Raw genomic sequence first — 263,448 nt, forward strand, 5'->3', positions numbered from 1 at the left:
AGACTACACCATGAGATGCTAGCTGAGGTGTCATGCAGCCAGGGTAAGCAATGGCTGTAGGCCGGTATACAGGAGTAGCGAGTCTGTGAACTGATGGTGTACCCCATAATGCAGCTTGGGGAATGCTAGGTCCATTAGCACTATTTGCTGCCCCTGTCAGTTGCTGCTGTTCGTTTGCGGGGTACAAGTGCGCTGCATCTCTCCCCCCCCCCCCCCCCCACCATGCCACCTTCCTTTGTGAGCCTGCAGAACTCTTCTTCCTCTTGTTTTGAGTCCTGGCAGGCAGTTCACACATAGCTGACTCGATGGTCTGTCTTGAAGAGCTTGCCTTGCTCCCTTTTATAGGCGCCTGTGCCACTTTGCATCACTCCCAAGGGCTGCTCCTCTGTCCTTCGCTACGCCTCTCCTCCTGGCTGTTACCTGTTTGCTGGGCGGCAATTGTCTGCCCTGGTTCTGCAATTGGCCCACCAGTTCTTGTTCTGTACCTGGGGCTGCTCCTTCTCCATTCTGCACCAGGGGTAGGTTGAGAGAAATTAAATTTGAATAATCTGAAAAGACAATATAGTTAGTCCCCGCCACAATATATCTTGCATTATAGGAATTTTTTTTTTAACATCACATAAAGTTGTCCACAGCCATACCTCATCTGAGCCTCAACTATGCTTTAATCAAGTTTCAATTATCCACGTCATTGTATTAGTATTACTTTTTTTTGACCTTCCTAAAATGGCCACTGTTGCCTGACACAAAATGGCCACCATAGGGTCTACTACGTGGTCATCTACATGAGACCTGCTCAAGATGGCTGAAATCAACCCATGCTGCATGACCCTAACAACATGTCCACTGCCCTAGTCCACTTTCCAGCCCAGGGACCTGATCAATATGGCCGCTGGAAAATGTGCACAGACCAGTGCAGGGACCACCACCAGTCCAACCTGGGTTAAGAAGTCCCCAAATACGCCAATCTTATTTTTCATTAATGCTCCTTTTTAATATTCCCTCACTCCTCCTGTTGCCAACTCAGGTGCACCAATAAAGCTCCTGACCTAAGATGGAGTCCCCTCCCTGGATGCCCAACGCTCCATTGAGGTTAGTACTCCTGACCAGAGAGGGGGAGTCCCCTACCGGGCCAAGAAGAAAACTTCCTCTTTCCTCTCACTGGTCCCATTTCTCCATGCAAAGGCGTCTTACCTGCGCTGATCTTCTGGCACACAGTGAAAAGAGGATAAAACCGTGATACCCATCATCCACTATGGCGACTGTCCACTGGGGCAGAAAGAACCAGAGCTTTACCAATAGCACTGGACCTGAATAGCAGGTGTCATAGTATGTTCTTTTCCCGAAAACCATTTGAAAATGGCGCTTGGGACCTCCCCTGAGTTCAAATATCCTCTCTCTCTCCCTGCCCCTCCACAGCCGGGTACCAGTGCGCAGTTGGGAAAAAACTCCCCAATCACCCACCTTGCTGAACCAATTAGCACAGGCTCATCGCATGCACGGCACCATATTAATGGCAGCTCCGAGCACTCCTCCTTGTTACTGCTTCCAATATACAAGTCAAGTCTCACCAAGTCCTACTATTCAAGGTTTTTGGTTCAAAGAGATTTCTTTAAGCCAAAGAGGGCTTGTATATTGCTCTCTTATCAGTACACACCTGTAGCACAGCATGAGGCTGAAGCATCACACCAGCATAGCTGTAAATCACCACTGTTCTAGGACTCCACCCGGGTTGCTTTCCAAAGGAAGGTGTTTGAAGCCTGGGCCCCACAGAAGAAAAATCTGTTGAGAAAGAGCTCTTGTGCTTCTGAAATCTCAGTATGGTTCAATTTTAATTCACCCCACCACCCACATACAAATCTGCAAAAACAAATGTTACGGATCAAGGTATAATGGCCCCACCAAACTCCTGCCTCCAAGGAGAACAGATTGTATTTTTTGTTTTATATGCTGTTATATAGTGATTAACTTTGTTAGATTTTGTTTATGTTTGTATTGTAAGCCGCATCAAATCAAAATAACTTTTGAAAATGTGGGATATAAATGCTTAAAAATATATATTTTTTAAAAATCCCTGTGTAAGTGCAGGACTCCAATTCAGGGGTGCATGTAGGCTGCCATTGTTATTTTACCACTAACTTGTGCTAATTTAGCAGAGGTCCCATTTTATGCAATGAGACCTAGTTACTAATAACTATGGTTAATAGTAAAATAACATATCAATGACAGCCCACATTGATAACTTCCCCTCATCAATGATACTAATCAACATCAGCTAATTAGCTCAGTGACCATCAGAATCCTACCTTATAAATGTCTTCTATGCAGTTAAATGTTAATACCATTAAAAAAAAAACAACAACAAACAAAAACCTGTCTCACACCAGTTGTGATCTACCTCTTCAACTGTCATTAGATTAGAGATCTACGATCCATGCTGTCTGAATTAATTCCAGCCTCCTCCCCTGGGTGCTGGTTGTTTGTGGGAAGTTTGCTGGAAATCAAATGCGTCTCTGTTTTTTGTTTATGGACGGTTTTTATTATTTTTTTTTAATCAAGCACACCTTGGAACCTTTTTACTAAGCCATGCTAAGGTTTTACACTATACATGTTAACAGTCAAAGTTAAGGTACACTAAGTGAAAAGGTAAAATTATGTATCATACCTGATAATTTTCTTTCCATTAATCATAGCTGATCAATCCATAGACTGGTGGGTTGTGTCCATCTACCAGCAGGTGGAGATAGAGAGCAATCCTTTTGCCTCCCTATATGTGGTCATTTGCTGCCGGAAACTCCTCAGTATGTCGATATCCAAGCTCCATCCGCAGGACTCAGCACTTAGAGAATTACACCCACAAAGGGACACTCTGCCCAGCTCACCACCGCCGAAACGGGGGAGGGGAATTAACCCAGCTCATCCCCACACAAGTGGGGGAGGGGAATCCGTCCAGCTCATCCCCGCGGAGCGGGGGAGGGACACCACACCCGCCGATGCGGGGGGATCTGGCTTATCCTGCAACCGCAACCGCGGGAGGAGCTGACTGACCCTAACACCGCCGAAGCGGGAGGGGTACAAAGCTGCCCTACTGCCGCACGAAGCGGGAGGGAGCGCCGGCAGAATTTAAGTCTCAATCCAGCCCGTAAAACGGAGGGGAGAGGAATGGCAGCAGCTCACTGTAACACAAATTCGTCTCAACTCTTGAAGAATCCATTGAAAACTTGAACACGAAGTCCTCCTGAACAGGAACTGAAGACTAACTTGAACCTGAAATGCAACCAGAATATAAACAATGCAGATATCTGGGAGGGGCTATGGATTGATCAGCTATGATTAATGGAAAGAAAATTATCAGGTATGATACATAATTTACCTTCCATATCATCATGCTGATCAATCCATAGACTGGTGGGATGTACCGAAGCAGTACTCACCCAGGGCGGGACATTGAAATCCCTGACCGCAACACTGAAGCTCCAAACCGGGCCTCCGCCCGAGCAGCCACAGCCAAGCGGTAATGCCTGGAGAAGGTATGGGCCGATGCCCAAGTTGCCGCCTTGCAAATCTCTTCCAAGGAGACGGACCTGGCCTCTGCCATCGAGGCCGCCTGAGCTCTAGTGGAGTGAGCCTTCAGCTGGATAGGCGGCACCTTCCCCGCGGCCACATAAGCCGCTGCAATGGCTTCCTTGACCCATCTTGCCACTGTAGGCTTAGAAGCCTGCAGACCCTTACGAGGACCTGCAAACAGGACAAACAGATGATCCGATTTCCGGAAATCATTGGTCACTTCCAAGTATCTGATGATGACACATCTCACATCCAGATATTTGAGAGCAGAGTATTCCTCTGGGTAGTCCTCCCTACGAAAGGAAGGGAGACAGAGCTGCTGATTCACATGAAGCGAGAAACAATCTTGGGCAGGAAGGAAGGCACTGTGCGAATAGTCACTCCTGCCTCAGTGAACTGCAGAAAAGGCTCTTGACATGAGAGTGCCTGGAGCTCGGAAACTCTTCTGGCTGAAGTGATAGCCACCAAAAAGACTGCTTACAATGTCAGGTCTTTCAGAGATGCCCTAGACAAGGGTTCAAAAGGCGGCTTCTGCAAGGCTCTTAGCACCAGGTTGAGATTCCACGCAGGCACCACTGAGTGCAGAGGAGGCGCAGGTGATTAACTCCCTTGAGAAAGCGCACCACATCTGGCTGCGAAGCCAGGGAAGCACCCTTCAGGCGGCCCTGAAGCAAGCCAGAGCCGCTACCTGGACTTTAAGGGAACTGAGCGACAGGCCTTTCTCCAGACCTTCTTGCAGGAACGCCAACACTGAAGAAATTGGAGCAGTGAAGGGAGAAAGTGAGCCTGCTTCACACCACGCTGCAAAGGTACGCCAAACCCTGGCGTAAGCAGTAGAAGTAGAGCGCTTCCTCGCTCTCAGCATAGTGGTGATGACCTTGTCTGAGAAGCCCTTCTTTCTCAGACGCTGCCGCTCAATAGCCAGGCCGTAAGACCAAAGGGGGAGGGATCCTCCATCACCACGGGACCCTGATGTAACAGGCCCTGCTCCACTGGCAGCCGCAGAGGATCGTCGACTGAGAGCCTGATCAAGTCCGCATACCAGGGACGTCTGGGCCAGTCCGGACCCACCAGGATTATCCGGCCCGGATGCTTTGCCACCCGGTCTAGCACCCTGCCCAACATGGGCCAGGGCGGGAACACATAGAGAAGCTCTTGTGTCGGCCACTGTTGGAGAAGAGCATCTACTCCCAGAGATCGAGGGTCCCGTCCTCTGCTGAAAAAAGCGCGGCACTTGGCAATTGGCCGATGACGCCATCAGATCTAGGGCTCGGCTGGCCCCAGCGCTTCGTGATGTCCAAGAACGCCTGAGCAGATAGCTGCCACTCTCCGGGCTCCAAGATATGGCAACTGAGAAAGTCCGCCTTGACATTCATGACTCCGGCAATGTGGCCGCTGACAAGCTGTTCCAGGTTCGCTTTCCGCCCACTGGCATAGATTCATGGCCTCCTTGGCTAGAGGGGCGCTCTTGGTACCTCCCTGGTGGTTGACATAGGCCACAGCCGTGGCATTGTCCGACAGGACCCGTACTGGCTTCAACGCCAGTACCGGGATGAACTCCAAAAGCGCCAACCGAATGGCTCTGAGTTCCAGGAGGTTGATAGACCACTTTGCCTCTGCAGGAGGCCAGAGCCCCTGCGCTGTCCTTCCCAAGCAGTGGGCTCCCCAGCCCGACAAAGAGGCGTCTGTCGTGACGACAATCCACTCTGGGGTCACCAGAGGCATTCCTGCAGACAACTTGTCTGTCTGCATCCACCAGCTCAGCGCCTTGCGCACTGCTGGGTCCAAGGGAAGGCGCACAGCATAATCCTCTGACATCGGAGTCCAGCGCTGCAGCAGAGAGAGTTGTAGTGGTCTCATATGAGCCCTGGCCCAGGGCACTACTTCCATCGTGGCCGTCATAGAGCCCAACAGCTGCACATAGTCCCAAGCCCGAAGAGGAGAGGCTACTAGGAACTGGTCCACCTGAGCCTGAAGTTTGACAATCCGATTGTCTGGCAGGAACACTCTGCCCACTTGGGTGTCGAATCGAACTCCCAGATACTCCAGGGACTGAGTCGGGCGCAGCTGGCTCTTCTCCCAGTTGATGATCCACCCCAGGGAGCTCAAAAGAGCAACCACCCGGTCCACAGCTTTGCCGCACTCTGCATAGAGGGGGCTCGGATCAACCAGTCGTCCAGATAAGGATGGACTTGTACTCCTTCCTTTCGCAGGAAGGCCGCGATGACCACCATTACTTTGGAGAAGGTCCGCGGAGCAGTAGCCAACCCGAAAGGGAGGGCTCTGAACTGGAAGTGTCGGCCCAGGACTGCAAAACGCAGAAAGCGTTGATGAGGAGGCCAGATGGGAATATGCAGGTACGCTTCCTTGATGTCCAAGGAAGCCAAGAACTCTCCTGCCTTCACTGCCGCTATAACAGAGCGGAGAGGCTCCATGCGAAAGTGCCGCACTTTCAAGGCCCGATTGACCCCTTTGAGGTCGAGGATAGGCCGGACAGAACCTCCTTTCTTTGGTACCACAAAGTAAATGGAGTAACGTCCCTTGCCAATCTGATTTTCTGGCACCGGAACGACCGCACCCAGGCGTATCAGGTTGTCCAAGGTCTGCTGCACTGCCACAGCTTTGACCGGAGACTTGCAGGGGAGAGAGTACAAACCCGTCTCTTAAGGGTCAGCAGAACTCTAACTTGTAGCCGTCTCTGATGACTTCCAGCACCCAAGCGTCCTGAAGTTACTCTGGTCCACTCGCACCAAAAACGAGGACAGGCGTCCTCCAATCTGCACTGGGCCATGGACCAGGACCCCGTCATTGGGTACGGACCCTGGGGGAGGACCGGAGGGCGTACCTCCGGGATGGCGGTTCTCTGCGAAAGGAATGCTGCCTGGGGGAGAAGTTCCTTTTGAAGGAAGAGGGGCAGAGGAGCCCGACTTGCCCGGAGCGGTACCGACGGGCTTCCTGAAAACCGTCCTCTGGAGATACCGGGACGAGCACCAGCCCGAGCCCTGACCTCTGGTAACCTCTTGCCCTTAGACGTGCCGAGATCGGTCACGATTTTGTCCAGCTCGACCCAAAGAGCAGCTTGCCTTTAAAAGGCAACTTAGCCAGGCGGGACTTAGAGGCGTGGTCCGCAGACCAATGTTTCAGCCAAGCCAGCGCCGCGCAGAGACTGTCTGAGCCATGCCTTTAGCCGAGGCTCTCAAGACATCATACAGTAAGTCTGCCAAATAAGCCAAGCCCGATTCCAGGGCCGGCCAGTCAGCCCTCAAGGAAGGATCCGAGGGGGAAGCTCGCTGCACCATCGTCAGGCACGCCCTGGCCACATAGGAGCCGCAAACTGAGGCCTGCAAACTTAAGGCAGCCGCCTCGAAGGACGACCTTAAAGCCGCTTCCAATCGTCTGTCTTGGGCGTCCTTTAGTGCCGTGCCACCTTCCACCAGCAACGCCGTTTTCTTAGTCACCGCAGTGATTAAAGAATCCACGGTAGGCCAAATAAAGGCCTCACGTTCACTTTCAGGCAAAGGATAGAGGCGGGACATAGCCCTAGGCACTTTGAGGCTCGCTTCCGGGACATCCCATTGAGCCGAAATTAAGGTGTGCATGGCATCATGCACGTGGAAGGTTCTAGGCGGGCGCTTCGTCCCCAGCATAATGGCAGAGTCAACAGGGGCTGAGGGAGAGACGTCCTCTGGCGAGGAAATCTTCAAAATGCTCATGGCCTGCAGTAACAGGTTGGGCAAATCCTCTGAGCGAAAGATCCGCGCTGCAGAGGGGTCATCCGCTCCATCCGAGCGGGAATCTGTCTCCTCCAAGGAATCCCCAAAGGACCGTTGGGAGAACTCAGATACGCTGCCCTCATCTACATCAGAGGAACCAGCGTCCTCTAAGGCCTGGGTTTCCCCCCAGGGCGTTTACTTCCGGGGGCCTTAACCCCGTTATCGGACAAGGGAGAAGGGGTAGCGTTTTGCATAAGGAAGGCCTGATGCAGCAGCAAAATAAACTCGGGGGAGAAACCCCCCCAGACTGTGAATTTCAGCAGCCTGGGCCACAGCCCTAGACGCACCCTCAACCGGCGCTCGCAAGAGCGGGGGAGCAACATGCTGCACATCCAAGATGGCGTCCGGCGCGACACTCCGCGAAGGAGCCGCGCGGGAAGAACGGCGCTTAACTTTAGCCGCTTTTTTGCCGTCGCCCAAATCAAGGGCGGCCATGGCATGAACGTCTCCCAGCTCAAGGGCGGCCCAAGAAGAAGCCGTCCGAGCAGAGTGGCCGGCCAAGATGGCGGAGGCGAGCAGCGGGGGATGGGCATTTATCGCGGGAAAAACCGCCGCGCCGGAGGAAGACCCGGGACACTGACCGGCCTCCAAACTGACACCCACCAAGGGCGAATCAGACTTACAACCCCCGCATCCCCGCTAGAAGCGCACACGCGGTCCGGGAGCGATTCTTCGCGCCCTCGCCCTCCGACGCCATAGGCCACGTGGAGATCAATCGGGAACCCCCTGCCCGCTATAAAAAGGTAAAAATTACCTGCTTCTCGCTCCGAGCTGTAACGACCTGGTGTCCCAGTGAGTAGCTGCAATAAACGTTTAAATAAACGTCGAAATAAACGCCCTTAAGGACGTCCAAAAATTTTTTTTTTTTTTTTTATCGGAGCCAGCGGGAGGGGGGAGAAAGGAGGGACCTGGCGCCACCAGGTTTGCACTTGCTCAAGAAGAGCCCTCAACCCCAGGCACTTAACAAAACCTAAAAATTAGGCTTGGAGGCCTAGCCAGAGCTGCTGCTGTGTGTGACCACCACCTGCTGAGATAGAGAACATACTGAGGAGTTTCCGGCAGCACATGACCACATATAGGGAGGCAAAAGGATTGCTCTCTATCTCCACCTGCTGGTAGATGGACACAACCCACCAGTCTATGGATTGATCAGCATGATGATATGGAAACGTATGCTTTAATTTTTCGGAGCATTCCTAGCACTTTTGAGGAAGGAGTCGTGCAGTTAACGCAAAGAAATTATCACTGTCATACTTTAGTAGCATGGCAAACAATATGGAATGCAGATAACTACATCTTTGACGCCATATTACCTGCCACCCATAGCACAGCCAAAGGTGGGCACAGGCCCACCCAGCAATGGCGCATTTCTGAATGTGGCTGGCGGGGTCCCACAAGCCCCGCCAGCTGAAGACTCCTGGCATCTCTCCCTTTGCTCCCCACAGGCATTCCGATGTCAAAATCCATGTCCCTGACCCTATACATCATCCCCCTCCCCGTACCTTTTAAGGCTTTCATCTCTTTGCTGGGAAGACCCGCTGCTCGTGCTGGTCCCGAGCCTTCCCTCTGCCGCAACTTCTGGTTTCTACATAAGCATGACCAGGTCAGAGGGAAAGGCTAGAGGCTGTTGTGTGGGAGCAGGTATAAGTTGCTGCTCGCTGCCAGTAAAGAGATGAAGGCTTTAAAAGGTACAGTGGGGCAGAGAGTTGAGACACACCTGGTTCCCGGGTGGGGTTGCTGTGTCCATCTACTTTGGGTTCAGGCCCACCTAAAATAGAGTGTCTGGCAATGCCCCTGTCTGCCACATTAACACTTACCCCGGGATTCTATACAGCATGACTTAAGTTGCACACGCAACTTAATTAACAAGCCAATCAGTGCCAATAATTGCCACTTACTCAATTACTGACACTAATTGGCATTAATTAGAATTTATGCACAGAACTGTCTTAAGCATACTCTATAACATGTGTGTAAATTCTAAATTGCATAGTTGAAAAGGGGGCATGACCATGGGCGTGGAATGGGTGGGGCGTGGGAATTTCTAAAATCTATGCATGTGGTTATAGAATACACTTGGTCTGTGCGCAATTTAGGTGTCAGCATTTGTACAAGGTTTTACTTGGCGTAACTGGCTGTGACAATTTAGTTGTGCGGACGGGCACTCAGTGTATTCTATAAACTGTACAGAAATGTAAGCTTATTCTATAAGGTACACCTAAATTTAGGCGTACTTTAAATACACCTAGGCATATTTCATTTTGGCGCTGAGTTTTTTTTAGGTGTGATAAATAGAATCTAGTCCTTAATGCAGAGTGATGACCCTTGCATTACATGTAAGATATGTCCCTATTCAAGTCAGATACAAATCAAGGTAAGGTATACACAAAAAGTAGCACATATGAGTTATCTTGTTGGGCAGACTGGATGGACCGCGTAGGTCTTTTTCTGCCGTCATCTACTATGTTACTATGCTACATCCTGTAATAGAGATTTCTGCCTTAGGTGTTCAGTACAGCAATTAGTGCAGGTTTGCAAGGAATGCACTGTCACACTGTTAGGACTCATTAAAAGATACATTTAGGCACCTAACACTACTAATAAATAGGTCTCTAACAGTTGCTTATTCCCCAACAACTGTATCTGACTCTCCAACTCTACTTCAGAAGACTGTTCAAGTTTAAAATTATCATTATGCGTCAGCAAACCAAGCAGTTATGAGCTAAAAAGCACAGCAGAGATAGAAAGCCTCTTTTTAGACATTTTTATCAAGAGAAATGCTTTAAAATACTCTTCCCCAAGACGGCCTGGGGGGAGGTGGAGCTTTAAATGAAACACTGTAGCTATTAAGAGCAGATAATCTGATAGCAATTGGATCTAACAGTGATATTTTTCAGGAACTCATATCCCCACAAAGGAAAACAAGGCATCAAGAAAGAATCCTGAAATCAGTAAGAGAAATAAGATCCAGCTGGATAAAGCAGCATTATTTAGTCACATGTGCATATTCAGGTCCTCACTGTTAGAGGACACTTGTCACCACAAAATTTGAAAAATCTCACAATAAAATTGCAGGTATCTGTTACATTTTAAAAGTTAGAGAAAGACTGGATTTGAAGGCAGCCCTGTGAGACTTGGCTAGCTGCAGCAGCACTTCACTTGATGATAAATGTACACGTCACTTAGGATGCATCCTCTGAAATGATGTCCAGGACTCTAGTAAGCCTTCCAAATGGAACCCATCTGACTGAGGTATCATAAATAGAACCTGCTAAAGGAATGGCCTCATGGGCCAAGAAGCAGCTGCACCAACCGTTGGATCGTATCACGCTGCTGATAGATGTAGATTTGAGTCTCCCAGAGCATGTTCACCAGAATGGCGTCACTGACCTCATCCAGCATAACCTCTGTTTCAAACTGTGGGCTCAGCCTGTCAACATGGGAAGAGAAGTATATTTTAGCTAAATAGACTACTCCTGAGCCCTGAGCTTCCAGTTCAGCTGAGGACGGCCTAGACAGAGGCAGTGGCAGTACAAGTTTTCATTTACAGTGTCGCCCAGCCATCACAGTGACAACCCTCAGCTAGAAAATCCAAAGGCCAGATTCCAAAACCTAGTGCATGTTCACACTGAACCTGGTCAGGAGATGTCACTGTGGAATGGTGATGGGGACTCCCTCCATGGGGGCTCTGAATGCTACAGCACCCCAGTCATTGGCCATTTCCGACCCTGTAACGGTGATATCAGAGGGGAATGTGTGCGCACAGTGGCAGAATAGAAGCAGAAGCAGAATAATGAGATGGCCCCGCCCCCTATGCCACAGAACAGCGGGCTCTCTTTGCCATTGTGGTTGCTGCTGTACCTGAGCCACTGGCTCTCAGCCGTGATTACATTAGCCTTGCCCCAGCCCTCTGTGTCATAGCTGCTGAACAGGGAGCTATCAGAGCAGCGGCACAGCTCTGCCATGGCCCTCTGGTCCCAACTGTTTGGCAATCTGCTAGAGGGGTATGTCATGTTTAGGTACCACTGTCTGGCGCCTAAACATTTCGGGACCAGACCATCCTGGTGCCTAAACAGCCTGCTTCACTGTAGCATTCCTAGTTGGCCCATGGAAACACCAGGCTTAAGAATTAAGTCCTTCCCATATACAGTTCCAAGAAAAAGTTTAGATATCCCTGGCCAAACTGTATGTATCAATGAATCCCTAAGTAAACAGAAGCTGACAACTTCTGCTTGATAAATAAATGACAGAGGCAGGTAGACCCTTATAGATGAACACATTTTTCCCAAATATTTTTATTAATACTTATTCATAGAAAATATAACAACATCCAGAACTTCTGACGAACCAATTTACTGACGTATGAGCATACAAGGACCAGAGTGCACCTTGTCATGTATCTGATAAAGCAAACTCTGATCCTACAAAGCTCATGCTTCAATACATTTGTTAGTCTAGAAAGGCACTAACTGCTTTTGTTACAACAGACTAAAATGGCTACACCTCTGAAAGAATTTTCATCATACATGGAATAAAGTTAAACAAAATATTTCTGAGGAATCTGGAAGGGACGTCCCCGGTTCAAATTGGATCGAATTGTCCACCACTGAAGGGAATTGTGAAAATCGGTGGACAGCTGGATAAGATCCTCTAGATTCCCCGCAGCTTGATACCACTGGGAAGCTAGGGTCCATTGAGCAGATCTCATGTGCAGGTGTGCCATGGGCATCATGTGAACTGTGGAGGCCATATGGCCAAGAAGTCTCAACATCTGCTGAGCCGTGATCTGCTGAGATGCCCTGGCCATGGAAACGAGAGACAGAAGGTTGTCTGCTCTCGTCTCGGGAAGATAGGCCCGAGCTGTCTGAGAGTCCAGCAGAGCTCCTATGAATTCTAGTTGTTGAACTGGAAGAAGGTGGGACTTTGGGTCATTTGCATGGACTGTAGAGCTCCTGCCTCTGAGGTGTTCTTCACCAGCCAATCATCGAGATAAGGGAACACATGCACTCCCAGTCTGCGTAGCGATGCTGCAACCACCACCAGGCATTTTGTAAACACCCTGGGCGTGGAGGCAAGCCCAAAGGGTAGCACACAATACTGAAAGTGCTGTGTTCCCAGACGGAATCGCATATACTTCCTGTGAGCTGGAAGTATCGGAATGTGAATGTAAGCATCCTTTAAGTCCAGAGAGCATAGCCAATCGTTTTTCTGAATCATGGGAAGAGGGAAACCATACTGAACTTTTCTCTGACCAGATATTTGTTCAGGGCCCTGAGGTCTAGGATGGGACGCATCCCCCCTGTTTCGTTTTGCACAAGGAAGTACCTGGAATAGAATCCCAGCCTTTCTTGCCCTGGTGGAACGGGCTCAACTGCACTGGCGCTGAGAAGGGCGGAGAGTTCCTCTGCAAGTACCTGCCTGTGCTGGAAACTGAAAGACTGAGCTCCCGGTGGACAATTTGGAGATCTGGAGATCAAATTGAGGGAGTACCCCACCCGGACTATTTGAAGAACCCACCGGTCGGAGGTTATGAGAGGCCACCTTTGGTGAAAAAATGGTAACCTCCCTCCAACCAGTAGATTGTCCGGCACAGGTACGTTTACGGCGGCTATGCTCAGCTGGAGCCAGTCAAAATCCCATCCCTTGCTTTTGCTGGGGAGCTGCAGGGGCCTGTCTGGGCATACGCTGTTGACGTGAATGAGCGCGCTGGGGCTGAGCCTGAGAAGGCTGTTGGGAAGGTGGATTGTACCTATGCTTATTATAAGCATAGGGAGCATTCCTCCTGCCCCTGAAAAAAAGTCTACCTGTTGAGGCAGATGCTGAAGGCGCCCGATGGGAGAGTTTGTCGAGGGCGGTTTCCTGCTGGTGGAGCTGCCCTACCACCTGCTCGACCTTCTCACCAAAAATATTATCCCCCCGGCAAGGAACATCCGCAAGCCGCTGCTGGGTCCGATTGTCCAGGTCAGGGGCACGCAGCCATGAGAGTCTGCGCATCACTATACCTTGAGCAGCGGATCTGGATGCAACATCAAAAGAGTCATAAGCACCCCTGGACAGGAATTTACGACATGCCTTCAGCTGCCTGACCACCTCCTGAAAAGGCCTGGCATGCTCCGGAGGGAGCTTATCCACCAAGTCCGCCAGTTACTTAACATTGTTCCGCATGTGGATGCTTGTGTAGAGCTGGTAGGACTGAATTTTGGACACGAACATAGAGGACTGGTAGGCCTTCCTCCCAAAAGAGTATGAAGTCCTAGCTTCTCGCCCCGGGAGCGCCGAGGCGAAATCTCTAGTACTTCTGGCTCTCTTGAGAGCAGAATCCACAACCGCAGAGTCGCGAGGTAACTGTGACCTCATCAACTCAGGTTCCCCATGGATCCAATATTGGGACTCTGCTTTCTTTCATGCTGTGGTCACACCTCTCCTTAAGAAGCCTTCACTCGACCCTACTTGTCCCTCTAATTACCGACCCATCTCCCTCCTCCCTTTTCTCTCCAAATTACTTGAGCGTGCTGTTCACCACTGCTGCCTTGATTTTCTCTCCTCACATGCTATTCTTGACCCACTACAATCTGGTTTTCGCCCTCTCCACTCAACCGAAACTGCGCTTACTAAAGTCTCCAATGACCTATTACTGGCTAAATCCAGAGGTCAATATTCCATCCTCACTCTTCTTGATCCTTCCCCTGCTTTTGACACTGTCGATCACAGCATACTTCTCGATTCCCTGTCCTCACTTGGATTCCAGGGCTCTGTCCTTTCCTGGTTCTCTTCCTACCTCTCCCTCCGCACTTTTAGTGTTCACTCTGGTGGATCCTCTTCTACTTCTATCCCTCTGCCTGTCGGCGTACCTCAGGGTTCTGTTCTTGGTCCCCTCCTCTTTTCTATCTACACTTCTTCCCTTGGTTCATTAATCTCATCCCATGGCTTTTCCTACCATCTCTATGCTGACGACTCCCAAATCTACCTTTCTACCCCTGATATCTCACCTTGCATCCAAACCATAGTTTCAGCGTGCTTGTCTGACATTGCTGTCTGGATGTCTCAACGCCACCTGAAATTAAACATGACCAAAACCGAGCTTCTCATTTTCCCCCCCAAACCCACCTCCCCACTCCCCCCATTTTCTATTTCTGTTGATGGCTCTCTCATTCTCCCTGTCTCCTCAGCTCGAAACCTTGGGGTCATCTTTGACTCTTCTCTCTCCTTCTCTGTTCATATCCAGCAGATTGCCAAGACCTGTCGTTTCTTTCTTTACAACATCCGTAAAATCCGCCCCTTTCTTTCCGAACACTCTACCAAAACCCTCATCCACACCCTTGTCACCTCTCGTTTAGACTACTGCAATCTGCTTCTTGCTGGCCTCCAACTTAGTCACCTCTCCCCTCTCCAATCGGTTCAAAACTCTGCTGCCCGTCTCGTCTTCCGCCAGGGTCGCTTTACTCATACTACCCCTTCTCCTCAAGTCGCTTCACTGGCTCCCTATCCGTTTTCGCATCCTGTTCAAACTTCTTCTGCTAACCTATAAATGTACTCACTCTGCTGCTCCCCAGTATCTCTCCACACTCGTCCTTCCCTACACCCCTTCCCGTGCACTCCGCTCCATGGATAAATCCTTCTTATCTGTTCCCTTCTCCACTACTGCCAACTCCAGACTTCGCGCCTTCTGTCTCGCTGCACCCTACGCCTGGAATAAACTTCCTGAGCCCATACGTCTTGCCCCATCCTTGGCCACCTTTAAATCTAGACTGAAAGCCCACCTCTTTAACATTGCTTTTGACTCGTAACCACTCGCCTCCACCTACCCTCCTCTCCTCCTTCCTGTACACATTAATTGATTTGATTGCTTACTTTATTTTTTGTCTATTAGATTGTAAGCTCTTTGAGCTGGGACTGTCTTTCTTCTATGTTTGTGCAGCGCTGCGTACGCCTTGTAGCGCTATAGAAATGCTAAATAGTAGTAGTAGTAGTACTTGGGGATGGTGGGATTAGATAAAGGTTTCATCCAGTTCCTCAGCAATGTCTCCTTGAGGACATTATGCAGAGAGCAGTGGATGACTCTTTAGGTGGCGAAGGATAGTCCAGGACCTCGAGCATCTCAGTCCTGGGCTCATCCTCATTTACCACAGGGAAGGGAATGCCCACAGACATTTCGCGGACAAAGGAGGAGTGTAATACCTAGGATTGAAGGTCAGCTGGGGATGGAATGAGTGGAATGTTTTGGCTGTAATTATGTGTTGATATTCTCTGTTATGGGAAACAGGGAAACAGGCTAGTTGTTTAAGGGATGCCAGCACCTCTGGGAAAGGCACCTTCACCTCTAGGAAAGGCACCTTCAACCTGTGCAGGTCTGGGAGAGTTATTCTCTGTTATGGGAAACAGGCTGGTTGTTTAAGGGATGCCAGCTTGTGCAAGTCTGGGAAAGGCACCTCTGTTTCACACTATAAAAGAGGGTGGAACACTGACCTTCTTTAGAAGCTTGCCTGAACATAAGGGACGCCTGGTTCAGTGATGTCCCTGCAATCTCTGAGGAAGAGCTAGTGCTTCCCTGGTGGTCTTCCCAGATGCTGACTGAATTGCAGGTGCTGTAAGTATCTTGGTGTATGTGTTCACATATGTATCACCAATAAAAGCGATATACCGCATATTGTGTCTGGTGGCTTTTGTGTTGTCATAAGCACAGCGCCCCCTAGTGTTACAATTTGGCGTAGTCGGCAGGATATCACATTGTTGTTACGGTGATTACATTTGTGAATATATACTTGTTTTATTGTTTTGTGAATATGTTGAAGAAAGGGAAGAAGAGCAAATCTCATCAGGAGGCTGTGCAGGCACAGCTTCCGCAGCTGTTTGCGATTCCTGGATGGGATAAATACCCATATCAGGCATTGGCAACAGAATGGGCGACAGATACGGGGTTGAGTGAGAATTGGGAGGTATGTTTAGGAGAGGGAATGTGTGAGGATGTGTTGAAATGTTTACAAAATGCCCCTGTGGTTAAAGGGAAAGAGTTAAGAACTGTGGGTCGGAGAGGGTGGATTTTGTTGTCAGCATATCGCCTGATGCACCAGCAGAATCTGTTATTACAACAGAAGCTGTTGGAATCACAGGCTGAGATTCTGACATTGAAAAGCGAATTGGTAATGTCACAGTGTCAGGGCAAATTAATGATGGATAAGTGTACGTGGTACCAGCAAATTGCTGAGCGGGCGGCGGTGCGAGTAGCGCAGTATAAGTATCGGAAAAGGAGAGGGCGTGTGAGTAAGGTAAAGGTTGCAAAGGTGATGGCTATTGCCACACAGAATCCTAACGGATGGGATCCTGAGACGTGGGATGGGGATATCTGGTCTTCCACACCCGAGAGTGAGTCAGGGGGTGAGGAAAGTGCTGCTCCGGAAATGAAGCCGATAATTCGGCGACGAGCACAGTTGGGTGGGGCAGCACCAGTGCGCATGGATTTAGCAGAAGACTATACGCAACAAGAAATTCTCAATATCATGCAGCAATTCCAGCAGCGTCCAAATGAATCCCTTATTGCTTGGTGTGTAAGGCTGCATGATACTGGGGCAATGGGGATACGGATGGACAATGAGGACTGTTTGAAATTTATACCTTTATCGCGAGATGCTATAATTCAAAGTGCATTTCGGGAACATAGTTTAGCAATGCCTGATGGGAATGGGTCAGAGGCTACTACTCTGATTGAGTTAGTGGGAACAGGGTGTCGTAGAAAGTACCCTTTAGAATCAGATTGGCCTGGGGATGACAAGCCTTGGTATACTTTGAAAGATTGTATCCAGCGATTAAAGGAAGAGGCAATGAAAGTGTGTATTGTCACAGGACAGATGGATACACTTACCCAAGTGCCTATGTCAGCGGCAATTAGAAACAAAGTAATTAAAGGGTCTCCTCCAATGTATAAACAAGTTATTTTGACACTGTTGATGAATGAAACAGATAACCCGTTGGAGGGCATTATGGATAAAATCGAGCAATTAGGAGATTTGGGGGATTGGAGTCTGAAGCTGACAGATAGGAAAAATAATGAGGGGCAGAGAATTGGGGAAGGGCCGAAGGGGCAAGGTTCAGAGGTAGAGCGAGTATCTCGTAAGGATATGTTTGCCGCTCTACTACAAGCGGGGGTGGCTCGGGAGAAAATAGATGGAATTCCCACTGGAGAGTTATGGCAGCAATATAAAAAATTAGGATTGGATAAGAGAGGGATGAAACCGGTTCGGAAAACCCGGACAGTGGGAAAAGAAAAACTTCCTTCAGCCCCACCTGTGGAGGGTCCGGACTATTCAGATTTGTATCATGAGGTCCGTACTCTCCTGCAGAGAATGACACTTCCATCTACTACTACTCTGCCCCCATCTAAAGCAGAAACCAATCCGCTTAGAGAGGATTGACTAGTACGGGGATGCAATGTAAAAATTGATCCGCGTCCCTATATTGATGTTGTAATACAATGGAGTCCGGGAAATTTTCAACAAGTACGAGCTTTGATAGATACCGGAGCAGAAGCAACGATTATAGCTGGTAACCCTTCTAAATTTAAAGGACCAAAGTGTAATATTGTAGGACTAGGGGGGAAGAGTATTCCTGCAGTGGAAACACAATTGGCTATGCAAATTGGGGATTTACAGCTCCAAAAGTATGCTGTAATGATTACGCCAGTGCCAGAATATATAATTGGTATGGATATTCTGAGAGGTTTAAAACTTACTATTGATGGGGGAAGTTGGCAATTTGGAACGTCTCCCGCAGTTCCCCGGCGTTTGAAGTATATTTCCACTTATAATATTCACGCAGTATTAGTGGGAAAAATTGTTGATGAGCCTCTCACCATACCAGCCGCCACTCAATTAGTTGCACAAAAGCAATATCGGATTCCTGGTAGTATTGCAGAAATTACGCAAACAATACAGGAATTACAAGAGGTAGGGTTTATTGTCCCAGTTACTACCAAATGGAATAATCCAGTATGGCCAGTGAAGAAATCTGATGGATCCTGGCGGATGACAGTAGATTACCGTCAATTGAATAAGGTTACACCCCCGTTGCATGCTGCAGTCCCCGACATTGTAACTTTAATTGAGAACATACAAAATAGAAAAGGAAAATGGTATGCAGTGATAGATTTAGCAAATGCCTTCTTTACAATAGCATTAAAAGAGGAATTTTGGGAGCAATTTGCATTTACGTGGCAGGGAAGGCAGTACACGTTTACACAGTTGCCACAGGGATGGTTGCATAGTCCTAGATGCACTATCGTTGCCACCAGGTCTAGAGTTAACCCACTATATTGATGACATACTAATCCAAGGGGATACAGAGGAGTTAGTGGCCTCTGGGCTAGAACAACTAGTACAACACATGAAGAATAAGGGTTGGGAAATTAACCCAGCAAAAATCCAGGGACCCGCCCAGACAGTGAAGTTTCTGGGAATTAATTGGAATAAGGGACACCAGGAAATTACTGAGAAAGCACTAAACAAAATAGCAGAATTTCCGGTACCGGTTACCAAACAGCAAACACAGAAATTTATTGGGTTGTTTGGATTTTGGCGTAAACATATCCCACACTTGGGGCAGGTGTTACAGCCATTATACAGAGTAACACGAAAGAAATGTGTATTTCAGTGGGGTGCTACAGAGCAACAGGCTTTTGACCAAGCCAAGTTAGTAGTACAACAAAGTGTCAGTCTGTGGCCAATACGTGCCAATGATCCAATTGAATTACAAGTATCAGTGCATGCAGAGTATGCCAATTGGAGCATGTGGCAGAAACAAGATGGGAAACGTTGTCCGTTAGGATTTTGGACACGTAGATTACCCGATGCAGCTCAACAATATATACCCTTTGAGAAACAATTGTTGGCTTGTTATTGGGCTCTTGTGGAAAGTGAACAACTAACTTTGGGGCATGAAGTAATTTTGAGACCAGAAATTCCAATTTTAACTTGGATTAATAGTGAACCACATACTCATAAATTGGCCATGCACAGGAGGCATCTATTATAAAGTGGAAGTGGTACATCCAAAATAGGCAGACTAAAAGTGGTCCCAATGGGGTCTCGCAATTACATGAACAAATTGCTCAGATTCCCGTAGGTGAGGGGGAGGAAGTATTAGTGTCTGGGGGTGGTAGTGGTAGTGCCACCCATCATGTTGCTAAATGGGGAGTACCTTACGACCAATTAACTATTGACCAACGTCAGTATGCCTGGTTTACTGATGGTACAGCCAAGTATACTGATGGTAAGCGGGCATGGAAAAGTGTGGCGTACAATCCTCATACACAACAGATATTGCAGAGCACGGGCCCAGATGGGAGTAGTCAATATGCTGAATTATATGCAGTCTATCTGGTACTTAAACAAAATGCGCCAGAGGCATACATATATACTGATTCATGGGCTGTGGCAAATGGATTAACAACCTGGTTACCTACATGGAAACAGAATGATTGGTATATTCATACTAAACTGGTTTGGGGATCACAGTTATGGCAAGAAATTAGTGAATTTTTGCAATCTACTTCTGCCTATGTCTATCATGTTGATGCACATGTTTCCCCTATAACCTCTGATCATATTTTTAATCAGACAGCAGATTCCTTAGCTACTATTCACACGAATGTCATCTCTGGAACAGATGATTCTACTATTCATCGGGGTGAAGAAGAGACCGGTATTGCAAGCTGGGCACATCAAAAATGTGGACATCTCGGAGAGCAAGCCACCTATCACTGGGCGCGGCAGCGTGGGTTAGCATTGTCTCTTTCTACCATTAAAAATGTTATTGCTCACTGTCCTGTTTGTCAACATTTGACTAAACGCCCTATACCACACCCAGTCAAAGGTACACTTGCTCGAGGTAAGTTACCTGGCCAAATTTGGCAACTAGATTATATTGGCCTTACCAATTTCGCAGGGATGTCAATATGTCTGTGTTGCCGTGGATACTTATTCAGGATTTTTGCTAGTCCACCCTTGTCGTAGAGCTACAGCTCAGCAGACTATTGTTCTTTTGGAATCCATATGTAGACATTATGGCGTTCCACTGCAAATTCAAAGTGATAATGGCTCTCATTTCAAAAATCATCCTGTTACTGCCTTTTGCGCCCAATTTAACATTGAATGGGTTTTCCATATTCCCTATTATCCACAAGCTGCTGGTCTTGTGGAACGTATGAACGGTCTGTTGAAAACACAGATCCGGAAATTAACTCCTACTCACACTCTTGCGCAATGGCGCAAATATTTGTACCCAGCAGTTACTATCCTCAATAATCGTCCAATAGGGGAGAGTGAAACACCATTGATGCGTATGTTGACTCCCTATCTTCAAGTCTTGCCCAGTACACATGTCACCCTGGGAGTTAAGCTCTTACATCCGAAAGCTGTTATACCGCTCCGTCATACGATTGACGCTGCTGGTTTTGATCTTGTAGCCCTCTTTGACACTCTTTGTGCGTCCCGAGTGGTGACAAAATTTCCAGCCGTGTTTGCTTTATCTCTCCCAGCTGGCCATTATGCTCAGATTGTGGCCCGTTCCAGTTGGGCTCTTCGTGGCTTACTTCCTGTGGGAGGTGTCATTGACAGAGATTATCAGGGGGAGGTCATAGTCCTTCTGATGAATCACACTGAGGAGGATGTAATGGTGCAGGCTGGGGATAGGATAGCACAATTGTTGATAATTCCTGTCAATTCCTCCTCTTTTACTCAAATTTCTGATTTTGTGGGAGTCACTGAGCGAGGTACACAGGGGTTTGGATCTACTGGGAGGGGTGTGGGTGGTCGGGTATGGCATCAGGACCCTGCACACCCAGGTCCTCCTCAACCTGCTGAAATTATAGCCCGAGGGGAGGACAATACTGTTACAGTAGTTCAGCCAGGACAACAGAGTTGGACGAATGTTCCTGCTGATCATTGTTATTTAAGGGAATAGGATTTATATGTGTTTCTCCATTTCTTTTTGTTTCAGGGCATACTGTTTCTCTGTTTGGGTTGGGAACTCGATGCCCGTACTCCCGGCGAGCGGGTGCTGGGAGTGACCTCGCGTGTCCACTATTGGTGGAGCAACAAAAATAACTCGACCTTACAGCAAGATAATTATACATGTCATACTGCATGTCCGGTATTGAACGTAACTGCTTCCCAAGCTGTGTTTCATAAAACTGAACAGCGCTTTGTAGTTGTTTCATCCAGTTTTGTGAATGTGACTATCCATAATGCTACGTCCTGGGTTATGTGCATCCAGCCTATGGGATTCCGGGACCAGATATGGAGACTATGGAATCGGACACGCAAAATGCAGTTTCTCCAAACTTGTAACAGCTCTATAGTAAATATTACTTTGAATCGAACTGCTGAATGGATTTTCACTAATGCTACACCAATTGCAAACCGTTTTACACCCTGGATGGACTTCTTGCATGTGTTGCTTGCTGTTAGTAATATGACTAATCCTGCTCCACTGTCACGCATTCCCACTACATGCAAAAACATGTCTATGCAGTATAGAAAGACAGTATTAACTTACAATGTTACATTTCCACACTTGACTCGCTGTACTAGGATACGGCGAGCATGGTATGATACTATTTTGGGGGGTGCGGGAACTGGACTGGGAATTCTGAATACTGTAGATACAGATACTCTGTTTAGTAAACTACACTATCTAGGTAAGGACTTGCATACTGAACTGAATATTTTAGCCAATTGGTTACCTGCCATTCCAGGAACAGGACAATTAATGGTGCCTGCGATAGCAGACATTAATAATTTATTAGCCCAAACTTTTAAGTTTGAAAATTATACTGACACTACTTTGACAAAAGCATTGAATTATACTTGGTGTTCATTACAGACGTTGTACGCTTTGCATCAGCGGGACAGAGTCCAGATGGCTCTACAATTGGGGATGCATACCCAGTTGCAGACCCTTTTCACTGGATATATTCCGGTTGATGAGTGGTTGTTCCCACATTCAGAGAGTACAGTCTGTACTGATCGATTCTGTACAGGGGTTTTATCTTCATATAAGATTTTCCATACTCATATAGTATGTAAGTATTATATATCTCCAATATTAGTGAATGTTTCTGGTATCGTAACCTTTTGGGCCCCGCATATGAATGGGGAGTATATAACTGTATATAATGAGACATATAAATTGGATATGTGTAATGAGCAGGGAAATCGCATGATTTGTCCTTTCCAGCCACCACAATTTGAACCTTGCTTATCCCCACGTTTTGGGGAATGCACATTTACTGTTTTCCCTGCCAACTATGAGTTCTTTGTAGAAATTAGTCCGCGGACATTATGTATTTCCACTGCTAATTTCACAACTTTGTCAAATAATACCTTCCTGACCGATCTGTCAGGAGTCAGTTCCTGTTTTACTAGCATATCAGTATTTTGGTGGAAAGGACAAAAGTATGTATTATATCCGGATTTATTTAATTCTGCTTTCATACAGTACAATTATACCTTCTTTACGGAGTAAGTTGACCCACATGTTGCATATATCCTCTCTTATTAATGAGTATATTCAAGGTGTGAATCACACCTTAAGAGTCATGCAAGTAGATGCTCAATTTGACAATCACACTGTTCGTATAGTGGCAGAAAATATTCAAAGTAAATTACATCATAATTGGTGGGATCCATTATTGGGACATTCTCCTAGTGCAGATGCTTTCCTAAAATGGATCACTCATCCTTTACTTGTAGTACTATTAGTTAGCATCCTGCTAGTGATTTGGAATTGTATTTTGACTTGTAAAATTTGGAAACGACCTACGGTGGTCCATAATACTATGTATACTTCTGTCTCCTCATAAGCAGAGAATATCAAGGGGTGGAATGTAATACCTGGGATTGAAGGTCAGCTGGGGATGGAATGAGTGGAATGTTTTGGCTGTAATTATGTGTTGATATTCTCTGTTATGGGAAACAGGGAAACAGGCTAGTTGTTTAAGGGATGCCAGCACCTCTGGGAAAGGCACCTTCACCTCTAGGAAAGGCACCTTCAACCTGTGCAGGTCTGGGAGAGTTATTCTCTGTTATGGGGAAACAGGCTGGTTGTTTAAGGGATGCCAGCTTGTGCAAGTCTGGGAAAGGCACCTCTGTTTCACACTATAAAAGAGGGTGGAGCACTGACCTTCTTTAGAAGCTTGCCTGAACATAAGGGACGCCTGGTTCAGTGATGTCCCTGCAATCTCTGAGGAAGAGCTAGTGCTTCCCTGGTGGTCTTCCCAGATGCTGACTGAATTGCAGGTGCTGTAAGTATCTTGGTGTATGTGTTCACATATGTATCACCAATAAAAGCGATATACCGCATATTGTGTCTGGTGGCTTTTGTGTTGTCATAAGCACAGCGCCCCCTAGTGTTACAAGGAGAAGGACAGACTCTCCGGCAGAGAAAGCTTCCTCTCAGGTGAAGAAGTGGGATCAGAAGGAAGACCACAAGACTCCTTGGAACAGAAATATCTGGAGTCTTCCCCTTCATCCCAGGAGGCATCCTCCTCAGTATCGGACAAGAGTTCACGAACCACAGTCCGAAACTGGGCCCATCTCGATGCCTAGGAACGATGTCCTCAATGGTGGTGTCGAGAGGTGAACTCCCATGCCGATGGCGACGAAGCTCCCTCCATCGATGTCGAGTCAACCTGGGTGGCAGCCGAGGCCAATGCCGCAAGCGGTACCGGCGTCGGAGACCTCACCACGAGGCCCTGAGCCAGCCACCACTTCCATCGTCGGTACCGGAGGCGCAACCACCCCCGGTACCGGAACAGAGCGCTGCAGCAGCCCTTCCAGAAGTTCTGGAAGAATGGCTCGGATGCTCTCCTCCAAAGTCGCTGTCGAGGAAGGCTGGGAGGCTGATGCAGGAGTTGGTCAGAATCTGCGAAGGCCTGGGAGGTGGTACCGAGCTGTCCGGAGATCGACGCAGCAACACCTCTTGTATGGAGGGGGAGCGCTCCTCCCGGAGTTGACGCTTTCCGGGTGCCGAATCCTTTGACGCCCCAGAGCTCCCGATTGAGAAGAGTTTATCTAGCAGGCTCTGCGTAAAGGGCCCTTTTGTTGTGTTTGCGTTAAAGAGAAAATGTTTATGTTAAAGAAGCAACAAGCCATAAGGAGTGTGTTAAATGGCCATTAATAAAACCCTTAACTCTAAGAAGCCTGGTGTTGGTGAACGTTTATGTTGAAGAGAAAAGAGGAGGCAGCAAGCTTCCCAGTGTGTGAGGCCGAGTCCTGGTGTGTGGCCGAGCAGGGAAGAGCCCAGCAGTGACTGTCTGTGAGAGAAGCTAAGCAGGGTCAGCCTTGGCCGGGTCCTGGAAGGGTGACCAGCTTCACAAACTCCTGCCTCCACCACCTCCTGGCCCTGGAACAGACGCCGCCTCTCTCCATACAGTAGCAGCAGCAACCTCGCCACCCCGAGCGCGCTCCAGCCAGCTAGTAGCGATCGAACCCCGTTCCGTTCACCACCATTGGGAGAAGACTCCTGAGGGGCAGGAACGTGGGTAGTAGCAGTGAGAACCGATGCTGCCTCTCTCCATACAGTAGCAGCAGCAACCCCGCCACCCCCAGCGCGCTCCCGCCAGCTAGCAGCAATTGAACCCTGCTCCGTTCACCACCGTTGGGAGAAGACTCCTGAGGGGCAGGGACGTGGGTAGTAGCAGTGAGAGCTCGGAGATCCCCAAGCGCAGACTAGAGCCGCTGCCGCAATAGACGAATTAAGGAGACTGCTTTGCTTTGTTTTTTACTGGGGGTGGGGGGGCAAGGCTGAGGTAACGCAACGAAAGATCGGAAGACTTTGCTATAAGACTCTCTCCCGGTGCTTTAGAGATTCGGTAGAAAAGTTAAGTGTTCTCCGTTCAAGATCAACGGGTAAGAATTAATCAAGTTTCTACTTCTGAAAAAGCACAAAAACGGAAGGAGAAGAATTTTCTCAAGAAGAGATATTTGGACATGAAAGAGGCAGCAGCTGGATCCTGCTTTACCTGGCTAGTTTTTTTGGCTGCAAACATGCCGATTTCACCCTTAAGATTACAGTTAACTGTTTCGCTTGCAGAAGGAAGATGAAGCTTATTCATGTGGATTGAACAACTAGAGCACTGTCCAGTTCTCAGATGTATAAATGAAAACTTATATGATGGACTATCATCATAAAAAAACTTAAAACACAAGACACAGGAAGTTGAATCCCACATTAATAGATATAGGAAGCCAGTAGAGGCATCTTAGAAAATGAATGGTATAAAAAACCAAAATTTAAAGGGTTGCATATGTGTTTGTATGTCAAGTGATGTTTAGACGGTAACTCTGGCTATACCAACTAAGGCCGGTGCTAGGCTGGTTTGTACGGTCTGAGTCCCGCTTATAGCAAATCTTGTTGTAGAATAGGCTGGAGAGAACTTCAATGGAAACTCCAGTAATCTGGAACATGAGGACAGTGATGGGCAGACTTTTACGTTCTGTGTCCCGCAAATGACAAGCTGGATTCAAATAGACTGGAGTGGGCTTTGACGGCAACTCCAGTAGTTTAGAACATAAGGACAGATCGAGGCAGACTTTCATGGTCTATGTCCCGTTAACACCAAAGAAAGACCATGATCAAGTATATAATATCACGTTCATTGTTGATTTAATCTTGAATTGATAATGAATGACTTTTGGGCAGACTGGATGGACCATTCAGGTCTTGATCTGCCATCACTTACTAAGTTATTTAATAATGGAGCTACATTATCAAATTTAACAATTAAATAAAATGACTTTTGCTGCATTATTTTGGAATATCTTACTCTAAACAGTGAATGGAGAAGAAAATAGAATGCCAATATGTCAAGTGACCTGCATATACAACACACCATCTAAACATACACCTTACCCTACATATGCAAACATGCCCTTTCCACACACCTATACTCCCAAAATATAAATATACAGGATACCATTCACACACATGCGTCATATACCATTAGCCTGATACCCTAATGAGACATGCTTTACCATGTCTCTTCTCACTGAGTCCACCATACAGACAGGTAGGGGAAAACATACCATTTTGTCACACTAAGAATGCACTTTTCAACTCATTTATTTTAAGAGTATTACCATGCACTAACGTGCGTTAATACACTGTTTTTATTTTACTGCAGGCCTCCTTTTATGTAACGAGATCTATTAACTAATAATGCACACAAACTGTGCAATTTAGTAAATATATCCCTAAATCAGCAAATAAGTGATATACATTACAATTTGTAGATCATCATGGCTAGCTTTGTGCCATGTCAGCCTCTGTTCATTTACTGGTTCATTAAAAGATTCAGTTTGGCCAGAGGTGCCTAAACTTTTGCATACAACTGTAGTAGTTTGCAACACAGCCACCAAGCCCCTCTGCCAGCCCAATACCTAAAACATTAACATCTGGTTTACAGTTATAGTGTGTACACCAGGCAAGGCTCTACTTCGGAAGTATCAAGGTGACATTCTACTCAACCTAAATGTACTCAGTGGGACAACAGAGTAGCTTTATTGGGCTTGGATGAACCTGGATCCTTTGCAGACTGCAGAACCCTTTAGTGACATACAAGACAATGCAGTCACACTTGAAGATGAGATCTAGGTGGTCTTTAAGGCGCCTATGCAAGGCCGTGTTGCGATAAATTTGAAATTCATTCAGGAAACATTGCTTTAACAGCAGTTTTGGAACCTAGATATGGGACCCATGACTGCTGGAGTGGAGTGTGGCCACAGCTTGCATAGCACTGCATGTTGACTGCCTCCAGGATAGCACTTGATCATCCTCAGATGATTCTGCTCTCCCTCTTGGTCACAGGACATTACTAAACTGCTTCACTGCTAAAGGGAAGGTCAAGAAGCAGATAATCCATAAAATCTACCCATAAAAGACCTTCATATAGATCTCCTCAAGCAAGAGTTCATTTTCTGACTTTGCTAGTGTTCCCCAGAGCTATTCCCATCCCATGCTGAGTAAGATATGGGGAGAAGAGCAAAGTCAAACATTTGTGGCCACTACAAGACTTCACTGGGGATTCCAAGGATGGAGAAGAGAATCAGCCCAAATGAAGTACAGTGTAGAGTGGATCTTGTAGGATTGCCAGATGTATTCTACACCTTTGAAGTATATAACTACATTTATACACTTACCTGAAATAAGGCACATCCACCATTTCACACCAGGCCCGTGCTATGTCCACAGGTCGGCCATCTGAATCAGTGCACTAGAGGAAAACATTAAGGGTCTTAGTCAATTTTTTTTTAAAAAAAGAACATCAAATTTATTTTTGGAAAAATATCTTTGACTTGCTGGCATATTTCATGCCAAAATATATTGTGAACCTTTTCATTTCACCCACCCCAGCTCTCTAAAACATTAGATAAATCAATTAAATTGATAAAATGCAAGGATCTATAAACAAGGGTAGCTAGTATTACTTATTTTACGGACCATCAGAAAGCAAGCTCAAGGTTCAACAGTCGCATGTGATTTATAGCATATGGAATTTCTAAAAGTAGTGCCTTTAATCCCCATCGGTCCACAAAGAGATTTGGTCTTCATTTTATTAATGTTTACATGAAAACTTAAAGGTTTTTCAAATATTCATTTTCACAACAGTTTCTTCAGTATCAAAATTTTTCAAAAATAGAAGCAGAAAGGGGAACATCAGAATCAAAAGAGCAATCACTCAAACACAAAGAAGCCTCCAACGCAGCACCATGTTCCGCTTAGCTGTGACAAAGCAGCATAATTACATAGATCAGATTCATAGGTGTCACCAGCTACTTGTCAAGAAAACTAAACTGCAGCATCAAATGGCTGAAGCACACAATCTCCTGTGCAGCAATGCAAAATGAATTCGGACTTTTATGGGCATAATTTAAGGGACATTTGAATCATATAGCTCCAGGTGTACAGCAGGTGATCAGCTCCAGTATCTCTGAGTGATAAACGTAGAACTGGGTTTCAGAGTAACCCAACTATATACACATTAGTCCGACTCTTAGAAAAAAACCCAAGGGCAATTCTATAAATTATCACCTCAGTATAGGTGCCCCAATGCCATATGCTTAGCATCAATTCTACAACGGCATCTTGGTGCCAAAATTTCATTATAGAATAGTAGCTGCAAGTATTCTACAACAAAATCTTGGCACGCCCATGCCCTCTTACAGCAAGTCAAGGGCAGGCATCAAATGGCTCACCTAGGCTTGCCAAGTGAAACGGCTAGTTCGCCAAGAGACATGGATAGTTCATATTATTCTGTAAACTACATGCATAACTGGGAGACATGCCCATGTTCCACCAACATGTACACTCCCCATGTAGTTAGGCACTATGGAACTTAGATGCTACCTTATAGAATTACACCTAGTGCACTCAAGCACCTATATGTCAATTTACTGGCACCTTTGGCACGTGTAAGTGGTGTCTACCCCTAGGTTTCCAAAAAAATGGCAACCCATCGACAAATCCAAATACACTGCAAACACAAGTGGACAAAATAGATTCACAAATGTGCTCTATAATATGGCAGGAGAAATAGACCTGAAATTGCAAAGAAAATTTTACCCTTCCTGTAACATACAGATTAGGATGATGATCTTTTAGTGATAATTTCAATCACTGGTCAAAATCCTCCCTACTAATTTTGCATATTTAATATCTCAAAAAGTAAATATTATTTTGTAATCATTTTCAAATAGTCGAAACAGGCAGGCTTCCTTATATTTCATCCAAGAACATATTGTCCACAAACTTGGTTCAAAACAATGTACATTCAAAGTTGCCAGTGGGATTTCAAGCAGCTCTTAAAAATTAATAACACAGTGACACATATCTTGAAACAGCTAGATCCCTAAGGCTTTGTCAGGGGATCAAGTCCATCGTCATTTGAAAAACATACAGAAGATGAATAACCCACAATACAAACTGTGAATTCAAAGTATACTGCACACTGGATCTTACTGGCAAACATTCACTTCGTGCTCGCTGCCTCCCCATATGAAAGTGAAATAAACCTAGCAGCAGCGTTTTAAACCGCTCATAGCTCCGCTTATGTCAATCAAATGGTACAATCAAGTTATCACAGAAAAATGATTTTACACCCACAAGTGGTCAGTCTATGAATCCATTGCTGTTCACGTTGCAGCAAGAGTATCAGCATTGCCCCTCCGTCTTGGGGGGACTACTCTTGTCAACAGCAAAGCAAATAAAATCATTAAAGCTGTGGAAGAGGAGAAAATAATGTTGCACCAGAGGAGCGCTTGGTTTTAGTCTAGATATGTTGGAACAATGTTCATTAATCCTCACGTGCAAAGGTCTTGTAGTCTTCCCCACTATATACAGTGGTGGAAATAAGTATTTGATCCCTTGCTGATTTTGTAAGTTTGCCCACTGACAAAGACATGAGCAGCCCATAATTGAAGGGTAGGTTATTGGTAACAGTGAGAGATAGCACATCACAAATTAAATCCGGAAAATCACATTGTGGAAAGTATATGAATTTATTTGCATTCTGCAGAGGGAAATAAGTATTTAATCCCTCTGGCAAACAAGACCTAATACTTGGTGGCAAAACCCTTGTTGGCAAGCACAGCGGTCAGACGTCTTCTGTAGTTGATGATGAGGTTTGCACACATGTCAGGAGGAATTTTGGTCCACTCCTCTTTGCAGATCATCTCTAAATCATTAAGAGTTCTGGGCTGTCGCTTGGCAACTCGCAGCTTCAGCTCCCTCCATAAGTTTTCAATGGGATTAAGGTCTGGTGACTGGCTAGGCCACTCCATGACCCTAATGTGCTTCTTCCTGAGCCACTCCTTTGTTGCCTTGGCTGTATGTTTTGGGTCATTGTCGTGCTGGAAGACCCAGCCACGACCCATTTTTAAGGCCCTGGCGGAGGGAAGGAGGTTGTCACTCAGAATTGTACGGTACATGGCCCCATCCATTCTCCCATTGATGCGGTGAAGTAGTCCTGTGCCCTTAGCAGAGAAACACCCCCAAAACATAACATTTCCACCTCCATGCTTGACAGTGGGGACGGTGTTCTTTGGGTCATAGGCAGCATTTCTCTTCCTCCAAACACGGCGAGTGAGTTCATGCCAAAGAGCTCAATTTTTGTCTCATCTGACCACAGCACCTTCTCCCAATCACTCTCGGCATCATCCAGGTGTTCACTGGCAAACTTCAGACGGGCCGTCACATGTGCCTTCCGGAGCAGGGGGACCTTGCGGGCACTGCAGGATTGCAATCCGTTATGTCGTAATGTGTTACCAATGGTTTTCGTGGTGACAGTGGTCCCAGCTGCCTTGAGATCATTGACAAGTTCCCCCCTTGTAGTTGTAGGCTGATTTCTAACCTTCCTCATGATCAAGGATACCCCACGAGGTGAGATTTTGCGTGGAGCCCCAGATCTTTGTCGATGACAGTCATTTTGTACTTCTTCCATTTTCTTACTATGGCACCAACAGTTGTCTCCTTCTCGCCCAGCGTCTTACTGATGGTTTTGTAGCCCATTCCAGCCTTGTGCAGGTGTATGATCTTGTCCCTGACATCCTTAGACAGCTCCTTGCTCTTGGCCATTTTGTAGAGGTTAGAGTCTGACTGATTCACTGAGTCTGTGGACAGGTGTCTTTCATACAGGTGCCATTGCCGACAGCTGTCTGTCATGCAGGTAACGAGTTGATTTGGAGCATCTACCTGGTCTGTAGGGGCCAGATCTCTTACTGGTTGGTGGGGGATCAAATACTTATTTCCCTCTGCAGAATGCAAATAAATTCATATACTTTCCACAATGTGATTTTCCGGATTTAATTTGTGATGTGCTATCTCTCACTGTTACCAATAACCTACCCTTCAATTATGGGCTGCTCATGTCTTTGTCAGTGGGCAAACTTACAAAATCAGCAAGGGATCAAATACTTATTTCCACCACTGTAAATCACATTTGAAAACTTTTGCCATCTACAGGATTTATAAAATTAGTTTTCCACAAAGTCATGACATGTCTTGCAATTAGAAGTTTCACATTTGATATGCGCTAAAGGACCCACCGTCAACTGTGTAGAATCGCACGTAGGCAACTAAGCAGGTCTTAATAACTATTTCAAATTTTTACTGTATGAAAAGGCATCTCTTAAAATGTTGTTTCGCAAAGAGAGGGTGTGATCTTAAAACATCCCAGTTTTTCTTAATAACATTGGCCACCTCTTCCCCACTCATTATAAATCCGACAACAGAAGTATTCATCACTTCTTCTGTGGAAGAACGTTCCACTTCATTCAAAAGCAGTGCACAATTATATTTAGCCCACTTGTAAGCTGTTTTCAAAACACCTTCGGGATAACTTCTATCAAATAAATTCTGTGAAAATCTCTCCAAATGCTTCTTGAAGCCACGATCTTCAGTACAAGTTCTGTGAAATTTCAGAAATTGTGAAAAAGGTAAGCTATTCTTTAATCTTCTAGGGTGACAACTATGATATTCAAGTAAAGTGTTTCTACCAGTGGGCTCAACATACACATCAGTGGCAAATCCATTTTCCAACTGTCTTAATTTCTACAGCCAAGAAATTAATCACAAAAAGGAATGGGTAACTTGAATAGCAAGACAAAAATGTCTTTTCATTCCCATTCCACAGGACAAAAACGTCATCAATATAGTCATGCCACAAAACAATCTTCTCCCAAAAAGGTGATGACATGATCCATTTTGATTCAAATTCCGACATGTAGGTTGGCTATGGTGGGGGCAAAAGTCACCCCCATAGCCACTCCTGATGTCTGTAGATATAAATCAACCAGAAATAAGAAACTATTTTCACATAAAGCCAATTTGGTCAACTCATTCAGAAATATTGAAGGAACCTCATGGGGTCTCGGTCTAGATTCCAAAGCTCACCAGATCACAGAAAGGGCTTCACCCTGAGGAATCATGGTACATAGGGATCTAATGTCCAAAGTCACCATGATGATCTGTTCTTTAGCAGGATGCTGCACCTCTGAGATAATTTTTTAAAATGAGTGGTGTCTTTTATTTATGAAAACCTACTGGGCACTAGCGGCTTCAAAAACACATCTATAACAAAGGGGCTCCAATAATGAGCCCCTAGTGCAAAGGATAGGTCTAACTGGAGGATTTTGGAGGTGCTTATGTATCTTGGGCAGGGTGTATAAAACAGGGAAAACAGGATGAGTAGGATTCAGAAACCAAAATTCCCTTGAAGTGAGAAACCCTTCTTCAGCACTTATCTGTGTCAGTTGTTTAATTTCTTGCTGTAATCTTAAAGTTGTATCCAAATTCAGTCTCATGTACGTGCTGTCATCATATATCCTCCTGCATATATACAACTTTCTCTCTTGTTGACTAATTGGGTGTTTTTTGAAGAGCCTTCAACGAGCTTCTTTCAGCTTTAGTTAAATTGTTGTGAACAGTCCAGATTATAACTTAGTAAGTTGACAAATATCTCTTTGAAGACTTTTATTACAGGATCCAGGGGGATCGGGGGCATTCACTGGTATTTAGGACAAACCCTAGATTTGTCAAAAGGACTTCTCAATCTGCAAAATATATGCGTAGCTGTACAGTCCAGAAAATATATCTCTGTAAATCAATCTGGAATTGAAAGACGACAAATGAAATGGTGGGAACACAGGACAAGAGAGATAAATTATAGGTAGACAAATTGATGACATTAGTGTCCATTACCTTTGTAATCTTGTCCACGGACGAGACCTGGGCTGATTGTAGGTACCTCTTTGATGGTTGCCTCTGCCCCTGTCTCTCTTTGGGTGAGTCTAAAAAATCTTCCCTTCAATCACTACTACTACAGGAACTGACAGATAAATGGAAGGCGCTGAAACCAACTTTCTTCACAGGTACAGCATTATTATCCTCGTTCCTGACCATTCAAGGATATACCTAGTTATTAATATAATCCTGATTGTACTCAATGTAGGCATAAAACTTCTAGCTAAAATCTTCTGGGCCGAGTCAAGTGGGGTTTGTTAAAGGGAGGCAATCGGTTCTTAATGTATATCAAGCTCTATGTCATTGTCAATCCTTGAATACACCTGCCTTAGAAATCAGCTTAGATGCAGCAAAAGCTTTTGACACTGTGTTGTGGTCTCACCTATCTGCGGTGCTGCAGCGGGTGGGTATTCAGGCGTGGTTTTTTGATGTTATTCGAGTATTACACCACGAACCTAAAGCCCAACGTTTAGTTAACGGGAAACGTACAACCAACTTTTCCATTTCTGAGGTACGAGACAGGGATGTGTCCTGTCTTCACTTTTGTTTTGTCTTTGGAGCCTTTAATTAGAACTCTTAATGCAGATGACCGGATCTTGGGTATTACCATACAGGATCATCAGATAAAGACCATGGCATTTTGCTGATGATCTCTTGATAATTCTCTCTGACCCAATGACCTTGTTACCTCGGCTCCTGGAGGTTCTCTCCACTTCAGGATCCATTTCAGGGATTGTACTCAATCTTAGTAATCTAAGGCGATACCCATCACTACCCTGGCCCGTGTAGGATGGAGAGATCCTTTTCCCTTGCAATGAGAAGACATGGCCTTGAAATATCTAGGCATTCACTTACCACACAACTTTCCCTAAACATTTAGTCATTTAACAGACACACAAGCGAAATTGCGTATTTGGGAGGCATTTTCACTGTCCCTCTGGGGGTGTATTCACCTTTTCAGCATGTTCCTGGTTCCCCCGGTGGATTTACGTATTTCAAATGCTGTCACTATTCTTAACTCAACAAGATGAAAGGGATTTGAAGTGGGTCTTGCGCGGGGACATAATTTCTTATTTGGCGCAACGCCGAAAGGCGAGAGACGGGGCAATTGTCCGATTGGGGGCCTTGGTGCAGAGGCTGAGGAGAGAGTATGGGCGCTCCCCTACGTTGGGAAAGGAGGCGGCACTGCTAGGGGCACAGAAAGAGTTAAACGAACTGTTACATCAGAGAGCGGTTAAGACCCAAGCATATTATAAGTATCGCTTGTTTCAACATGGCAATAAGGCGGGAAGTTTGTAGGCAAGGATGATACACAAAAAGGGGGGTGCTCACCAGGTGTTACAATTGAAGGCAAATGATGGTCGAATGGTAACAGCAGATCGAGATATCGCAGATACATTTGGTAAGTTCTACAAGGCTGCTGATCCAGACGTAGAATTGGATCATGATCTGTATTTGGACAATCTGGATCTACCTCAGCTCTCCGCTGGTCAGAAGAGGCGGTTGAATAGGCCCTTTACTGAGGGAGATTTAATGCTGGCCCTGCAACAGAGTGCATCACACAAGACTCCGGGACCGGACGGGTATAGGGTTGAATTTTACAAACAATTTTTTGACAAGTTCAAAAGACCGTTAATATCTTTGTTTAATTCAATGGTGCTTACTCAATCGATCCCAGATACTTTTAAAGTGGGTCAGATTGTTGTGATACCCAAAGCGGGGAAAAATGCGGAGGAGCCGGAGTCTTATAGGCCTATTTCTCTCCTCAATGTTGACAGGAAGTTACATGCCAAGGTCCTAGCTAACAGGTTGTCCATGGTTCTTCCATCATTGGTTGATGTGTCCCAGGTGGGTTTGTGAAGGGGCGGACCGTGGTTAAAAATGTCAGATCTAATTTAGCATCTTTAGAAGTTGTGGCTCAGAAACGCCTCTTCTCACTCTTAATCAGTTTTGACGCAGAGAAGGCGTTCGACAGAGTGAACTGGTCATTCATGTTTGCCGTGTTGAGGCAATATGGCTTTGACCAGTTTTTTTCTAGAGGCCATACAAGTTCTGTATTTGGAGCTGCGGGCATATGTGTGGGTGAATGGAGAGTGTTCGCAGCCCTTTCGGATTTACAGAGGGATTAGGCAAGGTTGTCCCCTGTCCCTGCTACTGTTTGTTTTGTCTCTGGATCCCTTAATTCGTGAACTGAGACACCATCCTGAGATTAAGGGTGTACCAATCGGGAACTCGGAGTTTCTCCTTTCAGCTTTTTCAGATGACTTACTGGTGCATCTAACCGAGCCACATACCTCGTTGCCTGCTTTGTTGGAACTTTTTCGGGAATATGGAGATTTCGCGGAGTTTCGGCTTAATTACAAGTCTCTTGTGTTACCTTTGGTGGATAGTTTACGGCAAGAATGGGGGGTCGGAGTTCCCGCTTCAATGGGCTCAGGGATCCTTTAAATATCTGGGGTTACATCTATCTATGCGGGTCTCAGAACTATACCATCTGAATGTTTCTAGATTGTTGAAGGCTACAACGGAGCGGTTGTCATTGCCGTTGTCACTCAGTGGGCGGATCCAGTTGTTTAAGATGGTGGAATTCCCCAGATGGGTTTATCTGATGCAAATGCTGCCCATTTACTTAGCTAAGGGAGACCTAAATGTGTTTAAAAAGGCGATTAGACGCTTTTGCTGGGGCGGAAAAGCTTCCGCTGAGTATGCTGCAGGGGTTTTGGAAGGCTTGTCTTTTACGTTATGGTAAAATCTCAATGGTGCATGTTGCTGGGACCCCAAGGTGAGCACCAAAAATCCTTTTTTGCCCACTTGTGGGAACCCTGCCTATCCACCTGCTCAAGGTCCAAGTACCTTTACTAGATGGGCTCAGCAAGGAGTGGTATATTTGTTTCATGTTTAAACAGAAGAGGTGATACATGAACTCTTTTCTGATTTACAACAAGAGTACTCCATTTCACCCCTGGATTTCTACGCTTACTACCAGTTATGTAGCCTCTTTGAATTGGATGTATTTGACAGAAGACGTCCAGGACACTTTACAAGAGGTGCTCACCTTGGGGTCCCAGCAACATGCACCATTGAGATTTTACCATAAATTTCTTCAAGATATGACAGAGGAAGTGAATTATGATATACTTGCAGCAGCTTGGTCTGGAGAATTGCAGATCACTATCACAACCCATCACCTGCGCTCCTTCCTCCAACTGATACCCTCAATGGCAGATAACATGCAACACAGAGAAACTCTCTACAAGTTTGGAATACGATCATTCATATCTCCAAGCAAGCACATCATGCAGGTTACACTGCCACGGGCACTTGTCCGAAATGCAGGAACCCAGGAGCAACGTTGGGTCATATGTTCTGGAGCTGTCCATAAGTTTGCAGTTTTTGGACTACACTGTTTAGATATATTGGTAGGCTATGGAAGCGTTCCCTTCCTCATAGCCCCCTTTTACTCTTTGCCGAGTATCCCTCAGGCCTGGTTTTTCCATCTGAATATAAAGCTTTTTACATAACATCATGTTGTATGCTCTTAAGTCCATTCTCCTTACTTAGTTGGATGCCACTGGCCCGAAATTTCTATTTTGGAGGGCTTCTATGATAAGCCACATGTGACTAGAGCGAATGGCATTTGGTGACCTGACTCATGCCGCTGGCCATCGGTTTCAAACTATATGGGAACCCTTTTGGGGAACTATGACACCAAGGGCATGTAGTTACTTGCTTAATATCTAATGTCGTGCTATGCTATTTCACTTTTGCTTGCGAGTACTAAGAGATGGCTACTACTGCAATCGGATCATTTGGTTTTGGCGAGGGAGGAGTGGGTAGGCGAGTGGGGTGGAATAAATTTAAATTATTCTGTTTTTCAAAGTCAAGTTTGATATTCTCTGATCGTTGGTAGTGCATTGTTTCATACATGGTTGACTTCTCATACAAGTGATTACAACATACTACATTTGGACCAGATGGGTATAAGAGCCAAAGCCTCTGGCATCTATTTATTTATGTAAATGGCTACAGTTTGTTACACTGAAAGATATGTTGTTATATGATTTACATTTAATAAAAAAGATTGTCTCTTGCTAACTTATAAATCTTGGTCTTGTGTACTGCCTCTTTCTTTTAGTTTAATAAGTTTTTTTGCCCAATAATTCTATTTCAAGATAAGTGTCACTGTGTTATTAATTTCTGAGAGCTGCTTGAAATCCCATTAGCAAGTCAATGTACATTGTTTGAACCAAGTTTGTGGGCAATATGTTCTTGGATGAGATATAAGGAAGCCTGAATTTTGAACTATTTGAAAATGATTACAAAAGAATATTTACTATTTGAGATATTAAATATGCAAAATTGGGAGAAAGGAGATTTTAGACCAGTGATTAAAATTATTGCAAAAAGGTCATCATCCGAACAGGTATGTTACAGGGAGGGTAAAAATTTCTTTGAAATTTCTGAGGTACTTTCCTCTTGCCACCTTATAGAGTACATTTGTGAATCCATTTTGTCTACTTGTGGTTGCAGTCTACCTCTAGGTGCCACTTTATGGAACTGCCCCCAATGTCTGCAAATATATCTGATAAATAGATGTAAGCACCTGCTGCTGGTCACTATCAGAAAGAGGATGCTGAACCAGATGGACCTCTGGTCCAATAGAAAGCTTGGCCTCACTTCTGCCAGTTCCTGTTCTCTCAGTTTTCCCACCACTGTGCATAACATTATGTAGACATAGCTGCAGAACAGAGAACGACAGTGAAATCCCCAATATCACAGATCTACTGGCTTGGGTCATGAAACCTGGACTTTCCCAGTCTTAGTAATGAATAACTACTTAAGTTCTGGAACGAGTGCCAGAGGGATGATGACACTGAGGTCTCATCATTACTTCTGATATTAGATTGTAAGCTCTTTGAGCAGGGACTGTCTTTCTTCTATGTTTGTGCAGCGCTGCGTATGCCTTGTAGCGCTATAGAAATGCTAAATAGTAGTAGTAGTAGTAGTACCTGAAAACAGAAAGGCGAGGTCAGGAGCTCAAGTCAATGATCCCCTGAAATGACATAACACCCAAGTGACCTGAATTAAGTCATTTCAGGTTTTACAAAGGGATGGTGGCCACATATCCAAACAAAACACAGGGCTGTGATTCATGGTTTTCCCCAAGGAAAGGAACCTCCTCTCCCCAGGTCAACCCAGCTCAGAATTCACCTGATTCTGTGCCAGCCACAGAAAAAGCTCCACTTGAAAAAATATAGGACAAATAAAAAAGGTACAGAAACAGGCCACAAGAAATGATATAGGAGATTAGAAGGCTCGCCTACAAAGAAAGGTTAAAGAGACTGGAGCTTAAAAAAAGATATGGCTGAGAGATGATTGAGGTCTATATCACAACTAGGGTGAAAAACATAAATAGGAAGTAGTTGTTTACCTTTTCAAATAGTACTAAGACTAGGGGATACTCCAAGAAACTAATAGGTAGCACATTTGAAACAAAGTCAGAGAAAATATTTTTTTCACTTGACAACACAATTAAGCTGTGCTGAAGGCACTTCACATAGCAGGGATTAAAAAGGTTTAAACAAGTTTCCTGAAGGGGGGAAAAAATCAATAAATGATTAACAGAATTGCTTCCTCTTTCACCTATTGGTTTGCCTACTAATTCCCCCTTGCCTCTGCTTTCAAGCTCTCATTCAATAAGCTCCCCTTGCTCTCCTGATCGTGCTTACCTTCTGCCCCAAGAGACTACCTGGTCCAAGTTCAATCTCCCTTCTCTTACGTCAGTTACCAAAGTTTTCTCCTTTTCTGTGAAGACCACCTACTACTACTACTACTACTTATCATTTCTATAGCGCTACAAGGCATACGCAGCGCTGTACACCATACACAAAAAGACAGTCCCTGCTCAAAGAGCTTACAACCTAGATAAGACAGGTAACAGACAGAACAATTAAGGGTAAAGGAATAAAGAGGTGAGAATAAAAGGACAGGACAAGAATAAAATGACCTGCCCCTCAATCTGATTACCTCCTCCTGGATTAAAATTTTGGCTCATGGTCTTCTCCTACTGGCATTCAATATGATCCTGAAATCCCTCTCCTTAGGAATAGTACCCCCACGTTGAAGAAATTCTATCATCTGACCCATTCTAAAGAAAACTTCTCTTGACCCTTCTGTCCTCTCTAACATTTCCTTCCTAATCAAACTTACTGAGAGGGCTGTCTACACAAAGTTACTTCAGCACACTGAAATTTATAACATTCTACATCCCATCAGGTTTTTGCCCTGGACACTCAACTGAGACTATTCTGGCTTCACTTCTTAATTATAATTCATTCAGCTTTTGATCACGGCGATGCTGTCCTACTTGTTTCCCTGGATTTCTCTGTCGCCTTCAATCTTATTAATCACTCTTGCCTCCTCTTTAGGCTACCAGCTTTGGGAATCTTAGGCACAGAATTTCAGTGGTTCACCTCTTTCCTTTCTGACTGCGCCTGTAAGGTTCCCACTACTTATCTGGAATCCACCATTATGTCATTTCCCTATGGTGACCCCCCAAGGCTCAGTCCTTTCTCCGCTCCTTTTCAATATTTTTCTTAACCTGCTAGCAAGACTTATTCAATAATCTACTCTTCAGTCATGCTTAAATTCTATAAACCACTGGCTTCATATCAATCGTCTGATCCTTAATCTCTCTAAATCTGTAGCAATGTGGATCACAAGTCATGCTACTTATCCTTCCATTGATTCTATATTACAGGGTTCTCCTCTCACTTTGATAGAATCGAGGAGTGATCCTCGAGGCAGACCTCTCTTCAATGCTCAGATTTCCTCCACCGTTAAGTCTTGCTTCTGTTCCTTATGCACCATTCGCTCTCTCCATCCTTACTTTGATGACAATTCCTGTGCTACTCTCCTCTACCTCTGGTAGCCTCCAAGTTAGATTACTGTAACATCATCTACTCTGGCCTTCCTCTCATTCTTCTCAAGAAGATGCAGGCTGTTGAAAACACTGCAATACATCTTCTCTCTCATGCACACCATTCAAATCATATCATTCCTCTTCTCGAACACCATCACTGGCTCCCAATCACATTCCGAATCAAACACAAGATCCTGACATTAACTCACAGTGTTCTTTATTCTGGGTTTTCCTCTTACCTTTCCCCTCTGATTGTTCACTACCAACCAGCTCACTCCCTCAATCCTCTACTAGTAATCAGTTATCTATCCCTTCTGACCGTTGTTCTACACCTGAATCAACAAGGTATTTTTCTTCACTGTTCCATTTCTCTGGAATGCACTCCCCTCTGAACTTAGATCTGAGCTTTCCTATCCCCGTTTTGCTTAGCAGCCCAAATATTGTATCCTGCATCAGAGACTTTGGGACTGAAGGGGATTCATTTCTTTCGAGATGCAAGTTAAATCTACTTCAATAGTTTATATATGTCAACAAGTTATGGGTGGATAATTAGAATCTGAACACAAGCAAGAAAAAATAGTATAAAAATAATATGAAAATAGACTGACTGAGAATGAGAATTGGAGAGGCACTATTTGATCTAATAAAGATCTGAGTGTCCTCACTCTCTTTTGATGGTCCACATTAAATTTAATATCCTAATGCATATTTGGTGTGGATATACATTTACTGTTGATGTGACTTGAATATTACCTCTCATACTGTGGAGGTGTGTCTTATTTACCTGGGCACAAAATAGATGTCTTTTTATAAAATTACCCCTGCAAGTTAAGTTTCTTTTAATAATAAATCAAGCAAGAAGGGGTACACCCAGACACATTTCCCAGGAACAATCCTAGAATCCTTAAAAAGGTAAGTCAAAACTATAAAACTAGCTCCCACTTTTTTTTTTAGAATATGAAATGAGATAACTCTATAATCTGAAATGCATCTATAAGAAGTGGGGGGTGGGGGGAGAGTGGTCAAAAAAACCACCTTAAAAAAATCAATTAATCAATAAATCTATCTTTTGCTGGACAAACTAGTACAAGCTTTCTTTCCAACTATTTGGTATAAGTACTTTGATAGACCCTGGTTCTAGTCTGCGCTGGGAAACCGCTCCTCAAAGTATGACACTCCAGACACTCACACAGTCCACCACCATCTTTCCCAGTTCCCGTGCTCCAAAAACAGTCTTCGCTAGCTCCCAAGGATTGGAGGGCCGAAAGACATCAACTGAGTTCACCTGGACCTGGGGGGGTTTCCCTGTCCCTAGGGAGACGACCACTCCCAGCTTCTTCACTTCATCTCCTCGACCCTGTCAGAAAACAAGACAAAAATATCAGCTCACATTTGAGAAATTAAGAGATTTGATTATCTCCCAAATTAAGAGATTTCTTTATCTCCCATATTAAATTTTATTATCGTTCTTTTACTCAGATACATGACAACTCAGTTGAAATGTTTTTTTCAGACAAACATAAGGTTATTGGCAGAGCATTTTAAAAATCTCTAATTTGGGGAAGGTTGGGTAGGTAGCTAGATGTAGTACAAAAATATTAAAGACTTGTTATACATGTCAGTTATTTTTGGGCATGTGTTAGCTCTTTGATTTTTTGTATACCCCACATAGTTTTTTGCCTTTATGGTTGGTTCTATCATGAATAAAAAATTGTTGAAACATAAAAATCTCTAGATTGCAAAGAAAATTCCAGATCTGTAGGCAAGACAGATGAAAAAGACCTATTCCACAACAGGGGTAGGACTGGAAATGAAACCACTTATAAATCACCACCCAAATTACTCTTGAAGCTCTGGTGTTTGTGAGTATGGGGATAATTGGTCCCTTTCGAGGGCACAATGTCCCAGGGTTTGTGATTTCATACCCAGCTCTTTGACTTTGTCACAGCTTGCTTCCTTCAGTGGGTTTTGATCAAAGTAGTGAGGTTATAGTGACCTCTCTTCACCACCCCCATCCCCACCACACTGCTCCCTGGAGAGTGAGCTAGCACTGGAACCCACGTGAACAGCAACAGAAATACCAACAGCTATACAGGATAATTATAAGCTGACAAACAGGTGGGAAGGACTAATGAGACCTTACGAGAAGAGAAGCTGATCTTCACTCCATCCATCATCTCATACCATTTGCTTCAGGTTCTTGTTGTACTCATGAATTTCAGTCAGGGCATCCAGAGTTGGGTTGTTGGCTAGGAGGCCACCATCTAGAAAGCGCCCACTAGGACGGAAGTAGGTAGGCGCAGCACCACTGGATCGAGCAGCACGCCATGCCAACTGCTCTACAAGCAAGAAAGCATGCACACTGGGGTTACTGAAATATCACACAAGCACACTATCTTCCTGTGTTTCTTGAACCCCTTCCCATCTCTATCATACAACACTAACTGTACACAGAGCCTCCATGGGAGCTCACATGCATTCTGGAAGCATAAATACTGTAAAGAGGAGATTCTGTATAGGACAGATTCCTAAGCAGCAGAATGAGATAGCATGAGAGACAAGGTAAAGGATGCTTTTACATAAGTCATTTAAGGTCTGATTTTATAACAGGATGCTTATATGAGAAGTTCAAAACAGCACCTATTTTATAAAAGCAAAAGACATGCCCTTTATAAAATAGGCTCCCAGAACCAGCTTCAATAAGGCACAAATGCCACTGTATATATTTACACCTGCTCTGAAGATGGTGTAAAATGTGTGTACACTCTACAGGAACCCACACCCATGTCCACTGCAAGTCTGCCTCTGCTCCACCCTAACTATGCCCCCTGAATGCTCCCAGATATAGGAGCTAGGTCTGTGGGTGCTTCAGCACCCCCAATATTGAGCAAACTCATTGACAGTGCCAGTGGAAATATATGCAAGTATTATTATTATTTTATTATTAGCATTTGTATAGCGTTACCAGACGCACGCAGCGCTGAACACCTGATACAAAGAGACAGTCCCTGCTCAAAAGAGCTTACAATCTAAATAATACAGACAGACAAGACAGTTACGGGTGAGGGAAGTAATGGGTGAGAATGGAGGAAGGGACAAGGGGAGGACAATTGTGGCTAGGAGCTAAAAGCAGCAGTGAAAAGGTGGGTTTTCAGCATAGATTGGAAAACAGGTAGAGATGGAGCTAGACGTATAGGTCCAGAAAGTCTATTCCAGGCATAAGGTGCCGTGAGAGAAAAGGAGCGAAGCCTGGAGTTAGCAGTGGATGAGGAGGACGACAAGAGAGACTTGTCCAGTGAGCGGAGTTCACGGGGAGGAATGTAGGGATAGATGAGAGTGGCGAGGTAATGGGGGGGCTGTAGAGTGGATGCATTTAAAGGTCAGTACGAGAAGTTTAAACTGAATGTGGAAGCAGACAGGGAGCCAGTGAAGTGACTTGAGGAGCGGGCTAGTGTGGGTATAACGAGTCTGGCAGAAAACAAGTCGTGCCGCAGAATTTTGGACAGATTGGAGAGGAGAGAGATGGCTGATCGGAAGACCAGTGAGAAGTAAATTGCAATAGTCCAAGCGAGAGGCGACAAGGGTGTGGATAAGGGCTCTGGCAGCATATTCAGAAAGGAAGGGGCGAATTTTGCTAATATTGTAGATAAAGTACTTTAACATTTGGCTCCCAGACAGACCTAGCTCCCCAGTCTAGCATCTTCCTGTTGACCATGTGAACAAATATGTTCAGCAACACTATAAAAGAAAGGGAGGGGTAATTTCAATTGGGCTTAGCACCCTCAAATCGTTTTGAAAAGTTGGCTCTTATGTCTCTGGACAGACTACATAAAAGTAGGTGTACACTTTCAAGGTTACTTTATTTGATAGACTGCTTGGGACAATATTTGTTTATTATAAACACCTATAGTTTCAAAAAAATATCATCACTCTCAAACCTTTTAGGTGCTTTAGAGATCTCTTGGAATCTGGGAAATCCCTTGTATACAAAAATCCCATCGGCATTCCAGGTTGTCAATTCCTTATGTCTGGATACCTTATCTAGCAGCACTTCTGCATTTTTCCTATAATACACACCAATTCCTTTTAACACTTCCTCAAGAACCAAGTCAGGCACCCCATTGTTATCTAGTGGGGTCACCTTTTGCTTATGACCTTGTTCAGGGAGATTCAGGCTTATTTTTTAACCTTCCGTTTCGCTCTGTCTGACGAGTGATAGGTAGCACTGTAACACAGCTGAATAATGTTTGGCCTTTTTAAAGTCAGTCCAAGAACTTTGAAGAATACCGCTCATTCTTCATCAAGTCTTTGAATGGCATCCGTTCTAATATTTTCATGGGGCTCTGGAGGACCACTAAAAGGATCGAGCTGCCAGCTAGGAACCAAGTACATCTTTTCAGTGTATTGCACTGCCTATAAAGGCTCATGATCTATAGCAAGGCAAAACTTCACTGGCTTCCTGTACAAAACGTCTATTACATTTAAAATCTACTCGCTAACACACAACATAATATATGGTGAAGCCCCTGAATACATGCTCAATCTAATCGATCTACCATCTAGGAATGCCCTAATATCTGCAAGGACTTACCTCAATCTACATTATCCCAACTACAAGACTGTTAAATACAAGACCCTTTTTGCTTCGTCCTTCCCCTACATCAGTCCTAAATCCTGGAATGTATTGCCAAAACAACTACAAGAGCTAGTCGACCACAACCTGTTCAAGAAGTTCTTAAAAACATTCTTATTCGACAAGGCTTATTCCACTGGCAACTTCACTGTTTAACCTCTACCTCTTGTTGACTGTACGGGTTTTTTTTCTTTTTTTTGCCGGTTGCTTCGCCCATGACATTCTCCCCTTGTAATCCCATGTTCCTTCCCCTCCTATCTCATTCCATATCTGTGCCTACTATGTATTGTATTGTATCCTTCTTGAATTACTGAAAGCCACATTGGCTGCTCTTGTGGGGAAACCTGGGGTAAAAAGCACCAATAAATAAAATTAAATATTACAGGCAGAGAATCCATAAAATGTATAAGGAAGTACCAGTTTAAAAGTTCTCCTACGCGTATATAGTTTTCCGTCAGGTGTAACACCACAGGATTTAAGTGGGTTTCAACGTTACGATTGAGGTATTCTAACAGTATTTTTTAACAAAGAAACTTTTACACTATTGGAGGGCCCTGCTATGATGTATGAATAGGGCTGGACCAACCATATGTCAAATTATTCAGTATCCACAGAAAAAAAATTAAATGCCCTATTGCTTCCAGATCGAAGTAAACTCTGCTTAGGTTTTTTTTGTACATTACTTCATAGGACAGTAAGGTCCTTCAACACTAGCACGGCATTAGAAAAGAGGGTATTTTATTTTAAGAAGTCTCAGCACAGGGGACCATGTGAGAGGAGGAGGTGGTGGGATAACATCTCTCTATGTACACAAGCTTTGGGTTTGCCAACTTTTTTTCGAGTTGTCAGCTTATCTTGCATGCTTTTAATAAACCATTTCAAAATGGGTTCCCATTTTCAATTCACTGACTGGTTGTATTGTGTCGCAAAACATTGCTTTACATCACATTGATTTCTGCTCTCCATACAACAGGTGTTCCCCGAATAAGCTGATGAGCTGTGAGAGGGTAGAGGTGCAATTCAAAGTTTTAATTCTGAAACAGATACAATGCTACTGCTTCTTGAATTCTTAAATCCCCTTCTAAAATCCAAAAAGAGAGAAAGCAGTATGAAACCTGTCTGTGCTGTAAGGAATGAATGAGGGGCTTTTCAGAGTTAAAAGTGCAAAATGTTTTTTTTTTTTCAGGAAAAAGAGGGAGAACAAGCAAAACTTTGTTTTTTTACATATTTTTGCTTTGTGGTCTGCATACCAGCAGAAGTTCCTGAATCAGCTGCACTTCTCAGATCATATATATACTCAAAGAGGAGGGAGTGCTGGGATGAGGAGAGAAGGATGGGCAGGGCTTCAGCAGGTTGGTCTGATGAACTCTGTGATATCTGTTTTAAATCACCTCTGAAAATGCTGGGAGAGTGACTGCATTTCCTTTCAGTTTATTCCATGTTGCCTGCTTTTTTTTCACAAGGAGAGAGGAGGCAGGGAGAGGGTAGAGGGGAGTGGGGGGGTGTGGGCTATGCTTCTGACAGGGAGGTAATCGTTGAGAAACAGAGTCAGATGAGCGTTTGGCTAAACAAAGCTTTTTAAGACAGGCCATGTCCTTTTGCACCTGAGAGATAATGAGCTAGGAAATTCTCAAACAGCTGTGGGGGGGGGGGGGGGGGGGGGGATTCAAAGCACTGCTTAAAAAAAGCCTTTTAAGACAGTCACTCAAACGTTTACTGGCATAAAAGTACAGCTGTTCTGCTTTCTCCCACAAGGAGAGAGATGGATTTTAGCTATAATGGATATCTACCTGCCAACACATGTTGTAAACACAGGGGGCTGAAAAAAAACCAAACAGGTTGTGAACAGATTAAAAAATGTAAAAAAATAAACAGTTTAAGGACAAGGAAAACCAAACTGCAGCAAGGACTGTGCCTAAAAGTTTATTTTTTCTCTCTGTGTGAAGCCTGAAATGTCCTTTTCTTCCAGAAAGAAAGCAGACAACCAATCACACATAGAAAAAAAAAGGTTTAAGGGCTGGGAAAAATAAATTTGCATACTCCTCCAAGGTTGCAGGGTGTAGTGTCTAATGATTGACTTAACAACTGACATCACTTCCCATCACATAACCCATCCAAGATGACAGCGAGTGGTGTGAAACAGAAAGTGCCCATAGGGGTGTCCACTACTCGCCACCATCTTGAAGGAGCGTGGCCTGGGCAGAGTTATGATATAATTTTCCATGATGTCACAAAAAGGGGAGGGGCTTGGTGTAAGGCTATGCAAAAAAAAGGAGGGGTTTGGGGGATTATGCCAAAGGGTGGGGTTATAACATCACACCCAGCAATGTCATCAAAAGGGGTATGTGGGGAATGGGTGTGCCTTGTGTGGGTCTTTGATTCTGATTGCCCGAGAACCCAGAAATGGGTGTGGCATATGTCAAAATCAATTAGTTTAACAAACAGTATTTAAGTTATACAACTTATGTGGATAGTTACATAGTCCATGAACATATATGTAAGAATTGTCATCAGTGAGGACTTAATATTTGTGTGTTAATAAGGAATGCCGATCCATACAACTGTTATTCAGATATATATGCCAAAACAACACATGCAGAAGAGGACAATATTATCAGTTCTACAAATAATTACAAGCTGAAATTGACAGAACATGCAAATAAGATATGATAGTCATGAGTGATTGGAATGCAAAATATGGACACAAAGAAGGTGGCCAAGAAGCTGGAAAATATGAGCTTGGCAAAAGGAATGAAGCTGAAGAACATTTGATAGAATTCTTCAAGACCAACAATCTGTTCCTCTCACCTTCTTCCAGCAACACAAAAATCACATTGACTACATTAGTGGAGACTAGCTATAAAAAAAAAATCTCAATAACATCAACAAACCTGGTGCTGACTGTGGTACAGATCACCAGATACTAGTACAAAAATTCAAACTAAAGCTGAAAAAGAGCAAGCCTGTCAAGAACATAGTAAAGAATGACTTTGAAAATATTCTACTGGAATTTAAATACACCCTCCCCACCACCGTGAAATAGACTTGCCACATTGAGCGAGTACCAGAAGAGTTATGGGAAGACATCAAGAAAGCTATACTAGAAATAGTCTCTGCGAAAGGTGACAAAAGCAGATGACTGAAGAAACTCTCAACTGCTCAGAAACTAAAACCAGAGGAGAAAGAGAAGCAATCACAGAACGTAGGTGGAACTCCAATGTACTGCAAGATGAAACAAAATAGAAAATATAAGAGGAAGAAAGAGATTGGCTTTCCTACTGCTATGAGAGTTAAAGAGAATTCCAACCTCGAACTGGAAAGACAGAAAAGGATCCATGTTGAACAACGCTTAGAAGATCAAGAAAAGGTGGAGAGAACACACTGAGTCATTATAACGTAAGGATAGTGGATTAACAGTTGTTTCAATCTGTACCTTACAATCTGGAACCACTGGTAATGAAAGAAGTCACAGCAACATTGAAAGCTTTATCAAAATACAAGGCACTGGGCACTGATGACATTCCCAAAGAAGTATTACAGCAATCAAATATAGTTGCTACAACATTTCCAAGAGCTGTACCAGGAAATTTGGAAGAAGACATAGCTGACTGATTGAAAAAGATCTGTGTAAACACCAATACTGAAGAAAGAAGATCTGACTGTGGAAATTATTGCACAATTGTTCCAGTCACACACACCAGCAAGATTGTACTCAAGCTCATTCAATGGACAAGAGTGGTGCTTAGACACTAACTCCAGTAGTTGGGAAGTAAGACCAGTGCTGGGCAGATTTCTACAGTCTGTGTCCTAAAAATGGCAAAATACAGATCAGGATCAACTCTTCATATTTTATATCATATTATCATCATATGCTATAAGCGTGGGTGCTGTTTATCTCAGTAGGGGAGGGGAAGACATCTTCAGTTGAAATGAGCAAATAAAATGTTGTTAGTAATAATGCTGGTTTATTCATTGATAAAGAATGAGATTATGCTGCAGCCACAATATATCCATTCTTTGGACTATTGGCATGGTGTTGTGGTATCGTGTTTTAAGACTGCATCAGATAAACTGCTTATATGTGGTTTGCATGATGGTGAATTGCCATCTGCCCTGTTTGCAATATCAGGGTTTAATCATGAAGGACTGTAATTTGCACAGCATGACAGGTGCAGCTCCGGCTGCCTTGTTGAGTGGACTGGATGAACTGTGAAAGTCTATCTGCTGTCATCATTTACTATGTTATTATGACTACAACTATACATGGAACAAGAGCTGCCTGAAGTGCAAGCAGGATTCAGGAAAGGATGAGAAACAAGAGACACCATTACAGATGTGAGATGAATCCTTGAAAAGATCAAAGACTATCAAAAGTCTATCTACCTGTGTTTCATTGACTACAGTGTGGACTATCTGTATAAATCATGAAAAACTCCAAGCCACATTAAGAAGCATGAGTATATCAGAATATCTGATAGTTCTCAAACACAACTCTTACATTGATCGAGAAGCAACAGTTCAAGCGGAACAAGGAAAAAACAGAATGGTTTAAAAATGGCAAAATTATACAACAAGGCTGAAAGCATTTGCCTTACCTGTTCAATCTATATGCAGAACAAATCATCAGGGAAAGATCGTATGAATAAACCTGAGGTATGAAAACTGGTGGAACACTCATCAACAACCTTTACTATGCTGATGATACCATGTTCTTGGTTGAAAATGAAGACAATCAGAAACAAAGAACAGTCTCAAAATGAGCCTGCACCTTAACATGAAGACAAATATTCTAACAACTGGTAAAATCAATTTTATTCTCGATGGAGAAGTAATAGAAATAGTACACAACTTCAACCTGTTTAGATCAATAATGAAACAAGCAGTCAAGAAATCCAATCACATATTGGTCTTGACAGAATGGCTATGAAGGACCTAGACAAGATCCTCAAGTGCAGAGATGTCTCTCTGCATACAAAGATTTGACTTGTCCAAAACATATATTTTCAGTAATGTCATATGGTTGTGAAAGTTGAACAGTGAAGAAAACAGGACAAGAAAAAAATTGATGCCTTCGAATTATGGTGTTAGAGAAGAACACTGTGTTTACAGGGACTGCCTAAAGAACAAATCGGTTGAGGAGATTAAACCTAAGCTTTCCTGGGAAGCTCAAATGACAAGATTTAGACTTTCCTACCTCTGACACATCATGCAAAGAGAAAGACATTATGCATAGCAAGGTTGAAGGTCAACTGAAAAGAGAAAGACCAGGAATGTGATGAATCAATCCATGCTGATTCTGTCCCATTAAATCATGTTTGCCTATGTGTTCTGTAATTTTATTTTTATAATAGTTTCCACTATTTTGTCTCGCACTGAAGTCAGACTTACTGGTCTGTAATTTCTTGGATCAGCCCTCGAACCCTTTTTATAAATTAGTATTACATTGGCCACTCTCCAATCTTCAGCTACTATGGATGATTTTGACAGGTTACAGATCTCTAACAGCAGATCAGCAATTTCATGTTCTTTCAGTATCCTAGGGTGCACACCATCCGGGCCAGGTAATTTACTACTCTTTAATTTGTCGATTTGGCTCAGTACGCCTTCCAGGTTCACTGACATTTTTTCAGTTCCTCCATATTGTCATCCTTGAAAACCATTTCTGGTACAGATACATCTCTTAATCTAATTCAGTAAAGACAGAAGTAAAGAATTAATTCAGTCGTTCCACTATGGCCTTGTACTTCCTGAATGCCCCTTTTGCTCCTTCATGATCTAATGGTCCCACAGATTCCCTCACAAGTTTTCTGCTTCTGACATACCTGAAAAGTTGCTACTATGAATTTTGGCCTCTGTGGCAAGTTTATTCTCTTTTAGCTTTCTTTATCAATGCTTTGCATCTATTTTGCTAGTGCTTATGTTGCTTCTTATTTTCTTCATTCAGGTCCTTTTTCCATCTTTGAAGGATGATCTTTTGGCTCTAATAGCCTCTTCACGTCCCCTTTTAACAATGCTGGCTGTTTGATCTTTTTCTACCTTTGTTATACGTGGAATGCATCTGATTTGATGCCAAGAAGGGTGGAGCAAAAAAAAAAAAAACTTCTCTCAGATGGTGTTCACAGCAAGGTCTTATTCAAATCGTATTGTGTTCAGTTTTGGAGGCCGTATCTTGTGAAGGATGTTAAAAAAATGGAAGCGGTGCAAAGAAAAGCTACGAGAATGGTATGGGATTTGCATTACAAGACGTATGAGGAGAGACTTGTTGACCTGAACATGTATACCTTGGAGGAAAGGAGAAACAGGGGTGATATGATACAGACGTTCAAATATTTGAAAGGTATGAATCCGCAAACGAACCTTTTCCGGAGATGGGAAGGCGGTAGAACGAGAGGACATGAAATGAGATTGAATGGGGGCAGACTCAAGAAAAATGTCAGGAAGTATTTTTTTCACGGAGAGAGTGGTGGATGCTGGAATGACCTCCTGCGGGAGGTGGTGGAGAGGAAAACGGTAACGGAATTCAAACATGCGTGGGATAAACATAAAGGAATCCTGCAGAAGGAAGGGATCCCCAGAAGCTTAGCCGGTGGTGGGAGGCGGGGCTGGTGGTTGGGAGGTGGGGATAGTGCTGGGCAGACTTATACGGTCTGTGCCCTGAAAAGACAGGTACAAATCAAGGTAAGGTATACACAAAAAATGGCACATGTGAGTTTGTTGGGCAGACTGGGTGGACCGTGCAGGTCTTTTTCTGCCGTCATCTACTATGTTACTATCACAATTTAAAAATGAACCTTCCATACAGCCAGTTCCTGAGATGCCAATGACTGTGCTCCAAAGATTCTTTCTTTCTTTAAGAAACAGGCGAGTGAGACGAGTAGATTTCAATCCAAAAGAAATTCAATTGAAGCAATTACCAGAGATACAATACAGTTGTAAGTGCTGACAGAGACATATTATTAACAGCCCAGATCAAGAGAACCGAACAGTAAAATAGTTTGCACACTACCATTCACACATGTATCAAAGGACATCATTAAGAGCCTATGTAAGCACTGGCACATCATCCAGGGGATAGATCATTTTTATAACAAAGAACTTATGATTGCTCATAAAAAAGAAAAACACTTGAAGGATAAACTTGAAGGATATTCTTGTTCATTCTGCCCTTCAAGCACCTAATAGACAACTCACTTTGAAACAAATGTGGTACATGCTCAGTGTGTAAGGTCAATATCAATATTAAAACATTTGTCCATCCAGTGATGAGGCAGAAATTTGAACTCAGAAGTTTCACTAATTGTAAGAGCTGGGGGGTCATTTACATTGCAATGTGCTCTTGTACATTACTTTTTATAGGTAAGACTATCCGACCTTTCAATAAACGCATACTGGAGCACAAGAGCGCATTGAAAAGAAAAGTATTAGAAAAACCTTTGGTGCAGCATTCAGTTAAAAAGAAACATATTTTTGAAAGTTATAACTTCTTTGTATTGAGTATGCCATGTTCCTCATGGAGGGGGGTAACTCCAATAAACTTTTATTATAAAACTAGTAAAAAAGCCCCGTTTCTGATGCAAATGAAACGGGGGCTAGCAATGTTTTCTTCTGTGTGCATGTGGGAGCGTGTGTGTCCCTGCCCTCTGGCCTCTCTCCCCTCCCCACTCTGAGTCCTTCACTGTTACAGAGCCAGCGATTTGATTTCGTGCTCTGCTGTTTTCCTTCACTGACTGTGTTACAGAGAGGGCGGGGCAGACACTCATAGGGAAACCGGATATCTCGCCCCCTTCACACTTCCGGCTGGAGGCTTCATAGAACGTTGGTGTTGCTTTTTATATAGAGAGATGAGCAAAGATTCATCTTCAGATTCAATACAGTGACACCTCATGATCTGAATCAAGAAACTGATTTCTCTGTGTTCTTGTAATGATCTGTGTATGCAGTATTCTCTATAACAGCTTCTTTTATTTAACTTTGGTGATTTTTTATGTTTTTAGTTTAATGTTTTCAGATTGTTCTTAGCATGTCACTGAAGGTTAGAAGTGATTTGATGCATTAATGAGATGGATTACCCATTTTTTATCATGATTTTTTGTGTTTATTTTTAACTTTTATGGATGAGAAAACCTATATTTGTTGTTTTATTTTCGTTTTTAGATGTTTTTGTACATTTAGAGATGCTTGAAGAACACCTTAAACATTTTATGATATTTATTACACTTTGAAACTTCGGTGGTTGGAACACATTGATGACGTCATTGGAACACACCAACGTTATTAGAATGCTTAACACAGTCTTCAATGCGTTCCACCACTATTTTAACTTATTTTTACATTTTTAAGGACTTTATGATATTTTCTTCTAGTGGTTTTGATGGTTATGGATTCTAGAACATCTCAAGTTGTTTTAAGCATTTTTAGTCTGGTCATTTTAAGTGTTTTAAATTCGATGTTAGAGTTTTTAAATTTTAAAACAGGTCGTTTTTATGGTACTAGCACTGTCTATTAACTGCGTTTTACAAGGTTCACTTTGGTTTTTATCTAGAAATTGTTTTTTTTTTATGTCTTGAGAGGTGTTTTACTGTTTTTTGCTTTTTTTTTTTTTTTTTTAACAGTAATTATGCATGCATGAAATCCTTAGGCATATAAGTTAGGGTGTCATAGCAAGTTTGTTTTAACTCTTATCAAACACCTCCAGGTGCATGAGCATGTAGTCTTTTTTTAAGATTTTATATTCTATTGTATAGATGCTCTTTTAGCAGTTATGTGTTTTTAAACTTTTTCATTAGAAAGTGCCTATCTCATTTAGTTTTCTGGACCAGACAAGCTAACAAGGTAAAGTTTACTGTTTTACACCAGCTGGGTAAGCCTCTCTGTCTCCCCTCCCCATTTCTTTTAGTTGGTTTTAAACTGAGATAAGTGGTTCCTGCATAATCCTTTCTATGTTGCTATTATTCATTTGTCTTTTTTATGCTTTCTTTTGCTAAAGGTTTGTATAGTTTTTTAAGAAAAAGTTCCTCCATGTTTTATTTACTCATCTAAAATGTTCTTTTTGTTTGTTTGCAAACGTATGAATTTTTGTATGTTTGATTTCAGTTGTTCTGCCCCTGATGCAGGCAATATTCCTGGCGAAACATGGCCATGTCGGGCACAGATGACTGATAACCTGGGAGCTTTTTACTAAATAAAAGACTGTTTCCACAAGATCTGCCTCTTTGTTTTATCTTCTTAGTGACTTTACTCCAGATATCGGCTCAAATTTGATCATGTTATGATCACTGTTTTCCAGCAGATCCAACACAGTTACCTCTTGTACTATGCCCTCCATTCCACTAAGTACTAGATCTAAAATAGCTCCCCAGGTCCTCTTGCTCCAAGAAGCAGTCATTTATTGCATCTGGAATTTTACCTTCCTAGTGCTCCTTCTGATGTAACATTTATCCAGTCAATATTGGGGTAATTGGAATCAACCATTATTATATAATGTTGCCCAATTTGCCAGCTTTCCTAATTTCTGTGAACATTTCTTCATCTGTCTGTTTGTTCTGTCCTGGTCAACAGTAGTAGAGCCCTACCAGTATACTCCTTCCCTTCACTCATGGAATTTCTATAAAGAAATCCACACTAATACATTTCATGCAGAATGTTTACTATGTTAAACTCAATTCCCTCTAACAAATAGAGCAACCCTCCTTCAAGATGATCCACTCTATAACTGCGATATAATTTGCATCCCGATGACAGTGTCCAATTGATTGCCCTCCTCCCACACGGTCTCCGAGATTCCTATTTTATCTATCTCTTCAATTAATGGGGGGGGGGGGGGGGGGGGGGAAATCCACCTTCCAGGAAGTGCCTTGCTCCTCATCCAGCCCCAAAGCAGCAGGAGTCCGTCAAGGAGACTGCTCACAATCAGCCACGCAAGGAAGCAAGATGACGGAGGTTCCTGCTGAAATCGGAACTGCAGTCAGCAGGTACGGATTCCCATCCCCCTGCAAATACCTTGAAGGTGAACCAAACCAAACCAAAATTCTATGAGGAGACAGCTAGGCTAAGGCTCTAAAGGAAATTCAAGTACCAGACTGCCTCTTACTTATTTAGTTTAGTTTTTTTTTTAAACAATTTACTTTGGCTGTTCCCCATGGCTCTCAAGGCACCATCCAACAAGAGGGGGGGGGGGGGGGGGGGGGGGGTCAGGGCACAAAACGCACTCCTGATAAGGTAAGCATAGGAGGAGGGGTGGAAGGGACTCAGTCATCCAAGTGTGACACCCCCGGGGCATCAGAGAACCCCTACAGGCCTCAGCCCCAACCAGTAATCCAAGGACCAAAATGGAGCACAGGGAAACCCCTAGGGACAATCTCTTTCTCCCTCCTCCCCCCCCACCCCCCCGGTCTCAAAAGGGAGAAATCCCCCCAGAAAAAGCCTAAATCCTACTGTACACCTAAACCTAGTCCCCAGCAGCTAACTGAGACTGAACAGGTTCACATATCCACCAACTGCCGGATACTGAGATATACTGGTTATCTGAGGGTTGGCACACTGTAGTTATAGGCTCTCTCAGGAATCAGTAAATTCTCAGTCTCAATCTGCTGGTAGATGTGCATAACCTATCAGTATTCTCTAGGCCAGTCTAGAGGGACACTAAGGAATGGTTATTCACCAAGGTAAGTCAGGCTTTTTGAAACTGTCCTGCCTCCCCAAGAACACAAGTTATGGAACAGTACACGTACATTTAGCCACTCTGAGTGGATGTGCTCCCACTGGCGGGATTAGGCAGGGAATGTTACAATGTGCTTAGTTTTACATTTTCAACTCTACATACATTGTTTAGATCTGAGGGTTGGCACACTGTAGTTATAGGCTCTCTCAGGAATCAGTAAATTCTCAGACTCAATCTGCTGGTAGATGTGCATAACCTATCAGTATTCTCTAGGCCAGTCTAGAGGGGCAGTAAGGAATGGTTATTCACCAAGGTATGCCAGGCTTTTTGAAACTGTCCTCCCTCCCCAAGAACACAAGTTGTGGAACAGTACACGTACATTTAGCCACTCTGAGTGGATGTGCTCCCACTGGCGGGATTAGGCAGGGAATGTTACAATGTGCTTAGTTTTACATTTTTAACTCTACATACATTGTTTAGAAGCCAAATGGTATCTGTAGAAAAAGCAGGGCCATTATTTTTTTTTACAGTTAAAGCATGCTTGTATTTTCTTTGAGAACTGGTCCAATGTCCTCAGGTAAAAGTGCCTATGAACCACAATTATCCCAGGACTCTTAAGGCCTGCTGCCAAAGAGCGATTGTTTTGTGTTTTAAAGCTGTTGCAGAAAAAGACTCTCTCTTTTCCAGTTTAAGCTTGTGGAAAGGCTATTTGCAGTACCACTGGCCAGATACTTTCAAAGTTGGTATCATGGGCTCTGATTGGCCCTGGAGTTCAAATCTAGCCAGGAGGTACTGGATTTTTCTTTAGTCTCAGCCAGGGAGAGGAGAGAGAAAGATCTCTTTATTGAAGCCCTGTGAGCAGCTATATTTTTTGAACTCCCCAGGCACTACTCAGGTAGTAAACAAATGTTTAGATAGTTCCATATTCATTTACCTGTTATTGTTTGCTGATTTCACCTTTTTCTGTTCACTGTTCAAGTTCTGTGACAATAAACATTATTAGCTTATCGATTCTGCTGTTTTGGACTGACTAAGAATCCTGGTTTGTGTTTTGGGGTCTGTGGGTGCTTTCTAAGAACTGTGGGACCTCTGGACTGTGGCCCCAGTGTCCTAGAAATCACCGGGAAATAACTTGAGAGCGGAAGACTTTCCCAGAGGCAAGTGGGACCCAGTTGTTGGGAGGAGAGTGCTAGTATAGAGCACTGCTGAGGTACAGGTGGGTCTGAGCAGTGCTGGGGACAGACAATCCAGGTGGGTGCTAGGCATTTCATGACTGACCTTTGTCCCTTTTTGGTGGCAGCGTGGTGGGATTGTCAGGGTCAGCATCCACTGAATGGTTCAGAGTTTTTTAAAAATCTGTAACCTCGACACAGAGCACAGTGAACGAGTGCAGCAGTAACAGGGTCCCTACCCCAATCAGCTTTTTTTGGACTGTGTTAGGCGATTAGCAGCGTGTGATGGTGACTAGTAGCAGCCCTCAGACACCGGATATGCCTGACCTAACACAAGAGTGACCAGATGACTGCAGGACAGGCCTGTGCAGCGCTCTCCTAGTGGGTGACCAGAGGCCCGTGAGTTGGCAAGGCCAGATGTCACACCAACTGAGATCAAACAGATCTACATGTTAGAGTGACTGCAGCTAGACCAGCAGCAGCAGTGGTGAGAAGAACAGGAAGAGCGAAAGCAGCGAGAGGAATTCCAGCTGCAGAAGATGAAGTTGGAGATGGAAATGGATCGTATCCAAAGCTCATGCCTAGGCCAGAGCTCGGATTTGGCCTAACTTGTTTGCGCAGTTTAGTAACACCTGAGGTGACATTGATGGATATCTAACTGCCATTGAAAAAAATTTGCTACCTCACTGAAATTCCCCACAAAAACTGGGTGCGTTATCTGGGAGGAAAGCTCACTGGTAGAGCACTTGAGGCATTCCAAGGCCTGTCCATGGAGACATGCTCCAAGTCTGAGATGTGCAAAGCCCTACTGAACCATTATGCCATCACCCCCGAGACCTACAGACTGAAGTTCCGGACTTTGCAAAAGGGGCGGATGATACTCACAGTGAGTTTGTGATTCAGCTAAGATACCAGCATCAGAGGTGGCTCAGTGGAGCTGAGGTTAAAACCCTGGAGGACTGCGAAACCCTGATGGTCCTGGAGCAGTTTCTTCAGCGCTGTCATCCAGAGGTGAGGAAACATGTTCAAAATCACCAGCCCCATACGCCTGAGAAGGCAGCTGAGTTGGCTGACATCTTTATGGCTAACCATCCCTGATTGGCAAAGAGAAGACGTCCTTATCCGCAGCAGCTGGAATCAAAGGGAAACCAGGGCCCTAAGCCAAATATCCCTGCAACCTCAGAGACTGTCAGCAAACCCTCCAGTGTTCCCCTAAAACCTAAAGACTTCAGGTATGAGCATTCTTGTTATCAGTATGGGCATACAGGACATTTCAAAGCAGATTGCCAAGATAATCACCAGCCTCCACTGAAGAGCATTTCAGTTCCTCCACCAAAACTGGCAGCTTTCATGGGTGGCTAAAGTCCCATGGAGGCCCACGCAGTTGCCACAGCACAAAAAATTACTGGTCATTCATCAAGCAAGGAAGCAGATAGGTTTCCACAACACTACAGCACCCCAGCAACTCTGAATCAGACCCAAGTGGCTGGGCTTGTGGACACTGGCTCTAGTATAACTATTACAACAAGAGCTCATGTCAGAGGATTCTATTCTTCCAGGGTGCACTGCAGAGGTAGTGTTAGCCAATGGATCCAGAGATATTGTACCCACTGCTCAAACATTCCTGGATTGGGATACCAAGCCTGGATACAGAGAAGTAGGACTAATGAGAAACATGCCAGCACCAATGCTGTGTGGGACTGACATGGGTCCAATGAACATTACCCTTGATAGCGGAGTCAGCATTCCTGCTTTGGTGACCCATAGTCAGGCCTGGGTGGTCCAACAAGCAGCAGAGATCACCTCTCCAGTTCCAGATCCTGAGCCAGTCCAGGTGGAACCAGCTGACCAAGTGGCGGGAGGAGGCGCTCCAGTGCTTCTAGCAGCACCAGTTCCTGATGTGACCAAGGCCGTGAGCATGAAACAGCTTGAGTAAACTGACATACCTATTGAGCAGATTGTAGACTCTAATTTGTCAGAGTCACCAGCAGAGCCCCTTCCAGTTATGGATACTTATAAAGGACAGAGACATGTTTTTCAGGAAGCACAACACTTTGACCCTGACTTGGAAGTCCTAAGACAGGAGGCCTGGTCAGCCAACTAATGAGACTTGTAAAGATCGTATCCTATGGAAAGGGGGCTTGCTGTACAGAAAGACTGATCCAATTGATTGTAACAGGCCCTGAACTGCAGGCAAACAGCTCATAGTGCCCAAAGCATACAGACTGCACATGACATTCCACTAGCAGGACATCAGGAGGTGACACACACATGCATTAGATTTACACAGAACTTCTATTGGCCAGGAGTATCTCGAGCCATGGCTGATTACTGTCGAGCATGTGATACAAGATCCAAGATTGTCCCTGAGATCCCCTGAAACCTTTACCCATTATCAGTGAGCCTTTCAGAGGATAGCTGTGGCTATAGTGGGGCCTATAGCCGTCCTTAGCCGGATTGAGAAAAGATATATATTGACAGTGGTGAATTTTGCTACCATATCCTGAAATGGTAGCCTTATCCTCGATAGAAGCAGAGAAAATTGCCACTGCCCTGCTAGAAATATTTTCCCAGGTAGGATATCCACAAGAAATACTCTCAGGCCAAGGGGCACAGTTTATGTCTAAGCTAATCCAAAATCTGTGGGCACACTGTGGACTGAAATCTGTACGTACCACCCCATATCACCCTGAAATTAATTGGTTGGTGGAGAGTTTTAATGGGACATTAATGCATATGTTAAAGACTTTTGTGGAGTCGGGAGACTGAGACTGGGAAAAATACTTGCCCTATCTATTATCTGTATATAGAGAAATATCCCAGGAGTCTACTGAGTTTTCCCAATTTGAGCTGCTTTATGGCCAGAGAGTGAGAGGGTCCCTTGACCTAATAAGAGAACATTGGGAAGGGAAAGTTTACACCTTTGACACCTCTTTAATTGAATAGACAATGTGTGTCAGAAATTAGAAGATAACTTGCAGGCAGCCTAAACTAAGCAAAAGACCTGGTATGATCGTAAAGCCTGAAAAGAGTGTTTCATGAGGGCAAGTGGGTACTTGTTGTAGTCCCAGTACGTCAGAATAAACTTCAGACTAACTGGGCGGGACCTTACAAGGTCATACGGCGCCTAAATGATACAAACTATGTTATATCTATGGACTCTCAACACAGAAAGTGCAGCATAACTTTCATGTAAATACTAGCCGGTAAGCCCGTTAAAACGGGCGAGTATTGGTATGGCCCCCTCCCCCCGCCGCTGCAGGGCCCCCTGCTCTCCCTCCTTCCCTGCCAGCTCCAAGGCCCCCCTCCGTCCCTCCCTCCCAGCTCCAAGGCCCCAGTCCCCCCCCCCCCCAGCTCCAAGGCCCTCTGCCCTCCCTCCCAGTTCCAATGCCCCATTCCCTCCCAGCTCCAAAGGCCCCCCTCCGTTCCTTCCCCCCATCCCAGCTCCAAGGGCCCCCCTCCGTCCCTCTCCCCTCCCAGCTCCAAGGCCCCCTGCCTGCCCTCCCAGTTCCAAGGCCCCATGCCGTCCCAGCTCCAAGGGCCCCCCTCCGTCCCTCCCTCCCAGCCAGTTCGAAGGCCCCCTTCTGTCCCTCCCTCCCAGCTCCAAGGCCCCCCTCCTTCCCTGCCAGCTGCAAGGCCCTCTGTCCCTCCCTCCCAGCTCCAAGGCCCCCCCTCCCTCCGTCCATCCCTCCATCCCTCCCAGCTCCACGGCCCCCCTCCTTCTGATACCTCCTATGTCCAGCATTTCTCCTGCCCTCCCCTCCCCCCCCCCAAGGTCGCCGCCACCGCCCCCATCCCTCTCTTCGCTATTGAACTTACATCGCCGAAAACGCAGGGAAGATCAGCTGAGCTGCCGTCGGCCTTCCTTCTCTGCCTGTGTCCCGCCCTCGTGTGACGTAACGTCGGCGAGGGTGGGACACAGGCAGGGAAGGAAGGCCGACGGGAGCTCAGCTGATCTGCCCTGCTGCGTTTTCGGCGATGTAAGTTCAATAGCAAAGAGAGGGGCCAGGCCGGGTGGAGGGGGGGGGGGGGGGGGGCGGCGGCAGCGACTCCGGGGGGGGGGGGGGGGGAGCGGTGACCTCCCTCCCCTTCGCGCAGTTTCCCTCTCTGTCCCGCCCTCGTCATCACATATTGACGCGGAGGCGGGACAGAGAGGGAAGTCTCCACTGCGTATTTGCGAGTGAGTACGGTCACTCGCATTTTATATGTTTGATGTTAAAAGCCTATGCGGATCCATCTGTTAAGGGTTGTCATCCACAAAAGGTTCATTCTCAAACTTTAGAATGGAAGACACCTGAGATATGAGTGCCAGCTCCTCTCTGTGGAAAATACAGGCCACTGAGGGATCCTTTCCAGCAGGAGTCTGCTCTCCCCCAAAGCCCGGAAAAGCGAAATCCTCCTCTCCAGATCACCAAGAGCCTCCTTGGAGATCCGAGAAACAAGATCTTCAATATCCTCCTCCCTGAAGTCCAACCTGGACCACTTAGGAGGCTCTGGAGCTGGATCAGAGACACAGCCAGGGCCAGGACTTGCCGACAAAGGGGCCTCTGGAGGACCCCCTAACCTCCTGGCCTAGTACAGTACCCAAATAAACTCTGAGGGAAACCCCGAAGCCCCCATCACCTGACTGTCCCTCACAGATGGACCAGGGAGGGGTTTTCCAGGCTCAAATGAGGCGGATGATCAGAAATGCATGATGGGACAGCAATAGCATCTCTTCCTGCCAATAAGGAAGCCACTGCAGTAAACAGTATTGGCACTATGTAAACCAATTTTCTCTACATATGCTGGTAAAATAAATCAAATGGAACTGGCAGCAAAATAAATGAACCACTCCTACATGTCAAATTTCTCCAGACCTGCTTCAGCGCCTGAGAGAGGCAACAAAATAAGTGAACCATTACTGCATGTCAAATAAATTTCTCCAGACCTGCTTCAGTACCTGAGAGAGAACTCACAGCAGTGCAAGCACTCTCCTTTGCCGAGCCTTCCGACTCCTGCAGCACCAGTGTCTTGGGTTTGCAGCATGATTTGACCCATGTGCCCAGTTTCCAGACCCCAGCACCCACACGTCCAACACTGGTGCAACTGGGAAGCCATGCCACATGCAGAGCCACAACCAACCCCAGGGCACCAGCTCTCCCAAACTGCCTTCCTTTAAGAAAGAGAGAACACAGAGAACCCAATGCATAGTACCGGAGCCACTACACTGCCAAAGCAAGGCTCACTCCAAGTTTTGACTTATACCCCCTTTTTCTTTTTTGCAAAAAGAAACAGTTGTTGCTCAACGTGGGAAGGCTCTCAAGTCTCCCGGCAGGAGCTAGGACTGAGGCACTCCTGGTAGTTGGGGTACCGAGGGAGGGAATCAGCTGCCAGGTTTTGCATACCAGAGGTTACAGTGGACCCCGCAGACCAACCCCAAAGAACAGATTTCAAACAGCCAGAAAACAGCCAGGCAAGTACCATACAACAACTTGTTTTTTTATTTTCGTTTTTAAAAATCTATCCTTTACCAAAACCATATCAAACTAACCACAAATGACCTTCCTCAGGGTCAATCCCTTTCAAGCCTACCAAACCAGCTGCAGACTGCATAGACTGCTCAACCACCATCTTCTGAGAACATACTGGCTGGCTGGGAGTTGGTACAATGCTATTATCATATAGGTCTCAGAACCTACTGATAGGTAAGCATAACCCAAGTGTCAGCGTCTGGACCAGTCTAGAGGGTCGACAAGGAATGCTGGGATTTGCGTGGCAAAAGTGAATGATACATACCTGTAGCAGGTGTTCTCCGAGGACAGCAGGCTGATTGTTCTCACGACTGGGTGACGTACGCGGCAGCCCCCACCAACCGGAAGAAGCTTCGCGGGCGGTCCGCACGCAGGGCACGCCCACCGCGCATGCGCGGCCGTCTTCCCGCCCGTGCGCGACCGTTCCCGCCAGTTGAATGACAAGCAAAAAATGAAAACGCAACTCCAAAGGGGAGGAGGGAGGGTAGGTGAGAACAATCAGCCTGCTGTCCTCGGAGAACACCTGCTACAGGTATGTATCATTCACTTTCTCCGAGGACAAGCAGGCTGCTTGTTCTCACGACTGGGGTATCCCTAGCTTTCAGGCTCACTCAAAACAAGAACCCAGGTCAATTGAACCTCGCAACGGCGAGGATACAACAGAAATTGACCTACGAAGAACAACTAACTGAGAGTGCAGCCTGACCAGAATAAATGCGGGTCCTGGAGGGTGGAGTTGGATTTACACCCCAAACAGATTCTGCAGCACCGACTGCCCGAACCGACTGTCGCGTCGGGTATCCTGCTGGAGGCAGTAATGTGATGTGAATGTGTGGACAGATGACCACGTCGCAGCCTTGCAAATCTCTTCAATAGTGGCTGACTTCAAGTGGGCCACTGACGCTGCCATGGCTCTAACACTGAGCCGTGACATGACCCTCAAGAGCCAGCCCAGCCTGGGCGTAAGTGAAGGAAATGCAATCTGCTAGCCAATTGGAGATGGTGCGTTTCCCGACAGCGACCCCTAGCCTGTTAGGGTCGAAAGAAATAAACAATTGGGCGGACTGTCTGTGGGGCTGTGTCCGCTCCAAGTAGAAGGCCAATGCTCTCTTGCAGTCCAATGTGTGCAACTGACGTTCAGCAGGGCGGGTATGCGGCCTGGGGAAGATGTTGGCAAGACAATTGACTGGTTAAGATGGAACTCCGACACCACCTTCGGCAGGAACTTTGGGTGGGTGCGGAGCACTACTCTGTTGTGATGAAATTTGGTATATGGAGCATGAGCTACTAGGGCTTGAAGCTCACTGACCCTACTAGCTGAAGTAACTGCCACCAAGAAAATGACCTTCCAGGTCAAGTACTTCAGATGGCAGGTATTCAGTGGCTCAAAAAGAGGTTTCATCAGCTGGGTGAGGACGACGTTGAGATCCCATGACACTGTAGGAGGCTTGATAGGGGGCTTTGACAAAAGCAAGCTTCTCATGAATCGAACGACTAAAGGCTCTCCAGAGATGGCTTTACCTTCCACACGATAATGGTAAGCACTAATCGCACTAAGGTGATTCCTTACTGAGTTGGTCTTGAGGCCAGACTCTGATAAGTGCAGAAGGTATTCAAGCAGGTTCTGTGCAGGGCAAGAACGATGGTTCTAGGGCCCTTGCTCTACACCAAACGAAAACCTCCTCCACTTGAAAAAGTAACTCTTTTTAGTGGAATCCTTCCTAGAGGCAAGCAAGACATGGGAGACACCCTCAGACAGACCCAACGCAGTGAAGTCTACGCCCTCAACATCCAGGCCGTGAGAGCCAGGGACTGAAGGTTGGGGTGCAGCAACGCTCCGTCGTTCTGCGAGATGAGAGTTGGAAAACACTCCAATCTCCACGGTTCTTCTGAGGACAACTCCAGAAGAAGAGGGAACCAGATCTGACGGGGCCAAAAGGGCGCTATCAGAATCATGGTGCCGTGGTCTTGCTTGAGCTTCAGTAAGGTCTTCCCCACCAAAGGTATGGAAGGATAAGCATACAGGAGGCCGGTCCCCCAAAGGAGGAGAAAGGCATCCGACGCTAGCCTGTCGTGTGCCTGTAGTCTGGAACAGAACAGAGGCAGCTTGTGGTTGGTCTGAGAGGCGAAAAGGTCCACCGAGGGGGGTGCCCCACTCTCGAAGATCTTGCGTACCACTCTGGAATGAAGCGACCACTCGTGCAGTTGCATGATTCTGCTCAGTCTGTCGGCCAGACTGTTGTTTACACCTGCCAGGTATGTGGCTTGGAGGAGCATGCCGAACTGGCAAGCCCAACGCCACATCCCGACGGCTTCCTGACACAAGGGGCGAGATCCGGTGCCCCCCTGCTTGTTGGTGTAATACATTGCAACCTGATTGTCTGTCCGAATTTGGATAATTGGTAGGACAGCCGATCTCTGAAAGCCTTCAGTGCGTTCCAGATCGCTCGGAGCTCCAGGAGGTTGATCTGCAGATCCTTTTCCTGGAGGGACCACAGACCCTGGGTGTGAAGCCCATCGACATGAGCTCCCCACCCCAGGCGAGATGCATCCGTCGTCAGCACTTTCGTGGGCTGCGGAATTTGAAATGGACGTCCCAGGGTCAATTGGTCCGGATGGTCCACCAGAGCAGTGAAGTGCGGCAACTGGTGGAGAGGCGGATGACATCTTCTAGATTCCCGGTGGCCTGAAACCACTGGGAAGCTAGGGTCCATTGAGCAGATCTCATGTGAAGACGAGCCATGGAGTCACATGAACTGTGGAGGCCATATGACCCAGAAGTCTCAACATCTGCCGAGCTGTGACCTGCTGAGACGCTCTGGTCCGCGAAGCCAGGGACAGGAGGTTGTTGGCCCTCGCTTCGGGAAGGAAGGCCTGAGCCGTCTGGGTATTCAGCAGAGCTCCTATGAATTCCAGAGACTGGGTTGGCTGGAGATGGGACTTTGGGTAATTTATCACAAACCCCAGCAGCTCCAGAAGTTGAATAGTGCACTGCATAGACCGGAGGGCTCCTGCCTCCGAGGTGCTCTTGACCAGCCAATCGTCGAGGTATGGGAACACGTGCACTCCCAGCTTGCGTAGGTACGCCGCTACCACCACGAGACACTTTGTAACACTCGTGGGGCAGAGGCGAGCCCAAAGGGCAGCACACAATACTGAAAGTGCCATGCGCCCAGGCGGAATCTGAGATACTGTCTGTGAGCTGGCAGTATCGGGATGTGAGTGTATGCGTCCTTTAAATCCAGGGAACATAGCCAATCGTTTTTCTGAATCATTGGCAGAAGGGTACCCAAGGAAAGCATCCTGAACTTTTCTTTGACCAGGAATTTGTTCAGGCCTCTCAGGTCTAGGATGGGACGCATCCAGGGGTGTGCTGGTAAATTGTTAACAGGGGGCTCTCTCTCGCCAGCAAAGTAAAAGAGAATTCAGGAGGGGCCCAAGCCCACATTCTGGGATCCATTTGTTAAAGTAGCCATGGAGAACCGGCCCCCAAAATTCTTAAAAATTTAACAAACGGCTCTCGAGAGCCTGTGAGAGCCTGCTCCAGCACACCGCTGGACGCATCCCCCCTGTTTTCTTTTCCACAAGGAAGTACCTGGAATAGAATCCCTGCCCTACTTGCCCGGGTGGTACGGGCTCGACCGCATTGGCGCTGAGAAGGGCGGAGAGTTCCTCTGCAAGTACCTGCTTGTGATGGGAGCTGAAGGATTGAGCTCCCGGAGGACAATTTGGTGGCAGGGAGGCCAAATTCAGGGCGTATCCGCACCGCACTATTTGGAGAATCCACTGGTCGGAGGTTATGAGAGGCCACCTTTGGTGAAAAAATTTTAACCTCCCTCCGACCGGCAGATCGTCCGGTACGGACACTTGAGGGTGGCTATGTTCCCGTGGATCCAGTCAAAAGCCCGTCCCCGGCTTTTGCTGTGGAGGCGCAGGGGGCTGCTTAGGCGCACGCTGCTGACGAGAACGAGCGCGCTGGGGCTGTCCCTGTGCCTGACGAGGCCTTCAGGCCGGCTGGGTGTACCTACGCTTTGCAAAAGAATAGGGCACAGCCTGCCGGGCCCGGGAAAAACGTCCACCTGCTGAGGTGGGTGCTGAAGGCGCCCGGTGGGAGAGCTTGTCGAGAGCGGTTTCCCGCTGATGCAGTTGGTCCACCAGCTGCTTGACCTTCTCACCAAAAATATTATCCCCCCGGCAAGGGACATCGGCCAGTCTCTGCTGGGTGCGGTTGTCCAGGTCAGAGGCATGCAGCCATGAGAGCCTGCGCATCACTATACCTTGGGCCGCAGCACGAGATGCCACGTCACAGGTGTCATAGATACCCCTGGACAGGAACTTTCTGCACGCCTTCAGCTGCCTGACCACCTCCTGATAAGGCCTGGACTGCTCCGGCGGAAGCTTATCGACCAGGTCCGCCAGTTGCTTCACATTGTTCCGCATGTGGATGCTCGTGTAGAGCTGGTACGACTGGATGCGGGTCACGAGCATGGAGGATTGGTAGGCCTTCCTCCCAAACGAGTCCAGAGTGCGAGACTCCCGCCCCGGGGGCGCCGAGGCGGTATCCCTCGAACTCCGTGCCCTCTTGAGAGCAGAATCCACGACCGCCGAGTCATGGGGCAATTGGGGCCGCATTAACTCTGGGTCCGAGTGGATTCTGTACTGGGACTCTGCTTTCTTGGGAATGATGGGATTAGATAGTGGTCTCATCCAGTTCCGAAGCAGTGTCTCCTTGAGGACATTGTGCAACGGCACCGTGGAGGACTCTCTAGGTGGTGATGGATAGTCGAGGACCTTGAGCATCTCAGCCCTCGGCTCATCCACAGAGACCACGGGGAAGGGAATGCAAATAGACAAGTCCCTTACAAAGGAGGCAAAGGAGAGGCTCTCAGGAGGCGAGAGCTTCCTCTCTGGTGAAGGTGTGGGGTCCGAGGGAAGACCCGCAGACTCCTCTGAGGAGAAATATCTGGGGTCTTCCTCTTCCCCCCACGAGGCCTCTTCCTCGGTATCGGACATAAGCTCATGTAGCTGAGTCCTTAACCGGGCCCGGCTCGACGTCGAGGCACCGAGGCCTCGGTGTCGTCGAGCGGTGGACTCCCGCGCCGGCGGGGACGAAGCTCCCTCCATCGACGTCGACGGGGACTCCACCTGCGTGGCGGTCGAGACCGGCGCCGGTGTCGATAGCCTCGGCACCGGGCTAGAGCTCACCGGCGCCACAGTCAACGGCGCCAAGGGCGCAAGCACCCCCGGCGCCCGGCACAGCCTGGCGCATCAGCCCTTCCAGGATCCCCGGAAGGATGGCTCGGAGGTACTCGTCCAGGCCCGCTGCCGGGAAAGACGGGGGGGGCCGGTAGAGGTGTCGGTGCCGGAAGCTGCTCGGGTCCAGGAGACTGCACCGAAGTGCTGGGACCCTGACGCATCGGTACCTCCACTACCGAAGGGGATCTCTCCTCTCGACGCGGACGCTTCGGCGTCGACTCCTCGCCGGTACCGAGAGCCGGATGCATCGAAGGCGACCGATGACGGTGCTTCTTAGATTTCTTGCGGTGCCCGTCATCGGTGCCAGGTGGAATGGAGGAGGAGGAAGTCGATCCCCCTCGGTCTCAAGGAACCGGGTCAGACAGGGTTCGGTCCCGAGGGCCATGGGCCGAGGGAGTGACCGGGGCCGATTGCCCACGCGGCCTCTCACCCCTACCCTCACCGGAGGACCGGCGGGCCCTGTGCTCCTGGGGTCGATGCCATCGGTGCCGATTTTGCGGGCATCGATACCGGTACCGAAGAACCGGCCGTCGATACCGATGCCGTCGAGGTCGACGTCGAGGGGCCGGCGCAAGTTCCGAAAAGACGGTCCCGTAGAACTTGCCTCGCAACCTGAGTCCGTTTCCGGAGACCAAGACACAAAGAGCACGACTTGATATTGTGCTCCAGCCCGAGGCACTGGAGGCACCAAGCGTGGGTGTCGGTCTGCGAGATAGGCCGGCCGCACCGACCACACTTCTTAAATCCACTCGGGACCTTCGAGGACATCGATGGGAAAATCGCGTCGGCGAAATTAAGTCGTCGATGGTGGCGGTAATCACACCTCGAAAAATAAATCGGCCGCGCGGCCACAAGGCCGCAACGCGACGCCCCCGCTAGAAAACGAGGGAAAACAAGCGCGTTCACACTTTTTTTTTAAGAAAAAGAAAAGGCCGGAACGTGCCTAGAAACAAACAAAAACTAAGAAATTCGCGAAAACGCGACGGTTTTTTCGGGCTGAACAAGAGAGAGCGGCGACACACCACTCTCTCCAGCGCGGAAAAAAACAAGACTGGCGGGAACGGTCGCGCACGGGCGGGAAGACGGCCGGCGCATAGCGCGGTGGGCGTGCCCTGCGTGCGGACCGCCCGCGAAGCTTCTTCCGGTTGGTGGGGGCTGCCGCGGATGTCACCCAGTCGTGAGAACAAGCAGCCTGCTTGTCCTCGGAGAACATCAGTTACATAACAGCTGATGTTGGAACATGCCTTTGGATTGGTCCCTCTAAATAGCGAGGGATTGAGAACCATTATTAAGTGTTTGATCCGACGGCCACTGAGCTATGAAAGAAACCACATTAAAATACATTTAAGTAAGTAATTTTTGTGCTGGATCGTGGTCACTGAATGGTTGCGGAAAGATTGTGTTTACTGTGTGATAATATGTGAGTTTGAACATTGAAGTCATCTCGGTGTTAAGGTCACCTGAAAGTTACCAGTTTCAAATTTATTTGACATGCAGAAGTGGTTTAATTTATTTTGTTGCCAGTTCCATTTGACTTATTTTACCGTGTGTAGAGAAAATTGGTTTACATAGTGCTGATACTGTTTAAACCATTAAGGTACCAGTTTGTGAAGCACTGTAGATTTTAAATATGCTAGCAACACAATGCTTTAAACAAAAGGTTTACAATATGGCACACGAATTTATAGATTCTAGCGTTGGCACTTGGGTGAAAAGGTTTTGTTAAATGGTGCCCAACATAAGCTACGTGACAGCAGATGCTTTAACGTGCCTCTTGATTGATCTCTTTAAACAGTGAGTGTTTGGGTGCCACCATTAAGTGTTCGGCATCTGAAGAGACGGATATTGGGTAATGAAAGCAGCTATAGCAGCTATATTAAAACACATTTAAGCAGGTAATTGTTGAGCTGGGTTATAGTTATTGAAGGAGGCAACACATGAATTTGAACACCAGTTACCTTGGCGTTTAGTATGCCCGAGATGAGTGCCGGTTTGAAAAACATTCGATATGCAGTAGTGGGCTGCTTATATAAATAAACTAGTAAAAAAGGCCCGTTTCTGTATGAAATGAAACGGGCGCTAGCAAGGTTATCCCCCCCCTCCCTCGCTCTCTCCCTATGTCCCCTCCAAGACCCACAGCCCCTTTCCTCCCCTCCGATTTCCATGGCGTCCTCCCTCCCCTCTCCCACTCCCCTGCAACTCACCACTTTGTCCATAAGTTTCCAGGTGTTCTGTAAGGGCCTGATTGTGGTTTTTTTTTAATTTATTTAACAGGTGGTACATTCCCCTCCCCCTCTGAGTTCCAGGCCCCCTCCCTCCCTTCCCCCATCCCCCCTCCAAGTTCCAGACCTCCCATCCCCCCTCCGAGTTCCAGACCCCCTCCCTTCCTCCCTCCCTTCCCCTCCGAGTTCCATACCCCCTCCCTCCTTCCCTGAGTTCCAGACCCCTCCTCTTTCAGTCTCACACATGTCCTTGCAATGCCTCCACCCGCTCCCCTCCCCTGGCCCTGCACATCCCCCTACGTGCACGTGGCCCCCCTCCAAAATCGCCAACCCCCCCTCTGCTACTCTCCCCTCCCCCGTCTTACCGGGGTCCGGCGGCAGCAGTGAAGAGCGAGCAGGCTCACCGAGTCTGCTGCCTTCCCTTCTCTTCGCTGTCAGCTCTCACTCTGGTCCCGTCCTCATTATCTGTTTCCGCAAGGGTGGGACCACCAGAGTCAGAGCTGACAGCGAAGAGAAGGGAAGGCAGCAGACTCGGCGAGCCTGCTCACCCTTCACTGGTGCCACCAGGACCCCGGTAAGAGAAGGAGGAGGGGGGGGAGTGAGGTTGGCGATTTCGTGAGTGTGGCAGTCTGGGGGGGGGGGGGGGTGGTAGGGAGGTTGGCGATTTCGGGAGGGCGGTTTGGGAGGGCAGCAGTCTCGGTAGGTTTTTGTCCTTTTTTCCTTTTTCTTTTTATTTTCCGTGAATGTTCGATGAAGCTGCCTGAGCTCGCACTGCTGTTGCTTGGGCTCTCTGGATGATGTCATCCGAGGCTTCAGTCCCAGCACAGCCAATCAGAAGCGAGGCACAGACCAGGCAGCTTCATGGAACGTTCATGGTGCAAATTATTATATAGGATGGGTTAAATCATTACAAACAACATTAAGTAGTTGAATTTAAGTGGCAGTTCTAAACTTCTTAGGACTAGCGCAGCAAGCAGTTTTCTTTAACGATGTAAATTTGTGAAGTTCAAAGATGTTTAGAGTTTTTATGTATAGCAAAGAGATAACGGAATTGTGTATGATCTGCTCTATACAGTTTTATACTCAAATTTAAAAAGTTTATAAATATGATAACTACAAATGATAATACACTGTGAATTGAAATAGGAGTACAACAATGTAGGAGCTGGCAGCATAGAACATTTTGAATAGTTAAAAGTATATAACAGTCCGTTTTTTATTCTGTTTTTTTTTTATATCCAGCAACAACTGCCCTCCCCTAATGAATCTGTCCCAATAAGTTAGGTAAGCGGTTAGTGAGTTAATGATCTGGAATTGATATGAGTTCATACATAAGAAGTTGTTTGTGAGATCTGTATCAAAAGCTTTTACGATGATCAAGACAGCTGTTTTATTAGCACTCATTAAATTTGAAAAAAAAAATATATATATATATAAAATCTTTCAGTACAATTAATACAGATAGGTAATTAAATCAATACTTCATTGTGGTTTTGTAACTGAAAGTTTTTCAATATGTAATGACATACTGATAAACACCCTTTCTATGGTTATAATCAAAGCGGTTTACATACAGTGGTGGAAATAAGTATTTGATCCCTTGCTGATTTTGTAAGTTTGCCCACTGACAAAGACATGAGCAGCCCATAATTGAAGGGTAGGTTATTGGTAACAGTGAGAGACAGCACATCACAAATTAAATCCGGAAAATCACATTGTGGAAAGTATATGAATTTATTTGCATTCTGCAGAGGGAAATAAGTATTTGATCCCCCACCAACCAGTAAGAGATCTGGCCCCTACAGACCAGGTAGATGCTCCAAATCAACTCGTTACCTGCATGACAGACAGCTGTCGGCAATGGTCACCTGTATGAAAGACACCTGTCCACAGACTCAGTGAATCAGTCAGACTCTAACCTCTACAAAATGGCCAAGAGCAAGGAGCTGTCTAAGGATGTCAGGGACAAGATCATACACCTGCACAAGGCTGGAATGGGCTACAAAACCATCAGTAAGACGCTGGGCGAGAAGGAGACAACTGTTGGTGCCATAGTAAGAAAATGGAAGAAGTACAAAATGACTGTCAATCGACAAAGATCTGGGGCTCCACGCAAAATCTCACCTCGTGGGGTATCCTTGATCATGAGGAAGGTTAGAAATCAGCCTACAACTACAAGGGGGGAACTTGTCAATGATCTCAAGGCAGCTGGGACCACTGTCACCACGAAAACCATTGGTAACACATTACGACATAACGGATTGCAATCCTGCAGTGCCCGCAAGGTCCCCCTGCTCCGGAAGGCACATGTGACGGCACGTCTGAAGTTTGCCAGTGAACACCTGGATGATGCCGAGAGTGATTGGGAGAAGGTGCTGTGGTCAGATGAGACAAAAATTGAGCTCTTTGGCATGAACTCAACTCGCCGTGTTTGGAGGAAGAGAAATGCTGCCTATGACCCAAAGAACACCGTCCCCACTGTCAAGCATGGAGGTGGAAATGTTATGTTTTGGGGGTGTTTCTCTGCTAAGGGCACAGGACTACTTCACCGCATCAATGGGAGAATGGATGGGGCCATGTACCGTACAATTCTGAGTGACAACCTCCTTCCCTCCGCCAGGGCCTTAAAAATGGGTCGTGGCTGGGTCTTCCAGCACGACAATGACCCAAAACATACAGCCAAGGCAACAAAGGAGTGGCTCAGGAAGAAGCACATTAGGGTCATGGAGTGGCCTAGCCAGTCACCAGACCTTAATCCCATTGAAAACTTATGGAGGGAGCTGAAGCTGCGAGTTGCCAAGCGACAGCCCAGAACTCTTAATGATTTAGAGATGATCTGCAAAGAGGAGTGGACCAAAATTCCTCCTGACATGTGTGCAAACCTCATCATCAACTACAGAAGACGTCTGACCGCTGTGCTTGCCAACAAGGGTTTTGCCACCAAGTATTAGGTCTTGTTTGCCAGAGGGATTAAATACTTATTTCCCTCTGCAGAATGCAAATAAATTCATATACTTTCCACAATGTGATTTCCGGATTTAATTTGTGATGTGCTATCTCTCACTGTTACCAATAACCTACCCTTCAATTATGGGCTGCTCATGTCTTTGTCAGTGGGCAAACTTACAAAATCAGCAAGGGATCAAATACTTATTTCCACCACTGTATTATATACAGGCACTTATTTTGTACCTGGGGCAATGGAGGGCTTGACTGACCCAAAGTCACAAGGCGCTGTAGTGGGAATCAAACCCAGTTCCTCTGGTTTTCAAAATGAAATAACATTTTAAAAGTGTTATTTCATGAAAATGAGAGAAAGTTGTAAGCACAGTATAATAAGCAGATTTATGGCGATTTGATATATATTTTAATTTTGATTGCTTGTGCTTGTGAGTGATCTAAGGTATTGCACTATTGTGCATCAAGTTTTTCTAAGGTCAATATTGACCAGCAAATTCATAAAAATCCCCTAAAGAAGCCGAGCACAAAATGGTGGGCTACCATAGGGATGAACATTGAGACTGGCATTATATAAGAAGTGTCAAGGTTGAAGATTATTATTAACCCATTAGCTCATTTAAGAGTATAATTAGCTTAATTCATGGTTTTAAATGCAATATAAAAATACACTAGGAGGTTTTTCAGACATATGAAAGAAACTGGAGTCAGTTTTAAACCACAATTAAGTTATTTCCAAAAGTAATGACTATAAAGGGTGAGCTGTTGACTCCTGAGGTCTTTTCCTCCTTTAATTAATTAATATTCAAATCACTAGGGGGAGTTTCAAGATGGCGGACGCAGCTTGAGAGCGTTCGTCGAGTCTCCCTGGACCTTTCTCCTTTTCTGATTTAAAAACAAGATTTCTTCAATTAAAATGCCCCATACTAAAAGGAAAGGGGTGGTCAAGAGCTTACCACCCACAGCGACGACCACTCGATCGGTCCAGTCGACCCTCGACGCTTTCGCCACAAGCACGCCACAGGCGATAGCGGTGAGGAGTTCCGCTGCGGAAGGGGTCGGAGGAGCGACGGCTTCCCTGGAACAGGATACCATCACTCTATCCTCACCGGATATTTCCCCACCTCCGTGTCCCGCGAACTACCGAGAACCGGTGGAATCTCCAACAACGTCCGAGGTTGACGTTGAGGACTATTCGGCGGCTGGCACTGCGGAGGCAGCGAGCGGGAGAGGTTTTCAACAACAAGAGCAGGAAGCTCGCACGGAGGTAACCCTCGAGGCCATATGGGCAATGTTAAAAACTTTGAATCAAACAGTTCTAAAGGCAGCAGCTGATACAGCTTCTCTAGTGACTAAAGTAGATTCTTTGCAAGATTCTTTTGAAAAAATTAAACAAGATACTATTAAACAGAATGATATATTTCAACAAGAAATTTCTTCCATAAAAAATACAACTCTCTCCTTGATAAAGGATAAAACCTTTATTCATACTAAAATAAATCAGCTGGAGAATTATAATAGGAGACTTAACTTGAGAGTATTAAATTTCCCAAAAATGGTTGAACTGAGTGGTTTAGAACTATTTAAGAAATATCTCACTGAGGTTCTCAATTGTTCCCCCGAGATGATTCCTCCTATAAATAAAATATATTATCTTCCAATTCCACAGAAGAAAATGGAGGAACAAAGGAGAAAATCAGAAGCACAGGGAATGCAAGAGAATGGATTACAAAATTTAACAGCTTTTCTTGAAAATTCATTGCCTGAAATTCATATCCGTTCAACTTTGCTAGTTTCTCTGGTTTTTGAACAAGACCTTAATTCAATTATGAAACTATACTTTAAAAATGCTCAAAAAACTTTTTTGGGATCTCGCTTGTGGATCTACCCAGATGTCACTAGATTTACTCAGGAAAAAAGAAGAGAGTTTCAGTTACTGAGAGATGAAGTTAAAGCTTTGGGAGCTAGCTTTTTGCTAGCCTATCCATGTAAATGTCTAATCAAATACTTGGATAATAAGTACATTTTCTATGAACCTGAACAATTGAAAAGCTTTATTGGATTAAAGAAGATTGTCAAATGACCTCTTGGACTAAGGGAAATTATGAAGTATTGACTACCTGTGGGGCGGTCTAGGCCTTATTGCCTAAATAAGAAAAATACTTTGTTTTTTTGTTCTCCTCAAGTTTTTTGACTCCCCCCCAAGTGTTGGTGGTCTAAGATAGGAAAATATTGTTTCTACTGATATGAGAAATATTATTGTAATTTCTTCTGATTGATATTTCAACTCCGAGTTTTCTTTAACAAGTGTATCTTGTAATTATGTGAAATTATAAATAAATAAATTTAAAAAAAATAATATTCAAATCACTGTGGTATTCAGACACTTATGAGGTCATTTGATCTGCTGAGCATACAGTGAGGAAGAAAAGCCACACTGAACGGTATGGTTATTTGGAGATGGGGAAAAGGAAGATAGAAACAGCACAGCGGGGAAAGAACTCAGGAAGAGGCCTTGAGGAGGAGGAGGGCAGATGGATAGAATGTAGTAAAATCTCATGAGGTGAGGATAGGAGAAAAAGAACCAGGGAAGAATAGACAGAAAGAGCAGACATCCATTCAGGAAGAGACCATGGGGGAAAAACAGGTTAAGGGGACAGCGCTTAAGAAGCCATGGGTGACTGCAGGAGGCAGAAAGTGCAGGAAGGCAGGAAATCAAAAAGGGGCTATCAAAGGTAGTATTTAAGATGGGACCAGAAGGAGATGGCAGCAGGGAGACGGCCAAGAAAGGGACTACAAAGGGGAGAGAGAAAGAAGGGGTTACTCAGGTCTGTGAATAAAGAATTGACTGCTGGGGCAGCTGAAAAGGGAGCAAGACTAATGGAGAGCAACTGGACTGATGGAGAGAGAGATTAATAGGTTAGCTTGTGGAAGGAAAGGCTATGAGGAGGGGTGGGGAGGACAGTTGCAGAATTACCCTCAACAATTGCAGCCCTGCATCAAGATAGGGGACCTCTTACCTTCTGGTTTTGTGAGGGGGCGAAATGAAGCAGCTTTCTTATAAGGAGACTCGCGTCCAGTTCCAAGAAGGTCATAATTACGGAATAAGTGGAGTTCAGCAGGATGCCGGTCAGCGAGGGTCCCAGTCACCATCACCCTGCAGAAAGCAAAAGCATATTAAAACCTTGTTTCTGTTAGACAAATAAAGTCTCAGACTCTTGCAACACATAGGGCTTTTACTACCCCTCTCTTTTGGGGCAGAACAATCCAGTAGTTTTTATTGTGGTTAATGAAATGGTCCCAACACCCTGAACACACAGCAGAATTATTATCACACTTCTTGTTCCTTTCTGAGGGTCATTTGATACTGCCCTGCCTGAGTGCCAATTCTAAGAGGGCAGCACAGTCTCCATAATATCAGGCTGTGACACTGGCACCCAAATCCAGCTACTGATACTTCAATAGCCCATTTTCTGAAGGAAAGGGAGCAAGCAATAATCCCTCTAAGCTATGTGGAAGTCTTCCACCTACATTCCTGCCAGTGGGGTTGCTGTTTCAATGTCACATTTTCAATAGCAATGGACAGGCAGGACTCTAGAGAACCTGCCTGTCTCTAGCAATTGAAAACATGACCTTGAAGCACTACCCCCTACTGGTAGGACTGCAGTTGGAGGACTCCCACACATCCTAGAGAGAACACTGGGCGTAAGGACTGATTTTAGGGGTTAGGAAACAGGAAGCTTACTTTGGTTTCTTTACATCTGCCATTTTGGTGTGCTCCCCAAACTCTCTCTTCAGGAACACTTCCAGAGGCCCTGACTCATAAGGCCGTGACCCCTTGAACACCTCGTCCTTCATGCGGAAATAGAGACAGCGAAGATAGTCCATGGATTTACCTGTAACAAATGGTCAGAAACTGTCTGCAAGGAAAGCTAGAAAAGGTAAGGAAATAATTCACCCCTAGCCAGGTACACTGACTCATCAACAACACAATTATGACAAACTATCATTCCATCGCATCCTGTAACTTAAAATTCCTGGACAGGTGTAATATTAAATCCTAGCAGGGGTCATAGTTAAAGAAAAGCTCAGCGCGATTCAGTCATAAAATTCTTCCAAAGACAAAACACATCAAAGAATAAAGGTCTTGCTAAACCTTGTAAGGGTACTGGATGGGAACCTAGGTTAAACGAAGATCAAACATCAGAATGATTAAATAGCACTGTGAAAGAGGCTTTTAAAGCCAATAAAGGCATCTTTAAAAGACAAAGTGGATGCAGGAGGAAAAGGAGTATACATCCTGGCAAGTTCGATATTTATGATTAATAACTCAGGCCTAAGAGAATTTGAAGAAAAAGTTACCATAGAGGCAAAAAAAAAAAACCTACTAATAAAACCTTTTTTAAGTAAATCAAAGAAAGAATCCAGAGGGAGTCAGTTGAACCACAGAGAGGATCATTTTATAAGTGGCTCAACCATATAGAACAGCATTTTATGTGCTCAAATACATTCTTATAAAAGTGGCCAGTGTATATGCACATAAACATAAGTACATAAGTAGTGCCATACTGGGAAAGACCAAAGGTCCATCTAGCCCAGCATCCTGTCACCGACAGTGGCCAATCCAGGTCAAGGGCACCTGGCACGCTCCCCAAACGTAAAAACATTCCAGACAAGTTATACCTAAAAATGCGGAATTTTTCCAAGTCCATTTAATAGCGGTCTATGGACTTGTCCTTTAGGAATCTATCTAACCCCTTTTTAAACTCCGTCAAGCTAACCGCCCGTACCACGTTCTCCGGCAATGAATTCCAGAGTCTAATTACACGTTGGGTGAAGAAACATTTTCTCCGATTCGTTTTAAATTTACCACACTGTAGCTTCAACTCATGCCCTCTAGTCCTAGTATTTTTGGATAGCGTGAACAGTCGCTTCACATCCACCCGATCCATTCCACTCATTATTTATACACTTCTATCATATCTCCCCTCAGCCGTCTCTTCTCCAAGCTGAAAAGCCCTAGCCTTCTCAGCCTCTCTTCATAGGAAAGTCGTCCCATCCCCACTATCATTTTCGTCGCCCTTCGCTGTACCTTTTCCAATTCTACTATATCTTTTTTGAGATACGGAGACCAGTACTGAACACAATACTCCAGGTGCGGTCGCACCATGGAGCGATACAACGGCATTATAACATCCGCACACCTGGACTCCACACCCAACATTCTATTCGCTTTCCTAGCCGCAGCAGCACACTGAGCAGAAGGTTTCAGCGTATCATCGACGACGACACCCAGATCCCTTTCTTGATCCGTAACTCCTAACGTGGAACCTTGCAAGACGTAGCTATAATTCGGGTTCCTCTTACCCACATGCATCACTTTGCACTTGTCAACATTGAACTTCATCTGCCACTTGCACGCCCATTCTCCCAGTCACAGAAAAGTGCTAACACCTACTTTTATGTAACAGACGAGCATGCACCTATTCTTTCTGACACGTGTGTACACACAGTTGCACATCCTTCAAGGAGATGCAATGAGCATACTTACTTTCCCTGGAGCTATTTTATAAAGACAAACAGATGTGGAGAGTAATTTTATAACAGGATAACATGACCAAGGGTCAAAAGCAATGTTCTGGGATGGTATTTTTATTTTAAAAACTTGTAACCTGCTTCATCTATCATTCAGAGCAGAAAACAGGAAAACATACATAATATTCACATAAACATAAAACTCCAGTTCAATTAAACAGCCAACAATAAAACAACTGCATCATCTACAACCCCTCATCCTTCTCACAGTTCTCCCCCTCACTCAAGGAGAAATTAGGTCTTACCTGATAATTTTCTTTACATTAGTCCTTCCCACTATTCAAGAACCTGTGAGATAGTTGTGTCCATTAACCAGCAGGTGGAGATAAAGAACTGAAAACTGAGATGAAACATCTCTTTTGTTTCTGGCATCCAGTTCAGCTCCTCAGTATTTACACAGACAAGCAGCAAGGATAAACTCAGAATAAACACAACCTTAAACAATTCACTAACCTAACACTAACCAGACAAGCAAATATGTGTGGACCTCTCTCATTTCTGGCCAACTTGTGGCGAACAAGAGATATGCAGGAAGTCCCATGAAAGGTGACAGTTGTTGTTTGACCCATTACTTTGCACAGACTAAACATCTCAGAAACCTCAGGTGGGCCTCTGGAATAGTGGGAAGGACTAATGGAAAGAAAATGATCAGGTAAGATCTAATTTCTCCTTCCATTACATAGCTTCCCACTATTTCAGAACCTGTAGGATGTTCGAAAGCAACCCCTAGAGTGGGTGGGATCCTAGCACTGCCGCCCTGAGGACTGAAACCCCAAAACTGGCTTCCGAGCACATCGCAACATCCACCCTGTAGCGCTTGGCAAAGGTATGTAGTGTCAACCACGTTGCCTTCTTGCAAATATCCACCAGAGACAGGAAGGTAGTCTCCACCCAGGATGTCACTGTACTTCATAGAATGAGCCCACAAGGTCCGAGAAGCCTGCTTCCTCACAAGCAAATAAGCTGACGTGATAGTCTCCTTTAGCCATCTAGCAATTGTGGGTTTGGAAGCCATGAGGCTAAGTCTCTGTTTTCCAAAAAGTACAAATGGTCTGTTCGATTTGCAAAACTCATTCGTGGACTTCCGTATATTTAATGAGGACTCTAAGCACATTGAGAAACTTCAAGGAAGAATACTGAGCCTCTTGTCCTCTCTGCGAGAAGATGGAAGCTCCACAGATGGGTTGAGATGAAATGCTGATACTACTTTCGGAAGAACGGAACCATGCGTGTACCTGCGGAAGATGGAGAGGTCCCCTTTCCAGCAGTCGAATCAGGTCTGCATACCACAATCTCCGTAGCCATTCTGGGACTATGAGAATTATTTGACCCCGGTGTAATACGATCCTTTCAACACAAGGCCTATCGTGGGCCACATCGGAAAACATACAATAGATGTGTCTTCAGCCAGGGCTGCAGCAGGGCATCGATCCCCATCAAGTCTGGTTCAAGGCTAAGAACTTGGGCATTTTGGCATTCCTTTTTGTCGCCATCAAGTCCAGAAGCGGAAAACCCTCAATCCACGATCACCTGGCTGGACAATTCCCATTCTCAAGAGTCCAAGGAATGCCTGCTGAGAAAGTCTGCCTCAACATTCATGGACCCTGTGAGGTGAGCTGCTGACAGAGAAGATTTTTCACTGCCAACTCATGAGGGAGGCCGCCTCTACTGTCATTGGATAACTGCAGGTCCCACCTTGATTGTTGATATAAGCCATCATTACTGCATTGTCAGAGAAAACTCAGACCAGGGCCCCCACTAAAAAGGGAGCAAAGTCTTGTAAGGCATTCAGCAATGGCCTGACCTCTAACTGATTTATAAACCATCAAGACTCCTGTTCCATCCAGGTGCTCTGTGCTAGATGGAACTTGTAATGAGCTCCCAACTTGCTGCCATGTGTTGTCACCACATCCCATTGTGTTAACAGAAAGGGAGCTCCGATGGTCAAATTTGTGGACGACAGCCACCACCACATACTCCGTCTGGCAACCAGCATCCAAGGAAGATGAAGGTCATGCTTCTGTGACACCAAAGATCAGTGGCTGAGAATAGATTCCTGTAACAGCCGTAAATGAGGCCCTTGCCCATGGCACCCCTCCACCACCATCATTGAATCCAGAAGCCGGACATAGTCCCAGACTTGGGCCTGCCTTGACCAAGGAGAAGACAAATCTGTTGAACCAGCTTTGACCTCCTGCGCTCCATAAGAAAGATCCTCTCCCATGCTGTGTAGACTAGAACGCCCAGATACTCTAGTGTCTGTGATGGAGTTAGTCTGTTGTTCTCAAAATTGATCACCCAACCTGACTGCAGAAGATGGACAACTTTATCTGTCGCCACCATGCTGTCTGAATAGGATGACACACGAATGAGCCAGTCATCGAGATACGGGTGAACTCCGATTCCCTGGCGCCGAAGCAAGGATGCTACCATCACCATAATCTTGTTAAACATTCTTGGAGCTGTGGCGAGACCAAAGGGCAAAGCCCTGAAGTGGAAACAACGATCTAGCACTGCAAAATGTAGAAACCTCTGATGCAGGGACCATATAGGTACGCCTCCTTGATATCGAGACGGTGAGAAATTCATCCGCTTGAACTAAGGCTATGACTGTTCTTAGTGTCTCTATGCGAAAGCAGGACACTCGGAGGCAGCAGTTTAGATCTAAAGCCGTACTAAATGTGCCTTCCTTCTTTGGGACAATGAAGTAGATGGAGTATCTGTCTTGTCCTCGTTCAGCTTCGGAAACTGGAACAATGGCCTGGAGCACCAGCAAGGAATCTATGTTGGCATGAACCTCAACTGCCTTGGTTCCCTTTCCACAAGGAGACTGCAAGAAGAGAGGAGCAACCACGCGGGAGAACTCCAACTTGTAACCATCTGTAAAACTATCCAAAACCCACTGGTCTTAAGTTATTTTGGCCCACCCAAAACTCCTGAAGGCGTCCTCCCACTGGAGAAAGAGAAGAGTGGATCAGCCTCGCATCATTACGAAGCTCCAGAGGCATTGGGCATGCATGCTAGCTGACAAAGGAGGACTTCCTGTCTGTATGGAAAGAAGAATGGCATGCCTGAAAGTGAGACTTCTGACCATATTGCTGATGACCAGGAAGGTATCATCTGCTGTCTTGAAATCGAGATCAAGAGTCCCCTGAAGACTGATGACCAGAGGCTTTCAGCTTATCCTCTGGCAACCACTGTGGCTTAGTTTCCCCCGGTTCTTTCATCAAGTAACTAAGATCTTTTCCAAACAGCCACTTGCCCTAAGAGGGCAGTTTAACTAGACATGACTGACGCTGTTTCTGAGAAAAAATATCCGCCAGAAGGCGGAGAACTCTAGACGCCCCACGGACAACAACAAGAAATAAAATAAAAGTGGGACGACGACCAAGGATTCCAAAGACTGAAAGGATATATAATAATAAAGATGTTTATTGAGGTATAAAGACTCGACACAACGTCGTGTTTCGGCCGTTAGGCCTGCATCAGGAGTCTATAATCAAATTTTAAATACATAAATTATAAAAACAATATGAGATTAAAATATTTTAAATTAATTTTATAATTTTAAATATTATATAAAAAAGTATGTATTATAACAAATTAGATGCATTTAGAATGAATATGAATTTAAACGGATGATTAAATTTTTAAGAAAATAAAACATTTAAATTCATCAAAAAATAAAATAAAACCTTCCATATTTAAAAATATGTAAAGACAAAAAATGGTGTGCTTGTATCAAAATGATGTGCATATAAATAAATAACAATATGTAAATGAATTCTCATGTCTATATCATCTGCTGTCTTGAAATCGAGATCAAGAGTCCCCTGAAGACTGATGACCAGAGGCTTTCAGCTTATCCTCTGGCAACCACTGTGGCTTAGTTTCCCCCGGTTCTTTCATCAAGTAACTAAGATCTTTTCCAAACAGCCACTTGCCCTAAGAGGGCAGTTTAACTAGACATGACTGACGCTGCTTCTGCCCCCCCACCAACGCCGCAACCAGAGTTGCCGATGTGCCATTGACAGCCAGAGACGTACTGCGGGCCGTAACCCGTAACATACCATAATTAGCATCCACAAGTAGGCCAACCTGGTTTCCAGCTGGGTGTTATGGAACCCGTCTTGTGTTGCCCACTGCCGATACCACTTCAGGCATGCCCTTGCCACGAACGAGCTGCACACTGTTGCTTGAAGAGCCACAGAGGCCACTTCAAAGGCTTGTTTCAGTGAGCTTTCAGGTCTTTTAGGGCAATGCTCCCTTCCACCGGCAAGGCGGTCTCTTCTTAGTCATTTATTTTTTTCCTCCAGAACTAAAGGGTAGAGGTGGGCCACGGCTCTTCCCATTCTCAGTCCCGCACCCAGTAAGACCTATTCTACTGTAATCAGGTCCAGAATGTCTGGATGCATCAGGAAGGCCTTAGAAGGACCTCTAAGCCTCCTCATGATCGATGAAGATGGAACTCCTGATGCTGAAGCAGAAGGCTCCTCAATGGAAAGCACTGCCAGTGCCTCAGAAATAAGAGCAATGAGCTACTTTTCATGAAACCTCAGTATTTTCTGATCTGCCCCTCCTCAGGAGAGAGCTCTCACTCCTCTAACAGCTAATTCAATGATGGCTGAAGCACCTTGCAGCAACTCTGATTATCCCTGCTTCAGTAAATACGCCTGGTGCAAGAGTAATACAAACTGTAGAGAAAATAACGTTGCTCCTTACTGCCAGTCAGCCCTGACAAAATAGCGCCCGCTCCCATGTTCTCCTGCATCAAACTGAGCAACAGCCCTGCCGGAGATTCAAAGACCCCAGCATATTTCTGAATATGTGCTGTCACCAACTGTTTCCTCAGTGTCCTGCAGGATTCCCAGTTTGCACGCACTGGAATGCCCCAACACCAGCCAGCGGGAACACTGCATAACTAGTTAGGGGGGTTCCCTAGGGGTCTGTGCTGGGACCGCTGCTTTTTAACATATTTATAAATGACCTAGATATGGGAGTAACTAGTGAGGTAATTACATCTGCTGATGACACAAAGTTATTCAAAGTCGTTAAATCGCAGGAGGATTGTGAAAAATGATCTTACGAGACTGGGCGTCTAAATGGCAGATGACGTTTAATGTGAGCAAGTGCAAAGTGATGCCTGTGGGAAACAGGAACCTGAATTATAGCTACATCATGCAAGGCTCCACATTAGGAGTCACAGTCCAAGAAAGGGATCTAGGTGTCGTTGCTGATGATACGTTGAAACCTTCTGCTCAGTGTGCTGCTGTGGCTAAGAAAGCAAATAAAATGTTAGGTATTATTAGGAAAGAAATGGAAAACAAAAAGGAGGATGTTATAATGCCTTTGTATCACACCATGGTGCGACCGCACCTCAAATATTGTGTGCAATTCTGGTTGCCATCTCTCAAAAAAAAGATATAGTAGAATTAGAAAAGGTGCAGAGAAGGGTGACGAAAATGATAAAAGGGATGGGACCACTTCCCTATGAGGAAAGGCTAAAGCGGCTAGGGCTCTTCAGCTTGGAGAAAAGGCGGCTGAGGGGAGATATGATAGAGGTCTATAAAATAATGAATGGAGTTGAACGGGTAGATGTGATGCGTCTGTTTACACTTTCCAAAAATACTAGGACTAGGGGGCATGCGATGAAGCTACACTAGTAAATTTAAAACGAATCAGAGAAAAGTTTTCTTCACTCAATGTGTAATTAAACTCTGGAATTCGTTGCCAGAGAATGTGGTAAAGGCGGTTAGCTTAGCGGAGTTTAAAAAAGGTTTGGCCGGCTTCCTAAAGGAAAAGTTCATAGACCATTATTAAATTGGACTTGGGGAAAATCCATTATTTCTGGGATAAGCAGTATAGAATGTTTTGTACTTTTTTGGGATCTTGCCAGGTATTTATGACCTGGATTGGCCACTGTTAGAAACAGGATGCTGGGCTTGATGGACCTTTGGTCTTTCCCAGTATGGCAATACTTGTGTACTTATGTCTCCCCAAGAGTCGCCATTCACTCTGACTGATACAAGCGTAGCATAGTGTGTCCCAAGTGGTGAGTCAGGATCTCTCCCCTGCACCAAGCAGAACTTGCAGTCCTCCAAGTAGTTCGGAGTCAAACTTACCACTGCCAGCAGTTTCCCCAAGCTCACAGTGCACAAGTTTTACCACAGAAGCGCAAGGCTCAGAACTGATACCCTGTTCTACGTTTTCCTGCAAACCTCATTCCCTCTCCTTTCTTTTTTAAGGAGAGCTCCACAGGAAACAGGGAAGGGGGGGGGGGGGGGGGGGAGAGAGAGAAGCAAATTCACAGGACACCAGAGACAGGGATCTGAAGACCTCCAGATATGACTCTGCAGACTCCAGTGACCCGCAAAGCTCAACTGGGGATCAGCTGATCAACTGGACCAAGAGCAAAGCACTCAGAACCAGAGGCTGAAAAGTGTGTCCATCCACCTGCTGGAGTTACATAATGGAAAAGCATGCTTAAACAAATAAGCCTTAAGATGTTTTTGTAAAACTTAAATAATAAAGACTGTTCATGCAACTTCTAGGGCAGGGCATTTGAAAGTGTAGCACCTGCTATAAAAGAATATAAATGAAACAGAAGCCCTGTAACTATTAGTCTCACTGCATGAAATGAGGGAACACACACTTCTCCCCTGAACACAGCTGTAGTCCTGGTGAAAATGGACAAAACGTGACCATCCCAACACAAAATGAGCAGCAGAAATTTGTGCAATCTGCAATGCCCGAAGATGACAAGGTGGCGTACCGAAAAAGAGAGCACTACAATAGTCAAGCCCAGACATAATCAACAATTGCACAACAGTTCTAAAACTGTCCACCGTCAGTAAATCCTACAACCGTCTAACCATCAACAGTTAAAAAAAAAATACTCCTAATAATTGTTTGTAAATGCGATTTAAAAGTCAAGGAAGAATCCAACACTAACCCCAAATAACAGGCTTCCTCCAAAATTGGCAAGACCATAGCAGAAAAATTATGCATCTACATTAATGCATATATACAAATATCCAGCAATGCTGGATAAAGTGGTTACTGTACCATTGTTATATGCTCAGTTTAACCCTGCTATTTGGCAGGCCTTAACTTATCCACAGTGGCTGAATGTTGCCGTTATCCGAATAATTTTCAAGGCCCACCCTTGCTCCACCCTCACCATAAGGATAACACTGGACCATTTAGGTAGCTTTTCAGCTCAATACTATCCATACAGTGATAGAAATCTAAGGACAGAAGAGTGCTCCTCTAAGGATATGCTGCTGAACATACTTGTATTGAATAAACTGGGCCCTAAATTACTATCTACATAATGTTTAGCCCTGCCCCCTTCCTAAGGCATTAGTCTTGGTCACATAACAAAATGATTGGTCAAAATTTACACACTGGCTGGACTCCATTTTTGAAAGAGAGAATGATTTATGCAGTTGAACTCTGAATGTAACCACATAAATCTTTTTGAAATTAACCTCAATGTTACTACCGTATTTTATTGTAGGGTTCCCAATAGCCTGGCTTGGCTGGTTTTTCATAAAATGGGGCTAGCAGGACTGAAATGCAAGTGCTGGTTATCTGCAGACTGCCAGCTTCCAGTTATGTTTCTATGTTAGGTGAGGGTCTGTCCATGTTCTCTGTATGTGACTGGGGTAAAGGATTCTGCTAGCATTCTTGCGCAGGGATCTATGGCAGTCCTGTTTGCTCTGTTTCCCCATACAAAGAGCATATGTAATATAGGACCTAGTATAAAGCGAAGATACTTACCTGTAGCAGGTATTCTCCGAGGACAGCAGGCTGATTTTCTCATATGTGGGTCGACGTCCGCGACAGCGCAGGAAATGGCAATTTTTTAAGCAAAAAATATGCATACATAAAAGATTTTGCCAGAGTTTTTTGGCGCGAAATTGCGTGCACCACGCATGCGTGGACTTCATGCCTGTCGCGCAAGCGTGTCCCTTCAGTTAAATCAAAAAGCAAACAAATAACAACTCCAAAGGGGAGGTGGGCGGGTTTGTGAGAATAATCAACCTGCTGTCCTTGGAGAATATACCTGCTACAGGTAAGTATCTTCGCTTTCTCCGAGGACAAGCAGGCTGCTTGTTCTCACATGTGGGGTATCCCTAGCAACCAGGCTCACTCAAAACAATGAACACTGGTCAACTGGGCCTCGCAACAGCGAGGACGTAACATAGATTGACCTGAAACTATAAACAACTAACAGAGTGCAGCCTGGAACAGAACAAAAATGGGTCTAGGGGGGTGGAGTTGTATTCTAAACCCCGAACAGATGCTGCAGCACTGACTGCCCAAACCGGATCCCGCAGCCAGCGCCTCTCAGACACCTACTTCCAAGGGTCACTGCTGCACAGCACAGGTACTTTATTATTTTTTTTTTTTATTTAACCCCTCAGGGTTACACTAAGTAAAGGCTGCACTGCAAATATTCCACTGGGAAAACTGAACAAGCTGGACTACTACAGATCCTTACACAGAAGGGCTGGTTTGAGAGATGCAGAGGCCAAGGGCAGAAATTTGAGAACAGGCACCAAAACAAATTGGAAAGCTGCATTCTATTCAGTTTTGGGAAGGTATGAATGATGGCCCTGCAAAGAAACTCCATGCTAACAGAATATCTCATCTCAGTCGCAAACACACACATAACACATATAGGCCTCCACCAAGTACAGAATGAGTTATTACAAACTAAAAATAGAAATGTATGTGGACAATAATTAAACTCCAAGGATCCACAATCTGAATGCAGTGCAGCACCACAGAAACAGAAAGAGATGCACTTCCCTCCCCATACTGTACAACAGTAGCGTAGCCAGAGTTTAATTTTTAGATGGGCCTGGAGGTGGACTGGGTGGGCACAGGCCTCGCATTTTCTCTCCACCCGCTACCAACCCCCCTCCCCGCCGCCGCCACATTTCCTCTCCATCCGCTACCCCCCCCCCCCCCCCCCCCCCCGCACATGGTCAGTTCTGGTCATTTTTACTGACCTGAAGCGTCGTTCTCCCTCCAGCACCGGTGATTCCCATAGCCAGCCTTCTGCCAGCGCACGTCGTCGGAGCCTCTTCTCAGGCGCGTCCTGCCTACTCTGCAACTTCCTGTTTTCCGCAAAGGTGGGACGCAGGATGTTGCAGAGTAGGTGGGACGTGCCTGAGAAGAGGCCCCAACGACGCGCACTGGTAAAAGGCTGGCTATGGGAATCGCCGGTGCTGGAGGGAGAACGGCGCTTCAGGGAAGTAAAAGTGAGCAGACCACACGGACGGGGAGAGCGGGCAGAAGAGGCTGGGCGGGCCTGGAGCAAAAGTGGCTGGGCCTGGGCCCGTCCAGGCCCACCCGTGGCTACGCCCTTGCTGTACAAAATATAAAGGTAGCATCTTTCCCCCTTCCCCACCAAGTCTCTTTCCACCACCCTTTCTGCAGGTCTGGCACGGCTCCCTCTCCTGCCACCTCCCCCCCAACATCAGTCCTACAATTTTGTCATGAATTCCCAGTAGGAGCAATGACAAAGATAGGCTGTCTCCGGTATGCCCCTGGGTCTTCCCTCTGTCGCATCCCGTCCACAGTAAATTTCATGCGAGGAGGTGGGATGGGGCAGAAGGAAGATCCAGGAGCAAGTCTGCAGGATCACTGGGGTAGGGGAGGGGGGAGGGAGCTAATGAGAGGGGATGCCAATGCAGATGGAAGGGGCTACTGCAAATGGCAAGGGGATGGGGAAGGCCAAAGCAAGTAGGCTCAGGGCATCACAATCCCTTGAGCTGGCTCTGAAGTATATAGTGGTTAATGGAGAAGGAGAAATTCAGCAGTCAGTCATATGTCTGACAATAGAACTTATATTGGCTGTAGAAGCAGCTCATATATATTTTAAAGAAAATGTATTTCCAGTCTCATTACTTTGCAAATATCCAGGGAGCTGTAGATACAAATATGCAAAAAGAAACACTTTTGATGCATTAACTTTACTCAGTGGCGTAGCCACAGGGGGGCCTTTAGAGCCTGGGCCTGCCCCCCTCCACATACTTTTGGCTTAGGTACCCCCCCCCCCCCCCCACACAACTGGAGTACCCCTTTGACTAACTGGCGAGGATGTCGAATCCCCACCAGCCAATGAGATCCGTGGCCAGAACTGCCCCAGCACGGTCTCCGCAGGGAAGACGTCAATAGGCTCCCTTCCTGCGGCCAACATCAGCACACCTCACGCATGCTCAGTTCGTGCATGAACTAAATATGCGTGATGTGTGCCGATGTCAGCAGCAGGAAGGGAGGCTGCTGACTTCTTCCCTGCAGAGGCAGCACTGAGACAGTTCTGGCAGTGGATTCTCATCAGCTGGCGGGCATTGGACATCCACACCAGCCATCAGCACAAGTAAGAAATGTGGCAGCACTAACAGCTGGGTGGGGGGGGGGGGGGGGGCAGGAGAGAGGAAATGCTTTGCCCTCCAGAAATCCAATGTTGGCTACCCCCATGCTTACCATGCACAATGGCCAGAGCCAATATGCCCCCTGTACTGGTCCCTGAAATCCAATCAAACAATTCTCGGATGGGTCTGCCTGCCATTTTCTCAATGGCCAACAGCAACTGGATCAGCACAAGACCTCGTATCCCTCCGCCATCCAGACACAACAGACGGTCCTGACTGAAGAAGGTTAAAAAAAAGGTGGGAGAGTTTAGAATCAAACTGTCCATTTCTATTCAACTTGTTTGTTAATTTATCACTTTTAGAAACAATCTCTATTCATCCAAAAAACAAGCCAATGACATAGATATCTCGTTATAAAATGACCCCCAAATATATCAACTGAAAGCCCCTTTATCATCCATACTGGCAAATATTCAATGTAATGCCATTCTTATAACTTTATATAGATAAGAAATTCACACCTATATTAAACAGCAGTTATCTGTACATGGGCCATTGCTGAATGTATGCATATAAAACTTTAAACTGATATATTTGGGGGTCATTTTATAACGAGATATCTATGTGACACGTCCAAAAGCATACCTATAAGAGAAGGGGTAGGAAACCATGGTCCTTGAGAGTCATAACCCAGTCGGGTTTTCAAGATTTCCACAATGAATATGGATGAGATTGATTTGCATGTACTGCTTCCATTGTATGCAAATAGATCCTGTGTATATTCATTGTGGACATCTCAAAAACCCAACTGGATTGTGGCTCTCAATGACCGTAGGTGCAAACTTTCCAGACATGCATGAAAAACAGGCACATGGAATCTTGCAATCTTATAAAAGCCCTTTTCCATATACCAAGACAAGCTTTACAAGCACAAAAAGCTTTAAAAAATTATCCCCTACCTGCAGAATCTTATTGTGTGTGTGTGTGTCTGTTTTTTATTTTTTTATTTTTTTTTGGGGGGGGGGGGGGGGGGAGGATTGGGAACCAGGGGAACAGAGTGACCAAAACTGTTCTCACCTGTTTTATGTTGCTTCAGTGATGTTCAATGGAGAAATTGTTATTGACATCATGGGTCCATAAGAAGTCTGTAAAAGTTATGTTTCAACTTCTGCAACTTTTTTTTTATTTTTTCACATAAAAGGATAGGGCTTGGACTGTTGCTCTAACAGAATTCATTAAAACCTCATTTTTAGTTTCTGGTGACTTGAGTCACCTTTTCCCCCAGATGATCACATTGCTGCAATAGAAAAAGGCAGCAGATAAAAACCAACGGTCCATCCAGTCTGCCCAACTCTCACACTCATTGTTAATTCATGATTAAATCAACAATGAATGTGATGTAAAATACTTGATCATGGTCTTTCTTTGGCATTTATGGGCATAGACCATAGAAGTCTGCCCAGCCCTATCCTTATTTATTTGTTGCATTTGTACCCCACATTTTCCCACCTATTTGCAGGCTCAATGTGGCTTACATAGTACCGTCAAAGGCGTTTGCCCAGTCGGTTGATAACAAATACAAGGTTGTATAGTAATCGAATAAGGTATATGTGGAGGGTCGGAAGGGGTAAAGATCGTGCGTTGTCCAGTACAATCATTAGTCATGCTGTGTTTCTGGGTGAAGAGGTTTACGCAGGGTCGTTGGGGTAGGCCTTTTTGAAGAGGTTGGTTTTTAGTGATTTCCTGAAGTTCAGGTGGTTATGGATTGTTTTCACCGCTTTTGGGAGGCCATTCCATAGTTGTGCGCTTATGTAGGAGAAGCCGGATGAGTAAGTTGTTTTGTATTTCAGTCCTTTGCAATTAGGGTAGTGTAGGTTTAGGTATGGTGTTGACGATCCGACTATTTCTTATTGGTAGATCTATAAGGTCTATTATGTATCCTGGGATTACGCCATATATAATTTTGTGGACTAGAGTGCAGATTTTGAAGATGATCTGTTCTTTGATTGGGAGCCAATGCAGCTTTTCTCGAAGGGGTTTGGCACTTTCGAAGCAAGTTTTGCTGAATATCAACCTGGCTGCTGTATTTTGTGCGGTCTGGAGTTTTTTTGTGAGTTGTTCTTTGCATCCCGCGTAGATTCCGTTGCAGTAATCTGCATGGTTTAGGACCATTGATTGTATTAGGTTACAAAAGGTTTCTCTTGGGAAGAAAGGTTTTGATCGTTTGAGCTTCCACATTGAATAGAACTTTTTCTTTATTACAGAGTTTACTTGACTCTCGAGAGTAAGGCTGCGGTCGAGTGTGACGCTGAGTATTTTCAAGTTGTCTGAGGTAGGGAGGGTGTGTCCTGGGGTATTTATGGTTGTGGGTTTGTACTTGTTGTGTTGAGAGGAGAGGATGAGGCAGTGTGTTTTTTCAGTGTTCAATTTCAATTGGAATGAGTTTGCCCAGGAGTCCATGATGTTCAGGCCATCATTAATTTTATTGGTTATTTCTGTCAGGTCATGTCTGAAGGGGATGTAGATTGTAACATCATCTGCGTAAATGAGCGGGTTGAGGCCTCAATTGGAAAAGGACTGTGCCAGTGGAATCATCATCATGTTGAAGAGTATTGGTGATAAATGGTGATCCTTGAGGTACTCTGCAGACTGCTTTCCACGGTGGTGATATGTTTGAATTTGATTTTACTTGGCAAGTTCTGGTGGTTAGAAAACCTTTGATCCAATTAAGTACATTTCCTTCAATCCCGAAGTGACCAAGTAGTAGAATGTTGTGGTTTACCATGTCAAACTGGAGGAGGAGTATGCTTTTACCTATGGCTATCACTTGGCCAGGAAGGTGATTAGGACAGTTTCGGTACTATGTTGGGAGCAGAATCCTGATTGTGAATTATGTAATATTGAGAACTTGTCCAGGTATTCCGTAAGTTGTTTGGTCACCAAACGCTCCATCATTTTTACTACTAGTGGGATAGACGCAACTGGGCGGTAGTTGGTGAGGTCGTTTGTGCTTTTCTTGGCGTCTTTTGGTATTGGGGTGAGTAGGATTGCTTGTGTTTCCTAGTGGATTCTTGTCAGCGAGATAAATTCCCCTGCATAAGTTTGTCTAAACTGGGTTGTTCCTGATGAAGGCCAGAAGCGGGTGAAACGATATGGGCCCCGTTGAACACAATTAAGCAGTTGGAATGAGGGGTGATTAAGCCAGCTAAGGAAAGCTAAGTTATTTTATGCTATAGCTGTGCTTTTGGAAATATTTGATTCTCAGTGAAAATGTTTGCATTATGAGAAAATTCTGATTGTAAGCATGTGAGATTAATATTCTTCCCCAATGAGAGAGATCAGACCACGGACACCAAAATCTTATATAGATAACGGGTCTTGTTGGTCAGACCTTGGTCAATACCTTGGTTTCTGAGGGTAATTCTCATGCTTTCAAGTATTGTATGCCATTTTATGACCTTTTGGGATTGAATTTGGCTGTTGTTTAGTTTGTTTTGTGAGTAGGATGTTGCCATATTCCTCAGGGAAGAGACCTTGTTGTAAAATGAAGTTTAGGTGGGATGTGAGGTCTGCTATGAAGCGGTCGGGGGCGGATTTTAGTAAATAACTGGGGCATATATCCAGTTTGCAGTGGGTCTTGGCGAATGTGTGAGTCGCTTTGTAACTGAATCGGTGTTGAGGAGAATAAATGTTGTCCAGATACGGTCAGCTGGGTATCCATCAGAGGTTAGGTCCAGATCGTTGAGGAAGTTTTCGATGTCGGTGTTGTGATGAGGAAGTGTGCTGTGTAATTTTATTATTTTTTCGTTAAAGTAGTTAGCAAGTTTGTCTGCGGGTGGGATGTCTCTGTTGGTTGTGGTGATAGGGGTGGTGTCTAGTAACTTATTTAATAGTTGGAATAGTTTCTTCATATCTTTGTAATCCAGTCCTAATTTTGTTTTGTAGTATGACCTTTTGGTTTGTTTCATTGCATATTTGTATTTTCTATGTGTTTGTTTCCATGCGTTGAGTGTATGTTCATCTTTTATTTTTCTCCATGTTCGTTCAAGTTTCCTGGATTGTGTTTTGAGTTTTTTTAGTTCGTCATTGAACCATGGTATAGTGTTGTCTTTTTGATATTCTTGTTTTTAAGGGTGCTATTTCGTTTAGTACGCTACCACATCTGTCATCCCAGCACTTGAGATAAAGTATGGAATCAGTCTGTGTTGTCCATTCGTTGTCGTATATCTGTTGCCAGAATACTTGTGGATCTATTTGCCCTCTTGTCGTGTAGGTTGTATGTTCTGGTGTGTGGTTTCAGCTCTTCTTCCGCCAGTTTAAAGTTAGGTTCAATTTGTAATGGTCGGCCCAAGGTGTTGCTGTCCATTTGATGTCTTTTAATAATAGGTTATGATCTGTGGACAATTTGTGTGATAGGAGATCCAATGTGTGTCCCTTGATATGGGTAGCTTGTATGTGAGGCCATTTGAGATCCCAGGACTGTAGGAAGTCTTTACATTCAAGTACGTTAGTGGAATTAAGGTCTTGTTGGTGACGGTTGATGTCGCCTAATATAGTGTGTTGGAGTTGTTTACACAATTGTTTGATATGAAGTCCATGAAGATGGGCTGGCTTTCATTTCAGTTCCTTATGTTCCAACTACTGGAGTTGCTGTCAAAGCCCACTCCAACCTGTCTTGTCATTTGTGGGACAAAGGGTAATAGTCTGCCCAGCACTGTAGTTGCTGTCAAAGCCCTTTCTAGCCCATCCTAAACCAGATTGCATATATGGGGGACAGAAAGTGCAAGTCTCCCTGGCACCAGCCCTAGTTCGTTACAGCTGGAACCGTCATCTAAGTGTCACTCGCATAGGCATAGTTTGCCTATTTCTCTGGGGGGGGGGGGGGGGGAAGCAAGGGATAGAGGTCAGATTACAGGTGGAGAGAAAATTTTCTGCCCTCCCCTAAAATGGGCATTGATTAACCTATTCCCTTCTCCCTCCATTACTTTTGTTTTAACTTTCTTTGTGTTTCACTTTATCCCACTATACTTTTCCATTTGCCTCTCTCCCGTCTACTTATACCCCTCGCTCCTCACCTTTCCACACACATTCTACCTCCTCGCCTCTTGATAATTCCCTTTTACTTCACCTCTTTCTCCACCCCTCTCTTCTTGCTTCTCTCCTCGATACCACCCTCCTCTTCCTTCCTTCCTTCCTTCTTTCTACTTTTGGCTTTTCCTGCATCATTCCTCCCCCATCCTTATCTCAGCAATTTTTCCCTCCCCTCTCATCTCTCTTCTTCCCCCCACTCCTCACCCTCCCTCTTCTCTTGCTTTTTTTCTCCATCTCTTTACTCCACCTTCTCTTTCTTCTCAACCTCTTTCCTTCTTATTCCTCACAGTCTTCCCTCATGTCTTTTACTTTTCAAGGTTCTAGGTCAGTTCCCACCCACCAATTCCCATCTGGACAATTTCCACCTAGGATAATTCCAACTGAACCAATTCCCACCACAACTCAAAAAATACAAAACATAAAAGGTACAATCTCCCTCCCTACTCTTCCAGATCATAGCCCCTCACGCCCCCAACATTATCTTTTACACATCCCTTTCCCCTTTCACACATCAAGTTCATGTGGGGCTGGGGGATGCCCCCCACACTCCCAAAACTAGGTTTCAACCTAATTCATGTTTAATCTAGGATCTAAATGTCATAAATAAGTTAATATATAAACAGATAAATACAAACTGAAGTTCATGTGGGGGAGGGGGGGGCAATACCCCCAACACACCCCCAAACTAGGTTTGAATGTAATTCAGTCCCACAAAATGACACACTGATTAAGATTAACAAATTAGCAAATTACTACTCTATCTATGCCCCCCACCCCACCCCCAAAACTAGGTTTCAATCTAATTCATGTTTAATCCAGGATCAAAATATCATAAATAGGTAAATAAATAAATACAAACTGAAGTTCATGTAGGAGGGGAGCAATGACATCCCCCACAAACACCCAAACTAGGTTTCAACCTAATTCAGCCCCTCAAAATGACACACTGATTATGATTTATAATTACTACTCTACCTACAAAAAGTTATTCTGTTATTATATGTTCTCTGTAAACATCCGTATGCTGCTCTAACTTCCTTGTTCCAGACCTGATACAAGAAAGAAGCTACGGTTGGTTAAAAAAAAAAAAGGCTAGGGAGGGTAAGAAATGACTAGGTGAGGGGGGGGGGGGGGGGAGTCCTTGGTGGGAATTGTCCTGGGGGGAATTGGTGGGTGGGAACTGTCCAGGTGGGACCTCGCCTGATACCCTTTCCACCTTCCCAGCACACACCTCACTCTCTTTTCTTTGCCTTCCTCCTCCTGGCACACTCTCTCTCTCACTCTCCAACCCTTTCTGGCACACCATCTCCTCCATTTCTTTCTCTCTCACCCCCCACCCCCCCAATCCCCTTTTCCTGGCACTTTTCCATAGTATAAAAGTCAGATGCTGCAAATGAGGATTTCTGCTCTGTAAGTAAAAAAAATCTTTCAGTTTTGTTATTTAGCTCTCTGAGGATTTTTCTAAGCTCTTTTTTAGATTTCACTTATTTATTCATAAGGCTGAGTGGAAACTATGGGCTAGGTTTACTAAGTGGCACTATGGGCACGTTAGCGTTTTTGACACGCGTAAATGGTGTACACGTGAACGCTAATACGCCCTGAATTATTTAGGTTTATTTATTCCTTACTAGAGTAGTATGGACCAGCCACCCCCTAATAGGTGGAATAAATAAACCAAGGCTACGTAGGTATGAGAAATGCAACTGTTTATTACTTACCAAGCATAGATAAATAGTAAATTCTCTTAAGAGTACAGCCAATTTGCAGGGATAAAAGACCCAAGGCTACGTATGAGAAAGCAATAGGATTTACGCCTTATAAGAAAAACAATCCTTTTATTATTACTTGCCAATGCAGATACAATTGATTAGTTTCTCATGGGAGAGCAGCCCTGCTTGCACAAAGGTACTGGCTGTGACTGTCTCCAAAGAAGTAGGAAATACAATCACTTATATACTACGTTCATTAACATAACAGGTCATACATAGGTAATCTGAAAATCACACTTATTGGATATAAGATAATATTATAGTTAACACTGTTTGGCTATTATAATAATGTGGTTAGTACTTTCTGGAAAAGCTAATAATGGACTAGCTCTTCTTGGAAGACAATGGGGCTCATTTTCAAAGCACTTAGACTTACAAAGTTCCATAGTAACCTATGGAACTTTGTAAGGCTAAGTGCTTTGAAAATACGCCTCTAAGTCATCTTCCTGAGGAGTTATCTTGTTCTATTTTTCACTAAAACATCAGTGACCACCATGTTGCTAAACCATGTTACTCTGTTTTTCCATCCTCACCCCTTCCTCATTTCTGCTTGCACCAGGGTATCTCAACAGATCATGAGTTGAGCCACACTGGAGTTCAGGCCAGTGTCACACAAGCTCTGGCCTGTCAGTTTTTATAATCATTTTAGGCCTGAACCAATGTTCATAGGTTCATTTTCTACAGCCCATAGAAATGTATAGGCGTGTTAGTGTTTAACGCGCCTTAAATTTACAGGCACATTAAAAACGCTAACGCACCTTAATAAACATACCCCTAATGGGCCTCTTTTACAAAGCCATACTACCAATTCACAGTGCGGCAAATGAGAGAAAGCCCATTCAATTTCTATGGGCTTCCCTCTCATTTGCTGCATGGGAATCACTAGTGCGGCTTTGTAAAAGCATCCCTATTTAATTAATAGGGGAGAATTTGTCCTTGGTCCTTATTATGTATTTGTCCTGACTAGCCTCAATGTTATACTACTTTCTTATCTGTGCTACATATAAAGTGTGTCCTTATTTGCACCATCTAACTTATATCAAGGTCTTTCCTTTTTACTGAGATGCACAATGCACTACTATGGCTCATAATTCACTTCTTTTATAATTCACCTGTCTTTTATTCTTGACTGCTATCTTGAATCCTTTTTTTGTTATAACTTATCCATATATGTATTTTGATTGTATGTTTCTACTATCTTTTTATTATTACTTTTTTATTATTATTTTATTGATGGAACTAAATACTTTAATTTCGTTTTTACGTATTGATTTCTTGATCTATATGTCTTATTGTGCTATACCCGACGCAGCCTTCAGACTAGACACGGCCACGACAGGTTATTTTTAAATAAATTATTTGCTGTATGACCTTCATCTGGGATTTTAAAAATTAGTAGGGTAATGGTCCCTATGGACCACCCCATTTTTCTGAAAATGCACTCTCTCCCATCCTCTCCTCCAGCACTCCCTCTCTTCCTCTCCCCCAGCACACTCTCCTCCTCTCTCTACTGTCAACAGTGAAGCAACAAAGAAACCCTGCAAATGTGACACTCCGAAGCATACCATACCAGAACCAAGAATTCAAAATCCACCAGCCTTAATACATATGGTAAGTCAGGAGTACACCTCCATTGAGATAGAGGAAAAGGCCTCCTACAGATTCTTATACACTACCTACATATTAACAAAATCCATATACCATCATCAACTAGTAAAAATAACAGACTTCAAAGTTAGAAACAAATACGTAGTCAAAATTAAATGGAAACCCCAGACTGTTAACAGTAGAACACTGAAGAAAGAGAAACAAATAACATTTTCTCCTGTACAGAACAAAATAAAAGCAATGCACATTTTCAAAAGCGACATTTTTCATTCTCTAAAGATTGAAAAATAAATATTTTTGTACCTTTATCTGTTTTTCTAGTTAGATTGGACCTAGTCTATCTTTAGCATTTCCTCTTATTTTTGTTTAAGTGCTTTTCCAGGATCTTACATCCATTTTCTGTTTCTTCACTCCACCCATCTTCTTCCCTTCATCACTCTCTGAAACTGATCCTTCTGTTTCAGCTTTTTTTTCCACTTCTCTTATCTGCCTTTTTATATCTTTTAACTAGATTTTATTCCTCCTTTTCCCTCTCCAGCCCTGTCTCTCTCTCCACTTCATATACTTACTTTTCTAGTCATCCCATTCCCATCTTTCAGCCAGTTTCTAGTCCCCCAAGTCCACCCTCTGTACTCATACCCTATCCAGCTTCATCCTCTGCCTTTCATACAAATACAAGGAACTTATATTCCGCAACATGCCCAAATGATTAGGTGCCGATGATCAAAAGTAAACACGAGTGCTAGAGGCCACTAGTGTCAGCATTTACCCAATGCCGAAGAACAAACATCTGGCGCAAGCACACAGGGAATACCGTAGAGCTCATTTGAAAAACATTTAACTGTAGCTCTCCGTTATTCCACGCGTATGATCAGAGCACTGTGCTCTGATCTTACATGCCAAATAGCACATTAACCCTATGCCAGCTCGGAGATAGCGTTAAAGCTCTTCTCCCCACCTCCCAGTACATGACAGTCAGCCCAGGCTACCACCGTCAGTCCTGAAGTCTTGCAAGGCTGCCATTGGGATGGGGGGGGGGGGGGGGCACCGAACTGGTCTGCAAAGGGCCCACAATTGCTAAGACTGGCCCTGACTGCCAGCTTCATTCTTCCAGCCCCTAGCTCTTTTCTTCCAATGCCCAGTCCCATCACCTCATAAGTAATGCCATACTGGGAAAAGACCAAAGGCCCATCAAGCCCAGCACCCTGTCCCCGACAGCGGCCAATCCAGGTCAAGGGCACCTGGCAAGCTTCCCAAACGTACAAACATTCTATACATGTTATTCCTGAAATTGTGGATTTTTCCCAAGTCAATTTAGTAGCGGTCTATTGGCTTATCCTTTAGGAAACCGTCCAAACCCTTTTTAAACTCTGCCAAGCTAACCGCCTTCACCACGTTCTCCGGCAACGAATTCCAGAGTTTAATTACACGTTGGGTGAAGAAAAACTTTCTCCTATTTGTTTTAAATGTACCACACTGTAGTTTCATGGCATGCCCCCTAGTCCTACTATTTTTGGAAAGCGTGAACAGATGCTTTACATCCACCTGTTCCACTCCACTCAATATTCTATATACCTCTATCATGCCTCCCCTCAGCCGTCTCTTCTCCAAGCTGAAAAGCCCTAGCCTCCCTAGTCTTTCTTCATAGGGAAGTCGTCCCATCCCCACTATCATTTTCGTCGCCCTTCGCTGCACCTTTTGCAATTCCACTATATCTTTCTTGAGATGCGGCGACCAGAATTGGATACAATACTCAAGGTGCGGTCGCACCATGGAACGATACAACGGCATTATAACATCCTCACACCTGTTTTCTATACCTTTCCTAATAATACCCAACATTCTATTTGCTTTCCTAGCCGCAGCAGCACACTGAGCAGAAGGTTTCCGTGTATTATCAACGATGACCCCCAGATCCCTTTCTTGGTTCGTAACTCCTAACGTGGAACCTTGCATGACGTAGCTATAATTCGGGTTCTTTTTTCCCCACATGCATCACCTTACACATCATCTGCCATTTAGCCGCCCAGTCTCCCAGTCTCTTAAGGTCCTTCTGTAATTTTTCACAATCCTCTCACGAATTAACGACTTTGAATAACTTTGTGTCATCAGCAAATGTAATTACCTCGCTAGTTACTCCCATCTCTAAATCATTTATAAATATATTAAAGAGCAGCGGTCTTAGCACTGACCCCTGAGGAACCCCACTAACTACCCTTCTCCATTGTGAATACTGCCAATTTAACCCCACTCTCTGTTTCCTATCCTTCAACCAGTTTTTAATCCACAATAGGACATTACCCCCTATCCCATGACTCTCCAATTTCCTCTGTAGCCTTTCATGCGGCTCCTTGTCAAACGCCTTTTGAAAATCCAGATACACAATATCAACTGGCTCCCCTTTGTCCACATGTTTGTTTACTCCTTCAAAGGATTGAAGTAAATTGGTCAGGCAAGATTTCCCCACACTAACGCCATGCTGACTTGGTCTCAGTAATCCACGTCCTTGGATGTGGTCTGTAATTTTGTTTTTAATAATAGCCTCTACCATTTTCCCCGGCACCGACGTCAGACTCACCGGTCTATAATTTCCCGGATCTCCCCTGGAACCTTTTTTTAAAAATTGGCGTTACATTGGCCACTCTCTGGCTCACCTCTTCCAAGTCCCTAGCACTAGCAATAGCCTCCAACCCCTTCCCTCCACGTCCCAAACACCAGCATTATTTATTGATTTGTCTGTCGCATTTATACCCCACATTTTCCCACATGTTTGCAGGCTCAATGTGGCCTCAGTTTCCTGCTCCCTTCTCCCAGTCCCCAGCTTCTTTTGCCCCAAAGCTCAGCCCTCATCCCTCTTCTCCCATCCCCTCAGCCCCAACATCAGTTTCGTTCTCAGCTCACTCCTACCTGCCCCAGCAGCTATGGTAGCATGTTCTCGTCTACGATAATTGTGCTGTTCCTCTTCCTACACTGCACAACAAGTTTGAAAAATGAAACTAGGCACAAGAAGCAGAAAGTGCCGTCTCCAGTTTTCAAATCTGTAGTGCAACAGAGGAAGAGGAGCAGCACAGCTTGGAGGAGGGGGGGGGGGGGTGGAGAGAGAACATGATAGCAGCTGTGAAGGGGCAATCCAGTGAGGCAAGCTTTCCGTGCCCCTACACTTGGCCACTCTAAGCCCATGTCTCACTGGCTGGCTCCTTAGGCTGGCCATGGTTTCCCTATTCTTTTCTCCCCAGTGTCCAGCATATCCCCTCTCCCAACCCAAAATGGTCCACGATTTTTCTTCTCCCTCCCTTTTCCCACATGTTCCTGCATCTCACCCTCTCTTTTTCTCCTCTACCGCATTCAGCATTGTCCCTGCTTGCCCTCTCTCTTCCTCCCTGTGCAGTCTGCCTCCTCCCCTCAAACCTACCCTTTGTCTCCCTATTCCTTTTCCTGGTGTTCAGCATATCCCCTCTCCCAATCTAAAACTGTCATCTTTCTTCTCCCTCCCTTATCCCACATGTTCTAGCCATCTCCTCCCCCCTCTCTCCTCCTTCCCCATCCAGCTTTGTCCATTCTTGCCCTCCCCCCCCCCCCCCCCCCCGATCCATTCCCTCCACACATGTTCTGGTCTCGGGACTCCTTCCCAGTGCAGTTGCTGTGAGAAGGAAATAGAAACAGCATGCACAGAGTCTCACGCTGTATTGATTTTGGTCGGATTCTGCCGGAACCACCCCCATGGCAGCAGGAAGTGCATCAGAGAGTGCAGTCTGGCAGAGCCTGGTTGGAAGTGCTGTATCATAAGACTCTGCACCAGCTGTTTTTAGTTCCTGCTCATAGCAACTGCACTGGGAAGGAGCTGCTGAACTGGACAGGTTTAAGGGGAGGGAATGGATGCATAAGGGGACAAGAAAGAACAACGAGAGAGAGAGAAAGATACTGGAATGCGTGGGGCAGGAGAGGGAGAGTTAGGCACTCGGTCCAGAAGCATTTTGAGGGGAGGGCAATGCCTCCCCTCGCTCCCCCAAACTATGCCCAAGGTCACTCGACACATCCACACACATGCAGCCAATTTAAGTTTAGGTTTTTTTTATACCATCCGTTTTCTAATTAGAGATCTTCTGTGTTCATCTCATGCGATTTTGAATTGTCACCATTTTTGTTTCTACTATGTTGTGCTGAATCTTAGTTGTTCCATGGGAGGGGAAAATATTTAAAAAAAGGTCATGCAGTTGGCAGTCACTGCTGGCCACATATGTCCTTCTGAATATCAACCCTATTGTGTCACAGTAAAAGTTCATAATGAAAATTCAATTTTATGGCACTTTTCAAAAATATCAACACAAATCTCTTGAGATTTACCACTAATGCAACAAGAGTTAGAACTGTGATATAAAATAGGTGAGCCAGAGAGTGGTGAAATGCAAGCCCCTGCTTCTATATCTCTCTGATTCGCTCACTAAAGAAAGCTCCCTTAATCTCCACTGCGAGCTTATGTAGCCAGCACAGAAGATGTGAATGGCATGGTAAGGTGAAAAAAGGGAAACAAAAATCTTCCTAGCAAAAACTGGTAGGGGAACTGCTCCTTTTCTGAGCAGTGGAGTCAGAAGGCTGCAAGTTCAAATCCCTAGAACTCAAAGTGGGAAAACACACTGTGGCACTATGGAATATTTCAGCAAGTGTTGAACATTTAAATATGGCGAGTAATTTTGTATGGGGGTATCTAGTTTAAAGAGGTCAAGTAGACATGTAAGCACCTTTATAAAAATACTAGGGTAAGAAGCAGAAATCTAAATATGAAAGTGCAAAACCCCTAAGAGAGAAACTTCACTGGCTCCCTCTCAAGGAACGCGTTGCATTCAAGATCTGCACGAAAGTACACAAAATCATTCAAGCAGACGCCCCAATCTACATGCTAAACCTTGTGGATTTGCCTCCCAGAAACGCCATAAGATCATCCCGCCAATTTTTCAATCTGCACTTCCCCGGCTGTAAAGGACTAAAATACAAGCTGATACACGCCACCACCTTCTCTTACATGAGCACGCAATTGTGGAATGCATTACCTACAGCCCTGAAAGCTATTGACGAAACAACTAACTTCCGCAAATCCCTGAAGACAAATCTCTTCCACAAGGCCTACAAAGAGAACCCATATCCTCACAAAACTACCTCACCAATCCACACAGTTATTACAGTCTACCTTCTACCCTGCCTAACACCTTCCTTCTCTCTTCCCTTACCTAATCTTTGAACATTACTAATTGTAACTGATATCATGGAATGATTATGTCATAACCAAACTCTTTAAGCCACATTGAGCCTGCAAATAGGTGGGAAAATGTGGGATACAAATGCAATAAAATAAAATCACACCTATCTTGCAAGCACAACCATTTACACCCACTGGAGAGCAAGCATAAATAGTCATGCTTAGATTATTTAAGTACCTGTGTAAATTAGCCTATTTTATGATCTACTTGCAAACTTACTAACTCCATCCATGTGCCTGCCTTACTTCACCTCTATACAAGCCTATGAACAAAGTATATATCATAATCTTATAAAAGGACATTTGCATGCATTACATGACTACTTCCATGCGAAAATTACTTTACCCCCGATGGTACCAATCAAATCCCATCCCTGAACATCACATGACATGAGTGCTATGTGGTGAAATAAAGCTTGGACCCTGTGGAGCGCTGTGACCATATCCACATTTCAAGAATGCTCTATAACAAAAATTATTCCTCCTAGGCTTGCTAATTAGTGGCCCCAACCCCATGTCTCACACAAAAATTGCAGGTCTGAGATCGCCTCTATTTTATGGTTCACTCACATTCTTAGTCTATCATTGGTTAAGTCTGTGCTGTCCGTGCTATCGTACCCTCTCACCATTGGGCCAAGTGCTGTTGCAAGATAGACAAAGTCCTGGAATCCTGGAACAGGAAGGAAATGTCATATTCAGTGCAGAACTAAACTGCAGCCTCTAGGGTGTGCCCACCCCCCCCCCCCCCTCAAGTCACATACTGGCACAGACATTCCCCATCCTCTTATACATCTTTAACCAGGAAGCTTCACAGAGAAAAACGTGCCACACTTCACTCCAGCTTTGCGCAGGAAAACTACCCAGTTTTTCTGTGTTAGCTTTGTGAACTGTGGTTCTTTTTCACTGTGTTCTTTTTAATTTAATTAAATGGTTCATCTGTTTCAGGTTCCCCCTTTACCCTCAGAGAAATGAGGGCCCGGGAATAAGTTTAAATCTATAATTTTTATACTATATTTAGCTCCACTCCCCTGCTGCTGGCAGCTTTCAACAGCAGGGGAATTTTTATAATCTGAACAGAGAGGACGCCATTGCATTATGAATTCTCTCTCTGACCCAAATGGCACAGCATTTGCCTTAGAACCATATACAGAGCCTTTAGTGCCTTCCATATGTAATAGAAAATCAGCTCCTTTGCCTCTCTACCCAGCAAAGAGAGGGTTTTCTTTTTAAAGTTCAGTTAGCCCACGCCCCTCCATGCTGAAACTATTCCGTTTCCATTTCTCTTAATTCCACACAGAATGAAAAGGAAAAGCAGAAACAGTACTGCAATAGGGCAGCAGCTCAGATGCAACAAGCGAGAGCACACTGCAAAGCAAGTAATGCGAGAGCCAAGAAATCAGCAGAACTATGCAACCTAACGCTCCAGTGGCATGCAAAGGAAATGTGGCAGGAAGAGACAGGCGCTTCATGTTTGTGAACAGGTGCTCAATTTCCCTTGGCATATGTGCAGCTGCAAAATCTTCTCTCTGCTAGCTGGACATGAAAAACAGGAAGAACACAGCTTAACTTTCCTTCTCTACAGCAGGTCAGTGATGCAGTATCCGAGATAACTGAGAACCGTGTGAAACTACTGAACTGAGAAAACATGACACTGGGACCATGAGAGAACAAATACCAGGAGATACCTTTAATAAGGATTTAACTTACCACAACATGCCGAAGTTAGGATGGCTGCAACCAAGTGTGTGAATAATACAAAAGGCTGCAGAGAAATTTATCAAAAAGAAAAAGAGTACCAGACACTCCAGTGCTTGATAGGACACAGGGGAAACAGACAGGAGGAAGACTAAGGCAAGAGAAGGAAACAGCAAAAGACTAAAAACATGAGAGAAAAAATAGAAAGGAGAATCAGTCAGGTGAGAGTGAGAGGTGAGGGGACAGATGATCACACAAGGGCAGGATATTACCTATGTTGTTACTGTTGTTCCGAGGGGGCGGTGGTCTTGCAGGGGGGGAGCTGGGAGACAACTGGGGGGGCTCGGGGATGGGTGGATAACAACGTTCAGCTCCTACACTATAAAGCAGACTCAAGAGCACCTTCCGATTCGTACCTTGAGGGAAATGGGAGTAAGAAATTAAGATCATCATCAGCACCTGTTAAAACATGGCTCTATTAGTCAGGAGTTCATAAGTAATGCAGCAAAGGCCGGGGTGGGGGGGGGGGTACCCACAAGTTCCTCGCCTTGTCCCCCCCCCCCCAAGTTGTGAAGTGGAAAAAATTTAAAATCTTTTGAACTATTGTCCCTCTTAGAATTATGCATGAAATGCTTTGCAAGACACATTAGACCAAGGATTCTTAATGTTTTTGTTCACTGACCCTTTGAAAGTCTGGTGAAAGTTATGGACCCCTTCAGAGAAAAATATATTTAAATGCATAAAATAAAAGCACATAGATATATAGATTGCTTTACAAAGGAAACCAAATATGTTCAAATACACTTACCAAAATATTAAACATTGAATAGACTTCCTAGAATCGCAGGCTTATTAAATGGCTTGTATGAATATTTAGGTACAAAAGAACCTTAGAAATGCAAACTATGCTTTCATCAATTACATACCTTTGGAGAAAAAGTTGCTTCACACAACCAAATGTATTCTGGTTTTCCTTTAAGGTATAATAATCTTAGCGTGAAATTTATTGCCTTACATATTTTTGGAGTCTAGAGGCCATAAATTACTTTGGGGTCCGTTTACTAAAGTGTACTAAAATTTGCAGTTAATGTGTTTTAATGAAGGATTTTACTGTGCGATTAAGGCCTTTCAAACTTTTTTTTTTTTTGCAGGGCCTGTGCTTTTACCATTAGTACACAGTACCTGCAGAAAGTTAACGCAGGAGCACTCACCGCCTCTTATTTATGAAGCACTAAGTGCTCCCACATTAATGTACGGTAAGTACAACAGACTAACTGGCTAATGCTTTCATACTCATTCCCTGGCCATGCCATGCCCCTGCAGGGAAATTTTCAGAAAAATACAACATGCAGTTTAATATGCAGGAACAAGCAAACTACCTCAAAATACTTTTAACATCTTTGTGCAGGAGCATGTTACCATGTGCAAACTGTACAATAAATGGCACTCACAATTAGGAACCAGGATGAGCCGCGCTAAGCTAGGGTGCTCTGCGCAGAATGACCTTTACAAAATACTAGCAAAGCACGCATTTTGTGCCTAACTGGGTACATAAGAACATAAGAGTTGCCATACTGGGACAGAGTGAGGGTCCATCAAACCCAGTATCTTGTTTCCAGAAGGTGACCAATCCAGGTCGCAAGTACCTGGCAAGATCCAAGATCCCAGAACAGTAAAACAGATTTTATGCTGCTTATCCTATGTTTATATTTATTAAAAACTTGATATACCGCCAAATATATAAAAAAAAAAAAGGTGGGGGGGAACTAAGCAGTTTACAAAAAATTTTTTCAATAAAATAAAATTGAAAAGAACTCTATTTTAGATAGGACAGAAGACAAACAATCATAAAAGACCATACATGAAATCAAATCAAGCGTCAAACCTAAAAAATGTGTGCCAAGGACTATGTAATCAATCGAAAGTGGAAAAAGTATTAATCAAAGGCTTGTTGAAAATAATGAGCTTTTAAGAGAACTTTAAACCTTTGAAAAGACAGCTCAAATCATGAAGTAACTGAAGACTGTTCCAAAGCGAAGCAGCCAGACAAGAAAAGGCAAGAGACCTAAGTTGATGAGCAGGGGTATAGGGGATAACCAGATTAGACAGATACAAAGGAACTCCAGTGTGATACATCTTCAGGCTTATTTTCGAAAGAGAAGGGCGCCCATCTTTCGACACAACCCAGGGTCACCCAAATCGGCATAATCGAAAGCCGATTTTGGGCGTCCTCGACCGATAATGCAAAAAAGAAGGGCATCCCTGACAAGCACTTGGGCGACTTTACTTGGTCCATTTTTTTCTTATGACCAAGCCTCAAAAAGGTGCCCAAACTGACCACCGGAGGGAATCGGGGATGACCTCCCCTTACTCCCCCAGTGGTCACTAACCTCCTTCCACCCTAAAAAAAATAAACTTTAAAAATATTTTTGCCAGCCTCTATGCCAGCCTCAAATATCATACCCAGCTCCATGACAGCAGTATGCAGGGCCCCGGAGCAGTTTTAGTGGGTACTGCAGTGCACTTCAGGCAAGCGGACCCAGGCCCATCCCCCCCTACCTTTTACACTTGTGGTGGTAAATGTGAGCCCTCCAAAACCCACTGTACCCACATGTAGGTGCCCCCCTTCATCCCTAAGGGCTATGATAGTGGTGTACAGTTGTGAGGAGTGGGTTTTGGGGGGTTCAGCTCAAAAGGTAAGGGAGCTATGCACCTGGGAGCTTTTTCTGAAGTCCACTGCAGTGTGCCCAGTTGGTGTCCTGGCATGTCAGGGGGACCAGTGCACTATGAATGCTGGCTCTTCCCATGACCAAATGGCTTGGATTTGGCCGCTTCAGAGATGGGCGTCCTCGGTTTCCATCATTGCCGAAAATCCAAAATAAAACGAATAGTACGTAGAAAGCGTAATGTAGCAAAGCCTAGTTTAATCACTTCTGAAATATATTTTACAAAAGAAAGTTGAGAGTCAAACCAAACTCCAAGATAACGAAAGCAAAGAAAAGATTTAAGCGGTAAACCAAAAAGAACAGGATCAGAGTCTGGTGGTAATAACGAACCTGTAATCCAGCAAGTCGTCGACTTTTCTGGGTTAAGCTTCAAGTTGTTGCACAACTGCTAATCTGCCATTGCTGAAAGGCAATCTTGCAGAGGTTGCAAATCGATGTTTAATGGAGATACTGGATAAACCAATAAATATCATCAACGTAAATAAAGAATTTAATGTTAAAGGACTGGATAAGTGTGGTTAATGGACTTTGAAAAATATTGAATAAAGGTGATAATATTGAACCTTGTGGAACCCACACGTGGAAAAACAGAGAGAAGATACTTGAGAACCCCTACCAACCACAAAACACAACTCAAAGAAATGAAAACCAATGATGTACAATTACAGAAATTCCAATCTCAGAGGATTTCTTGGAATCTTTGATGAAAAGTGGCCCCAACCCGCTGTTCGAAAGGGCCTCATTGGTCGCTATTATGATGGATTACAGAAATTCCTTACAATGTTGTCTCTACAGCGTATATTAGATTGATGATCACATGATTTTGGTCCTTATACCAGTTGTTCCCAAACCTGGTCCTGGAGGCACCCCAGCCAGTCAGATTTTCAGGATATCCACAATGAATATTCATGAGAGAGATTTGCATACACTGACTCCACCACATGTAAATTTAGCTGTCTCATATGTGGTGCAGCTGAGACTACATATCAATATTATATTTGGGACTGTTCTGGTATTCAGATCTTCTGGCAACATCTCTGGACCCATCTGAATGGTATCTACCATCGTGTGACGGTACCTACTCCTCAGCTTTGCCTTTTGGATGATACTTCTACAATCGTGGAGGGCACACAAAAGTTTCCAGTCTTTTTCTTCACAAGGCCACTTACTATGGAACATATGTCACTTCATCTCCAGGGTTCTAAGAAAAAACGCCACATACAGCCCGCCTTGGTGAGAATATGTGGGATATAAATGTTCACGATAAATAAATAAATAAATAAAATATTTGAACACTAGGAGCATGCATGTACAATCGATGTATTTAAAACACCTAGACTGAGTACCTGCCTCTTTTTATTAGTCTTTCTCATGTGCTGTCTCAACAGTTCTTCTTGCTCTATATGATGGGAGGACGTCTTGTTGTTACTAGTGTCATTTGTTGCTTTCATTTGCATTTTTCATTTTGAATAAAAGTATAAATACCCTAACTTGAGTAAAATCTGTGTGCCAGCTGAGGTGTACATAAGTAACTAAGGGGTCCTCTTACTAAGCTGCAATAAGCACTAAAGCATACTTACCGCAGCAAAATATGTCTTACTATGGGGCACACTGAGGCATTCTGCAGTAATTTTTGAACGGGTGTGCACTACCAATGTGCTAAAAAATAAAATGTATTTCTTTAGGGCTGGGGGGCAAGTTTGGGGGCAATGAGTGGGTGTGTTCTGCGCTAATCGGTCAGCACAGCTACATTGTTGTGTGCTGATTAGTGCATGGTTAGAATGAGAGTCCTTACAGCCTACAAAATAAATGCTGGTAGGGGCTCACGCACTAATGTGAAGATTAGCACATGGCTATTAATACTGAAAATGAAAAAATCAGCCATTTTAACCCTGAGTAAAAATGGCCTTAATGTGCGAAAATGACCCAGGTAAGGACGCGCTAAGGCCACTTCTTACCGCTGTTTTTACCCAAATGTCTTGAAAACAGTAAAGTTAAGATTAATGCAAAAATAAGTAGTGTATATATTTCAGTTTTTCCTAAAATTTCCAGATTTTTCAAAAACAAAACAATATAAGAGGAAAATTCACACTGTGCTGCTGCTTAGAAACAGCGAAAAGGACAACAGATAAATGACTATTGTGCTCATTTTCAAAAGCACTTAGACTTACAAAGTTCTATAGGTTACTACATAACTTTGTAAGTCTAAGGGCCCTGTTAACTAAGGTGCACTAATGTTTTTATTGAGCACTAAATACTGGAGACACCCATATATTCCTATGGGTGTCTCTAGCGTTAGCACATACTAAATTGTAGCACATACTAAAAACGCTAGCACGCCTATAGCACGGTTTAGTAAACAGGGCCCTAAGTGCTTTGAAATATGCCTCCACTTGGCCTATCCAATCTGCCCATCCATATCAACTAACAAGCTCTACAATCCTGTCCCCTCAGGAGTATTATGTTCAGTTCTGGTCGCCTCATCTCAAAAAAAGATATAAAGGAATTGGAGAAGGTGCAGAGAAGGGCGACGAAAATGATAAAAGGGATGGGACGACTACCTTATGAGGAGAGGTTAAGAAGGCTAGGACTCTTTAGCCTGGAGAAAAGGCGGCTGAGGGGTGATATGATAGAGGTGTACAAAATAATGAGTGGGGTAGAGCGGACAGATGTGAAGCGTTTGTTTACGCTTTCTAACAATAATAGAACCAGGGGACAAGATGAAATTAGAATGTGGTAGGTTTAAAACAAATTGGAGAAAGTTTTTCTTTACTCAGCGCATGGTTAGACTCTGGAACTCATTGCCGGAGAAGGTAGTGACAGCAGCTGGCCTTGCTGAGTTTAAAGGGGATCTGGACAGATTCCTGAAGGAAAAGTCCATTGATCGTTATTAAATTTTGGGGTTTTGCCAGGCTCTTGGGGCCTGGATTGGCCGCTGTCAGAGACGGAGTGCTGGGTTTGATGGACCTTTGGTCTTTTCCCAGCGTGGCATTGCTTATGTGCTTATATCCTCTGTGCCTGTCCCATGTTTTCTTGAATTTAGAATAGAGTGACATGGAAATGGTGACCGTGGTAATGGGGAATTTTTGTTTTTTAAATTATGCGGTACTACCGCCATTATGGCAAGGCATTAGTGCCACAGGAGCAGGGACCACCATTACTTTATCCCCACAGTAATGGGGATACAGGTCTGTGCCACCCCCCATCTTGACTCACCCTGGTGATCTAGTGGCCTCTTTGGGGTAGGAAAGAAGCCCACTATTTATTGTGCACTGCCGCTGCTCTGCCCAATTCAGCCACTCCTTCAAAATAGCTGCTGAGTTGAAGTTGCGGCAGTCATTTTGAAGAAGTGGCTGTATCAGGCAGAGTAGCAGCGACAGGCAACAAAGACTGGGCTTCATTCTTGCCCCGAAGAGGCATCCCAGGATACTGAGGGAGTTCAGGGAGGTCCTGGCGGGACCTCTTAAAGATTTATTTAATAGATCTTTAGAGACATGAGAGGTTCCGCGAGACTGGAGACGAACGGATGTGGTCCCTCTTCACAAAAGTGGAGACAGGGAAGAAGTGGGAAACTACAGACCGGTAAGTCTCAGGTTGGTGGTAAGAAAATTAATGGAGTCGCTGCTGAAAGAAAGGATAGTTAACTTTCTAGAAGGCAACCGGTTACAGGACCTGAGGCAACATGGCTTTACCAAAGGAAAATCCTGCCAAATGAATCTCATTGACTTCTTTGACTGGGTGACAAAAGAAATGGATGAAGGCCGTGCGCTAGATGTAATCTACTTGGATTTCAGCAAAACCTTTGATACGGTCCCCCACAGAAGACTTGTGAATAAGCTGAAAGGGCTGAACTTAGGACCGAAAGTGGTGAACTGGATAGAAAACTGGTTGACCGACAGGTGGCAGAGAGTGGTGGTAAAAGGAATCCGCTAGGAGGAAAGGATGGTGAGCAGTGGGGTTCCTCAGGGTCGGTGCTGGGTCCATTTTGTTTAATATATTTGTGAGAGATATTGCTGAAGGGTTGGAAGGAAAAGGTTTGCCTTTTTGTGGATGACATGAAGATCGCCAATAGAGTGGATACCCTGGAGGGAGTAGAAACGATGAGAAGGGATCTCAGAAAGTTAGAAGAATGGTCAAGGGTCTGGCAGTTAAAATTTAATTGATAAACTGTAACAGAAACCCTAATTGAAAATCTTAAAATATCAGTATAGAAAAATTGTGCTTACTGGTGAAAATAAAAAATAAATAAAATTATATAAATATTTGTTCGTTGTGCTGTTTTTTTGGTGTATCGCAGTGAACTGGCAGTTCAAATTGTGCATGAACACCACATTTACATCATAGCACATCCTACCTCCATCCTAATCACAGTACTAAATTGATGAACAGTATCAAGAAAACTGATGTTATGAGTGTAAAGAATATTATATATCAGCTGGCAAGCACTAAAAACAGAACTGTTCAGAAGGGCATACCCCACCGACCCAACATAAAAAACCTGGACAATTGCGACACAACGTAACCAAAGATCGTAACGGACATATTCTAACTCTTCCGTTCCCTCACTAAGTTATCCCCAATTGTCTTTATCATACATGTATCGTGCTCTACCATATCACCTTGATATTACTCGCAACTTGTATTTGTTCACACCGGAATCTGTTAACGCCGATTACGGTACTATGTAAGCCACATTGAACCTGCAAAGAGGTGGGAAAATGTGGGATACAAATGAAACAAATAAATAAATAAAATTAACAATAGGACTGACTTTTAATCGATCCTATTTATGTAGTTAAGTGCTGAAAATAGGCAATTTACTAGCTAAGTGCCGACTCCACACCCGGAGCACCCACAAAATGCACTAACTGGAGATTTTCAGCTGCACTATCCGGTTAAGTGCCGCTGAATATGCCCAGTTAGCCCTGGGCAGGTGATTTAAATTGGGCCCAAGATTTTTAGGGGTTCTTTTACTAAGCTGTGGTAAGCACTAATGTGTGCTTATTGCAGCTTAAAAGGGCTTACTACGGAGCATGCTGAGGGGTACCATAGCAAGTTTCAAATATGCATGCACTTCTCGTGCTAAAAAAATATTTTCTTATTTTTTGGTTGAGGAGCATGTCTAGGGGATAGAAGTGGGTATTTCTGCGCTAATCAGTTAGCGCTTGAGCAGAATTAATGCATGAGCCTGTACCATCTACAAAATAGTTGGCAGTAAGGGCTCACATGCAAACGTTTTGTTAATGGCCATGGGCTATTGGAAGTAAAGGAGTACTCTATTGGTTAGAGCAGTGGGCAGAGAACCAGGTAAGCCAGGGTTGAAATCCCACTGTGGTTCCTTGTGACCTTAGGCATGTCACTTAAACCTCCATTGCCTCAGGTACAAAATTACATTGTAAGCCTTGAGGTATGGGAAAATAGCTGCAATACCTGTCTCTAACTCTACTTGAGCTACTACTGACATGAGCTAAATTCTAAGGGATCCTTTTACTAAGATGCGCTGAAAAATGGCTTGCGGTAGTGTAGGGGCAGGTTTTGGGCGAGCGCCAATCCATTTTTTAGCGTGCCTGTAAAAAAGGTAAAATTATGTATCATACCTGATAATTTTCTTTCCATTAATCATAGCTGATCAATCCATAGACTGGTGGGTTGTGTCCATCTACCAGCAGGTGGAGATAGAGAGCAATCCTTTTGCCTCCCTATATGTGGTCATGTGCTGCCGGAAACTCCTCAGTATGTCGATATCCAAGCTCCATCCACAGGACTCAGAGAATTACACCCACGAAAGGACACTCTGCCCAGCTCACCACCGCCGAAGCGGGGGAGGGGAATTAACCCAGCTCATCCCCACACAAGTGGGGGAGGGGAATCCATCCAGCTCATCCCCGCGGAGCGGGGGAGGGACACCACACCCGCCGATGCGGGGGGATCTGGCTTATCCTGCAACCGCAACCGCGGGAGGCGCTGACTGACCCTAACACCGCCGAAGCGGGAGGGGTACAAAGCTGCCCTACTGCCGCACGAAGCGGGAGGGAGCGCCGGCAGAATTTAAGTCTCAATCCAGCCCCGTAAAACGGAGGGGAGAGGAATGCAGCAGCTCACTGTAACACAAATTCGTCTCAACTCTTGAAGAATTCATTGAAAAACTTGAACACGAAGTCCTCCTGAACAGGAACTGAAGACTAAACTTGAACCTGAAATGCAACCAGAATATAAACAGTACAGATATCTGGGAGGGGCTATGGATTGATCAGCTATGATTAATGGAAAGAAAATTATCAGGTATGATACATAATTTTACCTTCCATATCATCATGCTGATCAATCCATAGACTGGTGGGATGTACCGAAGCAGTACTCACCCAGGGCGGGACATAGAAATCCCTGACCGCAACACTGAAGCTCCAAACCGGGCCTCCGCCCGAGCAGCCACAGTCAAGCGGTAATGCCTGGAGAAGGTATGGGCCGAAGCCCAAGTTGCCGCCTTGCAAATCTCTTCCAAGGAGACGGACCCAGCCTCTGCCATCGAGGCCGCCTGAGCTCTAGTGGAGTGAGCCTTCAGCTGGATAGGCGGCACCTTCCCCGCGGCCACATAAGCCGCTGCAATGGCTTCCTTGACCCATCTTGCCACTGTAGGCTTAGCAGCCTGCAGACCCTTACGAGGACCTGCAAACAGGACAAACAGATGATCCGATTTCTGGAAATCATTGGTCACTTCCAAGTATCTGATGATGACACATCTCACATCCAGATATTTGAGAACAGAGTATTCCTCTGGGTAGTCCTCCCTACGAAAGGAAGGGAGACAGAGCTGCTGATTCACATGGAAGCGAGAAACAATCTTGGGCAGGAAGGAAGGCACTGTGCGAATAGTCACTCCTGCCTCAGTGAACTGCAGAAAAGGCTCTGTACATGAGAGCGCCTGGAGCTCGGAAACTCTTCTGGCTGAAGTGATAGCCACCAAAAAGACTGCTTTCAACGTCAGGTCTTTCAGAGATGCCCTCGACAAGGGTTCAAAAGGCGGCTTCTGCAATGCTCTTAGCACCAGGTTGAGATTCCACGCAGGCACCACTGAGTGCAGAGGAGGGCGCAGGTGATTAACTCCCTTGAGAAAGCGCACCACATCTGGCTGCGAAGCCAGGGAAACACCCTTCAGGCGGCCCCTGAAGCAAGTCAGAGCCGCTACCTGGACTTTAAGGGAACTGAGCGACAGGCCTTTCTCCAGACCTTCTTGCAGGAACGCCAACACTGAAGAAATTGGAGCAGTGAAGGGAGAAAGTGAGCCTGCTTCACACCACGCTGCAAAGATACGCCAAACCCTGGCGTAAGCAGTAGAAGTAGAGCGCTTCCCTCGCTCTCAGCATAGTGGCGATGACCTTGTCTGAGAAGCCCTTCTTTCTCAGACGCTGCCGTTCAATAGCCAGGCCGTAAGACCAAAGGGGGAGGGATCCTCCATCACCACGGGACCCTGATGTAACAGACCCTGCTCCACTGGCAGTCGCAGAGGATCGTCGACTGAGAGCCTGATCAAGTCCACATACCAGGGACGTCTGGGCCAGTCCGGACCCACCAGGATTATCCGGCCCGGATGCTTTGCCACCCGGTCTAGCACCCTGCCCAACATGGGCCAGGGCGGGAACACATAGAGAAGCTCTTGTGTCGGCCACTGTTGGAGAAGAGCATCTACTCCCAGGGATCGAGGGTCCCGTCCTCTGCTGAAAAAGCGCGGCACTTGGCAATTGGCCGATGACGCCATCAGATCTAGGCTCGGCTGGCCCCAGCGCTTCGTGATGTCCAAGAACGCCTGAGCAGATAGCTGCCACTCTCCGGGCTCCAATGTATGGCGACTGAGAAAGTCCGCCTTGACATTCATGACTCCGGCAATGTGGGCCGCTGACAGCTGTTCCAGGTTCGCTTCCGCCCACTGGCATAGATTCATGGCCTCCTTGGCTAGAGGGGCGCTCTTGGTACCTCCCTGGCGGTTGACATAGGCCACAGCCGTGGCATTGTCCGACAGGACCCGTACTGGCTTCAACGCCAGTACCGGGATGAACTCCAAAAGCGCCAACCGAATGGCTCTGAGTTCCAGGAGGTTGATAGACCACTTTGCCTCTGCAGGAGACCAGAGCCCCTGCGCTGTCCTTCCCAAGCAGTGGGCTCCCCAGCCCGACAAAGAGGCGTCCGTCGTGACGACAATCCACTCCAGGGTCACCAGAGGCATTCCTGCAGACAACTTGTCTGTCTGCATCCACCAGCTCAGCGCCTTGCGCACTGCTGGGTCCAAGGGAAGGCGCACAGCATAATCCTCCGACATCGGAGTCCAGCACTGCAGCAGAGAGAGTTGTAGTGGTCTCATATGAGCCCTGGCCCAGGGCACTACTTCCATCGTGGCCGTCATAGAGTCCAACAGCTGCACATAGTCCCAAGCCCGAAGAGGAGAGGCTACTAGGAACTGGTCCACCTGAGCCTGAAGCTTGACAATCCGATTGTCTGGCAGGAACACTCTGCCCACTTGGGTGTCGAATCGAACTCCCAGATACTCCAGGGACTGAGTCGGGCGCAGCTGGCTCTTCTCCCAGTTGATGATCCACCCCAGGGAGCTCAAAAGAGCAACTACCCGGTCCACAGCTTTGCCGCACTCTGCATAAGAGGGGGCTCGGATCAACCAGTCGTCCAGATAAGGATGGACTTGTACTCCTTCCTTTCGCAGGAAGGCCGCGATGACCACCATTACTTTGGAGAAGGTCCGCGGAGCAGTAGCCAACCCGAAAGGGAGGGCTCTGAACTGGAAGTGTCAGCCCAGGACTGCAAAACGCAGAAAGCGTTGATGAGGAGGCCAGATGGGAATATGCAAGTACGCTTCCTTGATGTCCAAGGAAGCCAAGAACTCTCCTGCCTTCACTGCCGCTATAACAGAGCGGAGAGTCTCCATGCGAAAGTGCCGCACTTTCAAGGCCCGATTGACCCCTTTGAGGTCGAGGATAGGCCGGACAGAACCTCCTTTCTTTGGTACCACAAAGAAAATGGAGTAACGTCCCTTGCCAATCTGATTTTCTGGCACCGGAACGACCGCACCCAGGCGGATCAGGTTGTCCAAGGTCTGCTGCACTGCCACAGCTTTGACTGGAGACTTGCAGGGAGAGAGTACAAACCCGTCTCTTAAGGGTCGGCAGAACTCTAACTTGTAGCCGTCTCTGATGACTTCCAGCACCCAAGCGTCTGAAGTTACTTTGGTCCACTCGCCCAGAAACGAGGACAGGCGCCCTCCAATCTGCACTGGGCCATGGACCAGGACCCCGTCATTGGGTACGAGACCCTGGGGGAGGACCGGAGGGCGTACCTCCGGGACGGCGGTCTCTGCGAAAGGAATGCTGCTTGGGGGAGAAGTTCCTTTTGAAGGAAGAGGGGGCAGAGGAGCCCGACTTGCCCGGGCGGTACCGACGGGCTTCTTGAAACCGTCCTCTGGAGATACCGGGGCGAGCACTGGCCCGAGCCCTGACCTCTGGTAACTTTTTGCCCTTAGACGTGCCGAGATCGGTCACGATTTTATCCAGCTCGACCCCAAAGAGCAGCTTGCCTTTAAAAGGCAACTTAGCCAGGCGGGACTTAGAGGCGTGGTCCGCAGACCAATGTTTCAGCCAAAGCCAGCGCCGCGCAGAGACTGTCTGAGCCATGCCTTTAGCCGAGGCTCTCAAGACATCATACAGTAAGTCTGCCAAATAAGCCAAGCCCGATTCCAGGCCAGTCAGCTCTCAAGGAAGGATCCGAGGGGGAAGCCCGCTGTACCATCGTCAGGCACGCCCTGGCCACATAGGAGCCGCAAACTGAGGCCTGCAAACTTAAGGCAGCCGCCTCGAAGGACGACCTTAAAGCCGCTTCCAATCTTCTGTCTTGGGCGTCCTTTAGGGCCGTGCCACCTTCCACCGGCAACGCCGTCTTCTTAGTCACCGCAGTGATTAAAGAATCCACGGTAGGCCAAAGAAAGGCCTCACGTTCACTTTCAGGCAAAGGATAGAGGCGGGACATAGCCCTAGCCACTTTGAGGCTCGCTTCCGGGACATCCCATTGAGCCGAAATTAAGGTGTGCATGGCATCATGCACGTGGAAGGTTCTAGGCGGGCGCTTCGTCCCCAGCATAATGGCAGAGCCAACAGGGGCTGAGGGAGAGACGTCCTCTGGCGAGGAAATCTTCAAAATGCTCATGGCCTGCAGCAACAGGTTGGGCAAATCCTCTCAGCGAAAGATCCGCGCTGCAGAGGGGTCATCCGCTCCATCCGAGCGGGAATCCGTCTCCTCCAAGGAATCCCCAAAGGACCGTTGTGAGAACTCAGATACGCTGCCCTCATCTACATCAGAGGAAACAGCGTCCTCTAAGGCCTGGGAATCCACCCGAGGGCGTTTACTTCCGGGGGCCTCAACCCCGTTATCGGACAAGGGAGAAGGGGCAGCGTTTTGCATAAGGAAAGCCTGATGCAGCAGCAAAATAAACTCGGGGGAGAAACCCCCCAGACTGTGTATTTCAGCAGCCTGGGCAACAGCCCTAGACGCACCCTCAACCGGCGCTCGCAAGAGCGGGGGAGCAACATGCTGCGCATCCAAGATGGCGTCCGTCGCGACACTCCACGAAGGAGCCGCGCGGGAAGAACGGCGCTTAACTTTAGCCGCTTTTTTGCCGTCGCCCAAATCAAGGGCGGCCATGGCATGAACGTCTCCCAGCTCAAGGGCGGCCCAAGAAGAAGCCGTCCGAACAGAGTGGCCGGCCAAGATGGCGGAGGCGAGCAGCGGGGGATGGGCGTTTATGGCGGGAAAAACCGCCGCGCCAGAGGAAGACCCGGGACACTGACCGGCCTCCAAACTGACACCCAACAAGGGCGAATCAGACTTTAAAACCCCCGCATTCCCGCTAGAAGCGCACACGCGGTCCGGGGAGCGATTCTTCGCGCCCTCGCCCTCCGACGCCATAGGCCACGTGGAGATCAATCGGGGAACCCCCTGCCCGCTATAAAAAGGTAAAAATTACCTGCTTCTCGCTCCGAGCTGTAACGACCTGGTGTCCCAGTGAGTAGCTGCAATAAACGTTTAAATAAACGTCGAAATAAACGCCCTTAAGGACGTCCAAAATTTTTTTTTTTTTTTTTAACGGAGCCAGCGGGAGGGGGAGAAAAGGAGGGACCTGGCGCCACCAGGTTTGCACTTGCTCAAGAAGAGCCCTCAACCCCAGGCACTCAACAAAACCTAAAAATTAGGCTTGGAGGCCTAGCCAGAGCTGCTGCTGTGTGTGACCACCACCTGCTGAGGTAGAGAACATACTGAGGAGTTTCCGGCAGCACATGACCACATATAGGGAGGCAAAAGGATTGCTCTCTATCTCCACCTGCTGGTAGATGGACACAACCCACCAGTCTATGGATTGATCAGCATGATGATATCGAAGGTCTTTTTTTTGCCAAAAAAAATCTGAGACCTTACCACCAGCCATTGACTTAGAAGTAAAGAATCCGGGCGGTAATGATCTACGTGCATCAAATGCCACTTGGCACACGTCCGTTACGTGAGCCCGAAAATAAAAAATATTTTTCGGACGCACGGCAAAAATGAAATTACCGCAAGAGCCATGCGGTAGTCGGGAGGTAACTCCATTTTGGCGTGTGTTGGGCACGTGTTGATGCTTACGCGGCTTAGTAAAAGGGCCTCTAAATTAAATAAAATAATATAATTAAAGGACTTGGGGGGGGGGGGGGGCAATGCACAAAGCTACATGCTAGAACATCCCATTTAGACTGATTCTAGCTGGTTTAGCATTCACGCTATCTACCTTTAATGTGCAAAAATTTCTGGGAAGTCTGGAGCTGTCACAGCATGATGGCGACTTCTCGGAGGAGCAGTTTGCTGTCATATTTTAATAGTATTTGCACGTTGTGTGTTAAATATGCCATGTGTATGTGTCCTGCAAACAGCACTGTGAAAAAGCTGACATGGAACAAAAAAAAAAAAGTCCGAAACACGTTGTGGAGGAGCATCCACAGCTAGGAAAGAAAAATCTACACATGGCTTTCATACATGCACATATAAACAAGAAATCCCCTAGGGTATGAAAGTTGTCATGGACCCTTACAAAAAGAAACTCTAAAAGAGTTGTCATGGAACTAAATAAATAAATAAATAAATAAACAAACAACAAACAACAAAAAATAACAACCTGAAGCATGTTGTGGAGATGTGTCCACGGCACACAGTGTGGAGGTGCATCCATGGCACTCGCACTATAGCTTTTTTTCTCTTGAGAATGCATTTCTCTTAAGTGGAGGAGTGACTTAGTGGTTAGAGCACCAGTCTTGCAATTCAGAGGTGGCCAGTTCACATCCCGCTGCTGCTCCTTGTGATCTTGGGCAAGTCACTTAACCCTCCAATTGCCTCAGGTTCAAACTTAAGATTGTGAGCCCTCCTGGGACAGAGAAATATCCAGTGTACCTGAATGTAACCTTGAGCTACTACTGAAAAAGATGTGAGCAAATGTAAATAAATAAATATAGCATTGACGCTTAGCAAGTGACTGTTCTACGAGTGCGCTAGCTGCTTTCCCATCCCGAGCTGCTTGGTAAAATTGTGTGCGGCTCATTTGCATGCGATTTCCTTTGAGCATCATTCACTATTTCGAAATTGGTAACTTCAGCCACAGATCTAAACGCAAGTGGTTTTTAATGGCGACTTTTGAGCATCGGCCCCTTGGTGATTAAGAAAGCACATTGGGTCCCAGTGACATCACAGCATTTGGACACGATGCTGCTAAACTTTCTGAGCTTCAGACATAGCCGATTTCAGGCTTGCATGGCAGAAAAGAGAAATACAGTATAAGGGAATGAGAATTTTTTTCCCAAGCTTCAGTGCTTCAATGGACAAAATTGCACAGCAATACAGGGAAGTTTTAAAAAAAAATGTTGCATTCCTAAAACATACATACTATATCCTGCCAAATTAAAGCCAGAATGGAAAGAAGACAAGAATAAGCTTATATCAGTAAAGAAGTCAGTAAATTTTGGCCCTACATTTTCCAGATTTCACCAATCTGCCCTGTCTTGATCTTAAAACTATAAAGGACAGTTCTAAAAACAGGGCACTAATATCTACACATCCACTGCACTTACGTGCGTAAGCGTTTTCAGGGCATCTAAGCACTTTTCTGCAAATACCCACTTAACTTACAGAGCATGTATTTCCAAGGGAGTGTACCTGAGGTACAGCTTTGATATGACATAGGCAGAGCTCCCACATATACATGTCCCTGCCCCATTTAGGTGCTTGCACTTTCATCGCTCTAGGCTGGTTTAACTGTGGGGGCCTGAACATTAGGCATGGCAATGCCAGGTTAAACTAAGTCAGTGTTCTTCAATGAAAGACACGGGGGCCAATGTCGGCCCTTGGAGACCTCTGGAGTGGCCGTCATCATCATTCTGGCTTTTGGCTCCAACTTAAAAATTTGTGAAAACCTCTGTACTAGGAGTTTAGGTTTCATCATAGAAGAGGCACCTACTGCATGCCCTCAGGGTGCCTAAATGGAACAAGTGCAGACACAATGGGGGTAATTCTGTCTGGGCTAGGCAACTGTAATTTTGTTGACTGGTGGATTTCCAGAGTACCCACCATTTGCTATTTATTCAGAACAGCTCTGTCATCTGCTACTTCACATAACTAATTCTAGAGGACTTGCAGTGGTTTCCTATTACCTCTAGAATGTAAAAGGCAAGTTGGTATTCAAAGAACGTACTAATCTCAAAGAGAACTATTGGAATATACGCCACCAGATCCATAGTGCTCCTCCCCAGAGTTGTTTAATTTTTTTTTTAATGTTAATAAGTTCAAATAAGACAAAATTCCCCATTATTATACTGGCTATTTGGGTTTGTTTTTATTTTCTTAAGTTTTATAATATGTATTATTATTTAGGTATTTTGTTATATAGGTGTCCTTTTACAAAACGGCGCTAGGAGTAGTGCCGGCTTAGAATGTGGTAATATGGCCTTACTGCCCAGCGGTAGTTCCGAATCCCGCCACATGCCAATTACAGCGCTAGAAATTTTTTAAATTTTCTAGCACCAGGCTACTGCAGGAGACCCTACCATCTCCTAAGTAGGAGACGGTAAGAGCTCCCCTAGGAAATGGCTGTGCGACAAGTGTTAACTTACTGCATGGCCATTTTCTTTTTTAAAAGAAAAAAAGTCTTTCAAATGGTGAAAGTTAAAGGGGGCCTCGGCGCACAGCAAATCCGTGCGTCGATGCCACCACAGGGCTCCTTTTACCGCCGTTTGATAAAAGGGCCCCTTAGTATTATGATTTTTATTGCTTGCATTTTTACAGGGTGTTTATTGTAATTACAAATTGTGTTTTTCCACTTAAATTACATTTTTTTCTGTTTGCTTTGCATTTATTTTGTATAGCTATTTCTCATTTTTAGTCTGTTCTGATCTGCTGTGAGCTAGTGTTATAAAAGTGGAATATAAATGAAAAAATAAAAAGACAAGCAAAACAAGACGATTAAGGGATTATATCCAGATTGTATAAGAAGATACTAGAGGAGGTATTATTAAACTACTTGGTTAACTGGGAAAGAAACACTGTGATTTAATTTAATGGAAATGGAATGGACAAACATTCACCGCATTTACATCAACCGTTATATTTAAATTCTCTGACAATCCCATACACTCCTAGTAGAGTTTTCAGATCTTTACAAGATCAAAGAATGGTTATTCCTTCATTATGTAAAGCACATTGGGCTTGCCCTTTCCTTATAGGATGGGTTGCCTAAGTATATTAGGGGCTGAAGAAAATTTTAAGAAATTTAAAGTGTTTTAAAAATCTTTTTATTTTCAATCGGCATTTCATTGTTGGTCTAAGGATGCTAGCAAAGGTTTGCTAACTGGTTATTTAATTCATTTTAAAAAGATTATGTTATATGGATAGTAAGTATGTGCTTGATATGTACGGTTAGGTCTTTTCTATATTTTTTATGGAATTCTTTTCATTTTGAAGATTTTTCTATATTGTAAACCGCTAAAGAACCTGTATATGGCAATGGCGGTATATAAAATGTTAAATAAACAAACATAAACCTCCATTTGCACATCAAAATTCAAGACACCTTTTGAATTCTCTCTCATACAAACCTCACTGCATGGAATTTGGTCAGATGTTCTTGACACATGTTGGTGAGAATGTATGAGAAAGGATTATTTATACAACAAAATTGTTTGCTCAAACTCGGGATTGGGACCGTTCCGAAATTATATTAGCAACAACTCTTTATCAAATCAGGCCTCAAAGCTCTGAGGGCATGGAGTGCAACATGCACCCATCAATCATTCATTCACTGAGTCCCACTTTTTGTCATCATTGGTCTTCTTCCACCAGCAAGAAAAAAAAGAGAACAGCAAACCCCAAATACAAACAGCCACACCCAAAAGAACAAAATCCCACCAAAACACAGTTCCAAAACCATAAAATTATAGAAATTTTAAATCAAAGTGTGCAAACACTTAGCTTCAGAAACAAAGAAGGTTCCTCAAATTCCAGACTCGGTCTCAAATATCATCCAACGGTTCTTAACTTCACAAATCAGCAGCAGCACAAAAATCCCTCACAAGGGCCGCCTTGTTTTGCGTCAAAAGATGCTGCTTCTGGAGGTTGAACTGTGAGCACACACATGCCCTCAGACCTTTGAGGCCCGATTTGATAGAGAGTTGTTGTTAAAATAATCTCCTCTGAACGGTCCCAATTCAGAGTTTGAGCAAACAATTTTGTTGTACATATTGTTTTGATGTTTCCTACCTCTATATTTTTTATATACTGAAAGGATTATTTAAACATATGTAGTGGGACTGTGCATACATTCGGTCCTTCTGGTCACAGACAGTAGGGTACATTATTACAACTGTTGCAGTAAGCTGGCCTTTGAATTTTTCATTATTGACACTGGGATAGCGAGAGTCCTAGCCCACTATCTTGTTTTGCTAGAGCAAACTACCATGTTTGCCAAAATGAAATATCCTCCTAGAGCAGTGCTGGGCAGGTATGGTCCTCAAGGGCCACAACCCAGTCAGGTTTTCAAGATTTCCACAATGAATATGCATGAGATTGATTTGCATGCATATTCATTGTGGAAATCTTGAAAACCCAACTGGACTGTGGTCCTCAAGGACCGTGGTTGCCCACCCCTGCCCTAGAGTCTTGGACTGCCATTCCAAAATATGGAGGAGTTCTGGAGCTGGAACACCCAATGTTTTGAAGGAGTGGAACGCCGGTACTACCTGAATGCTACTGAGCAACAGGACAACCTCATGTTTTGTGCCTACTGATGGACTTTTACTTATGCACTCTACCTCTGCTTTTGGCTATTTGGCCATATTACTGCACTGGACATTTGTGCCTTATCCAGTTTTACTGTTTACTAACAAGACAAGTTTGCTGTTTACTAATGTACAGACAGAATGCAGGGCTATTAGATATATAGCTTGTAACAGTAGTTTGCAAGGCCTATACAAGACCAGCTTGCACGTAGCAACGCCATCTGAATAGGCGACCTTGGAGGGTGCTGACACCCCCCTGCATTCCTGAGCCGCACCTTATCTCCTGTGCTAGAAAGGAGCATTGTGTGTGTACAGAATAAGCTGCTAAGTTTCGTTTTTCTTGCCAGTATCATTTCAGTGTTATGACGTGTGTACGTACTGGGACTACAATTTTGTACTGTAAGAACTACAAATGTTTACTGCGCATGACAAGTATGACGTGTAAGGGGCCAAATGCGCAGGCCCAGTAGGGAAGTATAAATGTAAGCGTCAGATGATTTATGACACACAGTGTCCCGAGGCTACTCGGTGCTGTTCACTTGCTAGCAATAAAGTTGCCTTGTTTGGAACCAAAATTTGCCTTTCGTCTCCTGATTTCCCACCTGTTTCATTGGCGACCCAGATGGGACAGAAGTAGAAAGGGGAATCGGATTATATTCTTCCCCTCCCCCACTGCAGTCGGATCGGGTCATCGATTCCCACCCGAGGAGGTGGTGAGTGGCCACCGCTGATTTCAGCGTCCATCTCCCGGAGGAGGGCCGATCAACCCTGCCTGACTGTAGAGGGGGCTGTGTGGTTCCGACAAGGCACCTTTTCTATTTCAGGGAGAAGCGTACGACGGCGCGGCCTGCGACCCCGGCGGACAGGCGAGTATACTCTACGTAGTGACCGGCCCAGTAAGGACCGAAGAAGAGGCGTGATCACCCTCTTTCAGCCAGTGACTAATACGGACTATTGGTATCCGACTAGGTCCCGAAACTCACTAGGCTCCGGCGACGAAACCGAGCGGCGAACGAACGGGGGGGTTTCTTGTGGCGTATGAAAGTGTGTGAGTGGGCTTGCAGTTCCAGGCCGGGCGACCGCGTCCTGGTCAGGCCGAGTGTTGACCCTTCTGTGTCTGGTGGAACGAGACCCCTTACTCCTCCACCTCCCCTTTCCCCCTTTGTCCGTCACCTGTCCTTTGGCACTCAGGTTAGGATGGGCGGGGGTGGGTCTTCACCGTTAGATTTAATGACGGAACACTTTAGCGAAGTGTTCGACCTAGATAAATGTAGCAGGGCCGGGATGATACAGAGATGTCAATTTATGTGGCCAGGGCTAGGAATTGCTGGATGGCCCCCGGAAGGGTCATTCGAGTATGAAAAAGTGGCGGCGGTCATGAATATTGTTATAATTGAGGGAAACCCAGGCTGCCCCGAGGACATTCCATACATAGAAGCGTGGTTGGATGTAGTCCGGGATCCGCCGGCTTGGGCCCAACGGAAGGTAGAAAAGGCCGCCCTTATGTTGGTAAAGCAGAGAAAAGGCCGGAAAACCAAACTTAGAACCCTGCCGACCCATGCCTTCGCTCTCCAAAGCTCGGCAACCGCTGCCGTCCCGAAGGCCGCAGGGACCGCCCCCATACGGCCTACCGCCCCTAGCACTGAAGCCACTGAGGCCACGCCCCCTGCTACCAGAGTTAAGGCAGGAACTACGCCCAGTACTACCAACACACTTTCTAGGAAGAAACCCCCAAAGAAAACCGCAGGGAAAGTTCAGGGTTCGGCCGAGAAGAAGCCTCCAAAAGCCCCGATACTTGCTACGGCGGAAGCATACGAAGACGACATTGCGCCGCCGCCCTATGCTCCTATGTACCCTGACCTTACGGGCCTAGCAGAAGGCCCCGCTGACGCCGGGACTTCCGGGTCAGAGTCGGATGCCGGGGAGACGTCCCGCCCAGCCTCACCTGAGTCACCTGGCCTCGCAACCACACGGAAGAGTAAACGGGTTGTGAAGAATATTACTCGGTTTCCCCAATCGAGTCCGCAACAGGCCCTTCCGTCCAGCCGAAAGGGGGAAACCTCTCACTTATTCCCAGTCCGACAGTCCACCACCTATACCCCTAACCCGGCAGAAGGGGGGGGCCAGCCCATCGAATCGACAGTCTATAGCCACGTTCCCTTCTCAAGTGCCGACTTGTATAACTGGAAGTTCCATGGGCCGTCCTACGACCAGAAACCCGAGCAGCTGATAGAGCTGGTGGAAGGCATTATATACAGCTACAATCCAACTTGGGCCGACCTTAGGCAGTTGAGTGCCCACATCCTGACCTCTGAAGAACGCCGCCTTTTACAACAAAATATGGAGCAAGCCATCCGGGATGCGAATCCGGCCCATGCCAATTTACAGAACCTACTAGAAACGGAGGCGCCCATCGCTGCCCCCACGTGGGATTACCGAACCGCCGAAGGCCAAACCTTTATCCGCCGATACCAACAGGCGTACCTGGCCGCCTTAAAGAAGGGGAAGCAGAAGGTTACCAACATGGGAAAAATCCACAGTGTAGTCCAACAGAAGGACGAGAGTCCAGGGGACTTCCTTGAACGACTTATGGAAGCATTCAGAAGGCACAGCCCGATAAATCCCGAAGACCCTAAGAACCTCCCAACCGTGGTTATGAGTTTTGTTAGCCAGTCAGCACCGGATATACGAAGAAAGCTACAGAGAACGGAGGGGTTCGAAGGGATGAGCCTAAGCCAACTGAAAGCTATAGCTGATCGCGTATTCGGATATCGCGACCAGGAGGAGAAGGTGGAGGCCCGGAAGGAATCGACCAGACGGATGCGGGAGAAGGCAGATGTCTTGGCCACGGTGCTGGAAGAACGAATGAGGTCTAGACCAAAGGGGAGGGGCAGGAGAACAAGAGGAACGCGGTCCCCCATAGGGCGTAACCAGTGTGCAAATTGCCGACAAGAAGGACACTGGTGGGCTGATTGCCCAGAGGAGATACGGGACAACCCGAGAGAAGAGGAATCATGGGACCGGCAGAGAGAGGAGGAGACCGGCGACCGCACGGGGGCCCCTAGGCGAGGCCGTGGAAGGGGCCGAAGAGAGAGAGGACGGGATGACCGGAGGGAATGGCAGATGGCTGTGGACTCTACCCGAGACGGCACAGCATGAAGAGACCGGGAGGGCAGAGTCCCCACTGACCCTCTGGTGGAAATTCGGGTGGGGACAGAATCTATGAAGGCCTTACTAGACACAGGGGCCCAGCGATCTGTTATCACCACAGCCATAGCCCCAGCCACGAAAGAAACTATACCAATTGTGGGAGCCTCCGGGAAATCCCTTGCGGCCCCCCTCCTCAAAGAGCGCCAAGTCCAGATCGGAGGGACGATGGTGTCCCATCAGTTCATACACATCCCTGGATGCCCGGTCCCCTTGATTGGTCGAGACCTACTCTGTAAGCTCCAGGCCACCTTGAAGTTCAAGACCACGGGTGAAGTGGAAGCTCGCTTTGAAGATCGGCCAGTGACCCTTATCTGTCCAGTAAGAGAAGAATGGAGACTACACGTTCCCCCAACTGTAGGACCCGGCGACTGCCGTTACGACCAGAACACCCCTTTCGCCCAGCAGAGGCGAGCCATAATGGATGAAGTGCCTGATGTATGGGCAGAATTGAACCCCGGCGGACTGGCCGTTAACGCTATCCCCATCTGGATTGAGCTCAAACCAAATGCTCAAGTTGTCAACCAAGGACAATACCACATCCCCTATGCAGCCCGGCATAGTATGCATACACATCTACAGAAACTCCTTCAACAGGGAGTCCTTAAACCAATCAGATCCGCATGGAACACCCCATTGTTGCCCGTTAAGAAACCAGGAACATCCGAGTACAGACCCGTCCAGGACCTGAGGAAAGTCAACAACCAGGTAGCCGACATAGTTGCCCTCGTACCAAATCCATACTCCATCCTAGCCCAAGTGCCATCTCAGACCAAGTGGTACAGTGTCATTGATTTGAAGGACGCCTTCTTCTCCATCCCCCTTGCTGTCGACAGCCAAAAGTTGTTTGCCTTCACGTGGGAAGACTTGCAGACAGGAACCAAGCAGCAATATACATGGACCCGTCTTCCCCAGGGGTTCAAGAACTCGCCTACCCTCTTCGGCGACCAACTCGCCCAGGACCTGAAAACGTACCAAGACGAGTACGGGCCGGTCGTCCAATACGTGGATGACCTGTTGGTGGCCCGTGAGACGTACACGGACTGTGCAGAAGCCACCCTTTACCTCTTGAAAACCCTGGAAGCCCAGGGGTACCGGGCCAGTCGTAAAAAGGCCCAGATATGCGAGATCGAAGTCGAATACCTGGGTTTCCGCCTCCGAGAAGGAACCCGAAGGCTCGGTACCCCCCGAACCCAAGCTATCCGCAACCAACCCACTCCTGCAAATAAGAAGGAACTACGGGCACTCCTCGGAGCCGCTGGATATTGCCGCATTTGGATTATCAATTTTGCTGTCCTGACCCAAGACTTGTACGCCAAACTGAAAGGACCTGAACTCGAGGGCCAAGATCTCCGGTGGGAGAAAAGCGAACTGAAAGCCCTTCAGGACCTTAAGGATGCCCTTGCGGCCCCACCAGCGCTCGGACTGCCAGATGTGACTAAGCCGTTCCACTTGTTCATCGACGAAAAGAAGGGATTGGCACTTGGAGTCCTCACCCAACTGGTCGGCACCTGGCAACGCCCTGTAGCATACCTCTCCAAGAGCATGGACAACGTGGCACGAGGATGGCCGGGCTGCCTACGAAGCATTGCGGCTGCTTGTCTCCTGATACACGAGGCCAATAAACTCACATTCGGCCAAACACTTTTTGTGACCACACCCCACACCATCCGCGGCCTACTCGAGAGCCACGGACCCAGATGGATGACCAACTCCCGATTGGTCAAATACCAAGCCCTCCTGTGCGAGAATCCGGAGGTGCGGATCCTGGACACGACCAACCTCAATCCTGCCACCCTCCTTCCGGCCCCTGAACCACCACTCCACGACTGTGAAGAGGTAATGGCCACTGTGCACTCGAGCAGACCTGATCTGAAGGATCAACCCTGGCAAGGGGGCATCACCCTTTTTACCGATGGAAGCAGCCAGGTGATAGAGGGAATTCGAAGAGCTGGCTATGCGGTGGTATCTGAGGACCATGTGATCGAGGCTATGGCTCTGACACCCGGAACATCAGCCCAGAAAGCGGAGCTAATCGCCCTCACCAGAGCCCTCCTGTGGGCCGAAGGAAAAGTTGTCAACATTTACACCGACTCCAAATACGCTTTCCTCACCCTCCAGGTGCACGGAGCCTTGTACAAGGAGAGGGGATTTCTAACAGCTGAAGGGAAAGGACTTGCAAATGCCGCTGAGATCTGCCAATTACTCGAGTCGGTATGGAAGCCGAAGAAGGTGGCTGTGATGCACTGCAGGGCCCACACTGGAAGAACGGACCCTATCGCCCGGGGAAATCAGCGGGCAGACGACGCTGCAAAAAGGGCAAGTCAGCTCCCCTACTCCTCTCACCCTCCTGACCCCGTACTCGTCGTCCAGCTCCCTACGGAGACCCCTATTTACACCCCACAAGAAACGGAATGGGCCCAACAAGAGGGTCTACAGTCACGCAACGGCTGGTGGATACTACAGGATGGGCGCATATGGATCCCCGAAGCCTTGGCCTGGACGGTGGCCAAGGAGGCTCACGACCGCACACACCTGGGAAGGGACGCTCTGGGGCGCTTACTTGAGAAGACCTACTACATCAACAAACTATCCCTGTGGACCAAAAATGCTTCCAGCCGATGCGCGACTTGTGCCCGGAACAACCCTCGAACGGGGCCCGGCCCTATGCCAGGACATGTTCTCCGAGGCACCAGCCCTTTCCACGTGTGCCAGATTGACTTCACACACATGCCCCCGGCGAGCGGCTACAAAGCTATCCTCGTCGCCGTGTGTACCTACACCGGATGGATTGAAGCACAGCCTACTAGAACGGAAATGGCTAAAGAAGTCACCTCCCTACTGCTTCATCAAATCCTACCCAGATACGGCCTCCCCAAGCAAATAAACTCTGACAACGGTCCCGCCTTCGCTAGCGAAGTCACACAACAGCTCAGTACCAGACTGGGCCTCGACTGGAAGTTGCATTGTGCCTGGAGACCCCAAAGCAGTGGAGTAGTGGAGAGGGCTAACCGATCCCTGAAGAACCAGCTAGCCAAGCTATGCCAAGAAGCAAAAGCCAAATGGCCCGACCTGCTTCCACTGGCCTTGCTGCATCTTAGGTGTACCCCCAAGGCTACCGGCCTTACTCCCTACGAGATGATGTATGCTAGGCCACCACCACTACCCTCCTTTCCCGATTCCTTGCAGATACAGGGTGAGAGTTCCTTAGTGAAACAGATGAGAGCCTTACACCAGGTAGTGCAAGATATCCAGCAGTACACTGAAAGAGTAGCTCCCTTAGTCCTCACCAATCCTACGCACAGGTTCAGGGTGGGAGACGAGGTCTGGGTAAAAGAGTGGGATGAATCTGACTGCCTAAAGCCAAAATGGAAGGGGCCCTCCCTTGTTCTCCTAACGACCTCCACCGCTGTTAAAATTGCAGGAAGCCCAGTGTGGATACATTGGACCCGATTGAAGCCTGCTGCTCCCACTAGCAGCACCCTGAAGCGTTGGACTGCGCACCAACATCCTGACGCTCCATTACGGCTGACTCTAAGAAAGACGTGAACCACCAGATTCATGCCTGCCCAGCAACAGGAACTCAGTTTCTGGACCCACTGCGTTTTTGGCTCTCTCTTTATCGCAGCCTTCATCGTGGGCCTCATTATCTTCTTGCTGCAAAAGCTCGGATACCTCCCACCACATATATAATGCTGACCATCTTCCTTCTCCTGTGCGCAGCTCCGAGCTATTATCCTGCCACCCTGAGCCTGAATTGCACTGAATGTTTGCGCCTCGTGCGCCACCGTATAGAGGGAGGATATCACCTGGTCACTACCCTCATTCACCAGACGCAGCCCCCGGAAGGCGATTGCCAGTTTCTCCCGACTTGCGCCCTCATCACTCCGAATGGCCTCCAACAGTTCCACAGATGCCTCCAAGGAAATCTCACTATCTGCCACAGCCCTACCAAACCAAGATACTACAATATCACCCTCAGCGTAGGACTACCTGCGTATGTGGCTGGACCTCCGGGAGTCGAGGGAGATGGCATTCTGTATTACATTAATTCTACTCGTATCCTTGTCGGAGGCATCCAAACTGTAGCAACCCTCACCTTCGACGTCTGTGCCGCCATGGACAAGCACCCTTGGTCTCGCAAGTGTGGTAGCCAGAGTTGGCGAGAGGCATACGTTAAGGACCACAAATATGTCTGCCCCTTCAGTCCAGACATGAGATGCTGCTCCCCGTGGGTGTGGCTCCCATGCGCCGGCGACACTCGAGCCTCGGGCTGGGACCGAGTATGTGCTTATACGGGAGGAGGATATGCCGGATGCGCCGGCCTGGGCGAATTTCGTCGAGGTTCTGGTAACTATGTGTCCCTAGACTGGCCCATCCGAGGACACGACAGACCCTGGAGAGGAACGTGGGGCCTCGGCATTGACGGCGGAGGAATGGATCCGTTGACATATATTACCATATATCAGAGTCTCGAAACGAAGCCTCCTACGCACTACCAGACTACTGTTGTCGGCTACCAAGACGTATTTGACGAAATTGCTCGTGCTGAGCAGACCGAAACTAAATTCCCCATTTCCCCAGAAGCCCGAAATATGTTCCTCAATTTGGCTGAAAACATCGCCCTCTCCCTCAGAATTGCCAACTGTTTCGTCTGTAGAGGCACCGACATGGGTGAACAATGGCCCTGGGAAGCGAGAGAGATCCGACAACACACATGGGATGCACTCAACACCACTAACATTACCTTTCCCCAACGACCGAAGCCGTACGAATGGGCCCTGAGAACAAATATCATAGGTACCCTCTGCGCTAGTCGAGCGCCATCGAAGCGTTACTCTGTACCAGTGGGAGACTCTGCTTGTACGGGGGTTCTTCAGTATAATGGCAGCCGGACGACCTGGTGGCAAACGGACAACCTGCCCGCCCCGGAGCCTATCTGGACAGAACCCACCTTGAACACGACATGGACATACGGAGGGAACGCTTCCCTCAAGTGGGTAGCCCCGGCGGGCTACTACTATATCTGCGGACGCAGGGCCTATGAACAACTCCCGACCCGCTGGTACGGTACCTGCCTCTTGGGCACGGTCCGACCTAGTTTTTTCCTTCTGCCCATACAAGTCGGCGAAACTTTGGGAATCCCCCTATACGTGGAAAAGGGGCCTGATAACCCTACCCGACAAAAACGGTCTTTCCCAATCATCAAGCCCAAAGTACAGATTGGAGACTGGAAGGACAACGAGTGGCCGCCTGAACGTATCATTCACTACTATGGACCGGCCACATGGGCTGAAGATGGTACATACGGGTACCGCACCCCTATCTATATGCTGAATCGCATTATTCGCCTACAGGCCGTACTCGAAATCCTTACTAACGATTCTGCCCTGGCCCTCAATATCCTAGCTCGACAGAACACTAAGCTCATTACCGCCGTCTACCAAAATCGCTTGGCTCTTGACTACCTCTTAGCCCAGGAGGGCGGGGTGTGTGGCAAGTTTAACCTCAGTAATTGCTGCTTACAGATTGATGACCAGAGCCATGTCATCAGGGAGATAACTGACCGGATGGTCAAACTAGCCCACGTCCCCGTCCAGACCTGGAACAGTGCGTGGGATTGGACTTCCTCCCTCACCAGCTGGCTCCCAACCTCCGGGAGCCTGCAAGGCCTCCTCGTCATGGGTGGCCTGTTCTTGCTGTCTTGCCTAATAATACCTTTGTCTCTCCCCTTAGTTTTCAGGTGTCTCCGCTCCACCATGGAAAGCATCGCTGACCGCCGTGCTGCTGCCCAACTTATGGCTCTCCAGATGTACTCCCCCATTCCCCAGTCTGATGAAGCTGACGATGAAGCACCTTGTGGCTGATGTGCACTTTGAACCCCCTGAGTCACTCAATGGGCCATCACCCTTGTGCCAGCAAAAGACCGGCTACAAAGGGGGGGGGATTCCACTAGGGGCCCTCCGTCTCAACCCCGGCGAATCAACCACCGGCTGCGCAAGGGCTTAGGGCTCGCTTGTTGCCTCCCTCGCTAACTATCCTTGTCCTTTCTTTCCTTTTCAGGGTTCATGGAGGTGATACTCTCCACCAGAATGGATGTTCAAGTATCAAAAGGGGGGAATGAAGGAGTGGAACGCCGGTACTACCTGAATGCTACTGAGCAACAGGACAACCTCATGTTTTGTGCCTACTGATGGACTTTTACTTATGCACTCTACCTCTGCTTTTGGCTATTTGGCCATATTACTGCACTGGACATTTGTGCCTTATCCAGTTTTACTGTTTACTAACAAGACAAGTTTGCTGTTTACTAATGTACAGACAGAATGCAGGGCTATTAGATATATAGCTTGTAACAGTAGTTTGCAAGGCCTATACAAGACCAGCTTGCACGTAGCAACGCCATCTGAATAGGCGACCTTGGAGGGTGCTGACACCCCCCTGCATTCCTGAGCCGCACCTTATCTCCTGTGCTAGAAAGGAGCATTGTGTGTGTACAGAATAAGCTGCTAAGTTTCGTTTTTCTTGCCAGTATCATTTCAGTGTTATGACGTGTGTACGTACTGGGACTACAATTTTGTACTGTAAGAACTACAAATGTTTACTGCGCATGACAAGTATGACGTGTAAGGGGCCAAATGCGCAGGCCCAGTAGGGAAGTATAAATGTAAGCGTCAGATGATTTATGACACACAGTGTCCCGAGGCTACTCGGTGCTGTTCACTTGCTAGCAATAAAGTTGCCTTGTTTGGAACCAAAATTTGCCTTTCGTCTCCTGATTTCCCACCTGTTTCAGTTTCACATGCAAAGATGTAGTTTTAAAAACAGAGACATTATGAAACTTTATTTACATGTGTGTCTTTAGCTAGATTTAACTTGGTTAAACATTTTGAACTTTGTCTCTCTCCTCAGTGCACCTCCTCAGTATCTTGAGAAATTTGGTTGTTGCATATTTGGTTTGTTTTCTGTTACCACATATCTATTTTTGCTAACTTTCTCATTTCCCTTGTGAATTCTATTGTTCATTAGCTGTCCAACTGGAATGCATTTGCTGAGATATGCACAATAAAAACAGTTGAAAAAAAGCACCAAGAACTGTCTTAGCGGAAGAATTGTGTACACATCCAAACACTTCTGACCAATGCACAAAATGGGGGGAAAACAAATCTCTTCTAGAGCCCAACCGAACCCAGGATTTCAGTTTCTGGAGAAAGCAAAACTGTGACAGAAACTGGCCACTCGGTTTCGACAAACTCCATCCTCACTCCCTCCCCCTCACACTCGAACAAACAAATCTGACTCCCAAGCCAAGTCAAGCTAAAACCCACCCCCCCCCCCCCCCCCAAACCTTAGGAAGGATGGTGGTCTAGTGGAGTTTTTTTTTTTTTGGGGGGGGTGGGGGGGGGGGCAGAACAAACATCACTAGTGCTGCTGCTCCATTTGCAATGGCTGCCAAGACTGCAATGGGAAGTCCTGGCAGCCATTTTGTAATTAGAACCAGCACTGCCAGGAGCAAATCTCCTACCCATGCTGGTTCCAATCACAAAATGGTTGCTGCAGTAAGGCTCAGCAGCCATTGCAAATGGAGTAGTGGAACTGGGCAGGAACAAGTGAGATTTGTTCCTGCTCCTAAAGATTTCACTAGACTGCCAGGCCTTCCTAAGGTAGGCCTTGGGAGGGCCTACAGGTGGAATGGAGGGGAGGGGGGAAGGAAGGAGTGAGTGAGTTTTGGGTTTCGGCTGAAAATGCACAGGCATTTTTGTCTGAAACCTGAACCTGGATTTTGGTCAGGTTTCGGTGCTGAATCTGAAATTCAATTTTAGGGCTATAGGGAACAAAACTCATCTAACACCACCAGTAGACAAACAGGGGAACCATGGGATCACAGCAGCACAAGAGCTACCACATATGAGCACTGGACGGCTTTCGTGTCTTTTCAGAAAGCTCTAGAAGAATCCAGCCATTCAGGATCAAGCATAGTCATGTAGCCCATTTGTGTGAGCCTTGAGATCTGCTTGTCCTTAGAGTTGCCAACATGGACCTAAACATCTAGGTTACAATAATAATTTTAAATTTAGCTTTTGTGGTTCTGTGAATATAGATAAATGCAACTGTGTGATACGTCCAGCCACTGTGAATGATGTGCTGACTACCACAGACAGATACGCAAAATATTTCCTTAAGAAATGATTTGCTAATTATGTTATAAATTCTGATAGGCAATAAAACAAACAGAGATTAATGTTGACATCATTAGCACAAGATTTTGATATGACATACCTGAGTTAGGAGTTGTATAACTACATCCATTCAGTACACTGCCCAATTGCACACTCTGAGGGATAGTTTTCAACAGCCCAAGGTGTATACAAATTTGCAAGGACTGTTTTCCTCCCATGATCTAAACAAGTCTACAGAAATCGTCCTTCTAATGAGGAATAAAGTGTACTATTGAAGTGTACTATGTTCATTAACCATGTGTGAAGAGGAAACTTTTCTATCAAGACACTTTACCTACAGAAACAGCTTTGAAAATTATCCCCTCTACCTTGGCAATCAATATAGTGCACAAACACACATGCTGAAAATAAAGAAGTTGTTTCCACCTCACCTTTGCTGGTTCTTGCAGCCAGAAGTCCAGGCGTCTCGCCAAAGTCATTTGGGATCTCCACATCAGCCCCAAACACAATCAGCGCTTTGATGAGTTCCAGGTGATCCTGCTGTAGAGTGGAAAGGAGGCACGAGGCTGGATGGTAAGGAGAAGTCACTCCTGGCCACTTCTTAAGGAATTTTGTCAATTTATACATAAAGGAGCAGATATACTATGCATTTTCACCATAGACAAAAAATAAGGTAAAGCTTTTTTAGGACATCTGGCCAAGTGCACATGTGGATTAGCTCAGCTGTCAATTTACAGGCATTCTTGTCAGAAGACCTAAAGAGTAGACACTGGCAGGGTACCTTCCTTAGGACAGGTGACATTAATGAGGAGTGAGTGGAAAGGGATGAGATGAGCCGAGTATCTGTGGGAATGAATGCATACAAATATGAATTCAAAAACAAAACAAAAAAAAGATGATGTTGAAGGCTCTGAGATTCAGCAGGGAATAAAAAGAAAATACCAAGGGAGTAATTCTATGCAAAAAAAATTGAAAATTCTACACACTTTTATTCATAAATGTTTTGTGTGCAGAATTCCATTATAAGGGCTGGCATCTCCCCCCAGGCATGAAATACTCCCCCACCACTGGAGTTTTCCCATTCATCTTCCTGCAGATCTCCACCCCATTCCCATGGTAGACACCTCAGCCAACTTTTCCAGCCCCCCCCCCCCCACTCCACTTTTTTAAACAGACCCCCCCCCCCCCCACACACACACACTTACATACACATACCATCCACCTTTTTTTCAGCCCATTACATTTGCATTTTTTCCAGACTCCCCCACTCTCTGTCTCCCTCTCTACACACCTCACTGCTCCAGTGTGGCAAGAGGAAGGCTGCCAAGCTGCACATTGGGCTGCTTCCTGCTCCTCTGCCACCCTGGACATGACTGTTCCTTTGAGTCATATGGACCTCTGTACAATACAGCAGTTTAAAGGAATTGCCGGGGACCAAGGTGACAGAGGCGGCGGCAGTCTGACCTGCAGCTGTGCAGCTCCTCCTCTTGCATATTGGAGCAGTAAGTGTGCTAGGAGGGAGGGAGGGAGGCAGCCAGAAAGTGAATATCTGTGCTGCTCTGCACAAAATTCTGAGCAGGAATGGCAGAATTCTGCGCAGTCTGCAAAGTTGGGGAATTCTACACAAATTCTGCACTACGCAATAGCACAGAATTTCCCCAGGAGTATTCTATAAGGAGCTGCCTAGATTTAGGCAGCAAGAGTGCATGAAAATATCAGTAGTCTAGTCATTTATATGCACATAAATGATATTTTTCTGGCTACATACTAAAGTATGCACCAATCTTCGATGGCGCGTACTCTGCAAGGGGGCGTTCACATGAGCAAAGTTTGGGCAGCGCATGGGTGATGTCATCTTTTCTTTATAGACTAGGCTCCAAAATGAAATCATTTAAAAATACTGTAATTTGTGTAGCAGCAGACAGGCTGTGGGTCTCATGTGAATCTCTGGGGGACTCAATAGAGCCCAGAATCTAGGGTTCTTAGGAGATGATAAAATGGATGTCATGTGCTAAGTCTGCTGTCGTACATGGGAGGACTGGCACCTGTGTCTTCCTCTGCTCTAACCAAAATAGGCACATTCTTGATGCCCCCCCCCAAAAAAGGCATCCCTTTCTAACAGGGCTTGACAAACCTCAGACACCAAGTCACCATGGCGCTTTAAAAATATCATCATCAGACCCGGCGCCTAGGTTTTTGTCCCTGCTTGCAGTACTTCTCTCTCCCCCACTGGGTCCAGCAGCCATCTCTCTCCATCTCCCTACCTCTAGCCTCCCGAATCCAGCAGCTCTCTCACCCACCCTGCTTCCCCCACCCCTCAAGCTTTCCTCGATACCCAGCATTGGTAGCAGCAGTCTTCAAGACATGCTGCTCTGGCTGGCATCAGAGCCTTCCCTCTGCCGAGTCCCGCCTTCTGTGCAGTAACCTCCTGCTTCCTCATGGGCAAGACCTGGAACATGGAAGGCTCCGACACCACTTAGAGCAGCATATCTTGATGGTGACCACTGTCAGGGATCAAGGTAAGCTTCGAGAGGAGAAAGGAAGGGTGAGAGAGAGACACTAAATTTGGGAGGTTGGAAATAGGGAGAAAGATATGTTGGACCCATCAAGGGGGGGGGGGGGGGGGAACTGGAGCGATATGGCGCTAGACTGGGGGACTTGGAAGGATATGACAATGAGCTAGACCCTGGGTTGGGGAGGAGGGCTGGAGGGAGAGAGGTGCTGGACCCTGTGGTGGGGAGGGGGGCTGAAGGGAGATGGAGAGGTGCTGGACCAAGAAGGGGGAGGAAGATGTGCTTGACCGCTGGAGGAACATGGAAATGTGAGAAAGCAAGGTGGCAAACAGTCTACTAGATCCAACGTGAAACAGAAAGAGAAGCAGACCTTATGTAGAAAAGCAGTCTATTAGTTCATCAATACTTCCATGATTCACAAATAAGTGCATAACATGGCCATGTCAGGGGCAAAGAAAACTGCAACATTGGACATTAAAACAGTAAAATACAAAAAATCAAATATTAAACAGACACCAAAATCTGTAAAAGCTTAATAATACATATATAAGGAAAAATATGAATCAATAAATAAATCTATAAATAAGTCAAATAACTAAAACTCAAAATAAATGAAATAGTCCAAATGTATTTTAAGGCGTGGGGACAGACAGTATTTTATTATGTTTTGTGCAGACAGAAAATGTTTTTGTTGATTTTTTGTAGTTAGTCATGCATAATTGCTGCAGCATATAAGGTAGGCTGTCACAACAAGCTTGCTTTCATGGTTTCAAACTGACCCAGGAACAGATATACGTGAGTGAAAGTTTTCATGTTTGGTTTTAGACTTATCTGCATGTGTTTGGTGCTGCACCACCTATTTAAGTGACTACTTTTTATGTGACCACATCTAGTGCTGTTTGATTTCTTTTAGTTACTATCAAGTGTTGGTGAAGTTTTAGGTTCTATACCAGCTGAGCGAGGCATTCTCTCTTTTTTACTGACTCCATATAATTGGACCATATCATTTATTTTGAGTTTTAGTTATTTACTGACTTATGTATATATTCGTTTATTCTATAGATGTGTTTTATTGATTCATATGTGTTCCTTATATATGGCATTATGAAGCTCTTATAGATTTTGATGTCCTTATTTAATTTTTGATTGATTTTAGGAATTATCTAGGTATCTAGATATTTCAACCATCAAGAGACTAAACTGCAGTTCAGAATGTGCAGACTGCCAATAGCATGAACACAGAATAAGAAAAGTGAAACAATGGGCATTAGCAGGATAGGGGCCTGGGTAGATGCGTGAGGAGAAAAGCATCCATGAACCAGAGTATAAACTGAGAAAAGACGGCAGATCAGAAGCTGCAGTAAAAAAAAGACCGAGATGAAATTTTGAGTTTACAGTTTAGAAAGAATGAGCGCTGTTGCTCAGCTGTAGCAATGTGAGCTGCCACCCAGGAGACTTGTGACAGTCAGGAGGGCTCAGGTGCGCCAGGGAGGAGGGAAGATGGCTGCCATGACTATTGATCAAACTGAGGTGCAAGCTGCTAGTCTCAGAAGAGGCATCCCTAGAGCCCTCGATGCCTATCTTACCTGACCACGCCACCTGAGATATACACATGGAAAATTAGGTCTTTTTTTTTTTAATTTAACGAGAAAAGAGCATTAGGAGATCTCTCTACAGTCGCTGGAAGAGTGAGAACCAGACTGAAAAGTGATCCGTATGAAGAAAGGGTGAATAGAGAGCAGTGCATGACAGGGCTGCAGCTAAGTGGAGAATGGAAAGAACTTGGAAAAGCTTGCCTGACGACAAAGAATGGCAGCTCCCTTTCCACCTAGAGACACAGCTAACACTTGACACTGGAAATAATACAACACCTAAAGATGGGAAACAGAGGTGCCAGCCCTCCCATGTATCAGAGCAGACTTAGAACCTGGCAAGCATTGTACCATCCCCTAAAAACCCCAGCTTCTGGGCTCCATTGAGTTCCCCAGAGGTTCACATGAGATCCACACCCCGTCTGCTGCCACACAAGCTACAGCATTTTCAAAGGATTTAATTTTAATCCCTCTACAGAGTGCTCAAAAGCTCAGTGTGTCCTGCTACCCAACTGAAAAACATTAGCTGGATTCTGACCTTAGGGTCCTGCACTGCCCTCGAGCAGGCAAGGGAAAATTAGGTTCTTACCATGATAATTTTCTTTCCTTTAGTCATAGCAGATGAAGCCATTATGTATGAGTTGTGTCCATCAACCAGCAGGGGGAGATAAACAGCACTCAACTTTTCACAGTGCCTCATGGCCAGCTAGCTCCACTGCCTCTTCAGTATTTGAAGCTTCCAAAACAGTATGGCAAACCGCAATGGGAATAACATGAACTTTCCTCACAGCGAACGATGGCCCCTTAACAAGGGCATAAACTCCAAAAAAGGAGGGAATGAACTCATCCTCCTGGAGGGAATAAACTCGTTCTCCACTTTGTATAAATGGAGGGAATACTTGCATCCTCCTGGAGGGAATAAACTCATCCTCCCAAAACATGAACTGGAGGGAATGAACTCATCCTCCTATAACTGTAACAAGAGTCCTGAAGACTGTTTTCCGACTCCCCAAGGAAGGAATATAACTTCAGGAAACAAGAACAGCACCTAAAATCAGAATCACTGCAATACAGACAATCATACAGGGAGGGCTCATGGCTTCATCTGCTGTGACTAAAGGAAAGAAAATTATCATGGTAAGAACCTAATTTTCCCTTCCTTGTCATCAAGCAGATGAAGCCATTACGTTTGGGATGTAACAAAGCAATCCCTAAATAGGGTGGGAACAAGCCACACCATGCGCTAGCACCTGTGCTCCAAAACGCGCATCCCTCCTGGCAGCCACATCCAGCCTGTAATGTCGGGCGAAAGAGCTTAGAATCCCATGTTGCAGCACTGCAAATCTCATGAAGAGATAGTGCTCCAGTTTCCGCCCAGGAAGAGGAAATCGCTCTTGTGGAATGTGCCTTAAAGGCTTCAGGCAGAGCCTGGCCAGACAGCAGATATGCTGAAAAGATAGCTTCTTTGAGCCAACGGGCAATAGTGGTTTTAGACGCTGAAGACCCTCTGCGAGGACCTGCAAACAGCACAAAAAGATGATCAGAGGTCCTGAAAGAATTTGTAATTCGCAGATACTGCAACAGAGTCCTGCGCACATCCAAAAGGTGCAACTGCCCAAATGAATCTGGAAACTCCTCCTCAACAAAGGAGGGAAGAAAAACAGGCTGTTTTAGGTGAAACGCTGAAACCACCTTAGGCATGAAGGAAGGCACGGTCCGAACCGTGACCCCTGCCTCTGAGAATTGCAGAAAAGGGTTTCTACAGGACAGCACCTGGAGCTCTGACACCCGTCTCGCCGAGGTAATGGCCACTAAAAAGACGGCCTTCAGTGTCAAATCTTTCTCTGAAGCACGCCGAAGCGGTTCAAAGGGAGCCCCCTGAAGGGCCTTCAATACTAACCCCAGGTTCCAAGCTGGACAAGGTGCCCGCACGGGAGGACGGAGCCGAAGCACCCCTCTAAGAAACCTTGCCACATCTGGATGAGCAGCTAAGGACACGCCTTCAACCTTGCCACGCAGGGAGGCCAATGCTGCCACTTGCACCCACAGGGAATTATAGGCCAAGCCTTTGTGTACACCATCCTGCAAAAAGTCCAGAATCGGCGAGACAGGAGCCCGCAATGGAGAAAGCGCTCTTGAAACACACCAGACTTCAAACTGGCGCCAAATCCTGGCATAAGCCACGGAAGTGGAGCGCTTACGGGCCTGCAGGAGAGTGAAAGTTACCTTATTTGAGTAGCCTTTCTCTCTCAATTGCACCCTCTCAATCGCCATGCCATAAGACCAAAGCGGCAGGCGTCCTACATGGCCACCGGACCCTGTGACAACAGGTGCGGAACCAGAGGTAACGGAAAGGGAGCCTCCAACAGCATCTGTCAGAGGTCCGCATACCAAGGCCTCCTGGGCCAATCCGGGGCGATGAGCACCACTTCTCCTGGATGCAGCCGAATCCGCAGGAGCACTCGCCGTATCAAGGGCCACGGAGGGAAGACATACAGCAAGCCCAGGGGCCAGGGTTGAGCCAAGGCATCCAACCCGGCAGAGCGAGGATCCCTCCGTCTGCTGAAGAAGCACGGGACTTTGGCATTGGAACTGGTCGCCATAAGATCCATCACTGGCTTGCCCCATTTGGCACATATCTGCAGGAATACATCGTCTGCTAGTTCCCACTCCGCTGGATCGATCTGATGCCTGCTTAGATAGTCGGCTTGCACGTTGCTCTTACCTGCAATGTGAGCTGCTGACAGGGACTGTAGATGCAGCTCGGCCCAGTGGCAAATTTGTTCGGCCTGCGCGGCTAGAGCTCTGCACTGAGTGCCGCCTTGTCGATTTATGTAGGCCACTGCTGTCGTGTTGTCCGACATCACTCGGACAGCCAATCCTTCCAGGGTCACTTGAAAGGCCAGAAGAGCCAGAAACACCGCTTTCAACTCCAGGTGGTTGATAGACCACTCCGACTCGTCGGGCGTCCACAGACCCTGGGCATGCTTCCCCTGGCAATGTGCGCCCCAGCCCTTCAGGCTGCCATCTGTCACCACTAGGTACCAATCGGGGAGCGCCAGCGGCATTCCCCGCCGCAACATGCTGTCCGAGAGCCACCACTCCATACTGAGGCGGGCCGCAGGGAGCCAAGAAAGTCTGCACTGATAATCCTGAGATACTGGAGACCATCGTTGAAGTAGAGAATACTGTAGAGGTCTCAGGTGCGCTCTCGCCCATGGCACCACTTCCAAGGTGGCTGTCATCGATCCCAACAGCTGGACAATGTCCCAAGCTCGCGGGCGGGGCATCCTCAGGAGCAGACGGACCTGATTCTGAAGCTTGCACCGCCCTTGCTCGGGAAGAAACACATAGTCCGAGTCTGTGTCGAACCTGGCCCCCAAATATTCTAGAGATTGCGAGGGGGTCAGGTAACTTTTGGCCATATTGACGACCCAGCCCACAGATTGAAGGACTGAAACCACTCTGGCTTTAGCTAGATGACTCTCTTTTTCCGAGTCTGCTTTGATGAGCCAGTCGTCTAGGTACGGGTGAACTCGGATACCCTCTCACCTGAGAAAGGCAGCTACTACCACCATTACCTTGGAGAAGGTTCGGGGAGCTGTGGTGAGGCCAAAAGGCAAGGCCCAAAACTGGAAATGTTTTCCCAACACCGCAAACCACAGAAACGTCTGGTGCGGGGGCCAAATTGGTATGTGCAAGTAAGCTTCTTTCAGGTCCAGAGACGTGAGAAACTCTCCTGGCTGTACCGCCACAATGATGGAGCGCAGGGTTTCCATGTGAAAATGCCGCACTCTTAAAGGACTTGTTTAGCTCTTTTAAGTCCAGGATCGGGCGAAAAGACCCGCCTTTTCGAGGCACCACAAAGTAAATGGAGTAGCGGCCTAGACCTTGTTCGGCGGGAGGCACCGGGGTCACAGCCCCTATCTGGCACAGAGTGTGCAAAGTCTCCTCTACCACCGCCCGTTTGGCGGCAGAACCGCATCGGGACTCCACAAACACGTCTCTCACCGGGACATCGAATTCTATTCGGTATCCATCTCTGATCAGGTCCAAGACTCACTGATCTGCGAAGATTTTGGCCCACTCCTCGAAAAAGAGGGAAAGTCTTCCTCCGATGACAGGAAACAAGGAGGGGGCCGGCGCACCATCATTGAGAGGGTCGCCCCTGAACTCCAGGCCTTGAACCGGCAGCTGCGGAACGTTTGTCTGAGCGAAAGGAGTTTCTCTGCTGAAAGCGGGCACGCAAAGTGAACCCAGCAGCATGCCCCGGGCAGTACCTTCTAGCTTCACGGAAGCGAGGTCTGTAAGAGGAGCGGACCGCCTGACTCTTAGAGGAAGGCTTCGGCCTATCTTCGGGCAAGCGCTGAGGTTTGGAATCCCCCAGGCCTTTAACAATGTTTTCCAGCTCCTCACCAAACAGGAGAAGGCCTTGAAAGGGCAACTTCACCAACCTTTGCTTACAGGCCATGTCCACCGCCCAATGTCGTAGCCAAAGAGTGCAGCGAGCCGCCACTGCTACAGCCATTTGTTTAGCCGAAGCTCTGACCATATCATAAAGGGCGTCAGCCAAAAAGGACAAGGCCGACTCCATCCGCGGAGCCACTTCAGATAAGGTCTCCGCTCCATCACCGGGCTGTTCCACTGCCTGCTGTAACCAAGCCAGGCAGGCTCTAGCAGCATAACAACTGCATGCAGACGCCCGGACAGTGAGACCTGCCAAATCCAAGGACCGCTTCAGAGCTGAATCAAGCCTGCGGTCTTGAATATCCTTCAGGGCAACACCTCCTTCAACAGGGAGGGTAGTTCTCTTTGTCACAGCCGTGACCAGGGCATCCACTTTAGGCATTGCAAAGCGAGCCAAATGTTCCTCACTCAGAGGGTATAATTGCCCCATAGCCCTGGCAACCTTCAAAGGTCCCTCGGGGTCAGCCCATTGAGCCGAAATAAGCTCTTGGATGGAGTCATGCAAAGGAAAGGCTGGAGCAGGCTTTCTGGTACTAGCCATCCTTGGATTAACAGAGGAGGCTGTGCCACTCCCAGGATCTTCAATCGAGAGGGCTTGTAAGGCATCTGAAATAATCGCTGGCAGCTCCTCGTGGTGGAAAATCCTCACCGCAGACGGATCATCAAGCTCCTGTGGCAATTCTGCACCCGACTCTGGCTCCTCAGCCCAAGAAGTTCTGCCAGACCCCTCAGAATCCTCATAGCCCGACCATGGGGGGGAAAAGGGGGGGTGCGCCACACTCAGAAGGGGAATTAGCCCTTCTGCGTTTATCAGGAGGATAAGAAACAGGCAAAGCCAACTCCAAAAGGCCAGGATCCACCGGGGGGGGGGGGGGGGGGTTAGGCAGAGGGTCCGAAGATCCCTGTGGAAGAGCTCTTTTAAGCATACACGCCCTATGCAGCATTAAAACAAAATCAGGGAAGAAAACCGCTCCCTGACCGCCCAGATCCTGCCCAGGGCTATCAGCTCTATTATTAGCCTCACTCAGAAGACCCCTCCCCCGGATTCAGGGCTCTCCGTCGCAACGGAGGCCGCGCCATGTGGAAAATCCAAAATGGCGTCCGCTGCCAGCTCAGAGCGCAAAAGATCGCTGCTCGCCATGCTCGGGCCGGCTCTACCGTCTGTACAGCACGAATTACAGAGCCCCGCTGCTGATTTGCGCTTGCCACATTTAGAACAGCGCTTTACAGTCTCCGCAGCCATCGCTGAAAATGGCGGTAAAATTCAAAAATGGCGGTTCGCGCCAAAAACGTCCCGATCGGGGCCCACCCCGGAGGAGTCAGAAAACACTCTTACCTCACTAGACCGAGTATCACAGCTCCGGTCCTGCAGAAGAATCTCAAGAAAAAAACCTCTTTTCCAAGATCGCTGCGCTAAAGCGCGACGCAACTTTAATTTTTTTTTGCAGACACAAAAGAGGTAAATAAAAACACTCCGGAGGCTCAGATAAGTAGGAAAGGCAGGGAAAGGCGAACCAATGTGCCTGCATCCACTGAGTGGGAAAGGACAGGGAAAAGCAAGCTAATATGTCCACATCCACGGGGGCATGGGTAAGGCAGGGAAAGGGCTGACCTATGTGCCTTCAAAGTGAAGCTGCTATAGCCTCTAACACCCCGGCTAACAACTGGCAAGCCAGGAGCCACCCCCAGGCAGATTTTTGATGGAGCTCGAAGAAGCTGCAGCCACCCTGCTTGGAGAGATAGAGAATACTGAAGAGGCAGTGGAGCTAGCTGGCCATGAGGCACTGTGAAAAGTTGAGTGCTCTCTATCTCCCCCTGCTGGTTGATGGACACAACCCATACGTAATGGCTTCATCTGCTTGATGACAAGGAATATGCCTTTCAAAAGAGAATGTGGGTTTTAAGGACGCAGACACTTTAGAGTCCAAGATTCAGTCTGTGGAAGTCAGTGCTTTGTAAGCCACTGACCGCTGCTGGCCGAATTAAGTTTGAATATTCAATGCTGGGCCATGCTCGAACTCTGGCACCGAATATCCAAGTACAAACCTTGCAAAATGTGGCAGTTAAGTTTTTGGAAATAAACTGAAATATGATTATGTTTCCCCCTTATTTGTTCATTATCACTGGTTGCATATCAAATTCACCCCCCCTTTTTTTTACAAAGCCACGCTAGTGGCTGCTGGTGCGGTGAGGCTGACACAGACCATTCAAAGTGAATGGGATGTGCCGGCATTGCCGTGCGGCTTTGTAAAAGGGGGGGGGGGAGGTTCAATTTCTTTTAGAATGTTAGTTTTAGCTCATAAAACTTGTCTATTAGATTGTAAGCTCTTTGAGCAGGGACTGTCTCTCTTTGTTAAATTGTACAGCGCTGCGTAACCCTAGTAGCGCTCTAGAAATGTTAAGTAGTAGTAATAGTAGTTACATTTGTACCCCACATTTTCCCACCTATTTGCAGGCTCAATGTGGCCTACATATTACCGTAATGGCATTTGCCAGTTTGATTGATGTGATTTGAAACCTTCTTATTTAAATGTTTTGACTATCCCATATATTCCAGGAAGGATTCTTAGATCAATGCAAGATTTTAGGATGGCTGAGCCCTCAAGAACTAGAATAAGGGGAGACTGGGCAAGGGAAAAAGCTTTCTCTTGCCTAGCACCGCATTTGTGGATTATTATTCCAAAAGATATATGTGAACTAAATTTAAGGAAGTTTAACACCTTACTTGAGTGCATGTCGTTAGGTCTCTCGTCAATAGAAATGGCATTCTTTTTCTTTTAAATTTGTGATTTTATTTTATTAAGCACCCTGACCTGTTAAAGCCAGGCGGTATATTAAATTTTGATAATAAACGTAAACATAAGTGCAGTCACCAAGAAGTTAACCGGGCACTGTCCAATATTCAGCCAGCAGCTAAGGTTAGGTCAGCAAAGAGATGCCCTAACTTTAAGCACTTACTTAACCAGTAAGAGGACTGAATCTCACTGCCAACTGGTTAAGTGCTGACTCCACCCAAGTTCTGCCCCAAGACTGCCCTGGCACTAACTGGGCAGTACCATAGCAGTCAGAGGAAATAGCAGCACTATCCACTTAAGTGTCGCTGAATATTGGCAGATGGCCAGCTCACAGGGGTTTAACCAGACAGGAGCCCTTTTGAATATCAGGTCCTTTATTATCATAATTTGCTTGACCACCCCTCACGTAGAAAATCCACTAAGGCAGCTCCCCTGAAAACTGCTTTGAGACTACTGATTTACAGACACCAACAACTAAACTGACTTGAAAATGACAACAACCTGCAGGCACCACCAACCCAAGAAGGACTGAATCTAACTAAAAGGAGAACAGTCCTGTATGTCTGCAAAAACTCAACAAGCCCTTGCTACTACAAAAGAAATCCTCTGCACCCCAATGCTATTCCACCCGATTCCCAGATACTTGGTAACTCCAGGGCAGGATCAAGATGTACACAAACAGATTTCTAACCTAGTAAGGGCGGAAGGTCTAGTACCAGAGCCACTGCTGACCACAGAGATCTTTCTATTCTCCCCACCCCCTAAGCAGCAGGAGGAGTCTGAGCATCACTTCCTTCCCACTCATTTCTGCCTGTTTTCCTCCACAATCAGAATCACTCATTGCCCTATTTGTGGGTATTTTAAAGTGTATTTTAATTATGATGGAGGGACCCAACAAGGTTTATTTTTTCCCCTAAGGACATTTTTTTCCCCCCCTAAGGACCACTGGAGAGTTAATCCTGCCCAGATACACAGCTTGTTTGCACTACTTACCTTCATGGCCAGGTGCAGAGGAGTGTTCCCGCCCTCACCCTTGAGGTTTGGTTTGGCGCCATGGGTAAGGAGAACCATGCTGCACTCAAAGCGTGACCGTTTCACCATGATATGCAGTGCAGTGTCCGCCGTCTTGCTAACCACGTTAATATTACAGCCACGCTCAATGATCAACCGGGCCATCTGCACAGCAACAAACAGGTGGAAGAAAGAAACTGTTTCATGGTATAGATAGCTGTCAGTATCATGAGTGAAACAGCAGGCTGAGAACCAGGAAAGTCAGGATTCAAATTCCAATTTCTCCCACTGACACTCCTGGCCAAGTAAGTTCACCCTTCATTGTTTCAGATATAAAACTTCTCTCTCTGCCCAAGTGGATTTACTATATGTGACCCTGACTACATAATGCACTTAAACTCAAGATTTGGAAAAAGTGAGTTAATGTTCATCAAAGAAATAAAAACACTATATATGCCAAATAAGATATGTTAATGGCAAAATGGTTATTTACCCTTAAACGTGCATTTTGGTAGAGCAATGCAAGCTAAATAATGAGATGCAAAACCCCTCTTTATTATGCAAATTGAATAATGCAGCTTGTGTTTTAAACTTGCAAGCTGCGTTACTCATGGACAGATAATGCCAACTGGTGTTATATTTCCTCCCTGCGAATACTGGGCCCCTAACACAAGGCCCAGTGCTCCCAATGAGCCTCTTAAAGGAGCTGTCATCTGCAGTAGAAGAAATGTTTTCCTCCCACCCTCCCATTCCCCCTTCCAGCAGCCAAGACTCCAACCACCTCCACTCCTATCTCCTCACCCAGGTGGCTACTGACTGGACACTGTCTGCATCCAGCGTCAACAGGGCACCAGTCCACCCCTAGCAGTAGTCTCACAATACTAACACTAGGGGGTCAAACTCCTGCAGTAAACATCAGCGCAGTAAAACACAACTTCACTGCAACTTGGTAACAACCCTTCTAAACTGATATTTGAGGCAATGGAGACTGAAGTGATTTGCCCAGGGTCACGCACTAGGACTGTCAATGGGTCCATAACTTTTTCAGACTGCAAATGGACGACACATGACATGAAAAATAAGATCACGAGTCCATAAGCAGTCTACAAAAAAAGTTACGTTTGAACTTATTTTTTCACGTAAAAAGAATAGGGTTTGGACTGTTGTATTTACATTTTGTTTAACAGAAATAGTGAATGATACATACCTGTAGCAGGTGTTCTCCGAGGACAGCAGGCTGATTGTTCTCACGACTGGGTGACGTCCGCGGCAGCCCCCACCAACCGGAAGAAGCTTCGCGGGCGGTCCGCACGCGGGGCACGCCCACCGCGCATGCGCGGCCGTCTTCCCGCTCGTGCGTGACCGTTCCCGCCAGTTGAATGACAAGCAAGAAACCACATGAAAACGCAACTCCAAAGGGGAGGAGGGAGGGTAGGTGAGAACAATCAGCCTGCTGTCCTCGGAGAACACCTGCTACAGGTATGTATCATTCACTTTCTCCGAGGACAAGCAGGCTGCTTGTTCTCACGACTGGGGAATCCCTAGCTCTCAGGCTCACTCAAAACAAGAACCCAGGTCAATTGAACCTCGCAACGGCGAGGGTACAACAGAAAATTGACCTACGAAGAACAACTAACTGAGAGTGTAGCCTGATCAGAATCAATGCGGGTCCTGGAGGGTGGAGTTGGATTTACACCCCAAACAGATTCTGCAGCACCGACTGCCCGAACCGACTGTCGCGTCAGGTATCCTGCTGGAGGCAGTAATGTGATGTGAATGTGTGGACAGATGACCACGTCGCAGCCTTGCAAATCTCTTCAATAGTGGCTGACTTCAAGTGGGCCACTGACGCTGCCATGGCTCTAACACTGAGCCGTGACATGACCCTCAAGAGCCAGCCCAGCCTGGGCGTAAGTGAAGGAAATGCAATCTGCTAGCCAATTGGAGATGGTGCGTTTCCCGACAGCGACCCCTAGCCTGTTAGGGTCGAAAGAAATAAACAATTGGGCGGACTGTCTGTGGGGCTGTGTCCGCTCCAAGTAGAAGGCCAATGCTCTCTTGCAGTCCAATGTGTGCAACTGACGTTCAGCAGGGCGGGTATGCGGCCTGGGGAAGAATGTTGGCAAGACAATTGACTGGTTAAGATGGAACTCCGACACCACCTTCGGCAGGAACTTTGGGTGGGTGCGGAGCACTACTCTGTTGTGATGAAATTTGGTATATGGAGCATGAGCTACCAGGGCTTGAAGCTCACTGACCCTACGAGCTGAAGTAACTGTCACCAAGAAAATGACCTTCTAGGTCAAGTACTTCAGATGGCAGGTATTCAGTGGCTCAAAAGCAGGTTTCATCAGCTGGGTGAGGACGACGTTGAGATCCATGACACTGTGGGAGGCTTGATAGGGGGCTTTGACAAAAGCAAGCCTCTCATGAATCGAACGACTAAAGGCTCTCCAGAGATGGCTTTACCTTCCACACAATAATGGTAAGCACTAATCGCACTGTGATTCCTTACTGAGTTGGTCTTGAGGCCAGACTCTGATAAGTGCAGAAGGTATTCAAGCAGGTTCTGTGCAGGGCAAGAACGAGGTTCTAGGGCCTTGCTCTCACACCAAACGACAAACCTCCTCCACTTGAAAAAGTAACTCTTTTTAGTGGAATCCTTCCTAGAGGCAAGCAAGACACGGGAGACACCCTCAGACAGACCCAACGCAGCAAAGTCTACGCCCTCAACATCCAGGCCGTGAGAGCCAGAGACTGAAGGTTGGGGTGCAGCAACGCTCCGTCGTTCTGCGAAATGAGAGTCGGAAAACACTCCAATCTCCACGGTTCTTCTGAGGACAACTCCAGAAGAAGAGGGAACCAGATCTGACAGGGCCAAAAGGGCGCTATCAGAATCATGGTGCCGTGGTCTTGCTTGAGCTTCAGTAAGGTCTTCCCCACCAAAGGTATGGGAGGATAAGCATACAGGAGGCCGGTCCCCCAATGGAGGAGAAAGGCATCCGACGCCAGTCTGCCGTGGGTCTGTAGTCTGGAACAGAACAGAGGCAGCTTGTGGTCCATCTGAGAGGCGAAAAGGTCCACCGAGCGGGTGCCCCACTCTCGGAAGATCTTGCGTACCACTCTGGAATGAAGCGACCACTCGTGCGGTTGCATGACTCTGCTCAGTCTGTCGGCCAGACTGTTGTTTACACCTGCCAGGTATGTGGCTTGGAGGAGCATGCCGGACTGGCAAGCCCACCGCCACATGCCGACGGCTTCCTGACACAAGGGGCGAGATCCGGTGCCCCCCTGCTTGTTGGTGTAATACATTGCAACCTGATTGTCTGTCCGAATTTGAATAATTTGGTAGGACAGCCGGTCTCTGAAAGCCTTCAGTGCGTTCCAGATCGCTCGGAGCTCCAGGAGGTTGATCTGCAGATCCTTTTCCTGGAGGGACCACAGACCCTGGGTGTGAAGCCCATCGACATGAGCTCCCCACCCCAGGCGAGATGCATCCGTCGTCAGCACTTTCGTGGGCTGCGGAATTTGGAATGGACGTCCCAGGGTCAAATTGGTCCGGATGGTCCACCAGAGCAGTGAAGTGCGGCAACTGGTGGAGAGGCGGATGACATCTTCTAGATTCCCGGTGGCTTGAAACCACTGGGAAGCTAGGGTCCATTGAGCAGATCTCATGTGAAGACGAGCCATGGGAGTCACATGGACTGTGGAGGCCATATGACCCAGAAGTCTCAACATCTGCCGAGCTGTGACCTGCTGAGACGCTCTGGTCTGCGAAGCCAGGGACAAGAGGTTGTTGGCCCTCGCTTCTGGAAGGAAGGCCTGAGCCATCTGGGTATTCAGCAGAGCTCCTATGAATTCCAGAGACTGGGTTGGCTGGAGATGGGACTTTGGGTAATTGATCACAAACCCCAGCAGCTCCAGGAGTTGAGTAGTGCACTGCATGGACCGGAGGGCTCCTGCCTCCGAGGTGTTCTTGACCAGCCAATCGTCGAGATATGGGAACACGTGCACTCCCAGCTTGCGTAGATACACCGCCACCACCACGAGGCACTTTGTAAACACTCGTGGGGCAGAGGCGAGCCCAAAGGGCAGCACACAATACTGAAAGTGCCGTGCGCCCAGGCGGAATCTGAGATACTGTCTGTGAGCTGGCAGTATCGGGATGTGAGTGTATGCATCCTTTAAATCCAGGGAACATAGCCAATCGTTTTTCTGAATCATTGGCAGAAGGGTGCCCAAGGAAAGCATCCTGAACTTTTCTTTGACCAGGAATTTGTTCAGGCCTCTCAGGTCTAGGATGGGACGCATCCCCCCTGTTTTCTTTTGCACAAGGAAGTACCTGGAATAGAATCCCTGCCCTTCCTGCCCGGGTGGTACGGGCTCGACCGCATTGGCGCTGAGAAGGGCGGAGAGTTCCTCTGCAAGTACCTGCTTGTGATGGGAGCTGAAGGATTGAGCTCCCGGAGGACAATTTGGTGGCAGGGAGGCCAAATTCAGGGAGTATCCGCACCGCACTATTTGGAGAACCCACTGGTCGGAGGTTATGAGAGGCCACCTTTGGTGAAAAAATTTTAACCTCCCTCCGACCGGCAGATCGTCCGGTACGGACACTTTGAGGGCGGCTATGTTCCCGTGGATCCAGTCAAAAGCCCGTCCCCGGCTTTTGCTGTGGAGGCGCAGGGGGCTGCTTAGGCGCACGCTGTTGACGAGAACGAGCGCGCTGGGGCTATCCCTGTGCCTGACGAGGCCTTCGGGCCGGCTGGGTGTACCTACGCCTTGCAAAGGAATAGGGCGCAGCCTGCCGGGCTCGGGAAAAACGTCCACCTGCTGAGGTGGATGCTGAAGGCGCCCGGTGGGAGAGCTTGTCGAGGGCGGTTTCCCGCTGATGCAGTTGGTCCACCAGCTGCTCGACCTTCTCACCAAAAATGTTATCCCCCCGGCAAGGGACGTCGGCCAATCTCTGCTGGGTGCGGTTGTCCAGGTCAGAGGCGCGCAGCCATGAGAGCCTGCGCATCACTATACCTTGGGCCGCAGCACGAGATGCCACGTCACAGGTGTCATAGATACCCCTGGACAGGAACTTTCTGCACGCCTTCAGCTGCCTGACCACCTCCTGATAAGGCCTGGACTGCTCCGGCGGGAGCTTATCGACCAGGTCCGCCAGCTGCTTCACATTGTTCCGCATGTGGATGCTCGTATAGAGCTGGTATGACTGGATGCGGGTCACGAGCATGGAGGATTGGTAGGCCTTCCTCCCAAACGAGTCCAGAGTGCGAGACTCCCGCCCCGGGGGCGCCGAGGCGGTATCCCTCGAACTCCGTGCCCTCTTGAGAGCAGAATCCACGACCGCCGAGTCATGGGGCAATTGTGGCCGCATTAACTCTGGGTCCGAGTGGATCCTGTACTGGGACTCTGCTTTCTTAGGGATGGTGGGATTAGATAATGGTCGCATCCAGTTCCGAAGCAGCGGCACTGTGGTGGACTCTCTAGGTGGTGATGGATAGTCGAGGACCTCGAGCATCTCAGCCCTCGGCTCATCCACAGAGACAACGGGAAAGGGAATGCAAATAGACATATCCCGCACAAAGGAGGCAAAAGAGAGACTCTCAGGAGGCGAGAGCTTCCTCTCAGGTGAAGGCGTGGGGTCCGAGGGAAGACCCGCAGACTCCTCGGAGGAGAAATATCTGGGGTCCTCCTCTTCCCCCCACGAGGCCTCTTCCTCGGTATCGGACATAAGCTCATGTAGCTGAGTCCTGAACCGGGCCCGGCTCGACGTCGAGGCGCCGAGGCCTCGATGTCGTCGAGCGGTGGACTCCCGCGCCGGCGGGGACGAAGCTCCCTCCATCGACGTCGACGGGGACTCCACCTGCGTGGCGGTCGAGACCGGCGCCGCAAGCGGCGGCGGCGTCGACGGCCTCGGCACCGGGCTAGAGCTCGCCGGCGCCACAGTCATGGGCGCCGAGGGCGCAAGCACCCCCGGCGCCGGCACAGCCTGGCACATCAGCCCTTCCAGGATCCCCGGAAGGATGGCTCGAAGGCACTCGTCCAGGCCCGCTGTCGGGAAAGACGTGGGGGCCGGTAGAGGCATCGGTGCCGGAAGCTGCTCGGGTCCAGGAGACTGCACCGAAGTGCTGGGACCCTGACGTGGCGGTACCTCCACCACCGAGGGGGACCTCTCCTCTCGATGCGGACGCTTCGGCGTCGACTCCTCTCCGGTACCGAGAGCCGGATGCGTCGAGGGCGACCGGTGACGGTGCTTCTTTACCTTCTTACGGTGCCCGTCACCGGTGCCGGGTGGTATGGAGGAGTTAAAGTCGTCGATGGTGGCGGAAATCACACCTCGAAAAAATAAATCGATCGCGCGGCCACAAGGCCGCAATGCGACGCCCTCGCTAGAAACGAGGGAAAAAGGAGCGCGTGCTCTACTCTTTTTTTTTTTTTTTTTTTGAAGAAAGAAAACTGGAGCACGCGGCAACCGAATAAAACGAAAATTAAACAAAAACGCGTAAACGCGATGGTCTTTCCGGGGCTGCGAAGGGAGAGCGGCGACGGCACGACTCTCCTCAGGCGCGGAAAAGAAAAGACTGGCGGGAACGGTCACGCACGAGCGGGAAGACGGCCGCGCATGCGCGGTGGGCGTGCCCCGCGTGCGGACCGCCCGCGAAGCTTCTTCCGGTTGGTGGGGGCTGCCGCGGACGTCACCCAGTCGTGAGAACAAGCAGCCTGCTTGTCCTCGGAGAATCATTTAAACCTCATTTTTTTTTGTTTCTGGTGACTTTAGTCACCTTTTCCCACAGATGGTCACTATTTTCAATCCAAGTCACTTATCCACTTAACTTATTTTCATTAGGCGCTTTAAATTTGTGAGTTCTCACAAATTTAAAGCACCTAATGAAAATAAATTTCTAAATTTAAGAATTCAGCTTTAGTCAATTTTCAGAAGGTGCTAATTTAGGCATCTCCCCCCTCAATCAATAACAGGTCACCTAAACTTAAGTGCCAATTGCATGCTTTAGTTATGGAACACTAGCGCTTATGTGCATGACTGTTTACCAACTCCTATTATTCCCCTTCTATTATTTGACACGTCGATCACCCCAGTACCAAGTTTTCGGTATTTAGGAGTACTATTAGACACCAGTCTCACTTTTAAGCCACAAATCTCTGCATTATGTAAATTGCATTTTTTTTTCTTCTACATCAACTGAGATTGGTTGTCTTTCTTTGACCATGATTCTTTTCACTCTAATTCTGTCCCTCTTTATAACACGGTTGGATAATTGCAATATTATTGACTTAGGTATCTCTAAATCTCTGCTTACAAAACCCCAGACACTACAGAACAGAGCCATTTGTCTTCTTTGCCAATTAAAAAATGTGACCATGTTACACCTGCTTTGTGGGGGATCATCATTGGCCACCAGTTTCCTACCGTATTAAATTTAAAGCACTATTATTGCGTTTTAAGGCATTCCGTCAAGGTTCACTGCAATACCTATCTTCACTAACAATCCCATATTCACCTATATGGGTTCTTCGAGCAATAAATGATCAGATAGCCTTTGACTGGGTCTCTTGTGCCTTCCTGTTCCATGTTTTAGGGGTCTTGGGGCTGAGGCCTTGGTTCCTGAGTTGAATTAGAACAGTGTATACTAAAATCTAAAGTCTGAAGGTAAATGGGAGCTATTCTGAACCTATTGAACTTCGGTGGGGTAACTGTCAGGTGGGGAACCCTCTCTCCGATACTTTTTGCTTTGGTTACTGAGCCGCTGGCGCAGAAAATTAATGGGCATGCTTCTATTCATGGGGTTTGGGCAAATGAGAAACAACATAAAATTCATCTCTTTGCAGATGATGTCTTATTGACCCTGATAGACCTGGTGACCTCTATATGGGGAGTGGTGGCTGAGCTTTGAGACCTATGGAGCTGTCTCAGGCTTTCAAGTGAATATGGGGGAAGTCTGAAATTCTCAATGTCAGTCTGCGGCCTGAGGTAGCAGTGCTGCGGGCCCAGTTTCCCTTTCACTGGGTATGCTCCTCCTTGCACTACTTGGGGGGAGCGGGAACTAGTTTAAAAGATCTAACTATAGGCCATTGCTTGGCCAGGTAATTCAAGATTTGGACATTGGACTAAGCTGTTTCCTGGTTGGGTCACATTGAAGTTTTGAAAATGATAATCTTGCCTCGCCTGTTATATTTGTTTGTGGAATTGCTGAGGTTGGTACAGAACCAGAAGTTGGATTATATACAGCATCTCTTCTATCAGTTATTTGGGCAGATCAGTGGCCTCAGGTGGTGCAGCACATTCTGTGGTTGGGGAAAGAGGACAGGGGCCTGGCGGAGCCTAATATCTGCAGATATTATTATGCCTCCCAATTGCAGGCAATCCTAGCATGGCTGACTCAGGATGTTAAACATGGGTACAGTCAAAACAGGAGGGGGAGGATGATGTCCCGTTGATGCACCTCCCTTGGCAGCCTCCAGTCATTCTGGGATAGGGTTGGGAGGCCCATGTCAAACTCTATGAAACTGTGGAGGGCAGTACGGGCAGCCCTTAAGGAGGGTCATTATTCATGATACATGCCCTTTATGTATAATGTGGGCTTTGCCCCAGGGAGAGATCAAGCTTTGTTCCAACGCTGGGAAAAGGATGGGTTTGGTCTGTTTGAGCCAGTTCTCTGATTCTACATGGGGGAGGTACAGAACTTTAGGGAGCTACAACAGCACTGTGGACTTCTGCCCATGGAAGTGTTCCCCTATTTACAAGTTAAACATCATCTCTGGGGGCCCCAGCTGCTAGCTGACCTGCGTAGGGTTAAGGGACGGTTTGAAATTCTATTGGGACCTGTGGTTCCAAAGGGAGCTATTTCTCAGATCTATCAATGCTTGAATCGTAAAGGGTGCCCTAAGCATTAAGTATATGGTCCAATGGAAGAAAGACTTAGGTGGGGTATTTAGTGAGGAAGTCAGGGAGGCGATATGTGTATTACAGATACAGTATGCATAATGGCAAATCTGCACTAGAAGCTGCTGCTTTTGCAGCCATTGTGGTGAAAGTGAATGATACATACCTGTAGCAGGTGTTCTCCGAGGACAGCAGGCTGATTGTTCTCACGACTGGGTGACGTCCGCGGCAGCCCCCACCAACCGGAAAAAAGCTTCGCGGGACGGTCGGCACGCAGGGCACGCCCACCGCGCATGCGCGGCCGTCTTCCCGCCCGTGCGCGACCGCTCCCGCCAGTTGAATGACTAGCAAAAGATGAAACACACAACTCCAAAGGGGAGGAGGGAGGGTAGGTGAGAACAATCAGCCTGCTGTCCTCGGAGAACACCTGCTACAGGTATGTATCATTCACTTTCTCCGAGGACAAGCAGGCTGCTTGTTCTCACGACTGGGGTATCCCTAGCTCTCAGGCTCACTCAAAACAAGAACCCAGGTCAATTGAACCTTGCAACGGCGAGGGTACAACAGAAAATTGACCTACGAAGAACAACTAACTGAGAGTGCAGCCTGACCAGAATAAATTCGGGTCCTGGAGGGTGGAGTTGGATTTACACCCCAAACAGATTCTGCAGCACCGACTGCCCGAACCGACTGTCGCGTCGGGTATCCTGCTGGAGGCAGTAATGTGATGTGAATGTGTGGACAGATGACCACGTCGCAGCCTTGCAAATCTCTTCAATAGTGGCTGACTTCAAGTGGGCCACCGACGCTGCCATGGCTCTAACACTATGAGCCGTGACATGACCCTCAAGAGCCAGCCCAGCCTGGGCGTAAGTGAAGGAAATGCAATCTGCTAGCCAATTGGAGATGGTGCGTTTCCCGACAGCGACCCCTAGCCTGTTAGGGTCGAAAGAAACAAACAATTGGGCGGACTGTCTGTGGGGCTGTGTCCGCTCCAAGTAGAAGGCCAATGCTCTCTTGCAGTCCAATGTGTGCAACTGACGTTCAGCAGGGCGGGTATGCGGCCTGGGGAAGAATGTTGGCAAGACAATTGACTGGTTAAGATGGAACTCCGACACCACCTTTGGCAGGAACTTTGGGTGGGTGCGGAGCACTACTCTGTTGTGATGAAATTTGGTATACGGAGCATGAGCTACCAGGGCTTGAAGCTCACTGACCCTACGAGCTGAAGTAACTGCCACCAAGAAAATGACCTTCCAGGTCAAGTATTTCAGATGGCAGGAATTCAGTGGCTCAAAAGGAGGTTTCATCAGCTGGGTGAGGACGACGTTGAGATCCCATGACACTGTAGGAGGCTTGATAGGGGGCTTTGACAAAAGCAAACCTCTCATGAATCGAACGACTAAAGGCTCTCCAGAGATGGCTTTACCTTCCACACGATAATGGTAAGCACTAATAGCACTAAGATGATTCCTTACTGAGTTGGTCTTGAGGCCAGACTCTGATAAGTGCAGAAGGTATTCAAGCAGGTTCTGTGCAGGGCAAGAACGAGGTTCTAGGGCTTTGCTCTCACACCAAACGACAAACCTCCTCCACTTGAAAAAGTAACTCTTTTTAGTGGAATCCTTCCTAGAGGCAAGCAAGACCCGGGAGACACCCTCAGACAGACCCAACGCAGCAAAGTCTACGCCCTCAACATCCAGGCCGTGAGAGCCAGGGATTGAAGGTTGGGGTGCAGCAACGCTCCGTCGTTCTGCGAAATGAGAGTCGGAAAACACTCCAATCTCCACGGTTCTTCTGAGGACAACTCCAGAAGAAGAGGGAACCAGATCTGACGGGGCCAAAAGGGCGCTATCAGAATCATGGTGCCGCGGTCTTGCTTGAGCTTCAGTAAGGTCTTCCCCACCAAAGGTATGGGAGGATAAGCATACAGGAGGCCGGTCCCCCAATGAAGGAGAAAGGCGTCCGACGCTAGCCTGCCGTGTGCCTGAAGTCTGGAACAGAACAGAGGCAGCTTGTGGTTGGTCTGAGAGGCGAAAAGGTCCACCGAGGGGGTGCCCCACGCTCGGAAGATCTTGCGTACCACTCTGGCATGGAGAGACCACTCGTGCGGTTGCAATACTCTGCTCAGTCTGTCGGCCAGACTGTTGTTTACGCCTGCCAGGTACGTGGCTTGGAGGAGCATGCCGAAGTGACACGCCCAACGCCACATCCCGACGGCCTCCTGACACAGGGGGCGAGATCCGGTGCCCCCCTGCTTGTTGACGTAATACATTGCAACCTGATTGTCTGTCCGAATTTGGATAATTTGGCAGGACAGCCGATCTCTGAAAGCCTTCAGTGCGTTCCAGATCGCTCGGAGCTCCAGGAGGTTGATCTGCAGATCCTTTTCCTGGAGGGACCACAGACCCTGGGTGTGAAGCCCATCGACATGGGCTCCCCACCCCAGGCGAGATGCATCCGTCGTCAGCACTTTCGTGGGCTGCGGAATTTGGAATGGACGTCCCAGGGTCAAATTGGTCCGGATGGTCCACCAGAGCAGTGAAGTGCGGCAACTGGTGGAGAGGCGGATGACATCTTCTAGATTCCCGGTGGCTTGAAACCACTGGGAAGCTAGGGTCCATTGAGCAGATCTCATGTGAAGACGAGCCATGGGAGTCACATGAACTGTGGAGGCCATATGACCCAGAAGTCTCAACATCTGCCGAGCTGTGATCTGCTGAGACGCTCTGGTCTGCGAAGCCAGGGCCAAGAGATTGGTAGCCCTCGCTTCGGGAAGGTAGGCCTGAGCCATCTGGGTATTCAGCAGCGCTCCTATGAATTCCAGAGACTGAGTAGGCTGGAGATGGGACTTTGGGTAATTTATCACAAACCCCAGCAGCTCCAGAAGTTGAATAGTGCACTGCATGGACCGGAGGGCTCCTGCCTCCGAGGTGCTCTTGACCAGCCAATCGTCGAGATATGGGAACACGTGCACTCCCAGCTTGCGTAGATACGCCGCCACCACCACGAGGCACTTTGTAAACACTCGTGGGGCAGAGGCGAGCCCAAAGGGCAGCACACAATACTGAAAGTGCCGTGCGCCCAGGCGGAATCTGAGATACTGTCTGTGAGCTGGCAGTATCGGGATGTGAGTGTATGCGTCCTTTAAATCCAGGGAACATAGCCAATCGTTTTTCTGAATCATTGGCAGAAGGGTGCCCAAGGAAAGCATCCTGAACTTTTCTTTGACCAGGAATTTGTTCAGGCCTCTCAGGTCTAGGATGGGACGCATCCCCCCTGTTTTCTTTTCCACAAGGAAGTACCTGGAATAGAATCCCTGCCCTTCCTGCCCGGGTGGTACGGGCTCGACCGCATTGGCGCTGAGAAGGGCGGAGAGTTCCTCTGCAAGTACCTGCTTGTGATGGGAGCTGAAAGACTGAGCTCCCGGAGGACAATTTGGAGGCAGGGAGGCCAAATTCAGGGCGTATCCGCACCGCACTATTTGGAGAACCCACTGGTCGGAGGTTATGAGAGGCCACCTTTGGTGAAAAAATTTTAACCTCCCTCCGACCGGCAGATCGTCCGGTACGGACACTTGTAGGGCGGCTATGTTCCCGTGGATCCTGTCAAAAGCCCGTCCCCGGCTTTTGCTGTGGAGGCGCAGGGGGCTGCTTAGGCGCACGCTGTTGACGAGAACGAGCGCGCTGGGGCTGTCCCTGTGCCTGACGAGGCCTTCGGGCCGGCTGGTTGTACCTACGCTTCGCAAAAGAATAGGGTGCAGCCTGCCGGGCCCGGGAAAAACGTCCACCTGTGGAGGTGGATGCTGAAGGCGCCCGGTGGGAGAGCTTGTCGAGAGCGGTTTCCCGCTGATGCAGTTGGTCCACCATCTGCTCGACCTTCTCGCCAAAAATGTTATCCCCCCGGCAAGGGACGTCGGCCAGTCTCTGCTGGGTGCGGTTGTCCAGGTCAGAGGCACGCAGCCATGAGAGCCTGCGCATCACTATACCTTGGGCCGCAGCACGAGAGGCCACGTCACAGGTGTCATAGATACCCCTGGACAGGAACTTTCTGCACGCCTTCAGCTGCCTGACCACCTCCTGATAAGGCCTGGACTGCTCCGGCGGGAGCTTCTCGACCAGGTCCGCCAGTTGTTGCACATAGGTCCGCATGTGAATGCTCATATAGAGCAGGTATGATTGGATGCGGGTCACGAGCATGGAGGATTGGTAGGCCTTCCTCCCAAACGAGTCCAGAGTGCGAGACTCCCGCCCCGGGGGCGCCGAGGCGGTATCCCTCGAACTCCGTGCCCTCTTGAGAGCAGAATCCACGACCGCCGAGTCATGGGGCAATTGGGGCCGCATTAACTCTGGGTCAGAGTGGATCCTGTACTGGGACTCTGCTTTCTTGGGAATGGTGGGGTTAGTTAATGGTCGCACCCAGTTCCGAAGCAGTGTCTCCTTGAGGACATTGTGCAGCGGTACCGTGGAGGACTCTCTAGGTGGTGATGGATAGTCGAGGACCTCGAGCATCTCGGCCCTCGGCTCTTCCACAGAGACCACGGGAAAGGGAATGCTGATAGACATATCCCGCACAAAGGAGGCAAAGGAGAGACTCTCAGGAGGCGAGAGCTTCCTCTCCGGTGAAGGCGTGGGGTCCGAGGGAAGGCCCGTAGACTCCTCTGAGGAGAAATATCTAGGGTCCTCCTCTTCCCCCCACGAGTCCTCATCCTCGGTATCGGACATAAGCTCATGTAGCTGAGTCCTGAACCGGGCCCGGCTCGACGTCGAGGCACCAAGGTCTCGGTGTCGTCGAGCGATGGGCTCCCGCGTCGGCGGGGACGGAGCTCCCTCCATCGACGTCGACGGGGACTCCACCTGCGTGGCGGTCGAGACCGGCACCGCAAGCGGCGGCGGTGTCGACTGCCCCGGCGCCGGGCTAGAGCTCGCCGGCGCCACAGTCATCGGCGCCGAGGGCGCAAGCACCCCCGGCGCCGGCACAGCCTGGCGCATCAGCCCTTCCAGGATCCCCGGAAGGATGGCTCTGAGGCACTCGTCCAGGCCCGCTGCCGGGAAAGGCGGTGGGGCCGGTAGGGGTGTCGGTGCCAGAATCTGATGGGAGCCAGGAGACGACACCGAGGTGCCGGGACCCTGTTGCGTCGGCACCTCTATCACCTACGGGGATCTCTCCTCTCGATGGAGACGCTTCGGCGTCGACTCCTCTCCGATATGCATCGAGGGCGACCGGTGACGGCGCTTCTTATCCTTCTTCCGATGCCCGTCACCGGTGCCGGGAGGCATGGAGGAGGAGGATGACGATCCCCCTCGGTCTCGAGGGACCGGGTCAGACAGGGTTCGGTCCCGTGGGCCATGGGCTGAGGGAGTGACCGGGGCCGACTGCCCACGCGGCCTCTCACCTCTACCCTCACCGGCGGACCGGCGGGCCGACGGGACCTGTTCTCCTGGGGTCGATGCCATCGGTGCCGATGTCTCAGGCATCGATACCGGTACCGAAGGGCCGGGCGTCGGTACCGATGCCGTCGAGGTCGACGTCGAGGGGCCGGCGCAAGTTCCAAAAATACGGTCCCGTTGAACTTGCCTCGCAACCTGAGTCCGTTTCCGGAGACCGAGACACAGGGGACACGACTTGAAATTGTGCTCCGGCCCGAGGCACTGGAGGCACCAAGCGTGGGTGTCGGTCTGCGAGATGGGCCGGCCGCACCGACCACACTTCTTAAATCCACTCGGGACCTTCGAGGACATCGACGGAAAAATCGCGTCGGCGAAATTAAAGTTGTCGATGGTGGCAGAAATCACACCTCGAAAAAGAAACGATCGTGCGGCCACTAGGCCGCAATGCAACGTCCCCGCTGGAAGCGAGGGAAAATGGGAGCGCGTGCTCCTTTTTTTTTTTTTTTTTTTGAAAAGAAACGAGGAGCGCGCGGCAACTAAACAAAAGAAGAAATAAACGAAGAAGTTCGCGTAAACGCGACGGTTTTCCGGGGCTGAAGAAGAGAGAGCGGCACAGGCACGACTCTCTCCAGGCGCGGAAAAAAAGGAACTGGCGGGAGCGGTCGCGCACGGGCGGGAAGACGGCCGCGCATGCGCGGTGGGCGTGCCCTGCGTGCCGACCGTCCCGCGAAGCTTTTTTCCGGTTGGTGGGGGCTGCCGCGGACGTCACCCAGTCGTGAGAACAAGCAGCCTGCTTGTCCTCGGAGAAAGACTGCTTCTTTTGCAGTAGGATCATACTGCATGGTTAGAAGTGTGCCTTTCAGGTCCATCCTCACCTGCGTGGAGTGGGAGGCCAGGTGAAGGACCTCAGCAGGCCATATGTCCGACAACCATGCTGTAAGGAATTATAGTTATTGCTGACAAAATATTTTGTGTCTGAAGACAATGTGCTAAGAGACTCAAGTTGACAGATCTGTCCCAGCACTGACATACTAACAGCCTTAACCATTGTTTCAATCTTATTTGGATTAGCATTTAAATTAGTCATATGGTTGGAAGGGGGTATACATAAGGTAAACTGTAAGCCCTAAAAGGGATAAAATACTCAACTCAGCAGTGCAATAAGAAAAATCAGTTATGCAGTATTGCTTTTTAACGTGATAGAATTATGAATGTTGCAAGTCTATTTAGCAGATAGGTTGAAACCTTTATAATTGACATTACTGCACTGAAGTTTCAAGCTATATGGATAATTTATCCATTTCATTTAGGCCTAAACTAAATGGATAATGCCTTTATGGTGACTGTGTTATACCTATATTCACAAATGCTAATGCTGATGGATGCATGGTAGACTGGGACCGATTCTCAGAAGACTGTGTTCGTGAGCAGCTAGCTAAAATAAAAGTAGACAAACGATGGGGCCTGATGGGGTGCATCAGAGGGTGCTCAAGGAACTCCAAGAGGTTCTGGCGGCTCAGCTGTCTGACCTCTTCAATGCTTCCTTAGAGTCTGGAGTGGTCCCAGAGGACTGGAAAAGGGCAGATGTGATCCCTCTGCACAAGAGCAGAAGTAAGGAGGAGGTTGGAAATTACAGACCTATCAATCTGACCTCGGTGGTGAGCAAACTAACGGAAACGCTTCTAAAGTGGAGGATTGTGAGGTTTCTCAAACTGAATGGGCTGCAGGACCTGAGACAGTATGGCTTCACTATAGGAAGGTCATGTCAGACAAACCTGATTGATTTCTTTGACTGGGTGACCAAATAGTTGGACTTGGGAGGTGAGCTAGATGTGGTGTACTTGGATTTTAGCAAAGCCTTTGACACGGTTACGCACAGGCGACTGATAAATAAACTGAGTGCCCTCTGTATGGAACCTAAAGTGACTGACTGGGTTAAAAATTGGTTAAATGGAAGGAGACAGAGGGTACTTGTAAATGGAGCTTGCTCTGAGGAAAAGGATGTTATCAGTGGTGTACCACAGGGGTCGGTCCTCAGGCTGGCTCTTTTTAACATCTTTGTGAGTGATATTGCGGAAGGGATGTCTGGTACGGTTTGTCTCTTTGCAGATGATACCAAACTCTGTAATAGGGTGGACACCCTGGAAGGTGTGGATGACATGAGGAAGGATCTGGCAAAGCCTGAAGAATGGTCCTATCATTGGCAACTGCTAAGAAATGCAGGGTCATGTACATGGGTTACAAGAATCCAGGGAAGTGGTACAATACAGGTGAACTGCTTCTGCGAACGAAAAACAGAGCGGGATTTGGGAGTGATTGTGTCTGATGACCTTAAGGTCCCCAAACAGGCAGAAAAAGAGACAGTCAAAGCCAGAAGGATGCTTGGCTGCATAAGGAGAGGGTTGACCAGCAGGAAAAAAAAAAAAAAAAAGAGGTGATATGCCCTTGTATAAGTCTCTGGTGAGGCCCCACTTAGAGTACTGTGTGCAATTCTGGAGACCACACCTACAGAAGGATATAAACAGGATGGAGCTGGTCCAGAAGGTGGCTACAAAACTGGTAAACGGTCTCAGGCTATGAACTACATATTATGTAGACACTTATGTATTTTACAGTTCATATGTTTGAACACTTAAAGAGACTTGATAGTATATGTGAGATGGAGAAATTAGATCTTACCTGCTAATTTGCTTTCCTTTAGTCCCTCCGGACCGGACCAGGATTGGCTGCCGCTTACTCTTTTTTTTTTTTTTACACAGCTGACTCACAGCATTCCCATGCAATCAAACGGAGCTGTCTGCTCATTCAGTCAGTGGGGACAAGTTGTCTTTAATTTTTTTTTTTTTTTTTACACCTAAACTCCTCCAAATTACTGCTGCCTCTTTTTTTTTTTTTTTTAACCAGCTAGATAATATAGACACCTAAAAACAGCAACCAGAGCTGCCTGCTCGTTAAAGTAATGGGGAAAACTCCGCTGAAGAGTAATAGAACAACACATAGCTGTCTGCTCGTTAGAAGCCGGGGGATGTAGCTTGCTCCTTAAAATACTTATAAGATTTAACTTTCTATAGTGGCTGCCTCTCCCAAAGACATACACCTTTCTAAACAAAGGGTAGTCCTTCCCAGCTAAGTATGGGAGATGGGGAGGAAGGGGGGAGGGACCCGGAGACATCCGAGTTTGACACCCCCAGAGGCTGTAAAAGAAAGGAAAAGAAGTCCCTACCTGACCAGCGTCTAACAGAGAATTCCTAGGCACAGAAGAAGAGGTAGCAATGTTGTTCTTATTGTAAACCTCTAAAAGAGAAAGAGAGAGACTAATGGGCTCGCTTCCTACCTGCTGGGAGACTGAGAAAATACTGGGGCTAAGGTCACATGGCCAGGGCTCCTATTGGCTCTCTAGAGTCAGAGTTTTTCTCAGTCTCCACCTGCTGGTAGGCGAGCACAACCCATCAGTCCAATCCTGGTCCGGTCCGGAGGGACGCTAAGGAACAATTGTTTATGAGTGAGAATGTGGTGAGCAATAAAGAGTAGTTATATTTTGATATATATAACATTTATAGTAGTCGAGTTGATGGGTATATAATACAGTGTGACTAACTAATATGGAGTGTAACCCTTGTAGTGATAACAAGATGGTCATAAAACATAGGGACAGGCTTAGGAACCTCAACACCTATACGTTGGAAGAGAGGCAGGCGAGAGGGGATATGATAGAGACATTTAAATACCTCAGTGGTATTAATGTACAGGAGGTGAGTCTTTTTCAAATGAAGGAAAACTCAGGAATGAGGCGGGGCATACGATGAAGTTAAGAAGAAATAGGCTTAGGAGGAATCTAAGAAAATACTCTTTCACAGAAAGGGTGGTGGATGTGTAAAATGGCCTCCTGGTGGGGCTCATGGAGACAAGGACTGTGTCAGAATTTAAGAAAGCATGAGACAGGCATGTGGGATCCCTTAAGAAAGGAAGAGTTAGTGGTTTACAGAGGATGGGCAGACTGGATGGCCCAATTGGCCCTTATCTGCCGTCATATTTCTACATCAAGTCACAAATAAATAAATAAAACAAGTATGCGCTAGCTGCATGCTCAGGAGGATTCTATAACATTGGCATACAACATGCTAAGTGTATAACTGCAGGGGGCTGGGGGGTCCCACGTTTACATATTAACACAGTAGTCTACAAATTATATGCTAAAATGCCACACCTAAGTGTATGCTATTGACACGGCACAGAAATGCTCATTTACATTGGTATTCTGTGAATCTGGATGCACAGATACCATTATAGAATTAGCACGCTGCAACTTGATGTCTAATTCAGCATTCATTATAGAATTCCCCCCCCCCCCCCCCCCAAAAAAAAAAAAAGTGTAATTCTATAGTGATACCTACTTTTAGGCGCAATGAATGTGCCCAAGAGCCTACTTTTCCTTATAGAATACTAAGGTAATAGTCAAAAATGCACCTATATTTTAAGCATGATCACTTTCACCAGTCATAGAACTAGTGCAAACACTAGTGCCAAAATTGTTAAGGAATATATGCCCATTTTATTTTATTTTTTTAATTTATTTATTCATTTAAACAATATATACAAGAAACATCTTGTGTGGAAAAGTGTCTGTATCAAATAAACTTGTACATTGGAAAAAGGAAAAAGAGAAAATAAAATTACATTCTCAAGGGATAAATGACACAAGTCCATGAATTGAGATCCAAGATTTTAGGAAATCAAAGGGAGACATATATAGATAGGAAAATAATGCCGGATTCCAATCTCTGTTAAGTGGAGTTATTCCTTTCTTTAATGCTTCTCCATTTTTACTGAGGTTACAAGTGTCGATACATGTGCAGGTTCTGTAAATACATATTTCTTCTCCCTAAGCCTTACTAAGCACTTGCAGGGGTATCTTAAAAAAAAGGTGCCCCCCAAGTGCAAAATTTCTGGCCTAAGGAGCAAAAATTGTTTCCTCCGTTGTCTTGTCTCCTTAGAGTCATCAGGAAATAACAGTACTTTGAAACTTAAAAAGATTTTATCCTTATTTCGGAAAAACAAACGGAAAATCCAATCTTTGACAGGCAATAGCGCAACCGTCGCCACCAAAGTGGCGGCTGTTGCTAGTTCAGTGTCAGAAGTCTCAAGCAAAAGAGAAACATCTATAGGGTTTTCAACTACTTGATTCAGGTTCTTCCCTGGGATATAATATACTTGGGAAAACGGTGGTAGATTCTGTTCTGGTATATTCAAAACTTCCCGAAGATAACGTTTTAACAATTCATGAGGAGCAACATTTTGTATTTTGGGAAAATTAACAAATCTCAGGTTATGGTTTTTAGTATAATTATCGAAAATCTCCATTTTTTTGCCTGAGGTTTGTCAAATCTTTTATCATTGTAGGTTGTAACGTTTCAAAGTTCTTGATCTTATGATCCATTTTTTCAACTTTATCATTTAAAACCTTGATTTCTTCCTCTTTTTTTTGTAAGTCAGTTTCTAAAGTCTTTATTTTTGGTGAAACATCATTAATCTGCTTCAAGAAGGTCTGTCCCAGGTTAGACACTAAATCCCATAAAGCATCTAAAGTCACTTCTTTTGGTTTGGCTACCAACTCTTTGGGAAGTACAAACCTTTCAGAAGACTGCTCATGGCTCGCACTTTGTCCCTCAGCTCCTCTCCCCTCATTCCGCGGCAGTTCTATGAGCAAACTGCCCTCCAGTCCCTCCTCAGATGTAATTGAAGCTTCTCCACGACGTTCTTCTGGGCCCATAACACCTTCCAAGGGGGACCCCGTCGATTCAGAGAGGAAGGAACTCGCACCAATCGGCTGGGGAGTGCGTGCAGCGGGGCTCAGAGTGGTTTCAAAGCTGGGGGAAGCCGAAATCTCCCGGTCGCCGGCGTTCCCTACCAGCGGCGTTCCGCCTTCATGAACAGCTCCTTGTGGTCAGAAATATCGATCCATTGGACCAGGTAAAGAGGGGGGTAGCGGGGAAGCTCTGACCGCTGTTCTCCCTCGTCGTTTCGGCATTTCTTTAACAACAGGAGAAACACGACCCACAGCGTCTTAACAGAGCGCGGCCATCTTGGATCTATCTATATGCCCATTTTATAATGTGCACACATAGAGCTGCGCCCCACCTACAGTCCATCCAAATTCTACCCCTGTAAACACCATCTGAATAGTAAGGTGTTATTGAATATTGATATGTACTTACAGAACACTTCTAATTGGCTGAAACTATGACCACCAACTTTTGAAGACTTCTTCTAAACACACATGTAGTCACTTGAAATTTGTGTGATGTAATACTGGATCTTTTTATCTATTGAGGAAAAAGCCTCTGCTTGTCTGTGGTCTAATTTGAACTTCTGTATGACTCACAGACTCTTTCTTCATCAGCAAAAAACCTCCAGATGTGAACAATATTTACGTGTATATCCATCGGAAATGCAATCAAGATAAGTGCTATAAGTTAAGTGCCATAGGTTAGAAGTATCTGACGAATATTCAACTGGAGGTTTTTTTAGCCGATGAAGAAAGTGTCTGTGAGTCATACAGAAGTTCAAATTAGACCACAGACAAGCAGAGGCTTTTTCCTCCATAGATAAAAAGATCCAGTATTACAAATCACACAAATTTCAAGTGACTACACGTGTGTTTGGAAGACGTACTTACAGAACACCATGTAGCCGGAAAATGGTCAATTATATGGGCACATTACCAGAATGCTGGCTTTACATGCGTTCTTGCCACCTAAATGTAGGTGGCTCCTTACAGAAATTACTACCTAAAGATATTTAACCCCTTTGAAATGGTTGCAATACTTATTTTCTCCCTGAACAGTTTGAATTGTAACTGAAAGACATTCCAAGATATGTTTTTGAGCAAATATTTCTCATACCTCGGCGCTCTTTGCCCAGTGGAGGGGGGTTCCTCCGTAACGGGGATCCTCTGCCAGCACCTGGCTGCGAGACACATCAAGAATATTTTCGGCACACCTGGAGTGGAAAAGTGCCAGAGAACAAGTGAAGGGAAAAAAACTTCATATTATACAACCCCAAAAACGAGAGCTCACTACAGATATTATTAAAACATTTCTGTAGTACTATAAAGTGTATGCAGTACTACACAGCCACATATGTATCTATCAAGGGTGTCTAACCTCAGCCTTCGCCAGGTTGGCTTTTCAGGATTTTCCCAATGACATGCATGAGATCTATTTGCATACAATGGAGGCAGTGCAAATAGATCTCATATATATTCACTGGGGAAATCCTGAAAAGAACTATCAGACTCATGACATCACTAAGTATCTTGTGCAGCCTGTCACTAGCCACTGTTTCAATAACAAAGCATATTACTATGCCAAGGCATTAATCCTCAAACAAAGGAATCGCAGAGAACCTGAAAATTAATATACAAATTGTGACTGAACAAAGCCAAGACAAAACACATGAAAGCAAACCATCTCGTTACCTTAGGTATAGGGACTGTCTTCTTATTAATGTTCTCTGAAGAGAAGGTTCTGGACTGGTCTAGAGGGACTCAAGGAAAATTAGCAAATAAGGTCTAAATTCAATTTCCTTATCATCTCACCAGACCAATCCAGACACTTGGGAACTACCAAAGCAGAATTACTTTATGGGAAGGAACTAGTAAGGCCTGAACACAAAACTTTGGCCTCAAATACTGCATCCTGTTTTGCCTGTATATCCAACAAGTAGTGCTTCACAAACGAACTAAGCAAATGCCCAGGTGGCTGCCCTGCAAATATTCCACTGGTGGAATATGCATATAACCAGCCCAAAAAGCTGCTTGCCCCCTGGCAGAATGTGCCTTCCAACCCTCAGGAACTGAATGGCCTCCACATATAAGCTGATATCTTAATCCAATGACATGGACACTTTGGATGCTGCTTCTCCCTTTCTAGCTCCCCCGGATAACATAACTAGCCTGAGCGCCTAAACTCCTCTGTTCTCTTCAAATAAATCCTTATGGTCTAGTTGGGGGGGAGGAGGGGAAGTTAGCTGCACTGTAACAAAACAAAATGTCATGATGTGTGAATTGGGATCATTGTGAAGAGAGTTGATTGTTCCAATAAAAGTATTGCATTTTTTTATTGTAACTTGATTTGATTTTTGTCAATAATAATAATAATAATAATAATAATAATATTATTAAAAAAGAAGATGTTTACATAAATCCTTAAGGCCCTGCCAATTTCTAAATAGATTACTTTGACTGTCCATGCTTCCTTCACCAGGTTTCTTAAATATTGAAAGAGCAATGGACCAGTTTCACATAGAAGGCCACTGTCACCTTTCGCAAAAAGGAAGGTACTGGGTGGAGTATTGCTTTTTTCTTTCTACATTACCAACTATGTTCCTGACCTGCAAAGCCTGTTACTCGGAGATTCTCCTTGCAGAAGTAATAGCGACTAAAAAGGTCACCTTCCACACAGATGTTTCAATGTAGCTTTCCTGCAAGGCTCAAGAGGTCCCTGTACCAGCACTGACAGAACTAAATTCAAGTTCTCAGAGGTAGGACTAAATTAACACCTTGAAAATAATCTCACAATATCCTGATGCAATGCTAAGGATTGCCCTCAAACAAGACCTCTGTAGCAAGCAATAGCTGCCAAGTGCACTTTTAGAGAAGCCAAGACTAGACCCCTCAAGATCATCTTGCAAAAATTCCAAAATATCACAAACAGTCGCCTTCAAAGGAATAACCTGATGATCTTGACACCAATGCGTAAAAATTCTCCACACTCTTCTCTTATATACACCAAGGATATATACCTTTCTAGACTCTGAAAGGGATTTATAACTTAGGTATACTAACTTCATCTCTGAAATCTCACCCTTTAAAGACAGAAAAAATGAGGGCATATCTGACATCCTTACTGGCTGCTGTACCAGAAGATCCTTCTTGTCCAGAAGAGTCAAGGGACCATGTACCAAAGTCTTTTCAGATCCCTGTACAAGGTCTTCAAGTCGAATCTGGAGCCACCAGAATCACTCCTCCGCTGTGAATCTTTATCCACTAAATGGCTTGTCCCAGGTACAGCCAAGGATAGAACAAAGAGCAAGCCTGCTCAAGAACACAGCTGAATCAAAACATCAACGCCCACTGAGTACCATTTCCTTCTTCCACAAATTTACTTAGGAACCTTTGCATTGTGCCTGGATGCCATTAAGCCCATCATCAGTTTTCTCCAGTGATTGACAACGTTTGTGAAAACTTCTTACGCTAAACTCTACTTTCCCATTCTGCATCTCTGCCACATGTTCTGCAGACAACTGTAGGACGTGGAAGGTTTGATAGCTGGGCACAAAGCAATTTCCTTTGCCACTCAACTTTTGGTTCCTCCCTGTTGATTCATACACATCACAGCCGTGGCATTATCGATAGCAGACATACCTCTTTCTCCTGCAACACTGGACAGAATGCTTGTAATGCAATTTTTCATTGCTCAAGCTTCCAAACTGCTTATGGGCCAGGCTGCTGCCACCTCCAACCAATGACTCTGAGCTACCTGACCTTAACAACAGCTCCTCAGCGCCCCAGAGATTGGCATCTATTACCACCGTCCAAGCTGACGATTTGAGTTCCATCCCTTTAATCACATTGGCTTCCTGAAGCCTCAAAAATAGACTTTTCCTTGCTTTTCCTCCAACACTTCCCCCCAATCTCGACTGTGGAACGACTAAAAGAGAAAGCAGGGACCTTTCAAGAGATGTATGTACACTCTTGCCTATGGTACTCAGTCTGTGGTTGCTGCCATTGATCCCAAAACCTAGAGATAATCCCAGGCTTTCAGCTTAGTACTCTAGCAGAGAGATTTGATCAGATCTTGTAATTTCCAAACCCTTTCCATGGTCAGAAACACCTTTCCTTGCCAAGTATCAATGAGAAAGCCCCCAGATACTGTCTGGGCTAGGACCTATTTGCTTTTAACTGTACTGTCCCAAACTACCAACCGGTACCCAGCTGCACAGGATGCCTCACTACCATCTGCTGGAGATTGAGAAATACTGGCTAGTGACAGACTGTACAGGATACTTAAACAGTGATGTCACTAGTGCTTAGATCTGCTCAGGGCCTGAATAGAAGATTTTGCCTTTACTTTAAAAGCTCTATTCGTGATTTACATATACGAATGCCAGCATTTACAAACATATATCAAATGTTGAAAGCCGGGATTTAGATGTGTAAATCTGTATAATATGTGCACATTGAAAGGGGTATGGTTTGGGCAGAACTAGCGTGGAACCAAAAAAATACACATATTTTTCCCATGTCAAAAGGAGAATGCACATTTATGATCACTATGAAGAACTCTGGGATTTACAGCTACTTCTGGGTACATATAAGTTTTGCTTTAAAAAAAAGAAATGTTCATTTTGGGCAGCACTCTACTGGAGGAATTTGAGGAGGTCATCCCCTTAATTCCACAGTGGATTTTTCCACCTAAAATCAATTGTGCTGAATGACTGTAGGCTCTGTACTGAATCAGCTCTGTAATTTAGATGTGTAGGTTTCCAAAATGAATAGAAATACAAAAATAAATTGCAAGATACTTTGTATAGCACTATATGCCTGTGAAGTGCAACAAAATAATTAATGAGAAAGGAAAAAAGCCTCTGTACCCCTACCTCCACCCTACATATTTTTTGAAATAGGGTACGGAGGAAATAACATGGGTCCAATTTCTTCATCGCCATAAAAACCCTTTGTCTCTTATACTGTTTATTGCTAAAATGTCACAGGAGTAACAGTTCGTGGATCCATAAGTGTAAGAAATTACTTAAACTTTCAAATAGTGAACACATCATACAGAATGGGTCAGTCACACATATATGTCTATGTATCGGCACTTTTGTACCTAGACTCTGAAATACTAATGTTTTAGACTCTACTTTGTAAAATGGTTGCATCCGATGTACCTAATCGGTGCATAGACATGTACTTGTACATCTGCATTGATTTTAGAAAAAGGATCTACGTCAGCAGGTCTTCTGGTAAAATACTATCGGAATTGGATACATCCTGACCTGGGCTGCTCACAAACAAAATGGAAACAATCAAAACAATTCCCTCTGGTAAAGCGGAGGCTTTGAATACTGCTCTCACTGCACGTCAAACCAGTGCAATGTGCAATAACATGGGTATTTTGACCTGCACTGTCTAGAGGTGTTCCTGAAGGAGAGGGATGGAACAATACATGCTAATTTTTATAAACAAAACTAAACACACAGTTTCCATCAGAAAATGTACCTACAGGGAATGCAGGCACAGTTCTCAGTGGCTAAGCTTTCAAGGGAAAAATAACGAAAGCTAAAGCATGCATGCACTTTCATGTTCGTTATTACAGCAAATCATGTGGGTTAAAATTACTTGCAGGGGTTTGCCAGACCCTGAGTAGTTTCATTATTTATCACTTCATTATTTTACTGCAAAAAATAGGGGGAAGTCTCAGACAAAAAGAATATATTGGGATTCATGTCAATGTGACCACATTTTTCCCACTTGGTTCTGCTGTAAGACAAGGCTCCACGTACCCCTTCTGAACATATTTCATGGCTGTGTGAATAGGATAACCGTGACGGCCTATGGCATCATGCTTGGCTTGACAGCGGAGGAGGGCCTGGACCGCACCCTCTTTACCCAAGCGGCATGCCACATGGAGTGGGGTCTCACCACTCTGGCTGAGGTGGTTCACACCAATGGATGGATTCATGGCCAGTATCTGTTGGGGGGGGGAAAAATAAAGAGAACGGTTGATGTTGGGCTTGGGCTGCTCATCTGACAAATATATTTCTCTTTCCCATATTCACAAATCTAAGCTGCTGGATGTTCTCCCGTTATCTACGGTGCATAAACAAGAGAAGCAGCAGTGCAAGTTCCAACTCACACAAGCAGGTACACCTGCATGCACAACTACAGACACAGCTCCCAGTTTCCTATGACAGATCAGTAGGAATATCCTGTCCCCACTTCTGAAGCATGCTGCAATTAAGTGGCACATTCACATGTATCTAAAGTATGTTACATACTACAGAAAATAAATTCTGCATTATAGAACTAAAGTGGTTTGCTGTGCTGGAGTCTGACACAAAATGATAGGCAGTCAAGTGACCACTAATGTAAGCGGACTTCCTGTTTTGTCAGAGTATTTTAAACAGACGCTAGCGGTGTGAGCGCCAAAGGAGAATACCCAAGGAGCAGGTTGTGCTCCTTGGGCCAGGGCTGCCAAAAGGGGGGGGGGGGGGCAAAATTCGCCGGGCCCGGTGCATCTCGCCCTCTCCTGCTCCCAGGCCCCCGGCACTGCAGTTCCCAGTCTCCACCTGATTACCCTCAGCTCCCTTCTGTCTGCTACCTGGTCCCCTGCATTTAAAAAAATCTCGAAATCAACAGCACAGTGCCTTTTGTGTGAAAGCGGCAGATCGCCTCCAGTGGGCCTTCCCTCACTGTATCCCGCCCTCGCAGAAATAAGAAGTTACATCAGAGGAGGGCGAGCCAAAACCTCCACACTAAGGAGTATGACTGAGGACTGTGGAGCCAAGCTCAGAACCCAACCAGATATGATCCCAAGACTGTGACCTGGGAGCCACCGTTAGGCTAAACCACACTTATGGCTGCAGCCAACAGAGCGGGGAGCTAGGCCAGGGACCGAGCACCACAACACAACCTACCACCTGCTGGAAGGAAGAGAAAAAAATACTGGATTGTTCCAGAGAGGACCACACATTATAACTGGGGAAGTAATTATTGAATTCAGTTTTCTCTACTTCCATCTGCTGGTGAGAAGGGATAACACCCACTGGTTCAGAACAGTGTAAGCTGACGCCAGGAAAAAAACTCTTTAAAATTTTAATGGAACATAAACAAAAATTGGCATGGGGGAACAAAAACCAGTGAAAGAAGACAAAAAAAACTAAAAAACATATCAAGATTAAAAAATGGGCCAGATTGGACTGGGAGTTCTAGATAAATAAGCGCCTAAAAAATAAATAAATAATAAAATGCTCAATGTGTTTCTGTGGAAGAAACAGTTACAGGTTCTGCAGAATAGAAACTAGAGGCTAACCAAAATTGCTTTTTTCAGTTTTGGCCAAAACCACAACTGTGACCAAAACCAAAAAGGGGTGTGACTGCTTCTGATCCGAGCACTGCCCCCTCCCTCCTGAACAAGAATAGCCTACTCTCAGAGAGCAGTTGAAATTCAATTGGCCTCTAACAGAAACACTGATCTAGTGAAACAGACTGCCTCTCCCCTCTTCGGTTCTCAGGGTCACAGATATACATAGAGCCAAAACATACACACACAGACACACACCTGACAGACAGAAATGAACCAACACACACAAACAAAACACAGACTCTCCCCACCCCCTCACCTCTATAATCTGAGGGTTATTCTGTCTGGCAGCATAGTGAAAGACGGTCTCCCCTTTTTTGTCAGCAATGTCCTGCCGAGCCTGGCACTCCTCCACCAGCTCACGGAGGCACTCCACATCACCTTTCCTACATGCCATGTGCAACGGGGTACATCCATCTTCATGTTCAGTGCTGTTTACACACCTGCAATTTACACAACAGGGAAAAAACAAGAGGAGGAATGAAAGGCTTTCAATCATTTCTGAGACACAAGTCAGGAGCCAGTAACTGTGTAAACATGAAATTGTAAAAAATGTACTAAAAACCCTTTGAAACAAAACAACCAAACAGGAAAATGCCTCTATGTAAAGTCAAATTGGATAACGCAAAAGTAGAGGATGCCACAAAATGCAACCAGCCAAAGGACTGGAGTAAAAGTCCTTTAATCAAAGCACCAGTGGCCGCACCTGCCACGGTCCGTATTTCGGTGGGGAAACGCCTGCCTCAGGGGTCACAGTGAAACTACATGAATAAAACACAATTATCAGAACCGGCATTCAATGACATCATATACATATATAAATGAAAATAAAAATAAAGACTATATCACCATAAATGTAAAAGTGATAACAATGAATACTGAGCCTTTTAACAAAGGGGGTAATATGAATGGAATAAGTTGTAGATCACAATGTAAAACTTACATGCCGACCCAATAAGACAGAAACTAAAAGACTTTGTTCTACAGCCGGATCGGGACTGGATCTTGAAAACTTTCTTTAACCATAGACATGAAGTCTTTCTGAATTGCAAAGTCAAAGTATTTCCTGATATTGCTAGACAAACTCAGAAAAGACGTCAGTCTTTTTTGAAACTTCGTGATCATGTATTGTCACAGGGGGGAATTTTCTGGCTTAATTTTCCTTATAAATGTGTTGTTAAATTTCAATCTATTAAATATGTTTTCTTTGAGAGTGATCAATTAGCAAAATTCCTGGACTCCAGACAAGAACCAGCCGTAAACTCTCTGGTGCTTCCTCGATTAGTATCTACTCCGTGATAGGATAAGTGGGAATATGTTCTATTCATTTTTTCCTATGTTAACCAATTTTTGAATAGTGCCTTGCCTATAATTGTGGACTTTAGCAGTAATTATCATTTAATAGATTTTCTTTATAAAATATTTTCTTGTATGGTATGGTAATACTCCTTTTCTGTACAAGTGTTTCTTGTAAAATTCATTAAAATTACAAAAAAAAAAAAAAAGACAAACTAAAATCAAAAATATATCATGGTCTAAAAAAGCAGAGGGCAATGTATTGGAAATGATATTAAAGAGGTATACCTCTAAAATACATTTAAACATTATGTCTTGCAAATATAATTGTTTTATCTTAAATCCCCAGAGAAAGTACAGGGAAGTCTGGTGCAGAGCAATAATACAACAAACAAATCTAAAAAAGAACAAAGAGGGTGGGCACATGTAAGGTGAAAGCCATGCAATAAGATAAAATAAATATCAAAAGTATTATATCTATGTAGCAGGGGATAACATAAATAAGATCATCTCTGAACGACTGATTAAAAACTTCCCCTACCATATCGCACTTGGCGTCAAAACCGATAAAAATCACAAACCGCTTTTTAACAAAAGTTAAACCAGAGGAACCATCAGATTAACTGGCTTTTCACATTAAAGTTAAATACAAAAACAGTTGAGTATAAAACTTCAGATTATCCAGGCTTTTTCTAAGAATCCAGTACCACATATAGACATTTCAATAGTTAAGGAACCATCCCAGTGGATTCCACCTGGTCCCACTGATCCTTTGATACATGCTTTTCAAGAATGTGTACAACGTGACATCATACACTTGTAGAACAGATGGCACTTACAATTTGACCTGTGAAGAGGCTGGTGCTGTACAGTCATTGGCAACTGACCAATCTATTGTTATCAAGACTCATCTAAAAGTGACCTGTGCTGGTGTAGGCGCGTGTTTCGGAGGCGCGATGGTCCATTTCCTCAGAATGATGGAAAAAAAGGCATTTTTTCTTTGTGCCAGAAAATGGATGTGCAGCAAAATTAAAAACAGCGAGCATCAATTTTCGGCCTGAGACCTTACCATCATCCATTAACTTAGCAGTAAGGTCTCACGAGCTAACCAGGCAGTAAGCGTTCAATGCGCATCAACTGCCGATTACCACCAGGTAAGCGCCATGCAGTAGAAAACAGAAACTATTTTCTACCGCATGTTTTGGGCACACACCAAAAATGGAATTACCGCCTGGGACACAATTTGACGTACGTTGGACACGGTTAGACACTTACATGCCTTAATAAAAGTGCCCCCAAGAAAGAAAAATAATTTTTGTTAGTGAAACAATCATCCCTACGATTTATTGTCTTACTTTTACTTTTGTTTAATCCTTATTGTATTTTGCTTTAAAGTTTGTAAGCCACATTGAACCTGAACTTGTTTGGGATAATGTGGGGTATAAATGGTATAAAATAAATAAATAAAATATACACTTCCAAAAATCCACAAATCGTTGGATAAACCACCAGGAAGACCCATCGTAACTGGGAAAGGATCCATTTTGGTTGACAACTTTTTACACCCACTAATCCCCAAGATAGAGCGAGTAGACAGCCCAGAGAAGACCTTTTGATTGTAAAACCAGCGAAGAAAGCACCCGATTTGGTTTCTACTTTGAAATATTCACACATCGCCAAACAAATACAGCAAGTCTTGAAGAAGCATTGGCTTATACTGGAGGGGCACGACTGCTTCAAGAATTGGTTATTGCCTATTCCAGGAATAAGAATTTAAAAGAGAAGGATACCCGATGCGACAGTCAGTTCAGGCAAACAGTGTTGCAGAATCTTTGGGGTCTAGAATCCAACTCCACCTTCCTAGGTCTGTTTTATTCTGTTACAGGCTGCACTCTCATTCAGATTGTATATAGTTTCAGGTTGATCTGTGTTCTGTCCTTGCCATTGTGAGGCCCAATTGACCAGTGTTTGTTGTTTTTGGTGAGACTGGATGCTGCTGATTCCCCACTTATGAGAATTAGAAGCCTGCTTGTCCTCAGGAAAGCGCAGGTACTTACCTGTAGCAGATGTTCTCCGAGGACAGCAGGCTTTATATTCTCACAGTCCCTCCCACTTCCCCTGGAGTTGTCTCCTTAGTAGTTTTTTTACTTTTTTTTTTTTGCTGTAGTATTAAACTGAGGAGATTGCATTCTTGTGGTGAACGGGAAGGCACTCATGAATGCACAGTGGAGCATTTCTCATGCTACACAAAGCTCTTGGTAGACTTTGGTAAATTCTAGACCGGGCGATGCGGGTCAGCGTCGTCCACTTGTGAGAATATAAAGCTTTCTGTCCTCGGAGAACACCTGCTACAGGTAAGTACAGTGCAGGTGGCTAACATATAAGATCATCTCTGAACAACTGAATAAAAACTTCCCCCGCCATATCACGCTTGGCACTAAAACCATAAAACCTCAAACTGCTTTTAAAAAAAAAAAAAGCCAAACCGGAGGAACTGCCAGATTGCCCAGTTTTGAAAAAATGGTTAAAGTTAATTTTTATTATTTTTTTAAGTATAAAAATGGTAAATGTTAATCGGCTGATCACTGGTAAAGCTAACCAAAGATTTTGAAAGGAGAAAACTTACCTGGCAGTTAAGTTGGAAAGATGCAGTAGTGCAGTATAATCCAACAGCAGCCTTGCAAATGTCTTCAATGAAGCCTGACCGCAAGTGGACTACTGACACAGTCATAGCTCTAACCAAACACTGTGCACAATATTATATATAGAAACATGACAGCAGATAAAGGCCATATGACCCATCCAGTCTGCCCATCCTCTGTAACCCCTAATTCTTCCTGTTCCTAAGCGATCCCACATGCTTATCCCATGCTTTAAATTCTGGAACAGTCCTCGACTCCACCACCTCCACCGAGAGGCCATTCCACGCCTCCACCACCCTTTCTGTGAAATAATACTTCCTTAGGTTACTTTTAAGCCTATTCCCTCTTAACTTTGTCATATGCCCCCTCATTCCAGAGCTCTCCTTCATTTGAAAAAGGCTCTCTTCCTGTACATAAATGCCCTTGAGATATTTAAACGTTTCTATCATGTCTCCTCTCTCCGTCCTCTCTTCCAGCGTATACATATTGAGGTTCATAAGCCTGTCCCTATAATTTTTGCATTCAAGACCGCTTACTAATTTCGTAGCCACCCTCTGGACCGACTCCATCCTGTTTATATCTTTCCGTAGGTGCGGTCTCCAGAACTGCACGCAGTACTCCAAATGAGGCCTCACCAGAGACTTATACAACAGCACTATCACCTCCTTTTTCCTGCTGGTAATGCGTCTCTTTATGCACCCAAGCATCCTTCTGGCTTTGGCCGTCGCTTTTTCTACCCGTCTGAAAGCTTTAAGGTCATCAGACACAATCACCCCCAAGTCCCGCTCTTCCTTCGCACACTGAAGCACTACACCCCCTATACTGTACCATTCCCTCGGATTTTTGCGACCCAAGTGCATGACCCTGCATTTTTTGGGATTAAACCTTAGTTGCCAAATATTGGTCCATTCCTCTAGCTTCACTAGGTCCTTCCTCATGTCACTCACACCCTCCAGGGTGTCCACCCTGTTGCAGAGTTTAGTATCATCCACAAAGTGACAAACCTTACCAGACAGCCCTTCCGCAATATCGCTCACAAAGAAGTTAAAAAGAGCCGGCCCTAGGACTGATCCCTGCGGTACTCCACTGACGACCTCCTTTTCCTCAGAGCAAGCTCCAATTACCACCATCCTCTGTCTCCTACCATTCAACCAATTTTTTACCCAATCAGTTACTCTAGGTCCCGCACTGAAGGCACTCAATTTATTTATCAGTCGCCTGTGCAGAACCGTATCAAAGTCCTTGCTGAAATCCAAGTATACCACATCAAGCGCCCCTCCCACATCCAACTGTTTGGTCACCCAGTTGAAGAAGACAGTCAGATTCGTCTGACACAACCTGCCACTAGTAAAACCATGCTGCCTCGGGTCCCGCATTCCATGTAGTTAAAGAAATGTCACAATCCTCCTTTTTAGAAGCGTTTCCATTAGCTTACGCACCACCAAGGTCAGACTGACAGGTCTGTAATTACCAACCTCTTCCTTACTTCCACTCTTGTGCAAAGGAACCACATCCGCCCTTCTCCAGTCCATTGGGACCACTCCGGTTTCTAAGGAAGCATTGAAGAGGTCTGTCAGCGGAGCCGACAGAACTTCTCCAAGTTCCTTATATACTCTTATAGTGTTAACACGATCAATATTCTCCAAATTATTTCTGTTTTAAGGGTTTTGGACTTTTTCATTAGGAGGAAAAAAGACCTCAGAAGCCTACCGAGCTCAGTGCTGCAGCACAGACAGTTTTTAGCACTAAATAGGTACATAGCTCGATCATGGGTCAAAAAGCCTCTGTTTTTTTTTCTTTTTTCTTTGCAATTAAAATATCAAAATAGAACTTCTTTTATCAAGCACAAATAGCCAGCACTTAACTTCTTGCAGCAATCCCGACGGGGACCTGTTTCGCCACCGGATTTCAAGGGAACTGCCTGCTTTTATCTTGTGCCTGTACCCCATTTGCCATTATCTAAGCAGCATTTTCATGTTACCTGGGTCCATTGAACTGATCTCATGTGAAGGCATGTCATGTGTGTAAAATACACTGTGGAAGCCATGTGGCCCAACAATCTCAACATCTGTTGAGCTGTGACCTGCTGAGAGGCTCGAACCTTGGATACGAGAAGATTGTCCACTCTACTGTCTGGGAGGTAGTCTCATATCATCCGAGTATTGAGCAGGGCTCCTATGAATGCCAATCGCTGGACAGGGCGGAGATGGGACTTGGGGTAGTTTAAAACAAACCCTAGTAGCACGAGCACCTTAATAGTCATCTGTATGGACTCCTGAGCACAGTCCTCTGAAGTACTCTTCACTAGCCAATCCTCGAGATACAGGAACGCACGGACTCCCAGTCTGCATAGTGATGCTGTAACTACCGCTAGACATTTAGTGAAAACCCTGAGAGCTAATGCAAGGGCAAAAGTCAAACACACGATACTGAAAGTGATGTGTTCCCAGCCGAAATTGGAGATACTTCCAGTGGGCTGTGATTATATGTATCATTCAAAACAAGAGAGAATAGCCAATTGTTTTCATGAATCACTGGGAGAAGGGTGCCCAGGGAAACCAGCCTGAACTTTTCTCGGACTAGGAATTTGTTCAGGGCCCTTAGGTCTAGAATGGGATGCATCTCCCATGTCTTTTTCTGTACAAGGAAGTACCTGGAATAGAATTCCTGCCCTTCTTCCTCTGATGAAACAGGTTCAACTGCATGGGCCTTCACAAGGGCTGAGAGCTCTTCTGCAAGTACCTGCCTGTGCTGAGAGCTGAACAAATGAGCTCTCGGTGGGCAATTTGGAGGTTTGCGATACCAATTAAGGGTGCATCCGAGATGGACTATTTGAAGAACCCACTGGTTGGAGGTTATAAGAGGCCACCTTTGGTGAAAAAAATTTCAGCTTCCCCCTGACCAGCAAGTCATCCAGGACGGACACTTTTACTGCGGCTATGCTCTGCTGGAGCCGTCAAAAGCTCGTCCCTTGCTTTCCCTGGGGAGCAGCAGGGGCCTTAGGTGTATGCTGTTGATGTGAACGAACGCAATGGAGCCTGAGAATGCTAGCAAGCCGAAGAATTGTACCTACGCTTAGGATAGTAATAGGAACTCTTCCTTTGCTTGCCAAAAATACTCCTAGCTGAAGAGGCTGATGCAGAAGGCACTCAACGGGAGAGAGAAGAGATGGTATCAGTGTGTTTTTTTATTTGGTCTGCAACCTTCTCACCTTCTCTCCAAAAAGGTTATCCCCCCGGCATGGGGCATCAGACAACCTCTGCTGAACAAAATGTTCCAAGTCAGAAACACGCAACCATGAGAGTCTGCACACTGCTATACTTTGAGCAGAAATCCTGGATGCCACATCAAAAGTGTCATAAGTGCCCCTGGCCGAGAACTTTCGATACGCATTATGCTGCTTGACCAACTGGCGAACTGACGCTACCTGCTCTGGAGGGAGCATCTCAGCCAGTTAGACAACTTGTGCACAGAGTTTTGCAAGTGGACGCTTGTGAAGAGATGGTATGATTATATACGGGAGATGAGCATCGAAGCCTGGTACATCTTTATCCCAAAATAATTCAGGGTTCTAGCTTCTCTTCCTGGGGGCGCTGAGGCATAGTCCCTGGAACTCCTAGCCCTTCTGAAAGCAGATTCCACCACCATGGAATTGTGAGGCAACTGAGGCCTAACAAAACCAGGCACACTGTAGATTCAATACTGGGTGTAAATCTTCTGGGCATGACAGGGACCGACAGAGGGCATTCCCAGTTCCTGACAAGGACTTCCCCCGTGTACCTCGTGGAGAGGGGCAGCCACAGCCTCCTTAGAAGGAGATGTGTAGTCCAGGACCTCGAGCATCTTGGCCCTGAGCTCATCCTTCACTTCCAAAAGAAATGGAATGGCATCAGCAATTTCCTTAGCAAAAGATGGAAATGAAAAGCTCTCCGGAAGAGAATTTCTCCTTTCAGATAGAGAGTTCAGAGGGAATTCCATAGGATTCATCAGAGGAAAAGTACCTTGGATCCTCCCCTGAACCCCATGAGCGTTCCTTTTCGATGTCAGACAATACCTCCCTACGAGAATGTCAAGACCAAACCTGCCTTGACGCGAAGGAACCATGTTCTCGAGAGTGGCATCGAGACGTCGGATCCCGCCTCGACTCCGGCAAAGCTTCCTCCACCAACATCAAGGGAGTGCCGCCTTGAGTGGTAGTTGACACTGGGGCTGAATGCAGCATTAGTGTTGGAGGCCGCACTGCAGGCTAAGGGCCAAGCGGGTCCGCATCGGGAGGCAAGGTAGGCACAAACACCGCCAGTGCCAATGCACATAGTTGCATGAGGCCATCCAACAGATCAGGAAGCAAGGCCTAGATGCACTCATCAAGGGCCGACACCAGGAAAAGCTGGGGTGCTGGCGCAGGTTGCAGAACTGCCAGGGTCAATACAGACTCAATTTGTTATGTCCCAAACACTCGCAATTAAAGTATGCGTTATACAACAATGCTTCATCCACAGTCAACATTCGACATTTCCAGAGCTACAGTCCCAACAACATTAATTTCTCAATTTTTAACAGGAATTATCAGAGTATCTTGCAATACATACCATATGGGAACAGCGCCCCAATATACTCATGGTGCTACGCACATCGTCATAGATCTACCTGCGATGTGAGATGCGAACCTCTTCCCTGAAGAAGGATCTCGAAACCTGGCCATGTTGGCAGAGGTTTGTTCCTGGTGAAAAATCGCTGCCAAAGTTAAGTGCTAATACATGCGCATTTCTAATGTTTAAAGCTTAAAGCTATTTGGAATATATCTATGATTGCATTAAGAAGATAAAAAAGTTCAAAAAAAATATAAGAACATGGGTAGATCTATGACGATGTGTGCAGCACCATGAGTATATTGGGGCGCTGTTCCCATATGGTATATGTTGCAAGATACTCTGACATTCGTATTTAATGTCATTGAATGCAGATTGTGATAATTGTGTTTTATTCATGGAGTTTCAATGTGATCCCTGAAGCAGGCATTTCCCCACCAAAACCCGGACCACCTCTAAACCCCTTTGCCCAGGAAGACAGCATTAAAGGATGGACCAGTCCCATAGTACTATTTTTTTCAACAAATATAGGTGAAAGCCTCAGGCAAAAAAAATAAAGTTCAAAGCTGTGGACACAAATTGAAAGCACAGACTTTCTGCAATCATCTCACCTAATTTTTGCCAGATCCTTTGATGTGGCACATACTAAGGAAAAGAATGATATCCAGATAGGCATTATTGGGGCAATTCTAAAACCTATATATGATAGTTCTCTTTTGAAAATGAGGCCAGTGATCTCATTTTTGGGGTGGGTAGGAGTACAGTGAGTGTATTTTATGTGTTGTGAGGGAAAATTCTCAAATGTCAGGGCTTTCTGTGGAAAAAACCCTGCTCACTCAGGAAATCCCTGTGAAAATTGTCCTTTATGTGTTCAACAACTGACAACAGGTTGCAGGCATCTCAGATATAATTTACAATAGTCTAAATGGTCTGGGAAACTACAATCCTGAGCACCTGGTCAACCTCATGAGCAGAAGCCAGGGAAAAGGCTGGAAGACAAGAACAAAACTAGGAGGAAAACTGGAGGGCAGGGAGAAGAAAAAGAGTAAAATACCTTGAGATGGAGGAGAAAGACGAACAAAAATGGGAAATAGAAAGCAAAGTGATGAATAATCAGAATATAGGTTGCCTGAAACGGCAACCACACCCCAGCCAGATGAGTAAAATGAGCATAAAGAAACAGAAAAAGAAAACAAATTAGTGCTTTAAGTTGCATTTCACTGCTGTCCAGCACCAGGCTCTGGACAGCTCCTGTGACAGACACAACCAAATTAAGCAGGGCAATTCCAAACGCAAAGCAAATAGGTAACAAAAACGTAAGTTAAAAGCAAATTATATTAAATTATCTCAACTCTTAAGAACATAATGACATATGAATAGCCATACTGGGTCAGACCAATGGTCTATCTAGCCCAGTATCCTGCTTCCAACCGTGGCCAATTCAAGTCACAAGTCCCTGACAGAAATCCAAATGGTAGCAACATTCCATGCTACCAATCCCAGAGCAAGCAGTAGCTCTCTCCATGTCTATGTCAATAGCAAACAGACTTTTCCTCCAAGACCTTTTCCAAACCTTTTTAAACCCAGCCACACTAACTTGCCAATACCACATCCTCTAGCAATGAGTTCCAAAGCTTAACTATTAATTGAAGGAAAAAATTTTTCCTCCTGTTCGTTTTAAAAATAGTAGCATGTATCTTCCTTGAGTGTCCCCTAGTCTTTGCACTTTTTGAAAGAGTAAAAAAAAAAAATTATGTATACCCATTCTATGCCACTCAGTATTTTGTAGACCTCCATCGTATCCCTCCTCAGCCATCTCTTTTCCAAGCTGAAGAATCCTAAGACTTAAGCCTTTCCTCATATAAAAGAGGAGTTCCATCCCCTTAATCATTTTGGTCACCCTTCTTTGAACCTTTTCTAATTCTCTTATATCTTTTTAAAGATATGTCGACCAGGGGTCACATGACGTCAAGTTTGGGAGCAGCCACTAATCACTCTGCTCCTGCTGCCTCTTCATAAAACCAATTATTCTCACTTTTTGGACCCCGACCTTTTGGCTTCCCATGTTCAGCAAAATTAACATAGTATCTCCGGAGCTAATTGTAATTTTACACAATGACATCCAAGGCTCCCCGAAAACAGAAGGACAAGCAGAAGCTGCACAATGACAAAATGGCGGTGCCCGCTAGTCTGGCCAGCTTCACAATCGGCTCAGCCTGGGTAGCAGAAGCAGCTGCCGAAGTAACCAGTCTTACTGTGAACTGGATGATGCGTAAAACAGAACAGCAGTTAGTTAGTTGGCAGGCATTATCTCTACCTCTAATAGGGAGAATAAATCTTGTTCATATGGTGATCCTGCCTAGATGGTTATACATGCTTCGAACTCTGTCATTACGGTTGTTAAAGAAGGACATACAGTGATTAAATCGGGTAGTTCGGGGTTTTTTGTTGGGTCAAAAAAAAAACCCTAAACTGCTCTATCAGATTCTGATGGGTCACTAGGAATGGGGGTGGGTTGGGCCTACCTAACTTAAAGTTGAATAATATCACTTGCTTACTGCGACATGCAAGGGATTGGCTCTATTCTCAAAGCTGTTTTACCCCCTTGAATTTTGAGCGAGCTTACTTTGCCCCATATAATTTGCTTTCATTGTTACATGTGGATCGACAGTTGCTTCCTACTCGGCTGAGGACTAATGTGCTTGAGTCCTTTCACGGAGGCTCAGAGACTATTGGTGAAGGTTCTAGGAGAAGATCCGCAAGTCACTGATTTACTTTATTTGCGGGGCAATTCTTCTTTCCAACCCGGTCTAGACAGCAAGACTTTTCTGCATTGGGAGCGTTTGGGCATTGATAGATTGGAGCATGTTTTGGACTTGGAGAGCGGCCTTAAATCTTTGGCTCTTCTGAAGGATCAGGAAGGTGTTCCATGGGGAGATGTCTTTGCACATTGTCAGTTAAAATACTACATTTGGTCTTTGTGCGTGGAATCTTTGAGTCTTCCTATTGGAGCTAATATGACCGTTATTTTTGAAGCAATATCAGATACTACTACCTCTATTTCAGGAATTCATAAAGCTCTATGGAGATTTGAAGCACTCAGGAGATTGGAAGAGATTCGGCATAGATGGCAGCAGGAACTTAGAATCATGGGATTTGCTCTCTTCTATTCAGGGCATACCGCGGATTATGAGTAATGCTGCCTATACAGAATGTTACTTTTGTGTCTTGCTTAGAGCATATCTAACCCAAGTTTAGGTAGTACAGGAAGAAGGCCTGACTTCATTCCCTTTGTCCTAAAAGTCAATTCAGATAATACTTTCTACCATGCCTTTTGGGCCTGTGAGGCGATTCAACATTTTTGGGATCAGATCACTGCTTACCTGGCCTCACCCCTTCACTATTGGATAGAAGGCACCCCAACTCAAATGGTATTGGACTATCCTGGGTCCTTTAGAGGAACCACAGTGGAGGTAACTTTGTTGTTTCCTGTTGGCACAAAAATGTATGCCTGTTGGCACAAAAATGTATTTTGCAGTCTTGGATTTTGGATACCCCACTAGCATATTGGCACTGGCGTAATCAGGTGCATTTGTTGTTAACATGGGAGGCAAGGGAGACGAGGGGACCCATATCTGTCCTCTTTGTCCCCTAGGGGCAGAAGTCTTGTTCTCAATGTGTTATGATTGCACTATTTCCTTGGCTTGATTTCTTTTAGAGCACTGACCTCATGTAACAGATTATTTATTTAGAGTGGGTATTTGGGAGGGAAGGGAAGTACTTTAGCGTCCTAGCCCCTCTAGAGGCTCTGGAAGGTCATAAAACCAAGGCTTAGCGGGCTCACTGGAGGTGGAGCTTGTTCTCCCCGATCTGGGGTGGGTATGAGAGCACGGACAAAGGAAGGGGAAATAGTTGGATTTGAGCTTGTATTTGACTCTGTGCTATGGATGTGGTGGGATTGAGAATGGGGGGAGATGGGTATTGAGAATGTTGAACAATTCTGATTTAACGTAAGACATGTCGACCAGAATTGCACACAATACTCAAGGTGTGGTTGCACCATGGAGCGATACAGAGGCATCATAATATTCTTTGTCTTATTTTCTATAATTCCTAGCATCCTGTTTGCTCTTTTGGCCACTGTCACACACTGAGCAGAAGATTTCAGCATATTGTCTACAATGACACCTATATCTTTTTCTTGGGTGCTGAAGGGTGGAACCTAGCATCAAATAACTATGATTTGGATTATTCTTCCCAATGTGCACCACTTTGCACTTGTCCACATTAAATCCTGCCATTTAGATGCCCAGCCTTCTAACTTCCTAAGATTTTTCTGCAATTTTTCACAACCCGCATGGGTTTTGTTTTTTTTGTTACATTTGTACCCTGCGCTTTCCCATTCATGGCAGGCTCAATGCGGCTTACATATACAGGTACTTATTTGTACCTAGGGCAATGGAGGGTTAAGTGACTTGCCCAGAGTCACAAGGAGCTGCCTGTGCCTGAAGTGGGAATTGAACTCAGTTCCCCAGGACCAGAGTCCACCACCCTAACTACCAGGCCACTCCTCCACTTTGGACAGTTTTGTGTCTGCAAATTTAATCACCTCACTCGTCATTCCCATTTCCAGATCACTAATAACTTAAATAGAACAGATCCCTGTTGCACTCCACTATTCACCCTCCTCCACTAAGAAAATTAGGCTGTTAAGCCTACCCTCTGTTTCCTATTCATCGACCAACTCCTAATTCACAACACAACGCTGCCTTCTATCCCATGTGCTTTTAATTTTTTCAGGAGTCTCTCAGGAGGCACTTTGTCAAACACTTCCTGAAAATCTAGATACACTATATTGACCAGCTCACCTTTATCCACATGTTCATTCATGAATTCAAAGAAATGAAGCAAATTGGTGAGGCAAGACTTCCCTTGGCTGAATGCATTTTGACTCTGTCCTATTAATCACATTTATGTGTTCAGTGATTTTATTCTTTGTAATAATTTCCATTATTTTGCCTGGCACTGAACTACTGATTCCCTTTTTAAAAAATAGGCATTACATTGGCCACCCTCCAATCTTCAGGTATTATGGACAATTTTAACAACAGGCTACAGATCACTAACAGCAGATCTACAATTTCATATTTGAGTTCTTTCAGTACCCTGGGCCAGGTGATTTATTATTCTTTGTCAATTTGGCTCAGTATATCTTCTAGGTTCACTGAGATTGCTTTCAGCGCCTCTGCATCATCACCCTTGAAAACCATCAGTGGTACAGGCAGATTTCTTACATCTTCTTCAGTAAAGACAAAGGCAAAGAATTCATTCAGTCTCTCTGCTATGGCCCTGTCCTCCCTGAATGCCCCTTTTACTCCATGATGATCTAACAGTTCCAAGGATACCCTCACAGGCTTTCTGCTTCTAATATACTATGAGTTCTTGTCTCCAAGGCATATTTCTCTTCGTATTCTCTTTCAGCCTTCTTTATCAATGCTTTGCATCTAACTTGCCAGTTCTTAGATCTTTTTTCCATGTTGTAAAATAGGTTATTACGGCCAAAAGAGCATTACCTTTCAGTTCTCCCTTTAATCCTGCGGGCTGTCATTTTGCTCTTCTTTCCACCTTTATTAATAAACATAAGAACATAAGAGTAGCCATACTGGGACCAATGGTTCATCTAGCCCAGTATCCTGTTTTCCAAACAGTGGCCAAGCCAGGTCACAATTACCTAGCAGAGACCCAATTAGTAGCAACATTCCATGCTAACAATCTTGGGGCAAACATTTACTTCCCCATGTCTATCTCAATAGCAAACTATGGACTTTTCCTCCAGGAACTTGTCCAAACCTTTTTTTAAACTCTGATACACTAACTGCTGTTACCACATTCTCCGGCAAAGAGTTCCAGAGCTTAACTAATCTTGGATTGAAAAAATATTTCCTCCTACTTGTTTTAAAAGTATTTCCATGTAACTTCCTCGAGTGTAACCTAGTCTTTGTAATTTTGAAATGAGTAAAAAAATACATTTACTTCTACTCATTCTACACCACTCAGAATTTTGTAGACCTCAATCATATCTCCCCTTATCCGTCTCTTTTCCAAGCTGAAGAGCCCTAACTTCTTTAGCCTTTCCTCATTCGAGAGGAATTCCATCCTCTTTATCACTTTGGTCGCTCCTCTTTGAACCTTTTCTAATTTCACTATACCTTTTTCTTGAGATACGGCGACCAGAACTGATAGAGAGGCATTATAGAGCGAATGCTACATACCTGTAGAAGGTATTCTCCGAGGACAGCAGGCTGATTGTTCTCACTGATGGGTGACGTCCACGGCAGCCCCTCCAATCGGAAACTTCACTAGCAAAGGCCTTTGCTAGTTCTCGTGCGCCCATGCGCACCGCGCATGCGCGGCCGTCTTCCCGCCCGAACCGGCTCGTGTTCGTCAGTCCCGTAAGTAGCAAGACAAAGACAAGGGAAGACACAACTTCAAAGGGGAGGCGGGCGGGTTGTGAGAACAATCAGCCTGCTGTGCTCGGAGAATACCTTCTACAGGTATGTAGCATTTGCTTTCTCCGAGGACAAGCAGGCTGCTTGTTCTCACTGATGGGGTATCCCTAGCCCCCAGGCTCACTCAAAACAACAAACATGGTCAATTGGGCCTCGCAACGGCGAAGACATAACTGAGATTGACCTAAAAACTTATCCAACTAACAGAGAGTGTAGCCTGGAACAGAATAAAACATGGGCCTAGGGGGGTGGAGTTGGATTCTAAACCCCGAACAGATTCTGAAGCACTGACTGCCCGAACCGACTGTCGCGTCGGGTATCCTGCTGCAGGCAGTAATGAGATGTGAATGTGTGGACAGATGACCACGTCGCAGCTTTGCAGATCTCTTCAATAGTGGCTGACTTCAAGTGGGCCACTGACGCAGCCATGGCTCTGACATTGTGAGCCGTGACATGACCCTCAAGAGCCAGCCCAGCCTGGGCATAAGTGAAGGAAATGCAATCTGCTAGCCAACTGGATATGGTGCATTTCCCCACAGCCACTCCCCTCCTGTTGGGATCAAAAGAAACAAACAATTGGGTGGACTGTCTGTTGGGCTGTGTCCGCTCCAGATAGAAGGCCAATGCTCTTTTGCAGTCCAATGTGTGCAGCTGACATTCAGCAGGGCAGGAATGAGGACGGGGAAAAAATGTTGGCAAGACAATTGACTGGTTCAGATGGAACTCCGACACTACCTTCGGCAAGAACTTAGGGTGAGTGCGGAGGACTACTCTATTATGTTGAAATCTGGTGTAAGGGGCCTGGGCTACCAGGGCCTGAAGCTCACTGACTCTACGAGCTGAAGTAACTGCCACCAAGAAAATGACCTTCCAGGTCAAGTACTTCAGATGGCAGGAGTTCAGTGGCTCAAAAGGAGGTTTCATCAGCTGGGTGAGAACGACATTGAGATCCCATGACACTGTAGGAGGTTTGACGGGGGGCTTTGACAAAAGCAAACCTCTCATGAAGCGAACAACTAAAGGCTGTCCTGAGATCGGCTTACCTTCCACACGGTAATGGTATGCACTGATTGCGCTAAGGAGAACCCTTACAGAGTTGGTCTTGAGACCAGACTCAGACAAGTGCAGAAGGTAGTCAAGCAGGGTCTGTGTAGGACAAGAGCGAGGATCTAAGGCCTTGCTATCAAACCAGACGGCAAACCTCCTCCATAAAAAGAAGTAACTCCTCTTAGTGAAATCTTTTCTGGAAGCAAGCAAGACACGGGAGACACCCTCTGACAGACCCAAAGAGGCAAAGTCTACGCTCTCAACATCCAGGCCGTGAGAGCCAGAGACTGGAGGTTGGGATGCAGAAGCGCCCCTTCGTTCTGGGTGATGAGGGTCGGAAAACACTCCAATCTCCACGGTTCTTCGGAGGACAACTCCAGAAGAGGGAACCAGATCTGACGCGGCCAAAAGGGAGCAATCAGAATCATGGTGCCCCGGTCTTGCTTGAGTTTCAACAAAGTCTTCCCCACCAGAGGTATGGGAGGATAAGCATACAGCAGACCTTCCCCCCAATCCAGGAGGAAGGCATCCGATGCCAGTCGACCGTGGGCCTGAAGTCTGGAACAGAACTGAGGGAACTTGTGGTTGGCTCGAGATGCGAAGAGATCTACCAAGGGGGTGCCCCACACTTGGAAGATCTAGCGCACTACTCCGGAATTGAGCGACCACTCGTGAGGTTGCATAATCCTGCTCAACCTGTCGGCCAGACTGTTGTTTACGCCTGCCAGATATGTGGCTTGGAGCCACATGCCGTAACGGCGAGCCCAGAGCCACATGCTGACAGCTTCCTGACACAGGGGGCGAGATCCAGTGCCCCCCTGCTTGTTGATGTAATACATGGCAACCTGGTTGTCTGTCTGAATTTGGATAATTTGATGGGACAGCCGATCTCTGAAAGCTTTCAGAGCGTTCCAGATCGCTCGTAACTCCAGGAGATTGATCTGCAGATCACGTTCCTGGAGGGACCAGCTTCCTTGGGCGTGAAGTCCATCAACATGAGCTCCCCACCCCAGGAGAGACGCATCCATAGTCAGCACCTTTTGTGGCTGAGGAATTTGGAAGGGGCGTCCCAGAGTCAAATTGGCCCAAATCGTCCACCAGTACAGGGATGTGAGAAAACTCGTGGACAGGTGGATCACGTCCTCTAGATCCCCAGCAGCCTGAAACCACTGGGAAGCTAGGGTACATTGAGCAGATCGCATGTGAAGACGAGCCATGGGAGTCACATGGACTGTGGAGGCCATGTGGCCAAGCAATCTCAACATCTGCCGAGCTGTGATCTGCTGGGACGCTCGTACCCGGGAGACGAGGGTCAGCAGATTGCTGGCACTCGTCTCCGGGAGATAGGTACGAGCCGTCCGAGAATCCAGCAGAGCTCCTATGAATTCGAGTCTCTGTACTGGGAGAAGGTGGGACTTTGGGTAATTTATCACAAACCCTAGTAGCTCCAGGAGTCGAATAGTCATCTGCATGGACTGTATAGCTCCTGCCTCGGAAGTATTCTTCACCAGCCAATCGTCGAGATAAGGGAACACGTGCACTCTGAGCCTGCGAAGCGCTGCTGCTACCACAGCTAGGCACTTCGTGAACACTCTGGGCGCAGAGGTGAGCCCAAAGGGTAGCACACAGTACTGGAAGTGACGTGATCCCAGATGAAATCGAAGATATTGTCTGTGAGCTGGCAGTATCGGAATGTGTGTATAAGCATCCTTTAAGTCCAGAGAGCATAGCCAATCGTTTTCCTGAATCATGGGAAGAAGGGTGCCCAGGGAAAGCATCCTGAACTTTTCCTTGACCAGATATTTGCTCAGGGCCCTTAGGTCTAGGATGGGACGCATCCCCCCTGTTTTCTTTTCCACAAGGAAGTACCTGGAATAGAATCCCAGCCCTTCTTGCCCCGGTGGCACGGGCTCGACCGCATTGGCGCTGAGAAGGGCGGAGAGTTCCTCTGCAAGTACCTGCTTGTGCTAGAAGCTGAAGGACTGAGCTCCCGGTGGGCAATTTGGAGGCTTCGATGCCAAATTGAGGGTGTATCCTTGTCGGACTATTTGGAGAACCCACTGGTCGGAGGTTATGAGAGGCCACCTTTGGTGAAAAACTTTCAACCTCCCTCCGACCGGCAGATCGCCCGGCACGGACACCTTGACATCGGCTATGCTCTTCTGGAGCCAGTCAAAAGCTCGCCCCCTGCTTTTGCTGGGGAGCTGTGGGGCCTTGCTGAGGCGCACGCTGCTGATGAGAGCGAGCGCGCTGGGGCTTAGCCTGGGCCGCAGGCTGTCGGGAGGGAGGATTGTACCTACGCTTACCAGAAGAGTAGGGAACAGTCCTCCTTCCCCCATAAAAACGTCTACCTGAAGAGGTAGATGCTGAAGGCTGCCGGCGGGAGAATTTGTTGAAAGCGTTATCCCGCTGGTGGAGCTGTTCTACCACCTGTTCGACTTTTTCTCCAAAAATGTTGTCCGCTCGGCAAGGGCAGTCCGCAATCCGCTGCTGGATTCTATTCTCCAGGTCGGAGGCACGCAGCCATGAGAGTCTGCGCATCACCACACCTTGAGCAGCGGCCCTGGACGCAACATCAAAGGTATCATATACCCCTCTGGCCAGGAATTTTCTGCACGCCTTCAGCTGCCTGACCACCTCCTGAAACGGCTTGGCTTGCTCAGAAGGGAGCTTGTCCACCAAGCCCGCCAACTGCCGCACATTGTTCCGCATGTGGATGCTCGTGTAGAGCTGGTAGGACTGAATCTTGGCCACGAGCATAGAAGAATGGTAGGCATTCCTCCCAAAGGAGTCTAAGGTTCTAGAGTCCTTACCCGGGGGCGCCGAAGCATGCTCCCTAGAACTCTTAGCCTTCTTTAGGGCCAGATCCACCACACCAGAGTCGTGAGGCAACTGAGTGCGCATCAGCTCTGAGTCCCCATGGATCCGGTACTGGGATTCGATCTTCTTGGGAATGTGGGGATTAGTTAGAGGCTTGGTCCAGTTCGCCAGCAATGTCTTTTTTAGGACATGATGCATGGGTACTGTGGACGCTTCCTTAGGTGGAGAAGGATAGTCCAAGAGCTCAAACATCTCAGCCCTGGGCTCATCCTCCACGACCACCAGGAAGGGGATGGCCGTAGACATCTCCCGGACAAAGGCCGCAAAAGACAGACTCTCGGGAGGAGAAAGCTGTCTTTCAGGGGAGGGAGTGGGATCAGAAGGAAGGCCATCAGACTCCTCGTCAGAGAAATATCTGATGTCCTCCTCCTCCTCCCACGAGGCCTCACCAACGGTATCAGACACAAGTTCATGAACCTGCGTCTGAAGCCGTGCCCGACTCGACTCCGTGGAAACACGACCACGGTGGGAGCGCCGAGAGGTAGACTCCCTCGCCAGCACCGGCGAAGCTACCTCCACCGATGTCGTCGGGGAGTCTTCCTGGGAGGTGGTCGCAGCCGGTACCGCAAGCGGTACCGATGTCGGAGACCTCACCCCGGGCAAAGGGCCAGCCGTCGCCTCGCTCGACGGTACCGGTGGCGCAAGCACCCCCGGTACCGGAGGGGAAGGGCGCAACAGCTCTCCCAGAATCTCTGGAAGAACGGCCCGGAGACTCTCGTGCAGAGCGGCTGTGGAGAAAGACTGGGAAGCCGATGCAGGCATCGAGGTCAAAGTCTGTTCCGGGCGTGGAGACGGTTCCGGGCTGTCCAAGGTGGAGCGCATCGACACCTCCTGAACAGAGGGTGAGCGATCCTCCCGATGCCTACTGGGTGCCGACTCCCTCGGCGACCCAGAGCTCTCGGTACCGAGGCGGGAAGGAGACCGGTGTCGAAGCTTCTTTGATTTCTTCAAACGAAGCATGTCACCGGAGCTTCCCGATACCGACGAGGAGGACGTAGAATCCAGCCATCGGTTCCTCGGGGCCGAGGCCGAAGAAGGTCGGTCTCAGGGGGGCTGTACCGCAGGAGCCCTCAGGGCAGGAGGAGACCCACCCGAAGGCTCACCACCACCAGCAGGGGAATGGACAGCCCTCACCTGCACTCCAGTCGAAGCACCACCGTCCGACGACATCAGCAACAGCGGAGGTCCCGGTACCACTGACGTCGATGCAGCCTTCCGATGTCTCGGTACCAACGATGCAGAGGGTCGAAGCCTCGATGCCGTCGATGCTGAGGTCGAAGACTTCGATGCTGTCGACGTCGATGCACTCGATGCGTCCTGTGCTGATGTCGACGAAGAGCCCGAGAACAACACGTTCCACTGGGCCAATCTCGCTACCTGAGTCCTCTTTTGTAAAAGAGCACAAAGACTGCAGGCCTGCGGGCGATGCCCAGCCCCCAGACACTGAAGACACGAAGTGTGCCTATCAGTGAACGAGATTACCCGGGCGCACTGGGTGCACTTTTTGAAGCCGCTGGGAGACTTCGATGACATGGGCGGAAAAATCACGCCGGCGAAATCAAAATTCGCGATGATGACGAAAGGCAGCAAAATAAGGGAGAAAAAACCCGTACCGAGGCCAAAAAGGCCTATCACGAAAGCGAAAGGAAACTTACGCTGGGGGAAAAACTGGACACACGGGAAGGGACAAAGACCGAAGGCCTCACTTTTTTTTTTAGGGAAATTGCGAAGACGCGCGAAGGTCAACTTGAGGGGCACGAAACGGCGGCAAAACACGACCGTCCCGAGCGCGGACAAAAGAAGACTGACGAACATGAGCCGGTTCAGGCGGGAAGACGGCCGCGCATGTGCGGTGCGCATGGGCGCGCGAGAACTAGCAAAGGCCTTTGCTAGTGAAGTTTCCGATTGGAGGGGCTGCCGTGGACGTCACCGATCAGTGAGAACAAGCAGCCTGCTTGTCCTCGGAGAATATTTTTTGTCTTCTTCACCATCTCTTTCCTAATAATTCCTAGCATCCTGTTTGCTTTTTTGGCTGCCACCACACTGAGCAGAAGATTTCAGCATATTATCTAAGATATCTAGATCTTTTTTTCTTGAGGGCTGACCCCCAAGGTGGACCCTAGCATCAAGGAATCTATGATTTGGATTATTCTTTCCAATGTGCATCACCTTGCATTTGTCCACGTTAAATTTCACTTGATATTTGGATGCCCAGTTTTTGTTTCCTAAGGTCTTCCTGCAATATTTCACAGTCCGCACAAGTTTTAAACAACCTTGAATAGTTCTGTGTCATCTGCAAATTTAGTCACCTCACTTGTTGTTCCGATTTCCAGATAATTTATAAATATGTTAAATACCACCAGTCCCAGTACAGGTCCCCGTGGCTTTCCACTGTTCACCCTCCTCCATTGAGAGACATGACCATTTAACCCTTCCCTCTGTTTTCTGTCCAATAACAAATTCCTAATCCATACCAGAATCTTGCCTCCTATCCCATAATTCTTTATGTTTAAATGTGTTTATTAAAAGACAAAATAGTACAGTTTGTATGGCTATAATCAAAATACATTTTAAGAATATTAACTACAAAACATACAATTAAATAGCCTCCAACAGTTTCGCCAGTTTTCTCGTTACTTTGAATCTCCCTTTTCCCCCCCATCCTCCCCCCTCCCCTCCCTCCCATCCCTCCCGTCTCTAAAGAGCAATTATGGATACGGAGACAAAGAGTCACTATCCAGCTTAGCCCCTTATGGAGCTATCACACACAAAACTTATGTCTGAGTTACACAATCTGCCATTGCTTCCAAATCAGGCCATGTCGGTTAGTTTCCAGAGGTCATTTCCTTTTAAAATTCTTAATCTTTAGGGCTTCGAGGATTTTAGACAAGCACTTCATTAATTTTTACTTTTTCTCTTACATCGTTTCCCTCTGTTACCACGCCATGGAAAACACCTCCATTCAACCTTTAAGAATTCAAAATCCTACTTCTAGCCACCTCTGTTAATGAGTCCCAAAAAGGGGCCCATGTGTGGCAGAAAGACTCTCCTCTGGGTGAGGCCAGATCGCCCACCGCTCTTCGTTCCAAAGAGCACAAAAAAATCATTCTCGCTCGCCATTGGGACAGGGTTGGTGAGTCTGGCGTTATCCATAGTTGCAAGATAACCTTCTTACCCAATAAAACCGTTTTTTTAAGAAACGGGCGCAACCCTATAGGTGGTCTTTGTACCAAGTGAAATTTGTGGAATAGTAGTTGAGGCTTTTTCCGCCATGTAACCCTCCACATCTCCGACACATGACAACACACTTGCGTCCAAAATCTGGCTATTCGGGGACAAGCCCAGAACATGTGGCCCAGCCCCGCTGGAGAGTGACCACACTTCTTACATCTATCTTCCTGACCTACATGCGCCCTCCATGCTCTATGTGGAGAAAAAAACATTCGAGACAGGAATTTATAGGCCGTTTCTTGCAGCGCCACGCTTTCAGAAATTTTGGTTAAGTCCAGAAAGCATGCCTTCAAATGATCGGGTTTAACGTTCACTGGTAGGTCTTTATTCCATTGCATTGCCAATTGTTCATAATCAATCTCACCTAATTGCTCACGTAGTTCCGAATGGTAATATTTTAAAGGGACAGACCGTTGAGCATCCAAAGCTAAAAGAGACATCAGTCGGCTCCATATTTGGGGACTCAAGTGTGCGGGTGGAAGAGATCGTAAATAATGTCTTAGTTGGAAGGAGGCAAAAAAATCTTTTCTAAGTATACCAAATTCTCTGTCTAATTCTTCAGTAGTTTTTAAAATACCCTCTTCTGAGTATAAGTGATGTATATAGCGAATCCCCCGTGTTTCCCATTCTAGGAAAAGTTTAGCCGAGCTCCCCGGGGGGAAGTGGTTGTTGCCTCTTATCGGCAATAGTGGAGTGCACGTGGTAGAAAAACCAAACCTACGGCCCAGCCAACGCCAGGTTTGTCTTAATGGAGACACCACTGATGTGAAATACCGGGGTGTATTTACTGCCCCTGGCGTAGCATGCAGCCATGCACTAAAATGTCGGGGGGAGAACACCATGGTCTCTATACTAGTACACGAAAAGAAACAAGTGCCACGAAACCAATCAGAAAGGTGGCGCATATTACTAGCCACAGAGAATAACTTTAGATTTAAGAGTCCCAATCCCCCCTTAGTTCTAGAAAGATATAATTTAGAAACTGGTAACCTTGGTCTCTTCCCCTGCCACAAATATTTGGTCATTACCCTCGTCAACGTCCGGTCGTCCTTATGTTTAAGAAACAAAGGAAGCACTTGCAATACATAAACCCATTTTGGGACCAAAATCATGTTATAGAGGGCTACCCGCCCCATCAAGGATAGGGGTAAAGTCGTCCATGTTTGCAAAGTCTGTCTAGTTTTCAGTTTAAGGGGTTCTATGTTTTGGCTATAAAGGGTGTTCAGATTGGCTGTCAGCCATATGCCAAGATATTTCAATCTATCCTCTGCCCATGTTAATGGAAATGCCCCCTCCCAGGTCGATCGTATCCGTGTTTGGACTGGCAGAGCCATAGACTTACTCCTATTCAGGGCAAGGCCCGAGTAGAAGCCAAACTCCTCCAGAATTCCAAATAAGTACAGGAGAGAGGATTGGGGCTTTGTTATAGTTACTAATATATCATCTGCAAAAGCTAAAGTTTTGAGCTCTCGCAAGTGTAATTTAATCCCCTGTATATCTGGGTCCCTTTGAATAGTGCATAACAATGGTTCAAGGTATAACAAAAATAAGAGTGGTGAGAGGGGACAACCCTGTCTCGTGCCACATGCTATTGTAAAGGGGTTTGATTTCATACCATTAATCAATAATGACGCTTTTGGATTAGTGTATAGCGTCCCAATAGCATTAAATATCCACCCTCGGATGCCAATATAATCAAGGACAGAAAAAAGGTAATCCCATCTCACCTTGTCAAAAGCCTTTTCGGCATCTAAGCTAACTAGCAGCAAAGGTTCGTTCTTGGTAAGACTCTGTGCAATGGCTAAACAGGCCTTCCTGACATTGTGACAAGGGTGTCTACCCCGCACAAACCCCACTTGACCCTCTCCCACTAATTTTGGTATTAGAGGGGATAATCGTTCTGAGATGATCTTCGCTAAGATCTTTAAATCAACATTTATAAGAGATATAGGTCTATATGAACCTGGATTTTCTGGTGGTTTGCCCTCTTTTGGAATTAGGGTTATCAAGGCTTCATTAGACTCTCGCCTAAATCCCCCACTTTCAATGGACTCCTCAAAAAAATCAAGAAGCGGGCCACCCACTTGTGGAAAAAGCAATTGATAATACTCAGCACCAAATCCATCCGGACCCGGAGCTGACCCACGTTTTAATGATTTCACTACTCTTTGCAGCTCCTTGGCCCTGATAGGCATATTTAATTGTTCTAGCACTTCAGGGTTCAGACGTGGCATTCCAGAGTCTACCAAGTAATCTGTTATGGACGGGCCGAGTGGCGCCTCCGGGGCTTTGTATAGGTTTGCATAATATTGTTCCAATAATCTGACTACTTCCTCTGGGTTGTTTATTTGTCTACCCTCTGCATCTCGAAGTGTTGGTATAAACCTATTTCCCCCCCAGGTCTTATTAAGGCGGGCCAACAATTTCCCAGATTTATTACCATGTTTGTGGAAAGAGAAAGATCTATAAAAAAATTGTTTCTTTGTTCTCTCATGGATCATTGTATTAAGGGCTGCCAGAGAAGCCAGCATAACCTCCCTGGACTCTTTCGAGGGGCGTGCTATGTGTGCCCGTTTCGCTGCTTGATACGCTACTTCCAATTGTTTCACTCCCTTTGCCAATCTCTTTGAACGAGCACACATATACGCGATTATATCCCCACGAAGCACTGCTTTGGAGGTCTCCCAGAACAACCTAGCCTCCCCCGCATGGCCCCCGTTCGTGTCAAGGAAATAAGACCATCTTTGTTTCAAATAATCCTGGAAGTCTGCGTCCTCTGCCAAATATCCGGGAAACCTCCAAACTTGATGACGTAAACTAGTTGCTCCCACTTCCAATTCAATCCAAATCATTGCATGATCTGAGATTTCCATTACTCCTATCTCTGCACTTGGTACTTGAGGAAACAAAACTGAGGATATTAATATATAGTCTATTCTCGACCATGAGCTATGTGCTCTGGATAGATGCGTATAGTCTTTAGATGTAGGGTGGGTTAACCTCCATGGGTCTATAAGATCTAAAGCGGTACTCAAATACCCCAATCCTTTACCCCTCCCAAACATTGATCTTGTTTGCGGGCCAGACCGGTCTTGGAGCCCATCCATGACTTGATTAAAGTCTCCTGCCACTATCCATGGGGTATGACCATATTGGATTCCTAGCCGAACCAGGTGTTGGAAAAAGGAATGGTCATATACATTTGGGCCATAAACATTAAGTAGGAAAACTTCTTGTCCCATTATATTTAGCTGTAAAAGTATATATCTGCCCTCTCTATCTTTACAAATTAACTTTGATGTGCATTGCAGATTTTTATGAATTAGAATTGCTACCCCTCCTTTTTTGCTGCCCGAAGATGCAAAATAACATTCTCCCACCCAACGTTGTCTAAGCTTTTGGTGCTCAACGTCCGTTAATTTAGTTTCCTGAAGGCATGCTATTCCAGCTTTGTGGCGCTGCAACGCTGTCAAAATCTTTGTGCGTTTTATTGGGGAGGAGATACCCGATACATTCCATGAAATCAATCGGGGGATTGGCGTCCTAGCCATCCTTTAAGTAAGCTTGGTAACATAAATTAGACAATTTCCATAGTCTTAGAGCTCCCGGGTGCCCAGCCCCCACCCAGCAGCCTAGTTTGTGTAACAGAGGTGGCCTACAGTCATTTCCTAGTAACTTTCCATTCCTATCCGCCTCAGCATTGCAGCAGGTTTCACTCAAGCTTTGTACTTTTCCAGGTCCTTGCTGTAAAGATAACATTTGCTCCAATCGACAGGACTCCATAATCCAACATAAACAGTATCTAGTTTTGTACTTCTCCCTTCCCCCCTCCCCCCCCCCCCACCATGCAAATCTTATCTCAATTCTGCTCTGCTCTCCCATGTCATCCCTACCCTCCCCCCTTAGACCTACCCTCTTCCCTACTCTATTCCCCATTAGTCGCACCTGGGCCTACGTCACCAGACGCAACCTAAATTAGTCGCGTCCGGTGAGGGGTCAATAGGTGCCAACAAAGCCCCGTTCTCCGTCATTTTTATTAATATCAACAAATTTCTGAACTTCCCTCCACCCTCTCCAAACCCCCACACAACCGGGTTATACATCTCTCATAAAGCTTAGAACACTTGCGAGCCAAATGACTCTAGTTCACTTATCATCGTTCCAGTCTTAGGATTGGCTCTCCAGCATCTGGGTGCCGCCAGTTTTACGTCTTGCGTCCATTTTCCTTAACAACTGGGCCACACGAACCCGCAAACCATGTGATCAACAAAATTCCAAACAGCCAACTTGTCAATCTCGTTAATTGTAATCCAACAGGTGTTTTAATCACCTCCAGCCTTTCATGATGATCTCTCCGTAAAGCTGTTTTAATCAGTCTGCTGGCCCTGCTACTTGCTTATTCAGCCACTCCACGGCTACTTCTGGTTTATTAAAGGCTTTCCAGACACCGTTATCCATGATTTTTAAAGTCGCTGGGTATTGTAACATAAATCTGTGCTTCTTCTCCACCAGACTCGTGCAAACTGCCGAAAACGCCCGCCGCTGCATTGACAAGGCCGCGGAGTAATCCTGGAAAACACGGATGACTGTGCCATCATACTTAGTGGAGTCTCTGCATCCTTTATATGCCCGCAAAACGGCCGCTTTTTGTGAATAGTCGTGAAACTTTGCTATGATCACCCTAGGGCGCTGTTCTCTTGCTGGTCTGGGTCCCACTCGGTGGGCCCGCTCAAGACGTATTTGCCTCCCCTCTCCTGCTTCGGGAAAGCTCGCTTGCAACCAAGTTTCAAGAGTAGTTTTCAAATTGGCTTCTGATAGGGATTCCGCAAAGCCCACAAAGCGGAGGTTGTCTCGTCTAGATCTATTCTCCAAGTCCTCGATTCTCTCTGTATAATCGTGTATCAGGCGGGACAGTCGTTCTAGTTCACCCGAACTTTCCTGGTGCCCCTCCTCCACCTCTGCCACCCGGGCTTCCAGCTCACCCGTGCGCCGCGAGAGTTCCGAGGTCACCGCCGTTATGCCTGCTATTTGTGTCGATAACTGATCAAATTGTGGGGCTAATGCCCGCACAACTGCCTCCGTAAGCTCCGGTATGAGCGTCTCACCATTCTGGCTGGAAGGAGAATGTGCCGGCGAAACCGGCGCCATGTTGGATTCGACAGCTCTTGTTTTGTCTTCCTTTTTCTTTCCACTTTTCGCCGTTTGAGCCATTAGAGATCTCGTGATATACTTGTCCATATATTAAGAAAGATGTTTTGCGCAGCTGGGGAGATTTTCAAGGGCGGGGATCGCCAGTTAAGTTGCTTTTTGAACGAGGCTTTGAGCAGCTAGAGTAGAGCACGTCTTCTGCCGCTCACTGCATCACGTGACCCCCCTCCCATAATTCTTTAATTTTCTCAGGAGTCTCCACTGAGGAACTTTATTAAAAGCTTTCTGAAAATCTACATACACTACCGGCTCACCTTTATCCACATGTTTATTCACACCTTCAAAGAAATGAAGAAAATTGGTGAGTTAAGACTTCTCTTTGCTGAACCCATATAAACCACATTTATCTATGTTTTCTGTAATTTTAGTCTTTATAATAGTTTCCACTATTTTGCCGGCACTGACGGGCTTACCAGTCTGTGATTTCCCAGATCACCCCTAGAACCCTTAAAAAAAAAATCAGCATCACATTGGCCACCCGCTAATCTTCAGATACTACGGACGATTTTAACGACATGTTGCCAGCAATACCTAACTCGCTGAGCCTATAAAGCATCATTGACTGATCTATGGCGTCAAAGGCTGCTGAAATATCAAACTGTAAAAGAACAGCCTGATCACCCCTACTCAAAAAAAGATAGCGTTTTTAGAAAAGGTTCAAAGAAAAGCAACCAAAATGATAAAGGGATGGCACTCCTCCCATATGAGGAAAGGCTAAACAGGTTAGGGCTCTTCAGCTTTGGAAAACAGACAGCTGAAGGGTATATGATTGAGATCTACAAAATCAATAGAACAGGTAAAAGTGAATCGATTTTTCACTCTTTCAAAAAGTACAAAGACCAGGGGACACTAAATGAAGTTAATTGGAAATACTTTTTAAAACAAATAGGAAGAAATTTTTTTTCACTCAAAGAATAGTTAAGCTCTGGAACTCATTGCCGGAGGATGTGGTAACAGCTGTTAGCCTGGGTTTTAAAAAAAGTTTGGACAAGTTTGCAGCTAGGAAAAGTCCATAGTCTGTTATTGAGATGGACACTGAGGAGGCCACTACTTGCCCTGGGATTGGCAGAATGGAATGTTGCTACTATTTGGTTTCTGCCAGGTACTTGTGACCTGGATTGGCTGGGCTAGATGGATCATTAGTCTGACCTAGTATGGCTATTCTTAGGTTCTTATGACTGCCATGGAAGGTCACAGCAGCCTTTTTGAGACTGCGGATTGCTCCTGCCATTACCCATTCCAATCGCTCCTACCCATGACAACTCCAATCTCAAAATGGCAACCACAACCTCCAGTGGCAGTCTCAGAAGGCTGACGCAGTAAGTCATTCTGACTGTGGAGTCCGCGTAGGCAGGAGCAACTGGGTATCGTTCCTGCCCTGACAAGGCCATTAGATCACCAAGGCTTTCAAGGTAGGCCGAGTTTCAGTTTTAGCCAAAAATGAACCAGCATTTCCAGCCAAAACTGAAACATGGCTAAATCCGGATTTTGGGCTGCTTTCAGCACCAAAGTTAAAAATCAAACTTCGGTCTGCCTCTGAGGACAAGGAAGAATGAAATTTAGGGATATGAGAGGTGCACAGAACAGCATTGCAGCCCCAGACCATAAGGGCTCAATGGCAAAAAAGTGACCTCGAATTAATGTGGGAAACTGAGAAAATGCTTCCTGTGCTGAGGACAAACATAGTTATGTATGAGTGTCTTTAGGAAGCATTGCTGCTTCATGCATATTACAGTGCACATAACAGCTTTGAGAACATAGTGATATGTATCGCTGTGTCGGCAAATCCTCAACTATCAATATGCAGGAGTAGCATGTGGACAAATTTCTATTGTTGGCAATATGATCATAGAGATAACAAAATGCACTGGTCAATGAGGAAGGAGGACAGGTTGCTATGTAGATTTAAAGGAAAACATCATCATCATCTCTCTGCTGGCTACCACTTGTTTTTTTTGATACATTGCAGGCTACTGTACTTATCCGACAACTACATGAATAATCCAGAGATAATGCTGTAGAAGATTTTTCAAGACTATACAGGTCATCTTAGATGACATCCCACCTCTCCATGCTCCACTGTCACAATGTGCCCTCCAGGGCCGGTCTTAGGCCAAGGCGACCGAGGCGGCCGCATAGGGCCCTGCACGGCGCGCCTCAGTCAGCCTCCTCCCAGGGCCGGGTAAGCAACAAGCAAGGTAAGAATGGCAGGGCCGCGCCATGCTTACTGCCACTTATCTGCCCACCCTGGCGCCCTCTTCTCCCCCCAACCAAGGATCCTTTTTCTTTTCTTTTAAATTTACCTAACCTCCGTCGCCGGAATCCGACTGCATGAACAGCAGCGTCACTGAAAGCGCTCCTCCCCTCCTGAGTCCCCCCGAGGTCTCTAGCAGAAGCTTCCTGATTCGTTCATTCTCAGTGTCCCGCCCTCGAAGGCGGGACACTGAGAATGAACGAATCAGGAAGCTTCTGCTAGAGACGCCGGGACTCGGGAAGGGAGGAGCGCTTTCAGTGACGCTGCTGTCCATGCGGACTCGGAGGTCAGGTAAATTTAAAAGAAAAGAAAAAGGATCCTTGGTTGGGGGGAGAAGAGGGCGCCAGGGCGGGCAGGTAGTTGGACATGGGAGCGGGAGGGCAAGGGAGAGAGGACCTGGACATGGATGGCAGGGCTCAGGGAGAGAGGGGAATAGCTGGATAGGGATGAATGGAGGGGGCAGGGGACAGATGGGCATGGATGGATATGGATTGCAGGACTCAGGGAGAGAGGGGAATTGCTGGATAGGGATGAATGGAGGGGGCAGGGGACAGAGGAGCCTGGATGGGAGGGCAGGGCTCAAGGAGAGAGGGGAATTGCTGGATAGGGATGAATGGAGGGGGCAGGGGACAGAGGAGCATGGATGGGAGGGCAGGGCTCAGGCAGAGAGGGGAATTGCTGAATAGGGATGAATGGAGGGGGCAGGGGACAGAGGAGCATGGATGGATATGGATTGCAGGGCAGGGCTCAGGGAGAGAGGGGAATTGCTGGATAGAGATGAATGGAGGGGGCAAGGGACGGAGGAGCATGGATGGGAGGGCAGGGCTCAGGGAGAGAGGGAATTGCTGGAAAGGGATGAATGGAGGGGGCAGGGGACAGAGGAGCATGGATGGATATGGATTGCAGGGCAGGGCTCAGGGAGAGAGGGGAATTGCTGGATAGGGATGAATGGAGGGGGCAGGGGACAGAGGAGCATGGATGGATATGGATTGCAGGGCAGGGCTCAGGGAGAGAGGGGAATTGCTGGATAGGGATGAATGGAGGGGGCAGGGGACAGAGGAGCATGGATGGGAGGGCAGGGCTCAGGGAGAGAGGGGAATTGCTGGATAGGGATGAATGGAGGGGGCAGGGGACAGAGCATGGATGGGAGGGCAGGGCTCAAGGAGAGAGGGGAATTGCTGGATAGGGATGAATGGAGGGGGCAGGGGACAGAGGAGCATGGATGGATATGGATTGCAGGGCAGGGCTCAGGCAGAGAGGGGAATTGCTGGATAAGGATGAATGGAGGGGGCAGGGGACAGATGGGCATGGATGGATATGGATTGCAGGGCTCAGGGAGAGAGGGGAATTGCTGGATAGGGATGAATGGAGGGGGCAGGGGACAGAGGAGCATGGATGGATATGGATTGCAGGGCTCAGGGAGAGAGGGGAATTGCTGGATAGGGATGAATGGAGGGGGCAGGGGACAGATGGGCATGGATGGATATGGATTGCAGGGCTCAGGGAGAGAGGGGAATTGCTGAATAGGGATGAATGGAGGGGGCAGGGGACAAAGGAGCATGGATGGAAGGGCAGGGCTCAGGGAGAGAGGGGAATTGCTGGACATGGAGGGGAGGGAGGAGAAATGCTGTATATGCATGTAGGGGAAATTGTTGAATTTAAGGGCTGGATCGGAACACTTTGAATGCAGATGCTGAAACTGAAGAAAGGATAGGGACAGGGCTACAGATGGTAGACAGGACACATAAGGACACAGGAGGATGGTGGACATGGTGGGAGAAAAAATATCAAATGGAAAGAAGACACTGCATAAAACAGAAGACACTGGGACCAAAGCGAATAGAAAAACCAAATGATCAGACAACAAAGGTAGAAAAAAGTATTTTATTCAGAATGTATTAATTGGAATATGTCAGCTTTTGGAAATGTGCATCTGTGATATTTTGCATGCAAGTTTAAATTTTTCTAGTATTGCTGCATGCTGAGTCTGACTTCTTGAGGTAACTTTCCAGTTCAGTATTTTGCCTTCATATCTGTTGTGTCATGTGTGATCAAGGTGCAGTATCCTGCTAGCGTGTAGCATTTGCAGCCCTTTTTGTTTTGTTTTTTTCACGAGGTAGTGTATTGGTGGTTTAGAGCCTGGTGTAATTACAGTTCTGCCTTTCCACACATAAGGTTGTGCTCGTCCTGTCCTTGGAATTAGTGCTGTTATGGTTTGGTAAGGTTATGAGTGCGTTTTGCACAAGTTTGTGTATAGTGTTTTGCAGTGGAGAGATTGTGTGTCCGCACCTATGACCCCCCCCCCCCCCCCCCCGGGGTTATGAGAATTGGAACTACTAATTGTAGTGGACTTGAACTGAATAATTTCTGGGGAGGGGGGGTTTTCATGATAGCATTGTACTTATTATTTCAATCAGTTTTTCTGTACAAGTTTAGCTTCATTTGTCTTTATTTGAAATTTCATAAATAAAAAATTTTCTAAAAATTAATTATCATCATCAATGGGGTGGAGCTGGGGTGGGGGCTAGGATGGGGCCCCACCAAATTGATCTGCACAGGGCCCCGCACTTGCTAAGACCGGCCCTGGTGCCCTCACCTATGGATACACAGAAAAATAAACTTGGCACTGCCACCTGCTAAGAGTACCCAGCCAGAGGCTCTCCCCAGTTTCTAAAGACTTACATAAAACTGTTTTTTTCAAATTATAAATTAAAGACATATCAAATCACATTTTAAATACATAGTTAATTTAGTCATTTTATTTTAATCACTAAACACAGAAGCTTTTTTACCTCAAGATATAGTTATGCTTGAAACTAGACCGTAGGCCCATCTCCACGGCAACATGAGCCAGTGACCAGTTGGGGTGATTCCGGAGGCACTCGGTCAGTTGTTGGAGGGGATCAGCCTTCAAGACCTCTCCTGCGCATTCATAGAATGGGCGCAGCTTCTGAGAGTATTCAAGGAAAGTTTGAACAGCTTCAGGTTCTGAGCTCAACTGGAAGAGCCTGGAAGAGAAAGTTTTTTTGATCACAAAAAACAGATACACCTTTCCTGATCACAATAATATAGCACATGACAGCAGAAAGACTACGAGGCTCATTTTCAAAGTACATAAAAAAAGTTACATAGGTTACTATGAGGATCATTTTCGAAAGAGAAAAACGACTAAAATGTGGCATAAAGCAGCATTTGGACGTTTTTCTCACAAAAACGTCCAAATTGTATTTTCGAAACCTATGTTTTAGATTTTTTCTATGCTATTCATCTGCACTGCATCCAAAGCTCAAGGCGGTGTGTCTGGGGTGTGTTAAGGGTGGGTTTTGGTGTTCCTAAGACCTGGATGTTTTTCAGCCATAATGGAACAAAACAAAACAGTCCAGGACAAAAACTAAGACTTTTTGAAGTAGACTTGTTTTTAGAATGAATAAGGCATGAAAAGGTGCCCTAAATAACCAGATGACCACTGGAGGGAATTAGGGATTATTTCCCAGTGGTCAACGACACCCTCACACCCCCCCAAAAATGTGATTAAAAACATTAACTTCCCAGCCTCAGACGTTATACTCAGGTCCGTTACAGTAGCATGCACGTCCCTAGTGGTGGGTACAGTACACTGTAGACAGGTGGACCCAGGCCTATATACTTGTAGTGGAAAAAGCGAGCCCTCCCAAAATCACCCAAACCTTACTGTACCCAAGGTCTATTGTAGTGATGTACAGTTGGGGGCAGTGGGTTTTGGGGGGCTCAGCAGACAAGGTAAAGAGAGCAACGGTGAGATGTGTACCTGACAGCATTTATTTGAAGTCCACTGCAGTGACCCCTAGGGTGCCCTATTGCTGTCCTGAGATGTCTGGGGAACCAGTCTACTAAAAATGCTGTCCCAATGATTTGAATTTATACATTTTTTACTTGGACGAGTTTTTTTTTTTTTTTCTTCAAAAATGGTTTAAAAAATGTACAAAGCACAAAACCTTGTTCTTAACAATATTTTCAGAAAAAAAAAAAGACAGGCATTTTCCTTTTTTCAAAAATGGCCTTCATTCCTAGTCAGATTTTGGATATTCTATGCAAGACATCCAAATTCGGACTTAAAATATCATATCATAAATGCCCCTCTACAACTTTGTAACTCTATGTGCTTTGAAAATGAGCACCTAGGTAGCCTCTTCAGTCTGCTCAGTTTTTCTGGTCCATGTTTTAAGCTTGACAGATTGTAGGATATTGTCTTTTATCCAAATATTTATTTAGCAGCATTTGATACGCCACCATTTGTAGCCATCACAGCAGTTTACAAAACCCAGGAGAAATAAGCAGATAGAACATAGATTCAAATTTTAAAAACAGAAAGATCGAAACAGAGGGTAGGGAAGGTGACTAGGACAGCAAATATTACCTTAATAAACCTGAGATACAGAAAGGAAAAGGGAGTGACCGGGGGCCCAGCATGAACACAAAACACCAAGAATACCAACAAAATCAAGAGACGGTTTGGGTTAAAAAAAGCAATAGAACGTGAAGAGTCAAGCCTTAGTCTAGAAAAAGATGGAATAGTCAGAAGATTAACATGAGTCCTTTTACTAAGGTGTGCTAACGGATTAGTGTGTGATGAGTACCATGCAGCCCATAGGCTGACAATAAGCTAAAAGGCATTTAGCACACGCTAAATCTGTTAGCGCACCCCATTGTGTAGTATAAGAAAGGAGCAACAAGGAAAAGGATAGTCTAGTTGGCCTAATTAAAATGTTCTGTAGGTGAGAAGTAACTTAAATAAATTCTGTGAGGGGCGCATTGCTGATGGTATACAAAAAGCTTAACATCTGAAGGCGGTCAGGTACACTATTCACTTCTCATTGCAAGATTAAACAAACAAAAGGAAATGTACAGCACAAGTACCCCTTCACCCACCCTCTTCCTGAAAGTTAATTGAAAGGTAATGGTTTATACACTACTGTCTACGCAGCTGTGTGATCAGAGTGGTAATATGCACATTAAGGTGGGTGCAGGCGTTTCCATCTGCCATGTGCTAACTGCTCTGGAAGGGATGAAGTGGGAGATGAAAGGGAATGTGGGAGTCTGAGGCAATGGAGAAAAAAAATGTTTTGTGAGAATGTGACTGGACCATGAATCTTTTCTTTGTATGCAGTGAGATAAGAAGTTTTAACAAGAATGTGTATTAGCAGGAAATGTATTTTTTCAATCATATAAAAAAATAACAGATTACAGAGACAGACAGAACTGGTGTCCTTGTACTGTGAACCACCTAAGAAAAAAAGACTATATAAGACTTGGATGGGAGTCTCAGAACAGAAACAGAAAATCTCTGGTTACCAGAAAGCTGGTGATCAGATATGCTTCTCTGAAGGGCTGACCATTTTTCCTCCGATTGTATTTCCCAACTACCTTGCTTTATTTTGCTACACACAGTTTCTTATTTTGTTTTACTAATTTTTGTAGAACATTACTAACGTGAGAACATCTTCTTGTTGTAGTTTTCTTTTGTGACTTATCAGGTCAATACTCCAAGAAGTACAGCCAAGGTAGTGTGTGGGGAGACTAGAGACTGGTCCCAGCTGTGAAGTCTTGGTTCCGACCCAACTCACACAATTCTATAATTAATGGAAAGCTAAAAAGCAAAGGTGATACATAACATGCTGCATTATAAAGAAAGCATTTTGAATCACTTGGAGATGCTTTACAAAGTAAAGTGGTAAATCTATCAATAACGAACAGCAGTAATCAAGAAATGTTAAAATAAAAGCATTAAGGATAATCTTCAAAGATCTGTCATTTAGACATAGTTGTAGAGATCTAAGTTCCGACAAAACCAAGAATGACTTCTGGACTATCCTAGAAACATGAAGATGAAATGAAAGTGAGGGATCCAAAAGAACACCAAGAGAAAGGAGTGTATCTTTAAATAGAATGGAGACCTGATAATTGGGGGGGGGGGGGGGAGAGGGGGTGAGTGATGGCTAGACAACCAAAGGGCCTCAGATTTTCTAGGATTAAGGATCAATTTATGATCAGAAAGCCAAGAAGCTATCATAGACAAACTATTTAAAAGATGTAGTTGCAAGCTTGAGTTCCAGGTGTCATGGGCAATCAATCAATAACTGGAAGTTGTCTGCATAAAACTAAGGAATAATGCCTTTATCCTGAATAGTAGTAGCTAAGAGCAAGAAAAATGCTAAAAAGTGTAAGAGCCAGAACTGGCCCTTGTGCTACTTCACAAGAGAGGGGTAAAACATCAGATGGCGATGTGTCTACCATGACCTGAAAAGGTACAAAAAGAGAGAGAGTTCTTGAAACAATTATGAGCTGTTGAGAAAAGCTCTTCAATAATCCCTCTTGTTCACTAAGCAGCACTAGCAGTTGCCTTGCGCTAATGCCGACAGAGCCCATTCACTCTTAATGGGCTGTAGACATTGCCGCACAGCTTAATAAACCGGGGAAGGGGTAAGTTTTTGGTTCTCTACCATCCCTGTCTAGATAAGAATACAAGTTGAAGACTTATCTGTTCTTATATTTTTAAAATTAGACTTATACCAATGCATATCCTGCTAATCATTTAAAAAAAAAAAAAAAAGAGGACAAAGACCTCAAATGTTCCAATTGTGCCAACAAGTGAACAGTCTTAGTGCCTATGTTCATCAGACTCCATTTTTCTCATCGGTCTTACAAAATCTCCTTTGATCAGTATTAGAATGTAAGAACATACTGTTTCCAACAGTGGTCAAGCCAGGTCACAAGTACCTGGCAGAAAACCAAATCGAGGCAACATTCCATCCCAGGGCAAGCAGTGGCTTCCCCAGTGTCCATCTCAATAACAGACTATGGACTTTTCCTCTGCGAACTTGTCCAAACCTTTTTTTAAACCCAGATACGCTAACCACTGTTACCACATCCTCTGGTAAAGAGTTCCAGAGCTTAACTATTTGTTGAGTGAAAAAATATTTCCTCTTATTTGTTTCAAAAGTATTTTCATGTAACTTCCTTGAGTATCCCCTAGTCTTTGTACATTTGGAATGGAGTAAAATACAGATTTATTTCTACTCATTCTATCTCCCCTCATCCCTCTCTTTTGTGATGAGAACATTAGCTACACTCTGTGATGTCAAATTTGAAAAAAAAGTAAGAGTTATTTGGCACTTAGTCCACCGAAGAAGCTTGAGTGGAAGTGAAACGGAGAGCCAAGATGGGAACAAAGGTTTGAAACTAAGTGCTTTGGGAACAATACATTTAAAGCTAAGTACTTTCTATGCATCTTATTCAATGTTACAATTGATATGCAAATTTACATCAAGAACCACAGAATGTAGCATATGTGCACATCACAAAAGTTAAAGTAAAAATATTGACGAAGGAAGCTCTTTAAGACCGATGAGAAGAGGGGTGTCACGTGATGCCATTGGGCTGACTGGATGCTCGTCAGCTCTGCTCCTCCTCACCCGCACTTTAATCTGCAAACTGAAGGATGCCCAGGACCCCCCCCCCCCCCCCCGAGAGCTGCGTTTGGGTCAGAATGTTACCTAGTGCACCCGCTCAGACAGATCCGCAGGCAAGCGGAGAACTCATGCCCCACGGGAGAACACAGGTACAGGAGAAAGTGGGATGTTTGACCACGGAGATACAAAGCCTGGAGAGATGGATCTTAAAAACACTTGTTTATTGAAGAAAAAAGACTCGACACAACTGTTGTGTTTCGGCCGTTAGGCCTGCATCAGGAGTCACACTCGACGGAAACTGTCTAGTGAACGCACTGAGCTGTACGCGGCGAGGTGTTCCGTGTAGTCAGTCTCAGCCACGGGTGAACAGCTGATGCATCCGTGGGGAGACGTGTTATGTATTAATCTGCGAGGTGGGTTTTTTCCACTTCTCACCACACTCAGACCCACCTCGCAGATTAATACATAACTTGTCTCCCCACGGATGCATCAGCTGTTCACCCATGGCTGAGACCGACTACACGGAACACCTCACCGCGTACAGCTCAGTGCGTTCACCAGACGGTTTCAGTCGAGTGTGACTCCTGATGCAGGCCTAACGGCCGAAACACAACAGTTATGTCGAGTCTTTTCTTCAATGAACAAGTGTTTTTAAGATCCATCTCTCCAGGCTTTGTATCTCCGTGGTCAAACATCCCACTTTCTCCTGTACCTAGTGCACCCGCATCAGGCTGGACAGGTTCTTATAGCCATTACGCGCTGTTCGCCGGGGTATGCCAGCGAAAACTCCAAGGCCTAGCAGTGTCCGTGTGCCAGCAGGGAGTCCCAAAATGGCGGTGCAGCAAATCATGCTTCAGTGGTCACCCTGCAAGAAGAGGCAATACGGGAGCTTACCAAACAGCTCACTGCAGTGGTAGATGATCACCTCTCTAAACTTCAGGCCTTGGTCGATGAAATAAAAAAAACTTTTGAGCGCCATGCATTTCGACTTCAGATGGCAGAGGAGCGCATTGGCAGGCAAGAGGACTGGTCAGAGGCAGAAGAAGGCCAATTGGCGGCAGCAGAAGCGCAGGCTAAACAGCTTCTACAAATAACAGATGACCTGGAAAATAGGCACCGGCGCAATAACATTAGGATTACTGGCTTACCGGAGGCGGTGCAGGATAAGGAGCTCCATGAATTCCTTGAGAGCTGGCTTCCATCTCACCTGGATGTGGCCTTACCGCATGGGCCGGTGCAAGTGGACAGCATCCACCGGGTTGGGGCTGCCAGGGAGGGAGAACAATGACCTAGACCTGTGCTTGCACGAGTCCTTAACTACGCTGATAAAGAGCGGCTGATGCAGGCATTCAGGGCAAAGCGTTCTGTGGATTACAAAGGGACTGTGATCCTTCTGTTCTTACTCTGCACGTGTGTCTGAACAGCGGAGGCGGATGGGACAGCTTTGCAAAACCCTGTTTACTAGAGGTATTCTCTTTGCCATGCTTTAACCCGCAAAGGTCCGAGTGACCCATAATAACAACACACTTTTTTTCACTGACCCATCGGATCTCAAATCATTTATGGACAAGCTATAAATAGGATTAAACAGCTGATGAGTGCAGGCAGAGGAGTTTTTCATCTGCATCAAATGATCAATCCCACTGCTGGGCGAGATGGATTTCCTGGGCTAGCCGGAGGTCCCCATGGTCACGCTGCACACTGAGGGGAGACCTATGAGAGTCATGGCTCTAGTGACCCGAGAGAGCGGCTAGAGGTGAAACATCTGGGTTCTCTGCTGTGATGCTCTCCCCTGCTTAAAGTATGCCTGAGACAGTTGTTATATCATCATCTACCTGTTCATTTATATGTTGTTAGTCCCATTGAGGCTGTTAGATTTGCTGTGGGGGGATAGGGGAAAGTTTTTTGTGGGTAGGAGGGAGGGAGGGAGAGGATTTGGTGTAGATGGGCCGGAGTTGAATGGAGAGGATGTTGGTTTTTGTGGTTCGAGTGTTTGTGTGGTTGACGAAGGGTACTTTACTTGCCAAGGAGGGGGTGGTACAAGGGGGAGGATGGGTGCTGTTATAAACCTGGGTCTCCATTCTATAGCATCTGTGATGCAGTTGCTTACCCCGATGGGTGCGCATATAGGGAGAAGACGGTATCCGGGGGGGATCTAGCTGGGAGGTTCCCTAGATCTTTTCCAACCTCAGTGTCCCTGATGTCGAGTCTGATCTGTATAAATATGACTTCGGCTAAACTGAGAGTTATTTCCCTTACTGTGGACGGGGTACATTCCCCAATAAAACGAACAAGGGTCCTACAATACCTAAAGTGAATGCATGCTGATGTCGCCTTACTGCAGGAAATGCATTTGAATAATATAGAACATGGTAAATTGCGTAGAGCCTTATAAGCACACAGAACACTGTGCAGTTTTATAACGTGGAAAAACCTTTAGAAAATTCCTTCCAAAATAGGTCTTCAGTGGCACGATGAGGAGGAGAAGCAAACTGCAATTCTGTGGCCAGCTCAGTGGCAGCCCTCTACATGTCCACACATAAGGTCAATGGCTGAACTCCAGGGTTACGTATACTACAAAGGAAGAGTTACCTTCCTTGGGTAGATTGGGGGGAGGAAAGAGGGAGTTATGGTCATTAATGAGGGTGACACCTGGTGGCCAGACTAAGAACCTGTGCTAGAGTTCCAGAAGGGGCCCTGGTACATGACTGCCAACATCAGCACCATTTCTGCAGCAACCAAACCAGTAGCATTGAGAGGTGCAAGGAGGGAGGGGATTTACCTCAATAAGAGAAAAATGTCTAAGTGATTTACAGATGAAGGCTCATGGCAACAAAATCCTAGTAGTGATTTTTACTGAGCTAGAAGAAAAAACAGGAAGAACAAAACTACCATGGCAAAATAAATACTGCCTACAGTAGTCTGAAGCCTTCAACCAATCCTTGTTAGTGTTGTGTGCTGCCATCTGCAATTTAATTTCCTCTCCGGAATTCAATCACGTTTGCTAGTTTTATTAAACTTTATGGTGTGCTTTTTTCCACCGTTCTCTTCCTTTCTGCTTTGAACTATGTCACCATGCCCTCATTCCTGTATGTGACATAGTAAGATGCCTGTAAACACACTGTACAGTAAGGAAACAATATAAATTCCCCTTGCTGATCTGAAGAGGGCTTCCCCACCTACTGAAGATGTCAGCGCACACCAGCCTGGTAAGAGCACTATCCCTTACTACTATGGCATTATTTCCATAGAAGAGAAACTCACCGGAAAGCATTCTGTGGCTTCTGAGGGGTCACCAGCACACAATCCCAGGAGCGAGATGAATTATTCTGGTACAGTATCACCCGGCCATCCTGTTTCACCTGTTGGCACATGGTATAATCCGAGAGCGGGACCTCCCGCACACGGTACGGATTCGATAGCAGGTTGGTCACTCCGCTCAGTGTGTTCACCAGACGCCCAAAAAGATTCATTTCTGGACCTTCTGCAGAGAGGGAGGAAAAAGCAAACTCAGACCACACTTCCTCATCCACTAATGCAGTATAACAGCAGCAGTTCTCCAGCCAAGAGACCAACATTTGCCTCTCTCTCTATCATCACTACACATTATTACCAAATTTGCTTAACTATCCTTCAAACAGAGGCCAGGTAATACCACACAAGCCATTATAATAGTTCTGTAGAAACCCCTGTATTGCCTTTTCCTGACAACAACAACCATTTGGCACCATACAAAAATATTAATCCTAATAGGGGAAATACATGTAATAGGAAGTACCTAAATCATTAATAACAAACAGTACACTCCTGTTCTATATAAATTACAAAATCTTTATGAGTGAAAACAAATCAGTGCATTAAAAAATTATTACTAAACAATATCCCTGCAACTCACTCACACTGCCATCCACACCACATTTATACCCTGATCACATATGCAAGTCTCACAGAGAGCATTAAACTTAACACTGAATTGCAGTTTCTTCAGTCTCTGTATATCATCAGAGCACAGGCTCAATAAAGATCAGTCAATCAGTCATAGAAAACAATGGCATATCAGACCCAGTTCTTAGTAGTAATGGTGGATATCGCTGATCTTTGTGTCCAACAAATTCTCAGATGAAAAGAGAAAAAAACTTCACTCCAATATAAAGCCACTGTTCTTATCCCTGTGATAAAAAAGCACACAGAGAAACACTGGGGGTTGCAAAGTCACACAAATCTTCTGTAATCCTACACACAGTCAAACCTTTAATTTAAAGGCAGCCATAAAGTGGTTCAGGTAAGTGGGAGGCTTCCAGGGATAAATTAATAAAACCACACTGTTTGGAGTACACCAACAGTGTGGTTTTATTAATTTATCCCTGGAAGCCTCCCACTTACCTGAAGCACTTTATGGCTGCCTTTAAATTAAAGGTTTGACTGTGTGTAGGATTACAGATGGGTGTGACTTTGCCAGTGCCGTAGCGAGGGCGGCTCGCCGCTGCGCACCCCCCCCCCCCCCCGGCGCGCAACCTCCCCCTGAGCGCGATCTTACTTAGTTTAGAAGTGAGAGGCAGGCGGGAGGGAGGGCCGATCCACCCCCGAGTCCACGTCGCTGGGAGCTGCGTCAGCTCCATTGGTTCCTTGCTCCCTCTGCCCCGGAACAGGAAGTAACCTGTTCCGGGGCAGAGAGAGCAAGGAACCAATGGAGCCGACGCAGCTCCCAGTGACGTGGACTCGGTGGTGCGGTCCGCCCCGGGGGGGGTGTCGTCTCCGTTGGTTCCTTGCTCTCTCTGCCCCGGAACAGGAAGTAACCTGTTCCGGGGCAGAGAGAGCAAGGAACCAACGGAGACAACACCCCCGGGTCGGACCGCACCACCGTCCCCCCTTCCTACGCCAATGGACTTTGCAACCCCCAGTATTTCTCTGTGTGCTTTTTTATCACATTTATCACAGGGATAAGAATATTGGCTTTATATTGCATTGAAGTTTTTTTTTCTCTTTTCATCTGAGAATTTGTTGAACACAAAGATCAGCGATATCCATCATTACTACTGGGGCTGATATGCCATTGTTTTCTATGGCTGATTGACTGATCTTTATTGAGCCTGTGCTCTGATGATATACAGAGACTGAAGAAACTGCAATTCAGTGTTTAAGTTTAATGCTCTCTGTGGGACTTGCATATGTGATCAGGGTACAAGTGTGGTGTGGATATGGCAGTGTGAGTGAGTTGCAGGGATATTGTTTAGTAATAATTTTTTAATGCACTGATTTGTTTTCACTAATAAAGATTTTGTAATTTATATAGAACAGGAGTACAGTTTGTTATTAACCATACAAAAATAAACAAATCCCAGCAGCATGTGTACAGAGTTGATCAGAAAGCCCCTAGACCATGAACCCTCTACCTGCTTATAGAGTGCTAGGAGCAAACACCAGATTTCACTTTCGTTTCACTTAAGCTTCTAGCCTTTGCTTGTAAATCACACACCTCTTTCTCTGAAGCGGAATGGCTTGAGCAATGAAAAGGTCTGGTTAGGAGCCGTATCTTACCTGAACTACTGACTGTTAGCTAACCCTCTCTCAACCTTAAAAGTCCCTAGTACCTTGTAAAATAGTGAATGTAACATTGCTCCGTGGGAAAACTCGAGAAGTATTGTTCAGCAATGCAATTTCTCAACCAAGAAGTATCTGCACTCCCCCAATCCCCACTACAAGAAAAGCCATAATCTGTATAGTCATGTCAATTAAGGGGCGTGGTTTGAGTGAGGGTGAAGGGGTCATTGCCGCCCCCCCCCCCCCCCCCCCCAAATCACAAACGCTGCTGGAGCGAGTGTGTCACTCTCTCTCCGCTGCCGTACTCACGCGTTCCAGTACATCTCTTTCTCTCTCCCCCCCTCGTTCAGCTTTGTCCCTTCCCGCACCCCTCAAAACTTGCCCTAGTCCAGCCAGCGGCTCCTTCCCAGTGCAGCCGAAGTGAGCAGGAACCTAAAACGGCCGGTACAGAGTCCTATGCGATAGCGCTTCCAGTCGGGCTCTGTCAGACGGACCGCCCCCTCTAACGCATTTCCTCCTGCTGCTATGATGACGTTTACCAAGGAGGTTGAAGAAAACAGGACACAATGATCCGTGCAATCTAGAACACTATACCAGCTGAGGCCAGTAGGCGGAGCTTGTTGCCGTTTTAGTACACCCAAAACAATAGCAAAAAGAAATAGCAAACTGCCTTGCCTATTCTATCTGTAAAAGTGTAAAGCTGTTCCATTTGGAGGACAAAATATATTTTTGTACTTATTTGGCAGCTTTTTAATTTACTTGAAAGCTTCCCATGCCTAGATATAAATATCATGAAATAAAAATTGAATATCACTAAAACAGCTTTAGAAAGTATTCTAGCTGGTAGAAACAGCACTTTTAAACTCTGTATTTTGTGCTCATTTTTCTACACTAAAAACTAAATAAATACACGGTATACAATACAGATGGCCACATTTCAGTGAGGATATCCTGTTTCCTGATGGGTTCATCTAACTGTTGTTATAATCTGCCATGGGAAACCTGCTAGTTAAAAAGATGGAATGTATTGTAATTAAATGGAAGTAGAATTAAACTCTCCTTTCATTGGGGCACAAGGAACAAATTTTTTATCTGTTTTGTAGAAGTTTACATTTTAGATACACAGATGGATTATTCCATTTGAGAACATGTTTCAGAGGCAAATGGTTTTTAAGTCAAAATAAAAATACATGCTTTGTTTCATGCAGATACCTTTTGTTTAAACATAACTAAATGGGCTATACACCCTTAATGCAATCCATTGGTTTTCTTATATTTTGTTCTTGTGCTGCTGACATACTGTGCCAAAACTGAAAACTCTTATCTGGTTGATAATAAAAGGAGCTCGTTATGAAAACTATCCACCCTAAAAGGTTGTTTTGTGGCTGTACATGAGGAACTGTGATATTGAATGAATAAGTGTATGTTTGTGTCCCTAATCATAGGTACATAAGTATTGCCACACTGGGACAGACCAAAGGTCCATCAAGCCCAGTATCCTGTTTCCAACAGTGGCCAATCCAGGTTACAATACCTGGCAAGATCCTAGAAAAGCTCAATATATTTTATGATGCTTATGCTTATCCCATGTTGGAAATCAATATATTGCGTTTCCATATAACATAGGTGTAAATGTATAGTTCAGGCGCTAACTAGCTCTTTTGTAACAGAAAGAAATATATTATAGCTGTTTGGAATTATTACTTATAAGAAGCAGGAACAGGAGAAGGGAGAGGAGGGGGGCTTGTAAAACTACTGAGACGTGGGGAAAAACTTCAGTCAGGTCCCAGAGCTGAGATAAACTGTTGCATGAGGCCATGAAGGGAGAGCTTGTGATAGCCCAAGGTCAGAAGGTGGGAAATGGACATCTGTGAGATAGCCGGGAACTATGAACAAAGAAAGCAAAAGGGAGGGAGAAGTTAGTGAGAAGTCCCAGCTCCTAGCTGTTAAGCAGAACACTAGCAGACAGGCAGGTGACCATCAGCCAATGAGAAAAACTTAAGGGCAGACACTTAAATGTAACTATAAAATCTGTGGAATCTTATAGAGAGAGTGTGTGTGTGGCTCGCAGTTTAGAGACACAGAGACACGCATCCATCCATTCTTGCAAGGATGATTCATCAATCTGATTTTGTAAGTCCTATTTTTGTATAGGTTCTCAGGTTATCTGGGGGCTATTTATAACATTCCAGAAATAAGCAGTGGATTTTCCCAAGTCAATTTAATGATGTTCTATGGACTTTTCCTTTAGGAAGCTGTCAGACCCTTTTTAAACCCCGCTAAGCTATAACCATCTTTACTACATTCTCTGGCAACATATTCCAGAGTTTAATTACACGTTGTGTAAAGAAAACTTTTTCTCCGTTTCATATTAAATTTACTACTTGGACATGGATGGAGGGGAGGAAAGAAAAAAGAAGAAGATACACATGGATGGAGATGAGGGAAAGGGAAGAGAGGAGAAAAACTGCACATGGATGGAGAAAATAGGCAAAAGCTGGATCCACGTTATACCTCCTCCAGTCAATTCCAAGGAGGAGGACCCAGCTTTTACTTATGGATGTAGGGCAAGAAATGAAGAAGAAAGGAGGAAAGTAAAGAAATAAATGGAAAGGAAACCCTGGAAACAGAGTTAAGAGAACAGATAGAGAGCAGCAGAATCAGAGACTGGGACCAATATGAATAGAAAAACAGAGTCACCAGACAACAAAGGTAGAAAAAATATCATTTTATTTTCATTTTAGTGTTTGGAATATGTCCAGTTTGAGAATTTACACCTTCTGTCTTATTTTGCACTGGGTGTACTGGAGCTGTAACAGCTTACAGAAATTATTTATTTATTTGCTGCATTTGTATCCCACATTTTCCCACCTATTTGAAGGCTCAATGTGGCTTACATTATGTTGCAAAGGCATTATAATGAAAAAAAAATCACATTTTTCTCCTATACTAGTATAATATTTTTAACTAGTAGAAAAGGCCCTTTTCAGGCAGGAAGGAAACGGGCACTAGCAAGGTTCCCACTCCCCCAGTTCCAGACCCCTCCATCGCTTCCCCCCCCCCCCCCGCCCCGAGTTCCAGAGCCCACCTCCCTGCCTTCCTCCGAATTGGAAAACCCCCCCTCGGAGTTCCTGACCCCCAAGTCGCGACCCTCTCGAGCCCTCCTTCCCGCCGCCAAACCTCCGCAACTGCCGTTGCGTAGCTGGCCGCCTGTGTCCATAACTTTCTGGGTCTCCGAAGCCTCAGCTGACGTCGCGACGCATTACGTCGGCGGCGTAATGCGTCGTGACGTCAGCTGAAGCTTCAGAGACCCAGAAAGTTACGGACACAGACAGCCAGGTTTTAGAACGTTGGAGGTGAGAATTATTATATAGGATGTCTGTTTATATGCACCATGGCTGGTATAAGGGGTGTGGCTAATGTGGATGTGGCTATAATAGGGGTGAAGCCATATGTGGTGACCCCGCCCATAATGAGTACCGGCACCTTTTTTTCTACAAAAAAAGCACTGGAAATAAGAGTAGGAAATAGAAAGCTAGTAAGTAGGTGAAAAGAGGGAAACTGCAGATTGGAGATGGGGGGACAAAGAGGAATGAAATCTAGCTGTAGGTAGATAAAAAGCAGATGGGAAAGGGGAAAGATGCTGATAGTTGGCAACAGGAGAAGGGTTGATGCTGGGAAGTAAGAAAGAAGAGGAGGAAAGAGTGTGACAGGAGCAAAGCAAGGGCTTATACAGCAGAAGGTGGAGCAGGAGAAGCAGAGGGATGGATGCTGGGGCAAGTAGGAAAAGCAGGGTGAATGAATATTAGAAGAAGAGGTAGGTGGGCAGATGTTGGGAAAAGGGGTATGAGGAAGAGATGGAGAATAGATGGTAAGGATGGAAGACAGGTGAAGCAATGGATAGTGAGGAAAAGTGAGAAAGAGGTAGAGAGACATGAAGAGGATGACAAACAAAGGAAGATGATAGGAGATGAGAGAGGTTGGATATGGAAGTAAAAAGGGAAATGGGAGCCTAGATACGGAGCTAAGATATAAGAAGGGTCTGGAGATGGAAGAGGATGAGTGATAGGGAAGGAACGGGGTTACTGAGAGGATGAAAGGTCCTTATATATTTTTTTTTTAGAGATTATTAATCTCTTTTGATTTGTTGTAATCTGCACTAAGCCTTTGGGCATGTTGCAGATTAGAAATTCCTTGTATTTGTATGAAAGGCAGAGGATGAAGCTGGATAGGGTATGAGTACAGAGGGTTGACTTGGGGGTCTAGAAACTGGCTGAAAGATGGGAATGGGATGACTAGAAAAGTAAGTAAATGAAGTGGAGAGACACAGGGCTGGAGAGGGAAAAGGAGGAATAAAATCTAGTTAAAAGTTATAAAAAGGCAGATAAATGGAAAAAAATCTGAAACAGAAGGATCAGTTTCAGAGAGAGATGAAGGGAAGAAGATGGAGAGTGAAGAAACAGAAAATGAACGTGAGGTCCTGGAAAAACATTTAGGCAACAACAAGAGGAAATGCTAAAGATAGACCAGGTCCAACACAACTGAAAAAATGATCAGACAAAGGTATAAAAAATATATACTTTTCAATTTTTAGAGAATGAAAAATGTCACTGAAAATGTGCATTGCTTTTTTTTGTTGTTGTTGTTCTGTACAGGAGAAAATGTATTTCTGTTTCTCTTCCTTCAGTGTTCTACTGTTAAAAGTCTGGGGTTTCCATTTAATTTTGACTACGTATTTGTTTCTAACTTGAAGTCTGTTATTTTTATTAGTTGATGATGGTGTATGTTTCCCATGTGTCACTGAGGTGAGGAATTTTGTTAACATGTAGGTAGTGTGTAAGAATATGTAGAAGTCTAGCTTTTCATCTTTATCCCTGTGGAGGTGTACTCCTGACTTACCATATGTAGTAGGGCTCGTGGATTTTTAATTCCTGGACTTGGTGCTGGTATGGTATGGAACTCCTCTCATTTGAGGAAAGCCTAAAGAGGTTAGGAGTCTTCAGCTTGGAAAAGAGATAAATGAGGGGAATATGATTGAGGTCTACAAAATCCTGAATGCTGTAGAACAGGTAAAAGTGAATCGATATTTCACTGTCTCAGAAACTACAAGACAAAGAGACACTCAATGAAATTATATCGAAATACTTTTAAAATAAAGAGGAGGAAATATACTTTCTCTCAAAGAATAGTTAAGCTCTGGAAATCATTGCCTGAGGATGTTGTAACAGCAGTTAACATTTAACTTTCAAAAAGGAGACTATGATAAAATGAGAAGAACGGTGAAAAAAAAAACCTTAGAGGAGCAGCTGCAAAGGTCAAAAGTTTACATCAGGTGTGGATGTTGTTCAAAAATACCATCCTGGAAGCCCACTCCAGTTATATTCCATGTATAAAAAAAGGAGGAAGAAGGGCAATTGACAGCTGCAATGGTTAAAAAGTGAGGTGAAGTAAGCTATTAGAGCTAAAAGAAAATCCTTCAGAAAATGGAATAAGAAATAGCATAAAGAATGGCAAGTCAAACGCAAAGCACTGATAAGGAAGGCAATGAGGGTCTTTGAAAAAAAGATTGCATTGGAGGCAAAAACACATAGTGAAAACTTTTTTTTAGGTATAGAAGCAAGAAGCCTGCAAAAGAATCAGTTGGACTGCTAGATGACCGAGGGGTAAAAGGGGCACTCAGGGAAGACAAAGCCATAGCAGAGAGATAAAATGATTTCTTTGCGTTGTTCTTAGAACATAAGAGTAGCCATACTGGGTCAGACCAATGGTCCATCTAGCCCAGTATCCTGTTTTCCAAACAGTGGCCAAGCCAGGTCACAAGTACCTGGCAGAAACCCAAATAACTGCAACACTCCATAATACAAATCCCAGGGCAAGCAGTTGCTTCTCATGTCGGTCTCAATAGCAGATTATGGACTTTTCCTCCAGGAATTTGTCCAAACCTTTTTTAAACCCAGATACGCTAACCACTGTTACCACCTCCTCTGGCAAAGAGTTCCAGAGTTTATTCGTTGAATGAAAAAATATTTCCTCCTATTTGTTTTAAAAGTATTTCCCATGTAACTTCCTCGAGTGTCCCCTTGTCTTTGTACTTTTGGAACAACTAAAAAATCAATTTACTTCTACTCATCCTACACCATTCAGGATTTTGAGAGAAAGAGGGAAGATGCTGGATGGAAGGGTAGGGAGAAAAAGAAGACAGTGGATGGAAGGATGCAGAAAGAAAGAGGGGAGTTGCTGGATGGAAAGGAGGAGAGGACAGGGTAGTGAAAGACTGGAGAATAAGAGGAAGGGGCATGTGGAGAACAAGGGTGAGGAAAAGATGAAAAGCCATAGGTGATGAATGGACAGGAAACGCTGGCAAGAGAAAGACGAAGGAAAGCAGAATCAAGAGACTGGGAGAACACAATTAGAACAAGTAAATGGCCAGACAACAAAGGTAAAGAAAATAATTTTATTTTTAATTTAGGATAAAGTAATGTGTTAGCTGTGTTAATAAAGTTTAATAAATGCAAATAAAACATAAAATAGAACTGTAATTTGGATTATTCTTTCCAATGTGTGTTAAATTTCATCTGCCATTTACGTGTTTTAACAACCTTGAATAGTTTTGTATCATCTGCAAATTTGATCACCTCACTCGTCATTGCGATTTCCATATCATTTATAAATATGTTAAATAGAACCGGTCCCATTGGCACTCCACTGTTCACTCTCCTCCATTGAGAGAAATGACCAAACCCTACCTTCTGTTTTCTGTCCAATAGCCAATTTCTAATCCACACCAGAACCTTGCCTCCTATCCCATGACTCTCATTTTCTCAGGAGTCTCTCCTAAGGAGCTTTATCAAAAGCTTTCTGAAATTCTAGATACACTACATCAACCGGCTCACCTCGGTGAGGCAAGACCTCCCTCAGCTGAACCCATGCTGACTCTGTCCCATTAAACCATGTTTATCTATGTGTTCTGCCTTCTCAGATATAACTTCTTTTGGTCAAGGAGTCCTAGTAGTATATTGTGATTGACCATGTCGAATGCGCTGGACATGTCGAATTGGAGGAGAAGTATATTTTTTCCCATGGCTATTTCTTGCTTGAATTTGGCCAGGAAAGTGAGTAGGACAGTTTCAGTACTATAATGGGGGTGGAATCCTGACTGTGAGTCATGTAGTATTGAGAACTTATCCATGTAGTCCGTAAGCTGTTTGGTCACCAAGCTCTCCATTAGTTTGACTACTAGTGGGATAGACGCAACAGGACGGTAGTTGGTTAGATCGTTTGTGCTTTTCTTGGTGTCTTTATGTATTGGGGTGAGTAGGATGTTACCATATTCCTCGGGAAAGAGACCTTGTTGTAGCATGAAGTTTAGGTGGGATGTGAGGTCTGCTATGAAGCGGTCGGGGGCGGATTTAAGTAAATGGCTGGGACACATATCCAGTTTGCAGTGGGTGTTGGCAAACCTTTGAGTCGCTTTTTTTAAGTGATTCAGTGGTGAGGAGAGTAAATGTTGACCACTTTTGGTCAGCTGGGCATCCGCCAGGGATTAGATCCAGGTCGTTGAAGAAGTTTTCGATATCGGTGTTATTCTGAGGAGGTGAACTGTGTAATTTTATTATTTTTTCGTTAAAGTAATTAGCGAGTTTGTCTGCAGGTGAAATGTCTGTGTTGGTTGTGGTGATAGGTGTGGTGTCTAATAACTTATTTACGAGTTGAAATAGTTTCTTCAGGTCTTTGTAATCCGGTCCTAGTTTAGTTTTGTAATAGGACCTTTTGGTTTGTCTTATTGCATATTTGTATTTTCTGTGTATTTGTTTCCATGCATTGAGCGTTTGTTCATCTTTTGTTTTTTCCCATGCTCATTCAAATTTCCTGGATTGTGTTTTCAGTTTTTTTAATTCATCACTGAATCATGGTATCAAGCTTTGTCTTCTTGATATTCTTGTCTTTAAGGGTGCTATTTCGTTTAGTACGGTTTTGCATCTATTCTCCAAGTGATTGAGGTAGTGTATGGAGTCTGTTTGTGTTTTCCATTCGTTGTCATATATCAGTTGCCAGAAAACTTGTAAGTCTATGTGCCCTCTCGTGGTGTAAGTTGTGTGTGCTGGTGAATGGTTTAGACCCTTCTTCTGCCAGTTTAGGGATAGGTTCAATCTGAAGTGGTCAGTCCAAGGTGTTTCTGTCCATTTGATGTCTGTTAATAGTAGGTTATGATCTGTGGACAGTTTGTGTGGTAGGAGGTCTAGTGTGTGTCCCTTGGTGTGGGTGGCTTGCATATGAAGCCATTTGAGGTCCCAGGACTGTAGGAAGTCTTTGCATTCACGTGCGTTGGTGGAGTTGGGGTCTTCTAAGTGAAGCTTTATGTCACCCAGTATTAGTATATTGGAGTTGTTTATACAAGCGTTTGAGATGAAGTCCGAGAAAATAAGCTGGCTTTCATTCCAGTTACCGGGCGGTCTGTAAAACAGGATGCAGTTCAGATGATATATCAGGGATTTGCTTTGGATTCTGAGTGATGCAATTTCTAGTTGGGGTGTTATGGATTCGGCGATGGTTTCGGTGGTGAATTGAGTTTGGTAGATTAACGCTATGCCTCCTCCTCTCTTTTCCTTCCTGGTCCAGTGAGTGATTTTGTAACCTGGAGGGCATAGTTCAAGGATTATGGGGTCTTTTTGATCATGGATCCATGTTTCGTTGATGAAGATAAGGTTGAGGTTTTCTGAACTGATCCAATCTGATATTATTATTGTTTTATTAAATACGGATCTAGCATTAATGTAGCCTACTTGGATATTTTGGTATGAGGCTTCTGGGTTTGCTGATATGTGGATTTTTGTTAGTTGTCGTTCCTTGGGTGGTGTATGTTTGTTGTGATCTTTCCTTCCTTTTTGTTGGTATTGCTGTATTTGGATAGTCTTCCATTAGTTTGATGGGCATCAATTTGGTGGAGTGTGGAGTGTTGAATCAGCCTTTGGTGATTTTGTAAGATGGGCATGATGTTATTTTCTGTAAGTGGTATGGATAGTATTAGGTGGATCAGTGAAAGGGCATAGATCATTAGGAGTATTTTGGTTGTATTCATTTTGTTATCAGTTTAGGATAGGTTGGTTACTCACGGTCAGATGCTCGGGGGTGAGGTCCTTGACGCCAACTCTGTTTCTATGGATACCGTTCTGGTGGTTGGAGGCAGTTAGGTTCCGTTTCTTGGGGGGTTGTGCTATTGTTGAGTAAAATTGTGAGCTGGTTGTCTAGCAGGTGGTGATCGGTTAGGCTGGGAACTTCACTGATCAGCCTCCTGTGATCAGAGCTTCAGTGAGTATGTTTGGTGGGAGGCTCAGGCTTGATCCTATGTGGGCGAGCTGCTCTCGCTGTGATGATCAACTCATGCGGTGTGGTGGCGTATGTGGGTCTGTTTCGGCGTCGCAGGTCCCCCACGATTGGCTCAATGGATGCTCCCTTCTGTCCTCCTCGGCTCTTGCAGTGCATCCGTGGTCTCCTCTCTCCTGCTCTCCTCTCCTCATTGGGCGGGCGTCTGATTGACTGGTACAGCTGGGCTGCTAATGGGTCCGATTTGTTTAAACCATTGCAGGATCTGTAGAATAGCTCACACAGAGGTGTGTTTTCAAAACACTTAGACTTACAAAGTTCCATAGTAACTTATGGAACTTTGTAAGTCATGCTTTGAAAATAAGCACCATACTGTCTCAAGGCCTCTTAATCATCAAATGCCTCATGAAATAATATAGTTTTTAACTCTAAACTGATCTAATGATACTATCATTCTTATTTTTACAGGCAACTAATTCCACAGTTTTGGCCCCCATACTTTAAAAGTTGACATGATATTCATCCAATGTGATCACCCTAAAAGATAGTACATCTAACAAATTGGTATTACCAGATCTTAATTCAATTCAAGTGAGGTCTTATACACAGCTAATATCCCCTAGACAGGGTTCAGTGTGGTTTACATGGATTAGCTTACAATGACAGTGATTTGCTAATGGAAGACTACCCTAATTATGTTAATTGAAACTACAAAATCCTGAAAGGATGTGGAATGGGTAGACGTGAATCGCTTGTTTACTATCTCCAAAACCACAAGGACCAGGAAATGTTCTTGCAGGCTGAGACAATCTCAATGTAGTTGAAATAATAGGAGAGACCAAGTTGTTAAAAACTTTAAAAACTAATAACATTTTAAAAGTAATCCATTTCCTAATAGGAAGCCAATGTAAAGATTTTAGAATTAGAGTAATATTGCATACATCGAGGGTACCCAAGCCGCTGCATTTTGAGCATTCTGGAAGGCTTTTGTTACGGAACCCGGGAAGCAGACAAGTCCTCTGGGGAGACGCAGAGCAGAGGTGAACCAGGCACTGAATACAAACAGGATACCAGACATGGCAAATAGACAGAGCACACTCAAGACAAGCAACAAGCACCACCAGAAAAGGGAGAGAGACCACTCAGGCAGGCCTCACGGCTGATCAGGAACCCACTCGTACAGAGTCCAAGCGTATGGGCCTCACGGCCGAACTGAAAGCAAATCATACCAGAGGGAAGGGAAAAGAAACAACAGAATATCTTGAGCAAGTACTACTCAAGCAGTGCACACACACTGCACTAAACAGAGCCAGAAACAAGGGGTCAAAAGACCCTACACACAGGCACAAAGAAACTGAAGGGGAAAAGAAAACCCCACTTGGACTCATATGGTAGAAACCACAATTAAAAGATAAGAAAACCACACAGGAAGGCAGCACAGGACTGGGCTTAGAACCCCAGCTATAAATGAATAGTCCTAACCAAGTCAAACAGACATCACACAGAGAGGTAGCACAGGGCTGGGCTAGTAGTCCCAGCTAAACAGAAGAACCACCCACTCAAGCACAAACAGAACCAAACAGAGAGGACACTCAGGGCTGTGCTAGATCCACAGCTATAAACGAATAATCCTAACCAAGTCAAACAGAAATCACACAGAGAAGTAGCACAGGGCTCGGCTAGTAGTCCCATTTAACAGAAGAACCACCCACTCAAGCACAAACAGAACCAAACAGAGAAGAACTCAAACAGAAAGCACACAGGAAAAACTCAAGCAAGACCACACAAAGGAACACTCACAGCTATGCCACACAGCACTCAAGGATAAGGGAAGCCACTCGTGAAGGGACACTCTAAGCTGTACCATACAGCACTCAGGGAAGAGGGATGCCACTCAAAGTAATACTAAAGAGTGTGCCACCAGGCACTCAAGGAAAAAGGGAAGCCACTCATAGGAATACACTAGGCTGTGCCACACAGCACTCAAGGGAAAAGGGAAGCCACTCATAGGAACACTCTATGCTGCACCATATAGCACTCAAGGGTAAAGGGAAGCCACCTATAGGAATACACAAGGCTGTGCCACACAGCACTCAAGGGAAAGGGGAAGCCACTCATAGGAACACTCTAGGCTGTACCATACAGCAATCAGGGAAAAGGGAAGCTACTCATAGGAATACACAAGGCTGGCCACGCAGCACTCAAGGATAAAGGGGAGCTAACTATAGGAATACACTCTAGGCTGTGCCACACAGCACTCAAGGGAAAAGGGAAGCCACATATAGGAATACACAAAGCTGGCCAAGCAGCACTCAAGGGTAAAAGGGAGCCAACTATAGGAATACACTCTAGGCTGTACCATACAGCACTCAGGGAAAAGGGAAGCCACTCAAAGGAATTCAGAAGGCTGGCCACACAACACACAAGGGTAAAGAGAAGCTGCTTATAGGAATACATAAGGCTGTGCCACAGAGTCAAATAACAGACACTAGAGACAAAGGGGAAAGTAAGCAAACAGGGAAAGCTGACTTTACATACACAGATCAGATAAGGAGCATTGCTCACAAGAATCAGGAGACAAACACAGCAAAGAGTTAAAGCAGGCTAAAGGGAAGGGCTGCTTTTAATACACATCAGAAAGAAGCAGGGCTTACACTGCAGTCAAAGGTTTAAAGTAAACAAAGGAAAAAACAAACAATGTTCTTACCAGAACTCAGCCAGGAAGGGAAAGGAAAGGCAGACAGAGACAGAGCACACCCAGCTGCAAGGGAGCAAGGTAATCAAGGAAAGCAGCTGGGCTGGCAACAACCGGTTCTCTGAGCAGTGAAAGGTAACAAGGGAAACCACACAAGGAAACAGAACAGGCTTATGCTGGAGAGCCTAGATTACAAGGAAGGAATCTATTCAGGTTGAAACCAGAACCACACACAGAAAAACAGAACAGGGCTTTGCTTGGAAGCAAAGTTAACAGGCTAGTAATCTTACAGGTTTAAAGCAGAACAACACACACAGAGAAACAAAAGAGGGCTTTGCTTGAGAGCAAACCTAACAGGAAAGTAATCCATACAGATTCAAACCAAAACCACTCAAACAGGGCTCAGGGCTGTGCCACAGAGACACAGCTTAACAAGAAGACCAGTTCCCTCAGAATCAAACAACAGTACAACAAGAAAAGGAAAATAGACCTGTTTCAAAGGCAACACAGGAAAGCTCCCTAGGTCCTTATAAAGGAGTAGACTGATGATGTCACAAATAGGAAATGAAGCAGAAGGGACACCAAAGCGAGGCTTGGCTAACAGGAAGAACAACAATAGGGAAAGGCAGACTGGAGAGGTCACAGAGCTAGATACAGAGAAACAGTAGGTCTGAACATAAGGGCACGGCCACAACCGTGACAGCTTTTAAGTAGCCACCCCACACAAACCAAAAAACAATATGTTACAGTAATCGAAGCATGGGACAACTATACCCTGAATAATAATTCTGAAATTTGAGAAAGTCTTTGCACACTAAGGGCCCCGTTTACTAAGCCGCGCTAGAGGCGTGTTAGTGTTTTTAGCGCACGCTGTGTAGGCACCCACAATATTCCTATGGGTGCCTACACAGCATACCCTAATTTTTTGCACGCGCTAAAAACGCTAGCACACCTTAGTAAACACAGCCCTAATTTCTTTCCATACAGAGCAGCCATAATTGTGCAGAACCACACTAAGCTCTGTGCTGATCCTCAGGCACTTTATTACAATGGTCCTTCATTGTCTCGCTCTCCCTATCCCAAGATGGAACAGTAGCACATCAGAGAAATGGAAAGTTAATTTAAAAAGTCTCGATGTCCTCCTTAGAACAAATGGGTCAAATTGTCTGCATTCTTTTTATTTTAAGGATATACTCTTCATGTAAAATTAGTTTCTGACTGAAACCTTGCTAAGCCATTTCACCAATTTTCTTGCTTTAGAAAAACAATTTAAAATACAACAAAATGTTTAGTGTGTTATTACTTATAAATCAAAGATACATACACAAACAGTAGAAACATGGGTACTTGAGGAATTTCATATAAAAATATTTCCCTTGTTGCATTCTCTCCCATGTATAACATGACTGGAAAATTCCGGTGCTGGATCGTTAATAATGTGGAATGTTCTGTGTGAGATAAACTGGAATGTAAAGCACAATCCAACTGGTGGCAGGACACAATGTGCTAAATGTGTTTAGAGATATGCAAAAAAGCCTGTGTCTCTATCCCCAAATTCTGCCCCCCTAAATTGCAATGTTGTCATAATTTTCAAGCCAAGAATTCTCAGTTTGTGTTCATTATTCACTCAGTTTCACAAGGCTGGCCCCATGCTATTTCCTTTCAAAAGTGCTAACTCATGCCTATTGAGCAGCTGACATCTCTAGGGACACTCGCTCATTGGAAAGATGTGTGTTTACTACATGCAGACTCCTACTTGAGCTGTGACACAGATCTCAGAAACTAAGGTTGAGAGAGCACTGGGTGCTGCTAGTGCTTTGGCAGAGGCCCTCCCTCTGAGTCTGTGCTGCCCTGTTATCCCAGCAGCATTTGTATTTTATGGTTGTGGGCACTTTGAGCATCAGGGGAAAACAGAAAATAAATAAATCTTGATTAAACAGACATTGTGCCTGAAAGTTGCACTATGTACGCTCACACTGGTCTCAACTTACACTATGTTAACAGTTTGTATATTACTCCTGCCAGAATTCTGCACCGAAAAAAAAAAATCAAAATTATGTGCAAAAAATTTCAAAATTCTACGTTTGTCATAATTTAACCCATACTACAGCCCTCCGTACACAGCCCCCTCCCAGCACCCATAGCATTCATATTTTTTTCTCGTTCCCTCCATGCACCCATACATTGCATCCACCTTTACAGTCCCCTACCTCCCTCCCAAACACACACACATAGCATCCACCTTTTTTTTTACAGCCCCCTCCCTCCACCCATAGCATCCACCTTTTTTTAACAACCCCCTCTACCCACCCACCCACATATAGCATCCACCTTTTTTTTTTTACAGCTCCCTCCCTGCCTGCATCCACAGGCCATCAATATTTTTTTTTCAGCCCGTCCCTGCACTCATCCATGAGGTGGGGGCTGCATGGGAGTACCTCTTTGGGACACGAAAAAACCCCACTGTTTCCTGCCCGGCCCACTGCCACCGCTCTCTGGCTTGTAGTGCCGCTGCTTTTTCCAAATGGCCGCCGACACTTCCTGCGGCAGTTTTATGAGATTACCGCTTGAAGTCTCGACGGCCATTTTGAAAAAGTGTTGCTACGAGCCAGAGAGTGGTGGCAGTGGGCAGGAAAGAGGCCACTAGATCACACAGGTAGACTTGGGAGTGTGGCGGGGGAGTCAGCCAGCCTACCTGCCTGCCTTTGCTGCAGATTGGGGAGGGCCCATTGAGGATTGGGGGATGGCGGGGAGGCCAGCCATCCAGCCTCAGAGCGCAGATTCTGCTCAGACATGCATAATTCTACATGGCTGTCGCGCAGAATTCCAGCAGGAGTAGTATATCTTCGGCCCTTTGTGAGAGACTTCGAAGTCCATCTCCTGCTTTCTCACCCTAGAGCAGGAAACTCCCACCCAATTCAGGAACTCGGCGTGTACTCAGGCTCATTCTTTCCTATGTGGTGTGCAAAATAAGCAAGGACAGCAGGCCAGAAGGGGGTAGAGATTGTCACTTGGAAATCTCCTTAAGCTACAGAGAGGAGCAGTTGGAGAAGGAGAGGGAGTGGTCACAGAGCCAGAATGCAGAGTTGAGAGCCCAACTGAAGGCTAAAACCATAGACGGTCGGTAGCCCAACTGTTTGGGGAGGCTAAAGGGGGCGGAGCTTACCTCCATACGCTCCGTGGCAGCGACGTCAATGAAGAAAAAGACTACAGGCTTGCCGCCAGCTTCTCCCTTCTCTCTGCACACAGTGTCCCGTGATGCATTTCCTGTTTCCGCGAGAGCAGAGAGAAGGGAGAAGCTGGCGGCGAGCCTGTAGTCTTTTTCTTCATTGACGTCGCTGCCACGGAAATAAAAGATGAAAATGCGCGGGGCGGGAGGGTGGGCTGCTCCACAAGCGGAAGTTGACGATTCGGCTGGGGAGGCTTAGCCTCCCCAAGCCTCTTATACGGGGCGCCTATGGCTAAAACCCAAGAAGCCCTGTCCCTAACCAGTAATAGAGAACAGGAGATCATAGAGTTGAGGAGCTGTCAGAAGCAGAAGACAAAAGATGTTACCAGAGCTGCCAAGGGGGTCTCGAGTTTTGAGAGGGAGATTTTAGTACACACCCTCACCCCACTGCCTTGGATCTACCCACTCTAACTCATGGCTCCACTCCCTTCTCACACTTCAAGTCCACGGCCATTTCAGAAAATATTTTATTTACACCAGTGATAGCAGGGATGGTAAGAGGGAGTGTTTCAGTTCACTCTTATTCCCCCTATCCAGCATCAAATCCCCCCAGGGACATAACCACGAGGGGGCCTTGAGCGTAAACCCACCCCAAATTTGTGGCACTGATTGAATCACTGGCAGAGCTGCCCGAGCCCCACTAGTTGAAGAGGTTCACTGCATGAGCCCCTGTTATGGTATCCTCTTCTGACCTGAGGAAAGAAGTGTTGGTCTCTGAAGGCTAATCAAAAATGTATTAAAATCAGTCCAATATAAAGATATCACCTTATTTTCCATTTTGTGTTTTATTTGCATTTATTAAACTTTATTAGCACAGCCACCACATTACTTTATCCTAAATTAAAAATAAAATTATTTTCTGTACCTTTGTTGTCTGGCCATTTAATTTTTCTAATTGTGTTGGTCCCAGTCTCTTGATTCTGCTTTCCTTCATCTTCTCTTAACTCTCTTGCCAGGGTTTCCTGTCCATTTGTCATTTTTCTCTCCTTTTTCTTTGTTTTCTTCAATTTATTTATTTATTTTTGCCTCTCTCTCTCTGTCCAGATTTAATTCATTCTTACTATCCAGTCTTTAATTTCTCTCTTTTTACTTCATCTACTTATGGCTTTTCATCTTTTCCTCACCCTTGTTCTTCCCATGCTCCTTCCTCTTATTCTCCAGTTTTTCACTGCTCTATCCTCTCCCCTTGTCCATCCAGCAGCTCCCCTCTTTCTCTTCCCATCCTTCTAGTGTCTCCTCTCTTTCTGCATCCTTTCATCCCATATCTCCTCTCTTTCTCTCCCTGCCTACCCTTCCATCCAGTGTCTTCCCTCTTTCTCTCCCCATTCTTCCACCCATCTACCCTCTCTCCTGATCCTTCCATCCAGTGTCTCTCTCTCTCTCTCTCGCTCTCTCTTTATACCCTTTTCCATTCATCATGTCCCCTCTCTCTCTCTCCTCATTCTTCCAATGTCTCTCCTGTTTCTCTCCCAACCCTTCCTTCCAGCGTCTTCCCTTTTTCTGCTCCCATCCTTCCAGTGTCTTCTCCCTTGCTCTCCCTCCTTTCATCCAGCATCTCCCCTCTTTCTCTCGCCATCTGTCCAGCCAAGATCCCCCCTTTCTCCTCATCCTTCTCTCCAGCAGCTTCTCTCTTTCCAGCCCTTTTCCATGTCCCCTCTTTCTCTCCCCATCTTTCCACTCCTCTCTCTCTATACCCCTCTTCCATCCATTGTTTTCACTCTATCATTTCCTCCCCACTCTCTCCATTAAGCACCTCCTGCCTCCCACTTTTCCACCCAGTATCCATTTCCTGGCAACTGCTGCTTCTCCTGTTGGGCAGCAGCGGCCATGACACCCCCCCTACAAAAAAACCCCTAACAAACAAAAAAGCAAACGCAAGGCTGCAGCAGCCTTCAGGCATGTGCTGTTGGCTCTGCCGGTCCCCTGCCCCCTGCTAACATCAACTTCCTGATCCAGGGGGCAGAGAGAGGATCCGACAGTGCATGCCTGAAGGCTGCATTTTTTGTTTGTTAGGTTATTTTTTTTTTTGTGACAGGAGAAGCAGTAGTGGCCAGGAAACGATATCGGATGGAAGGGGGAGCAGGTGGCAGGAGTTGTTTTGCCACTACTACTGCTCATTGGGAAAAGCAGCAGTGATAGTGGCAGTGTGGGGAAAAAGCGATCACCTAAGCCGGTGTCTCAGCGGGAGACTTTCCTGCTTAGGCAGGAGCACGGGAGATGACCTGCCAAAGCGGGAGTCTCCCGCTGAATGTGGGAGACTTGGCGGGTCTGAGTTTAACCCTCCTCCACTGAGACGCTGCAGAAGCAGGCAGAGGGAAAACTGGAAGATTGGGCATTCAAATGGCAGATGAAATTTAATGTTGACAAATGCAAAGTGATGCACATTAGGAAGAATAATCCGAATCCTAGTTACCTGATGCTACGGTCCACCTTAGGAGTCAGCATTCAAGAAAAGATCTAGGTGTCATTGTAGACCAGTGTTTTCCAAGTTCAGTCCTGGAGTACACCTTGCCAGTCAGGTTTTCATGCATATTCATTGTGGATAGGCATGAACTTGATTTGCATACACTGCCTCAATTATATGCAAATCCCTTTCATATATATATTCATTGTGGTTATCTTGATAATCTTACTAGCAAGGGGTACTCCAGGACCAGACTTGGGAAACACTGTTATAGACAATACGCTGAAATCTTCTGCCCAGTGTATGGCAGCAGCCAAAAAAGCAAACAGGATGCTAGGAATTATTAGGAAAGGGATGGTGAATAAGACCGAAAATACTATAATACCTTTGTATTGCTCCATGGTGCGTCCGCACCTTAAGTATTGTGTTCAGTTCTGATTGCTGTATCTCAAAAAAGATATAGTGAATTTAGAAGAGGTTCAAAGGAGAGCGACCAAAATGATAAAACGGATGGAACTCCTCCCATATGAGGAAAGGCTAAAGAGTTTAGGGCTCTTCAGCTTGGAAAAGAGATGGCTGAGGGGGGATATGACTGAGGTCTACAAAATCCTGATTGGAGTAGAATGGGTAAAAGTGAATTGATTTTTTACTCTTTCAAAAAGTACGAAGACCAGGGGACACATGGAAATACTTTAAAAACAAATAGAAGGAAATATCTTTTCCCTCAAACAAGCTCTAGAACTCACTTCCAGAGGATGTGGTAACAGCGGTTAGCGTATCTGGGTTTAAAAAAGGTTTGGACAAGTTCCTGGAGGAAAAGTCCATAGTCTGTTATTGAGATGGACATGGGGGAAGCCATTGCTTGCCCTGGGATTGGCAGCATGGAATGTTGCTACTCATTGGGTTTCTGCCAGGTACTTGTGACCTGGATTGGCCACTTGTGGAAGCAGGATACTGGACTAGGTGGACAACTGGTCTGACCCAGTGATCAACATGTCAGCGCTCTACACCCTGACAAAGTTAAAGCTGTTCCTCCAGAGGCCTCAGCCCCTGAGTTAATCTAAGGTGGGAAGAAGGAGGTACAGCAAGTGTCTAGGCCTGATGTCACTCCAAATTGCACACAAGTGTGTGGAGAAGGCCGCATTGTAAAGTAATGCACCAATATATGCTCAGTCAGAGTATATCCCAAAGAGCATCCTGAGAAAGCAGTTAGGATGTATGCTGTCATAGACGAACAGAGTAACGAGTACCACTTTAATGAAGATACACTGCTTAAGCTGATTCTCACCAAAGGTCTTTTTTAAGAGCAACTTTGTACTACAGCACTTTAAGAATACTATCCTTTGGAGATTTACCCATTCACATATCCAACAAGACTCCTGAGGCAGGCCTGTGGCCAAAACACAGATCTGTGTCAAGTCTTTAATAAATTATTTTAGACACCAGACTGTTGTCCTGGTCTCTTGAGTCATCAGCCCACTTCACACTGTCTTTGTGCTGTCAACTCAAGACAAACCATATACTCACTGAGGAATTTTGTCCACAGTTAACAGACTATGCAATCCACTGGGGTTTGTAGCTCCAGTAACCATTCAAGGAAGATCCTTGTTAAGAGAATTGCCTCAAAGCACTGATGGGTGGGATGACCCCCTACCACAAGAAATGAGACAAGAATGAGGGGAAATGGAAAAATTCCCTAAAGACTCTTGAACAGTTCCAAATATTGTGCACATATATATTCCTGTGCCACTCAGTACTGACAGGCGCAAGGGAGATTTGCATCTTCTCAGACACTTCTGTAAAAACCATAGCTGCAGTGACCTACTTGAAAGCAACAGATGCAGAAGGAATATCTCACGTGGGTTTCATCTTCGGCAAGGCCAAGTTAGCACCACAGCCCAATCACACCATTCCATGCCTAGAATTAGGTGGAGCAGTACTGGCAACAGAGATAGCAGAGATGATACTGAGTGAAATGGATATTCAAATAGACACCTGTCACCAAAGTGCATCAGAGATGCAGATTTGGAGATCATTAGTGACACTTGGCACCACCTGGGAACTTCAACATCAGACTCCCACAGAAGATAATGAACTGCTTCACCAGTCATCACTGAATCAAGGAACAGCAAAGATCTTCATCCAACCGGTCACCGAAGTAGTGCTCCTCATACCCCATGAGGAGACATGAACTCTGTGGACTATTGTCCACTCAGAGGCTTGGAGACTCTCTTTCTTTTTCTCTCTCTCTCTTTCTTTTTTTATGTTGTTTGTTTGTGTTGTCTGTTTCTCATTTCAGTTCCTGCAACACAGAGAGAAGAGGTCGTCTGGATAAAAGAAAGCCTGAGACGACAAGAAGTTTGTCAAGGAACAAAATATCCAGCTTATATGGACTTGCATGCCTAAAATGTTTAGTTATTGGTAAAGGATTAATAGTAGTATCTACCAATAACCAGGCAGGGAGTGTTCTGCCCCCATTACATGGGGAAGCTTGTGCTCTGTGTCTAACAGATTACGTATCTGTATATTTGTTAAGCTTTGTATATGGACCAGGTCCCTGCATTTCTGCAGTCCTCTGTGATTAGCCTTTTTTTAACACCTGTGTTCTGCACTTAGTGTCTTTTAGAGCTTTGTTACTGTTTACCACTGGGCACGCTGGGACGAGCAGAATTCCCCCTCCTTCCAATTGCTTTCTGTGAGGAAATTAATTCCTAAGTCATAGATTCAGCATGTAGAGGGCCTGAACCCTCCGTGCTGAGGCAAATAAACTACTGCTTGTTTTTTTCCTCTCAGGGTAAAAAGCCATAGTGATTTTTTTTTAAACCTGTGTGGCTGCTGTGTAGCTGTGCGGTTACCAGTGCTGCTGTGATTTGTGTTAGTCCTGTGTTTCAGTGTTCAAGTTACCAGGCACTGACAATTGCTCCTTCTGAGGAAAGGGCTAACCACAGACACATATTCACTCTGTATATACAGTATCTCTAAACTGTCGCCATGCAACTGTAAGAGTTGGAGTTTATTCTTGGTAACTAGAAGCCCCAGGTTTAAGTCTCTGAATAGACTCAGTATGTTTGCCTGGGAGACGTCTCCACACCCAAATTGGGGGAGCAACTGGTCCTTGTCACCCTTACCTAGGAGAAATCAAGAAAATAAAACACACAGATTGTGTATATAAAATGCAAAGGCCAATGCAGAACAGTCCTAGAGTCCACTTAGCAGTAGAGATTCTTCAAGACTAGCTCAATTTACAATGCTGCTTTTGTCCTTTTATTGGTTAGATATTTGGTCATAAAACATGTAATAAGTTTACACAGCATTAGTCATACAAAATTACCTTATTGACAAGTTAGATGAAGTCCAGTTTCAGTCAGCACAGCTGTGTTGTCCAGTACAAGAGTAGTCAGCTACTTAATCATCAGCTCTGGCTGTTATTAGTCATAAATTAAAATCAGTAATAAACCAGGAAATTACCACAACAGATACATATATGTATACTTCTGTTTACATATGCAAATTCTCTATATCTAAGCTACTGTCAGTCAAAGCTAACATGCAATTTCTGAATAACTAAGCTATTTCTGAATAACAAGACTATTGTTGGTCAATGCTAAGTTAGATTAAGAACTTAGTTCCTTGTTCTTTACTTTTGCTAGTATAAGCTATTGATTGAGGGCAAAGATAATTTCTATCATCTGCTCAAGATAAGTGCTGCATAAGCAAATGTACTGTTCTGACTAGCCAAGCAATAATATATATTTTTAGATGTAATATTCATTTCCTCTGTTCAATCTCACATTCAATCCCATGTATTCTTCTCTGGATAGAGGGATCCTTTTTTCATATATAAGTCGTGAGGGTCATCAGATTCCCCCCTTTGATCCCAGTAGGGATTATAAATCCTGCTCATCCAAGCAAGCTCGGTTTGTGAGGGAACCTGAGAAATGTTATTCACCATTTATTGGACCATTAGCTTTACCTCTGGCTTGGATAACAAACCCTGAGCCATGGAACAAGAAACTAAAGCAAGCAACAACCTGCAACTAGAATTGCAACAAAACCCATGATGGACAACACCATTGTAATCAACCAGGTGATATTCAGTACCCAGCCAGTGAACCAACTGGCCAGGCTGTATACCCAACTATCACCAGTGGTAGAATGCTGTATGCCAGCTGACAGATCTATAAGAGATTTTAATTTCTGTGGATAGAGGGATCCTATTTTCATATAAGTCTTTGGGGTCTTCAAGTACACAACACTCAGTTTAGGAACATACTCAGTACATAACACTGAGTGGCATTCAGAAGAGGTGGTATATCAAGTACTAAATAAACATATTCTATAACATATATGCATAATTGATGCCTAACTTTAGGTACCAGTTTATATGAATTGCATTTGACGTTCATATGAACTTTTATGTGCATTAGTATAATAGCTTACTCACATGCTATCCCCCAGATTCTATAAAGGTGCCCAAATTTGATCCTGATGTGCATAAGCAACTAAATTAGTTAATGAGCCATTAATGTTCAATAATTGGCTGCTAACAAACATTTATTGGCACTAATTTGGAGTTGCACGTGCAGCTGCCTATGTGCAATTCTATAAAGAGCCACGCCTAAATTCTCTTACATGCAACCCAAAAGGGGCCTGGCCATGGGTAGGGCATGGGCACTTGAACATGTTATGCACAGTGTTATAGAACTGAGGAGATGTGCACCCAACTTGTGCTCCGGGTTTTCAGCAGGTGTAAGTCCTGCTGCCTTTTTTTAGTCGCAGGAATCAGTGCTAAGCAATATTCTATAAAGGGTGCTCATCCCCAACCACACCATCTCCAAAGGACATCACATGATGTGATACCCACAACTACTACTACTACTACTTGACATTTCTAAAGCGCTACTAGGGTTACGCAGCGCTGTAGAATTTAACATAGAAGGACAGTCCCTGCTCAAGGAACTTACAATCTAAAGGACAAATGTACAGTCAGTCAAATAACAATAATAAATGTACAGTCAGTCAAGCAAGCCTTCTCCAGAATAGCCCCCCCACACTCTGGAAGGCACTCCTTGAAAGACTTCACTTAACACAAGACTATCTCTTACTTCAGGAAGCAGGTGAAAGCTTGGCTCTTCAACCAGACCTTTAATGGAAGAAGTAAATGACACTGGCTGCATGTACTATAGCAGGACATGTTTATCCACTCCGACCCTAGATAAGATAATGTTCAAGCAACTTTCTTTAAACTAGTCCCTTATTTTCTTACTCCTGTTATTCTATCTTATCTATATGTTCTATCTTTGCTTATACCCTATGCTGTCTATTAAAATGTTTTATTGTGTATTCTGTTGGCATTATAATGTAGCAAACTATGCCACACATTGCATTGTTGTTTGAATATTTTTACTGCTGCAATTGTCTATTGCTTATGTTTGACTTATTCTTGCTGTACACCACCTTGAGTGAATTCCTTTAAAAAGGTGGTAAATAATAAATAATATAGCACTGAGCACCAATTTTTTTTTCAGCACCCAAATTTGGGTGCCATTTACTGAAAATAGACCTATATGTGCAGCCAATTTTTGCTTGGCAACTTTTACTGAAGAACTTTAAACTTAAAAGAAATAAAATTTCTTCATTATATTATCTAAACAGGATACAGCACAGTAAAGAAGTCACTTTATTATCACTTTGATCATGTTATTTTTCATGTTTTTCTAGTGTCAAGATTGTTGGGCTATTTTGGGGCTAATTTTTGGCATGAGTTGGGCTAGAAACTTTTTCACCATCTGGCAACCCTACTCCAGATGGGCGGAAGGGGGCTACCATCTTTGTGTGGGGCACTGAGATGCCCCTCAGTCTCTACAGTTGGTGAATTTTTTTTTTTTTTAAACACGAATGCCCTAGGAAGCTGATTAGTGATAGTGATAAATCCAATGAGTTGCTCATGTTTCTAAACCCTTACTCAGGTTCTGCACTGACATTGAGCACGATTTAAAAAGCAGAAACAAATTCTTGGTTTTTCTTTTACCAGTGTTCCCTCACTTCTTTGTGTTTTCTGATGACGTATATGTTTGTAGCGACCAATCCCAAGTGAGAGAGTCCTGGGGTCTGGGCCACAGCCAATAAGAAGGAATGCTCCAGTGGAAGCGGGAACTGAAAAGCAAGTCATGGGCACAAGAAGGGCATGGTAGTCGGAAATAACTATAAAAAGGACCCTGCGGATCTCGCTATTTTCATCTTACATAAGACTGCCAGGTCAGCTAGAGTTTTTTTGTCACTGCCCGAGCTAACTGCGATATGGTAATTCTGGATCTAAGTTAGTGTGTGCAGTCAAAACGTAAACCTACTGCTCTGGTGGTCTTATTTAAAGGTGGAAATAGTGAGATCTGGAGGATCCATTTACAGCATTGAAGTAAGATCCAGGAGATGTCTTCGCTGCCTGCCATATGAGAAACCTGCAAGTGGCTTCTCCTTCAGCTGGTTCACTGCCTGGTTTGCCCTTCTCCACCAGAGGAAGATAAATCCGGCAATCCACAGATTTTGTAGTAGTCTTCTCAATGCTTAGGGTTAATAAGGAAAAATATAAGGCAGTACATGTTTATTGGGCTCAATATATTTTTTGATAAGCTTTCCGGAGCTAAAACCCAGTTCCTCAGGTCAGAACAGAGTAAGCATGTGTCGGCAGGCAATACTAGAAGAGCAACACAAAGAGGGGTCAAAGCACACAACACAGAAACACAGCCAAAACAGCACCAAGAGCCTTCAAAGTTAGGATAAACACTTGGTCCTTTATTCATAGATTCGACACAGGCCATGTTTCGGCATGAGATGCCTCATCAGGGGTCAGATTAATAGTTCTCAGCTTCAAAAAACAGAAACACAATGTTCTGATACAAACGATCAATGACTAAAGTTACTCAGTTGTGTAACACTTTAAAACAACATCATCAAAAACAGCAGATAATAAAAAGCATTTCAATTCCTCTTTGGACAATAAGAGAAATGCTGTTATGAGTCTCATATTTTCTAGCATGCCATCTTTTGTTCATTCTATCCTGGCTTGAGGAAGGGGAAGGGTAGCTCCCAAAAGGTAGTCAAAAGAAGGGTTTTTCTTGCTTTTATTCTTTATTAACTTTTATTTTTGTGCAAGAAGAGATGGGGTATTGTACTTCTGCCCTGCTAGTAAGGTTCACTGGGAGCTGACCAGGCTGAGTTCCAAGAAGGGCAATGAGCAGCTAGTCATAGACAGAAGATGTCCTGGAAGGGGAGGGAGAGAGAGAGAGAGAAATGTGAAGAGAAATTAGCAAGTCCCGAAGGGGAGCATTTGCTGATTGGGTACATGTCTAGTAGAAGTGTGTCTCAGAGTATATGTCTGAGAAAGTGTGCGTGTATATCAGAGAGTTTTCTCTCTCCTGCTCCTGTCGGGACGCGATCACTCAGGACTCAGCAGGAGCAGGAGAGAGAGAGAGAGACCCCGGCATCAGGCCTAGGGAATTTTGCCCCCCCTCCTTGGCGGCCCTAGGGCACAGACCATAGAAATCTGCCAGCACTGGTTCTACTTCCCAACTACTGGAGTTGTCGTCAAAGCTCACTCTGAGGCAGCCATGGGCAAAGAAAGTGTTAACTCTGAGAAATAATTATATATATATAAGAAATGATATTAAAAGCTTGAAGTTTGAATTCTTTTCACTCTGCCAGCAAAGTAGTGAAGGAATGCAGGCTGGAATTAATTAGAGTCTAGTTTGGCCGAGCTAAGGTTAGGAAAGGTCAGTGAGAAATGAAACTCTGTCCCTTGTGAATTGCCAATGCTAGCTGGCACATCTGTAAATTATTAGGCTTACTGAATAGTTTTGTAAGCAGGCACGAGCCAGACATATGACATATTGTAGTTTAAGAATAGGCTGAAATACTATTTAGAAGTGCTTAATATGTAGATAGCTTAGATATAGATATATCTTATAAGATATATCTGATTATGCTTATTTTAGAATATGTTGTATTCTGTGTAAATTAATAATTCTGTGTGGAATGTTTGTTCAACTTTCTGTCTGACGTTCTGAGTAGGGCTACAGTGAAGGGGGGCCAACATGTGTTTTGAATTAACTATGGTCTTAGCTAGTTCTGTGTATGGAGCTGAGAGGTGAAAAAGGTCAGAACTAGTCAGCTCTCTTCTCCTTGATTAATTATAGGTAACTGTAGGAATAGTCCTGAAAGTATAGCAGTATGCCATTAAGTAAGATTGGCTTTTGACCTCTTTAATGAATGCCAGAGTTTAGTTAGCAGTTAGTACTAGGAATATGAGAAATCAATCATAATAACATGTAAGAGACTGGAGACCAAATGTCTGGCTTAAGGGGCCCCAGGTCAGAGGTCAGTTTAGGATGTCTGGAACCTATGTAACTGATATTTCAAAAGTAATGATTGGTTGAGGCAAGGTAGCCAATCTAATTCCTTAACCAATTGGAGAGTAAGGGGGCTGGGCTAGGCTAGGCTGGATAGAACAGTATTTAAGTAGGAGCAGAAGCAGTTTACGTCAGAAAGAACTCAGAAGGAGCTCAGAAGAAAGAGAAGGACAGAAGGAACAGACAGAAGAAGGAGAAGACAGCATAAGAAGAGAGGCAGCTGAGACAAAGACACAGAGAGCTGAGAGAAAGACCCAGAGAGCTGAGAGAAAGAGAAGAGAGCTAGAACTGATGTCTTGCTTTGTTTGCTGGCAAATAAAGAAGATTTTTCTCTCATACTGGTGTGTGCTGTCTGACTCCTGAGGCATCACAAATTCATGCATCAATTCCTGCAACAATTCTTGGTGGCAGCGGTGGGATCCTGAATCCTGCATTAATCCCAGCACCTAACTGACTGGAGAACATTCGCCGGGTATGTATTTTGTATTCTGTATTGTAATCCTAGCTAGGAAGTTGTAAACCAGCCCCTCAAGAAGGAGGGAAGGAGAATCTGATCAATTCTCAGCGAAGGCCCTAGTACCTTCTAGTCGCGGGGACTAGAAGCGAAAACGCTTGAGCTTATCTGTATTTGAGAAATCTGAAATTGTTCGGTGGGATTTTCTGTATGGAATGTGTGATGAGTGAATGCTAAATGAGTGCGGACTTCTTATAGCTGCATTTCCAATTAACGCGAGTTCAATTGGTCAGCAACGGAAGGAAGCGATTGTTGTCTGTCTACCTAGTGTCTCGAGAGTGCAGACCCCTTACTGCATTCTCAAAAATTCCCCCCCTTTTTGTGTGTTGTAACTGTAAGCATTATGGGTGGGACATCATCTAGACAAATTGTTACCCCCCTAGATTGTATGCTTAGAAATTTTAAAAAAGGTTTTTTAATTAATGACTATGGACAGACTTTAAGCTCAGGTACTTTAAGAACCTTGTGTGAAGTTGAGTGGCCATCTATGGGAGTGGGGTGGCCCCCTAGTGGCAGCTTAGATATTGAAGTAATCCGGAAGGTCTACAGCATAGTTGTAGGAGAACCAGAATATTCTGAACAACTCCCTTATATAGATTCCTGGGACAGCCTTGTGACTGACCCTCCCTCGTGGTTGAAAACTTATATGGGATCCCCAGTAAAATTCATGTTAGGTCGTGTTCAAAGAAAGATTAGAAAATCTAAACTAGAAGAGGGAAAGAGCCCCAGGAAGCTTACCACCCAATCGGTGGCTTCCGCCCCTACCCTGTCCGAGAAACCCATACTCTCTGATGACCCCTCAGACCTTGAGCCACCACCTTATGGCCCATTGTTGGGGTTCCGTGCCACCCCCAGAGATCCACGCCGCCCAGCCCAAGCCTCTCCAGCACAGGCTTCTCCGGATAGTTCTTCCCCTCCTGTGCCAAACCTGCCACACCCTAGGTTGGACTTTTCACCTGGCCTCTACCCTTCTGTGCCACATCCTCCCCTGTTAACCTCTGTAGACCCACTTTGGGCTCCACTCCCTGACTCCTCAACTCCTGACAGCCCAGCCTCTCCCTCTAGTACCCCTACCCACTCATTAGGGGCCCGGCATCCCTTTCAATGGACTGACTCACCTGTGACCACCTCTCAGTCTATGAGTACCCCTCCCCATCCCTCAGGATTTCAACCTACCTCCACTGAATGGGTTAGACCCGCTGCAATTACCTTTGAGCATGATAGGAGGGTAGCTCCTAGCTCTACCTCAGGTTCCATTCCCACCTCCTCGAGGGTTCTGCCACTCCGACAGGTAACTACCACTCGACCGGATCCTAATAATCAGGGTCAGGTTATACAGGCACAGGCCTATCAGTATGTACCCTTCACAACCACTGATCTCCTGAATTGGAAGACGCATTACCCCTCTTATACTGAAAAGCCTCAGGCAGTGGTGGACCTAGTGACTAGCATTATGGCCACCCATAACCCAACCTGGACTGATTGTCAACAACTTCTCCTGACCCTCTTCACAACTGAGGAGAGGCGGAAGATTTTGCAAAATGCTGAGGCCATCACGCGAGAGCGTGTTCCCGACGGGACACAGGATCCAGAGGGATGGGTTAGAGCTCGGTTTCCTCGCGCAGCTCCAGCTTGGGATCCAAATGATGGGCAGCACTATGAACTGTTGTCTGGCTATTGCCGGGACTTACTGGAAGGTATGAGGAAAGGCATAAAGAGGCCCATTAATCTGACAAAGGTCTCTGAAATTCTCCAAGGGGCAACTGAATCCCCTGGGGCCTTTTTAGAGCGACTAATTGAAGCCTACAGAACATACACCCCATTTGACCCTGAAGCCCAAGAAAACCAGAGAATGGTGAATAGTGCATTGGTGGCCCAGAGTATGCCAGATATCCGGAAGAAGTTGCAGCGTCAGGAGGGATTCGCAGGGATGAATACCACCCAGCTAATTGAGATCGCAACCAAGGTTTTCATTAATAGAGATCAGGAGGTGCGCCGAGAGGCTGACCGGAAGATGCAGAAGAAGGCCGACCTTTTAGCGGCAGCCATTACTAATTCCACCCTTAACCGAGGTCGACTTCTAGCTAATGGGAAGCCAAAGTGGGACCCCGGACCACCAGCCAGGCCCCGAGATTCCTTCAATCAATCCCGGCCAAGGGGGGAGAATCCCAGACCAAGATTGGAGAGGGACCAGTGTGCCTATTGTAAGGAAAGAGGGCACTGGAAAGATGAATGCCCCCAGAGGCGCCAGGGACTGAGAAGGGGACCAGGAGATCGAGGAAGCCGAGGCCGAGTTCGAGAGGGAAGATATGAGCCTCCTGAATCTGACATCATCGGGATAGCCGAGATGGCAGAATGGGACGAATAGGACAGACCGGGTTCCTACAAACTGGGCTCCCAGGAACCTATGGTCAAGCTAACTATAGGGAGCCGCTCAATTCCATTCATGATTGATACAGGAGCTGAACATTCTGTTGTGACAGAGCGATTAGCGCCTGTGTCTGGAAAAACTGTCCGAGTGGTGGGAGCCACGGGGGTGCAGAACCGGAGGCCTTTCCTGACAACCCGTAGATGCCAATTAGGCTCACACATAGTCACTCATGAATTCTTGTATATGCCAGACTGTCCAATCCCTTTGTTAGGTCGAGACCTGCTGTCCAAGCTTAGGGCCCAAATTTCTTTTGACTCTGATGGCCAGACTTCAGTCTCCTTTCGGCCCCCGACATCCAGCCCTAAGGGTATATTGAGTTTCTGTTGCCCTCTTGAAGAAGAATGGCGGCTGCATCAGTCACATGGCCAAGTTGACCTACCCCTGGCAGACAGCTTTCAGGTCAGTGGGGTATGGGCAGAAGATAATCCCCCAGGGTTGGCCCGAAATATTCCTCCTGTACATGTAGACTTACTTCCAAGTGCCCGGCCAATCCATCTTCGCCAATACCCAATTCCCAGAAAGGCTCTGGAAGGGATTCAAGCACATTTGAATCGTCTGTTATCCCATGGAATTATTCGTCCTTGCCAGTCTCCATGGAATACGCCACTATTGCCAGTTCAGAAGCCAGGGACTGAGGACTACCGGCCAGTCCAAGACTTACGAGTGGTCAACAAATCCACTATCTCATTACACCCTGTAGTGCCTAATCCATATGTCCTGCTAGGATTGATACCTTCTGGGGCTACCCATTTCACGACACTAGACCTAAAAGATGCCTTCTTTTGTATTCGGGTGGCCCCCGCCAGTCAACTGCTTTTTGCCTTTCAATGGGAAAACCCAGTAACAGGAAGGAAGCTTCAGTATACATGGACTCGCCTGCCACAGGGGTTCAAGAATTCCCCCACCATTTTTGGGACTGCCCTAGGACAAGACCTTAAGACTTTTAAATCTGAGCCTTCCAGGCGAGTTTTACTCCAGTATGTAGATGACCTCCTGATTGCAGCAGTGACCCAGGAAGAGTGTTTTGAGGCTACTAGAGAATTGCTGGAGCTACTCTTGGATGCAGGCTATAAGGTCTCACGCTCAAAGGCCCAACTTTGTCAGTCAGAAGTGAAGTATTTGGGCTTCTGTATTTCCCAGGGAAGTAGGAGACTGGATGCTAGTAGGAAGCAAGCGGTAGCTGCAATTCCCCAACCCAAGTCCAGAAGAGAAGTTAGGGAATTTCTGGGAGCAGCCGGATTTTGCAGAATTTGGATTCCAAATTTTGCATTGATGGCGAAACCCCTTTACCAAGCCACAAAGGGGGGTGAAAAGGAACCATTTGAATGGGGACCTACTGCTCAACAATCCTTCATTGCCATAAAGAAAGCCCTACTCCAAGCCCCTGCGTTAGGCCTTCCTGATGTGGAGAAACCTTTCTCACTGTATGTCCATGAGCGACAGGGGGTTGCTCTGGGTGTGCTGACCCAGATGATGGGATCCTGGCAGAGGCCTGTTGCATACCTGTCTAAACAGCTGGATGGAGTGGCTAAAGGATGGCCAGCCTGTATGAGGGCCATTGCAGCAACAGCCTTACTGGTCCAGGAAGCTGATAAGTTGACCTTGGGGCAAGAACTGGTTGTTAAAGTCCCCCATGCAGTTCTCACCCTCATGGAGTATAAGGGCAATCACTGGTTTACAAATAACCGTATGGTTAAGTACCAAGTTAGCTTGTGTGAGAATCCACGGATACACCTGGAAACAGTGGCTACATTCAATCCTGCTACTCTTTTGCCAGCATCTGAGGGACCACCGGATCATGACTGTATCCAAACTATGGATGAAGTGTACTCCAGTCGACCAGATCTTAAAGATGTTCCATGGAGGGACCCAGATGTAATTTATTTCACAGATGGAAGCAGTTATGTGGAGAACTCCAAGCGATTGGCAGGCTATGCTGTGGTGACAGAGGACAAGGTGATAGAAGCAAGAGCCCTGCCCCAAGGAACTTCAGCTCAGAAAGCAGAACTTGTGGCCCTCATACGAGCTCTGGAGCTAGCAGCAGGACTGGTGACTAACATTTATACTGATTCCAAGTATGCCTTCACAACTCTACATGCTCATGGAGCTTTGTATAAGGAAAAGGGACTCATAAATGCTGCAGGCCAACCTGTTAAGTATGGACCTGAAATACTTCAGCTGCTAGAGGCTGTGTGGGCCCCTAAGAAGGTAGCTGTCATTCATTGCAGGGGACACCAAAGGATAGATACTCCAGTGGCCCGAGGGAATCGCCATGCTGATCGGGTGGCCAAGGAAGCTGCTCGAGGACCCCCAGCAAGTACTGTGACCCCCCTGTTCCAAATCCGACTGCAAGAATGGACACCTATATATACCCAAATGGAAGAGAAATGGGCTCAAGAAGAAGGTGCAGTAAGGAGACCTGATGGCTGGTTACATCTCCCTGATACCAGAGTTCTGGTGCCACGCCACCTAGCTTGGCCTGTAGTGTCTCAAGCTCATGACCTATCACACTTAGGGAAAACAGCACTAGCCCGTCTACTCAGTCGAGTAGTGGTGCTGGAAGGATTGGATAGTCTGGTTGCCACTGCCTCTGCCCGATGTACTCTCTGTGCCCAGAATAATGCTCGTCAGGGACCCCGTATTCCACCAGGAGTTCAGTCTAGAGGACTAACACCCTTTGAGTCCCTAGTTATAGACTTCACAGAAATGCCCAGGAGCGGTAGGTTCCGATACCTCTTAGTCATGGTCTGTACCTTTTCTGGGTGGGTGGAAGCATATCCTACAGTCACTGAGAAAGCCACAGAAGTAGCTCGAGCCCTCCTTAGGGATGTCATCCCCAGGTATGGACTGCCCCTTGCCATAGGTTCAGATAATGGTCCCGCCTTTGTTGAAGCTACACTTCAGGCCCTGTCCCGCGCATTGCGCATTACCTGGAAATTGCATTGTGCCTATCGTCCCCAGAGTTCAGGGCAGGTTGAGCGAGCAAACAGAACCTTGAAAAATAGCCTAGCAAAGATTTGTCAGGAAACCCAACTGAAATGGCCACAGGCACTGCCACTAGCCCTCTTCCGCCTCCGATGTACCCCAACTAAAGGAACAGCCCTCTCTCCCTTTGAAATTGTGTATGGGAAGCCCCCAGCCATTTTACAGGGAATTAAGGGAGACATAGGGATTTTAGGGTCTGCCCAGGTGCAGGAACAGGTAGCCCTCTTGGGTAAGATAATTTCTGAGCTTCAGTCTTATGTGAGAGAAATAAACCCTGTCCCCTTCCAGGCTCAGGTACATTCCTTCCTGCCAGGGGATAGAGTTTGGGTGAAAGACTGGAGGCTCCAGCCTTTGGGGCCCCGATGGAAAGGACCTTTTACTGTTTTGCTTTCTACCCCTACAGCTGTGAAGGTCGCAGGGATTACTCCATGGGTCCATTGGTCTCGAATTAAGTCTGCTGATCAGACTGAGCCCAGCACGGATCAGACGGAGCCTAAACAGTGGAGAGCAGAAAGTGATCCAGCGGAGCCATTGAGGTTGCGCTTGACCCGAACCAAAGAATCTACTAGCTGAAAAGAAGGGTCAACTGCATACTGCAGGAGCGGCTGAACTTCGGCTTCACACTGAGACTCTTTCTTGCCTGATTCTGGCTTTCTTGGAATTTGAAAGCTTGATCCTTGTCAGTTGAGGGTCTATCCCAACTGGTATAAGAACTCAAAGACTGAGAACATTATATGAGAGTAATCTGTGATTAGCACAGACTGTTGAAATATTACTGCTTAATTAGTTTGCTGTATTTGTTTTAGATTAGGAAGAAAGAAAATGTTAGTAGTTTGGATGCTTTTGTTGTTTTCTACTCCTTGCCTCCTTGTTCCTAATATCCCAACTCGCTCCAACCTTTGGTTACACTCAGTCCAGGAACTAATTAGCCAGGCAAAGATTACTTCCCCTTGTATTGTGTGTTCCCGATTTTCTCCTTATACTACAGATGTCCCAGCTGTTCCTGTTCCTGTGCAACTCCCAGCTCTTATACCTCCCTACTTTTCGAGTTCAGGTCCTTGGAGCCAGGATTATACTTGGTGGTCCTTTTATAATGCTACTTCCCCCTCTGAATCTTCTCTAAGGCCAGTTTTTACGTCTCCCTATCCAGCTTCTGGAGTGTTTTGTTTAACAAGAAGCATCTCAACTGTTCTTCCCATTCCCTGTAACTATACTAATGTTCTCCCAGAAAAAGGAGAATCTGTGTGGGTAGTTTCTCCAGGTACTCCTATGTGCCCTGCTACCATACCTGTAGATTATGACCCAGGTGATTATCTGGCTCCTAAGCGTACCACTGAGAAGACTATAGTGTCCAAGCTTATTTTCTACTTTCATAAGTCCCCGGGGTATGAAGAGTTACTAACAAATGAGCAGCCTGTCACAATTGGGGATTGGCGCCTATGGTGTGCAAAGTCTCCATTTCGTCTTCGTTCCCCCTGGGATAGGGGCTCGCATTATGGGCACCCTAAGTACCCTGTCCAGCCTGAGCCAACATTTATTGGGAACTTTCCTCACCCTCTCCTTGGTCATTACTGGCTTTGTGATAATGTCCTCCACATGATTCTTCCCTCCACATATGATTTTTGTGTATTGGTAACCTTGAATTATTTTCCTAAAGTTATTCCTCTTAAGCCGCTATCCCCGCACCGCTCTAAGCGAGAGGCTTTGTCCTTACCTTCCTCCGTTGCCACAGAGGATGAGGCGATTGAATTAGCCCTCCAGTATATTAATTCTACTTATCCTCTGACTAAAAAGAGACTTGTAGCCCTTTCTGCCACAGCCTGGATTCCAATTGGAGGCCCGGTAGCGGGTATTACTGAACTAGGTATGGCTACCCGGAGACTTCAATCTCTACTCCATGTTTTAGTTCATGAGCTGAACGTGGTAGTCAATGCATTGCAGGATCAAATTAATGAATTAAGTATAGTTTCTAGGTATAATCGTATGGGCCTTGACTATCTCTTTGCAGCCCAGGGTGGTCTCTGCACAGTGCTAAATTCTTCAGAGTGCTGTACTATTGTCATAAATAGGACGCATGTAGTTAGGCATGCTATGGATAAAGTCCTACAGTTGGCCAGCCTTAATGTGGAGGATTACCGAGGAGGATTAGATCTTACCTCCTGGTGGTGGTCATTGACCTCCTGGATACGTCCCTTGTTCATTTCCCTAATAGTCTTAGTTTTAGCAGGGTTTTTGTTTTGTTTCTTGGCCTCATGTGCTTCGGCAGTATGCCGTCGAACCTTAACAAGTAGGGTAATGGTGATTCACAAGTCTATTCCTAGTTAGGATCACTATAGTCTCCAGAGTTTGAGATGTGAGACTTATCTCTGCATAAGCTGATTTTAGTCTCAAAGGGGGGAATGAGGCAGCCATGGGCAAAGAAAGTGTTAACTCTGAGAAATAATTATATATATATAAGAAATGATATTAAAAGCTTGAAGTTTGAATTCTTTTCACTCTGCCAGCAAAGTAGTGAAGGAATGCAGGCTGGAATTAATTAGAGTCTAGTTTGGCCGAGCTAAGGTTAGGAAAGGTCAGTGAGAAATGAAACTCTGTCCCTTGTGAATTGCCAATGCTAGCTGGCACATCTGTAAATTATTAGGCTTACTGAATAGTTTTGTAAGCAGGCACGAGCCAGACATATGACATATTGTAGTTTAAGAATAGGCTGAAATACTATTTAGAAGTGCTTAATATGTAGATAGCTTAGATATAGATATATCTTATAAGATATATCTGATTATGCTTATTTTAGAATATGTTGTATTCTGTGTAAATTAATAATTCTGTGTGGAATGTTTGTTCAACTTTCTGTCTGACGTTCTGAGTAGGGCTACAGTGAAGGGGGGCCAACATGTGTTTTGAATTAACTATGGTCTTAGCTAGTTCTGTGTATGGAGCTGAGAGGTGAAAAAGGTCAGAACTAGTCAGCTCTCTTCTCCTTGATTAATTATAGGTAACTGTAGGAATAGTCCTGAAAGTATAGCAGTATGCCATTAAGTAAGATTGGCTTTTGACCTCTTTAATGAATGCCAGAGTTTAGTTAGCAGTTAGTACTAGGAATATGAGAAATCAATCATAATAACATGTAAGAGACTGGAGACCAAATGTCTGGCTTAAGGGGCCCCAGGTCAGAGGTCAGTTTAGGATGTCTGGAACCTATGTAACTGATATTTCAAAAGTAATGATTGGTTGAGGCAAGGTAGCCAATCTAATTCCTTAACCAATTGGAGAGTAAGGGGGCTGGGCTAGGCTAGGCTGGATAGAACAGTATTTAAGTAGGAGCAGAAGCAGTTTACGTCAGAAAGAACTCAGAAGGAGCTCAGAAGAAAGAGAAGGACAGAAGGAACAGACAGAAGAAGGAGAAGACAGCATAAGAAGAGAGGCAGCTGAGACAAAGACACAGAGAGCTGAGAGAAAGACCCAGAGAGCTGAGAGAAAGAGAAGAGAGCTAGAACTGATGTCTTGCTTTGTTTGCTGGCAAATAAAGAAGATTTTTCTCTCATACTGGTGTGTGCTGTCTGACTCCTGAGGCATCACAAATTCATGCATCAATTCCTGCAACAACTCCAGCTATGAGGTCATTTAAGTTTTGCTTTAATTGGATTCCACCCTTATTCTCTATAGAGATCCTTTGTGTTTATCCCACACATTCTTGAATTCTGTCACCATTTTTGTGTTCTGCACCTCCCCTTGGAGAGCATTCCAGGCATCTACTTCCTGTTCTGTGAAAAGTTGCTCCTAAGTCTACCATCCTGCAACTTCAACTCATGACCTCTAGTTCTACTGCTCCCCCCTCTGAAAAAAGATTAGTTTTAGAAGAAGAGTGAGGGGTCTGGGGTCCCTGCACAAAAGAAAAGGAGAAAAACCAGTGCGTGAGGAAGCTGGCACAGGAGAGTATGGGAGATGGTTTTGCCCATCCATAGAACTTTTAAAAGGAATTGATTTCTGATTTTTGAAAAACTATTTGAAAAGGACTTGAAGTTGCTGTTTTTGAGTCTTTTGTGTGCACTTTAATATTACTCCTGGGGGAAATTTGCCAAAACATTAAAAATTCACACAATATTCTAAAATTCTGTATACCAGGGCCCTTTTACTAAGCGCATAAGTGTCTACATGCGCCCCATGTGCGCCAAAATAGAGTTACTGTCCGGCTACCATGTGACTCATGGCAATTTCATTTCTGGCACGCGTCCGATACGCATATCCAAAAAATAATTTTTTGGGACTCATGTATCGGATGCATTTGATGCACGTAGGTCATTACCGCCCGGTTACCACATAAGTCTTTACCGCTAGGTCAATGGCTGGCAGTAAGGTCACAGACCCAAAATGGATGCACGGCAATTTTGATTTTGCCACATGTCCATTTTCAGCAAAAATTTTAAAAAGACCTTTTTTACAGGCACACTGAAAAATGGATCGGCGCGCGCCCAAAACCCATGCCTACACTACCACAAGCCATTTTTCAGTGCACCTTAGTAAAGGGACCCCACTATTTATTTATTTTTTGAGATCCCTGTCTGAGTAGTGGTAATTAATTTAAACATAGACAGAAAAGTCCTTATTCAAAGGTAACAATTTTTTAAATTCTTGCTACAGATTTTCCACAGAAGTAGAGGAATAGTGTACCATAGCTAGGGCTTCTGATTTTGTGATTTTATTTCAGCAATCCACTGAGTTCAAGTGCAGCTCTGAGCTTCAGGCAGTGCCAACGTCTTGCAACAACACAGTTGAGTTCATAATTGTTGGTTAGAAACATCAGCAGTTGAAAAAAAATTGTTGCTACCTGCATTTCTTTCTGGTCTTTGTAGACTGCTGCTTGAAAATACAAGAAATCCACAAGCCCTAACTATAAAGCAGTAGATTACTTCCTTCCTTCCTACACACACATTCTACCCAGCTGTCCTCCAGTCCACACATATCTTCTAACCTCCCCTGCTCCTTGTCTTCTCCAGCTCATCACCTCTTCCACACATGCCCTTACCCTGGGTTATTGTCAGCCTCTCCCCCCCTCCCCAATACACATCCCCTATCCTCACTTTCTAATTTGTCTTCCCTTCTACACATGTCCCTTTACTCTTCAACATTCACAACTCTTCCCCACCACACATACATCCACTACCTCCTTCTTCAGTTCATCTCTATTTAAGAACATAAGCATTGCCATACTGGGACAGACCGAAGGTCCATCAAGCCCAGTATCTTGTTTCAAACAGTGGCCAGTCCAGGTCACAAGTACCTGGCAAGATCCCAGAACAGTAAAACAGATTTTATGCTACTTATCCTAGAATATGCAGTGGTTTTTGGATTTCCCAAATCCATCTTAATAATGGCTTAGGAAATTATCCAAACCTTTTTTAAACCCTGCTAAACTAACTGCTTTACCACATTATTTTACAACGAATTCCAGAGTTTAATTACTTGTTGAGTGAAGAAATATTTTCTCCAATTCATTTTAAATGTACTACTTAGTAGCTTTATTATGTGCCCCCTAGTCCTAGTATTTTTGGAAAGAGTAAACAAGCGACTAACGTCTACCTATACCACTCCACTCAGTATTTTATATATCTCTATCATATCTCCCTTCATCTGTTTCTTCCGCAAGTTGAAGAGCCCTAGCCGCTTTAGCCTTTCCTCAAAGGGAAGTCTTCCCATCCCCTTTATCATTTTCGTCATCCTCTATATCTTTCATAATTCCACTATATCTTTTTTTAGATGCAGAGCCCAGAACTGCACACAATATTTGAGGTGCAGTCACACCATGGAGTAATACAAAGGCATTATAGCATTCTCCGTTTTGTTTTCTATTCCTTTCCTAACAATTCCTAACATTCTATTTGCTTTCTTAGCCGTCACTACACATTGAGCAAAGGGTTTCAACATATCACCAACGATAACACCTAGATCTTTTTCCTAGGTGGTGACTCCTAATGTGGAACTTTGCATCACGTAACTATGGTTTGGATTCCTCTTTCCCATATGCATTGCTTTGCACTTGCTCACGTTAAAAGCCATCTGCCATTTGGATGCCCATTCTCGTAAGGTACACTTGCAATTTTGTTCAATCCTCTTATGATTTAACAACTTTGAATAAATTTGTGTCATCAGCAAATTTATTTCACTAGTTACTCCCATCTCAAGATCATGTATAAATATATTTAAAAGCAGCAATCCCAACACAGACCCCTGGGGAACCCCACTATCTACCCTTCTCCATTTAGAATACTGACAATTTAACCCTACTCTCTGTTTTCTCTCTTTTAACCAGTTTTTAATCCACAATAGGACACTACCTCCTATCTCATGCCTATTCAATTTCTTCTGGAGTCTTTCATGAGGTACTTTGTCAAATGCCATTTGAAAATCCAGATACACAATATCAACCAGCTCACCTTTATCCACTTGCTTATTCACCCCTGCAAAGAAATGTAGTAGATTGGTGAGGCAAGATTTCCCTTGATTAAATCCATGTTGGTTTTGTCTTATTAATCCATGCTTATGTATGTGCTCTGTAATTTTGTTCTTTATAATAGTCTCTTCTACCATTTTGCCCAGCACCAATGTCAGGCTCATCTATATAAATAATTCTCACCTGGAACATTCTGAAGCTCACTCTGTCAGAGGGAAATACTGAAGGTTAGGCTGTCACCAACACTCACTCTCACTCATGCACCACTCACTGTCACTCCTAGACCCGCCCTCAGCCACGCCCCTTCCGGACATAATTCGCTACCCCAATGTTCTAAATGAAGCCTCCAACCGGAAGTTGAGACGTCGAGACTACTTTTTGCCCATTGCTGTGTGCCCCGCCCTTGCGTCACGTCGTCATGACACCGAGGGCGGAGCACTCACACTCCATGAAACGCCATCGACTACGGCGCGGCACTGACGCTCCACTGCCCCCCCCCCACCTGTCGCCGCATAGAAACAGAACCCGAAAATGCTACGAGTGCACCCACAGCACAGACAATGCAGGAAATACTGTGATGGGGAAACGGAGCTCAAACACACAAAACCGTGACCAAACCAGGGGGAGGAGTAGCCGCGACCAAACCAGGGACTCCTCCCTCTGCCCTACGAATCACTGTCAGTGCTCCGGTAACGGTCCATTCCCATCTGCAGCCGCCACCATGCCCCCGACGCAATCACGAAAAATCTCCGCTACATGCCAGCAGCGAGAAGGGAAACAAACAAACGACCTAGGATGATCAATACTCCCTGATTCCCAACAATGGCACAACTGACCACATTGACCCAAAACACAGCCAGCCAATGGGCCGCAGTGACGACGGCATCAGGAGCCAACAGCTCCTCAGTCTGCTACCCGGCAGCCATTTTACAATAATCTACATGCTGAAAATACAGACACATGACGCTGGCTGCCTTATTTCAAGCCAAGCTATCCATGATACAAAGTGCCCTTATGTGGCTTCAGGCTTACACAATTTCAAGAGAGGACAAAAAAATATATTTACTCCTCTTAGGCTTGGTCTGCTTTGCCCCGTTCCACAACCTCCATCGACTCCTAACCACATAGGCAAGGGTTAAAAACAGTTTCTTCCATTTTCATCAGCTGTGCAGCTGCTGCACCCTTCCCATACTGTGTTGCCATTCCTACTGAAAGCTGCCACTCCCTATTTCTCAAATATCCATTGCCTCCTTCCCCTTCTCTGAGCTGCTGCCCATTTACACCTGTCCTCTTCATCACGTGGAACTCCTCAGTTGCTCTATCTTTTCAGTGAGGAAAGGCTGAGTTGCAATGCCACACCCCAGAGCAAAACCACACAAGTTACCCAGCTCCACCACACTGCCTCACCCAGAATCACTCTCTGTCACACACACACACTCGCACATTCACTCTCTCACACAGTCACTCTCACACACACTCTCTCAAACATACACACTCCGAGGAAAACCTTGCTAGCGCCTGTTTCATTTCTCTCAGAAACGGGCCTTATTTACTAGTTGCTCCATAATTTCCCAGATCACCTCTGGATTCCTTTTTAAAAATCAGTGTTACATTAGCCACCCTCCAATCTTCTGGTAACATGCTTGATTTCACATTATCCACTGACTTCTCCCACCACCCATGTTCCCATAGTCCCTTGCTCACCCATTAGGTCCCTTTCCCAGCTTCTCACTCCAGCCTCCGTCTCACCCTGGCATAATTGCTGTAACACTGTGCAGCTGTCTGTAATTCAGAAATGCAACTGCTGCCACATTCTTCCTCCAGTGCATGTCCCTAGCAGAGAGCAATCAGAGTGGTACCTGAAATTTCAAAGTCTCGTGAGAACAGCACGGGGACTTTGGCACTGTGCTGATCAAGGAGGTTTAATTGACAGGAGATGGCGGGATCGTGCTTGACCCATTATCTGGCCTGAAGCCAGTCAGCAGTGCTTGCCGCCATACAAAGTAATGTATTTTGAGGGTATCAAGATGGTGGCATCTGCATAGGGAAGCAATTAAACCTCCTTGGATGTATATGACTTCAGCTTTGTCACGTGATGCCATCTTCTGCCAATCAAACCTGCCTGGTGCTGACAATATTCTGTGAGAGCCAGGTGGTGCCAGAAAGCTATAGCAGAAGTTGAATCTGAATTTACACTTCCCATTGGCTCAAGGTAACTTTTGTGCAGCATCTGTTACATTCTGCAATGCACAGTATCCCTCCAGGTTTAGGGGGTATCACCAAAATACAGATGATCTTTTGTTGTATAGCATGCAACCGAGTAGACTTTTTTTTTCCTAGTGGAGTAGTTTGTCAATTTTTTTACAGTCACCCCTCGAGCATCATGACCCATTTATTGAATTATACAGATTCCTTTCTGTACCCCTTAGGAAGGGCAGGATTAGCCCTATGGTGCTCCCCCCCCCCCCCCCCCCCCAGGGGCATTTTGCTTCCCCCTGTCCATCGGGACCCATTTACTGAATTATACAAATTATTTTCTGTACCCCTTAGGCTGGGCTGGATTAGCCCTTTGGTGGTCCTTCCCCCCTGCATTATGCATATATTTTAAAACTCCCACAAACCAGGCTGCACTTGATTCTGAGTGCAAACTAGCAGAAAAGGAGAAGCAGGTAAGAAGCGCTGTTCACTGATTCAGACTAAGTGGAGGGCAGTGCACAGACGATAGAGAGAACAGACAGAACTGTGCAGGCAGCGATGACCCTGATGGCCTCCACCCCATTCTTCTTTCTGCCAGGAGCTGACTTACTAGGACAAATCTTCCTTGGGAGCAGTGGCATAGCTATGTGGGGCCAGGGGAGCCTGGGCCCCCCCCCCCAAATTTTCTCTGGGCCCCTGGTTATGCTGGCGGAGGTCCCCAACTCTCGCCAGCTGAAGCCTTGTCCAACGCCGGTCTCCGGCGTCACCACGTTGCCTGCCCTGCACTCTCTTCCCCTCAAGTCCTGCAGGATCCTTTTAGTGAAACTGCCCTGCTCTCTGTTCCCTCTCAAGCTCCTTTCAGTGAAATTGAGCATGCTCAGTTTCACTAATAGGAGCGTGCAGGATGTGAGGGAGAACAGAGAGCAGGGCAGTTTCAATAAAAGGATCATGCAGGACTTGAGGGGAAGAGAGAGCAGGGCAGGCAATGTGGTGGCGCCGGAGACTGGAGCTGGAGAAGGCTTCCGCTGCCAGGGGGTTGGGGACCCCCACCAGCCACGGTATTTGCTGCAGCAGTGGGTGGGGAGCAGCAGGGTGGCAGGGGGGCAGTGAGGTGGCGGGGGGATGGCAGCGGGGCGGCAGACCAAAATGTGCCCCCCCCTACCACCACGAGGTCTGGCTATGCTCCTGCTTGGGAGCCATTTAATTGCACATTTCTCAGGGCCCCTCCTAGAAATTTGGGCCCTGAGCATGTGCCTGGTTTGCCTATACCCTTAATCCTGCCCTTGGGTTGTGCTTTGACAAACACAAACCACCATCCGCAGTGGACAAAGGCTACATAAAGTTTTGGCTTCAAAAGCTGTAAACGTGAGTAACTTCTCTGATTTGCATTGTGAGAAGTCTTAACATTCTTTGTGCTATGGGAAGGAATCTGAAGGAGTATCAGGATCCTTTTTTATTTATAGCAATCCCAGTATACTGTAAAGGTAGAAGAGTAAGAAGAGAAATCTGGTTGCCTAACAGGTACATGAATGAGAGAAGGAAAATCAGACATTCCCAATGAGAGACTCTCTCAGGAAAGAAACTGAAGGAAGTGTCTACAAAATGCCTAGGTGAAGAAAAGAATGAGAAACTGGAGCTGATGTAAGAGTCTGCATTAGATCCTAGGTATGAAAAGGAGACTGACTTGAACATTGAGGACTCTATTTACAGAGTTTAAGGTATCATCCAAGAACATTGAAATGGACATTGGGTTTAAGGGACAAAATAAAGTCCAGGGATCACATACACAAAGCCCTTAGGAATTAAGTTTCCATGCACTGGTCTACACCTGAATATTATTGCTTTCTTTGCACCACTATATTCATCCCATTTTACATCAGTAAACACATATTGGAATACCATTTCAGCCTCCAACTGTGATTTCTTGAGTTATTAAAAATCATTCTAGCTCAATGCCAGGGTCTTGGATAGAATTTTTATAATCCATCTGTTGTATATAATTATTCTCTACTAGAATGTCCATTAAAGGGAGTTTTTATTTTAAAGACAACTACTGCCTCCAATCTTTTTTTTTTTTTTTTGCTTTTTCCTTAACTGTACCTATTCGAGCCATAAAATTATAAGCTCATTAGAGAGGAACTTCTTACAGTCAGTGCACCATGAGTTAAAGGTAAGAGGGGAGAAGTGTACATTTAGTCATAGAAACCACAAATTGAGTATGTACCAACCTCTGGGGTAACCCTCTGCCCCAAACAGTTTAGGTCCAAAGAAACAAGGCAGGCAACCTGCAAGATCCAAGATAGCACAGACAAATAATAGTCCAGATGAATAGCGTTGTCATGACCCTGCCGTGACTCCTGCCCTAACCCCCCCCCCCCCCCCCCCCATCACACTTACTGCTCTGGCAGTGCTCCAAGGGATGATATCTCCCTCTCTCCTCCAGTTGTGCACTGGCCTTCTAGGGTGCAAGCACACGCACCACAGCTTGTAGGGGTAGCGGTGGGAAATTGAGCGGGAGCGCTGGGAGTGACATCACAGGACAGTGCATTTAAGAAGGCCCAGACCCTTCTCTAGCACCTTCACAACAAGGTCTTCTAGTTCTCGTGTCTGCCTTGCCTCCTGTTCCTGCCTTGTCCAGCCTTGCTGTGTCTCCAGTCCAAGGTCTCCTGCCTTGCGGTGCCTTACAGGTCTTCAGCCTTGCCTCGAGTGTCTCCATGTTCCAAGTCCTGCCTTGCCTTGTTTCCTAGTCCTAGCCCTGTCTGTTTTGTCTCTTACTCCAGTCTTGTCTTGTCTTGTTTGGCTTAATCTGGATCCAGTTCTTGCCCTACCTTGTTAGGGTCCAGTTCTAGCCCTATTTTCTGTGCTTTACCTTGCCTCGTCTGGATCTAGCTCTAGTCCTGTCTGCCTAGTCCTGCCTAGTCCTCGCTACCTTGTTTTCAGTCCTGCCTTACCAAGCCTTGTCTACCTTGTTTCTAGCCTAGCCTTGCTAAGCTTTGTCTTCTGTTCCTGTCTTGTTTACCTTGTCTCCTGCCAAGCCTTGCCTGCTCCACCTGTTTCCAGGCTGAGTTCTTCCTTGCCTAGTACTCTACCTAGTGCTGTGCCCAGCCCAAATGACTCACCTGCAGTAGTCAGTTCATGGCTATGGCCCAAGGCTTACCACCCCTTGAACTGTGACAAGCATCCATCACCAAATTTATTCACCACAACATATAATAATGCTGTAGTGAATAAATTTGTTGATGGATGCTCTTCATCTGGTCTGCTATCAGCTGCATACACAGGAGACAGGCTTTATTCAATGGAAAGGAGATTCTGGAAATAGGGGATGAGAGTGAAAGGGAATAGACTCAAGAGTAATCTAAGAGGATATTTCTTTATGCACTGGGTACTGAACATGTGGAACAGTCTCCCAGTGGAGGTGGTGGTGATGAGGACAGTATTAAAAAAACAAGAAAGCGTGAGATCAGATCACAGGATCTCTGAGGAAGAAGGATGAGTTGTGGGGACTGGACTGTTGATTTTGGATAGCCAGACTAGATAGGTTTTATGGTCTTCTTCTGCATCATTTTCTGTGTTTTCATACTGTACCACTGCCTTGGGGGTTTTTAGAGGCCAGGTGCATGACTACATGTTTTAGCACTAAAGGCAAGATTCACTAAAGTGCAATCGCATATTAGCATTAACTAATGCCATTAACAAGTGTTCTTCAAGGGAAGAACTAAGTTCTGTAACGTGGCTAACACAGGAAAGGGAACTAAAACTGGCTTACAAAAATGGCCACTACCGCATGGACTACAACAGGAAACACAACAGGGCAGGGGGAAAAGCACCATGGGAGAAGAGCCTACCAACTACCAACATCGTGAGACTGTAACACAAGCTAATGAAATCACAGAGCCCAATACCCTACACCCACCACAATGCAATGCTGATGTGACCCTGTAGTGCACCCGAGAGCCACATCTGACCCAGGGAAAGGCTGTGAGATGATCGAACACATTCTGCTGTCATGGAGGTGGGTACGGCATTTGAGGCTGGCATACAGGCTGGAAAAAAAGTTTGTAAAGTGGGGTTTTTTTGGTGGGAGGGGGTTAGTGACCACTGGGGGAGTCCGGGGAGGTCATCCCTGATTCCCTCCAGTGGTCATCTGGGCAGTTGGAGCACTTTTTTGGGACTTGTTTGTGAAAAAAAAGGGTCCAAAAAAAGTGACCCAAAATCGCGGTAAAAACGCCTTTTTTTTTTCCCCGATTATCAGCTAAAGACGCCCATCTCTCCTCGGCTGATAACCATGCCCCAGTCCCGCCTCTGACATGCCCCAGTCAACTTTATTCGTTTCCACGACGAAGTGCAGTTGGAAACACCCAAAATCGGCTTTCGATTATACCGATTTGGGCGCCTTTGCGAGAAAAACGCCCATCTCCCGATTTGGGTCGAAATATAGGCGTTTTTCTCTTTCGATTATAAGCTGGATAGGATACCAATTTACCTTCTCTTCCTTAAACTTGTTCATCAAGCTTCTCTCACTGTTAGCAGTACCGTATTGGCAGGATAATAAAAAAATCATTGTTAATCAGCTATACCCATAGATCAGGATCAGATTTATTCTGGGCAAAGTAAAGACCCAGAATAAATCTGATCCTGATCTATTAATCTATTGAATTTGGTCTACAACCAACTGGTACATCAGGGAAAGGAGAGGGAAAAAAGCTGTGGAGGAGTGGCCTAGTGGTTAGGGTGGTGGACTTTGGTCCTGGGGAACTGAGGAACTGAGTTCAATTCCCACTTCAGGCACAGGCAGCTCCTTGTGACTCTGGGCAAGTCACTTAACCCTCCATTGCCCCAGGTACAATATGTAAGCCGCATTGAGCCTGCCTTGAGTGGGAAAGCGCGGGGTACAAATGTAACAAAAATAAAAACAAAAAAATACAAATACCCTGAAGTAATAAGCTCAATCACTGTATTTCAAATAGTCATAACATAACATAGAAACATAGTAGATGACGGCAGAAAAAGACCTGCATGGTCTATCCAGTCTGCCCAAGACAAACTCATATGTGTATACCTTACCTTGAATTTGTACCTGTCCTTTTCAGGGCACAGACCATATAAGTCTGCCCAGCAGTATTTCCCGCCTCCCAACCACCAGTCCTGCCTCCCATCAGCGACTCTGGTACAGACCGTATAAGTCTGTCCTCCCCTATCCTCGCCTCCCAACCACCACCCCCTCTCCCATCAGCGGCTCTGGTACAGACCGTATAAGTCTGCCCTCCCCTATCCTCGCCTCCCAACCACCACCCCCTCTTCCCCCCAACTGCTCCGCCACCCAATTTCAGCTAAGCTTCTGAGGATCCCACACAGTAAATCTTAACAGGTTCTCAGTTCTTACCCTTAAACTACACATTAATTACCTATCCCCTATAGAACAGGAGTAGGAGAACAACACAGGCCACGGGCCATGTTTCGACACACAGCGCCTGTGTCAGGGGTCAAATACGATGTGTTATCTAATGGGTACAATGTGCAGCAATGGAACTTATTCCCATGCACATTATTGAGTTGCTTCTCAGTGAATTCAGAGCTATGACTGATCGATTGAACAAAGGGGTCGGTCATAGTTGTTGCAGATGATAGAAGTAGCTCCTGAAGGTTGCTTGGATTTGGGGGATCAACGTAAGTGTTGAGTCTAGCTGTACCCCAATGTTCCTGACCTGTGATTTAAGGAGGGGTTCCTAGCTCCCAAAAGAGATTTTGATGACAGGCATGTGCCCACTTGTGTTAAGGACCCATCAGAGCTCAGTTTTACTTGCGTTCAGGCAAAATTGTTTTGTTTTTCGCTCAATCTTGAATTGCTGTTATACAGGTAATCAGTTTATTCAAAGCTGTAGGTAAGTCTGGTTCAATGGGTATGAGTAGCTGCAGGTCATCCACGTATAGAACTGAATATCCATCAATCAAATCAATTTGGCTAGAAGCTTGAGGTAGATATTAAACAGAATAGGCGACAGTATTGATCCTGTGGTACCCCACA

At 45.9% G+C, this 263,448-nt stretch overlaps 1 protein-coding gene across 4 annotated transcripts; it reads right to left on the reverse strand.

Annotated features, from left to right (window-relative positions):
- Positions 1-9,768: 9,768 nt before the first annotated feature.
- PLA2G6 (phospholipase A2 group VI) lies at positions 9,769-217,280 on the reverse strand. Of its 4 annotated transcripts, none has more exons than XM_030208256.1 (17): positions 217,169-217,280; positions 214,510-214,729; positions 206,590-206,805; positions 174,401-174,584; positions 172,562-172,749; positions 167,899-167,995; positions 146,681-146,863; positions 134,752-134,860; positions 104,137-104,280; positions 102,740-102,839; positions 88,560-88,723; positions 76,210-76,360; positions 75,485-75,621; positions 42,235-42,389; positions 41,240-41,407; positions 27,530-27,603; positions 9,769-10,770 (listed from the first exon to the last, which is right to left on the reverse strand). In XM_030208256.1, the coding sequence occupies exons 2-17, from the start codon at positions 214,716-214,718 to the stop codon at positions 10,626-10,628; spliced, it is 2,424 nt and encodes an 807-aa protein (XP_030064116.1). In that variant the 5' UTR covers positions 214,719-214,729; positions 217,169-217,280; the 3' UTR covers positions 9,769-10,625. The 4 variants fall into 4 exon arrangements, with proteins under 4 accessions (XP_030064116.1, XP_030064108.1, XP_030064124.1 ...); XM_030208248.1 differs by having other exon boundaries at positions 217,096-217,280; XM_030208264.1 differs by lacking the exon at positions 217,169-217,280 and adding an exon at positions 216,837-216,922.
- Positions 217,281-263,448: the final 46,168 nt, after the last annotated feature.

Source organism: Microcaecilia unicolor, chromosome 1 (assembly GCF_901765095.1).
Source record: "Microcaecilia unicolor chromosome 1, aMicUni1.1, whole genome shotgun sequence".
Lineage (NCBI taxonomy): Eukaryota > Metazoa > Chordata > Amphibia > Gymnophiona > Siphonopidae > Microcaecilia > Microcaecilia unicolor.

Excerpts from the sequence above, each read along its gene's own strand:
- PLA2G6 (XM_030208256.1), bottom strand. The coding sequence starts at position 214,718 with ATGAATCTTTTTGGGCGTCTGGTGAACACACTGAGCGGAGTGACCAAC. Across the intron at positions 88,724-102,739 it reads ACCAATGATAGACTAAGAAT|TCAGGACCGTCTGTTGTGTC; the intron begins GTGAGTGAACCA and ends AACCTTCTTCAG. Across the intron at positions 42,390-75,484 it reads CCCCCTCACAAAACCAGAAG|AGCAGTTGGCATGGCGTGCT; the intron begins GTAAGAGGTCCC and ends TCTTGCTTGTAG.